At 43.8% G+C, this 221,698-nt stretch overlaps 1 protein-coding gene and 1 long non-coding RNA gene across 17 annotated transcripts; one reads left to right on the forward strand and one right to left on the reverse strand.

Moving 5' to 3' along the window:
- Window positions 1-4,122: 4,122 nt before the first annotated feature.
- On the reverse strand, window positions 4,123-202,609 carry LOC141579467 (uncharacterized). 13 transcript variants are annotated; one of them, XM_074375746.1, is made up of 30 exons: window positions 202,390-202,609; window positions 200,585-200,963; window positions 199,832-199,967; window positions 197,276-197,362; window positions 196,768-196,928; window positions 196,431-196,477; window positions 193,757-193,885; window positions 193,280-193,413; window positions 192,821-192,873; window positions 192,493-192,534; window positions 190,457-190,569; window positions 188,505-189,048; window positions 181,033-181,192; window positions 177,261-177,979; window positions 147,759-147,983; window positions 140,963-141,086; window positions 111,625-112,197; window positions 89,649-89,834; window positions 86,960-87,183; window positions 61,396-61,544; window positions 56,758-57,329; window positions 55,200-55,368; window positions 34,772-34,957; window positions 32,213-32,296; window positions 26,686-29,034; window positions 25,730-26,111; window positions 25,306-25,429; window positions 23,333-23,493; window positions 19,784-19,879; window positions 4,123-8,374 (listed from the first exon to the last, which is right to left on the reverse strand). In XM_074375746.1, exons 3-11 carry the CDS (start codon window positions 199,871-199,873, stop codon window positions 190,566-190,568), a joined length of 699 nt encoding a protein of 232 aa, XP_074231847.1. In that variant the 5' UTR covers window positions 199,874-199,967; window positions 200,585-200,963; window positions 202,390-202,609; the 3' UTR covers window positions 4,123-8,374; window positions 19,784-19,879; window positions 23,333-23,493; window positions 25,306-25,429; window positions 25,730-26,111; window positions 26,686-29,034; window positions 32,213-32,296; window positions 34,772-34,957; window positions 55,200-55,368; window positions 56,758-57,329; window positions 61,396-61,544; window positions 86,960-87,183; window positions 89,649-89,834; window positions 111,625-112,197; window positions 140,963-141,086; window positions 147,759-147,983; window positions 177,261-177,979; window positions 181,033-181,192; window positions 188,505-189,048; window positions 190,457-190,565. The 13 variants fall into 13 exon arrangements, with proteins under 13 accessions (XP_074231847.1, XP_074231780.1, XP_074231762.1 ...); XM_074375679.1 differs by lacking the exon at window positions 192,493-192,534 and adding an exon at window positions 190,877-191,041 and having other exon boundaries at window positions 25,730-25,929; window positions 28,863-29,034; window positions 202,390-202,602; XM_074375661.1 differs by lacking the exon at window positions 192,493-192,534 and adding an exon at window positions 190,877-191,041 and having other exon boundaries at window positions 25,730-25,929; window positions 202,390-202,602.
- A 198-nt stretch (window positions 202,610-202,807) lies between these two features.
- LOC141579472 (uncharacterized) lies at window positions 202,808-210,249 on the forward strand. 4 transcript variants are annotated; one of them, XR_012511006.1, is made up of 5 exons: window positions 202,808-202,966; window positions 204,352-204,588; window positions 206,723-206,889; window positions 207,717-207,846; window positions 209,444-210,249. It is a non-coding gene; the product is annotated as an uncharacterized LOC141579472 (long non-coding RNA). The 4 variants fall into 4 exon arrangements; XR_012511003.1 differs by lacking the exon at window positions 206,723-206,889 and having other exon boundaries at window positions 202,810-202,966; window positions 208,752-210,249; XR_012511002.1 differs by lacking the exon at window positions 206,723-206,889 and having other exon boundaries at window positions 202,810-202,966; window positions 208,755-210,249.
- The last annotated feature ends 11,449 nt before the right edge of the window (window positions 210,250-221,698 follow it).

The raw sequence follows: 221,698 nt of genomic DNA on the forward strand, positions 1-221,698 counted from the left end.
AGGCTGGCAGAGAGGTGCAATGAAAACTAGCCACCATCTGGTTACCTCTCATTTTTTATGGGCCAAAGATGCTTGTCTTCTTTTCTTTCCTCCTCCATCCATCCCTTCAGGTCAGGGAGTCGTCTTCAAGAATTTCATCCTAAAATGTAAAGTAATGATGAAGGCAGTGTGTTTCTGTTGTTGATTTCATTTGATTTGCATTCATTGTTAAAGATTTTCTGGTGAGGTTCTTATGAGCTCTTAAAAGCTGGAAGAGCTGCACAACCAAGGAGAGAAAGTCAGAGAAACGAGTCAGCGGCCCCTGTGAGGTCTGCGGGACGAAGGCAGGAGGTGGGGCAGAGGCAGCACCGTGGCCTCCACTGCAGCCCTGTGGGCAACGTGCGCATGTAAAGCCAGCGTCTCTTGTCACCATGTGTTCTAACAGGACTCCCACTAAAGGAATGCGAGATTTGGGGAGGCCTTACCTTTTACCCTCTGGTCAAACATCTTTAATGCTGACTGTATTTATTCAAGATGACACAGAGATCACCTGCAGAGCGTGAGGGAGCAGTGCTTGCTTCCTGTCTTGCCCGCCCCAGGCTCACTCATCAGATACCTGATTCTCGCAGGCACTGCAGTGCCCGTTGGGGGAGCTCTGCTCCTGGGGGTCTCTGCTCCTGTGGGGGGAGCTCTGCTTCTCGGGGAGCTGGGCATGGGAGTGCGCACATTGGAGCCGGCCGCACCAGCGCTGATACTTCTCTACATGTTGAGCCCTTTGTGTAAGTAGTAGAGGTGGGATCCAGTGTCTTCCTGTGTCTATGGAGTTCTCCAGCAAATCCAACTTGGAGGAAAGAAAGAAAATGCCTACTGTTCCATGACTGTGTCCTAAGGGTTTAAAGCTCATGCGGAGCACACGTGAGATCTCATTCAGTAAATATTCTGGGGTCTTTACTCTGACTTGTCATGAATTTTGCATTCTCATAATGTTATTTCTCTTAAAACATGTCTAAGCAACCATTTTTGTGTGATGGTTATCGTGCGTAAGTGTCCTGAAGAAACTGTTGTGGATGGAAGTGTGGGCATCAGTGGTACAAGAATGTTTGGTGGCCCTGGGTGCTGCCCGAGCTCCACACCGTTTGTTGCCAGCAGTCTTTCAGATTGCATCTTATTCCAGAGCTCACCGGGGCTCCCATCTCTCACTACGTGACTTGAGAGAATATTTGTTCAGAGGGTAGGGGACAGGATGCTTCCAAGTCTGGGTTCTGGGGTTCCCTGTCTAAAGGTGGCACTGGCACAAATCCTTTATTCATAGAGTAATGAAGCCCCCCAGTCTCGTGGCTAATTGGGACACCGTGTCCTTCATGTTAGGAGCTGGAGGGCTTGGGTTAGGCCCCCAAACCTGTTTATTGGTGAGCTTTCAGTCCTATAACTCCACCTGGGTTGTCCCGTTTCAGTCACATGACTTTGATTTTTGCAGGTAGGTGTGACTCCTGGATAGTGCCTGGGACTTCCTGGTTTCCCCTACAGTAGGGACACTGAAGAAAGTTCACCCCATAAGGTGTGTCTTGGGGCCTCGAGGACAAGTAGGGACCCACAGACTGATGTCTGGATGGGTGGCGATCAGGCCCGAGTCTTGGAAGAACAGAGATTCCATTACTGTTTTAACAGTGAATTTGAAGGAGTAATTCTGGAAGGTCTGATGCAACTGAGATTAAAATTATTATATGGTTTTTATTGTTAGCAGGAGTGGTTTTTAACCCTTAGACCCAGTCCCCCCTATTGACAATAAATATTTTGTAACCTTTCTTTTCTGTGCCCGGAAGTGAACGTCATAGAAAATGTAACCTAACTATAAATATGATAAACAAATAGACAGGTAGATGGAAAGATGTGGTGCCTAAACTCTTATATTATGGGGTATTTTATATTCTATGCTAATTAGTGACCACTCAGGACAAAAGGCACATACAAAGGGAGTCACTTCTAATAAACTATTTTTCCAAGCCTTACCTAACTGGGAAACAAGTGGCTTCAGAATGTTAGAGCACCTCCCAGGTCCCCGGGGAAATCGCCTTGTCAGAGTTACACTTGCTGATGGTGTCCTGTGCCAAGTGAAAGCAAATGCGGTTCGGAAGCTGCCCGGAGGCTGACTCCGGGGATTCCTTCTCCGTCGCAGCTGTGAGGGAGCCTTGTCTTTCCTGACCACAACCACAGAGGCGATTTTGAATCTCTTAAAACTGCCATACCAGTGTATATCACAACCCTCACAAGATACGTTGAATAAAGTAGAAAACTTTAAGTGTCTCCTTTAGGATAGAAATAGGGTATAAAAGAAATAAATTAAAAAATTCTAGTGCCCGAATAAGTGCTACATTACACTGGCTGCATTATAAGGTTAGAAAAGTTCATTACTGCTTTACATACCACATCTTGTAGTTAGATTTTATTTATCTTTTTTCCCTAAAGAAAAAACAATCATTTGATGAGTTCTTGTGTCAGAGGTGATGAGCAGAAAGCTAGTGTAAAACCGGGAATCGTGGTGCTGGTTAGTCTAAGACAATCTCCGTCACTGCGCAGATCATCTTTACTCATTTTACTGCACTTTTTGGAATCACCTTCTCACTTGGAAAAACTCCCGTGTCAGTTGGATTTGCTAGTAAAACAATTATTTTTCTTTCCTAGAACATCAGTGATGTTTTCAAGATGATAAAAAAAATTTGCCCATGGCATTTAAACAGTTGCTTGTTCTCGTAACTCATGGCTCACGGTCTCATATTTGTCACAATTGGAACTGTGTTTTCTTTGTGCAAATTCTCATTGCTTTGGTGATGCAGGGACACTTGTCCTTACTGGATGGAGTATGATAGTAGTTTTTTGCATTCTCTCCCTAAATCTGGAGTCCTGTGTTATGATTCCTGTTAACTTAAAAAATAGGAATATTGTTATTTACCTAAATATCTAACCTCACAACAGTGGTGCATATGAAATTGGTCCAAATAGGAATTCCAATATTAAATGAAACAGTAATTTCACAACCCACTTTTCCAAAAATTTGGATTGATGGTTCAATTATACCAGGGACATTAGCTGTTTTAATTGAATCAATCATTGCTTTCTTCAATAAAATTTTCCATTCTATCTGCTCTTTTGGTTTATTGTTCTTCAGTGTTTCATTTGCTTTCTTTCCCAAAAATATATGATTTTGGCATTTGTCATTGAAAAACCTTACTGGTTTTGCTACCTCACGCTGGAGAGGAAGGCTTGTGACTGTTTTATAGTCACTGGTTTCATGGTTGTATGAGTGCTTAATGCCACGTTGCAGGGGTGTGGAGACCTAATGAATTGTGTACATAAAAGGCTTAGTCTACACTGAGTGCAGGGTTAGTGTTCGCAGCCCATGTCATCAGTATCATAATTAATCCATTACAATCATCCTCTATTAATCAGTGTTTTCCTTCTAACGTCTCCAGGAGAGGAAAAGTAGTAGTCTAAATGCAAAACTTTGCCAAACTTTCAGTCAATTCAAAACCTTTAAAGCTTTGCTGTCAATAGGAATGTGTGCCTGCTATCCCTAATTCTGCTCCTCCTGACCCAGGACACGGTCTCCACGGCTGATGATCCATGAGGTACTGGATTCTTGATCCCATGGCTCTGTGTGTTCTGAGACATCTGGGGACTTCAGCACTGTTTTAGGGGCTTTGGGTCCCACCTCTTCATAGCATTGCTGAGATGAGATCTGTGGGTTCATCCTCATTCTTGAGTGTTCGGTGCATTTTTCCTAGAACCAACACACGCCACCGTGGCAGCACTGCTTTGACCACGTGCTGGGACAGCGTATGCTTGTCAGTTCTTGAGTTTAAATTTTTTGTTCTAATTTCTAAAATGGGGTATATTGACAGATACACCCCATGTAAACAGAAGCTCTGTGGGGTTTTCAGCAGCTTCTAAGAGCATAAATATTCCTGAAGCAGTAATCTTCCTCCCAACAAGTGAGAAGCAAGCCGGTAAGCCCTGGGTGCCTGTCGCGGCCAAGCTCTGCAGCCCAGGCTGCTCACCGAGGAGCAAGGAGAAAATCTTAAAACCTACTTCCATGCCGTCTTTCACAGAATCTCAGAAATGAACGTTTTAATATCTAAAGAGGGGTGATTTTGCTAAATAAATTTTTTATTTTTTTCCTTTTTCAGTTTTATCGGGTAGAATTATTACAGTTCAACTTCACATACACATATTGCATGTAAATACATGTATAGAGCATACTGCATTTTTTAGTTTAAATATATATACTAATTATTCTTTCTAAGAACAGATTAGAGCTTTAGATTTTTAAAATTACAGTTACCAGAGGAATAAGGACATCTACAAAAGAATAAACAGAATATGGTAATCCTATCACAAAGGACAGTCAGATGTACTTACACATATTCAAGAAATCAAAATAATATTATTTCATTTGTGGTCTTATTATTATTGCTATTAATTTTAGATTCCCCATAAATGAAGTCATATGGCATTTTTCTTTCTCTTTCCACTACACTTCACTTAGAATGACAGTCTTCAGGTCCATCCATGTTGCTGCAAATGGCATCTTTTATGTCTGAGTAGTATTCCATTGTATATATGTATCACCTCGTCTTTATCCAGTCATGTGCTGATGGACATTTGTGTTGTTTCCATGTTCCTTGTTCTATGTCCCTTCTGGCAACAATTACTGATTTTAAATATTTTCCACATTAAAATCCTTCCTGAAAGAGATGTGGTAACTGGAATCAAAAACAGTTACAGCACAGGGTTGTGTGTGATGGGCCCTGGGGGCTTGGTAGGAAGGTTGGCAGAAAGGATTTCAGATTCTGATCAAATGATTCCTCCTCTTGTAGCCCTGATGATCGCCTCTCTCACGGCCGGTCCTACTAGTCTGATCAGTCCCTTCTGTGATTCCTACTGTATTGTGCACAAATTTTGTCCAATTGGTGTCATCCAGCAGGGACCTTAAGTGAGGCACGCAAGCTCCTGTGTTGGTTTCTTCCATCAGCCCTTAACTTCCTTGGGAGCCAGGACTGTCTCATTGCCCCAAGGATCCCTAATGCCTAGTGAGATGCCTGATAAAGCTGGTACTTAACGAGCACATAAGTCAAATGGAAAAACCTGATCAAAGAAAAGGCCCTCATTTCTCAGACATGTCTACTTGAGTACATAGGGTAAAATGACATGTCTTCTTGGATTTGCTGTCAAAAACTTCAACAAAGGACAAATAAAAGAACAAAGGTCTGAATAAAGGAAATATGGAAAAGTTTGTGAATTCCTTAATCTGGGTGATGGGCTGATTGTACTATACTTACTGATATATACTTAAGTTAGTTTATAATTTTACTGTCATTAGCTGAAGAGCAAGTATTAATACGTATTAATTGAAAACCTTAGAACTGAATAAACTTACCCCACACAAAATCCTTAATATCCTAGTAGTTTGTCTTTCAGAAATCTTTTCCCACAAAGACAGGAAAAAAGGGAAAGGCAGATCCGTGAAGTATTTCCACGTTGTCAAAAGACCAAAGGCCGATAAAAAAGAAGAGATTGTAAAAAAGATAAAGAGGCTGAAATCAATGTCTGGTAAACCTAGCTAACAATCCTAAATGGCCCAACTTAACTAACCTCAGCACTGCTGCATCAAGAATGGGGCAAATAGCACCTAGTGGATTTTTTTTTTTAATAAATAAATAATGATCCAGTTCCTACCACAGGCAATTATGATAAGACTGAGTATAAGTTCTAACACCAACTAGTGTACAAATCATAATTTCTACTTGATTCAAACTGCTTCTTCTATAAAATTTGAATCTTTTTATTCTTAAGACAGATTTGTGGCCTATGACCTAGTGATAAAATTTTCAACTGGCTTGTATTAAAAAAGTTCACCATAGTGAGAGTTTATTACATAAAGTATTCCTTTTTGGGAAACCCATGTGCCTTGTCACTCTCTTTCATAAGATTTCCTGTGGAAAATTCAATCCTTCATTCAGGAAAATGCTGAGCAATATACCTCATGGAAAACCTTCATAAACTGCAACACAAGAAAATGAAAATGAAAGTGAGCAGCCCGTAAAGCCGGCAGACACACAGCGCACGGCTGTGTTCCCGCCTCGAAATTCCGTAACCAGCAGGGAAAATGTGCATTTCAAGAAATAGACATAAACACTTTTCAGGACCTGAGCACACAATTTCCCTTTCAGGGTTTAGTGGGCTTCCATTTAATTCTATGAGAAATGTTTAAAACAACAGAACAACAGCTGAGATAGGGTTTAAAGTAACTTTTATGTCTTAGTGAAAATAATGCCAACTGATAGTTATCATTTTTACTTTATTTGATCTCACTCTCTTACTTTACCTCCCCAACTTCCTCCACAAAATGATTGTGAACATCCCCTCCTGTGTCAGAAGGCTAAGTAGAAAGTACCAATCAAATGGAGGTGTGCTTTGTTGTTTTATTTTTCAAAACAAACAAGTTTCATTCATGTGATTTAATAATTTACATCAGAAACAAAGTCTACTCAATAAATGGTAGCCAACACATGTCATCATAGCTGCTCATCAGGTTTGGCCCCACGTTACACACCTTTACATGGACATGTGCCATGTGCTGTCATGAGAAACGGTGAGTGGGGACAGGGCCTCTGCTCTCACAGGGCACACAGCCTGGTGGGGGAGGTGGTGTTCAATCATTGCCCTTTTTTTGTTAATGTACTTACAAATTATGGGAAATGCTATTTAAAAAGAACAAAATGAGTCAATGAAAGTGAAAAATACAAGGACAGTATTTAGGCTGAGGGAAGTCAGGGAACCTCTTTGAAGAGCTGACACTCCACTGAGACCCAAAGGACAACTCCGGTGCTGCAGGTGAAGGGCAGGGACACATTGATAAAGGGCTGATATCCAGAATATACCAAAATCTCTTTAAACTCAACAAGAAGGATGAACAACCTGATTGAAAAATGAGCAAAATGCCTGAACACACACCTCATCAAAGAAGAAGTCTAGATGCCAAAGAAGTCTACGGAAAGATGCTCCACAGCATCTGTCATCAAGGGGATGCAGACTGAAACAGCGAGGTACCACTGCACACGTGTCAGAACTGCCAAAACGCAGAACGCTGACAGCACCGAATGCTGTTGAGGATGTGGAGCGTCAGGAATTCTCATGCATTGCTGGTGGGAATGTAAAATTGCCCAGATACTTTGGAAGACGGTCTGGCAATTTTTTACAAAACTAAACGTACTCCTAACATATGATCCGGCAACTGTGCTCCTTGGTGTTTACTCGACGAAAAGGAAACTTATGTCCACACACAAAACTGCATACAGATGTTAATAGCAGCTTTATTCATAATCACCAGAACTCAGAAGCAACTAAGCTGTTCTTCAGTAGGTGAATGGATTAACTGTGATCCAGCCAGAAAATGGACTATTATTTGGTGCTAAAATGAAATGAGTTATCAAGGCATGGAAAGACATGGAGGAACCTTAAATTCATATTACTAAGGGAAAGAAGCCAATATGGGAAGGTTCCGCAACTGTCTGATTCCAACTGTATGGTGTTCTGGGAAAGGGAAAACCACAGAGACTAAAAGATCAGTGGCTGTCAGAGGCTAGAGGGGAAGAAGCAATGAATGAGGTGCAGCACGGAGCATTTTAAGGTCACTAAGACAGACTACTTTGTATGATGCTGTGACGGTGGATACATGTCATTGCACATCTGTAAAAACCCACAGAGTGCACACCACCAAGTGTAAATCCTAGTGTCAAGTCTGGGCTCTGGGTGATGATGACGTGTCAGTGCAGGTTCACCGATTGTCGCAAATGCACGCTCTGGTGCAGGCGTCAATAGTGAGGAGGCTGTAGGGACAAACTGCTGTTCATAAACCCAATCCAGCCCCAGACACTGCTGTTAATAAAGCTCTGTGGGTGTGTGGAATGTCCGGATGCTCTGGCGTCTGAACAGCAGAGCTGAGCAGCTGCACCAGAGATCAGGAGGTTTGCAGACCCTGAAATACTTACTCCCAAGCCCTTCACAGAAAAAGTCTGCTGAGCCCTTTTCTAAACGAATCAGAATTCACCCTGATGAGACAGGACAGCAGGGCCCAAACCAGGCATGGTTAATGGGACTGAAGCAATGTTTTAGTTCCAACACCTTTGCTGAAGTCCTGCAGATCCAGCGACAGACTGTAGCCAGGAAGCTTCTGCAGAAGGAGTCGGTAGCAGGCCTTCCCGCCAGGCTCCGTGATGCTGGGGGCCGCGCGCTGCACGGGGGCCACCCGCTTGAAGAAGGCGGACTTGCTGTGGAAGCCGATCAACTCATAGAGCTCGGAGAGGATGTTGCACTGCTGAATTCTCTCCTAGGAATGCTGAAGCACAGGGAGAAAAGCAACAAGCATCTGAACAAAACATGTAATTGAAAAAAGACCCGTAAAATATTTTCCCTTAAAACAGAGACCCAACGACACAGGAAGGAAGAGGAAGGCTGACTTCATGCACTGATGGGACCGGATGCAGAAATGCAGGGAAGCAGCGCTGTGCAGATGCTCCAGACCCCCTCTGGGCCCCACCTTTCCGAGTTCCGCCTCTCCTTTTACTAGAAAGTTCCGTATTCCCTGAAACAGAGGAATCTGCTACCTAAATATGGGACACAGAGAAGGGAAAGAGGAAAAGGACGGGAAAGTAAAGGAACAACAGTTCATCTAGACCCTGGGGTTTAGGTGGGACTTTCACCAAACACACAACCTCTCAAAGCACAGAGCACACAGTGAGAGGCTGACAGAGTGACTGCGACTTCTGCTCCTTAAACACCAGCTACCTGGCAGCACACGCTGTGCCCGTTACTGAATCATTACAATCATTTCAGAAACTATTACTACCCCGGCTCACAGGCAAGGAAATCTGAATCTCGGGGAGGATTATTATCATCCTGGACAAATTCCCACGGCCCAGAAGTGTCAGAGCCTCCGGCAGACCATGGACTAAAATGCTCCTCATCACCAAGGGCACTGAGCCTCAGGCTGAGGCCACGTCAGGTCTGCAGGGGCCCAGAGCACGAGTCTGTGGGACAGGGAGTGGTCCCACTTGAAGTGCCAGGCCAAGGCCCTCAGGAACCTATGTAATGAAACCAAATACCCAAACTCATTTCCAACGCACTTCCCTGTCCGGGAGGACTGCTCGGCACATCTGGCTTATCACCTGTGCCCAGGCTGTGCAAGGGGCCCAGACAGTGATGTGACGTCCCCATGGAAGTGGCTCAGAGACCGCTTCATCACAGGAGAGACTCTCCCGGCTTCCAACGTTAACTCTCCATTCCATTTCCAACTGGAAAGTAAGTTTAGACTTGTTTTCCTCTCCAGAAACAAAGAGAGTGGTAACATCAGCGGGAAACTCAAGACTGAGGAAGAGTCTCCTGGCCATTTGGAAGGATAGGCTGGGGAGGGAACAGAGACAGGGATCAGAAAGACCCGTGTTCCAGTCCAAAGTCTGCACATCACTCGCTTTGACAGTTTCCTTATTAATACAGGTGATAAAATCTAATTATGATTGTTGGGAAAACTAAATGAAATAACGTATGCCACTAGCATAGGTGTAAAATCCTCCATGAGTGTTCCAGAAATGGACGTGACCATGGTTAGATACTGTCTGCCAAGTCTTGTGTGCTAAGTTCACATCAGCCAGCCAGAGATGTGCCAGAGAATGCCTCAACAGCGAGCAGCCTTCTCCAACTTGGAAACTCACAGTGTCCGAAGAACAGGCAGTGGTGGATGCTTTGGGACACTCTGGAGGTAGCACTCCAGTGATGACTTTAAAAAGCTGGGGAGAATTTAGGGGACCATACAGTTCAAATACAGAAAACTCATTCCATGTCTACAAATATTCATCTCAAGCCATGATGATTCATAAAGGAAATACATATTCAAACGTACATCATTTTCCCACATAAGTGCATCAAAACAATTTGGAAAGAATGTAACTTTCTTCTCTAGATCACACAGTGGGGATTACGAGGTTTGTACTGAAAGCCCTACGTGTAAATCATCTGCAAACGTAACTGGGTCCATTATCAGTCATCATCATTCGAAGGGAAGGATGGAAAAGAACAAAGCCAAGCTAATACGCTCCGGTATTTTGTTGGGTTACGATGTCACAGAGGAGACGGACAGGTCATCAAGGAACCACTCTGCCGTGATCACGGAGCCGGAGAGCGGGATGGGCGGCCAGATGTATGGCGCAGCCATAGCTGTGCCTGCGCTTCTAGGCAGGTACCCAGTCACTTCGACAAGGTGTCAAAAGTGTATGCCCACGTCCTCATCACCTGTCATGCATTAAAGAGAAATGGAAACCTATAAACGGCCAATAACCTCGGTGGGTACACCGTCCAAAGAGCAAAGTCACAGTTTGACAACTGGCCATCCCGGTTCCCTGGGATTCATTCTTGGAGAACCTTAAAAACCACTCCTCTGTCCTCAAGAAGTGCTGCCTACTTTTCCGATCTTTGGCTCAGGGATACACCACGTTCACGTGGACTTTAATGTCTGCACAGATTTGACTGTCTTTCTCCAGGTTCACTTGTCCATTCTGAAGAGGCCTGAGTTAAGTCCAAATTCCATAAGATCAATTCCCGCTAGTGACAACTCAACGAGTCTGCAATTACAAACCAACTGAACAGGACTGTCCTCAGCTAAAAATGTCACCCACCCTTCACTGTTTTCTTAATCTCCTCTCCTGGCTAATTGCAACAGACTAACACCACCCTCCAACAAGATCCCCAACTATGTCAAATAGAAAGTAAGATCCATAAAAGAAGAGACAACTCCATAGTCACCTCTGAATTCCTAGCATATATTAATGTCAATAAATAGAACTATGATTATGGCTTCTTTCCTTTAAAACCTTTCTGGTTATTTAAATGAGACCATGGAAGGGAGGTGTTTGGGTCCAGTATCTTGATCCAGAAAACTCTGGAGACCTTTTTCAGAATGGCTGCCCACTGATTCATTCAAAACACAACTTCTCTTTCCGGGAGGAGCTGTGATTTTCTGCCAGGAGTTTGTTGTCACTCTCATGCCAGAACAGATTTAAACTAAATACTTACATTGGATATGTTATTTTCCCCCGCTTCCAAAAAAATTGACTTTCCTTACTTCCTTGCCTTGAGGAATGCTTTTTTGCTTTTCTTTCTAATTCACTCTTTTATACAGCAGGATTCAGGATGTGCTTGGCCTTACATAAGAACAGCCATCCAACTCCCAGTGTGAGAGGCCTGGGGCTCACCTCCTGCCCTCCTGTCAAGGCAACTGAAAATCAGTTCAGGAGCCAACTGGCCCCCCAGGGCTTCTAAGGCTCAAGTATCTCCCAGAATCCTTGCTTTCTGGTTTGACTTGGCTTCTGAGGATTTCCCCTCACTTTCTTGACAATTAGCTGTGCAGCTTGAAAGATGAGGAAGGAAGGTCTTATTTCTTAATCAGCATTTTAAGGAACTTATGTAATGAAGGTTTTCAAGAGTTTCTAGAACCCTCCATTGCCGAGACAGAAAACACACTAGATATTTTCTAAATCTAGCTATCATGTGCATGTTTTCTTTGCTTTTGTTTTCTTAACTGCTAACGGACATTTTTAATTAAAAAATAAAATAAGGCCCCAAATAGGATAGAACATTGAAGAGGAAACAAAATTAAAGGGCAAAGACAGAAAAATGATAAGTACTCTAGAAAGTTAATAGAAAACATACACTATGGATCAGATCAGCAATTCTCAGTAACAGCTAATTGAAACCTGACCATGAGGTAAAATGTCTCTCCTGTCAGGAGACGGCCAACAGAAAACAGAATTAAATCAACAAACTAAAATTCTAAGTCTGGCGAGGTAGAGAAGTCTACCAGCTAAATGTGTTTTCTTCTGGAAAAGAGGGAGATACACAAGATCTTTTCTGTGGAGCCTGAGCCCAGGTGAGGACGGTGAAGTGAGCTCTGTAAGTACCCAATTAGCAAAGTGAGTGATGAATAAAGAGACGTGAGCTTTGATGACAGAGATGATACTACTATTCACTTGTCCTGTAAGTATATCTTCACGTTCAATGATCAATACCTCGGCGTCCTCAGGGATTGAGATTATAGGAAAATGCACAGCCCGGGCCTAGACCTCCTCTATGATTGTGGCACTGCACTTAGATGTTTCAAGGGCACCTCCAACTTCACCTGCAAATAGTTGATTTCACGGTGCTCCTCCAATAGCCGTCCTGCCCAGGGCCCCTTGTAGGGGGTCAAGGTCTCTCTGCCTCTCCCAGCTCAGTCCCATCACTCATAGATGTGACTGGACCCCTCCTTCAGGGCCCAATTTCCTCAGTCAACGTGTCCCACCACCCACACCTCACCTACAAGATTCTCACTGGCACTCCCTCAGCACTAACTCTGTGCTGGGGACCACGCTGCACATTGTGCACACGTTATCTCACTGGATCTCCACAGAAGTCCTGGGAAGTCGGTATATCACTGCTTCAATTAATAAGATAAATTGTTTCACTTCCTTGAATGTGTCATCCAAAGTGACATGGCTACTGAGCCACAAACCTGGGACTGAAAATCACTTGAAAATTGAACACTGCTACACCTCACAGCCACCCTACTCTGACTTATCACATCACCTCCTGCCGAGCCTTCTAAATGTTTCTAAGCATTCTACAAGACAAAAGTGATCTACGAGAGCACCCCTCTCCCCTACTTAAAATCTGACAATGACGTTCCACTTCCCTTAGGAGAAAGCCCCACCGGGCCTGAGCACAGCCCAATGGCCCGGCATCCGCGTTCCCTGCGCAGCCGCGCCGCCTCACCCACCATGCAGCGCTACATGTGCCGTGTCCAGGACAGGGATGCTGACTCCGTACAACCCAGGGCTCGTCTCACTCAAACAATGATCACCCTCTTCAGTGCTGACTCTCAGAAAATTGTTTTCTCTGGATGAATCAATATTTTTTTCCTTACAACTTCCCATCATTGATAATGAGCTCCCCCCAAAAGAGAGAAGACCTAATCCTCAGACTCCTTATCTGTAAAGTGTGAATAACAAGGAAATATGAGAGGTTTTAAGCGAAATAATATTCATGTGAAGCTAAAGGACAATTCCCAACATACAGTAAGCACTCAATATTTGCTTACTTAATATTAATAAGAATATAATGCATTCCAGCAACCTTAAATCAATGCTTTATGGCTTTGTCCAAAAGACTACCGACAAACTATTGGACGAACCCCTTTGAGCAGATCCGCCCAAGCGTACTGGGATAGGTAAGTCTTGACTCCAGTTACAGCTGCAGCCAACCAGCACTACGGGGCGGGGACAGTTTGCTCAAACTCGTACATGTTGCTTGAGCATTTAATTGTCACTAATGAATAAAGACAGGTGTTCTTTAGTCAAAGCTCCTGAAACATAAATCTTCAAAGATTGATGCAAATTAGTTTCAAGTACAACACTCTCACTAGAAATTATTTGAAAATTAAAGTCTTAGCTCCTCCACACATCGAAAGGGCATTTTCTTAATGTATCTGACTATATACACTGAGAGGATTGTTTAAAAGAAATTAAGATGAAGCCATAATGAATAAGCTTTCAGTATAATCTGCACAAAGCCCCACCCAAGGATCTCACTTCTCACTTCCACATAGGTGTTCAGGTAGCTTAACCTGGGTCTTGGTTTCTTATGACACGGAGGTGGGAAGAATTGTGGATAGATTTATGTAGCAAATATAAATCTAGGGTATTTGCTGTGTAGGAATCCTAGAAATAAATAAATTGATATATACTCCCACCCTTAGAAAGCTCAGCCTTTCCAATTACAACAGCATTAAAAATAAAATGAGAGATACATTTAACAAAATTTTACAAGATTTGCACATTGAACATTTTGAAGTATCACCAAAAAAAATTAAAAGATCTACATATATGGAAGGCATCCCATGTTCATGGAATGGTAGACAATATTGTTAAAAATGTTAAGAATCCCCAAAGTGATCTACAAATTTAATGGAATCCCTATCAAAATTCCAGCTGACTTCTTTGCAAAAATTGAAAAACTGATGCCAAAATTCATATGGAAGTGCAAGGGTCCCAGGTCAGCCAAAACAATCTTGAAAAAGAAGAGCAAAGTTGGAGGACTCACTCAAAGGTTACTACAAATCTATAGTACACAAGTCATTATGGTACTGGCATAAGTTTGGATGCATAAATCTATGAGACACAATAAAAAATCCAGGGGGGAAATTTACATTTACAGTCATTTTTCCAGAAATGTGCCAACAACACTCTATTGAAAGAATAGTCTATTCAACAAATGGTGCAGAGACACCTGAGTATCTGAAGGAAAAAGAATGAATCTGGAATCTGGATCCCCGTATTTTATTTAACAAATAAAATATTAATTCAAAATGGATCACAGACGGAAATGTAAAAACTAAATGTATAAGCTTTCTAAAAGAAGACATAGTTTAAATCTTTGTGGTCCTAGGATAGGCTATGGCTTTCTAGATACAATACCAAGAGCACAAGTGAAAAAAAAGAAAGATAAAATGGACTTCATCAAAATTAAAACCATTTGTTACAAAGGACATCATCAAGAAAGTGAAATGAAAGGGGAAGGGGGTAGCTCAAGTGATAGAGTGCGTCCTTAGCAAGAAAAATAAAATGAATAAATCTAATTACCTCCCCTAGAAATAAATTGTTTTAATGTTTAAAAAAAGTAAAGTGAAACGACAATCTGCAGAATAGGAGAAAAATTTTGCAAAGCATATATCTAATAAGATACTAGTATCCAGGATATAAAACAAATGCTTACACCTGACCAATACAAAGAAAATCGACCCAATTTTTAAATATGCCAAGTATTTAAATAGATACATAATTGGCCAATAAGCATATGAAAAGATGCTCAGCATCACTAGCGAAATCAACATCAAAATGAGATCTGACTTTACACTCACTAGGATGGTTATAATCAAAACATGGACAATAACAAGTGTTGGTCAGGAGGCAGAGAAATGGGAACCCTCAATACACAGCCGTTGGAAAGGGGCAATGGTACAGCTTCTTTGGAAAAGCCTGGTGTTTCCTCAAAAGGTTAGAATTATATGGCACAGCAATTCCACTCCTAAATATAGAGTCATCCCTCAGTATCCTCGGGATTTCGTTTCAGGAAACCCCCACCCTGGATACCATAATCCAAGGATGTTCGAGTTCCTTTACAATCAGCCATCTGGATCCATGAAGTGGAAACTACAGATATGGTGGGCCAACTGTACAGCCAACAGAATGAAAATATATTCTCACAAAACTTGCACATCAATATTCATGGCAGTATCATTCAGAGTAGCCAAAGGTTACAAACAATATCCATCCATCAATGAACGGATAAACAAAATTACCAAGAATAGTCCCACAAACATTTGGTCATTGAATCTTTGACAAAGGAGGTGAGAACATACAATGGAGTAAAGACAGCCTCTTCAGAAAATGGTATAGGGAAAACTGGACAGCTGCATGTAAATCAATGAAGTTAGGCTACTCCCTCACAGCATACACAAAAATAAATTCAAAATGGCTTAAAGACTTAAACATGTAGAAAAGACACTATAAACCTCTTAGAAGAAAACATAGGCAAAACATCTGACATACATCTCAACAAAGTTTTCCTAGAGCAGTCTAATCAAGCAATAGAGATACAAGCAAAATAATACAAGTGGGATCTAATTAAACTTACAAGCTTTTGCACAGAAAAGGAAACAAACAGCAAAACAAAAAGACCATCTATGGAATGGGAGAAAACAGTTGCAATAAATGAAACTGACAAGGGCTTAATTCCCAGAATATGTAAACAGCTTTTACACTTAATAAGAAAGAAAAACAAACAATTCAATTCAATAATGGGCAGAAGTCCTAAAGAAACATTTCTCCAATGAAGATATACAAATGGCCAATAGGCACATGAAAAAAATGCTCAATATCATTATCAGAGAAATGCAAATCAAAACTGCAATCAAGTCTCACCTCTCACCAGTCCGAATACCCATCATTCTGAAGTTCACAGATAAATGCTGGAGAGACTGCGGAGAATTGGGAAGCCTCCTACAATGTGGTGGGAATGCAGTTTGGTGGAGCCATTGTGGAAAACTGTATAGAGGTTCCTCAAAAGACAAAAAATTGATCTCCCATATGACCCAGAAATCCCACTCCTGGACATATATCCAGAAGGAACCCTAACTCAAAAAGACACTTTCACCCCAATGTTCATAGCAGCACTATTTACAATAGCAAGACATGGAAGCAACCTAAATATCCACTGAAAGATGACTGGATAAAGAGACTGTAGTATATTTCTCCAATAGACTACTATTCAGCCATAAAATAATAACAAAATAATGCCATTTGCAGCAACATGAATGGACCTGGAGAATGTCATTCTAAGAATAGTAAGCCAGAAAGAGAAAGAAAAATACCATATGAAATCGCTCACATGTGGAATCTTAAAAAAAAAAAAATCAAAAAACAAAGACACAAAAAGATAAACTTATCTACAGAAAAGAAACAGACACAGAGACATAGAAACCAAACTATGGTTACCAGAGGGGAGAGGGTGTGGGAAGGAATATATTGGGAGTTCAAGATTTGCAGATACTGAGTATGTATAGAATAAACCGCGTTTATATTGTATAGCACAGGAGAATATATTTAATATCTTATAGTAACTTATGTTTAAAAAGAATATGAAAATGAATACAGGTATTTTCCTATTTAACTGAATTTTTGTGCTGTACACAAGAAACTGACACAACATTATAAACTGACTAGACTTCAATGAAAATATTTTTAAATAGACCAAAAACGAAAAAAAAGAAAAAGGATATTATGAAACCAAAAGAATAAAGTACTGACTCAGGCTACAATATGGATGAACCTTGAAATTTTATGCTAAAATAAGCCAGACACAAAAGGACAAATAGTGCCCTTTAAGGTGAACTGTATCTAAGCGTTTACTGTACTACTTCTGTAAATTTTCCGGAGGTTTGAAGTCTATCAATATCAAAATAAAATGTATTATTCATTAAAATCATAAAACGCTTCCTCACAGGAGGGCTTTAATTATTAAATGCAGAAATGCATGTAAAGCTCCTGGAAAAACAATTTGCACATCCACACACAGACACTGCTGTCACTGACTCTCAGAGGGTGGTGCCAGCGCTGATGAGGGCTGCCTCCACTCGCTGCCCTGCAGAGAGGAGTGAGGGCCTGGGCTCTGACAGGCAGGGTGAGCGTGACCCTGGTTCAGACACAGCCATGCCCCAGACTCTGTGTTACCCAACTTTCTTATACAAATTGCAACATGTAATGTAAAAACGCTACAGGGATGTATCTTACAACACAGGGAATACAGCCAATGTTTACAGTAACTATAAATGGAGCATCTATTGTACACCTGAAACATATCATTTTAAATCAGCTATATCTTTGTAAAAAATTAAAAAAATAATTTAAAAATGTTATCACTTTAATATTCAATTCGGTTTTTAAGTAACGACTAAACAGCTTAGAATGTATAAAAGCATTTAAGTGTGCTGTATGTTTACATATTTATTTACTTTCAGCCTCCTGCTAAAAGAGAAATTAAACAATTTTTTTAAACACACCTTAACAACCATAACAACAAAAAGGCAAAATTGAGAGTGAAGAGAAATTGGAGATTCAATACTTAAATGAAACCAGGGGGAGGTAAAGTCATAAATATGGATTCCCTGGAGTCAGGGCAAGTGTTAAAGTCCGACTAGAAATTCAGCTGTCAGATTCTTGGCAGCTAAAGCAAAAAGAAAAGATCATAGGGGGGTGGTAGAGCGTGTGCTTAGCGTGCACGGGGTCCCGGTTTCAAGCCCCAGGGCCTCCACTATCAGATAAATACACCTAATAACCTACCCCCCCCAAAAGAGTCCGAAAGAAAAGAAAAAGAGAAATTTCTTTCCAAAAAAACCTGATATTAAATTTGGATTAAATACTTAAAAAAAAAAAGAAATATAGAAAAGATGAGTGACACTGTGAAGGAAAAGCCCAGCTGGGCTAACGAGCTAAGTCACAAATCTAAGTGTGATAAGTGTCGGTTTACTGATCTAAGTATTGCTGGGCTAACTCGTAAATCTGAAGTTTAGTGTCAGTTTACTGGGCTAATAAGCTAACTCGTAAATCCAAGGTCAACAATTGTCAGTAACGTGATCTGTTCCAAATTCATAAGCTTCAGTGTACTGATTCCTTGCTTTTTGTTGTTTGAGCCTTATTGGCTAATAGCCCCTTACTTGTAATTAACCCTACAGAACCTCATGTGCAGGTCTTGGAGGTGCTCAAAGCTTCGGAACAGGAGCCCCTCTGAGCCCGCCAGCATAAAAAATCTCAGTGCTTGTTTCTTGGCTGGCCTTTTCTTTCCGTAACAACACAAGCGATAATGCCCTTGAGATAAATCTGTGATGGCTGCTGGCAGGTCCCCATGTCTCACGTGGCAAAATCTGAAACATCCTTCTCACCACTCAGAGTCATCATAAGCCCACTCCACACTTCACGCTGTTAAATGCAGGGGCACAGGCAGGGCCCGGCCTTTGCTCTCTCTGTGTCATCACAGTGAGACAGGATGGAAGGGGCAGAGCACAGCCATTCAAGGAAGGCCACAGCAATTAACATCAAAATGGTGAAGGATTCAACCCCCAGTAGGCCTTGAGGCTCAGGATGAAGAGATTTAACTTCTAGCAGAGCTTGAGCTTCATTATAAACCCATTGTAATAGTAACATGGTGAATATCATGCCCCAAGGTACCATGGCAGTCCCAAGGCTAGCCACAAAATGTCAAAGGGTGGGAAATGGCCAACTCCCCGGGAATCCCAGCCCCTTGCCTTTAGGCTGGTTCTTCTACATATTAGCAAATGAAACCACCAAGCCCAAGAAAACGAGCAACACAGCGCCACCTCGCGGTCACCCCTCTCTCTCCCTCTTCGGAGAAAGACCACACTCTGTGGAGTGTGTACCTACTTTTAATCTGAGCACCCAAACCCCACACCTCGTGGCCTTTCTGTTGCCTTTCAATGTGTCTCTGTGAATAAATCTACCTTTTCTCAACACTGGCTTGCTCTTGAATACTTTACTGCACGAAGCCAAGGAACAAAATCTGGTGGGACACATCCCAGGGGCTCAACCAAAGCCTGGGACACAGCCCTTCTCATGCCTCACGTTTTTTTCCTTGTATCAACAGGACTGGGTTGTGAAGGGAGCTCTGAGGCCCCAGCTAAGGGACAGAAGCCGCCCCCAGGGCTCGAATTGGCGGGCAGCCTCTTCCCCAGCAGGGGCCTTGGGGTCTGCCCGGTTCTCTGTGTTTCTCTGTTGTGCTGACTCCCCAGCCACAGAGCGTTCTCCCTAGGCCTGTCCCCACAAAACCCTTCTCTCCAAAATACAAGCACATCATGTCACAATCCTCTTGTTCAACCAGGAAATGCTTAACCCACTTTTTCCCTCCACAGTAAAGTACCTAACTGTCCTCCCTCCCATCACAACACTTCTTTCTTTGTGAGAACTCTGCACTCCCCACACACCACCCTGAACGCAGGTGCCTTGCTGGCTGGGAACGAGATGTTTCAGTCTCACACAGCCTGCATCCTTTCACTTTCCCCTTGTTACCATAAAAAAGCCTTTCCTGAGTCACCCACAAATCTGATTCCGAACTTCATAAAGTGCTGAGGTTGCAGTCACTGTGTGCATACCTCCCAGGTTTTGACTAAATTTCCTTCACGAGATCTTCATTAAGGAGCTGCATCAAGAAGTCGAAAGAGGATATTCTTACTTCTGAGAGGAGGAGCCTGCAAGAAATTTAAATGGCTTTCAAGACAGAGTTAACCAGGGACAGAGAGGTCACGGGGCCTAGTCAACAATGTCATGAGGCAAAATGTTCTTCAAAGACTCAGAGTGGCTTCTGAACGTAGAGTCGGCAGGGAGGAGGTGACACGCAGTGAGTGGGGTGAATGACACAGGGTACGCTCCCCCAGCTGGGGAAGAATTGGATTTTGTTCTAGTTTTCCAAACAATTTCTTAATACCTTTTTCCCCTATTGTCACATACCATTTCCTATGAATTAAGAATATCAATGTCAGTCATTTGGGCCACTTGGGAGAGGCAACATGATGCCATTCACAGGGCTGGGACATGACAGCCACACCAGTCTAGGTTGAAAGACCAGTGGGGGTATTTCCATGGTGATCACGGGCATGCAGCAAACTCCCCAGCTTCAATGACCTCATCTCAAAGTGGGGCAATAAAACTACCAAGAAAAGTGCGTGATGATTATGGAAGACATCTGTTTACTAGGTAAGTGCCCGTGACAGCTGCAGCTTAATGGGGAATGAGTATGATTAACAAGGCCCTGTCTACCTGGCCACACGCTCCCTGCCTTCCTGCCTTGGTGCAGCAGCAGAGTTTGTTTAGCTGAGATGAACGCCCCCAGAGCAGCCCCGACGGGAAAGCTCGCAGCTCTGCATTGTGAGGCGTGTTCCTTTCCTTCTCAGTGCTGATCACAGTTTGCTGTCATCTGTTTTTATGTTTATCCCTTTTGTAACTTCCTCTCCTCCGGAGTTTTGCTCAAGCAGTGCAGGGCCAGGTGTGTCTTGCGGCCTGCCCGATATTCTGGGCTGGGAAACAGCCGACCACACATCTGACTCTGGTGCTGAACGGAGAGGGAAGAAGGCCCTGGGGCTCATGCTGAACTGAGGCCCATGCACCCAAAATTATGGTCTGACTTTGGGCAAATTACACAGTCTTCTTTACCCTGAGATTCCTCATCTGTCCATGAAAATAACTGCCCATGGCACACAGAGTTACCAAGATTAAAGGAAATCACCAAATTCACAACATATTCAAGGGGCTACCAGTGCATTCTCAACAGACAAATGCTGCCTTTACGGCTCTGACACACGCCAAGCGGGGCGGCCACACACAGTGAACACTGCTAAGTGCTTCATGTGTGCTACAATACTCTTTAGAACTTACAACAATCCCAGGAAGAAACGAATATTATCATGCCCATTTCACAGATTCACCAACAGGTTAAGAGAGGTTACATTCTAGTCCAAGGCCGTATGGTGAGGAAATGGTTATTTAAACAGGAATGTGGGCCCAGGCTTAGGCTCCATCTCTCTCCCATCCACCTGACCACTTGCCTATGAATTCCACCTGTCCAATACACATGTTTGCAGCCGGCCAGCTCTTAAATGCAATGTTTGCCACCATTTGTCAATGTTGGTTAATTACCATAAACTGTTCTCAGAAACCACAACAGAAAAGAAACGTGGACTTAAGCAATTCTGCATTGCGTTCTCCTGTAATGTGCAGTCACCCTTCACTACACCACCAAATCCAAATGTATGCTTCCTCCATGTTTATGTTTGCACACGGCTTATTAAAGAAGAATGTACCTGCAGTAATTCCATCTCGGTTGCTTTCCAAGGTTGCAGATTATCCATAATCCGTCCGTGAATGAAAATACTACAATGTGAATGAAAATACTGCAACCATGTCAGTAAACAAAGAATGCTGAAACCAAGTCATCAGCGGCTGCTGCCACCCCCCAGCGAGTGCATGCCTGCAGCCCAGCCTCTCAGCCACTCACAGTGGTGCCCTCTGAGTGGATTCAGAGTAAGAAAGGACAGGATACTGGCCCTAGATACCTAGGTACCCGCCAAAGGGATGAACTCAATGACACAAATGTTTGCTTCCTCCCATACATAGAAAAGCACTAAATACTTGATCTTGAGATATCTGGTTTTCTTTAGATAACAAGCAATATTTTATTGTTCCAACTACCTGGTCTTTCTTGTAAAACTTCTATATATCCTAGCTCTTCCCCTACCTCTTGGGAGCAGTCCCTCAGAGTGATCTGAGAGGTTGCCATCCCGGCTCGAGTCCTCCAGCCAAATAAAACATAACTCTTAACATTTAGGCTGAACGTTTATTTCAATGAAGTCCCAGAATAGACAGAACTCATCAATTCTGTAATGGAACACACTGGATCAGGAAACAAAAGCGTGTTTTAGTCTGGAAAAACTACGGTTTCCTCTTTCTTCCTGTCATTATACAATCCCACCAGAACTCATTAATTTGCTGTCTGCTCATCTGGCAACCAAGCTCAGAGAAGAGTCAACTCAGCAGAGTGCTCTACTCGGGAGAACACCCCGCAGCAGCACTGCAGGCTACCTGTCCTCCCGCACGCTCTGCTGACACTTGGTGTCCTCCGTGACGACCAGGACAACAGAGCTGTTCACAACAGCTGTGAAGTCCCACACGTTAAATAAATCATTTTATTTTATACGATATTTTACGTATATACCCATCTCTGAAAACAGCTTTGCTAGAAGCCCAAATCTTCAGCATCAATCTGCAAAGGCAAATCCGGTCCGCAAGAGAAAACTAGACTTAAGAGGAAGCTAAGGCGTCCAAAGTACTCTCAACAACCTAAGGCCTCCAAAGTCCCCTGCAGGACCTTCAACCAAACTGCCTGCAGGCCTGCAGCTGCAGGCCACAACATGTCTGCTTTTAAAGCAACCCCTTCCTGCCCTCGGGCACTACAACGTCACTCTAGGCCCTCCCATCTCAGGATAAGAGCAGCCGCTGCAGAACCTCACAGGGCAGCACTGACAGGACTGTACAAAGAGGATCAGAGCTAAACAAAGCCTTCTGATGACACGAGCTTGTCACTCTGTCACTTTACATATGAAGATATATATAGAGAGAGGTGAGGTGATCTTGCTGAAAGTCACACAGCTAATAAGTGGCAAAGTCTATAACTCTGCTCCTCCCTCCGGCATGACGCCCCAGCTGGGACGCCCACAGGGTTCTCTCCTGCCTGCCGGACCAGTCCTTTACTGTCACTCATAAAACACCACAGGGTGTGACCCTAGCCTACATTTTCAGCATCTTTTCCCTGCAGTCTCTCAGGAACAAGGCGGTTCGGGCCATTGTATGACTTCTGGCTCCCAGAAGCCTCCGTGCTCAGGCTGGTCTTGCCTGTGCATCCAGTACCCTGCTCAGAGGCTCTTCCTCCCCTGCAGGAACACGTTCCCACTCTCCGCATGACACCCCCTCAGGGAAGCCCTCCTCTCGCCCTCAGCTCAGCAGGTGTCCCAGGCCACATCCCGAGCTGCACCATTAAGATTGCGGGTGCCCAGGTTTGGTAGTCAGACCAGCAGCCTCAGAGCCAGGGTTTATGCCCGGGTCACCCTGCAAACCTACTGCCCGCCATACAGACCCAGCCAGCAGGTCACCTGAAAGTCGCAGCAAGTGTCCCACCCAATCCCGAAGTCTCTTCATTTGCCAGCACCGCTGATGACTGGTCTCCAAACTTTGGTCAGTTTTGCACAAAACAGCAGCTTCCACTGTGAAGCAGGGGGTTTTCTCTTCTGCTCCCCATCCTTACTGGAAACGTCTAGGGAAATGAAAAGGCCTTTTCTCAACCCTTTTCTGATGACACCCACCCACCCACAATACTCACATGCTCAAGAGCTTTGGCTCAACCTGATTTTGTTTCCCTTACGCTAAGGGGCTCAAAACACTGCGGGATTCTTTCACTTTTGAGGGTATTTTTACTCAGTTTATCGGCTTTAATCTGTTTTTGTCTCTCTCTTCAATATCCCTAGAAGTTGCCGCTTCTTATTCCCTTCAGCAGCCTCCCTCCCAACTTCTAGTCTAGGAAATCAGCTGTGATGATGGGCCCGGGGGCAGTCACAGAAGTTGCAACTAAGGCACAGAGAGGTGACATAATTTGCCCGAGAAGATCAGCTTCAAGCCCCAACACTGTGTGTCACTTCCCTCTGTTTAACTCTTATGCTAAGCAAGCGAACTTTTTGTAGATTATGGTTATAAACAGATGAGGTATGAAAATACATACAAAGACACACATCAACTCTAAGATGTTCATTAACTCCACTATTTTTTTCTATTTATTTTATTTCTATTAAAAAAAATTAAGAACCTCTGCAGTCAATATAGCAAAATGTTACTGGGCTTTAAATACAGAATATAGAGGTTTTAAGTGTGTCATTACTCATCCTTATTTGTATGTTCACAAGACAAACTGATTTGAAAGTCTCTCTCCCCTCCCCCTACTCACTACTGGCTCTCACCTGAGCTCCCAAACCACACATCTAACAGCCTTTCACTTTACCCACAGCTGAACTCATCAGTTATCCCCCCAGAACTCCCTCTACAGTTTTCCCTCCTCAGAGCACAGCAGGACCATCATTTACCTCATTAATCAACCCAGAAACCTGTTCCTTACTCTATCCTTCCTTCACAGACATCATTCATCCTTTCCTTTTTACCATCTAAACATGCCTTCAATCTGTTCGCTTTTACCCGCTGACCATCCCACCGCTCAAGTGGAAGCCACCAAGACTGCCCACCTGGACTCACGAGTCTCCCAAGTGGCCCCAAAGCCACTCTCCCCTACTTGAGACAAATGGGATTGTGTCACTCCCACGCTTTTAGGACTGTTTTCAAACCCACTGTTCTTAGAAGAATCTCCAAGTTCTTCACCTGATGAATGTCTTTGCCATCAAATTGTCAGCTCAGGGAGGGGAGGACACGCCCTCTCCCCTAGGACCTGCCCTCTCCCAGAGCATCAGCTTGGGAGGACCTGCTGAGCTACACCAGCCTGTATTCTAACCCTGGTCTTGAGTTCTTAGCAAACTGCTTCAACTATCCATACAAATCCAAGGTAGATTAGAAAGATTTTAGATGTTGAGCTAGACTATTGATTTGGGGATTTTGCACTAGCAACCTGCAAGTACATGTTCTAATGATTCTGTCTTCTTATAACCACACCCAGATTTAAGTAGTATTTGTGGAATGTCTTCGGAGTAAAAGGGACTGTACTTTTACAGACTTTATGTTTTATACCATGAACAACCCGGACAGGGTCACAAATGGAACCGCCTCACAAGTGACAGAAGACAGGTGACAGGCATATAGCAACAGGTCACAAAGATGGCAAGAGCAAAGTTGTTTCTCCAACCCCACAAAAAATTTTTGAAAGAACTGAAAACTCTGAATTTTGAAAGTAAAATACTATCATATAAAGAAATAAAATAATCCTCTTCATCAGTGTTTCAAGATCTGACTCCAGAATTTTTAGCATGCCATATTGAATCCTAGCACAGAAAAATCACATGGACTAGTGGTGAGTAAGTTCCAGGAAAACTACAGTAATTCCTCCACTTGTAAAAGGACATAAACTCACCTGTCGAAGATGAATGTAAACCCCATTCTGGAGAAATTCGGAAGCTCCCAGGCTCTGCTTCTGGATGGCAAGGACACGGACAGCTTTGAAGCATGCTTCTAACTCAGTCACCAGCATTCTTACACTGCAGGGGGAAACGGAGGCCCTCAGTCAAGAGCAGAGGTGTTCCTGTCGTGTCTCGCAGGCCGTGCCTCGGGGACTCAGTGCCCTGCAGCAGCCCGGCCCCAGGCGAGGACACGCAGCATGGCCCACCCAAGCAGCAGGTACACTGGGCTTGAGAAAGCCCATCCCCGATGGGGGCAAGAGTGGCTGGTGGGTTTGAGTGAACATAATTGCCCATAGAAATATGCCTGCATTCATTCAAGTGATACAAGCAACAGTAGCAGGCTATTTAACAAAATTTCAACTGTCAGTGGAAATTTACCATTCCTTTCTGCTTGTCCCCTGCACTCTGAGACAGGCTTAGGCTCTCTCACACCGGCAGCTCTGATGCAATAGTTGTGAAGTCGTTTTACTTTGCTGCAAGTGTCCTCGCTCCCGGTGTGGCTATGACTGTCGTCTCTTAACACAGTCAGATGTCTTACTGGATCTCTTCCTGCGTTCCTTGCTCCTGCTTCTCAGATCCTAAGATAAAGGGCAAGTGAAGACACATGACAAGAAAAGGCACCGTGGACTTGAACTAAGTCCTCAGTGATCCCCTAGGTGAGTGCTGCCCACCCCTTACCTTCGATTCTCAAGGTTCTGACCAGGGTGACATCCAGACAGGAGAGCGTCCTGGGCCAATTAAAAGCTGTGTGACTTGGGCCCTGGGGCAGGTGCAGGAGCTGGTTCCAGAGGCATGCCCCTCCCCACCTCTGCTCCCCTCTCTCCCATGGACCCACTGCCAAGCCCCCAGGTTCCCTGATATTCTGTCCTTCTCTTGTAATCTAATCCAAGCCCTTTTCCTCTTCCTTTATTCCCTAATTATCACCAGCTGAAGTGGTTTTTCAGTCACAGTATCTGAATAAATTTCCGGCAGTTGAAAAAGAGGTCTCCAGAGGTCAATGCCCATATGCTGGTTCCTGAAGACAGCCCCTGGTTATGGGGTCCCTCACCAACACCCACGGGGCATCAGACATGTTGCAGAGTCGACCACCCCAACAAGAGTTTGCTGTGACCCCAATGCCCGCACAGCATCCCTGCTCTCATAAATATATTTGACCCACTTATCCGTTACTAAGAAGCAAAATTAAAAAAATTGCTCATGTTTCTTACTAAAATTATTTATGAGGTGGAAAAAGAAATTGTAATAGAAAAGAATAAATTTGACTGCATGTTAGATCTGTTCCTTTGGCTTTAAACCTTTGCTGTTTTCTAGGCTCAGACTTGGTAGCTCTGTACCTTTTGTAAAAGATAGTTGCCTTTAGCCTGAAATATCCAGGAGAGCCTATTCTCCGGGCTCTGATCTTTCACGATGTTAACTCTTCTGCACTTACATAGAGATGGCAAGTTGCAAAATAGAGAATCAACTTTGATTTTTTTGGAGGTTTTAGAGGGGCACCATGATTTGACCCACGTGGACAGCTGCAAGAACAAAGAAGTCCAAGGAGAAACAATTCGTACCGCAAGAAGTTTGCAACAACCAACCACATCCCCGCCCCTTTTTAGTATAAAAGCGGACTGATTCCTGACTTGGGGGAGACGGTTCTCCAGCATGTCATTCTGCCATCTTCTGGGTCTGCCAGCTTTTCAAATAAGTTAGTATTCCTTGCTCCAACACCTCAATCTCCCAATTTATTGGCCTGTCATGCAGCAAGCAGTACGAGTTTCGACTTGGTAACAAGATGACTGCATTGGAGGTAGTATGTCTCCACTCTTTCCTCGTTTCCAATATGTAACATGCACATCATTTATGATCTAGTGCAAATAATTCATCAAAGACTACCACAAAAAGAAACTACACTCACCTAGCTATCAACACTGAAGTCACAACCTATCAATTTTATATGCTGTTTAACAACACAAATAAAAAACCTAAAATAGGGAATTGATTCCACAGAAATAAAATTATTTCTACTCCTTCAAAACCTTTTTTCTTTTCTATTTTATTTTGTTTTGCATATTGAAAAGAAAATAAAAGACAAATCATTTTATTTCACGTATTTTGTTATAGCTACATAATTTAATTACTACAAAGAGATTTAAATTGCAATAAAAAATTGTTCATATATTGTACAAATATATATGCACAATCAATGTGGATAAGGAAAGGAATGGACATTTACTAAAAATCCACTGCACATCCAGTCTTTTACAAGCATATCCTGGAATATAAGCTCTATGATCCAGGGGTCCCCCACCTGCATTCTCACTGCTGAGTCCCTTAGTAATCTTCTACCAAGGCACCAGCATAGAACCACGCGATCAGTATTTTCGGTATAAATGAGGGAATTAGCTCATTCAATTCTAAAACAAAAACCCTAAAGTAAATACTGAACTTATTTACAGATAAAGAAAATTGGGCACAAACAACTACAGTTTCTTCCCCAAGTTCACAAAGCTAATAACTGGTAAAGGCAAGATTTGAACTCGTCTGTCTGATTCTAAAAACTAAGGTGGAAATCACTTATAACTGGGGAGGGTCCAGCAGCACAGCCTATCACCCTATCTTTGTTCAGATCTAGCCTTAGACAGCCTGAGACAGCACCCCATTCCTATGGAACTTGAGGGCAAATGATAACAATAAGGATTTTATATCCAGTAGTTTCTTAGGTATCATTTATATAAACTGTCAGCAGGACAGCAGAAAAACTCTGGGAAATATGAGTGGGTCCAGACCTTTTTGCTGATTAGAAACTCAGTCTATCAGGACAGAGTGACCTTCCCATGAGAGGCCACACGGACCTAAACTAAAGGCAGCTGAGCAATGAAAACTAGCAAGACCCTGGAACTCAAGCAAGAAGGATCCCTGCCATCTCCCAACCTGTTGCCTCTTCATCCACGTGGACACGAAGACAGAAGACCTAGGTTCTTGTCCAAGTTACACTATCATGTATTCTCACCCATAAAAAGTTACGACTCTATGCTGTCCTAAGTCCTTTCCAACTCAAATATGTTGACACCAATATCTCAGCAGAATGTCTATGTCTCCACATCCTCTCTTCTATAAGGAGAATAGTTCTATGGCCACAAAGCAGAAATCCAATTAAAAACACCATGCACTAAGCAAGGTGAATGTCTGCGTAAGAGACTTTGCTCTCACGCTCAGTGAATGAAAACTCAGAAAAATTGGTCCTTCTCCCTCAGCAAGTGGGAGGTAGGCTGATTGTGTGGGTGGGTGGGTGTGCGTGTGTGTGTGTAAATCAAATACAATGACGTCTGGGATCTGTACAGATTTTTTTTAAGTTACTGTCATTTCATGAGGATGAGACACCCTTTAAAGTAATTTGAATCTAGTGTTCTGAGAGAGACTCAGGATCTTTTGGTGGAGGAGGGGAAAGGAAAGGAGGAAAGAAGTAAATGAAGCAAAGGAGTAAGAATACTGCAAGTGAAAGGCAAGACATTAATTTTGTTCCTACTTGCATCACAAACAAATTACGGACTGGCTTTGCCCCGATGTCCTGTCGAGCACTGAGTTGCAGATGAAGAGGTGACAGCCCATTTCTCACTGAGCTTGTGACTGTACGTGGCATCTTATAGAAACAAATCATTTATCCTGATCAAACACTCTAGCAGCAGGCCGTAATTCTCCTATTTTGAGAGACAAGAAAATAGGAGTTCAAAGTGGGTAGATAACTTGACAAAAGTCAGAGGACCAGTAAACAAGAGAGGATGAATTCAAACTCAGATCTGAATGCAGAGTCTCATCTTCCCACTCCCAGGACTGGAAAATCCTTAACACACACACTCCCCAGCTCCCCTGCAGTGTTCCTGGCACCAAGCATTTCCCATGGTGATGGACTCCAGTTCTCACAGACACAGTGCTCTGTGCAGCCAATGACCTTGATCAGACCTTGATCATCTACCTGCCATGCCCACCAGGCTTCACCATAAAGGTAGGAAAGCTGGCTTTCAAGTGCATACAAAGCCACCCCTGGTCTAACGTGGGCTCTTCTGGGGCTTCTCCAGCCTAAATGCAGCCATAAAAGTGCTCAGAGTTTGTACATGAGCCACACTACCTCTCTCCATCTGTCTCCACACCTATACTTCTTAGCTATGACCATTTTGATAATATTGGAAACAAATTTTTAAAAACACAAAAGAAAGGATCCTCGAACAATTACTTAATACTTACAATTTTAAATGATTTTTTACAAAGTGAGTATTTACAAACCGAATCTGCCTTCCTAGGTGTCAGTTTAAACAGTTAAAAAATATAATAGCAAAAAATTCTCACTTACAAAATTAACAAAAACATCAACAATAATCTGGAATAAACTCACAATTAATGCCCATGTTGTACATGGAGAAAACTACAGGACTGTACTTAGGGGTAAATAAGAGGTGTGAATGTAGAGACATCAACATATTGCACGGAGGAAAACAGTTTTGTAAATATGGAAGTTCTCCTAAAAATAATTCAAAACTTAATAAAAATCCCATGAATACCCTTACCTGATTTTTTTTTAAATTGAACAATATATTTTAGAATTCTTCAGGAATAATAAAGTCATAATAATAGCCAAGAAATTTGGGATGGAAGAAAAGAACAAAAAAAAAAAATCGCAATGTCAGATAATAATTAATTTTTACAAAATTTAAGATATAGCGCTGGAGTAAGAAAGTAAGATTGACAGAAATAAAGCATGAGCTCAAAAAGAGACTCTAGTGTACATAAGTATTTTATACATGTGGGATTTCAAATCAAAGAGCAAAGTATGAATTCAATAATTGTCCTGGGACAATCAGAGAATCACCTGGAAAGAACAAATTCTATTCCTGTCATAATGACCACAAAAATAATTACAGATAGTGATGTAAATATTAAAATACTAATAACAGCAAATACAACTCTTTGCTCACATTAATTCAACTTCTCCTTACTATAACAAGTACTATTATCATCTCCATCTTAGACATTAAATAAACCTACATAAGAGATTTATACCATTATAAGAAAGTATTTCTAAGAATAATAACAAAGATAAAACACAAAAGGAAGACATTTACTATCTTAAGAATATTTTGAGCCACAACAAAAATAAACCTACTGAACAAAATGAAACGAAAGAAATGACAAGGAAAAACTCTGTGATAGATGTTGATGAAGACAAGGGATTAATGTTCATAACATACAAAGAGCTGTCACAAAGCAAAAAGAAGCTTCCTCACTTAAATTTGTGCAAAGGACAAAATGGATCATTCACTTTTCAAAAGTCAGATGGCTAATCAGTGAAAAATGCTCAATACCTCACTGGTCATCAAATGCAAACTAAAACAATGAAAAAGCACTTTTGCTCATCTTATTGGTAAATATTTTTAAAAGATATTGTAGTTAGTGTCCATCTGTGGGAGAAAAAACTGTGAGCGACCTTTTTGGAGGATGACATGTCAATGGATATGTAAACTCTGAAAAACGTATGTACACACTGATTCAACCCCACTTCTAGGAATCGTTTCGTTTAGAAAAAAAATCAGTTCAAATAGATATACTGTTTACACTGGTGGGAAGAAAAGCTGAAGTGAAATCATATCCAGCGATAGAGAATTGGTTACGTAAGTAATTCTACATTTCTCATTCCACACTGGAGAAGGAATTTCTAGTCACTTGAAAGTAGCCTGTGATGAAAGTAAATTTCACATCCAGGGACTAAATTTCCAGAAGACTTAACTAAAGGCATGCTCATACAAGATCACAGGAATGTCTGTTAAAGAAAGATGCCAGTCAAACATCCTTTCTGACAGTGGAAAATGGAGAAAAGTTAAGTGTCCACCATCAAGACAATAATGCGGTAAATCACGGTGAGCTGTGGGCACTGAGGGGGCCAGCGTTTCCCCGTGGCCCAGGGCCTTGTCCACAGCACTCTCCCACCAAAGGTGTCCTTGCACAAGAGACCACACCTGCACATCAGGAGACCCCTCCACTCTATCTGAAAGGACCGGGTGAGTCTGGAGTGGGAGGACGTCTATGATATACCCCTGAGTGAATAAAGCGAGCTGCAGAAAACATATAGTATGGCCTTATTTTTCAAAAAACAATATATACACACATATACATAGATTTCTCATATGTATATATGTATGTATGTATGGGTATATATATATGTCATAGGCATAAAGGTCATGAAATATATACACCACATTGGCAACAGCTTTTACACTCAGGAAATAAGGGGAAGGGAGGTAGGGCTCTTTCGGTACCACCACAGCTCTCTTTTCAGTATTTCAGTTAAGTACACTTGGAATTTAAAAGTTTATTTAAGCCCGAAGTAAAATGGACGATGCCTCCACAAGACATAATGCTATACTGGTCATTAAAAATCATGCCAGGAGAGATAGAATATTGTAGAAAAACATGTAATAAGCCGAATGGAAAATGGAGGTCTCCACACAGTAAACAGGCACAGAGTGCTCACTGGTTTTTATGACAGAGCTGATACTCACTGATGAAAATAACAGAAAGTAGATGTTAAAGTGTTAATTATTATTTCTGACTAGTGGGACCTGGATAGCCGTTTTTGTCCCTTTTTTCAGACTTATTGCATTAAATATACATTATTTTTCATCTGAAAAAAGCATTTTTAGATGTGTAGTACCACACATTGGAGAATAATACACGAGTACTTACAGAAACAAATAACTAGGAGACACTGCAGCAGCGCCACACAATGTAAAACGGGCGATCCTGATTAACACCATGCAGTTACATAAGGACACACAAAGTGAGAGCACCTGCTGTAACAGGGCGCGGACCCCTTCTATTTGTTACCTGTGTCTTCAGGGCTGAGGCAGTTCTGAGCATGGCCAGTGTCAGTGTTGGTGTCTGGATGGATGCCACTGGATGTGAGGGAACCTGCAAGCCGAGAGGAATAACAGAAATCATCCTCTGCCTTTTCTGTCTTGTTTCTTTGTTACTTTAAAAGAGAGGCATAAATAAGATAAACTGTGTATCTTCCCTACTGAAATTTCAGTAATGAAACCGTTTTCAAAGTGTTCACAACTTTATTCTGCCTATAACCGTCTTTTCATCAAAGCTTCATATTTATTAAATGTTAATTAACTCAGTTAATTAACTCCCTGTTGAAACTTTCTACTATAGAACATGAAATGCACTATGTGAAAGAACCACTCCTGCAGTGACTAGCTTGGCTGTCTTGACGGCAGTGCAGTCAGCCCCCAATATCCCGTGGCTCTGAGCTCCTGATGCTGCTAAGAGAGCACGCTGCAGCCTCAGATGGAGAGAAAGTGTGAAAGCATTTCCTGAAATCTACAGCACTGACAAAACATAACTGACAAATCCCAGGCTCCTTTGAAGATGTCATTTTCGGTTTCTGGCCAACCCCCGTCAATGAGCAGAACCACCTCATTCCCGAGCAATGGCACTCACTTGGTAAGGAGATCTGGAGAAATTTCCAGGTATAGAATGTAACCAACTATACGTAGAACTCTGACAAAAGAAACAATGCAATACCCTGATTTTGGAAGACACTCAAAATATTCTCCTAAGCCTTTGTAGCTGGAAAGGTTGGGCTTCTCCTGAGCCACTTATTTATTTCACAGCCAGTGAGCATCTCCCACAAACCCTGTTAAACTGTGTCTGCTGGGAGCCACAGGCACACTCTTGCTGTCGATCTTATAAGTCACAGGGCAGATGTGTGTGTCTCACGGCTGCAACCCTCACACAGGCTCGCCTCCTAGCCTCACAGTTTGAACTTAGCCCCATTTTCTAACCTGTTTATTTGGTATCTGTTCTTCTGTAAGCTGCCTGAAATGCTTTTTGGAACAAGTCAGAAGAATGAGTGGGTAGAGAAATGGACAGATGGGCAGGTGAGAGATGGGCAGACCGAAAGAGAGACTCCAAGAAAAGGGGAACAAATAAAATTTCCTGTGCAAAACCCTCTTCTAGACAGGGAAGAAAAAAACCACGGAGAAGAGTGAAGAGGCAGGTAACTTAGGACTGTTTCCTGGATTCCATGAAAAGTCACACCAAGAGATGAGAGGGTAGAACTATAAATAATAAAAGAAAAAAAGCACACATGCTTGAAAAATATATCTACAATATGTACTTTCTAAAGAATAGATTCAAATCAGCAGGGCCCAATACCACAATCCTTGGGTATTTACAGAAATGAGAATCCCATCTCCAAACCACAAGGCATCCCTTTGGAGCACTGAGAGTCTACACGGGGCAGTCATAAAGCCATCACCGCAAAATTTATGCTATCCTGCACTTACGAGGAACGAGCAGTTGTGCACGCGTGACAGTTACACCCCACAGCACCTCTATGGGGGAGGGAAGCCTAGCGAGCCCCATCTCTGCAGGACAGAAAACCAGTCCTGGAGAGCCTAAGCCAACCTACCAGTTCTCCATCTCACAGGACTGGTCACTCCAGAGCATGACTCGAACTCGGACACACGTCTGTAAGCACGATATTATCATGCTTTGTGTGATTTTTGTGTGTATAATACATTTGTTTCTGGCATGAAAGGATATTTAATAAATGATTCATTGTCTTGTCTATCTCATTAGCTCACAATCAATCTTTATACTGTTGAATTGTTCTCTTTTCCACTGGAAAACGGAACGGAAAAAGCGGGGGTCAGAATGAGGTGGAGCTCCATTCTTTATCTGGTATCTCATCTCATCCAAGTCCCCAACCAGGGAGAAGGAGCCAATGTTCTCTTCATCTTTTAAAGAGAGGGCTCCACTGATGATGACTTACTCAACCCAAAAACCAAGGCTGGGGGAAGGGCACATGTAGCAACCAGAGCAGTATCAGATGTAGGAAAGTGAAGAGAGCTCACGGGAGGGCTCAGGGGGTTAGCCTGATTTAATTACAATCGATAAAAAATACCACACTGTAAAAATACTAGCATGAAATGGATTTGTTCTTTCTTGACATCTACCAAGTTTCCACAGCCCACATGTAACATTATCGTGAACCAGTGAAAGGAAGAGTCTACAGATAGGGAAAATCAATGCCACAGGCAGGCTGAAACCCAGGCTGGAATTTAGGAAGAGAAAGGGCATAGTTAAGAATTGGGGAAAGGCTGGAGGAAAAAATCACAAGGACTCTCAAGCATCATCCTACAATCATATAATCATTCATTCAAGAGAGAGTTACTGAGGTCCTATTTTGTGCAAGATTGTACACAAGGCAAAGCAAGAGCGCAGCGACCATGTTGGCAGCAAGGGGCAGGGCTAAATTACACTTCTGATCCCGGTACCTTGCACACTTGTTCTCAGTATAAAGGCAAAGAAAAAAAGTAAAATAATATTCTGTAAACTCAAAGCATTGCTGAAAAAAATTAAAGAAGACCTAAATACCTGGACAGACACGCCACGTACATTCCTGGATCAGAAGACAGTGCTCTTGGAATGGCAGCGCTCCCCAGAGTGATCCGTATATTCTACGTGGTCTCGATCACAATCCCAGTGGGCTCCTCTGCAGTAACTGACTAGCTGCTGTTATAATTCATATCGGAATTCGAGGGTCTCAGTAACCAAAACGATCTTGAAAAAGAAGAACAACATGAGAGGACTTGTAATTCTCAATTTGAAACTTTACAATTGTATCTCTAGGTGAGATTAGAGGCCATTTTTAAGTTATTACTGTGTTTATCCTTATTTTCTAAATTTTCTAGAATGAATATAATTGTTATAATAGGGAAAATAAAAAGTAAGGTATCTTTTAAAACATGCACACCGATTCATTCATTGGAAAAAAAGTATTTTAAATATAAAGGGGTGAACAAATATCTAGTGAAAATGGACTACTTAAAAACAAGAGTGCATTTACATTTTTCATAAATTGAAAACTGAAAAGCACAAACACATCAAGTTTCTAGGGAGACAAATACAACATATTAACACTTATTTTCAAAAATTCTAATTGAACAATGAAAACTCAAGAAAGGGAAAATCGCGATTGACAGCCAAATGCAAACACATGGAGAGCAAAGGCCTAGAAATCACAGTTCCTTTAACTCTGCTACTAACTCAGTAGGGGAGGAAATTCCTCACTGAGGAGACAGTGGAATCCCATGCATAAGACAGGATACACAGTACAAACTGCGCTAGAATCGGGGGTGACTTTCTTAGAAGAATTCTAAAGTTAGAACATTGCTGAAAAACTATAAATACACTGACAGACAGATTAAAACACACAGTCATATATATTATATAGAAACATATGAAGTCTGCTCCCATGTTACATAGAAATACAAACATATTTGTTCATTTATGGACACTGATTACTTTTTCCCAGGTAGAATATTTCAACTAAAACAAATAATCAATAATACACACCTCTTGTCAAATCTAGTTGATAAGTTACTCTGCTATGTAATCATAATATGCCTAAGATAGATCTAAAATAAGTGAAAAAGATCTTTGTATGGTTTCTTGAACTCTTCTCAACATTCCAAACTTAATTTTAAAATAGATCTGAGCAGTATTTCTATATTATCTTTTCCCTCGTGAAATGACCAATACAGTCTGTTGTCAAATTTCTGTCCTTACAATGATTCACGAACACCGTATCCTCACAAAACTGCTGGACAGCAAGTCACTATCCAGACACTGTGACCAAACAAACGAAACACAAGGAAGACAGTGACCCTATTCTGGAGGGCTTACCGTCTGCGTCAACACCGGGGTTTTAATTTGATTGGTTTGATTGGGTAGCAAAATAAAATCAATCAATTATTTTCTTCTCTGAGCATTCTGTAAGTCATGACTCTTTTCAGTGTCATGAGCAGGAAAGACTTAAGCATGACTTGATTAGGTCAAATAGCAACAATCATCACCGGAGAGTGAGTAATAAGAAGTTAACTGATAGCAATTCTTCTGCCTACATGAGACCTAAAATAAACCTACACTGATATCCGAAAGGAAAATGAGGAGATGAGGTTCCCAATGAGAAAACAAACAAACAAGAAACCAAAAAATGAAAGACTTTTTCATTAACGATTCCAGGCAGTAGTGGAGCATGGTGGTGAAGAGCACAGATGCTTGGGGACAATCATGAGGCTCTGAATTCCCACAGCACTGGGAAGCTTTGACACTCATAACTCAGTGAAATTTTCTGCATCTCAGCCTCCTATCCATAGACTGGGTATAACAACAGCACCCGTCTCCTAGGACGGTCCTAGAAATTAAGATATTTTATATGTAAATTTTAAATAAAATACCTCAGATTTTAAATATTTCCCCAAAAGCACAAGGAAAAAAGAAAACAGAGATAAATTTGAGTTCATCAAATTTAAAACTTTGCTTCAAAGGACACCATCCACAAAGTGAAAAAAACAACACTCAGGAGAAAATATTTTCAAATAATTTATCTGATTAGGAATTTGTATCTCCAAATAAAAAAGAGCTACTACAATTCAACAAAAAAGACAACTAAATTAAAAAATGAATAAAGGATCCGAAATGGTATTTTTCAAGGAAAATATACAAATGACCAATAAGCACAATGAAACGATGTTCAAAATCATTAGCTGTAAGGGAAATCATGTCAAAACTACTAGGAGAAACCGCTTCACACTCACTACATTAGGTTATAATTAAAAAAAGAATAACAAGAACTAATGAGGACACACAGGAATCAGAGATAGCAGCCCTTGCTGGTGAGATGTAACGCTGCGTGGCTACTTTGGAAAACAGCCTGGCAGGACCTCAGAGAGTTGAACAGTTGGTTTCTGAATGACCCAGCAATTCTACTCTGTGGGCACACACGTAAGAGAACTGAAAACATATGTCCACATAAAAACTCCTACAGGAATATTTACGGTGCCATTATTCATCACAGCCAAAAAGAAGAAACAACCAAAATGCCTATCACCTGATGAATGGGTAAACAGAGGGGCCCAGCCATACAGTGGAATATTATTCAGCAACAGCAAAGCATGGAGTACTGACCCAGGCAACAACATGGACAAACATTGAAAACGTTACTCAGTTTGAAAGAAGTCAGTCACAATAGACGGTTCCATTTACATGAATTGACTCGATTTACATGAAATGTCCAGCACAGGCAAATCCACAGAGAGAGAAGAGTGGCTCCCTGGGGCTGGGGGAGGATGGGGAAGATGGGAATGAGTGCTTATGCATATGGGGTTTCCTGTTAGGAGGATGAAAATATTCTAAGATTGACTGGGATGCACAATTTTTGGCATAGAGTAAAAACCGGTGTAAATATTAATGGGTGAATTGTATTAAAACTCTTAAGAACAAAAGAACCTCGGGCCATTACCTTCCCATAGTAGATGCAAATTGCTAACTTTTATTACAGGAAGAAGAAACTGCCCTCAGCATGAAAGCAGGAGATCAGCAAATGTGAGTTAACCGAAATTGGACAAGAGCAGTTCACTTGAAACAGTTGCTGAGTGTATACGAAATATTCAGAATGAAGAAAATCAGTTTGACATCAAGATGAAGCATTCTGCTTCAAATGCAGATCAAGGATTCGGCAAGCCCACCTGCTAGAAATAACCAGAGAAGAAACCTGGTTCTTAAAACAAGCACCACATCCAACAAGGAAATGGTGGTGAGGAAAGCAGTCAGCCAAAAAACTGGAACAGTTTGCTACAAATAATTTCTCCACTGAAATTTCAAAAATAAAATGAAAGTGATGCAATGCTGCGCTGACCTCACGTGAATGGGCTTCCTCCGGTGCTCGACAGTTCTGTAACCCCGAATGAGAGACTCAGGAGAATCAGCATGTCTCCTGGGAGTCCCCAGGTGACTGCCCACCAGCACGCTGACCACCATCACATCTGCCAGGGTTGAATTGCAGAGAAGAGACCAACTTCTGAAAGGCACAGGAAATGTTGGCAAGGGAAAAAATGGCTGCAGTCAGTCCTGGGACAGAGGCCCTGACAGCAGAGGCCAGAAGGCTGCAGGTGAACTGGAGTGGCCCTGGGGAAGGAAGGGACCACAAGGGAGCAGATCTCAATTCTCTTCTCTCTCTCCCTTGGGTAGGAGAGATAAAGCCTGCATCATTCTCACCTGGAACTGTGGGTTATGGCTGGCAGGAGTCCTACCGACACGGAATGATTATTCAAGACTCTGTGGGAAAAGTCCAGAAAAAGAGAAGGAGTAGGGAGCCAACTCCACGAGCCTCTCAAATGCTCCTATATTTACTGTGTATAACGAAAGGAAAAAGTCATTAACAGTTGTGTGATAGTAAGTAGGAACTTGAGGAAAGACGGGTGGAGACAGAGATTGTAGAATCCACAATGAGTACAAAGGCTTAGTGTATCTTTAGGGAAGTCATGGGGTGAGGGGAATAAGATACATTCTTTAGATATGTGAATTAAAAAGCAGACCACGAGACGAGCCAGGTGCTTGTTTTGGGGATAATAGACTATCTAAAAGCACACAAGCCCAGCTTTTATAGCTGAGGGCCTGGGTCCTTGCTTTGAAATGAGCAGAGTGCTATCTAAAGCATCAACTATGCAAGCAAAGCTTTGTCTCTGCTTTTTAAGACAAGGAGACAGGAGTGAGGATGCACAGGCTCCTGCTTGCAAATCAGTTACTAAGCACACATTTTTCTTCTGAACATTGACAGGCGCCTGGGGTCTGTTACAATTTGTTAACCTAATCTTGGGCTCCCTCATGTAACCATTATGGAACCATTATGGAGGACACCCTAGGATAACAAATCCTAGCCCTGGGTCTTTTCCTGCCACCTTCAGACACTCTAGCAGGATCTAGACACATCCCTGACTAACCATCCCACAGAACCACCCAGACTCTTAACTCCTGGCGCTTGAAACTTAATTTTAGCTCTACACAACTTAACAAAGAAAAGTTTAAGAAATAGAAGATATTACATTCTTTTATATCTCATCATATGAAGTAATTTTTCTGATTGCTCTAAGCTGCTTCTAATTGGCAAAGCACCTAATTCTGCAGGTGAATTCACTACTTTCCATTGGGAATAACTTGCCAGTTTGGGCTCGCTGAATTCTATTGGTCAAATACTGATACACTTAATTGATTTCATTGTTCACCAGTTTCAGCCTTGAGGAGAGGGAGTGTCACTCTGTTCCTCAGCCCACCCTCAACTCTTTTCTCATCAGCAACTCAGGCCTCCTGAAAATAAAACAAAGAATTTGTTTCCCTTCTACGCTTTCCACAAACCCAACAGGAAACATCAGCCTGGAGAAAGAATTCAACAAAAATGTTCAAACAAAAATCTATAAAACCTGAAGCAACTCCATCTCTGAATCATGATACACAATGACATGAAAGTAAGTGTGTCAAGCACAAAGCATGCGTGAGCCTGACCACCTCATTTCTATTCTTCAAAGGAAGGAAGGTTTTCATATTTTTTATTATCACTCTTTCTCATTGCTTCTGATTAAGCCAAAAATTAGTTTATGAAATAATTAAGCACTGCAATAACAGATTTTTGTTGTATCAATTATAGAAGGCATTCAGAGGGGATAGGAAAACCCACCATTGTAAAAAATGTAAAATTTCTTCCCCTGTTAAAAACACGTATACAAAATGCAACAGAGAATTCAAATTCTTGCGGAGAGGAGAAAAGCCACAGAATCTAAGCAAAGTCATTACTATGAGTCAATTCAAAATTCACTAGACAAGCATGCTCAAAGCATTCAAAGAATTTTAAAGGCACACTGCAAACCATTCACTTAATTATCTGCAGGCTAGAGGAAGAATTTCCCTCTTTAACAGACAACAGAAATCAAAAGGGTGCCCCTCCAAACAAAGACAAAAGATCAATCAGGTTTTTAACAGTTCTGATAAATTAGCATGTTCTAAAGAACAAAATTCAGAAATTTTAAACATTCATTCAAACCACAATGAAACAAGCACTTAAAAAAAAAGAAAAAAACCCCAAAGAAACTAAGCACATTGATCATGCACTTGGATCAATGAGAACGTCTTTTACCCTTCGAAGAAAGAACAGGCTATAGCCTTTTACTTGAAAATTAACACTACTTTAAAGATAACTCCTAAAACGGATTTCATCATTCATGTTGCCTTGAAAACTCTGAGGCACTTGTATCTGATCAGAAAAGCAATTCTGTGTAATAGTATGTAACAATTCAGCGCCAGTTTGCTTTAGAAGAAAAAAGAAAAGCTACTGTTCCTCAAATCCTGCACAGAGTGTGAAGTGCCTCCCGGCCTCTTTCTCCTCTCGTTTTCTAAGCTCATGCTCCCCAACACTTCTGAAACAAGTATGACAACCTCTTATTTCCAATATGCCAAATGACAAAAGAATATCAATTTATTTGTGTAAATATATGCCTACATCTTGAACTGGAGGAGGAAGGTATCAGAGGGTTACATGGAACTTATTTCTACCTTCCTGAAATCACACACAAACACGTTCACACAGACACAAACACATACACACTGAATTACTGAGCACTTCACAAGCTTAGGAATTCCAACTTCTAGAAGATAACATTGCAGTTAGTTTAAAATACAAAACTGTCAAGTTTTGAAAGACATGATCATCTGCTAAATCATCCAAATATCAACGAGACCCAATTTGCCTTCTCTGTAGAATGTAATTTCCCATGATGTCAAAGCAGACCCTAAGAAGTACTGGATCCAAGACTCGTGTTTATCACTAGCTATTATCGTTTATAAACAAGTAAAGAGATTCAGAAAGGTATGTCCCAACATTTTTTATTCTTATTGAAATAGCATATGTATTCAAATGTCTATACAGAAAATAGGTCCCATGATGGTGTTTAAGAGCTATTTTGTGTATTGCAATATTTATTTTTAAGTGAAGACAAGGAGGGTGGGTATTACTCAGTTGTAGAGCACTTGCTTACCATGCACAATGTGCTGGCTTCAATCCCCAGTATTCCCCCCCCCAAAAAAGTGCTTATTTAAAAATAAGAAAAAAGTTATAAAAAAATGCAGACTAAAAACCACTGCAATGTAGAAGCCAGAACTATAAAAAAAACATGTGTTTCTATCAAATACTGACTATATGTCAAACACAGGGACAACCACAAATCACCCCTGACAACCATCACGTGTGGTTCTCAGCAACCCTTCTAAGTAGACACGGATGAGAAGCCCAGCACTGCGGATGAGGAGACGGAGCTCGGAGGAGCCGGGGACGCTGACCGTCCTGCTCCCCGTGACACCACGTCAGCCCAGGACAATTGCTGACAGAGCTGCAGTGAGGGGACATGCAGCTGCGTGGAAACTTCGGGAGCTGGGAGTCCCAGAAAACACAAAAATTGTTCAGTGAAAAACCAGCTCAAATATATTACACTGTGTCATATTCTTTAAACAGGGAACATGACTGAGACCTTTTTGATGCCTCCGTGTCCTTTATGCCATCATCAGTTATTTGCCCTCACAGCATGACCAGTGATGATCTGGACCCCTTATGAAGTGCACTCAGATGGCAGAGCTTTTAAAGCTGTTTTATGAAGTTTGTAATACTCTGTCTATGCCTCACACAGGCGGTCATCCATCACTTCTCACCAGTGTGGACGTACCACCTGAAATCACTCCTTTCTGCTTTTTAAAATCCCTTCATCTAATCCAGACTTTTCAACAGCAAAGAATCAGCTCAACCACAGACAGTGAACAGCTTTTCACCAAATGGACTCGAACAGCCCATCGGACTACCTGGAAGCCCTTTTCTTTTATTAAACCCACTTCCGGGTACTTCATCATTTTCTGATTGGTGGACTTGGCCGCTGACTGGCCTACTCAGAGAGCTCCCAGCCTCACATTTGGGGGTGGGAGAGGACCCTGCCCTTGGGAGAAATCAGTGAGGAAGGCGGACATACTCCAGTCAGGACTGCACGTGTAGAAGTGCCAGAACATGCTCAGAAATTATACCGTCAGCAACCCTGGGCTCCCATGGACTGGTTTCACATTAACCAAACTCACGAGACACTGATGCAAGAAAACCAGAAACTTAACTTATTAATGTAACAGAATATGTGAAACTATGAACCAGACTGAAATATCAGAGTTCAACCATGAGTACAGTTTCTCCTCCACGGCCTAATCCCGGGCAGGCAGTAACATGGCAACCATGGACAGAAGCAGAGCAGGAAGGGTTTCTAGATTAACTCAATGGACTAAATTTCTGTTATACCAACAGATCTACTGCCTGGAAAACAATTAACGCTAATCACGGTGCACTCTTCGTGGACAGTGGCTGAGACTAGACTGTGAGCACCTGTGTAACTCTCCTTTCCCTGTCCTTATTGGGCAAACTGATGCACAGAGGTACAGAGATCCAGGGATGCAGATACCTATAAACACCCAAAGCCCATCCCTGGGAGCCTCAAAACCAGACAGCCAGGGTTTAAATACCAGCTCTGCCACTTACTAGCTCTGTGACCTTGGCCAACTTTCCCTCTGTGTGCCTCAGTTTCCACACTGTAAAACTGGGATAAAAATCAAACATTACTTACTCGATTGTTGAGAAGATTGAAGGATTCATTTCTGTAAAACTCTCAGAAAAGAATGTAGCACATTATTGGTACTCAACAAATGTCAACTTAATATTAAAGTGATTTACAAGTCTCCTTTCTAATCATCTTCTGTGTTTCCTGGCTAGACTAAGTCCCAAAGAAAATCCTTCTTTCTCCTTTTATAAACTCTTGGGGAGCACCCTTCTGTTCCATACCACCACCTGTTTAAACTGAGGGAGGGGATGCCTCCTCCCCACTCCTCTTGGCCACGGAGAGTGCTTCTCCACACCACAGACCCATGGCCCACAGCTAGCCTTTATCACACTAACAGAGTGAGGTGTGAGTCCGGAGAGACAAGCAGGGTATGTGAAGCCGTTCCTTTCCTTCCAGTGCTGCCACACTTGGGAAGCACACGGGATGCTCAGCTCCATGGCAGGACAGCCCTGTGCATGATGGGGCAGGTCCTCTCAAGGGAAGGCTCGCTGTGGCCCAGTGTTAACTGGGACAGTGTGAGTCTCTACTTCTGGGACACAGTATAATGACACGCATTTTCCCACAGCCCTGAAGTTCATGGAGAACGTGGCTTCATCAGTAAAAATGAAGACATATATCGCCTGCTTACTCTTTTCTTTCATCTCTCAGTTGGCTGCTGGAGACAACATGTGTATAAGTATTTGATCCTATTAAGCCCCAACATATTTGAAGTAACAAAAAATTCTGTGGCTTAACGTTGGTTCAGGGCGACTGTGTAAAAGTTCTGACTTTGCTGATGCTAAATTATGGATATAGGAACTATCGAACCTCCTCAAATATCTTTCATCATAAAACCAGCTTTCCTTATTTTCCTGTTTCTTAGTAATTGCCAAAGACTATCAAAAGATGGCTTCTCACAAAAAAGTAGCTAAAGTTTATGAGCCCTCTTGACATACCCACTGTGGTAAACACTTTACATAATTTCTAATTCTCACAATTCTACAAAGCAGATATGAGCATCCCCATCTCACAGACGAGGTAAATCTCAGAACGAACTGACTTAGGCTCACGTGGCTTAGTGGCAGCGTGTGCACGGAAACCCAAGTAAAAAAACTTCACCCCTTACTATATGTACCAAATCTCCTACCACTAATTAACACACAGCAGCGGGGTCAATACTCAGGGAACCCAGTACAATGTTCAGCTTTAAGGTGCTCCAGAGGCCGCTTCTAGCTGTTTTAAAAATTCCCGGCTCACTGGTTTCTAGCACTGGAAGAAAAGTCCGATTTTGCCATTGTTTGCACAGCAAGTCTGAGATGTTCACAGCGAGATGACAGAATAAATCTAAGATATAAGCAGAACAATTTTTACAGGTAGACAGACATAATGTAGACTGTGCTATTCTGAAGCATTAAGCAAAGAAATCAAAATAAAATAACGTTGTTTAAGCTTTCTTTAACAAATAGGAAAATTAAGAAGGTAAGAAGGTGCAACAGCTCCACCTATGGCTAAAAAGACCTTCCAGGTTGCCGGGAAACATGCAACACAAAATTGCCTGTAGGATCAGAAACGAGAATCAGATAACTAAAAGCTTCTGTAGCACATACTTCACTTTGTTTCAGGGTAAGGGAGGGGTATTCAATATTTAATCTGATATTGCTAATACTCCTGAATATAAACAAAAGACATAGGCTTATGGAAACTCATCTTAGAGGAGGAAAGAAACCAGTCCAGCCTCTTCAGTTTATAGGAGGGGAGACTGAGACCTGGGATATGTCCTCCTGGCAATCGGCAGCAAAGCTCTCCTAGACCTCATGTCTTGCACTGTAGCAAATACCAACAGATCTTTACTAGGCCTATATTCATAAAAGTAACGTCTGTATTTTTCCAACAGTAGGTAATCTAAGTATTTTGCAAAATACTTCTCAAAGAGCCAGCAAATCGTAAAAGTTTGTTGAAATACAAAAACATTTATTTACATATTAAAACAGCATGAGATTTATTCTATTAAAAAAGTTACATGTCAAATCAATGTTTTGATATTTTAAACCTGTTAAAAGTGCAAGAAAAAAAATCAAAATTTTCTTTAATCACAAAAGAGAGAAGATTATTCCCTGAAAATGATAAATGTGCATTTTTTTAAACTTAATGGATCTGGTCAGAATCCACGAATTTAAATATCTGAGTGGATGTTACACGGTAACATGAATTCTGAGTTGTAACAATACACATTCTGTGTAAATAATCTTCAAGGTCGTCTGCTTAAGGCAATTTAAATAATCCCTGTCTCAATAGAATGATACAGATTTCATTAAAACTTCATAGTGCACTAAAAAAAATAAATGAATCCTTGTTACTTTAAGCCATATTCATATATATCATATATATACATATTGAATATGCATCAGAAATAAGCCACCCCCTTTAGTATTCAGAGTTGATCCTTCTAAAATACCTGTCATTGTGACAGCACATTTTTATTAAGCACCTTTTGGGTGCTTTGTATACAAGGCGTCTAAATCTCACAGACAAGGAAAACGATATTACTCAAATTTCACAAATGAGGAAATGTACTTAAGCCATAAAAACAACTTACATATTCATCATCAGGAAAGAAAAGAGTAATGATTTTACTTACAATATTCACTGACAATCTTTTCTTCCATACTAAGACTACATAAAACCAATTCAGTCTTTCTAAGTATTTCTGTCAATAAGGGCCACTAGAGAAAAGCAAGTAACATCACTAGCAATGGTTGGACTTTCAAAGCCCACTTCTCTTTTGCACTATAATTATTTTTAATGTTTTGTTTGTAGTGCTCACAGAGCACTAAAATTAAAAAAAAATTAACTTTTTAAGTCATTACATGAGAATAAAAGTTTTGTAAAAATGTACAATTTTAATTTATGCCACTCTGTCTCACATTCTCACTGGTGTCTCTCCTTTGAAGTCCTCATCAGGCTGAGATCACAAAAATTGGCCATTTGTGGAGTCACAGGAGTTCGGGAATCCACTCAACGGGAGGCTGATTAGAGGAGCAATTAAAAATGCATTCTGTGCAGCCAGGGTTCCAGCACTGAGCAAGCCACTGCCAGCTGTGTGTAATTTGGGACAAGGTGCTCCATCTCTCAATCCCTCAGCTGCAAAAAGGAGACACTGATACCTACCCTCAAACACCTGCTATGAAGTAAAACATGAGGAAAGCATTTTAGCCTTAGGCAGGTGTCCATTCAGAGCGAGTTTGGTCATTATGATGATGAGGATGGGTGTTAATAAATTAAGCTAGACCAGAAAGTAGAAATCACCATAAAGGAGAAACATTTAAATCAATGAGCATTTTCTTTTGGATGGATTGCAGAATATTCTATTGATTTTTTTAATAAACCAAGATTTGTCCATTAATAATAGGTATACAGGTTCATGGACAAGTCTCCAGAAAAAGAATTAGAGGCCTCTAACCTCTGAATACTAAGAAAGTAAAGTTTAAAAAGAATTCTGGGGGAGATTATACCTCATTTGGGAGAGTATGTGCTTAGCATGTATGCGGCCCTAAGTTCAGTCCCCAGTAACTCCATTTAAAAACTTTTTTTTTAAGAAATGGAGAATTAAAGCAAACAGATGGAGGAATGCAGAATGTTTTTAGAGACTCAACTCAGACTTCTGATAGGGAATAAAACATCCATTTCTCAGAGGAAATCTTGAGAACTATGTAAACTGGATCTGAGATGTCTAGTCTTTTAACATTATTGAAGAATTCATATTACCAAGTCTTAAAACTACCTGATAACCCACAGTGGTGATAGTGATTATAACAGCTGCCAACACGGATCGAGCTCCGGCTAGGAATGCTCTGTTCTGACATCACTGCCCCTGAGGCCTCACCAGGCTGAGAGCACTAACTTCGGACATTCACGAGCATCCCGTGTAAGTCCTCAATTTGTGCTTCTCACTCCCCCCTCACCAGGCCCTCTGAGGGAAGCACTGTTATCATCTTCCCCACTCGCAGTTAAGGCCACTAAGGCACAGAGACTAAACCCGATCCAGGTCACACTGGCATTAAAGGACGTGTGTATTTCTGCTGTTTTACTTTTTACAAAGGAATCTGAGATATCAATTCAAGGGAGACTGTTAAATAATCAAGTCTGTCTGGTCTCCACCTCAAAGAGCACATAATATAGATTCCTGATGTAGGATGAGGCTGCCGTCACAAACTGACTCAGCTTGAAATTAATATCCAAGATGAAGCAGCGAATACATTAAATATTCACGATTGTCAACTCTACTCACGGGTCTGGGCCCTTCACTGCCTGAACGGCGGTGAAATCCCTACCCCTGTCAGGGAGGGAAGAGCGGCTCTTCCAGGTCACACCCAGGCTTCACGGGCTGTTTCCCCTCACAGACTGTCGTCAACGATTAAAAAGCTCTCAAGATTTTTACACCATGCAAAACTGAAAGACATTTCTGCAGATGGAGCACTTTCTCAGGCTTAAACAATTTTTGCCTACACTCAGCAAGGGGGAGAAAAGAAACATGACTCTGCAAAGTCTCTGAGCCTCAACACTCACAGGAGTAGAACTGCCTCAGCACAAGATGACAGTTCACATTGCAGGGTGAGAACAAAATAAAGCCGCCCCAACCACAGGCACTCCCAGAGACAGCGCTCAGCAGTCTTCTGCACACTCACGTTTGTGCAGCCCTCACTGCCATCTATTTCGAGAACACTCCATCATCCCAGAAGAAACCCCCTGTCACTATCAGTCATTCCCTAATCCCCCTCCACCCAGCCCCTTGCAACCATCACCTGCTCTCTGCCTCTGCATTTGCCTATTCTGCGCATTTCAGATCACTGAAGTCAACAATATGTGGCCGTTTATGTCTGGTTCCTTTCACTTAACGTGCTATTATCAAGGCTTTTCCCTGTTGAAGTGGTATCAGCATCTCTCTCTTTTTTTTTTTTTAAAACTTTAGTTTATTAAAAGGTGGTAAGTACTATCAAAAAGAGTAGAGTGGAGCATAAGGAGTGGGGATTCAAAGGGAAAAGGGTGGGTTGAGCAGTCAGGGTGGACTTCCCAGAACAGGTGGCCTTTTTCATCTTCCCCTTTATTTTTTTTCCTTTTTATTCACCCTTACGTATGAATAATGGAGATACTACATTCAGTTCATCCATTCAGCAGCTATGTACGGATGACATCCAGAAGAATGAGTGTAAGAGGTGACTAGCAAGGATGGCATTTAAGCAAATGGCAAGAAGTGCTTTAAAATAAAAAGCCAACAAACAGAGGCACAAGGAAATTCAGTCCGTTTCTGAGCAAAGTGCATGCTTGCTTCGGCAGGACTACCGTGCATGGCTGGGGAGGATATTGGCAGGAATCACGGGGAGGGAGTCACCTAAGAAGACTCCCCACCGAAATCAGCTCAGCCAATTCTCCTCCCTCATGTTTCTAGGCTTCTCATTTCATGTAATAGCACTTTAACTACACATCTGATCATGTGCATCAGACCAACTTACCTTGAAGCCACAGAAAATCATTCACTGACCGGAGCAGATCCAGGACAAAACTGTGATGGACCAGGGAGTACTGCAGCATCCCAGCCTGCAGGCACAAACCCCACATGTGCCTTGGTGATGTCCAGAAAGTAAAATGCATGGAAATATCTCACTGCTGGTGCACAACATCTGCCCCCAAATTGCCCCAAAATCATGCTGGTAAAGCACTACTCAACCCTCTCACTACAAAAAAAAAAAAAAATGCTAAGAAGGCAAATTTAGGCTCTGCCATTGAAAACCAGCAACCATCAATGCCAGTATCTGAGCTGGAATGCTCCTGACTTCAAAAACCACTGCGGACTTATTTTTCAAACGGGAAAGCATATATGTATTCCACGTAGATGATATTACAGTAGGATTTTTATTTTCGAAACTTCCAGTTCAAAATTAGCACAAGAAAGATTATGTTTCAGCTTTTAAAAAACTCAATTATCTTCCACTTTCTTAATTTTGAACCTATTATTATTTTATAAATGGAGCAATGCTTCATATTATAAACCAAGTGTTTGGCTTCTGCAAACAAAACCTTTATGACCTCACTATTTCAGAGCAAACTTTAATGATGTTTTGAGAGGTGGGGCCTGGGGCGCTCACTAACAGCCCTTTAAATACTGACAAGAATGTGCTATTAACTAATGCAAAGGCACTAAGTCCACATTAACTAGGAAACCAAAGAAACTACACCAAAGCCTTACTTTATCATTTTTAAATATTCCTATTGTTTGAATATTAAAGTTCTTAAAAGATATGATTTTTTTGAGAAAGACAACAGCTGTATTAAATTTCCTCTCACCAAGAAAGCAATCTTTATCAAGAGTAAAAACCCCTATGGAAATTCAAAAGACAGGACGTTTCTAGCTAAGTGAACATGCAGATCTGAACACAAACATAAATCCTATCAGATCTCACTCGAACCAGCTCAACAAAGTCCTGGGCTACCCTGGAACTTAGCTCTTCTCTTCCAAATGTTGGCTGAGCTAACATCATCACACAAGGCAGGGAAGAAGAGAAGAGGAAAGTCCACCTGGTGGCCTCCATCTGTTTGCTTCAAGCCAAAAGGCGCCGCAAGGGCGGCCCAGCTAACAAGCCCACCCCATAAGGAAATCCGGCATCCACACTGCCCCTGATTTCCCCAAGCAGCCCCGATGCCCCTCTCAAACTTGTGGCCTCCCAGCCTGTGAATGGTCTTCTAATGTCACTCCCCAGTTGGTGGCACCCTCCCCCTCTTCCCCGCTACACACAAACACACACACACACACACACACACACACACACGCGCGGAGCCAAGGCAGCCTTCCCAAAGCATAAATTTGATTACATCACCCCACTTCAAACCCTTCAGAGGCTCCCTGGTAGAGTTCTAGCCCCACCCCCGACCCTGCTCACCCAGCCTCACCTCAGTACCCAGGTCCCCAGTGACCTCAGTGGACCCCTGACCTGCTCCTACTTCCCACTTGCCTCCAGGCTCATTTTGACTGTTTCTCAAGGAAGCCTTCCCTCCCTCCAACCTCCGCAATTTGTTCCTCTGTTCATAGAACATTCTAGGCTAAGTCAACTTCTGACACTGCTAAGCTCCCAAGGAGCATTTTGCTTACTAATGTTGGTCCAACCTCTCTCACCTAGACAATCAGAAGTGTGTGTGTTATGAATAAATGAATGATGGGGTGGGTCTCAAAGGGACAGCCAGACCTGCTCTCGCCCGTCCCGACCTTTCTTACTGTAGAATATCAGAAGCAAAACCAGAAGTACCTTTCCTGAGGGTCACTTCCTGCTGACACCCTTCACTGCCTCCTGTGTCATTTCTAGTAAAACCCAAGCTCTTTGAAAGCCCTCCACCCCAGGCCCTCTCCAGCGTCCTCCCCAGCAGGGGCACCCACAACCCTGGACCACATATGGCACTCTCCCCGATTCCCCAACGCACAAGCCTCAAGGCCTCTACCCGGTCTGCTCTGCCACATGAGCCACAGTCTTCATGCTTTCTACTGGCTGACCCTTACTCTGTCTTCACAACTGAATGTAGAGCCCATTTCTTCCAGGAAGTCCTCTCTGATAATATCCTTTAGGTCTTGGCATGTCTCCCTCTGTAGCAGCACTGCATGGTGACCAACTGGGTGTTTGCTTGCTCCTTTGGGACCACGACCTATTGGGGGCCACGTGGGAAGGAGTGAGAGATTACAAGAGGGGTGGGAGAAGCAAAAAGCAAAAATCACAGCTGAAGTCCCAAATTCAAGGATTCTTTCTCAGAAAAAGAATAAAATATTTCACACGAGTGCAAGTTGGCTACTATTTTTGTGGCTTGCGGAAAGCAAGGGCTTGGTGTTCTAGTCCAAAACCCGGGTTACATGCAAAGAAATGTATATATTCATATCCAAAGGAAACCAGAGCTGCTCAACAACAGTTTGCAGTCAGAATTGAAAGGAATTTTGATAAAGGCAATGTCTCTCTCTCTCTCTTCTTTCTTTTCTGGCATCATATAATTTTAGAAGTATTTGCGTGACTAAGAGATGGCTACAGCCAGTGATTCTGCACTGGAGAGTTTGAGCTGAGGAAGCCCAGATTACATTCACTGTGTAAATGCAATCACACCAACAAACTGACAAGTTCCCTTGTGGAGGAGCTGATGTTCCAAAGCAGGCAAACTCATGCAGTAAGAAAACTCTAAATAAAAAGTAAGAAATTCAATGTTCTGTACTCAATTTCATTAGCTATATGGGCCATTACCTGATAGTATATCTTGTCTAATGAAACCCAAAAATAAATTGTGAACGTTGATTTTCTTCATCTGACTGTTTTATGCTAAATTTGGATATCAAACCCACAATCCATACGGACAGCTCAGGCCTATGCTGCAGCACAGCTACATCCCGTAGAAGAAAGTCTATCAAGGGAGAACTGGAGAGTTTCCCTTCAGAAGCTGCTAAGTCTGGTTTTGCACCTATACATCATTTGCAACCACTTCATCGTCAAAGGAGTAAGATCTTACCTCTGTGGGGCGTAAAGCACTGCGGTGCTTCAGAACAATCAAAGAACACTGAGCTGTGTGAATCAGTCCTGAGGCACTTAAATCGTACTTTTTCGGAAAGGCCCCAAAACTGACCCACTTCACCATTTCACGTACACCAGGGAGGTACCGGAATTAGTAGAGAAAACACGCCCTTGAAGTCTGACAAGACCCTGCTTGAATCCTGTTACAGTATTTACTACCCTCTAAACGGACCATTAACTTAACCCCTCTGAGAAGGCTTGCCAATCCGCAAAAGGGGGCTGCCACCGCCCACCTGGGAGGCATGGATGTGAATGCAACACGCAAGTAGGGCGGCCGACTGGTACCTGACACGGGGCCTGGCTAGTTTCCCTCCGCTGCCCTTGTCCCCCTTTAAACTTGTGCTGCTTCCCCGGTACCAAACCCCCGGAATACACTGCCCGAATATTCTGTGTATCCCAGGATACATGCCTTACCGTTAGGAGGCCAGAAAAACAACTGCCTTCTCCCCAGTCACTATCAATATTCTTAAGATTCTGGATTTTTTTAACCTCTATTTTGCAGGGAGACTATTCCAGAATTTTTCAAGCACCATTCTCCAGGTTGGCTCCCCACCCAGCGCCCATCCCTTCTCACCTCAGATCCTCTGTCTGCCTTCTGTTCATTGGAAAGCGAGTCAGGAAAAGCGGGAACTCCCTAGGCCTCCTTCCCTCCCTGATATGTTAGTGTGACTACCTTCAACACACACCCCACTCCAACTCCAGCTTCTGAGGAGTCTACCCTCCCGGACCCTGCAGACTCTGCAACTTCCCAAGACACACACGTGGCCACAACCCTCCCTTCAGATTTCTTCCTGGCTGGCCCTGCCCACCGCCCGGCCCCTTAAGGATAAATGACATTGCCCTGAAAATCCTAAACGCCGCTGACTGACACACCAAAGCTGCATGGTCTGAGCTTTCCTCCAACCCAGGCACAGACCTGCCCCCCCTCAGCCTCAGTCTGCAGCTCTCGAGATGATCTAATTCACATGCACGGCTGTGAACACCAGCTAAGAATGACGACTCCCAACGTGTATCTCTAGTCCGGCTCCTTCAACTCAGCCCTAGGCTCATAGACCCGAGTGCCTCTATGAAGTCCTAACTTGGATGACAAATGGCATCTTAAAAATGCCTCATGTCCACCATTTACTCTGGAATTCAATTTCTGGCAGGTACCTCCCATGTTCCCCATTTTAGTAACAGACCCAGCACTCACCTATGTGTTTGAGTTCACATTCAATTTCCCCTGTTCCCTCCCTCCAGCCCTGGCCTGGAATATTAGTCCTGTCATTTCCGTTGCTAAGCCCATCTCAAGTCTGGTTCTGCAGGGACCACGGCCGGATCCCCACAGGCTCACAGCAAGGTGCACTGAGTCACAGTCCTCCGAAGGGTGCTCCCTGGATGGGGAGGCATCTCCTGCCGCCGGTCACCACAGAAGGCAATGGATTCTCACAAAGGAGGCTCTGGAGAAGGGACTCAAGGTTCTCCCGTGATCTGAGCTTTGAAGGTCCCGAGGTCTGGTGGAGCTCCTATTAGCAGACACACTTGCCATTGAGCAGATGAGGATGGAGGAGCACAAGCAAGGCTGTCCTCACTCCGACCACTGGGCCCTCGGGAGCCACGGGAAAGGCCTGTGTCCAGGGCACAGCCCAACAATCACAGATCCCAGCCTGCATTTGCTAACCCGGACAGCCTAGACTCCTTCTACTTGCGAGACTTACTTCTGTTCTGTTCCCCCCCGAGAATGTGATGGACTCTTTCAGAATATCTGGCCTGTCTCAAGCGAGACAAAGTCAGTGAAGGATGAAGTGTTCACATTTGGACTAGAGCATGAAAGGAGAAACAAGACCTCATGATCAGCATGATCGTGGTGGCAAAACACTTCCCCTGGGTGAGATGAACAAGGGTGGGGGTGTGAATCCATGGTCTTAGATTGGACAAAGCATCTTCCTTCATGGCTGACTGGGGGTTGGAGACTCACTACCGCAAACTAACCACACGGCTGTCAGTGGGGGACGTCAGCAGCAACAAACACGGAGTCAGCTCTTTAATGCCAACATGGGTTAAAAGTAAAGGCCGGTGCAGGGAGGCCTGCACGGCTGCTGAGGCAAACCACAGACCCGGCTCTGAATGCCCACTGGCTGGAGCAGAGAGGAAGCTACGGTCCCTTTAACAGTCCCTGTGTCCACAAGATCCATGTAAGCCAGCTACTTAGAAGTACATGTTATCCTGATACTCAGAAAAACCAGCCTCGTAAAGGGAACAAAAGAGTGGCATGGATTTTAGACCCAATTCTGCCCCTTTATGAAGGCAAAATAAAGTAAATGGCACGGGGAAGTTGAATGCAAAAAAAAAAAAATATATAACCAAACGGTGACTGATTCCTCCAACATTGTCCCCTGCAGCTGCTCACCCCCAAGCCTGCCACTTCCTCACCAGTGACCGCCGGTCAGGAAGCGCCATCACGCACGTCACACAGAGACAGCCAGGAACTGCGTGCTGAGCACGTTTGTGTAAAAGCAGGAATCGAGCAAGATGCTGCAGACTTTGACTTGACAAGTTTAAATACTCCATGAAAAGAATCCCTCAACAGCCGCCTAAATCAATTCGCATCTCACTTCTTCTAAACAATTAAACTAATTGAATAAGGGTGCATTTGTCACCAAATATAAGGAGGACCAAACAGATTCCTCAAAGCAAAGATTTTAACAGATATCAAACACCAGTGGGTGATGTGCTAACAAAGCAAATATTCCAAAAAATTAGAAAATAACAAGATGACTAGGATAATGCATGGATCAAGGCACCTGAAAAGTTTCTGCTTTTTAAAGCGATGGAGACAGCACGGAGGGCGATCTAGCTATTTCCAATGCAGGATATGCACAGCCACCTTTTCAGACGCAACTGCGCGGTACAAGAGAAAAAGTAATAAAGAAAAAGTAAAGGAGGAACAAGCGAAAATTAGAAACACACAAGAACAAAAATGACTTTGACAGCATGTACAAGAATTTACGTGAGTGTGTGAGGCCAGGGACGCGGGGACGGTGAGACCCACCCTCACCTCCTTCTCCAGGGAAGGCAGGGGCCTGAGGGGAGCGACGCTGCTTGGTGACCCCAACGTGGTCAGCGCCCCTAAACAAAACTCCACATACATGCGTCTAGGCAGCTTTTAAGCCACAAAATGTGGTCGCATTACAGGCTGGACAGTTTTATGCACTTCCAACGATAGTAGCAGGAAAGAATTAGTCTCTGCTCCTGCACCAAAGCATTGTTTTAAAAATTAATGACTGTGGAATAGTAAAAGCAACAATGGAGTAAAAGTGACTGGAGGAGAACGTGTTGACCCGAGCTCACTGGCCGCGTTATCTCACTGACGTTCAGATGCTGGCTGAGCCCTTATGGTACCAAAACAGACAGATCCACCAGGAGGGAGTTTAATGCGCTGCTGTATTTTGATGCCGAGAGCCATGCCTTTTACACGAGGTTCTGGGTAAACAATGGTGACAGTGTCAACACTTTGGGCTAAGCACACATCCAGCTACTCCGCCAGATCCCAAGGGCAGACTTCAAAAGGCAAATACAAGCTGGAATTCTCTGGTGGGTCTGCAGACTCAGAACCAAGCAGTTGCTGAGCAAAAATGTCACCAGTGCCTCCTATGACAAAAGAGGAGGCACTGGCCATGGGGCTTGGGCAGGGCTCCAGGCTTCCACTGCTCACCCACCAGTCTGTCCTGGGGGAGAACATGGTCCCTGCTTACGTTGCACTGATGCACCTACCTTGACTAACGCCTGGGGGCTCAGCAGGAGGTGACATGTGAGGTGAACGGAGCCAGCCTCGGTGTAGCCCGGTGATGGCAGCTGTGCCCACAGCAATGCCCAGTCACCTAAACCTGCCACCTCATCCCCAAGGAGCAGAAGGGGGTGCGGACGTGTAGATCACAGGGCCCTGCGAGGACAAATAAAGATCATGGCCACTACATATCTCACCCCTTACTAAAGTCATAGAGGTATGTCCGGGAGGAACAGAAAATTCATCCAGAGCCCGCCAGGCACCACACGCAGGTGGGACTCGGGCCCCCTGTTCCTCTCACTCACAGGGCTGGTCTGGACTTTCTTTTTATCAATTCTCTGGCATCTTCTCCTCCAACTTACCAACAACCAGAAAGTAGGATTTGATCTTAGGTAAGTTCAAGAATCACAGAGCACTGCCTCCACAGCGGGCCTGTGCCAGGTCCTCCGACCGTCACCTGTGGTACCGCCATGAGCACCCTCCAGACTCAAGGCCCGAGGCCGTAGGCCGTGGGGGCACAGCTTCCCTCAATCTCCCCAGCAAAGGGGGACCATCTCTGGGCAAAGGCATCTCACCTCTTCTGCCCGAGGGAAAGCATGATAGATACACGGGGAAACAGAGCATAAGGTGGGGAGGTAGTAAGCCCAGGAGAGCTCGTCTGCACTTCCAAGGCAAAAGTGGGGCCGTTGACTTAATCACAGGGACAAAGTGAGGATGAATCTTTCCCTGCTTTGTCTCATACTCCGTGATACACCTTTCCCTGCATAAGGAGTTCATCCGGAATTCCCTGGAGGTGTTTCTGATGTCCTAACTTGGCATGCTGGCTGTCGGGGAGGAAGAGAGGGCCTGAACTCAGCAGGTGCTGGGCCTGGGAGCCAGGAGACACCGGCTCCAGACACAGCTCAACCAGCATCTCGTTCTGCCTCTCGGGATTCAGCATCTCATTTATAAGCAAAGGGATGAGACTGTCCCAGGACAGGCTGCCTAACAAAATTGAAATGAGAGCTATGTAAAGAAAGCTTCCCAGTTGCCACATTTAAAACGGTAAACAAAGAAACAATCAAACAAACAAAAAAACAGATACTAGAAACTAATTTTAAGAACAGATCTTACTTAATCTGCTGTATGTAAAATACTATCATTTTGACATGTAATCAATATATGAAAGTAACAAGATAGTTTACATAATTTTTACTAGACAAGTCTCAGCGTCTGATGTGCATTTGACCTACAGCACATCTCAGCCCAGACCAGCCTCTTCCCCAGCGCTCATAGCATCAGTGGCTGTGGCTACTCTATTGGAGAGCAACTCCAGGGGTCCCACCAGGGGTCTTGGCTGAAAAGCGGGAGGAAGTCTCCACACTGACCCTAAAAGGATCTCTCTGAAACAAAGGCAGATTCACTTTTAAATGTCTGGAAACCGTCGGGCTGCACCTCCCTCCGCCCTTGGCTACAAGACAGGCCTCTTCCTTGCTGATCCCTTCCTGGATGTAGGGAAGGAACCCGGCACACAGCCAGGGTGGCCGGGCCTACAGGTAGACTTACCTGTTGTCTGTGTCCAGTCCCATGAAGTCCTCCTTCTCAAACAAGGTGCAGAGGAGGGGGATCCTTTCCCCAGACTTGTCAGGGTCCCATCCAGCCACTTGGACTTGAGCAAGATTAACAGTGACTCAGTGAAGTCCTCGATCCTCTTCTCCACCACCCTGCAGTCCTCGTAGTTTGAAGGCCACGTTGGTGCGTGGCTGCTCGGCTACCTCCCCATGCAGCACAAAGACAAAGAGCTGAGAGTCATTAAGCGTGGTGCCATACAGCTCCTCTGCACATGGAGCTTCTCGAAGGCATTGGCAGAGAGGCAGTCGGTAATGGTGACAAGGCCCACGACCGTGCGGTGGGTCTGGAAGTCACTCCACGCATTCTCGAACGCATAGTGGTGCCTGTAGTGGATACAGAGTGCCCACTGGGAGCCGCACGGGCTGATCTGGCTCACCAAGGAGATTCGTTTATAGATGCAAAAGAAATTGTCCTCTGAAATGATCCCCACGGGTTGGACGACCACGGGGAGAGTCTCGTATTCCTCAGCACACTGCACGTAGTCAGGGATGCTCATGTTGCAGGCCCTGCCGAGAGGGGAGAGGAGATCGAGGTAAATACTGTGCTGTGGGCTGCGGGCGCCTCTGGGTTGCGGTGACCTGGTGTGTACCAGCCAGAAGGCAAGGGAAGCACAAGCAAACCCGGGGGTACAGTTTGTCCTCAGAGTCTGTACATGGCTACCGCAGCTCGGATCACATTACCCAGCTTTCGGTCTAGGCTTCCTGCCCCTGCATAGAAGGGTCATTCCTTGTTTTCTGTTTCCAAGCACCTAGCAAGACCCTGATGCAAAGTCAGTGCTCAACACTGCGGAATAAAGAAATGAACAAAGGAAATGCTTTCCCCACCCCCCTTCGGCAGATTATAAAGAAAAGAACCGCAGTAGGATCAAAAGATCTGGATTTCAACACCAATTTATTTGAACTCCTAAACTGCAGAATAATGGATAAGAAAACTTGCCTTGGGGAAGAGGGTACAGCTCAGTGGTAGAGCACATACATATCATGTACGAGGTCCTGGGTTCAATCCCCAGTACCTCATTTTAAAAAATGAAACAAATGAATAATCCTAATTACCCTTCTCAAAAAATATTTTTTAATTCAAAATTCAAAAAACACCTTGCAATTGACACAACATTGTAAACTTGACTATACTTCAATTTAAAAAAAAATTCTTGCCTTACAAGAATATATCTGGATTATGGAAATTTGCAAATATAAAATGCCTAGGGTACCACCTGCATAAAGAGGGGGGACTGTTCAAAATTCCTATCCCTCCTTTATGAGCTATATTTACTTTGGGGGGTGTTATAAACTCTCAGAGCTAATTTTCTCAGATTTAAAAAACAAAACAATACTTGATTCTCGGTACTGCTGAAGAATCAGATAAGCCTGTGAAAGCATCTGACCCACAGAGGTTACTCAATAAATGTTTGTTCAATGAATGTATAAACAAGCAAAGTGAATGCTGCTCCCTGCCACAGAACATCATAATGGTACTTCCTGGAAATCCCAAGCCCACGTTACACCCGACTACACAATAAATATGTGGGTGACCTGGGCAGGCCTGTGTGTTTCTCTAAGCCCCAGTTTAATGATAGATAGAAATGAGGGCAATAACACAAACCTCAAAGGGTTAGTGAGTCAGTAATGAATTGTACCCCAACTATGCAAGATGGATCCATTAAGGAAAATTGGGCAAAGGTTCCATAGGCCCTCCGTATATTATCTCTTACAAGTACAGGGGAACCTACATTACATCTCAAAATAAAAAGTCTAATATTTTAAAGAGGCTATTGAGGTTAAATGAGCTCATTGTCTCAAATAAGGAACACACAGTACAAGTACAACAATGCCTAGCCCATGAGATACACTCAGTTAACATTCCCACTGAACCCACTGGTCCCTCCAACTTCAGAGCATGAGGATGGGTCCTCTTGGCCAAAGGCCACTGCACCTGAAGCTAACAAAGCTAATGGTCCCCACTTCCAAGAGCCCCTGTCAACACCCTTGTTCTAATTTTCTATTTGTAATATTTTTTTTTATTTAATAGAAACCCCCAATTGCATAGCCTTCAGGTCACCAAAACCTGACCACAGAGATCATGATGGCAGCCTTCCTTGTTGAAACAATAAAATGAAAAGCCATTTCCACAAGACCTCTGTGTAAATCTACTAGGGAACTTCATCTTGGACTGAGGAACAGGACTGGGGAGGAGGGGGCAATCTGGGGGCACAGAGAACTATGGGCCACCTGTCCCACGATGGACTTTAGACTAAACCATCACCCTCCAGGTATTTCAAAATACACACCGACAGAGTGCTATGGACAAGATTTTTTTTAAAGGAATCCCTGACTCCCTAGAAGGTCTTGTTTCTACTGAGACACAGATGGCTTATGTGTATAATGTTTCACAAAAGCCTTAAAATATTATCACCCCAACTTGACACATCAAGAAACTGAGGTAGAGAAGTTTATCATATTGTACAAGATTAGAGAGAGGCCACGTCAGACACCGTATTTAAACCCAAGCCCCTGTTCCAGGGCTCACACTAGAAATTGTGACATGCTGCCCCTTTCCTGCCCTCTCCCTGCAATAAATTTCTGAAGAGTCTTTTCTGTGCCATCTGGAATCACAATAACTTCAATTTTCCACAAATAGCTATGTCACTCCCTGGAGGACATATCAAAATCTAAAGGGTTGGGATGGGAGGAGAGATTTGCATTTTCTGTTTCTCAAAGGAAACATGGCTTTAAAAGAAACTGAAAAGCACTTATCTAGTCTAAGCCCTCATTGTGCAGAGAAAGAAACGGAAGTTCAGAAGAGATGAGGAAAGGGCCTTACTAACAAATATTGCTTCAGCGCAGCATCATGTCAGCCCTGGGCACTGCTGGGGGAGGATCTGGGAGGCCCAGGAGAATGAGTGTTAGAAAAAGGAAAGAGAAGAAGCATACAAGGCCCTGTCTCTACACCACCATACCATGAAATTCCACCAAATTACCCAGTATGGGTGCAGCCAATATTAAGGTGGGCTAAACAGGTTATAGAAACCTGGAAGTCTCAACCATAGTGCAAATTCCAACATTTACTCTGCTTTTTTCCCCAGTTCAAGCATCAACTCAGTGGGCACTCTGTTCCAGGGACTACACGAGGCCTGGAGTTCTCCCAAGTATAAATCTCTATTACGTGTGCAAACCACATAAAGGCCCACCAGAAGAAAAGTGCCCACACATAAGATGGAATTCCTGAAGCTGAAAGCAGTCAACCAGCGTATGTTACTAGGAAAAATGATGCTGCTAGAAATGGACTCATGGACTTAGAAAGCAAACTGTGGTTAGCAGGCAGGAAAGGGGGGATTAACAGATACACATTAATAAATATAAAATAAATGACAAGGACCTACTATATAGCACAGGGAACTATATTCAATTTCTTGTAATGAGTTGTGCTAAAAACAATCTAAAACATATCTATATACATATGCATATGTTTATAACTGAATCTCTGCTGTACACCTGAAACTAAAATTGTAAATTGACTACACTTCATTAAAAATAATTTTAAAAAATAAGTACAAATAAAATCAACGCCATTAAGATAAAATAAAAGAACACTCTTATCCCCTTAGCCGTAGGTGGTGGGGAATTCTGGTTACAAGCACCAAGTCCACTGGATCACTCCAGCACTGACTGTCACTCTTTCTGACCATCAGAAAGTCACTTGGCTACACTGAGGTTACTTTTCTCTTCTGTGAAAAGCTACAGTGACAACTAATGATGTATAGAATCTCATCATTCACAAACCCAACAATTAGTGAGGACTTCCCATGGGCCAGGCTCTGGAGAGATGAAAAGTTAGGGTCCCAGATATATTCAAGGGTAGAAGAAGTTTATGCCATAAAGACAATTACTCTTCCTGTTTTGATAGACAGATTCAATGCAATTCTGATTAGAATTCCTGCCAGACTTTTCATGGAATGTAACAAGTTAATTTATGGTCAGGAACAGCCAAGAAACTTCTTTAGAACCACCACTGGGGAGGGGTGGATAGGTCATTCATTTCCACTGGTCTTTCTGAAGTGATGAAAACGTTCTGGAATAGTAATGGTTGCACCACTGTGAATATGCTAAAAGCTGCTGAATTGTGCCATTTAAATGGGTGGAATTCATGGTGTGTGAACAATATCACAATAAAGCTGTTATATGATAAAATATTCCTTGACAAATATTTTTCCCTCTATACAACTAGTCTACCCCACAATTTAAGAAAAACAAAAAACCAAAACAAACTAAACTGTGCCAGGAGCTTTTTAGGACTGCAATGTCCCTGGGTCTCCAACGCCTCTGGTGGTGCTGTTCCTGTTAACACACTAGCTGGGCTGGGCTAGTTAGGGACTGTAACTATGTTTTTAAAATAGACGGTCACACGTTTCACCCTGGGAGAGGGTAGGAAGGAGCATGTCACAGCCTCATGCCTTCAGCTCATTTTTAACTGAACCAAGCCCTGCTTTCAACACTGTAATCCCTGGCACTATAAAAACACGTGACATCAACAAGCACCGCCATCATATCACCTGAAAGTGTTCAAGGTACTTACCTGGGTCAGAAACACTGAGGGGGGAGATGGAAACTCCCTCAGCACTGGCGCTCACTTTTCCAGACTCCGTCAGGAGAAACTGGGCTTTACAGCTTGAGGCTCTAAGCCCGGGAAGCAGCGCGCATGCCGCTGAGCTGGTCCTCAGGGAGCTGGAAAGGGAGAGGTGGGCAGCCCCGGGGTCGCAGGGCAGGGAAAGCGGGGGTGGGGTCGCGGGCTGCAGCCCCGCTCTGAGGCCAAACCCAGCCCCAGCCGCCAGCCCCCGATCGGGTCCGCAGAACCCGCCCACCCGGGACACAGCCCTCCCAGGGGCAGGGACGAGCCTGCGGCCAAGTAGAGGAAGCCCGGGAGGAGAGGAATCGTGGGCGGGATAGGGGAAGGTGTCGCCAGCCGCGGACTGAGGGGAGCCCGGCTGGGGCGAGAGGCAGCAGGTGCACACCTGGCCCTCGACAGCTGTGACCAGGACGCCGGGGTAGGTGGCACGGGCAGAGGGGTCTGGCCTGAGAAATTCAGCTGAACACAGGCTGACTCACGCCCTCGCGGGCTTTGACGCGAGGACCGCCCTACCGCAGACGCTTGACCCCTTTCCGGTGAGCCCCCACCTTGCATTTCCACAGCCAGAGGCCCCGGCCCCGGGCAGGAGCTAAAGGCCTACCGGTCGACAGAGCTGAGAAGAATTTGGGGCCGATTCCCAGCTCGGAGCTGGGGCTTCCAACCCCCGGTCCAGCTGGCACTGTCTGCGCATGCGCAGGAGGGCCAGAGATCCTCTCTTGGTTCTGTGATAGAGGCTGGGGCATCGAGGGAGGGAGAAGATGGGGGGAGGAGGAGAGGAGGGGAAAAGTGGAGGGAGACAGATGGACAGGAGGAGCAGAGTGTAGGTAGGGATCTGGAGAGGGGAGGGGAGTAGCGGTGATGTACAGAAAAAGCTTTACTTCTGGGGCACCCCGAAGGAGGTGGCAGACTTGCCTCTGTACCATTCTGTAACCCTTCAAGGCCCGCAGCTCAAGTTTTACCTCCCTGGTCCAGCCCTCCAGGCGATGCCTCTGCTGAACCCCTACGGGTATCACACCCGTTGTCCCCACGTGGAGCTGGGTTTCCTGTTGCTCTGGGAAACAAGCACCAGGAGGTGTTGTCTCTCAGAACTACCTTGGGAAGTGTACATATTCCCCTTTTACAGGCTTGGAAAAAGGCAGGCACGATCTCTGCCTTAGCTCCACTGTCCCAGGTGTTGGCCTTGCGGGGAGCAGGAGGTACAAGATCAGAGCCCCAGACAGAGCAGACTGCCTGAGTGTTGGTGCATAGTCCCATCTCTCCTGGGTAAAACACACCTAACCCAAGTGGAACCATCAAGGGCTCACAGTAGGTTCCTGGGTGTGGGAGAGCTGTCCTCAATTCCAGTGCCCAGCTTGCTAGGTAGATAGGAGTGTTACCGAGTCCAAATTCATTCTCCTCAGTGAAGGACAGGCCAATAAGTTGGGAGACCCGCTGCTGGGGCATGGAAAAGCAAGTTTCTGTAGAGCTAGATGGCAAACTAATGTCCTGAAAAACCATCTCCCCAAGTCAGAATTCAGGCTCCTTTTCTACGTGCTTGGTTGTTGCAATCTTCCTGGTGTAGGAATTCCTTGTTGTTAGAATCCTTTGTTCTTGCAGCTATCTGCCTGGGTCAAATCTCTGTAAACCTCCAACAAAACAAACGTTATTTTCTATTCTGTAATTTGTTATCTTTTTATGAATGAAAAAGTGTTAAATATCCTTAAAGGTCAGAGCCTTCAGAATAGGCTCTTCTGTATATTTCAGGCTCTAGGCAACATTGTTTTACAAGCAAGATGAAGCCTAGGAGACAGAGCAAAGGGTTAAAGTCAAAGGAACAGATCTAATATGGAGTCAGGTTTGTTTTTTTCTATTACCGAGGCAGAAGCCACTTGAGGATTTAAATCCCTTTAAGTTAAAAATAACTAAAAGTTTAAAGGAATTTACATACATAGGTGGGAATGTGCATAGCATATCTGGAAAAGCACACAAAGGATAGTAAACAGTGGCATCTCCAGGGAGGGCTGGAAGAACAGGGGATGAGGGAAAACTTCTTTCACTTGTGTATTTTTGTGCTGTTTGAATTGTTTTTAACCATATGCATGTATTTCTTTTTCAGTTTAAAAAAAGTGTAATGGAGCAAAGGAGTAACAAGCTCAGCAAATACAGCAGCCATGGAATCACTGAGCCATCAATTTGATTTCAGCCAGGAAGCATTTATTGACTCTCTCCTATGTGCCCAGTGCTGTTTTAAAACTTCTTTTATTATTATTAATTTTATTATTATTAATAATATTATTATTGATTTTATTAATAATATATTATTGATTTTATTTCTTTCTTATTCTTATTCTTATTCTTATTCTTATTCTTATTCTTATTCTTATTCTTATTATTATTATTATTTTATAAAATAGCAACATACTATCCCTCACCCCTGCCCATGGTTGGTGGAAAACCAACTGAGTTTTTATTGAATTGTTTTCCAAGGAGTAGAGATGAGTTATAAACTGAACACATCTTCAGGGCAAAAGAGGTGGAGTGGTTTTACAGCACGCCAGACAGCTATGAAGGGTTTTCAATAGAGGCACCCAGACGCTGAGAGAGAAATCCTCCAGGACCCTAGAAAAAGCTGCCCAAACTTCCTTCTCCATGGCACTACTGAAATAGGAAAGAACAATTCTGACTCCATAGTAGATCTGTTCCTTTGACTTTAAGAAAGCCAAGTTAATACGCTCCGGTCTTTTCATGGGTTATGATGTCACAGGGGAGATGGACAGGTTAACAAGGGACGACTCTGCAGTGATCACGGAGCCGGGGAGCAGGATGGGCGGCAAGATGTTTGACGCAGCCGCAGCTGTGACCGCGCTTCTAGACAGGAACCCAAAGTCACCTCGACAAGGTGTCAAACACGTTTGTCCACGTCCTCATCACCTGACATGTATTAACGAGAAATGGAAACCCATAAAATGCCAATATCCTTGGTGGATACACCGTCCAAATTGCAAAGTCACAGTTTGACAACTGGCCATCCCGGTTCCCTGGGATTCATTCTTGGAGAAACTTAAAAACCACTCCTCTGTCCTCAAGAAGTGCTTTCTACTTGTCCGATCTTTGGCTCAGGGATACAGCATGTTCAAGTGAACTTCAATGTCTGCACAGATTTGACTGTCTTTCTCCAGGTTCGCTTGTCCATTCTAAAGAGGCCTGAGCTAAGTCCATCCTCCGTAAGATCTATTCCCTCCAGTGACTACTCATTGAGCCAGCAATTAAAAGTCAACTGAACAAGGCTGTCTGTCCTCAGCTAAAAAGTTCACCCACCCTTCACTGCTTTCTTAATCTCCTCTCCTGGCTAATTGCAACAGACTAACACCTCCCTCTACCAAGCTCCCCGACTATGTCAGTTTGTATCCCCAAAGAGAAAGTAAGGTCCATAAAATAGGAGACAACTCCATAGTTGTTGCCGACGAAATGAATCACAGAGCTGCTGTGGTGCAAAATGTCTCCCGAGATTCGGGTTCCTTTATTTTTTATACCATCTACACAAAGGAGTAACTCTTGCCAAGCACAGAGATTAAACATTTTTTAGGTTGACGCATGTGCACTAAATCTAAGGCTTCCTTATCTTAATTACATTCAGACTCTCCTGTTCCCAGGCCTGTTCTTTTTGAGGAACTAATAAACATTCTTCTCTGCAAGCAATGTTTCCCCTGGGAACGGGCAGAGTTCCTTGGCAGGAATTTCTGTTTGAAGACAAGTCCGGCCACTTCTGTGAAATGTCCTGCATGCAGGCACATCCACAGCTTCTATGCTAAGTTTCCTTCACATAGTTACCTCTGAATTCCTAGCATATAGTAATGTCAATAAATAGAAATATGATTGTGGCTTCTTTCCTTTAAAACATTTCTGGTTATTTAAATGACCCTTGGAAGAGAGGTGTTTGCGGTCCAGTATCTTGATCCACAATACTCTGGAGGCCTTTTTCGGAATGGCTGTTCACTGATCCATTCAAAACACAACTTCTCATTCCAGGAATAGCTGTGCTTTTCTGCCAGGAGTTTGTGGTCACTCTCATGCCAGAAGAGCTTTAAACTAATACTTACTTTGGATTTGTTATTTTTCCCCTCTTCCAAAAATATTGACATTCCTTACTTTCTTGCCTTGAGGATTTTTTTTCCTAGATCAACCTTTAGTAAACCAGGCTTCTCGGGATGGGCTTGGTCTTACATATGATCAGCCATCCAACTCCCAGTGTGAGAGGAATCGGGCTCACCTCCTGCCCTCCTGTCAGGGCAACTAAAATTCAGTTCAGGATCCAACAGGCACCCCAGGGCTTCTAAGGCTCGCTTATCTCCCAGAATCCCTGCTTTCTGCTTTGTCTTGGCTTCTGAGGATTTCCCCTCACTTTCTTGACAATTAGCTGCATTGCTTGAAAGATGAGGAAGGAAGGTTTTATTTCTTAATCAGCATTTCAAGGAACTTGTGTAATGAAGGTTTTCACGAGATTCTAGAACACTCCATTGCCGAGACAGAAAACACACTAAATAATTTCTAAATTTAGATATCATGTGCATTTTTCTTTGTTTTTGTTTTCTTAACTGCTAACATACATTTTTTAATTAAAAAAAATAACGCCCCAAATAGGATAGAACATTGAAGGGGCATACAAAATTAAAGGACAAAGACAGAAAAATGATAAATACTGTACAAAATTAATATAATGCATACACTATGTATCAGATAAGCAATTCTCAGTAACAGCTAATTGAAACAAGATCATGAGGTAAAACGTCTCTCCTGTCAGGAGATGGCCAACAGAAAATAGAATAAATACAACAAACTAAAATTCTAAGTCTGGTGAGGTACAGAAGGCTACCAGCTAAATGTGTATCTTCTGGAAAAGAGGGAGGCTCACCAGCTCTTTAGTGTGGAGCCTGAACCCAAGTGAGGGCGGTAAAGTGAGCTCTGTAAGTACCCAATTAACAAAGTGAGTGATGAATAAAGAGACGTGAGCTTTGATGACAGAGATGATACTACTATTCACTTGTCCTGTAAAGTATGTCTTCACGTTCAGTGATCAAACCTCAGCATCCTCAGGGATTGAGATTATAGGAAAATGCACAGCCCGGGCCCAGACCTCCTCTTTGAGCTCGTGACATTGCACTTAGATGTCTCAAGGGCACCTCAAACTCCTCCTGAAAAGAGCTGACTTCACGGTTCTCCTCCAATAGCAGTCTTGCCCAGGGCCCCTGGTCGGGGGACAAGGTCTCCCTCCCTATCCCAGCTCAGGCCCATCACTCACAGATGTGACTGGACCCCTCATTCAGGGCCCAGATTTCCTCAGTCATGGAGTCCCACCACCCAAACCTGTCCTACCAGGTACTCAATGGCACTCACTCAGCACTGACACTGTGTTGGGGACCACGCTGCACACTGCACACACGTAATCTCACTGGATCTCCACAGCAGTCTTGGGAAGTCGGTACATCACTGCTTTCATTGATTAGATAAATTGTTTCACTTCCTTGAGTGCGTCATCCAAAGTGACACGGCTACTGAGCCACAAACCTGGGACTGAAAACCACTTGAAAACTGAATACTGCTACACCTCGCAGCCACCCTACTCTGACTCATCACATCACCTCCTGCCGAGACTTCTAAGTGTTTCTAAGCATTCTACAAGACAAAAGTGATCTACGAGAGCACCCCACTCCCCTACTTAAAATCTGTCAATGACGGTCCACTGCCCTTAGGAGAAAGTCCCACCGGCCTGAGCACAGCCCAACGGCCCGGCATCCGCGTTCCCTGTGCGGCCTCACCGCCTCACACACCAGGCAGCCCTACACGAGCCGTGTCCAGGACAGGGATGCTGACTCTGTACAACCCGGGGCTCATCTCAATCGAACACTGATCACCCTCTTCAGTGGTCACCCTCTTCATTGCTGACTCTCATAAAAACATTTTCTCAGTATGAATCAATATCTTTTTCCTTACAACTTCCCATCAGTGATAATGAGCTCCCCCCAAAAGAGAGACTTAATCCTCAGACTCCTTATCTGTAAAGTGTGAATAACAAGGAAATATGTGATGTTTTAAGAGAAATAATATTCATGTGAGGCTGAGGGACAATTCCCAACATACAGTAAGCACTCAGTATGTGCTTACTTAATATTGATAAGAATATATTGCATTCCAGCAACCTTAAATCAATGTTTTATGGCTTTCTCCAACAGACTGACAAACTGTTGGACGAACCCCTTTGAGCAGATCAGCACAAGTGTACTGGGAGAGGTAAGTGCTGACTCCAGTTACAGCTGCAGCCAACCAGCACTACGGGACGGGGGCAGTTTGCTCAATCTCTTACATGTTGCTTGAGCATTTAGTTGTCGTTATTGAATAAAGACAGGTGTTCTTTAGTCAAAGCTCCTGAAACATAAATCTTCAAAGACTGACGCAAATTAGGTTTAAAGAACAACACTCTCACTCGAAATTATTTGAAAATTATAGTCTTAGCTCCTCTGCACATCAAAAGGCCATGTTCTTAATGTATCTTACTAAATACACCAAAAGGTATGTTTAAAAGAAATTAAGATAAAGCCATCCTGAATAAGCTCTCAGTATCAACTGCACAAAGCCTCAACCAAGGGTCTCATTTCTCACTTCCAGATAGGTGTTCAGGTAGCTTAACTTGAGTCTTGGTTTCTTATAACATGGGGGTCAGAAGAGTTGTGGATAGATTTATGTAGCAAATATAAACCTAGAGTATTTGCTGTGTGGGAATCCTAGAAATAAATTGATATATAGTCCCACCCTTAAGAAGCTCAGCCTTTCCATTTACAACAGCATTAAAAATTAAATGAGAGATACATTTAACAAAAATTTACAAGATTTGTACATTGAATATTTTCAAGTATCTCCGAAATAAAATTTACAAGATCTACATTTATGGAAGACATCTCATGTTCATGGAATGGTAGACAATATTGTTAAAAATGTTAAGACTCCCCAAAGTGATCTACAAATTCTGTGGAATCCCTATCAAAATTCCAGCGGACTTCTTTGCAAAAATTGAAAAACTGATCCCAAAATTCATATGGAAGTGCAAGGGGCCCAGGACAGCCAAAACAATCTTGAAAAAGTAGAGCAAAGATGGGGGACTCACTTTAAAGGGTACTAAAATCTATAGTACTCAAGTCAGTATGGTACTGGCATATTTTGGATTAATAAATCTAAGAAACACTAAAAAAACCCAGGGGGAAAATCTTACATTTACATTCAGTTTTCCACAAGGGTGCCAACAACACTTCATTGAAAGTATAGTCTATTCAACAAATGGTGCAGTGACACCTGGGTATCTGCAGGGAAAAGAATGAATCTGGAATCTGGACCCCCATATTTTATATAACAAATAAATTTAATTCAAAATGGATCACAGACAGAAACGTAAAAACTAAATGTATAAACTTTTTAAAAGAAGACACAGTATAAATCTTTGTGGTCCTAGGATAGGCTTTGGTTTCCTAGATACAATACCAAGAGCACAAGTGATAGAAGAAAAAAGCAGATAAACTGGACTTCATCTAAATTAAACCTTTTTCTTACAAAGGACATCATCAAGAAAGTGAAATGACAGTGGTAGGGGGTATCTCAAGTGATTGAGTGCGTGCTTAGCAAAAAAAATAAAATAAATCAATACATCTAATTACCTCCCCTATAAAGAATTTTTTTTTAATGTTTAAAAATCTAAAATGAAAGGACAATCTGCAGAATAGGAGAAAAATTTTGCAAAGCATGTATCTACTAAGAGAGTTGTATCCAGGATATATAACAAATGCTTACAACTGATCAATACAAGAAAATAGACCCAATTTTTAAATTTGCCAAGGATTTAAATAGACATAGAAATGGCCAAATAGCATATGAAAAGATGCTCATCATCACTAGCCAAATTAAAATGAAAATGAGATCGCTTTTTAAACCCACAAGGATGGTTATAATCAAAACATGGACAATAATAAGTGTCGTTCAGGAGGCAGAGAAACCTCATATGCAGCCAGTGGAAAGGGACAATGGTGTAGCTTCTTTGGAGAATTATGGTGTTTCCTCAAGAGGTTAGCGTTATATGGTTCAGCAATTCCACTCCTACATATAGATTTATCCCTCAGTATCCTCGGGGGTTGGTTCAGGAAAACACCACCCTGGATAACATAATCCAAGGAAGTTCGAGTCCCTTTACAGCCATCTGGATCCATAAAGTGGAAACTACAGATATGGCGGGCCAACTGTACAGCCAACAGAATGAAGATATATTCTCACAAAAACTTGCACATCAACATTCATGGCAGTATCATTCAGAGTAGCCAAAGGTTACAAACAATATCCATCCATCAATGAACGGATAAACAAAATTACCAAGAATATTCCCACAAACTTTTGGTCATTGAATCTTTGACAAACGTGGTGAGAACATACAATGGAGTAAAGACAGCCTCTTCAGCAAATGGTGTAGGGAAAACTGGACAGCTGCATGTACATCAATGAAGTTAGACTACTCCCTCACAGCATACACAAAAATAAATTCAAAATGGCTTAAAGACTTAAACATGTCGACAAGATATTATAAAACCCTTAGAAGAAAACATAGGCAAAACATCTGGCATACATCTCAGCAATGTTCTCCTAGAGCAGTCTACTCAAGCAATAGAAATAAAGCAAAAATATACAAGTGGGAAATAATTAAACTTACAAGCTTTTTCACAGCAAAGGAAAGAGTAAGCAAAACAAAAAGAAAACCTATGGAATGGGAGAAAATATTTGCAATAAATGAGACTGACAAGGGCTTAACTCGCAGAATATGTAAACAGATTTACACGTAATAAGAAAGAAAAACAAACAATTCAATCCAAATATGGGCAGAAGTCCTAAAGAAACATTTCTCCAATGAAGACATACAATTGGCCAATAGGCACATGAAAATGTGCTCAATATCATTATCAGAGAAATGCAAATCAAAACTGCAATCAACTATCACCTCTCACCAGTCAGAATAGCCACCATTCAGAAGTTCACAAACAATAAATGCTGGAGAGGCTGTGGAGAATAGGGAACCCTCCTACACTGTAGTGGGAATGCAGTTTGGTGGAGCCATTGTGGAAAACAGTTTAGAGGTTCCTCAAAAGACAAAAAATTGACCTCCCATATGACCCAGCAATCCCACTCCTAGGCACATATCCAGTAGGAACCCTAATTCAAAAAGACACCTACACCCCAATGTTCACAGCAGCACTATTTACAATAGCAAGACATGGAAACAACCTAAATGTCCACTGACAGATGAATGGATAAAGAGGTTTTAGTATAATTGTAAAATAGACTACTATTCACCCATAAAAGTATAATAAAATAATGCCTTTGCAGCAACATGAATGGACCTGGAGAATGTCATTCTAAGTGAAGTAAGCCAGAAAGAGAAAGAAAAATATCATATGAGATCACTCACATGTGGAATCTAAAAAAAACCAAAAACCAAAAAACAAAAAAGAAAGAAACAAAAAGATAAAGTTATATACAGAACCGAAACAGACACAGAGACATAGAAACCAAACTATGGTTACCAGAGGGGAGAGGGTGTGGGAAGGAATAATTTGGGATTTCAAGATTTGCAGATACTGACTATGTATAGAATAAACAGCAAGTTTATACTGTATAGCACAGGAGAATATATTTAATATCTTATAGTAACTTATGTTTAAAAAGAATATGAAAATGAATACAGGTATGTTCCTATATAACTGAATTGTTGTGCTGTACCCAAGAAACTGACACAACATTATAAACTGACTAGACTTCAATCAAAATACTTTTAAATAGACCAATAAGGAAAAAAAAGAAAAAGGATATTATCAAACCAAAAGAATAAAGTACTGATTCAGGCTACAATATGGATGAACCTTGAAACTTTATGCTAAAATAAGCCAGACACAAAAGGACAAATAGTGCCCTTTTAGATGAACTGTATCTAAGCGTTTACTGTACTACTCCTGTAAATTTTCCGGAGGTTTGAAGTCTATCAATATCAAAATAAAATGTATTATTCATTAAAAACTTAAAAGGATTCTTTAAAGGAGGGCTTTAATTATTAAATGCAGAAGTGCAAGTAAAGCTCCTGGAAAAACACTTTGCATGTCCACAGACAGTCACTGCTTTCACTGCCACTCAGAGGGTGGTGCCAGCGCTGATGAAGGCTGCCTCCACTCGCTCCCCTGCAGAGAGGTGTGAGAGCCTGGGCTCTGACAGGCAGGGTGACGGTGACCCTGGCTCAGACACAGCCATGCCCCAGACTCTGCGATAACCAACTTTCTTATACAAACTGCTCCATGTAACATAAACACGCTACAGAGATGTAACTTACAACACAGGGAATATAGCCAATGTTTTACAATAACTATAAATGGAGCATAACATTAAAAATTGTGCATCTATTGTACACCAGAAACTTATATCATATTGTAAATCAGCTATACCTTTATAAAAAAATTAAAAAATTATTTAAAAATGTTATCTCTTTAGTAGGCAATTTGGTTTTTAAGTAAATACTAAACAGCTTAGAATGTATAAAAGCATTAAAGTGTGATGTTTGTTTACATATTTATTTACTTTCAGCCTCCTGCTAAAAGAGAAATTAAACAATTTTTTTAAACACAGCTTAAAAACCATAACAACAAATAGACAAAGTGAGAGTGAAGAGAAAATGGAGATTCAATAATTAAATGAAACCAGGGGGAGGTAAAGTCATAAAAATGGATGCCATTAAGCCAGGGTAAGTGTTAAAGGCCTACTAGAAATTCAGCTGTAAGATTCTTGGCAGCTGATGTGAAGGAAAAGCTCAGCTGGACTAACGAGCTAAGTCATAAATCTAAGTGTGATAAGTGTCGCTTTAGTGATCTAAGTTCTGCCGGGCTAAATCTGAAGTTTAGTGTTAGTTTACTGGGCTAACAAGCTAACTCGTAAATCCAATCTCAACAAGTGTCAGTAACGTGATCTGTTCCAAATTGATAAGCTCCAGTGTACTGATTCCTTGCTTTTTGTTGTTTAAGCCTTATTAGCTAATAGCCCCATACTTATAATTAAACCTATAAAACCTCATGTGCACATCTTGGAGGTGCTCAGAGCTTCGGAGCAGAAGCCCCTCTGTGCCTGCCGGCATAATAAATCTGAGTACTCCAACCCTCCGAGTGGTGCTTGTTTCTTGGCTGGCCTGTGGTTTCTGTAACATTAAAGCAAAAAGAAAAAGATGATGGGGCGGGCGGGAGAGCTCAGCGTGTTCTTAGCGTGCACGGGGTGCCGGGTTCAAGCCCCAGGGCATCAACTAACAGATAAATATTCCTAATTACCTACCCCCCCCAAAAGAGATCCAAAGGAAATAAAAAGAGAAATTTCTTTCCTAAAAAAACCTGATATTAAATTTAGATTAAATATTTTAAGAAAAATAGAAAAAGATGAGTGACACAAGCGATAATGCCCGAGAGATAAATCCGCGGTGACTGCTGGAAGGTCCCCATATCCCACGTGCAAAAATCTGAAACAACCTTCTCACCACTCAGAGTCATCTTCAGCCCACCCCACCCCTCCCCCTGTTAAATGCAGGAGCACAGGCAGGGCCCGGCCTTTGCCCTCTCTGTGTCATCACAGTGAGACAGGATGGAAGGGGGCAGAGCACAGCCATTCAAGGAAGGCCACAGCAATTAACATCAAAATGGTGAAGGATTCAAACTCCAATAGGCCTTGAGGCTCAGGATGAAGAGATTTAACTTCTAGCAGAGCTTGAGCTTCATTATACACCCATTGTAATAGTAACTGGTGAATAACACGCCCCCAGGCACCATGGCAATCCCAAGGCTAGCCACAAAAGGTCAAAGGGTGGGAAATGGCCAAATCCCTGGGAATCCCAGCCCCTTGCCCTTAGGCTGGTCCTTCTACTTATTAGCATATGAAACCACCAAGCCCAAGAAAACAAGCAACACAGCGCCGCCTCGCGGTCAACCCTCTCTCTCCCTCTTCGGAGAAAGCCCACACTCTGTGGAGTGTGTACCTACTTTTAATCTGAGCACCCAACCCCCACACCTCGTGGCGATTCTCTTGCCTTTCATTTTAGCTCTCTGAGTAAATCTACCTTTACTCAACAGTTGTTTGCTCTTGAATCATTTCTTACACGAAGCCAAAGACCAACATCTGGAGGGACAAATCCCAGGGGCTCAACTAATGCGTGGGACACAGCCCTTCTCATGCCCCACATCTGTTTTCTTGTATCAACAGGACTGGGTTGTGAAGGGAGTTCTTAGGCCCCAGCTAAGGGACAGAAGCAGCCCTGGAATCGGCCCGGTTCTCTGTGGTTCTCTGTTGTGCTGACTCCCCAGCCACAGAGCGTTCTCCCTAGGCCTGTCCCCACAAAACCCTTCTCTCCAAAATACAAGAACATCATGTCACAGTCCTCTTGTTCAACCAGGAAATGTTCAGCCCAATTTTTCCTTCCCCAGTAAAAACCTAACTGTTCTCCCTCCCATCCCACCTCTTCTTTCTTTGTGAGAACTCTGCTCTCCACACAGACCATCCTGAACGCCGGTGCCTTGCTGGCTGGGACCGAGATATTTCAGTCTCACAGCCTGCATCCTTTCACTTTACCCTTGCTACCTTAAGCCTTTCCTGAGTCTCCCACCCCTCTGATTCTGAACTTCACAAAGTGCTGAGGTTACAGTCACTATGTTCATACCTCCCAGGTTTTAGCTAGTTTTCCTTCGCAATATCTTCACTAAGGAGCTGCATCAAGAAGTTTAAAGAGGCTATTCTTACATCTGAGCTGAGGAGCCTGCATAAAATTTAAATGGCTTTGAAGAGAGAGTTAACCAAGGACAGAGTTGTCACAGGTCCTAGTCAAAAGTGTCATGAGGCAAAATGTTCTTCAAAGGCTCAGTGTGGCTTCTGAACACGGAGTCGGCAGGGAGGAGATGCCAGGCAGTGTGTGGAGTGAGTGACACTGGGTACACTTCCCCAGCTGGGGAAGAATTGGATTTTGTTCTAGTTTTCCAAACAATTTCTTACTACCATTTTCTCTTATTGTCACATACCATTTCCTACGAATTAAGAAAATCAATGTCAGTCATTTGGGTCACTTGGGGGAAGCTACGCGATGCCATTCACAGGGCTGGGACATGACAGCCACACCAGTCTAGGTTAAAAGAACAGTGGGGGTAATTTCCGAGGTATACAAGGGCATGCAGCAAACTCCCCAGCTTCAATGACCTCATCTCAAAGGTGGGGCCAATACAACTACCAAGCAATGCACGTGATCATTATGGCCAACATCTGTCTACAAGATTATGTGCCCGTGACAGCTGTCGCTTAATGGTGAATGAGTACGATCAGCGAGGCTCAGTCTACCTGGCCACACGCGCCCTGCCTTCCTGCCTTGGTGCAGCAGCAGAGCTTGTTTAGCTGAGATGAACGCCCCCAGAGCAGCCCCGACGGGAAAGCTCCCATCTCTGCACAGCAAGGTGTGTTCCTTTCCTTCTCAAAGCTGATCACAGTTTGCTGTCGTCTGTTTTTATGTTTATCCCTTTAGTACCTGCCTCCCCTCCTGGGTTTTGCTCAAAAAGCACAGGGCCAGGTATGTCTTGCTGCCTGCTGGATATTCTGGGCTGGGAGACAGGTGAGCCCACACCTGCTGAACGGAGAGGCCAGAAGGCCCAGGGGCCCATGCTGAACCGAGGACCCTGCACCCAAAATTATGGTCTGAGTTTGGGCAAATTACACAGTCTTATTTACCCTGTGATTCCTCATCTGTCCAAGAAAATAACTGCCCATGGCACATACAGTTACACGGATTAAAGGAAATCACCAAATTCACAACATATTCAAGGAGCCACCAGTGCGTCCTCAACAGACACATGCTGCCTTTACGGCTCTGACACACGCTAAGTGGGGCGGACGGACGCAGTGAACACTGCTAAGTGCCAGTGTGTTAAGTGCTTCATGTGTGTTATAATATTGTTTACAACTTGCAAGAAACTCAGGAAGAAATGAATATTATCATGCCCATTTCACAGATTCACCAACAGGTTAAGGGATGTTACACTCTAGTCCAAGGCCCTTTGGTGAGGAAATGGCTATTTAAGCCTGAATCTGAGCCCAGGCCTAGGCTACGTCTCTCTCCAATCCACCTGACCCCTTGCCTATGAAAGCCACCTGTCCAAAACACAAGTTTGCACAGGCCAGCTCTTAAATGCAATGTGTGCCACTGTTTGTCACTGTTGGTTAATTACCATAAACTGCTCTCCGAAACCGCTACAGAAAAGACAGGTAGACCCACATCCCTGCCCACAAAGAAGAGGAGTTCTGTCTTGCCTTCTCCTGTAGTGTGCAGAACACCTTCCCTACAACACCAAATCTTTTTTATATGCTTCATCCGTGTTTATGTTTGCACACGGCATATTAAACTAGAAGGTAACTGCAGTAATTCCATCTCGGTTGCTTTCCAAGGTTGCAGATTATCCTTAATCAGTCCGTGAACGAAAATACTACAATGTGTATGAAAATACTGCAACCATGTCAGTAAACAAAGAATGCTGAAACCAAGTCAACAGCGGCTGCTGCCACCCCCCAGCGAGGACAGGCCTGCAGCCCAGCCTTTGCAGCCACTCACAATGCTGCCCTCTGAGGGGACTCAGAATAAGAAAGGACAGGATACTGGCCCTAGATAGCTAGGTGCTTGTCAAATGAATGAATTCAGTGAGCCCAAATGTTAGCTTCCTCCCATAAATATAAAAGCACTAAATTCTTTAACTTGAGATATCTGGTTTTCTTTAGATAACAAGCAATCTTTTATTGTTCCAACTACCTGGTCTTTGTTGTAAATCTCCTATATATCTTAGCTCCTCCCCTAAGTCTTTGGAACAGTCCCTCAGAGAAATCTGAGAGGCTGTCATCCCCGCTGGAGTCCTCTCACTGAATAAAACTTAACTCTTAACTTTTATGCTGAACATTTATTTCAGTCGACACAACTTACAACAAACCCAGGAAGAAGTGAATTTTATCATGCCCATTTTACTGATTCACCAACAGGCTAAGTGAGGTTACATTCTATTCCAAATTCCTATGGTGTGGAAATGCCGATTTAAACCTGAAGCTGGGGTGCCCATGCCTGTGCTCCTTCTCTCTCCCATCTACCTCATCACTTCTCTGTGAAATCCACCTGTCCAATACAAAAGTTTGCAGTCTGCCACCTCTTAAATGCAATGTGTGCCACCATTTGTCAATGCTGGTTAATTACCATAAACTGCTCTCAGAAGCCGTTACAGAAAAAACAGGTGGAGCCAATTCCCTGCCCACAAAGAAGAGGAATTCTGCCTTACCTTCACCTGTAATGTGCAGAAACCCTTCCCTACACCACTAAATTCAAACGTATGCTTCATCCGTGTTTATGTTTGCACAGGACTCATTAAAGAACAAGGTGTCTGCAATAATTCCATATCGGTTCCTTTCCAAATATACAGATTAGCCCAAATCAGATCCAGAACAGACACAACTCATCAAATCCGCAATGAAACACACTGGATTAAGAACAAAATGCTTGTCCTAGTCCAGAAAACTACGGGTCCCTCTTTCTTCCTGTCATTATACAAACCCACCAGAACTCAATAATTTGCTGTCTGCTCATCTGGCAACCAAACTCAGAGAAGAGTCAACTCAGCAGAGCGCCCTACTGGGGAGAACACCCCGCAGCAGCACTGCGAGCTTCTTGCCCTCCCGCATGCTCTGCTGACCCTTAGTGTCCTCCGTGACCAGGCCAAAAGAGCTGTTCCCAACAGCTGCAAAGTCCCACACATTAAATAAAAGCATTTTATTTTAGACGATATGTTACATATATACCCATCTCTGAAAGCAGCTTTTCCAGAAGCTCAAATCTTCAACATTAATCTGCAAAGGCAATCCGGGTCCCCAAGGGAAAGCAAGTCTTAAGACGATGCTAAGGCCTCCAAAGTCCTCTCCAGAACCATCAATCAAACTGCCTGCATGTCTGCAGCTGCAGGCGGCTACATGTCTGTTTTTAAAGCACCCCCCTCCTGCCTTCGTGTGCTACAATGTCCCTCTACGCCCTCCCATCTCAGGGTAAGAGCAGCCGCTGCAGAAACTTGCAGGGCAGCACTGACAGTACTGGACACAGAGGATCAGAGCTAAACTAAGCCTTCTGATGACACGAGCTTGTCACTCTGTCACTTTACAGATGAAGATATATATAGAGGGGTGGGGTGATCTTGCTCAAAGTCACACAGCTAATAATTGGCAAAGTGTATAACTCTGCTCCTCCCTTCAGCGTGACGCCCCATCTGGGATGCTCACAGGGTTCTCTCGTGCCTGCCTGACCAGTCCTTTCCGGTCACTGATAACCCACCACAGGGTCTGTCCGCAGGCTGCCTTTTCAACATCTTTTCCCTCCAGTTTCTCAGGAAAAAGGCTGCTCCGGCCACTGTATGACTTCCTGCTCACCGAACCCTCCGTGCTCAGGCCAGTCATGCCTGTGTATCCGGCACCCTGCTCAGAGGCTCTTCCGTCCCTGCAGGTGGATTTTTCCACTCTCTGCAGGACACCCCCTCAAGGGAGCCTTCCTCTCGCCCTCAGCATGGCAGGTGTCCCAGGCCACATCCCGAGCTGCCCCATTAAGAATGCTTGTGCCCAGTTCTGCTAGTCAGACCAGCAGCTTCAGAGCCCAGGTTTATGCCCGGGTCACCAGGCAGAACTACTGCCCATCTCCCAGCCCCTACCCAGCAGGTCACCAGGAAGTCACAGTAGGTGCCCCACCCAATCCAGAAGGCTGTTCACTTGCCAGCAATGATGATGACTGCTTTCCAACCTTTGGTCAGTTTCACACAAAATAGCAGCTTTCACTTTAGAAGCGGGGGGGTTTCCCTTCTGCTGTCCATCCTTACCGGAAACATCAAGGGAAACCAAATCGCCTTTTCTCAAATCTATTCTGATGACACATTTCCACCCACAATACTCACATACTCAAGAAGTTTGGGTCCACGTGGTTTTGTTTCCCTTACGCTAAGTGGCTCAAAAGACTTTGGGATTCTTTCTCTTTGGAGGGTATTTGTTTGTACTCAGTTTATCGGCTTTAATCTGTTTTTGTCTCTCTCGTCAGGGTCCGTGGCAGTTGCCACTTCTCTCTCCCTACAGCAGCCTCCCTCCCAACTTCTAATCTAGGAAATCAGCTGTGATGAGGGGCCCGGGGGAAGTCACAGAAGATGGATCTAAGGCACAGAGAGGCGACATAATTTGCCCGAGAAGATCAGCTTCAACCCCCAACAGTGTCACGTCCCTCTGTTTAACTCTTATGCTAAACTACTTAACTTTTAATAGATTATGGTTATAAACAGATGAGGTATCAAAATACATACAAGGACACACGTCAACTCTAAGATTTTCATTAACTCCACTATTTTGCTTCTATTTATTTTATTTGTATTAAAAGAATTAAGAACCTCTGCAGTCAATATAGCAAAATGTTAATGGGTTTTAAATCCAGAATATAGAGGCATAAGTGTATTACTCACACTTTTTTGTATATTCACAAGGTAAAATGATTTGAAGGTCTCTCTCCCCTGCCCCCTACCCACTACTGGCTCTCACCTGAACTCCCAGACCACACATCTAACAGCCTTTCATTTTACCCACAGCTGAACTCATCAGTTTTCCCACAGAACTCCCTCTGCAGCTTCCCCTCCTCAGAGCACAGCAGGACCATCATTTACCATACTAATCCACCCAAAAACCCTGGCCTTACTCCATCCTACCCACACAGACATCATTCATCCTTTCATTTTACCATCTAACATGAATTCAATCTGTTCGCTTTTTCCCACTGACCGTCCCAATTCTCAGGTGGAACCCACAAATACTTCCCACATGGAATCATGAGTCTCCCAGTGGCCCCCCAGCCACTTTTCCCTACTTGACACAAATGGGATTCTGTCACTCCCATGCTTTTAAGACTCTTTTCAAACCCACTGTTCTTAGAAGAAACTCCAAGTTCTTCACCTGGTGAAGGTCTTTGCCATGAAACTATCAGCTCAGGGAGGGGAGGACCCGGCCTCTCCCCTCAGCCCCACCCTCTGGCAGAGCATCACCTCTGGAGGACCTGCTGAGCTACACAAGCCTGTATTCTAACCCTGGTCTTGAGTTCTTAGCAAACTGCTTCACTTATCCATACAAATCCAAGGTAGATTAGAAAGATGTTAGATATTTAACTAGACTTTTGATTTGGGGATTTTGCACTAGCAACCTGCAAGTACATGTTCTAATACTTCTGTCTTCTTAAAACCACACCCAGATTTCAGTGGTATCTGTGGAATGCTTTCAGAAAAAAAGGAACTGTACTTTCACAGACTTTATGTTTTATAATATGAACAACCTGGACAGGGTCACGAATAGAACCGCCTAAAAAGTGACAGAAGACGGGTTAGAGGCATAAAGCAACAGGTCGCAAGGACAGTAAGAGCAAAGTTGTTTCTCCAAATCCACCCTAAAAAGTGAAAGAACAGAAAATTCTGAATTTTGAAAGTAAAAGACTATCATATAAAAAATAAAATAATCCTCTTCATCAGGGTTTCAAGATCTGACTGCAGAATTTTTAGCAGGCCATACTGAATCCTAGCACAGAAAAATCAGATGGACTAGTGGTGAGTAAGTTCCAGGAAAACGGCAGTAAAACCTCCACTTGTAAGAGGACACACAACCACTTGTCGAAGGTGATTGTCAACCACATTCTGGAGAAATTCAGAAGATTCAGGTTCCACTTCCAGATGGTGATGACAAGGAAGAACCGCTTGGATGCACGCTTCTAACTGAGTCACCGGCATTCTAACACTGCAGGGGGAAAAGGAGGCCCTCAGTCAAGAGCAGAGGTGTTCCTGTCGTGTTTCGCAGGGCGCGCCTCGGGCACTCAGCGCCCTGCAGCAGCCCGGCCCCAGGCGAGGACACGCAGCGTGGCCCCCCAAAGCAGGAAGGGCACTGTGCTTGAGAAAACCCACCCCTGATGTGGGCAAGATGGGCTGGTGGGGTTGAGTGAACCTATAAATGCCCACAGAAACACACCTGCATTCATTCAAGTGATACAACCAAAAGTAGCAGGCTATTTGGCAAAATTTCAATTGTCAGTGGAAATTTTACCATTCCTTTCTGCTTGTCCCCTGCACTCTGAGACAGGCTCAGGCTCTCTCACACCTGCAGGTCTGATGCAATAGTTGTGAAGTCATTTTACTTTGCTGCGATTGTCCTCGCTTCCCGTATCACTGTCTGTCCTCTCTTAACACAGTCAGATGTCTCTCCCTGAGTTCCTTGCTCCTGCTCCTCAGATCCTGAGATAAAGGGCAAGTGAAGACACATGACCAGAAAAGGCACTGTGGACTTGAACAAAGTCCTCAGTGACCCCCTAGGGGAGTGCTGCCTACCTGTCAACTTCAGTTCTCAAGGTTCTGCCCAGGGTGACATCCAGCCAGGAGAGTGGCCCAGGCCAATTAAAAGCTGTGTGGCTTGGGTGCGGGGACAGGTGCAGGAGCTGTTTCTGGAGCCGGGCCCCTCCACACCTCTGCTCCCCTCTCTCCCTAGGCCCAGCTGCCAAGCCCCCAGCCTCCCTGATCTTCTGCATTTCTCTTCTACTCTACTCCAAACAATTTTCCTCTTCCTTTTTTCCCAAATTATCCCCAGCTGGAGTGATTTTTCAATCACAGTATCTGAAAAAATTTCCTGCAGCCGAAAAAGAGGTCTCCAGAGGGCAATGCCCATACGCTGTTTCCTGAATAGAGCCCCAGGCTGGGGGGACCCTCACCAACACTCCTGGGGGCATTAGACATGTTGCGGGGTCAACCACCCTCAACAAGAGTTTGCTGAGACCCCAAGGCCCGCACAGCATCCCTGCTCACAAAAATGTAGTCAGCCCACTTATCAGTTATTAAGAAGCAAAAATACAAAATTGCTTATGTTTCTTACTAAAATTATTTATGAGATGGAAAAAGAAATTGTAATAGGAAAGAAGAAATCTGACTCCGTGTTGGATCTGTTCCTTTGGCTTTAATCCTTTGCCCTGTTTTCTAGGCTCAGACTAGTTAGCTCTACACCTTTTGTGAAAGAAAGTTGACTTTAGCCTGAAATATACAGGAGAGCCTATTCACTGGGCTCTGATCTTTAAGGATGTTAGCTCTTCTGCACTTATGTAGAGAGTTTCAAGTTGCAAAATAAAGAATAACCTTATTTTTGTTGAAGGTTTTAAAGGGGCACCATGATTTCACCCACATGGACAGCTGCAAGGACAAAGGACACCAAGGACAAACAATTCGTACAGCAAGAAGTTTGCAACAACCAACCACACCCCTCCCCTTTGCAGTATAAATGGAGCATGAATTCTGACTTGGGGAAGAGGGTTCTCCAGGAAATCAGTCTGACATCTTCTGCGTCTGCCAGCTTTTCAGATAAAGTCACTATTCCTTGCCCCAACACCTCATCTCCCAGTTTATTGGCCTGTCATGCGGCAAGTAGAATGAGTTTGGACTCGGTAACAAAATACATTGAAGTTAGTATGTCTCCACTTCTTCCTCATTTCCAATATGTAGCATGCACATCATTTATGATCTAGTGAAAATAATTCATCAAAGACAACAATAACAAGAAACTCACCTAGCTATCAACACTGAAGTCACAACCTATTAATTTTACATGCCATTTAACAACAAAACCAAAAAACTTAATATAAAGGCTTGATTCCATGGAAATAAAATTATTTCTAGTCCTACAAAACTTTTTCTTTTCTATTTTCTTTTGTTTTCATTATTGAAAGGAAAATAAAAATCAAATCATTTTATTTCACGTATTTTTGTTATAGCTACATATTTTAAATACTACAAAGAGATTTAAATTGCAACAAAAAAAGTTCACATATTAGTATAAATATATATATACAATCAATGGGGATTAGGAAAAGAATAGACATTTACTAAAAACCCACTGCAATCCAGTCATTTACAAGCATATCCTGGAATATAAGCTCTATGATCCAGGGGTCCCCCACCCCCATTCTCATTGCCAACTCCCTTAGTAATCAACTACCAAGGCACCAGCATAGAACCACGCAATCAGTATTTTAGGTATAAGTGAGGCAATTAGCTCATTCAATTCTAAAACAAAAACCCTAAAATAAACACTGAACTTATTTACAGATAAAGAAAATTGGACACAAAAAAGTAAACTTTCTTCCTCAACGTCACGAAGCTATTAAATGGTAAAGGCAAGATTTCAACTCGTCTGCCTGATTATAAAAACTAAGGTGGAAATCCCATTCCACTTGTGATGGTCCAGCAGCACAAACTATCACCCTATCTTTGTTCAGATCAAGCCTTAGACAGCCTGAGACAGCACCCATTTCCTATGGAATTCGAGGGCAAATGATAAAAATAAGGGTTTTATATCCAGCAGTTTTCTTAGGTCTCATTTACATAAAGTGTCAGCAGGTCAGCAGAAAAACTCTGGGCAATGTGAGTGGGTCCACAGCTTTTTGCTGATAAGAAACTCAATCTATCAGGATAGAGTGACATTCCCATGAGAGGCCACATGGACATAAACTAAAGGCAGCTGAGCAATGAAAACTAGCAAGACCCTGGAACTCAAGCAAGAAGGATACCTGCCATCCCACACCCATTTGCCTCTTCATCCATGTGGACACAATGTCAGGAAACCAAGGTTCTTGTCCAAGTTACACCATCATGGATTCTCACCCATAAAAATTTACGACTCTATGCTGTCTTAAGTCCTTTCCAACTCAAATATGATGACACCAATATCTAAGCAGAATCTCTATGTCTCCACTTCCTCTCTTCTAGTAGGAGAATAATTCTATGGCCACAGAGAAATCCAATAAAAAAAACAATGCATGAAGCCAGGAGAAAGTCTGCTTAAGATACTTTGCTCTCACGCTCAGTGAATGAAAACTCAGAAAAAGTGGTCCTTCTCCCTCAGGAAATGAGAGGTAGCCAGATGTGTGTGTGTGTGTGTAAATCAAATACAGTCAAGTCTGGGATGTGAACAGATTGTTTTATGTCACTGTCATTTCTAGGGAATGAGCCAACTTTTAAAGTAATTTGAATCTAGTGTTCTGAGAGAGTCTCAGGATCTTTTGGTGGAGGAAGGGAAAGGAAAGGAGGAGAGGTAATGAAGCAAAGGAGTAAGTATACTGCTAGGGAAAGGCAAAACATTAATTTTGTTCCTACTGGCATAACATACAAATTAGGAACTGTCTTTCTCCCGATGTCTTCTCGAGCACTGAGTTGCAGAAGAAGCGACAGCCTATTTCTCACTGAGCTTGTGACTATACGTGACATCTTGTAGTCACAGATAATTTACCCTGAACAAATGCTAGCAGCAGGTTGTAATTCTCCTGTTTTGAGAGACAAGGAAACAGGAGTTCAAAGAGGGTAGATAACTTGACAAAAGTCAGAGGACCAGTAAACAAGAGAGGATGAATTCAAACTCAGATCTGAATGCAGAGTCTCATCTTCCCACTCCCAGGGCTGGAAAATCCTTAACACACAGGCTCCCCAGCTCCCCTGCATTGTTCCTGGCACCAAGCATTTCCCATGGCAGAGGTCTCCAGTTCTCACAGACACAGCACTCTGTGCAGCCAATGACCTTCATCGGATCTTGATCACCTACCTGCCACGCCCACCAGGCTTCACCATACAGGCAGGAAAGCAGGCTTTCAAGTGCATACGAAGCCACCCCCTGTCTAACCTGGGTTCTTCTGTGGCTTCTCCAGCCTAAAGGCAGCCATGAAACTGCTCACAGTTTGTACATGAGCCACACTACCTCTCTCCATCTGTCTCCACACCTATACTACTTAGCTATGACCATTTTGAGAATCTTGGAAACAAATTTTTAAAAACACAAAAGAAAGGATTCTGTAACAAGTACTTAATACTTACAATTTTAAATGACAATTTACAAAGTGAGTATTTACAAACCGAATCTGCCTTCCTACGTGTCAGTTTGAACAGTTAAAATATATAATAGCAAAAAATTTTCACTTACAAAATTAACAAAAACATCAACAATAATCTGGAATAAACTCTAAAACAATGCCCATGTTTTACATGGAGAAAGTACAGGACTGTACTGAGTGGTAAAGTAAGAGGTGTGAATGTAGAGACATCAACATATTGTATGGAGGAAAGTAGTTTTGTAAAGATGTAAGTTCTCCGAAATATAATTCAAAACTTACTAAAAAATCCCATAAAAACTCTTATCTGTTTTTTTTTAACTTGAAAAAAATATTTTAGAATTCTTCAGGAATAATAAAGTCATAATACTAGCCAAGAAAATTAGGGATGGAAAAAACAATCAAAAAAAATCGCATTGTCAGATATTAAATAAATTTTTACAATATGTTAGATATAGCACTGGAATAAGAAAGTATGATTGACAGAAATAAACCATGAGCTCAAAAAGAGACTCTAGTATACATAAGTATTTTTTACAGGTGGGATTTCAAATCAAAGAGCCAAGTATGAATTCAATAATTGTCTTGGGACAATCAGAGAATCACCTGGAAAAAACAAATTCTATTCCAGTCATAATGACCACAAGAAAAATTAGAGATACTGATGTAAATATTAGAAAGTACTAATAACAGCAAATATAACTCTTTGCTCATATTAATTCAACTTCTCCTCTCTATAACAAGTACTATTATCATCTCCATCTTAGAGATTAGAAAAACCTACAGAAGAGATATATACCATTATAAGAAAGTATTTCTAAGAATAAAATCAAGGATAAAACCCAAAGAGAAGACATTTACTATCTTAAGATTATTTTGGGCCACAACAAAAATAAACCTACTGAACAAAATGAAAGGCAAGATATGACAAGTAAAAGCTCTGTGATACATGTTGATGAAGACAAGGGGTTAATGTTCATAACATACAAAGAGCTGTCACAAAGCAACAAGAAGCTCCCTCACTTAAATGTGTGCAAAGGACAAAAGGGATCATTCACTTTTTAAAAGTCAGATGGCTAATGAGTGAAAAATGCTCAATACCTCTCTGGTCATCAAGTGCAAACTAAAACAAAGAAAAAGCACTTTTGCTCATCTTATTGGCAAATGTTTTTAAAAGATATTCTAGCTAGTGTCCATCTTTGAGAGAACAAACTGTTAGCGAACTTTTTGGAAGACGACATATCAATGGATATGTAAACTCTGAAAAACGTGTGTACACACACACTGAACTCCACTTTTAGGAATCGTTTCACTTAGAAAAAAAGATCAGTTCAAAAACATGTACTCATCAGAGCATTTACACAGCAGTTTTTACAATGGTGGGAAGAAAAGCTGAAGTGAAATCATATCCAGTGATAGAGAATTGGTTACATAAGTTATTCTACATCTTTTCATTCCCCACAGGAGAAGGAATTTCTAGAGTCACTTGAAAGCGGCCTGTGATGTATGTAATTGTCACATCCAGGGACTGAATTTCCAGAAACCTTAACTAAAGGAATACTCATTCATGGTCACAGGAATGTTTGTAAAGGAAGGATGAAAGTCAAACACCATTTCTGACAGTGGAAAATGGAGAAAACTTAAGTATCCACCATGAAGACAATGATGCCGTAAATCAAGGCGAGCTGTAGGCACTAAGGGGCCAGCGTTTCGGCGTGGTCCAAGGCCTTGTCCACAGTACTCTCCCACCGAAGGTGTCCTTGCACAAGAGACCAAACCTACATATCAGGAGACCCCACTACTCTATCTGAAAGGACCGGGTGAGTCTGGAGTGGGAGGAAGTCTATGATATACCCCTGAGTGAATAAACTGAGCTGCAGAAAACATATAGTATGGCCTTATTTTTCAATAAAGCATATATACACACACATATAGATAGATTTCTGATATACGTGTATGTATGAATGTGTATATATATATGACATAGGCATAAAGGTCATGACATATATACACCACATTTTCAGCAGTTTTTACTCTCAGGAAAAAAGGGGAATGGATGTAGGGGCTTTTTGGTACCACCACAGTTCTCTTTTCAGTACTTCAGTTAAGTATACTTGGAATTTCAAAGTTTATTTAAGTCCGAACTAAAATGGAAGATGCCTCCACAAGACAGAATGCTATACTGGTCATTAAAAATCATGCTAGGGGGGTAGAATATTGTAGAAAAACGTGAAATCAGCACAATGGAAAATGGAGGTCTCCACACAGAAAAAGGCACAGATTGCTCACTGGTTTTTATGACAGAGGAGATACACAATGATGAAAAGAACAGAAAATAGATGTTAAATTGTTAATTATTATCTCTGAGTAGTGGGATCAGGATAGAAACTTTTGCCCCTTTTTTCAGACTTTTATATTAAATACACATTATTTTTCATCTAAAAAAAGCATTTTTAGATGTCTATTACCACACATTGAAAAAAATACACGAGTACTTACAGAAACAATAACTAGGAGACACTGCAGCAGCGCCACACAATGTAGAACGGGCGATCCTGATTAAAACCACGCAGTTACATAAGGACCCACAAAGTGAGAGCACCTGCTGTAACAGGGCGTGGCCGCCTTCTATTTGCCAGTTGTGTCTTCAAGGCTGAGGCAGTTCTGAGCACGGCCAGTGTCAGTGCTGGTGTCTGGATGGATGCCACTGGAGGTGAGGGCACCTGCAAGCCGAGAGGAAGAACAGAAATCATCCTCTGCTTTTTCTGTCTTGTTTCTCTGTTACTTTTAAAGAGAGGCATAAATAAGATAAACTAAATCTTCCCTACTGAAATTTCAGTAATGAAACCGTTTTCAAAGTGTTCACAACTTATATTCTGACTATAACTGTCTTTTCAACACAGCATCATATTTATTAAATGTTAATTAACACAGTTAATTAACTACCTGTTAAAACCTATTAAAGAACATGAAATGCACTACGTGAAAGCACCACGCCTGCAGTAACTACCTTAGCTGTCTTCACGGCAGTGCAGTCAGCCCCCACCATCCCGTAGCCCTGAGCTCCTGATGCTGGTAAGAGAACACGCTGCCGCCTCAGATGGAGAGAAACGGTGAAAGTGTTTTCTGAAATCTACAGCACTGACAAAACATAACTGACAAATCCCAGGCTCCTTTGAGGCTGTCATTTTATGTTTCTGACCAACACCCGTCAATGAGCAGAACCACCCCATTTCCGAGCCATGGGACTCACGTGGGAAGCAGTTTTGGAGAAATTTCCAGGTATAGAATGTAACCAACTATACATAGAACTCTGAAAAAATAAAAGATACAATACCCTGATTTTGGAAGACACTCAAAATATTCTCCTAAGCCTTAGTAGCTGGAAAGGCTGGGCTTATCCTAAGCCACTTATTTATTTCACAGCCAGTGAGCATCTCCCACCAACCCTATTTCCCTGTGTCTGCTGGGAATCTCAGGCACACTCTTGCTGTCGATCATATAAGTCACAGGGCAGACGCGTGTGTCTCACGCCTGCAACACTAACACAGGCCCACCTCCTAGCCTCACAGTTTGAACTTAGCCCCATTTTCTAACCTGTTTATTTGGTATCTGTTTTTCTGTAAGCTGCCTGAAATGCTTTTTGGAACAAGTCAGAAGAATGAGTGGGTAGAGAAATGGACAGTTGGACAGGTGAGAGGTGGGCAGACAGACAGAGAGACTCCAAGAAAAGGGGAACAAAGAAAATTCCCTATGCAGAACCCACTTCTAGTCAGGGAAGAAAACCGCCACGGAGACGTGTGAAGAGGCAGGTGGCTTAGGGCTGTTTCCTGGATTCCATGAAAAGTCACACCAAGAGATGAGAGGGTAGACCTATAAATAATAAAAGAAAAAAGCATGCATGCTTGAAAAATATATCTACAATATGTACTTTCTAAAGAAGAGATTCAAATCAGCAGGGCCCAATAACACAATCCTTGGATATTTACAGAAATGAGAATCCCATCTCCAAACCACAAGGCATCCATTAGGAGCACTGAGAGTCTTCACGGGGGGGTCATAAAGCCGTAACCGCAAAAGCTATGCTCTCCTGCACTTACGAGGAACGAGCAGCTGTGCTAGGGCTGCCCACGTGCGTCACTTACACCCCCAGCACCTCTATGGGGGGGACGCCTAGCGAGCCCCGTCTCTGCAGGACAGAAAACTAGTCCGAGAGACGCTAAGCCGGCCTACCAGTTCTCCATCTCACAGGACTGGTCATTCCAGAGCAGGACTCGAACTCGGACCCACGTTTGTTATCACGGTTCTACCGTGCTTTGTGTGCTTATTTTGTGTATAATACATTTGTTTCTGTCATGAAAGGACATTTAATAAATGATCGGTTGTCTTGCCTATCTCTTTAGCTCACAATCTTTATATTTTTGAATTGTACTCTTATCCCCTGGAGAAAGGAACGGAAAGAGCAGTGGTCAGAATGAGCTGGGGCTCCATTCTTTATCTGTTACCTCATCTCATCCAAGTCCCCAACCAGGGAGAAGGATCAAATGTCCTCTTCATCTTTTAAAGAGAGGTCTCCAGTGATGGTGACTTACTCAACTCCAAAACCAAGTCTGGGGGAAGGGCACATGCAGCAACCAGAGCAGTATCATGTATAGGAAGGTGAAAAGAGCTCAGGGGGTTAGCCTGATTTAATTTCAATCGATAAAAGAATACCACACACTAAAAATACTAGCATGCAATGGATTGGCTCTTTCTTGACATCTAGAAAGTTTCCACAGCCCATATGTAACATTATCGTGAACTAGTGAAAGGAAGAGTCCACAGATAGGGAAAATCAATGCCACAGGCAGGCTGAAACCCAGGCTGGAGGAAAGGAAGAGAAAGGGCATAGTTAAGAAAAGGGGAAAGTCTGGGAAAAAGATATCATCACAAGGATTCTCAAGCATCATTCAGCAATCATAAAATCATTCATTCAATAAAGAGTTACTTAGGTCCTATTTTGTGCAAGATTTTAGAGGGCAAAGAAAGACCGCAGGGTCCATGGTAGCAGCAAGTGGTGGGGCTATAATACAGTTCTCATTCTGGTACCTTGCACATTTTTACTCAGTATAAAGGGAAAAAATAAAGAAAAATAATACTATGTAAACTCTACACATTGTTGAGATAAAATTAAAGAAGACCTAAATACCTGGACAGACACACCACGCGCATTCCTGGATCAGATGACAGTGCTCTTGGAATGTCAGTGCTCCACAGAGCGATCCATATATTCAACGTGGTCTCGATCACAATCCCAGTGGGCTCCTCTGCAGTAACTGACTAGCTGCTGCTACAATTCATATGGGAATTCGAGGGTCTCAGTAACCAAAACGTACTTGAAAAAGAAGAACAACGTGAGAGGACTTGTAATTCTCAATTTCAAACCTTACAACTGTATCTCCAGGTGAGATTAGAGGCCATTTTAACTTATTACTGTGTTTATCCTTATTTTCTAAATTCTCTACAACGAATATACCTGTTAGAATAAGAAAAATAAAAAGTAAGGTATCTTTTAAAACATGCACAACGATTCATTCATTGGGAAAAAATTATTTTAACTATAAAGAGATAAACAAATATCTAGTGAAAAAGGACTACTTAAAAAAAAGGGTGCATTTACATTTTTCATAAATTGAAAACTAAAAGCACAAACACATCAAGTTTCTAGGGAGACAAATACAACATATCAACACTTATTTTCAAAAATTCTAATTGAACAATGAAAACTCAAGAAAGGGAATATCGTGATTGACAGCCAACTGCAAACACATGGAGAGCAAAGGCCTAGAAATCACAGTTCCTTTAAAACTGCTACTAACTCAATAGGAGAGGAAATTCCTCCCTGAGGGGACAGTGGAATCCCATGCATAAGACAGGATACACAGTACAAACTGCACTAGAATCTGGGGTGATTTCCTTAGAACAATTCTGAAGTTACAACATTGCTGAAAAACTATAAAAACACTGACAGACAGATTAAAACACACAGTCATATATATTATATAGAAACATATGAAGTCTGCTCCCATATTACATAGAAATACAAACATATTTGTGCATTTATAGGCACTGATTACTTTATCTCAGATAGAATATTTCAACTAAAACAAAAAATCAATAATACACCCCTCTAGTCAAATCTACTTGATAAGTTACGCTGCTATGTAACCATAATGTGTCTAAGATAGATCTAAAATTAGTGAAAAAGATCTTTGTATGGTTTCTTGAACTCTTCTCAAAATTCCAAGCTTAATTTTAAAATAGATCTGAGCAGTATTTCTATATTATCTTTTCCCTTGTGAAATGACCAATACAGTCTGTTGTCAAACTTCTGTCCTTACAATGATTCACGAGCACCATATCCTCACAAAACTGCTGGACAGCAAGGCGCTATCCAGACACTGTGACCAAACAAATGAAACACAAGGAAGACAGTGACACTATTCTGGAGGGCATATAATCTGTGTCAACACCGGGTTTTTATTTGATTGGTTTGATTGGGTAGCAAGATGAAATCAATCAAGTACTTTCTTCTTTGAGCATGCTGTAAGTCATGACTCTTTTCAGTGTCATGAGCAGGAAAGAGTTAAGCATGACTTGATTAGGTCAAATAGCAACAATCATAACCGGAGAGTGAGTTATAAAGAAGTTAACTGATAGCAATACTTCTGCCTACATGAGACCTAAAATAAATCTACACTGATATCCGAAAGGAAAATGAGGAGATGAGGTCCCCAAAGAGAAAACAAACTAACAAGAAATCAAAAACGGAAACAGTTTTTCATTAACGATTCCAGGAAGGAGTGGAGCATGTTGGTGAAAATCACAGATGTTGGGGACAAACATGAGGGTCTGAACTCCCACAGCACTGGGTAGCTGTGACACTGATATGTCAGTGAAATTTTCTGCATCTCAGTCTCCTATCCATAGACTGGGGACAACAACCGCACCCATCTCCTAGAACGGTCCTACGAATTAAGTTATTTTATATATATAATTTTAAATAAAATACCTCAGATTTTATATAATACCCCAAAAGCACAAGGAACAAAGAAAACAGAGATAAATTGGAGTTCATCAAAATTTAAAACTTTGCTTCAAAGGGCACCATCCAGAGAGTGAAAAACCAATACACAGGAGAAAATTTTTTCAAATCATTTATCTGATTAGGAATTTGTATCTCCAAATGAAAAAAAAAAAAAACCCTACAACTCAACAATAAAAAGGCAACTCAATTAAAATGTGAATAAAGGATCTGAAAAGGTATTTTTCAAGGAAAATATACAAATGGCCAATAAGCACAATGAAACGATGTTCAATATCATTAGCTCTAAGGGAAATGAAGTCAAAACCAGTAGAAGAAACCGCTTCACACCCACAACAATAGGTTATAATAAAAAAAAAATAACAAGCACTAATGAGGACACAGAGGAAGCAGAGCAGGCAGCAGTTGCTGGTGAGGACGTAACACAGCATGGCCACTTTGGTAAACAGCCTGGCAGGTCCTCAGGGAGTTGAACATTTGGTTTCTGAATGACCCAGCAATTCTGCTGTCTGGGCACACACGTAAGAGAACTGAAAACAAATTCCACATAAAAACTCCTACAGGAATATTCACGGTGCCATTACTCATCACAGCCAAAAAGCAGAAACAACCCAAATGCCTATCACCTGATGAATGGGTAAACAGTGGGGCCCAGCAATACAGTGGAATATTATTCAGCAATAGCAAAGCATAGAGTACTGACCCAGGCCACAACGTGGACAAACATTGAAAACGTTACTCAGTGTGAAAGAAGTCTGTCACAATAGACGGTTCCACTTACATGAAGTGACTCAATTTAAATGAAATGTCCAGTACAGGCAAATCCACAGAGAGAGAAGAGTGGCTCATTGGGGCTGGGGGAGGATGGGGAAGATGGAAATATCTGCTTATGCATACGGGGCTTCCTGTTGGGGGGAAGAAAATGTTCTAAGATTGAATGGGATGCACAATTCTGGGCATAGAGTAAAAACCGCTGTACATTTTAATGGGTGAATTGTATTAAAATTGTTAAGAAAAAAAGCACCTCGGGCCAGTACCTTCCCATAGTAAATGCAAATTGCTAAATTTTATTACAGGAAGAAGAAACTGCCCTCAGCATGAAAGCAGGAGATCAGCAAATGTGAGTTAACCGAAATTGGACAAGAGCATTTCACTTGAAACAGTTGCTGAGTGTACACGAAATATTCAGAAATAGGAAAATTAGTTTCACATCACGAAGAAGCATTCTGCTTCAAATGCAGATTAAGGATTCGGCAAGCCCAGCTGCTAGAAATGACCAGAGAAGAAACCTGGTCTGTAAAACAAGCACCAGAGCCAGCAAGGAAGTGATGATGAGGAAAGCAGGCGGCCGAAATTCTGGAACAGTTTGCTACAAATAATTTCTCTACTGAAAATTCAAAAATAAAATGAAAGTGATGTAATGCTCTGTTGACCTCACGTGAATGGGCTTCCTTCGGTTCTCGACTGTTCTGTAACCCCGATTGAGAGACTCAGGAGAATCAGCATGGCTCCTGGGAGTCCCCAAATGACTGCCCACCAGCACGCTGACCACCATCACATCTGCCAGGGTGGAATTGCAGAGAAGAGACTAACTTCTGAAAGGAAATTTTGACAAGGGAAGAAAAGGCTGCAGTCAGTCCTGGGACAGAGGCCCTCTGAGCAGAGGCCAGAAGGCTTCAGGTGAACTGCAGTGGCTCTGAGGCAAGAAGGGACCACGGGGGAGCATATCTCAATTCTCTCCTCTCTCTCCCTCGGGTAGGAGAGATAAAGCCTGCATACTTCTCACCTGGAACTGTGGCATCTGGCTGGCAGAAGTCTTACCAGCACGGAATGATTATTCAAGACTCTGTGTAAAAAGTCAAGAAATCGAGAGGGAGTAGGGAGCCAACTCCACGAGCCTCTCAAATGCTCCCATATTTATTGTGTATAATCAAAGGAAAAATTCATCAACAGTTGTGAGATAGTAAGGAGGAACTTCGGGAAAGACGGGATGAGGCAGAGATTGTAAAATCCACAATGAGTACAAAGGATTAGTGTATCTTTAGGGAAGTCATGGGGTGAGGGGAACAAGATACATTATTAGATATGTGAATTACAAAGCAGACCACCAGACCAGCCAGGTCCTTGTTTAGGGGATAATAGACTATCTAACAGCACACAAGCCCAGCGTTTATTGCTGAGGGCCACGGTCCTTGCTTTGCAACCAGCAGAGTGCTATCTAAAACCTCAACTATGCAAGCAAAGCATTGTCTCTGCTTTTTAAGGCAAGGAGACTGGTGTGAGGATGCATAGGCACTTGCTTGCAAAGCAGTTTCTAAGCATATATTTTTTTATCAAAGTTCACAGCCGGCTGAGGTGTGCTACAGTTTTTTAAACCAATCATGGGCTTTCACATGGAACCATTATGGAGGACACCCTAGGATGACAAATCCTGCCTCTGGGTCTTTTCCTGCCATCTTCAGCCACTCTAGGAGGGTCTAGGCACATCCGTGAATAACGATCCTACAGAACCACCCACACTCTTAAGTCCTGGTGCTTGAAACTTAATTTTAGCTCTACACAACTTACCGTAGAAAAGTTTCAGAAATAAAAGATATGATATCCCTTTTATATCTCATAATATTACTGATTTTTCTGATTGCTCTAAGCTGCTTCTACTTGGTAAAGCACATAATTCTACAGGTGAACTCAGTAATTTCCATTGGGCATATCTATCCATTTTGGGCTCGCTAACTTCTATTGGTCAAATATCGATACACTTAATTGATTTATTTGTTTATCAATTTCAGCCGGGAGGAGAGGGAGTGTCACTCTTTTCCTCAGCCCACCCTCAACTCTTTTCTCATCAACTCAGGACTCCTGAAAACAAAACAAAGTATTTGTTTCCCTTCTACTCTTTCCACAAACACAACAGGAAACATCAGCCTGGAGAAAGAATTCAACACAAATGTTAAAACAGAAATTTACAAACCTGAAGCAACTCCATCTCCGAATCATGATACACAATGAAATGAGAGTATGTGTGTCAGGCACAAAGCATGCGTGAGCCTGACCACCTCATTTCTATTCTTCAAAGGAAGGTAGGTTTTTGTATTTTTTTTATCATTCTTTGTCATTGTTTCTGATTATGCCAAAAAATAGTTTATGAAATAATTATGCACTGCAATAACAGATTTTTATTGTATCAATTATAGATGGCATTCAGAGGGGATAGGAAAACCCAGCTCTGTAAAAAATGCAAAATTTCTTCCCCTGTTAAGAACACGTATACAAAATGCAACAGAGAATTCAAATTCTTGTGAAGAGGAGCAAAGCAACAGAACAAAAGCAAAGTCATTACAATGAGTCGATTCAAAATTCACTAGACAAACCTGCTCAATGCATTCAAAGAATTTTAAAGGCACACTGCAAACCATTCACTTAATGATCTGCAGGCTAGAGGAAGCATTTCCCTCTTTAACAGACAACAGAAATCAATAGGGTGCCCCAAAAAACAAGGACCAAAAAACAATCAGGTTTTTAACGGTTCTCATAAATCAGCATGTTCTAAACATCAAAATCCAGAAATTTTAAACATTAGTTCAAACCACAATAAAACAAGCATTTCAAATAAAGAAAAAGAAAAAAAAAAAAAACCAAAGAAACTAAGCACACAGATCATGTACATAGATTAATGAGCATGTCTTGTACCGCTGGAAGAAAGAACAGGCTATAGCCTTTTACTTGAAAAATAAAACTACTTTTAAAGATAACTCCTAAAACACATTTCACCATTCATGTTGCCTTCAAAAATCTGAGGCACTTGTATCTGATCAGAAAAGCAATTCTGAGTAATAGTATGTTACAATTCAGCGCCAGTTTGCTTTAGAATAAAAAAGAAAAGCTACGGTTCCTCAAATCCTGCACAGAGTGTGAAGTGCCTCCCGGCCTCTTTCTCCTCCCGTTTTCTATGCTCATGCTCCCCAACCCTTCTGAAACAAGTATGACAACCTCTTATTCCCAATATGCCAAATGACAAAAGAATATCAATTTATTTGTGTAAATATATGCCTACACCTTGAACTGGAGGAGAAAGGTATCAGATGTCCATATGGAACTTATTTCTACCTTCCTGAAATCACACACATAAACGTTCACACAGACACAGACACATACCCCCTGGATTACTGGACACTTCACAAGCTTACGAATTCCAACTTCTAGAAGATAACTTTGTAGTTAGTTTAAAATACAATTCTGTCAGCTTTTGAAAGCCTTGATCATCTGCTAAACCATCCAAATATCAAAGAGACCCAATTAGCCTTCTCTGTAGTATGTAATTTCCATCGATGGCAAAACAGACCCTAAGAAGTACTGGATCAAATACTAGTGTTTATCACTACCTATGATCGTTTTTAAGCACATTAACAGATTCAGAAATGTATGTCTCAACATTTATTCTTATTGAAATAGCATACTTGTTCAATTGTCTATACAGAAACTAGGTCCCATGATGGTGTTTAAGATCTATTTTGTGTATTGCAATATTTATTTTCAAGTGCAGACAAGGAGGCTGTGTATTACTCAGTTGTAGAGCACCTACTTAGCATGCACAATGTCCTGGCTTCAGTCCCCAGTACCTCCAAAAAAATAAATAAAAATAAGTGCATATTTAAAAATAAGAATAAAGTTATAAAAAATACAGACTAAAAACCACTGCAATCTAGCTGCTACAATTATACTAAAAAAACAAGGGTTTCTATCAAACACTGACTATATGCCAATCACAGAGACAATCACAAATCACACCTGACAACCATCACGTGTGATTCTCAGCAAACCTACTAAGTAGACACGGATGAGCAACCTGGCACAGCGGATGAGAAGACGGATCTCGGAGGAGCCGTGGACGCTGACCGTCCTGCTCCCCGTGACAACACGTCAGCCCAGGGCAAGCGCTGACAGAGCTGCTCTGAGGGGACACGCAGCTGCATGGAGCCTTGGGGCACTGGGGAGTCCCAGAAAACACTAAAAATTGTTCAGTGAAAAACCAGCTCAAATATATTACATTGTGCCACATCCTTTAAAAAGGGAACATGACTGAGACTTTTTGATGCCTCCGTGTCCTTTCCGCCATCATCAATTATTTGCCCTCTCAGTGCGACCAGTGATGAACTGGACCCCATATGAAGTGCACTCAGATGGCAGAGCTTTTAAAGCTGTTTTATGAAGTTTGTAAGACTCTGTCTATGCCTCACACAGGCGGTCATCCATCACTTCTCACCGGTGTGGACGTACCACCTGAAATCACTCCTTTCTCCTTTTTAAAATCCCTTCATCTAATCCAGACTTTTCAACAGCAAAGCAGCAGCTCACCACAGACAGTGGACAGCTTCTCAACAAAAGGACTCGAACAGCCAATCGGACTACCTGGAAGCCCTTTTCTTCTATTAAACCCACTTCCGGGTACTTCATCATTTTCTGGTTGGTGGACTTGGCCACCGACTGGCCAACTCATAGAGCTCCCAGCCTCATATCCGGGGGTGGGAGAGGACCCTGATGTTTGGAGAAATCAGTGAGGAAGTCGGACATCCTCCAGCCAGGTCTGCACGGGTAGAAGTGCAACAGTGTGCTCAGAAATTATACCGTTAGCATCCCTGGGCTCCCATGGACTGGTTTCACATTAACCAAGCTCATGACACACTGATGCAAGAAAACCAGAAACTTATTAATGTAACAGAAGAAGTGAAACTATAAACCAGACTGAAATATCAGAGTTCAACCATGAGTACATTTTCTCCTCCACAGCCCAATCACAGGCAGGCAGTCACATGGCAACCATGGACAGAAGCAGAGCAGGAAGGGTTTGTAGATTAACTCAATGGACTAAATTTCTGTTATACGAACAGATCTACTGCCTAGAAAATAATTAACGCTAATCACAGTGCACACTTCGTGGACAGTGGCCGAGACATGACAGTGAGCACCTGTGTAACTCTCCTTTCCCTGTCCTTTCTGGGCTAACTGATGCAAAGTGGTACAAAATTCAGGGATGCAGATACCTCTAAACACCCAAAGCCCATCTCTGGGAGCCTCAAAACCAGACAGCCAGGGTTTAAATACCAGCTCTGCCACTTACTAGCTCTGTGACCTTGGCCAACTTACTTACCCTCTCCGTGCCGAAGTTTCCACACTGTAAAACTGGGATAACAATCAAACCTTCCTTACTCGCTTGTTGAGAAGATTGAAGGATTCATTTCTGTAAAACTCTCAGAAAAGAATGTAGCACATTTTTGGTGTTCAACAAATGTCAACTTAATATAAAAGAGATTTACAAGTCTCCCTTCTAATAATATTGTGTTTCCTGGCTAGTATAAGTCCCAAAGAAAATCCTTCTTTCTCCTTTTATAAACTCTTGGGGAGCACCCTCCCATTCCATCCCACCACCTGTTTAAACTAGGGAGGGGATGCCTCCTCCCCACTCCTCTGGGCCATGGAGAGTGCTTCTCCCTTCATACCCCTAACCGCTGGATCACAGCTAGCCCTCGTCACACTAACAGGGTGAGGTGTGAGTCCGGGGAGACAAGCAGGGAATGTGAAACCCTACCTTTCCCTCCAGTGCTGGTCACCATTGGGAAGCACGTGGGATGCTCAGCTCAATGTCAGAACAGCCCTGTGCATGAAGGGGCAGGTCCTCTCAAGGGAAGTCTCGCTGTGGCCCAGAGCTACCTGGGACAGGGTGAGTCTCTAATTCTGGGACACAGTATCATTACACACATTTTCCCACAGCCCTGAAGTTCATGGAGAACGTGGCTTCATCAGTAACAAAGAAAACATTTATCGCCTGCCTACTCTTTTGTGTCATCTCTCAGTTGGCTGCTGGAGACAACATGCATATAAGTATTGGATCCCCTTAGGCCCCAACATATATGAAGTAACAAAAAATTCTGTGGCTTAACGTTGGTTCAGGGTGACTGTGTAACAGTTCTGACTCTGCTGATGCTTAATTATGGGTATAGGAACTATGGAACCTCCTCAAATATCTTTCATCATAAAACCAGCTTTTCTTGTTTTCCTGTTTCTTAGTAATTGCCAAAGACTATAAAATGATGGCTTCACACAAAACAGCAGCTAAAGATTATGAGCCCTCTTGACATACCCACTGTGGTAAACACTTTACATAATTTCTAATTCTCACAATTCTACAAAGCAGATACCAACGTCCCAGTCTCACAGACGAGGGAAAAACTCACAACGAACTGACTCAGGCTCACATGGCTCAGTGGCAGCGCGTGCACGCAAACCCAAGTCAAAAAACTACACCCCTTCCTATATGTACCAAATCCCCTACCACCAATTAACACACAGCAGTGGGGTCAATACTCAGGGAACTCAGTACACTTTTCAGCTTTAAGGTGCTCCAGAGGCCGCTACTAGCTGTTTTATAAGTTCCCGGCTCACTGGTTTCTAACACTGGAAGAAAAGCCCGATTTTGCCATTGTTTACACAGCAAGTCTGAGATGTTCACAGCGAGATGACAGAATAAAACTAAAATATAAGCAGAACAATTTTTCCAGGTAGACAGACATAATGGACATTGTGCTATTCTGAAGCATCAAGCAAAGAAATCAAAACAAAATAACGTTGTTTAAGCCTTCTTTAACAAACAGGAAAATTAAGACGGTAAGAAGGTGCAACAAGCGCCACCTATGGCTAAAAAGACCTTCCAGGTTGCCAGGAAGCATGCAACACAAAAATTGCCTGTAGGATCAGAAACGAGAATCAGATAACTAAAAGCTTCTGTAGCACATACTGCACTTTGCTTCGGGGGAAGCGAGGGTAACTCTGTATTTAATCTGATATTGCTAATACTCCTGAATATAAACAAAAGACACAGGCTCATGGAAACTCATCTTAGAAGAGGAAAGAATGCAGTCCAGCCACTTCATTTTACAGGAGGGGAGACTGAGACATGGGATCTGTCCTCCTTGCAATCGGCAGCAAATCTCTCCTAGGCCTCATGTCTTGCACTGTAGCAAAATAGCAAAAACGAACAGATCTGTAGTAGGCCTATTTTCATAAAAGTCGCGCCTGTATTTTTCCGAAAGTAGGTTATCTAAGTATCTTGCAACATACTTCTCAAAATCCAGGAAATCATACGTTTGTTGAAATACAAAAACATTTATTTACATAATAAAACAGCATGAGCTTTATTGTCTCTATTAAAAAAGTTACATATCAAATCAATGTTTTGATCTTTTAAACCTGTTAAGAGTGCAGGAAAAAAGATCAAAATTTTCTTTAATCACAAAAGAGAGAAGCTTATTCCCTGAAAATGATCAATGTGGATGTCAGAATCCAACGAATTTAAATGTCTGAGTGGATGGTTACACGGCAACATGACATCTGAGTTCTAACAATACACATTCTGTGTAAATAATCTTCAAGGTCGTCTGCTTAAGGCAATTTAACTAGTCCCTGTCTGACTAGAATGATACAGATTTCATTAAAACTTCATAGTTCACTAAAAAATAAATGAATCCTTGTTACTTTAAGCCATATTCATATATATCATATATATACATATTAAATATGCATCAGTAATAAGCCACCCTCTTTAGTATTCAGAGTTGATCCTTCTAAAATATCTGTCATTGTGACAGCACATTTTTACTAAGCACCTCTTGGGTTCTTTGTATACAAGGCTACTAACTCTCACAGTCAGACAAGTTAAACGATATTACTCAAATTTCACAAATGAGGAAATGTACTTAAGCCATGAAAACAACTTATATATACATCATCAGGAAACAAAAGAATAAAGATTTTCTTAAAATATTCACTGACAATCTTTTCTTCCATATTAAGACTACATAAAACCAATTCAGTCTTTGTAAGTATTTCTGTCAATAAGGGCCACTAGAGAAAAACAAGTAACATCATCAGCAGGGGTTGGACTTTCAAAGCCCCCTTCTCATTTGCACTATAATTATTTTTAATGTTTTTTTTTAGTGCTTACAGAGCACTAAAATACATAAAAATTAACTTTTTATGCCACTACCTGAGAATTAAACATCTGCGAAAATGTATAATTTTAATTTATGCCACTCTGTCTCACATTCTCACTGGTGTCTCCCCTTTGAAGGCCTCATCAGGCTGAGATCACTAAAATCGGCCATTTATGGAGTCACAGGATTTCGGGTAACCACTCAATGGGAGGCTGATTAGAGGAGCATTTAAGAATGCATCCTGTGCAGCCTGGATCCCAGCACCGAGCTAGCCACCGCCAGCTGCGTGTGATTTGGGACAAGCTGCTCCATCTCTCAATCCCTCAGCTGCAAAAAAGGAGACACTGATACCTACCGTCAAACACATGCTATGAAGTAAAACATGAGGAAAGTATTTTAGCCTTAGGTAGGTGTCCACTCAGAGCAAGTTTGGTCATTATGATGATGAGGATGTCTGTTAATAAATTGAGCTAGACCAAAAAGGAGAAATCACATTAAAGGAGAAACATTTTAAGCCAATGAACATTTCCTTTTGGATGGATTGCAGAATATTCTATTCATTTTTTTTAATAAACCAAGTTTTGTCCATTAATAATAGATTTACAGGTTCATGGACAAGTCTCCAGAAAAAGAATTAGAGGCCTCTAACTTCTGAATACTAAGAAAGTAAATTTTAAAAAAAATCAGGGGGGAGATTATACCTCATTTGGGAGAGTATGTGCTTAGCATGATTGAGGCCCTCAGTTCAGTCCCCACTAACTCAATTTAAAAACTTTTTTTTTAAGAAATGGAGAATTAAAGCAAAAAGATGGAGGAATACAGAAATTTTTTAGAGACTCATCTCAGATTTAAGATGGGGAAAAAAACATCCATTTCTAAGAGGAAATCTTGAGAACTATGTAAACTGAATCTGAGATGTCTAGTCTTCTAACATTATTCATGAATTCATATTACCAAGTCTTAAAACTACCTGATAACCCACAGTTGTGATACTGATCACAACAGCTGCCAACACGGATCTATCTCTGGCTAGGAATGCTCTGTTCTGACATCTCTGCCCCTGAGGCCTCACCAGGCTGAGAGCACTAAATTCAGTCATTCATGAGCATCTCGTGTAAGTCCTCCCTTTGTGCTCCTCACTCTCCCCTCACCAGCCCCTCTGAGGGAAACACTGTTATCATCATCCCCAACCGCAGATAAGGCCACTGAGGCACAAAGACTAAACACTTTCCAGGTCATATTGGCTTTAAAGGACGTCTGTATTTCTGCTGTTTTGCTTTTGACAAAGGAATCTGAGATATCAATTCAAGGGAGACTGTTAAATAATAAACTCTCTCAGGTCTTCACCTCAAAGAGCAGATACTATAAATTCCTGATGTAGGATGAGGCTGCCGCCACAAACTGACTCAGCTTGAAATTAATATCCAAGATGAAGCAGCGGATACACGTAAATATTCACGATTGTCAACTCCGCTCACGGGTCTGGGCCCTTCACTGCCTGAACTGGGGTGAATATTCCACCCGTGTCAGGGAGGGATGCGCGGCTTTTCCAGGTCTACCCAAGGCTTCAAGTGCTCTTTCCCCCCACAGACTGTCCTCAGCAATTAAAAAGCTCTCAAGATTTTTACACCATGCAAAACTGAAATACATTTCTGCAGATGGAGCACTTTCTCAGGCTTAAACTTATTTAGCCTACACTCAGCAGGGGGGAAAAAGAAACAAGATTCTGCAAAGTCTCTGATTCTCACCACTCACACTAGTAGAAAGGCCACTGCACAAGATGTCTCTTCAGAGTGCAGGGTGAGAAGAAAATAAAGCCTCCCCCAACCACAGGCACTCCCAGAGACAGAGCTCAGCAGTCTTCTGCACACTCACGTTTGTGCAGCCCTCATCACCATCTATTTCCAGAACACTTCATCACCCCAAAAGAATACCCCTGTCACTAGCAGTCACTCCCTAACCCCCCTCCACCTAGCCCTTTTCAACCATCACCTGCTCTCCGCCTCTGCATGTGCCTATTCTGGGCATTTCAGATCACTGAAGTCAACAATATGTGGCCGTGTGTGTCTGCTTCCTTTCACTTAAAATGCTGCTGTCAAGGCTCGTCCATGTTGAAGTGGTATCAGCATCTCTTTTTTTTTTTTGAAAACATTAAATTTTATAAGAGGGTTGTAAATACTATCAAAAAGAGTAGAGTGGAGCATAAGTGATTGTGTTTCAAAGGGAAAAGGGCGGGTTGAGCAGTCAGAGTGGACTTCCCAGAAGAAGTGGCATTTTTCATTTTCCTCTTTTTCTTTTTTATTCACTCTTATGTCTGAATAATATTTCACTAAATGGAGATTTTACATTCTGTTCATCCATTCAGCAGCTATGTATGGACGACGTCCAGAAGGATGAGTGTAAGAGGCGACTTGCAGGGATGACATTTAAGCAAAGGGCAAGATGTGCTTTCAAAAAAAAAGCCAACAAACAGAGGCGCAAGGAAATTCAGTGCGTTTCTGAGCAAAGTGCATGCTTGCTTCGTCAGGACAACCGTGCAGGGCTGGGGCGGATATTGGCAGGAATCACGGCGTGGGAGTCACCTGAGAAGACTCCCCACTGCACGCAGCTCAGCCAAATCTCCTCCCTCATCCTGTATTGTTAGAGCCATGTTTCTAGGTTTCTCTTATTTCAAGTAATAGCACTTTAACTACATATGTGATCATCTGCATCAGACCACTTTACCTCCAAGGCAGAGAAAATTATTCACTAACCGGAGCAGCTCCAGGACATACCCGTGATGGATTAGGGAGTTCTGCAGCATCCCAGCCTGCATGCACAAACCCCACATGTGCCCTGGTGATGTCCGGAAAATTAAACGCATGGAAATATCTCACTGCTGGTACACGACATCTGCCCTCAAATTGCCCCAAACTCATGCTGGCAAAGCACTACTCAGCCCTCTCACTACAAAAGAAAAAAAATGCTAAGAAGGCAAATTTAGGCTCTTCCATTGAAAACCAGCAACCATCAATGCCAGTATCTGAGCTGGAATGCTCCTGACTTCTAAAACCACTGCGCCGTTACTTTTCAAATGTGGAAGTCATATATGAATTCCACGTAGATGATATTACAGTAGGATTTTTCTTTTCAAAATTTCCAGTTGCAACATTAACACAAGAAAGTTTATGTTTCAGCTTTAAAAAAATCAATTATCTTCCACTTTCTTAATTTTGAACCTATTATTATTTTATAAATGAAGCTATGCTGCATAATATAAACAAACTGTTTGAATTCTGCAAACAAGACCTTTATGACCTCACTATTTCAGAGCAAACTTTAATGATGTTTTGAGAGGTGGGGCCTGGGGTCTCACTAACAGCTCTTTAAATACTGACAAGTATGTGCTATTAAGTAATGCAAAGACTCTAACTCCTCATTAGCTCAGAAACCAAAGAAACTACACCAAAGCCTTACTTTATCATTTTTAAATTTTGCTATTCTTTGGAATATTAAATTTCTTTAAAGATATGATTTTTTTTTGAGAAAGCCAAAAACTGTATTAAATTTCCTCTCACCAAGAAAGCAATATTTATCAAGAATAAATACCCCATGGAAATCGAAATGACGGGAGGTTTCTAGCTAAGTGAACATGCCGATCTGGACAGAAATCTACATCCTGTCAGATCTCACTGGAACGAGCTCAACAAAGTCCTGGGCTACCCTGGAACTTAGCTCTTCTGTTCCAAAAGTTGGCTGAGCTAAGATCATCACACAAGGCAGGGAAGGAGAGAAGAGGAAAGTCCACCTGGCAGCCTCCATCTCTTTTCTTCCACCCAAAAGTCGTCTCTCGGGCGACCCCGATAACAAGCCCTCCCCATAAGGAAATCCAGCATCAACACTGCCCCTGCCGTCCCCAAGCAGCCCTGACGCCCCTCTCCCAGCCTGTGAATGGTCTTCTAGAGGCCCCCCCAGTTGGTGGCACCCTCCCCCTCTTCCCCGCTACACACACACACACACACACACACACACACACACAGAGCAATGGCAGCCTTCCCAAATCACAAAGTTGATTACATCACCCCACTTCAAACCCTTCAGAGGCTCCCTGGTGGAATTCTAGCCCCGCCCCCGACACTGCTCACCCAGCCTCACCCCAGTTCCCAAGTCCCCAGTGACCTCAGGGACCCACTGTCCTGCTCCTACTTCCCACTTGCCTCCAGGCTCATTTTGATTGTTTCCCAAGGAAGACTTCCCTCCCTCCAACCTCCACAACTTGTTCCTCTATTCCTAGAACATTCTAGGCTAAGTCAACTTCTGACACTGCTAAGCTCACAAGAAGCAAATACATTTTGCTTACTAATGTGGGTCCACCCACTCTCCCCTAGACACACAGAAGTGCGCGTGTTATGAATAAATGAATGACGGGGTGGGTCTCAAAGGGACAGACAGACCTGCTCTCGCCCGTCCCGACCTTTCTGTCTGTAGAATATCAGAAGCAAAACCAGAAGTACCTTTCCTGAGGGTCACTTCCTGCTGACACCCTTCACTGCCTCCAGTGTCTGTTCAAATTAAACCCAACGTCTTCCAAAGCCCTTCACCCCAGGCTCTCCCCAGGGTTCTCACCAGCAGGGGAACACTCCACCCTGGACCACACAGGGCACTCTCCCCAGGTCCCCACCCCACAAGCCTCCAGGCCTCTGCCCGGGCTGCACCTGCCACCTGAGGCACACTCTTGACTCCTTCTCCTGGCTGACACTTACTCTGTCCTCAAGATTGAATGTAGAGCCCATTTCTTCCAGGAAGTCCTCTCTGATAATGTCCTTTAGGTCTTGGCAGGGCTCCATCTATAGCAACAGTACATGGTGACCAACTGGGTGTTTGCCCACTCCTTTGAAACCACGAACTCTTGGGGGCCACGTGGGAAGGAGTGAGAGATTACAAGAGGGGTGGGGGAAGCAAAAAGCAAAAACCACAGCCCAAGTCCCAAATTCAAGGATTCTTTCTCAGAAAAAATATAAACTATTTCACACGTGTGCAATTTGGCTACTATTTTTGTGGCTTGTAGACAGCAAGAGCTTGGTGTTCTAGTCCAAAACCCAGATTACATGCAAAGAAATGTATATATTCTTATCCAAAGGAAACCAGAGCTGTTCAACAACAGTTTGCAGTTAGAATAGAAAGGAACTTTGATAAAGGCAATCTCTCTCTCCCTCTTCTTTCTTTTCTGGCATCATATAATTTTAGAAGTATTTGCGTGACTAAGAGATGGCTACAGCCAGTGATTCTGCACTGGAGTGTTTGGGGCTGAGGAAGCATAGATTACATTCACTGCGTAAATGCAATGACACCAACACACTGATAGGTGCCATGGTGGTGGAGCTGATGTTCCAAAGCAGGCAACCTTACTCTGTAAGAGAACTCTAAATAGAAAGTAAGAATTGCAATGTTCTGTACTCAATTTCATTCGATATATGGGTCATTAACTGATAGAATATCTTCACTAATGTAACCCAAAAATAAATTGTCAACGTCGATTTTCTTCATCTGACCATTTTATGCTAACTTTGGATATCAAACCCTCACTCCATATGGAAAGCTCAGGCCTACGCTGCAGCAGTTACATCCCGTGGAAGAAAGCCGATCAAGGGAGAACTGGAGAGTTTCCCTTCAGAAGCTGCTAAGTCTGGTTTTGCACCTGTACGTCATTTGCAACCACGTCATCGTCAATGAGTAAGACCTTACCTCTGTGGTCCGAAAAGCACTGCGGTGCTTCTGAACCATCAAAAAACACTGAGCTTTGTGAAACTGTCCTGAGGCACTTAAATCGTATTTTTTGTGAAAGGCTCCAAAACTGACCCAATTCACCAATCCAGGTACAAAAGGGAGGTACCGAAATTAGTAGATAGAACATGCCCTTGAAGTCTGACAAGGCCCTGCTTGAATCCTGCTACAGCATTTACTAGCCGCTAAACGGACCAATTACTTAACCCTTCTGAGAAGGCTTCCCAATCCGCAAAAGGGGACTGCCACGGCCCACCTGGGAGGCATGGATGAGAATGCAACACGCAAGTAGGGCTGCCGACTGGTACCTGACACCGGGCCTGACTAGCTTCCCTCCGCTGCCCTTCTCCCCTTTTAAACTTGCACTGTTCCCCCTGGTAAGGATCAAACCCCTGGAAAAGACTGCCGAATCTTCTGTGTATCCCTGGATACATGCATTTCCCTTAGGAGGCCAGAAAAACAACTGCCTCCTCCCCAGTCACTAACAATGTTCTTAAGAGTCTGGGTATTTTTAACTCAATTTTTCAGGGAGACTATTCCAGAACTTTGCAAGCACCATTCTCCAGGTTGGCTCCCCTCCAAGAGCCCATCTCTTCTCACCTCAGATCCTCTGTCTGATTGCCTTCTGTTCATTGGAAAGCGAGTCCAGTTGGGTGGCGACTCCCAAGGACTCCGTCCCTCCCTCACAGGTGAGTGTGACTACTTTCTCCCCACTCCAACTCCAGCTACTTAGAAGTCTACCCTCCCGGACCATGCAGACTCTGAATCTTCCCAAGACACACAGGTGGCCACGACCCTCCTTTCAGATTTCTTCCAGGCTGGCCCTGCCCAACCCCCGGCACCTTAAGGATAAATGGCATTAGTCTGAAAATCGCAAACGCTGCAGACTGACACACCAAAGCTACATGGTCTGGGCTTTCCTCCAACCCAGGCACAGCACTGCCCCGCCTCAGCCTCAGTCTGCAGCTCTCAAGATGATCTAATTCACATGCGCGGCTGTGAACACCAGCTAAGAATGACGACTCCCAACGTGTATCTCTAGTCCTGCTCCTTCACCTGAGCCCCAGGGCCACAGACCCGAGTGCCTCTTTGAAGTCCTAACTAGGATGACATGACAAATGGCATCTTAAAAATGCCTCATGTCCGCCATTTTCTCTGGAATTCGATTCCTGGCAGGTACCTCCCAGACACCCCATTTTAGTAACAGCCCCAGCACCCATCTATGTGTTTGAGGTCATATTCAATTTCCACTGTTCCCTCCCCCAAGCCCTACCCTGGAATCAGTCCTGTTATATCCATCGCTAAGCCCATCTCAAGTCTGGTTCTGCAGGGACCACGGCCGGAACCCCACAAGCTCACAGCATGGTGCACTGAGTCACAGTACTCCAAAGGGTGCTCCCTGGAGGGGGAGGCATCTCCTGCCACTGGTGACCTCAGAAGGCACTGTATTCTCACAAAGGAGGCCCAGGAGAAGGGACTCAATGTTCTCCCGTGGTCTGAGATTAGAAGGGCCCGTGGTGTTGGGGAACTCCTAATTAACAGACACACTTGCCAGTAAGCAGACGAGGATGGAGGAACCCAGGGAAGGCTGTTCTCACTCTGACCCCTGGGCTCTCGGGAGCCACGGGAAAGGCCTATGTCCAGGGCATACCCCGGCCATCACAGATCCCAGCCTGCATTTGCCAACCCGGACAGACTAGACTCCTTCTACTTGCGACATGTACTTCTGATCTGTTCCCCACCCACAATGTGATGGAATCATTCAGATATTCTCTCCTGTCTGAAGAGAGACAAATTCAGTGGAAAATGAAGTGTCCACATTTGGACCAGAGCATGAAAGGAGAAACAAGGCCTCATGGTCAGCATGATGGTGGTGGCCAAACACTTTCACCGGGTGAGATGAACCATGGTGGGGGTGAGAATCCAAGGTCCTACGTCGGCCAAAGCATCTTCCTTCACATTTGACTTGGGTGTTGGAGACTCACTACCGCAAACTAACGACAAGGCCGACAGAGGTGGACGTCAGCTGCAACAGACACGGAGTCAGCTATTTACTGCCAACATGGGTTAAAAGTAAAGGCCGGTGCAGGGAGGCCTGCACGGCTGCTGAGGCAAACCACAGACCCGGCTCTGAATGCAAACTGGCTGGAGCAGGGTGGAAGCTAAGGTCCCCTTTAGCAGTCCCTATGTCCACCAGATCCAGGTGAGCCAGCTACTTAGGAGTAGGACATGTTGTCCTGATACTCAGATAAACCAGCCTCGTAAAGGGAACAAAAGAGTGGCATGGATTTTAGACCCACTTCTGCCCCTTTATGAAGGCAAAGTAAAGTAAATGGAACGGGAAGTAAAATGCAAAAAAAAAAAAAATTAAATAACAAAATGGTGACTGCTTCCTCCAATAGCTGCTCAACCCAGAGCCTGCCAATTCCTCAACAGTGACCGCCGGCCAGGCAGCGCCGTCACGCACGTCACACAGTGACAGCCAGAAACCGAGTGCCAAGCACGTGTGTGTAAAAGAAGGAATCGTGCAAGATGCTGCAGAATTTGACTTTACAAGTTTAAATACACCATGAAAAATATCCCTCAGCAGCCGCCTAAATGAATTCGCATCTCACTTCTTCAAAACAATCAAACAAATTTAATAAGGGCGCATTTGTCACCAAATATAAGGAGGACCAAACTGGTTCCTTAAAGCAAGGATTTTAAGAGGTATCAAACACCAGTGGGTGATGTGCTAAAAAAAATTAGAAAATAAAAAGATGACAAGGATAATACATGGATCAAGGCAGCTATTAAGTTTTTGCTTTTTAAAGCGATGGAGACAGCACGGAGGGCGATCTAGCTATTTCCAATGCAGGGTGTGCACAGCCCACATTTTCAGACGCAACAACATGCTCACAGGGCAGTACAAGAGAAAAAGGAATAAAGAAAAAGGAAAAGAGGAACAAGAGAAAATTAGAAACACACAAGAACAAAAATGACTTTGACAGCACGTACAAGAATTTACGTGAGTGTGTGAGGCCAGGGACGCGGGGATGGTGAGACCCACCCTCATCTCCTGCTCCAGGGAGAGCAGGGGCCTGAGGGGAGCGGCGCTGCCGGGGGACCCCAACGTGGTCAGCGCCCCTAACTAAAACTCCACATACATGGTTCTAGGCAGGTCTTAAGGTACAAATTGTGGTCACATTTCAGGCTGGACAGTTTTACGCACTTCCACCAAGAGTAGCAGGAGAGAATTAGGCTCTGTTCCTGCACCAAAGCATTGTTTAAAAAATTAATGTCTGCGGAATAGTAAAAGCAACAATGGAGTAAAAGTGACTGGAGGAGAACGTGCTTGACCCGAGCTCACTGGCCTCGTTATCTCACTGACGTTAAGATGCTGGCTGAGACCTTACGGTACCAAAACAGACAGACGCACCAGGAGGGAGGTTTAATGCGCTGCTATATTTTGATGCCGGGAGCCATGTCTGGTACACGAGGTTCTGGGTAAACAATGGTGACTGTGTCAACCACTATGGGCTAAGCACATATCCAGCTACTCCTACAAATCCCACGGACAGACTTCAAAATGCAAAAACAAGCAGGAAATCTCTGGTTGGTCCGCAAACTCAGAGCCAAGCAGTTGCTGAGCAAAAATGTCACCAGTGCCTCCTGTGACAAAAGAGGAGGCACTGGCCTGGGGGCTGGGGCAGGGCTCCAGGCTTCCACTGCTCACCCACCAGTCTGTACAGGGGGAGAAGTTGGTCCCTGCTTATTTTGCACCGATGCACCTAACTTGACTGACGCCTGGGGGATCAGCAGGAGGTGACATGTGAGGTGAACGGAGCCAGCCTCTGTGTAGCACGGTGCTGGTAGCTGTGCCCTCAGCAGTCCCCAGGTTCCTAAACCTGACACCTCATCTCCAAGGAGCAGATGGGGAGCGCGGGCATGTATATCACAGGGCTCTGTGAGGACAAGAACAGATCATGGCCACGACATGACTTGCCCCTTCCTTAAGCATGTCCGGGAGGTACAGAAAATTCATCCAGAGCCCGCTAGGCACCTCATACAGGTGGGACTCGGGTCCTCTTGCCTATCACTCACAGGGCTGTTCTGGATATTCTTTTTATCAATTCTCTGGCATCTTCTCCCCCAACTTACCAACAACCAGAAAGTAGAATCTGATCTTAGTTAAGTTCAAGAATCACAGAGCACCGCCTCCACAGCGGGCCCGGCAGCATGTGCCAGGTCGTCCGACCGTCACCTGTTGGACCGCCATGAGCCCTCTCCAGACACAAGGACCGAGGCCGTAGGCCGGGGGGACACAGATTCCCTCACTCTCCCCAGCAAATGGGGACCACCTCTCGGCAAAGGCATCTCACCCTCTTCTGCTCGAGGGACAGCACAATAGATACACGGGGAAATAGAGCAGAAGTTGGGGGGTTAGGCAGCCCAGAAGAGCTCGTCTGTAATTCCGAGGCAAAGTGGGGCCGTTGACTTAATCACAGTGACAACGTGAGGATGAACATATTTCCCTGCTCTTTCCCATACTCCGTGATACGCCTTTCCCTGCATAAGGAGTTCATTCGGAGGTCCCTGGTGGTGTTTCTGATGTCCTAACATGGCATGCTGCCTGTCGGGCAGGAAGAGAGGGCCTGAGCCGAACAGGTGCTGAGCCTGGGAGGCAGGAGACACTGGCTCCAAGCCAGCCCAACCAGCGCCTCGTTCTGCCTCTCGGGATTCAGCATCTCATCTATAAGCAAAAGGATGAGACTGTCCCAGGAAACGTTGCCCAACCGAAATGAAATGAGAGCCATGTAAAGAAAGTTTCCCAGTTGCCACATTTAAAACGGTAAACAAAGAAACAAACCAACAAATAAAAAACAAGTACTAGAAACTGATTTTAAGAACATATCTTACATAATCTACTGTATGTAAAATACTATCATTTTGATATGTAATCAATAGAGGAAGTTACAAGATAGTTTATATGCTTTTCTTAGAGAAGCCTCAGCATCTCATGTGCATTTGAACTACATCACATCTCAGCTCAGACCAGCCTCCTCCCCAGTGCTCCTAGCATCAGTGGCTGTGGCTACTCTATTGAACAGCAACTCCAGGGGTCCCAGCAGGGTCCTGGCTGAAAAGCAGGAGTAAGTGCTCTAACACTATCACTAAAAGGATCTCTCTGAAACAAAGGCGGATTCACTTTTAAATGTCTGTAAACCGGCGGGCTGCACCTCCCTCCCCCCTTGGATACAAGACAGTCCTATTCCGTGCTGATCCCTTTCTGGATGGAGAGAAGAAACCCGGCACACAGCCAGGGTGGACTGGCCTCCAGGTAAATTTACCTGCAGTCTGTGTCCAGTCCCATGAAGTCCTCCGTCTCAAACGGCATGCAGAGGAGTGGGATCTTGTCCCCAGACTTGTCAGGGGCCCCATCCAGCCACTTGGACTTGAGCAAGATGAAGAATGACTCAGTGAAGTCCTCGATCCTCCTCTCCACCACCCAGCAGTACTCGTAGATTGAAGGCCACTTCGGTGCGCGGCTGCTTGGCTACCTCCCCATGCAGCACAAAGACAAAGAGCTGAGAGTCATTAAGCGTGGTGCCATACAGCTCCTCTGCACGTGGAGCTTCTCGAAGGCCTTGGCCGAGAGGCAGTCGGTAATGGTGACAAGGCCCACAACCATGAGGTGGGTCTGGAAGACGCTCCATCCATTCTTGGGCGCATAGTGGTGCCTGTAGTGCATACAGAGTGCGCCCTGGGAGCTGCACGGGCTGATCTGGCTCACCAAGGAGATTCGCTTATAGATGCAAAAGAAATTCTCCTCTGAGATGATCCCCACTGGTTTGACAACCACGGGAAGAGTCTCATAGTCCTCAGCACACTGCAAGTAGTCAGGGATGCTCATGTTGCAGGCCCTGCCGAGAGGGGAGAGGAGATCGAGGTAAATATTGTGCTGTGGGCTTCGGGCGCTTCTGGGTTGCGGTGACCTGGTGTGTACCAGCCAGAAGGCAGGGGAAGCCCAAGCAAATCCAGGGGTACAGTTTGTCCTTCAGAGTCTGCACATGGCTACCGTAGCTCAGATCACTTTACCCAGCTTTTGGTCTAGGCTTCCTGCCCCTGCAGAGAAGGGTCATTTTTTGTATTCTGTTTCAAAGCACCTAGCAAGTCCCTGATGCAAAGTCAATGCTCAAAAATGCGGAATAAAGAAATGAAAAAAGGAACTGCTTTCCGCAAGCCCCTTCAGCAGAATATAAAGAAAAGGACAACACTAGGATCAAAAGATGTGGATTTCAATTCCAATTTATTTGAACCCCTAAGCTGCAGAATAATGGATAAGAAAACTTGCCTTGGGGAGAAGGGTACAGTTCAGTGGTAGAGCACATGCTTATCATGTACGAGGTCCCAGTACCTCATTTTAATAAATGAAACAAATAAATAAACCTAATTACCCTCCTCAAAAAATACTTTTTAATTCAAAATTCAAAAAACACCTTGCAATTGACACAACATTGTAAACTTGACTATACTTCAATTAAAAAAAAAAATCCTTGCCTTACAAGAATATATCTGGATTACGGAAGTTTGCAAATGTAAAATGCCTAGGGTACCATCTGCATAAAAAGGGGTGACTACAAATTTACTATCCCTCCTTTATGAGCTATATTTCCTTCGGGGGGGTTATAACCTCTCAGAACTAATTTTCTCAGATTTAAAAATAGTAAATATTACCTGATTCTCAGTACTGCTGAAGAATCAGATAACCCTATGAAAGCATCTAACCCACAGAGTTTATTCAATAAATGTTTGTTGAATGAATGAATAAACAAGCAAAATGAATGCTGCTCCCTGCCATAGACCATCATAATGGTACTGCTTATAAATCCCAAACCCACGTTCCACCCGTCTCTACACTAACCATGTGGGTGACCTGGGCATGCGTGTGTGCTTCTCTAAGCCCCAGTTTAATAGTGAATAGAAATGATGGCAATAACACAAACCTCAAATTTTTAGTGAGTCAGTAATGAATCGTACCCCAAATTTGCAAGATGGAACCATTAAGGAAAACTGGGAAAAGGGTCCATAGGCCCTCTCCATATTATCTCTTACAACTACATGGGAATCTATATTATATCTCAAAATAAAATTTCTACTTTTTTAAAGAAGCTATTGAGATTAAATGTGCTCACTGTCTCAAAAAAGTAACACACAGAAAAAATAGGACAATGCCCAGCACATGAGATACACACATTTAACATTCCCACTGAACCCACTGGTCCCTCCAACTTCAGAGGAAGAGGATGGGTCCTTGTGGCAAGAGGCCACTGCTCCTGAAGCTAACAAAGCTAATGGTGCTCACTTCCAAGAGCCCCTGTCACCACCCTTGTTCTAATTTTCTATTTGTAATTTTTTTCTTTTTATTAAATAGAAACTCCCAAATGCACAGCCTTCACCTGACTAGACATCATGATGGCAGCCCTTTAAAATCTGACCACAGAAATCATGATGGCAGCCCTTCTTGGTGAAACAATAAAATGGAAAGCCATTTCCACAAGACCTCTGTGTAAATCTACTAGGGAACTTCATCCTGGACTGAGGAAGAGGACTGGGGAGGAGGGGACAATCTGGTTCATAGAGAACTATGGGCCACCTGTCCCACGATGGACTTTAGACTCAACCATCACCCTCCAGGTAATTTAAAATACACAGCGACATATTGCTATGGGCAAGATTTTTTTTTTTAAATCCCTGAATCACTTGCAGGTCTTGTTTCTACTGAGACACAAATAGATTATGTGTATAATGTTTCACAAAAGCCTTAAATTATTATCAACCCAACTTGACACATCAAGAAAATGAGGTAGAGAGGTTTATCACATTGTGCAAGATTAAAGAGAGGCCACGACAGACACCACATTTAAATCAAAGCCCCTACTCCAGTGCTCACACTAGAAAGTGTGACATACTGCCCCTTTCCTGCCCTCTCCCTGCAATAAATCTCTGAAGAGTCTTTTCTGTGCCACCTGGAATCACAATCACATCAATTTTCCACAAAGAGTTATGTCACTCCTTGCAGGAGGTAACAAAATCTAAAGTGTTGGGATGGGAGGAGAGATTTGCATTTTCTATTTCTCAAAGGAAACATGGCTTTAAAAGAAACTGAAAAGCACTTATCTAGTCTAAGCCCTCATTGTGCAGAGAAAGAAACGGAAGTTCAGAAGAGATGAGGAAAGGGCCTCATTAAAAAATATTGCTTCAGCGCAGCATCAAGCCAGCCCTGGGCACTGCTGGGGGAGGATCTGGGAGACCCAGGAGAATGAGTGTTAGAAAACGGAAAGAGAAGAAGCATACAAGGCCCTGTCTCTAAACCACTATACCATGAAATTCCACCATATTACCCAGTATGGGGGCAGCCAATAATAAGGTGTTGTAAACAGGTTACAGAAACCTGGAAGTCTCAACCATAGTTGAAATTCCAACATTTACTATGTTTTTTTCCCAGTTCAAGCATCAACTGAGTGGGCACTCTGTTCCAGGGACTACACGAGGCCTGGAGTTCTCCCAAATACAAATCTCTATTACCACGTGTGCAAACCACATAAAGGCCACCAGAAGAAAAGCGCTCACAGATAACATGGAATTACTGAAACTGAAAGCAGCCAAAGAGCATATATTACTAGGAAAAACGGTGCTGCTAGAAATGGACTCATGGACATAGAAAGCAAACTGTGCTTAGCAGGCAGGAAAGGGGAGATTAACAGATACACATTAATAAATATAAAATAAATGACAAGGACCTACTATATAGCACAGGGAACTATATTCAATTTCTAGTAATGAGTTCTACTAAAAACAATCTAAAACATATGTAGATACATATGCATGTTTATAACTGAATCTCTGCTGTACACCTGAAACTAACATTGTAAATTGACTACACTTCAATAAAAAATAAATTAAAAAAATAAGTAAATATAAAAGCAAAGCCATTAAGAAAAAAAAAAAGAATACTGTAATCCCCTTAGCTGTAGGTGCTGGAGAATCCTGGTTGCAAGCACCAAGTCCACTGGATCACTCCAGCACTGGCTGTCACTCTTTCTGACCATCAGAGAGTCACTTGGCTTCACTGAGGTTACTTTTCTCTTCTGTGAAAGGCTACAGTAGCAACTAACGATGTATAGAATCTCATCATTCACAACCCCAACAATTAGTGAGGACTTCCCATGGGCAAGGCTCTGGAGAGATGAAAAGATACGGTTCCAGATATATTCATGGTTAGAAGAAATTTATGCCATAAAGACATTAATTCTTCCTGTTTTGATACACAGATTCATTGCAATTCTGATTAGAATTCCTACCAGATATTTCATGGAATGTAACAAGTTAATTTATGGTCAGGAATAGGCAAGAAAGTTCTTTAGAAACACCACTGGGGTGGGGTGGGTATGTCACTCATTTCCACTGGTTTTTCTGATGTGATGAAAACGTTCTGGAATAATAATTGTTGCACAACTGTGAATATGCTAAAAGTTGCTGAATTGTAACATTTAAATGGATGGACTTCATGGTGTGTGAACAATATCACAATAAAGCTGTTATATGAAAAAATATTTCTTGACAATTATTTTTCCCTCTATACTACTAGACTGCCCCACGATTTAAGAAAAACAAAAAAACAAAACAAAACAAACTGTGCCAGGAGCTCTTTAGGACTGCAATGTCCCTGGGTCTCCAACGCCTCTGGTGGTGCTGTCCTGTTAATGCACCCTAGCTGGGCTGGGCTAATTAGGGACTGTAACTATCTTTTTAAAATCGACAGTTTCACGTTTCACCCTGGGAGTGGGAAGGAAAGAGCATGTCACAGCCTCATGCCTTCAGCTCATTTTTAATTGAACCAAGCCCTGCTTTCAACACTCTAATCCCTGGCACTATAAAAACACATGACATCAACAAGCACCGCCATCATAACACCTGAAAATGTTCAAGGTACTTACCTGGGGCAGAAACACTGAGAGAGGAGACAGAAGCTCGCTCAGCTCTGAGGATCCACTTTCCCGACTCCACCAGAAGCTGGGCTTTAAAGCCGGAGGCTCTCAGCCCAGGGAGCAGCGCCCACGCCACTGAGCTGATCCCCAGGGAGCGGGAAAGGGAGAGGAGGGCAGCCCCGGGGTCGCGGGGCAGGGAAAGCGGGGTTGGGGGACGCGGGTTGTAGCCCCGCTCGGAGGCCAGCCCCAGCCCCAGCCGCCCGCCCCCGTCCGGGTCCGCAGACCACGCCCGCCCGGGACACAGCTCGCCCAGGGGCGGGGACGGGCCGGCGGCCGAGGAGAGGCAGCCCGGGAGGAGAGGACTCGCGGGCGAGAGAGGGGAAGGGGACGCCAGCCACGGACTGAGGGGAGCCCGGCTGTGTGAGAGGCTGCAGGTGCACACCTGGTCATGGACAGTTGTGGCCGGGGCGCCGGGGTAGGTGGCGCGGGCAGAGGGGTCTGGCCAGAGCAATTCAGCTGAACACAGGCTGACTGGCGCCCTGGGGGTCTGTGACATGCCGACCGCCCTCCCGCAGCCGCCTGACCCCTTTCCCGGGAGCCCCCCACCTTGCACTTCCACAGCCAGAGGCCCCGGCCCCGGGCAGGAGCTAAAGGCCTACCGGTCGACAGAGCTGAGAAGCCTTTGGGGCCGATCCCCGGCTCGGAGCTGGAGCTTCCAACCCGCGGTCCAGCTGGCCCCGACTGCCCATGCGCAGGAGGGCCAGCGATCCACTCTGGGTTCTGAGAGAGAAGGTGGGGCAGCGAGGGAGGAAGAAGATGGGAGGGGGAGGAGAGGAGGGGAAAAGTGGAGGGAGACAGATGGACCGGAAAAGCAGAGAAAATGGATGGATCTGGAGAGCGGAGTGTCGTAGCGGAGATGGAGAGAAAAAGCTTTACCTCTGTGGGCACCCCGAAGGAGGCTGCAGTCCTGCCTCTGTACCATTCTGTTACACTTCAAGGCCCTCAGCTCATGTTTTACCTCTCGGATCCAGCCCTCCATCCGATGCTTCTGCAGAACCCCTATGGGTATCACACCCGATGCCCCCACGCGGAGCTGGGTTTTCTGTTGCTCTGGGAACCAAGCACCCGCATGTGTTGTCGCTCAGAACTACCTTGGGAAGAGTACCTATTCCCCTTTTACACGCTGGGAAACAGGCAGGCATGATCTCTGCCTTAGTTCCACTCTCCCAGGTGTTGGGCTGGCGGGGAGAGGGATGGTACAAGATCTGAGCCCCAGACAGAGAAGACTGCCTGAGTGTTGGTGCACAGTCCCCATCCCTCCTGGGTAAACCACACCCCACACTAGTGGAACCATCAAGGGCTCACAGTAGTTCCCTGGGTGTGGGAGAGCTATCCTCATGTAAAGGAAAAGCCCAGCTGGGCTAACAAGCTAAGTCACAAATCTAAGTGTGATAAGTGTCAGTTTACTGATCTAAATTCTGCTGGGCTAACTCGTAAATCTGAAGTTTAGTGTCAGTTTACTGGGCTAACAAGCTAACTCGTAAATCCAACCACAACAGGTGTCATTAACGTGATCTATTACAAGTTGATAAGCTCCAGTGTACTGATTCCTTGCTTTTTGTTGTTTGAGCCTTATTGGCTAATACCACTTACTTGTAATTAACCCTTTAAAACCTCATGTGCATGTCTTGGAGGTGCTCAGAACTTCGGAGCAGAAGCCTCTGAGTCTGCAGGCATAATAAATCTGAGTACTCCAACCCTCCCAGTGGTGCTTGTTTCTCGGCTGGCCTGTTGTTTCCATAACACTCAGTTCCAGTGCCCAGTTTGATAGGTAGATAGGAGTGTTACCGAGTCCAAATTCATTCTCCTCAGTGCAGGACAGGCCAATATGTTGGGAGACCAGGTTTTGGGGCAAGGAATAGCAAGTCTCTGTAGACCTAGGTGGCAAACTAATGTCCTGGAAAACCATCTCCCCAAGTCAGAATTCAGGCTCCTTTCCTACGTGCTTGGTTGTTGCAATCTTCCTGGTGTAGGAATTCCTTCTTGTTAGAATCCTTTGTTCTTGCAGCTATCTGCCTGGGTCAAATCTCTGTAAACCTCCAACAAAACAAACGTTATTTTCTATTCTGTAATTTGTTATCTTTTTATGAATGAAAAAGTGTTAAATATCCTTAAAGGTCAGAGCATTCCGAATAGGCTCTCCTGTATATTTCAGGCTCTAAGCAACATTGTTTACAAGCAAGATGAAGCCTAGGAGACAGAGCATAGGGTTAAAGTCAAATGAAAAAATCTAATATGCAGTCAGATTTGTTCTGTTCTATTACCCGGGCAGAAGCCACTTGAGGATTTAAATCCCTTTAAGTTAAAAATAACTAAAACTTTAAAGGAATTTACATACATAGTTGGGAATGTACATACCATATCTGGAAAAGCATCCAAAGGATATTAAACAGGGGCATCTCCAGGGAGGGCTGGAAGAACAGAGGTTGAGGGTAAACTTCTTTCACTTGTGTATTTTTGTGCTCTGTTTGAATTTTTTTAACCATTTGCATGTATTTCTTTTTCAGTTAAAAAAATATTTAATGGAGCAAAGGAGTAATTAGCTCAGCAAATACAGCAGCCATGGAATCACTGAGTCATCAATTTTGACTTAAGCCAGGAAACATTTTTTGACTCTCTCCAATGTGCCCAGTGCTGTTTTAAGACTTCTTTTATTATTATTATTTATTATTATTATTACTATTATTATTATTATTGTTATTTATATTTTATGGAATAATAACAAGGTATCCCCCACCCCTGCCCATGGCTGGTGGAAAACCAAGTAAGTTTTTATTGAGTTGTTTTCCAAGGAGTAGAGATGAGTTATAAACTGAACACATCTTCAGGGCAAAACAGGCGGAGTGTTTTTACAGCACGCCAGACAGCTATGAAGGGTTTTCAATAAAGGTGCCCAGAGGCTGAGAGAGAAAGCCTCCAGGGCCCTACAAAAAGCTGCCCAATCTACCTTCTCCATGGCACTACTGAAATAGGAAAGAACAAATCTGACTCCATATTTAATCTGTTCCTTTGACTTTAAGAAATCCACGTTAATACTCTCCGGTCTTTTCATGGGTTATGATGTCACAGAGGAGACGGAAAGGTCAACAAGGGAACACTCTGCCGTGATCACTGAGACGGGGAACGCGATGGGCGGCAAGATGTATGACGCACACATAGCTGTGCCCGTGCTTCTAGGCAGGTAACTAAAGTCGCCTCGACAAGGTGTCAAACACGTGTGCCCACGTCCTCATCACCTGACATGTATTAAAGAGAAATGGAAACTTATAAAATTCCAATACCCTTGGTGGGTACACTGTCCAAATTGCAAAGTCACAGTTTGACAACTGGCCATCCCGGTTCCCTGGGATTCATTCTTGGAGAACTTTAGAAACCACTCCTCTGTCCTTAAGAAGTGCTGCATATTTGTCCTATCTTTGACTCAGGGATGGAGCATGTTCAAGTGAACTTTAATGTCTGCACAGATTTGACTGTCTTTCTCCAGTTTCACTTGTCCATTCTAAAGAGGCCTGAGCTAAGTCCATCCTCCTTAAGATCTATTCCCTCCAGTGACAGCTCATTGAGCCTGCAATTAAAAGCCAACTGAACAAGACTGTCTGTCCTCAGCTAAAAAGTTCACCCACCCTACACTGCTTTCTTAATCTCCTCTTCTGGCTAATTGCAACAGACTAACACCTCCCTCTACCAAGCTCCCCAACTATGTCAGTTTTTCTCCCCAAAGAGAAAGTAAGGTCCATAAATGAGAAGTCAACTCCATAGTCACCTCTGAATTCCTAGCATATAGTAATGTTAATAAATAGAACTATGATTATGGCTTCTTTCCTTTAAAACATTTCCGGTTATTTGAATGAGACCTTGGAAGAGAGCTGTTTGCCGTCCAGTATCTTGATCCACAAGACTCTGGAGGCCTTTTTCGGAATGGCTGCTCACTGATTCATTCAAACCACAGCTTCTCATTCCAGGAGTAGCTGTGCTTCTCTGCCAGGATTTTGTGGTCCCTCTCATGCCAGAAGAGCTTTAAACTATATCCTTACTTTGGATTTGTTATTTTTCCCCTCTTCCAACAAAATTGACTTTCCTTACTGTCTTGCCTTGAGGAATTTTTTTTCCTAGTTAACCCTTAAGTAAACCATGCTTCTCGGGATGGGCTTGGCCTTACATATGATCAGTCATCCAACTCCCAGTGTGAGAGGCTTCGGGCTCAACTCCTGCCCTACTGTCAAGGCAACTGAAACTCAGTACAGGAGCCAACAGGCACCCCAGGGCTTCTAAGGCTCATGTATCACCCAGAATCCCTGCTTTCTGGTTTGTCTTGGCTTCTGAGGATTTCCCCTCACTTTCTTGACAATTAGCTGTGCAGCTTGAAAGATGAGGAAGGAAGGTTTTATTTCTTAATCCGCATTATAAGAAACTTGTGTAATGAAGGTTTTCACAAGTTTCTACAACCCTCCATTGCAGAGACAGAAAACACACTAGATATTTTCTAAGTTTAGCTATCATGTGTATTTTTTCTTTTGTTTTCTTAACTGCAAAGAGACATCTTTTAATTAAAAAAAAATAAGGCCCCAAATAGGATAGAACCTTGAAATGGCATACAAAATTAAAGGGCAAAGACAGAAAAATGATAAATACTCTACAAGCTTAATATAATACTTACTCTATGGATCAGATCAGCAATTCTCAGTAACAGCTAATTGAAATATGAACATGAGATAAAAGGTCTCTCTTGTCAGGAGATGGCTAACAGAAAATAGAATTAAATCAACAAACTAAAATTCTAAGTCTGGCGAGGTACAGAAGTCTACCAGCAAAATGTGTCGTCTTCTGGAAAGGAGGGAGGCTCACCAGCTCTTTACTGTGGAGCCTGAGCCCATGGGAGGACGGTGAAGTGAGCTCTGTAAGTACCCAATTAGCAAAGTGGGTGATGAATAAAGAGACGTGAGCTTTGATGACAGAGATGATACTACTATTCACTTGTCCTGTAAAGTACGTCTTCACTTTCAGTGATCAATACTTCGGTGTACTCAGGGATTAAGATTATAGGAAAATTCACAGCCTGGGCCCAGACCTCCTCTTTGAGCTCGTGACACTGCACTTAGATGTCTCAAGGACAACTCCAACTCCACCTGAAAAGAGCTGACTTCAAGGTTTCCTCCCATAGCCGTCCTGCCCAGGGCCCCTGGTCGGGGGGCAAGGTCTCTCTGCCTCTCCCAGCTCAGGCCCATCAGTCAGAGATGTGACTGGACCCCTCCTTCAGGGCCCAGATTTCCTCAGTCACCGAGTCCCACCACCCACATCTGTCCTACTAGATACTCACTTGCACTCACTCAGCACTGAATCTGTGCTGGGTACCATGCTGCACACTGTGCACACGTTATCTCACTGGATCTCCACAGCATTCCAGGGAGGTCGGTACATCACTGCTTTTATTGATTAGATAAATTGTTTCTCTTCCTTGAGTGCATCATCCAAAGTGACACGGCTACAGATCCACAAAATTGGGACTGAAAACCACTTGAAAATTCTACACTCCTACACCTGGCAGCCACCCTAATCTGACTCATCACATCACCTCCTGCCGAGCCTTCTAAGTGTTTCTAAGCATTCTACAAGACAAAAGTGATCTACGAGAGCACCCCTCTCCCCTACTTAATATCTGACAATGACGGTCCACTGCCCTTAGGAGAAAGCCCCACCGGGCCTGAGCACGGCCCAACGGCCCGGCATCCGCATTCCCTGTGCGGCCGCGCCGCCTCACCCACCACACAGCTCTACACTGGCTGTGTCCAGGACAGGGATGCTGACTCCGTACAACCCGGGGCTCGTCTCAATCGAACAATGATCACCTTCTTCAGTGTCCACCTTCTTCACTGCTGACTCTCAGAAAAATATTTTCTCAGGATGAATCAATATCTTTTTCCTTACAACTTCCCGTCATTGATAATGAGCTCCACCCAAAAGAGAGAAGGCTTAATTCTCAGTCTCCTTATCTGTAAAGTGAGAATCAGAAGGAAATATGTGAGGTTTTAAGAGAAATAATATTCATCTGAGGCTGAGGGACAATTCCTAACATACAGTAAGCACTCAATATGTGCTTACTTAATATTAATAAGAATATAATGCATTCCAGCAACCTTAACTCAATGTTTTATCGCTATGTGCAACAGACTACAGACACACTGTTGGATGAACCGCTTTGAGCAGATCAGCACAAGCATACTGGGAAAGGTAAGCGCTGACTCTGGTTACAGATGCAGCCACCCAGCACTACGGGGCGGGGGCAGTTTCTCAGACTATTACATGTTGCTTGAGCATTTAATTGTCACTAATGAATAAAGACTGGTGTTCTTTAGTCAAAGCTCCTGAAACATAAATCTTCAAAGATTGATGCAAATTAGATTTCAAGTACAACACTCTTTCTAGAAATTATTTGATAATAGTCTTAGCACCTCTGCACATCAAAAGGGCATGTTCTTAATGTATCTGACTACACCGAAAGTGTTGTTTAAAAGAAATTAAAATGAAGCCATCCTGAATAAGCTCTCAGTATCATCTGCACAAAGCTCCACCCAAGTGTCCCATTTCTTACTTCCACATAGGTGTTCAGGTAGCTTAACCTGGGTCTTGGTTTCTTATGACACGGGGGTGGGAAGAGTTGTCGATAGATTTATGTAGCAAATATAAACCTAGTGTATTTGCTGCGTAGGAATCCTAGAAATAAACAAATTGATATATAGTCCTACCCTCAAGAAGCTCAGACTTTCCATTTACAACAGCATTAAAAATTAAATGAGAGATACATGTAACAAAAATTTACAAGATTTGTACATTGAATATTTTGAAGTATCACCCAAAAATTTTAAAGATCTACATATATGGAAGATATACCATGTTGATGGAATGGTAGACAATATTGTTAAAAATGTTATGACTCCCCAAAGTGATTTACAATTTCAGTGGAATCCCTATCAAAATTCCAGCTGACTTCTTTGCAAAAATTAAAAAACTTATCCCAAAATTCATATGGAAGTGCGAGGGGCCCAGGACAGCCAAAGCAATCTTGAAGAAGCAGAGCAAAGTGGGAGGACTCACTTTAAAGGGTACTAAAAACCTATAGTACTAAGTCAGTATGGTACTGGCAAAAGTTTGGATAAATAAATCTATGAGACACAATAAAATCCCAGGGGGAAAAACTTACATTTACAGTCAGTTTTCCACAAGGGTGCCAACAACACTCCATGGAAAGAATAGTCTATTCAACAAATGGTGCAGGGAAAGCTGGGTATCTGCAGGCAAAAGAATGAATCTGGAATCTGGACCCCCATATTTTATATAACAAATAAAAATTAATTCAAAATGGATCAGAGACAGAAACGTAAAAACAAAACCTATAAACTTTCTAAAAGAAGACACAGTATAAATCTTTGAGGTCCTAGGATAGGCTTTGGTTTCCTAGATACAATACGAAGAGCACAAGTGATAGAAGAAAAAAGCAGATAAACTGGACTTCATCAAAATTAAAACCTTTTTGTTACAGAGGACATCATCAAGAAAGTGAAATGACAGGGGAAGTGGGTATCTCAACTGATAGAGGGCGTGCTTAGCAAGAAAAATAAAATAAATCAATACATCTAATTACCTCACATGTAAAGAAATTGTTTTAATGTTTAAAAGAACTAAAGTGAAAGCACAATCTGCAGAATAGGAGAAAAATTTTACAAAGCATGTATCTAATAAGAGACTAGTATTCAGGATATTTAACAAATGCTTACACCTGAACAATACAAAGAAAATCGAATAAATTTTTAAATTTTCCAAGGATTTAAAAAAATACACAAATGGCCAATAAGCATATGAAAAGAAGCTCAGCATCACTAGCCAAGTCAAAATGAAAATGAGATCTTATTTTACACCCACCAGGATGGTTATAATCAAAACATGCACAATAACAAGTGTTGTTCAGGAGGCAGAGATACCTCATATGCGGCCATTGGAAAGGGACAATGGTGCAGCTTCTTTGGAGAAGTCTGTTGTTTCCTCAAATGGTTAGAATTATATGGCTCAGCAATTTCACTCCTACATGTAGAGTCATCCCTTAGTATCCTCGGGGGGTTGGATTCAGGAACCCCCCTTCCTGGATTCCATAATCCAAGGAAGTTCGAGTCCCTTTACAATCAGCCATCTGGATCCATGAAGTGGAAACTACAGATATGGCGGGCCAACTGTACAGCCAACAGAATGAAAACATATTCTCACAAAATCTTGCACATCAATATTCATGGCAGCATCATTCAGAGTAGCCAAAGGTTACAAACAATATCCATCCATCAATGAACGGATAAACAAAATTACCACGCATAGGCCCACAAACATTTGGTCATTGAATTTTTGACAAAGGAGGTGAGAACATTCAATGGAATAAAGACAGCCTGTTCAGCAAATGGTGTAGGGAAAACTGGACAGCTGCATGTAAATCAATGAAGTTAGACTACTCCCTCACAGCATACACAAAAATAAATTCAAAATGGCTTAAAGACTTAAACATGTAGACAAGACACTATAAACCTCGTAGAAGAAAACATAGGGAAAACATCTGGCATACATCTCAGCAATGTTCTCCTAGAGCAGTCTACTCAAGCAATAGAAATACAAGCAAAAATATACAAGTGGGATGTAATTAAACTTACAACCTTTTTCACAGCAAAGGAAACAGTAAGCAAAACAAAAAGACAACCTTTGGAATGGGAGAAAATATTTGCAATAAATGAAGCTGACAAGGGCTTAATTCCCAGAATATGTAAACAGCTTTTACACTTCATAAGAAAGAAAAACAAACAACTCAATCCAAAAATGTGCAGAAGACCTAAAGAAACTTTTCTCCAATGAAGATATACAAATGGCCGATAGGTACATGAAAAAAAGCTCAATATCATTATCAGAGAAATGCAAATCAAAACTGCAATAAAAATCAAAACTGGAGAATAGGGAACCCTCCTACACTGTGGTGGGAATGCAGTTTGGTGGAGCCATTGTGGAAAACATTATAGAAGTTCCTCAAAAGACAAAAAATTGACCTCCCATATGACCCAGCAATCCCACTCCTAGGCACATATCCAGAAGGAACCCTAATTCAAAAATGCACCTACACCCCAATGTTCACAGCAGCACTATTTACAATAGCAAGACATGGAAACAACCTAAATGTCCACTGACAGAAGACTGGATAAAGAGGTTGTAGTATATTTGTACAATAGACTGCTATTCACCCATAAAAAAAAATAATAAAATAATGCCATTTGTAGCAACATGAATGGACCTGGAGAATGTCATTCTAAGTGAAGTAACACAGAAAGAGAGAGAAAAATACCATATGAGATCGCTCACATGTGGAATCTAAAAAAAAAAACAAAAAAAAAAAACAAAAAAAGAAAAAACAACCAAACAATAAGATAAACTTATCTACAGAACAGAAACAGACACAGAGACATAGAAACCAAACTATGGTTACCAGAGGGGAGAGGGTGTGGGAAGGAATAAATTGGGAGTTCAAGATTTGCAGATAGTATGTATAGAGTAAACAGCAAGTTTATACTGTATAGCACAGGAGAATATATTTAGTATCTTATAGTAACTTATATTGAAAAAGAATATGAAAATGAATACAGGTATGTTCCTATATAAATGAAGTGTTGTGCTGTACACAAGAAACTGATGCAACATTATAAACTGACTAGAAATCAATGAAAATATTTTTAAATAGACAAAAAACGAAAAACAGAAAAAAGATATTATAAAATCAAAAGAATAAATTACTGATTGAGGCTACAACATGGATGGACCTTGAAAGTTTATACTAAAATAAGCCAGACACAAAAGTTCAAATAGTGCCCTTTTAGGTGAACTGCTCTAAGCGTTTATTGTACTATTCCAGTACATTTTCTGGAGGTTTGAAGTCTATCAAAATCAAAATAAAATGTATTATTCATTAAAAACATAAAATGATTCCTCACAGGAGGGCTTTAATTATTAAATGCAGAAATGCATGTAAAGATCCTGGAACAACAATTTGCATGTCCACAGAGAGTCACTGTTGTCACTGCCACTCAGAGGGTGCTGCCAGCGCTGATGATGGCTGCCTCAACTCGCTCCCCTGCAGAGAGGAGTGAGGGCCTGGGCTCTGACAGGAAGGGTGACCATGAACATTGGCTAGACAGAGCCACTCCCCAGACTCTGCGTTACCCAGCTTTCTTATACAAACTGCTCCATCTAACATAAACACGCTACAGGGATGGATCTTACAACACAGGGAATATAGCCAATGTTTTACAATAACTATAAATAGAACATAAAAATAAAAATTGTGCAACTATTGTACACCTGAAACTTATATCATATTGTAAATCAGCTATACCTTTATAAAAAATTAAAAAATAATTTAAAAATTTTATCACTTTAGTATTCAATTCGGTTTTTAAGTAACTACTAAACAGCTTAGAAAGTATAAAATATTTAAGTGTGATAAGTTTGTTTACATATTTATTTACTTTCAGCCTCCTGCTAAAAGAGAAATTAAACAATTTTTTTAAACACAGCTTAACAACCATAACAACAAAAGACAAAAGTGAGAGTGAAGACAAAATGGAGATTGAATACTTAAATGAAACCAGGGGAAGGTAAAGTCATAAAAATGAATGCCATGAAGTTAGGGTAAGTGTTAAAGGCCGACTAGAAATTCAGCTGTAAGATTCTTGGCAGCTAAAGCAAAAAGTAAAAGATGATGAGACGGGTGGTAGAGCTCAGTGGTAGAGAGTGTGCTTAGCGTGCACGGGGTCCTGGGTTCAAGTGCCAGGGCCTCCATGAACAGATAAATACACCTAATTACCTACCCCTTAAAGAGCCCCAAAGAAAAGAAAAAGAGAAATTTGTTTCCTAAAAAATCCTGATATTAAATTTAGATTAAATACTTGAAAAAAAAAAAGTAAAATAGAAATGATGAGTGACACAAGGGATAAAGCCCGTGAGATCAATCTGCAGTGGCTGCTGGCACGTCCCCATGTCCCACGTGGGAAAATCTGAAACATCCTTCTCACCACTCAGAGTCATCCTCAGCCCACACCACCCCTCCCCCTGTTAAATACAGGAGCACGGGTAGGGCCCGGCCTTTGCTCTCTCTGTGTCATCACAGTGAGACAGGATGGAAGGGGGCAGAGCACAGCCATTCAAGGAAGGCCACAACAATTAACATCAAAATGGTGAAGGATTCAATCCCCAATAGGCCTTGAGGCTCAAGATGAAGAGATATAACTTCTAGCAGAGCTTGAGCTTCATTATACACCCATTGTAATAGTAACATGGTGAATTTACATGCCCCAAGGCACCATGGCCATCCCAAGGCTAGCCACAAAAGGTCACAGGGTGGGAAATGGCCAACTCCCTGGGAATCCCAGCCCCTTGCCCTTAGGCTGCTCAGTCTACATATTAGCATATGAAACAACCAAGCCCAAGAAAACGAGCAACACAGCGCCACCTCGCGGTCACCACTCTCTCTCCCTCTTCCGAGAAGGCCCACACTCTGTCTGTGGAGTGTGTACCTACTTTTAATCTGAGCACCCGAACCCCACAACTCGTGGCCTTTCTCTTGCCTTTCAATGTGTCTCTGTGAATAAATCTACCATTACTGAACAGTGGCTTGCTCTTGAAATCTTTCCTGCAGGAAGCCAAGGACCCACGTCTGGTGGGGCACATTCCAGGGGCTCAACCAAAGCCTGGGACACAGCCCTTCTCATGCCCCACATCTGTTTTATTGTATCAACAGGACTGGGATATGAAGGGAGTTCTGAGGCCCCAGCTAAGGGACAGAAGCAGCCCCGAGGGCTCAAAATGGCGGCAGGCTCTCAACCAGCAGGGGCCCTGAGGTCGGCCCTGTTCTCTGTGGTTCCCTGTTGTGCTGACCCCCTAGCCAGACAGCGTTCTCCTAGGCCTGTCCCCACAAAACCCTTCTCTCCAAAATACAAGCACATCATGTCACAGTCCTCTTATTCAACCAGGAAGTTTTCAGCGTACTTTTTCCTTCCCTAGTAAAGAATCTATCTGTCCTCCCTCCCATCCCACCACTTCTTTCTTTGTGAGAACTCTGTACTCCTCACATACCATCCTGAACGCAGCTGCCTTGCTAGCTGGGACCGAGATGCTTCAGTCTCACACAGCCTGCGTCCTTTCACTTTCCCCTTTCTACCTTAAAAAGCCTTTCCTGAGTCTCCCACCCCTCTGATTCTGAACTTCACTAAGTGCTGAGTTTGCAGTCACTGTGTGCATACCTCCCAGATTTTGGCTAGTTTTCCTTCCAAAGATCTTCACTAAGGAGCTGCATCAAGAAGTTTAAAGAGGCTATTCTTACATCTGAGCTGAGGAGCCTGCATAAAATTTAAATGGCTTTGAAGAGAGAGTTAACCAGGGACAGAGAGGCCGCAGGTCCTAGTCAACAGTGTCATGAGGCAAAATGTTCTTCAAAGGCTCAGAGTGGCTTCTGAACACGGAGTCGGCAGGGAGGAGATGCCAGGCAGTGAGTGGGGTGAGTGACACTGGGTACGCTTCCCAGCTGGGGAAGAATTGGATTTTGTTCTAGTTTTCCAAACAATTTCTGACTAACTTTTTCTCTTATTGTCACATACCATTTCCTACGAATTAAGAAAAATCAATGTCAGTCATTTGTGCCACTTGGTAGAAGCTACACGATGCCATTCAAAGGGCTGGGATATAACAGCAACACCAGTCTAGGTTGAAAGACCAGTGGGGTTATTTCCAAGGTAATCACGGGCATGCAACAAACTCCCCAGCTTCAATTACCTCATCTCAAATGTGAGGCCAATAAAACTACCAAGCAAAGTGCGTGATGATTATGGCTGAAATCTGTTTACTAGGTAAGTGCCCGTAAGAGCTGCCGCTGAATGGGGAATGAGTATGATCAACGAGGCCAAGTCAACCTGGTCACAAGCGCCCTGCCTTCCTGCGTTGGTGCAGGACCGGAGTTTGTTTAGCTGAGATGAACGCCCCCAGAGCAGCCCCGAAGGGAAAGCTCCCAGCTCTGCGTGGCGAGGCGTATTCCTTTCCTTCTCAGAGCTGATCACAATTTGCAGTCTTCTGTTTTTACATTTATCCCCTTAGTACCTACCTCCCTTCCGGAGTTTTGCTTAAGCAGCACAGGTCCAGGTTTGTGTTGCTGCCTACTGGATATTCTGGGCTGGGAGACAGGCGACCCCACGTCTGACTCTGGGGCTGAACCGAGAGGGCAGAAGGCCCAGGGGCCCATGCTGAACCGAGGCCCCAGCACCCAAAATTATGGTCTGACTTTGGGCAAATTACACAGTCTTCTTTACCCTGAGATTCCTCATCTGTCCATGAAAATAACTGCCCATGGCATATAGAGTTTCAAGGATTAAAGGAAATCACCAAATTCACAACCTATTCAAGGGGCTACCAGTGCATCCTCAACAGGCACATGCTACCTTTACGGCTGTGACACACGCTAAGCGGGGCGGACAGACACAGTGAACACTGCTAAGTGCCTGTTTGTTAAGTGTTTCAAGAGTGTTATTATACTGTTTACAACTTACAACAAACCCAGGAAGAAACGAATATTATAATGCACATTTCACAGATTCACCAACAGATTAATGGAGGTTACACTCTAGTCCAAGGCCCTTTGGTGAGGAAATGGTGATTTAAACCTGTATCTGAGCCCAGGCCTGGGCTATATCTCTCTCCAATCCACCCGTCCAATACACAAGTTTGCACAGGCCAGCTCTTAAATGCAATGTGTGCCACCGTTTGTCAATGTTTGTTAGTTACCATAAACTGCTCTCAGAAACCGCTACAGAAAAGACAGGTGGACCCACATCCCTGCCAACAAAGTAGAGGAATTCTGCCTTGCCTTCTCCTGTAATGTGCAGAAACCCTTCCCTACACCACCAAATTCAAATGTATGCTTCATCCGTGTTTATGTTTGCACAAGGAATATTAAAGTAGAAGGTACCTGCAGTAATTCTATCTCGGTTCCTTTCCAAGTTTCCAGATTATCCACAATCAGTCTGTGAATGAAAATACTACAATGTGAATGAAAGTACTGCAACCATGTCAGGAAACAAATAATGCTGAAACCAAGTCATCAGCGGCTGCCGCCATCCCCCAGCGAGGACAGGCCTGAAGACCAGCCTCTACAGCCACTCACAACAGTGCCCTCTGAACAGAATGAGAATAATACAAGACAGGATACTTGCCCTAGATAGCTAGGTGCTTGTCTAAAGAATGAATCCAGTGAGCCCAAATGATACATAGAAAATCACTAAACTCTTTAACTTGACATACCTGGCTTTTTTTAGATAACAATGTTTTATTGTTCCAACAACCTGGTCTTTGTTGTAAAGCTCCTATATATCCTAGCTCCTCCCCAACCTCTTCGGAGCAGTCCCTCAGAGAGATCTGAGAGGCTGTCATCCCGGCTCGAGTCCTCCCGCCAAATAAACATAACTCTTAACTTTTAGGCTGCACATGTATTTCAGTCAACACTTTTGGACAACATGAAGGGACCCAGAGCAGACTTTCTCCACCTGAACTCTCCGAGTATCCGGACCTTGGTATCAGCAGTGGCCCTTTTTGCCCATCCACATCCTCGGGGAGTCCAGATGAATTTGGGTGAGTCTATCTTGGTTCTCGGATCTCCCATATTGGCTGATAATCCTGAGTTTTATTTGGCGGTGTATCCAGGTACCTGGCCCTCCAGTTGAAAGATACTGGGGGGGAAAAACCCACCCAGTGGAGACATACTGGGTGGGGCCTGGTTGAAAGATAACGGGAAACACCCATCTTTAGGAGACTTCCAAGGTGGGGCTGGTTGAAAGATACCAGGAAAATTCCCAGTGGAGACATCCAGAGTGGGTCCATGATGAAAGACACTGGGGTCAGGACTGAGTGGTTAGGTAAGGGGCTGGTTTAATGTTTTCCTCAATTTGGTTACCTCCATTGAATTTTTCAGAATAAAAGTAAAACTCTTATGAGGAACCTTTCAACTCCAAAAATGGGACCCCCTTCCTGGATGGTAACAGTTTTCTCGGATGACTGAGAAACTTGCAGGAGTGATATAGGCAAAGACTTCATGCCATAGAGTTGTCCCTGCGGGAAAGCCTACTAGCAATTTTATTCTGACAACCCTACGTTAGATTGGGGAATAGAACTTTCAAAAAAAAAAAAAAAAAGAAAGAAAGAAAGGAAGAAAGAAAAGGAAAAAAGATAAAGAAATGACAGATTGCCAGCCTCCAACTAATACCCCAGCCAGGATTATATACATACAAAACTTACAAATTTAATTGGGAATTAAAAAAAAAATCTCACTCTTAAAGTAACTAAGCAGGCCTGATAAAAACATTTTTTGGAATTCTGGACTTATAAAAACCAAAACCCTTTTAGGGGGAGCTTGGATTTCTCTTCCTGTGTCCTTGAAATATAAACGTTTTATCTTTCGCTGGATGTTTTATGTGTGTGTATGTATGTATATATGTGTTTCCTTTTTGTTTTTAATGGAAAATTTGGACTCTGCCATGCAAAAGTTACAAGTATTGTGTACATATGGTGGCCACACAAATAAATTGGGATTCTCAACAATCCTTTGTACCAATTTTCAGGCATTTTGCCATCTTAACCTTTGTTGCATCAGTCTGGACCATGAACTGCTTTACCTTTTGGAGAGTAAACTTTTGAATTTTATTTAGGCAGCACCCCTACTCTCATTTGGAAAAGCCTCTTCATTTTATTCGTTTAAAATCACAATATATATATAAATTGATAGCCATATGATGGATCCCTTAATTTGGAAAAACTTCTAAATTGGTGAAAGTTGAAAGAGCTCTCATTGTAAACAGCCGTTTTATTGGTACCTATTAAAATCAAGTTTAAAGGTAGAAAATATATCTAATGGTTAATCTAAGAACTTATTTTACAAAAACTGGTTTAAAAAGCTACATTTATGTTTTTCCTTTCCCATTAATGGTTTTAGAGATGTTAATAAAATCTAAGAATAATTAATGTTAATTAGGTTGAGTAACTGGAAAAAAGAATGTAAAAATGTCGAAAGATTTTTTTCTTAACAGAAAAAAAAAATGATAAGGGGATTATCCAAAATGGGTAAATTTTTTGATGGTTATTTTGAATGAGATAAATAAAATGGACACTTTTGGATTTAGAGACAAGATTTTGATACTACACTACATAAAGTTAAAAAAAAATGGCCAAAGGGATCACCTACTGCCCCCCAAAATTAAAGTTCAAAGAAGTCCGTTTTATTTGCCCCAGTTTAAAATGTATGTATTTATAGAGATAGATACATATAATATATGTAGACTGTGATATTTGATCAATGACTGGGGCAACAGACCAATTAATCAAATTAAAAGTTGAGAAGGGCCTAAGTTTTTTGGCTCAAACTTGGGGATCCCAGAGACTTTTCTATAAAATTAGATACAGTGAAAAAAAAAAAAAAAAAGAAAAGAAAAGAAGAAAAAGGCTTCTGGCATTCCTTCTAGAAATAAAAATTATTGATTAAACCTAATAAATATTAAAATTAAAGGTATAAGAGTTAATAAAATTGAGATAAAAGTTTGTAAAATTGGTATGTTTAAATGGGCTTTATATAAACTTTTTGCTTAATTATGTTGTGGGATAGATATATTTCAATGGAAAAACGCTTCAACTTCTTGGTGTTACAAGGCTGGGCACATTTCTGTCCCTCAGAAAATATTAATTGAACAAAATAAAGGAAAACAATAGAGTTACATGAGCCGTCCAATATAATGTAAAACTAAAAACTAATATTCAGTGGCTAATAGAAAAATATAATAAGAGGTTTACCCTGGGTTTAACTTATAACTCAAGGAAAAATGACCTTACTAAATGCCTTATGCAATATTTGGAAGACAAGATAAATTGAACCTTAAAGTTTTAAAACATGGAATTCTTGGTTTACAGCTCTTCTCACTGATACAAAAAAGCCAAATAAGGAGATACAATTGGGCCTGCGTGACAGAGCAGTTCTCTGGGGAACTGGAAGTGTCTGTCATTGTCTTGCAGATCAGAAATGTATATACAGCAAACAGTGACCTAGGACTGAGCCTAATTAGCTCAATGAGAGAAAACTTAAGGCCAAAGAAATTTTTGGCATTTTAGAACTCAGAACTCTGATGGGTCCGTCAGACTTTGTCAAGAAATCTTAAATGTCTTTTTCATAAATAGTAAGCCTTAGTGATTTGAGAAAGCAAATTCAGCTTAGTTCAACTATTATTATACCTATCTTATAAGTAAGTTTTAAAGTGAAGCTATGAGATCTCTAGTTTGGTCTGTTTATAAGCCTGAGTACACATTAAAGATGTGAGATATTTCTACAGCTAAAAAAAAAAAAAAAAAAAAAAAACAAAGTCAAAGAGCTCTGCTTAATTGACGTAAAAAGTAATAGCTTACAAATTAAGTATTTTTAAAATAAAAACTGACTAAGTTGACCTTCAGGTTCACGTGAACTTGAAAATATTCAATATTAAGATAACACTTGGTATTGTTTAGTTTAAGTATGTTCTAATTAATATAGACATCTTTAAAGTCATCAATATTAAGTATAATACCTTTACTGAACCTAGGATTAATGAAAGTCAAATAAGATACTGTTAAATATGTTACAGATTTGTCAAAAAAAATAATAGTATTGTGGTGTGATAAAATTTGAAGTAAATTAAATGCAAATGAGATGAGAGTTTTGGGTAAATTTTTTAAAATATATATTTAAAATGTATGCTTAAGATAATCTCTAAATGTTTGGTATCTAAATTCTAGAGTTGTGCTAAATTAAGTTAAATGATAGGATTTTATTTAATAGCTATACCATTTTCAGATAAAATAAGATTGAAATATGAATTACTTAACATATGACTTCCTCTTACAGAGAAACTAAAGGTGTTTAGAAATATTAATAAATGCTTGGTGCCACTCTGAAATAGTCTCTATTATTAAGGGAAAGATCTCAGTATCCTAGGAAGGTAAGATAAATGTGTAAAGGAAGATATAAGGAATGGAATTATATTTTGTTAATGAAAAATAGTGACTTTGTCCTGAATCTGGTTACTTCTGAATGGAAGAAAAAATGAGGGACACATTAATACGAGTATAGAAAGATGAGGAAGGCTTGTCGAAGAGGAACCCTGAGGAAAGAGTTTTGTACGTGGTCAGAATTGGCTAAGTTTAGAATCAATTTGGGCAAAGTAAATGAATCTTAGAAGTAAGCTGGTACAAGACTACATTTGGTTTTCTCTCTGTTAAGGGGACAAAATTTTCTTAAAATATTAATCCACCTTCAGTAACAAATTGTAAAGCTTCTTATGCGACTTAAGTGATCTGTTGTGTCTTTACCTTTGAAATATTTTCTTGTTAATGAGTAAGTACTACTTTACAGTGATCTATACGCTTATGTGACCAAGTGTTTTGAAAACTTTTAACAAGCTCCCCAAATATCAATTTCTCATTAAAATTCTTTTAGTCTCCAGTTAACTATGGGATGCTACAAAGGGTCCCTGAAACATCTCAAAGAGAGATTTTAAAGTAGTAAGTTTCATTTGGCATGTTAACTAACATGGGAAGTATTGTCAAATGAATAATAAATCTTCCTAGGTTATATTGTATGAGAAAATATCATTAATATAGATATTCTAGAAATTATAGGGACTCCCTAACATTCTGGTATATCTGAAATCTTACCAGTCATAATTCTGGTTATTGTGACCAGGTTTCTTTATAGATTACAGTGTAATGTTGTTTAACCATGCTGTTAATTCTGTTGTCATTTATAGGCAGGTAATTGTTTTCTTCTGATGATTTTGCAAAATACTCTCTCTTCAAGGAGATTTACTGATTTCTATTAAATTTCAAACTATAGCACTGAAATAAACTGGGTAAGAAATTTTAAAGGTCTAATGAAAACTCTGATTAAAAGAATTAGTTATGTGGGACTGAGTAAACTGATGAATATGGTTACAATTTTTGATTTTGTCTGAAATACTACTGGCTTTTAACCTGTTTACCAGACATAAAGAAACTCTTCTCCTTAAACTAGTTATGATTCACGTCAATTTGATAAATTATACCTATGTAAGCAGACTTAGAACAGTTATCTTTTCTCTCTATCTGATCTCTCAAGAGACTAAAATCTTTAAGTTCCCCAGTGGCTCTATGAGATAAATTAGGAAGATCGTCTCCTAACAGGTATAGGAACCTCAAGGTATTTTAAGGACTTCAAAAAGAAAAGAATTTACCTAAATCTGTTAGGCAGAAATCTATGACAAGCACTTGACGGGGCTTTCCTGGCCTTAGCAAACCTTATTAACATTCTAGCTTAAAAGTCCTTATTAAAAGTTCCACCACAGCCAATTTAAAAGAGCCTATATGATCAAATAATCAGACTTAACTTGTAAACAAATTCACCTTGATTTGACTATATTTGATAAAAATGAGGGAACTTTAGAGAGAAAAAGTTTATATTTTAGTGGATATTAAATTCTCGTTTTGTTAATTGAAGTCTATATTTAGTAAGACACTTCCCAGATCATTCCTTGCTGTCATGTTACATTGCTGCAAAGTTTAATTGAATTATTAAAAGGACACTGTATGTTTCTTTCTGAAGCTTAGTAATATATCCTTGGGTAAAGATCCAATGCCCCATGACATGCGGCCAGGGGATTATAAATACTGGAACAGGCATGACTTTAAAAACTGTCTCCAACATGAATGGAAGGACTCTATCAGGTACTCTTAACTAGACCATACACAGCAAAGCTGAAGGAAACTGACTTTCAGATTCATTTCCAATCAGAAAGAGCCCCTGCAGTGCACTGGCCTATAGAGCACTGCTCACCTTAAAACAAGGCCCAAATGGAGAAAAAGCTACCAGGCCAGGATGAGAAGATGACGACATATGAGGTAGAGAGCTGACCCAAGACACCAGACCAGGCCTGTATACCAATTACTTTGATAATTTCTCCTACCTTTGATTATGAACTACTCCAATTGTTAAGTTTATGGTAAATTATCTTTGTCTAGTACTTCTGTGTTACCTTGGTGGGTTTCTCTACTCCAAGGCTCTAACTAGATAGCCCTCAGAAACGTTATTCTAAAAAGGAAATTATAGTTCTGTTTAGGCCACTGTTGATCTTACAAGGTGGGAGACCTCACCTGGCCAATTAATAACTGTTCGAAGCCTGACCATAAATACGAACTTTCTCGTAAGATCACTCAAACTCAGTCAGAAACACAAGAAAAATTTTAACCCAAAAATATAACTTCTTGACTATTAAATTCTTAATCGTGACTTTATTAACGTTACTAGCTCTATTACTTATTTCCTGTCTATTTTATAAGATTGTTTTCTCTTACATTTCCCAAAGTGTAGCTAGGCCTACAACAAGATTGATGATGGCAAATCATATTGAAGAAATACATAAAATTTATAACCCTGCATAAAATAATTATAACAGTGTGATTCTAGGTATGGGAATGAGCAACGAAGGGTAAACATTTCCTGGATCATAACAGACTAGTAAGACTGGCCATCCAGAGAACTTTTACTATCAACAGGGCCTGATAAAAACACCTAACACCTTGAATGGCAGGTCAGAAGTTTCTTCAACCTGAACTAGGAATGAGCCTTCATAGCACCCTGGGACAAAATTGGTCATGAAATATCTCTCAAAATATTGGTCGAATTTAGGACCAAGGGGGAAAACTGTGAATGAAAATACTACAATGTGAATGAAAATACGGCAACCATGTCAGTAAACAAAGAATGCTGAAACCATGTCATCAGCAGCTGCCACCATCTCCCAGGGAGGACAAGCCTGTGCATCCGGCACCCTGCTCAGAGGCTCTTCCTCCCCTGCTCAGCCTAGGCAGCCACTCAGAATGGTGCCCTCTGAGGGGACTCAGAATAAGAATGGACAGAATACTGGCCCTAGATAACTAGGTGCTTGTAAAAGGAATGAATTCAATGAGCCAAAATGTTTACTTCCTCCCATACAAAGAAAATCACTAAATTCTTGAACTTGAGATGCCTGGATTTCTTTAGATAACAAGCAATCTTTTATTATTCCAACTCCCTGGTCTTTGTTGTAAAGTTTCTATAAAATCCTAGCTCCTCCCCTACTTCTTTGGAGCAGTCCCTCAGACAGATTTGAAGGCTGTCATCCCGCCTCGAGTCCTCCCGCCAAATAAAGCATAAATCTAAACTTTCAGGCTACACATTTCTTTCAGTCGACAAGTCCCAGAATAGACACAACTCATCAATTCTGTAATGGAACACACTGGATCAGGAAACAAAAGCATGTTCTAGTCCAGAAAAACTACGGGACCCTCTTTCTTCCTGTCATTATACAATCCCACCAGAACTCATTAATTTGCTGTCTGCTCATCTGGCAACCAAACTCAGAGAAGAGTCAACTCAGCAGAGTGCCGTGCTGGGGAGAACACCCCGCAGCAGCATGGCGGGCTGCCTGCCCTCCCGCACGCTCTGCTGACCCCTAGTGTCCTCCGTGGAGACCAGGCCAACAGAGCTATTCCCAACAGCTGCAAAGTCCCACACATTAAATAAAAGCGTTTTACTTTATACGATATGTTACGTATATAACCATCTCTGAAGACAGCTTTGCAAGAAGCCCAAATCTTCAACATTAATCTGCAAAGGCAAATGCTGCCCCCAAGGGAAAACAAGTCTTAAAACGATGCTAAGGCCTCCAAAGTCCTCTCCAGGAACATCAATCAAACTGCCTGCAGGCCTGCAGCTGCAGGCGGCTACATGTCTGTTTTTAAACCAACCCCTTCCTGCCGACAGGTGCTACAATGTCCCTCTACGCCCTCCCATCTGAGGGTAAGAGCAGCCAATGCAGAACGTTGCAGGGAAGCACTGACAAGACTGGACACAGAGGATCAGAGCTAAACTAAGCCTTCTGATGACACGAGCTTGTCACTGTGTCATTTTACAGATGAAGATATATAGAGAGAGGTGGGGTGGACTTGCTCAAAGTCACACAGCTAATAAGTGGCAAAGTCTGTAACCCAGCTACACCCTCCGGTGTGACGCCCCCGCTGGGACGCCCACAGGGTTCTCTCGTGCCTGCCGGACCAGTCCTTTACTGTCACTCATAACCCACCACAGGGTCTGACACTAGCCTGCCTTTTCAGCCTCTTCTCCCTCTAGTTTCTCAGGAACAAGGCTGCTCGGGACACTGTGTGACTTCCGGCTCCCCAAACCCTCCGTGCTCAGGGTGGTCTTGCCTGTGCATCCAGCACCCTGCTCAGAGGCTCTTCCTCCCCTGCAGGAGGACGTTTCCACTGTCCGCAGGGACACCCCCTCAGGGAAGCCCTCTTTTCGCCCTCAGCATGGCAGGTGTTCCAGGACAGATCACGAGCTGCCCCATTATTACTGCGGGTGCCCAGGTTTGCTAGTCAGAGCAGCAGCCTCAGAGCCAGGGTTTATGCCCGGGTCACCCTGCAAACCTACTGCCCGCCACACAGCACCAATCCAGCAGGTCACCTGGAAGTCGCAGCAAGTGCCCCACCCAATCCCGAAGTCTCTTCATTTGCCAGCAACGCTGATGACTGGTTTCCAACCTTTGGTCAGTTTTGCACAAAACAGCAGCTTGCACTGTGAAGCAGGGGGTTTTCTCTTCTGTTCCCCATCCTTACTGGAAACGTCAAGGGAAACCAAAAGGCCTTTTCTCAACCCTTTCCTGATGACACACTCCCACCCACAATATTCACATGCTCAAGAGCTTTGGGTCCACGTGGTTTTGTTTCCCATACGCTAAGTGGCTCAAAACACTGCGGGATTCTTTCTCATTTGAGAGTATTTGTTTGTACTGAGTTTATCGGCTTTAATCACTTGTTGTGTCTCCCTTCAGTGTCCCTAGCATTTGCCACTTCTTACTCCCTTCAGCAGCCTCCCTCCCAACATCTAGTCTAGGAAATCAGCTGTGATGAGGGGCCCGGGGGCAGTCACAGAAGATGGAACTAAGGCACAGAGAGGAGACATAATTTGCCTGAGAAGATCAGCTTCAAGCCCTAACACTGTGTGTCACGTCCCTCTGTTTAACTCTTATGCTAAACTAGTTAACTTTTTATAGATTATGGTTATAAACAGATGAGATATCAAAATACATACAAGGACACTCATCAACTCTATGATGTTCATTAACTCCACTATTTTGTTTCTATTTATTTTATTTCTGTTAAAAAAAATTAGGAACATCTGCAGTCAATATAGCAAAATGTTAATGGGTTTTAAATCCAGAATGTAGAGGCGTAAGTGTATCATTAATCATAATTATTTGTATGCTCACAAAATGATTTGACAGTCTCTCACCCCTCCCGCTACTCGCTACTGGCTCTCACCTGAGCTCCCAGAGCACACATCGAACAGCCTTTCACTTTACCCACAGCTGAACTCATCAGATTTCCCCCAGAGCTCCCTCTGCAGCTTTCCCTCCTCAGAGCACAGCAGGACCATCACTTAACTCAGTAATCCACCCAGAAACCTGGGCCTAACTACATCCTACATTCACAGACATCATTCATCCTTTCCTTTTTACCATCTAAACATGCCTATAGTCTGTTCGTTTTTTCCCAGTGACTGTCCCACTGACTGTCCCACCGCTCAGGTGGAAGCCACCAACACTGCACATCTGGACTCACGAGTCTCCCAAGTGGCCCCACAGCTGCTCTCCCATACTAGACACAAAAGGGATATTGTCACTCCCGTGCTTTTATGACTCTTTTCAAACCTACTTTTCTTAGAAAAAACTCAAAGTTTTTCACCTGGTGAATGTGTTTGCCATGAAACTTTGAGCTCAGGAACGGCAGGACCCCCCTCCTTCTTGGCCCTCCCCTTTCCCCAAGGCCCAGCCCTCTCCCCCTCAGCCCCGCCCTCTGGCACAGGGCTGGCTCAGGAGGACCTGCTGAGCTACACCAGCCTGTATTCTAACCCTGGTCTTGAGTTCTTAGCAAACTGCTTCACTTATCCATACAAATCCAAGGTAGATTAGATAGATTTTAGATGTTGAGCTGGACTATTGATTTGGGGATTTTGCACTAGCAACCTGCAAGTACATTTTCTAATGATTCTGTCTTCTTAAAACCACACTCAGGTTTTAGTAGTATTTGTGGAATGTCTTCGGAGTAAAAGGGACTGTACTTTAACAGACTGTATGTTTTATAACATGAACAACCCGGAGAGGGTCACAAATGGAATCGCCTCTCACAAGTGACAGAAGACAGGTGAGAGGCACAAAGCAACAGGTCTCAAAGATGGTAAGAGCAAAGTTTTTTCGCCAACCCCCCAAAAATTCCTGAAAGAACCAAAAATTCTGAATTTTGAAAGTAAAAGGCTATCATATATAGAAATAAAATAAATGATCCTCTTCATCAGTGTTTCAAGATCTGACTCCAGATATTTTAGCAGGCCATACTGAATCCTAGCACAGAAAAATCAGATGGACTAGTGGTGAGTAAGGTCCAGGAAAACGGCAGTAATTCCTCCACTTGTGTAAAGACATACACTCACCTGCCGAAGGTGAACGTAGAACGCATTCTGGAGAAATTTGGAAGCTTCCAGGGTCCGCTTCTGAATGGCAAGGACACGGACAGCTTGGGAGCATGCTTCTAACTCAGTCACCGGCATTCTTACACTGCAGGGGGAAAAGGAGGCCCTCAGTCGAGAGCAGAGATATTCCTGTCGTGTCTCCCAGGCCGCGCCTCGGGGACTCAGTGCCCTGCAGCAGCCCGGCCCCAGGCGAGGACACGCAGCGTGGCCCACCCAAGCAGGAGGGGCACTGTGCTTGAGAAATCCCATCCCCGATGGGGGCAAGAGGGGCTGATGGGGTTGAGTGAACCTATAAATGCCCACAGTAATATGCCTGCATTCATTCAAGTGATACAAGCAACAGTAGCAGGCTATTTAACAAAATTTCAATTTTCAGTGGAAATTTTGCCATTCCTTTCCACTTGTCCCCTGCACTCTGAGACAGGCTTAGGCTCTCTCACACCTGCAACTCTGAAGCAATAGTTGTGAAGTAATTTTACTCTGCTGCAAGTGTCCTCGCTCCCGGTCTCACTGTGTCTGTCCTCTCTTAACACAGTCGGATATCTTCCTGGATCTCTACCTGAATTCCTTTCTCCTCCTCCTCAGATCCTGAGATAAAGGACAAGTGAAGACACATGACCAGGAAAGGCACTGTGGACTTGACCGAAATCCACAGTGACCCCCTAGGTGTGTGCTGCCCACCCCTTAACTTCGATTCTCAAGGTTCTGCCCAGGGTGACATCCAGCCCAGAGAGGTGGCCCAATTAAAAGCTATGTGGCTTGGGCACGGGGACAGGTGCAGGAGCTGGTTCCGGGGCCAGGTCCCTCCCCACGTCTGCACCCCTCTCCCCCGAAGCCACGCTGCCAAGCACTCAGGCTCCGTGATCTGATGTCCTTCTCTTCTACTCTACTCCAAACCCTTTTCCTTTTCCTTTTTTCCCTAATTATCCCTAGCTGGAGTGATTTTTCAATCGCAGTATCTAAAAAATTTCCTGCAGCCGAAAATGAGGTCTCCAGATATCAATGCCCATATGCTGGCTCCTGAAGAGAGCCGCTGGCTAGGGGGACCCTCACCAACACTCACGGGGCATCAGACATGTTCCAGGGTCGGCCACCCCCAACAAGAGTTTGCTGTGACCCCTATGCCCTCACTGCATCCCTGCTCACAAAAATATAGTTGGCCCACTTATCGGTTATTAAGAAACAAAAATACAAAATTGCTCATGTTTCTTACTAAAATTATCTATGAAGTGGAAAAGGGAATTGTAATAGAAAAGAACAATTTTGACCCCATGTTAGGTCTGTTCCTTTGGCTTTAAACCTGTGCCCTGTTTTCTAGGCTCAGACTTGCTATCTCTGCACCATTTGTAAAAGAAAGTTGCCTTTAGACTGAAATATCCAGGACAGCCTCTTCTCCTGGCCGTGATCTTGAAGGATGCTAACTAATCTGCACTTATGTAGAGATGGCAAGTTGCAAACTAGAGAATAACTTTGTTTTATTTTTGGAGGTTTTACAGGGGCAACATGTTATGATCCACATGGACAGCTGCAAGAACAGCGGATTCAAAGGACAAGCAATTCATACAACAAGAAGTTTCCAACAACCAACTGCAGCCCCGCCCCTTTTTAGTATAAAAGGAGACTCAATTCTGACTTGGGGAAGATGGTTCTCCAGGACATCAGTCTGCCATCTTCTGGGTCTGCCAGCTTTGCAAATAAAGTCTCTATTCCTTGCTCCAACACCTCATCTCCCAGTTTATTGGCCTGTCATTTGGTGAGCAGAATGAGTTTGGACTCGGTAACAAAATGACTGCATTGGAGGTAGTATGTCTCCACTCTTTCCTCGTTTCCAATATGTAACATGCACATTATTTATGATCTAGTGCAAATAATTCATCAAAGACAACCACAAAAAGAAACTATACTCACCCAGCTATCAACACTGAAGTCAAAACCTGTCAATTTTATATGCTGATAAAGAACACAACCGAAAAACCTAACATAAGGAGTCGATTCCACGGAAATAAAATTATTTATACTCCTTCAAAACTTTTTCTTTTCTTTTCTATTTTATTTTGTTTTGCTTATTGAAAAGAAAATAAAAGTCAAATCATTTTATTTCACGTATTTTTGTTATAGCTACATATTTTAAATACTACAAAAAGACTTATATTGCAATAAAAAATTGTTCATATATTAGTATAAAGATATATACACAATCAATGGGGATTAGGAAAGGAATGGACATTTACTAAAAATCCACTGCAATCCAGTCTTTTACAAGCATATCGTGGAATATAAGTTCTATTATCCAGGGAGCCTCACCCACATTCTCACTACTGAGTCCCTTAGTAATCAACCACTAAGTCACCAGCATAGAACCATGTGATCAGTATTTTAGGAATAAATGAGGGAATTAGCTCATTCAATTCTAAATCAAAATCCCTAAAATAAATACTGAACTTATTTGCAGATAAAGAAAATTTGTCCCCAAAAACGTAAAGTTTCTTCCTCAAGGTCACAAAGCTAATAACTGGTAAAGGTAAGATTTGAACTAATCTGCCTGATTCTAAAAACTAAGGTGGAAATCCCATTCGACTGGGGAGTGTCCAGCTGCACAGCCTATCACCCTATCTTTGTTCAGAGCTGGCTTAGACAGCCTGAGACAGCACCCCATTCCTGTGGAACTCGAGGGCAAATGATAACAATAAGGATTTTATATCCAGCAGTTTCTTAGGTCTCATGTATAAAAAGTGTCAGCAGGTCAGCAGAAAATCTCTGGGAAACATGAGTGGGTCCAGACCGTTTTGCTGATTAGAAACTCAATCTATCAGGATAGAGTGACCTTCCCATGAGAGGCCCCATGGACATAAACTAAAGGCAGCTGAACAATGGAAACTAGCAAGACCCCGGAACTCAAGCAAGGATCCTGCCATCCCCCACCCAGTTGCCTCTTCATTCGCATGGACATGAAGACAGAAGACCCGGGTTCTTGTCCAAGTTACACTATCATGGATTCTCACCCATAAAACGGTACGACTCTATGCTGTCCTAAGTCCTTTCCAACTCAAATATGATGACACCAATATCTCAGCAAAATATCTATGTCTCCACTTCCCCTCTTCTAATAGGAGACTATTTCTGTGGACACAAAGCAGAAATCCTATTTAAAAAACCATGCAAGAAGCCAGGCGAATTTCTGCTTAAGAGCCTTTGCTCTCACGCTCAGTGAATGAAAACTCAGAAAAAGTGGTCCTTCTCCCTCAGCAAATGGGAGGTAGCCTGATTGTGTGTGTGTGTGTGTGTGTGTGTGTGTGTGTGTGTGTGTGTGTGTGTGTAAATCAAATATAATCATGTCTGGGACGTGTACAGATTATTTTTAATTTCACTGTAATTTCATGGGGATGAGCCAACATTTAAAGTAATTTGAATGTAGTGTTCTGAGACAGACTCAGTCTCTTTTGGTGGAGGAGGTGAAAGGGGAGTGTAAAGGAGGAAAGAGGTAAATGAAGCAAAGAAGTAAGAATACTGCTAGGGAAAGGCAAGACGTTAATTTTTTTCCTCATTGCATCACATACAAATTAGGGACTGGCTTTCCCCCGATGTCTTATCGAGCACTGAGTTGCAGAAGAAGAGGCGACAGCCCATTTCTCGCTGAGATTGTGATTGTACGTGGCATCTTATAGACACAAATCATTTACCCTGAGCAAACACTCTAGCAGCAGGCTGTAATTCTCCTGTTTTGAGAGACAAGAAAACAGGAGTTCAAAGCGGGTAGATAACTTGACAAAAGTCAGAGGACCAGTAAACAAGAGAGGATGAATTCAAACTCAGATCTGAATGCAGAGTCTCATCTTCCCACTCCCAGGGCTGGAAAATCCTTAAAACACACGCTCCCCAGCTCCCCTGCAGTGTTCCTGGCGCCAAGCATTTCCCATGGTAATGGTCTCCAGTTCTCACAGACACAGTGCTCTGTGCAGCCAATGACCTTGATCAGACCTTGATCATCTACCTGCCACGCCCACCAGGCTTCACCATACAGGCAGGAAAGCTGGCTTTCAAGTGCAGACAAAGCCACCCTTGGTCTAACCTGGGCTCTTCTGCAGCTTCTCCAGCCTAAAGGCAGCCATGAAAGTGCTCACAGTTTGTACGTGAGCCACACTACCTCTCTCCATCTGTGTCCCCACCTATTCTACTTAGCTATGAACATTTTGAGAATCTTGGAAACAAATTTTTAAAAACAGAAAAGAAAGGATTCTGGAACAACAACTTAATACTTACAATTTTAAATGACAAGTTACAAAGTAAGTATTGACAAACCGAATCTTCCTTTCTAAATGTCAGTTTTAAGCATTTAAAAATATATTAGCAAAAAGTTCTCACTTACAAAATTAACAAAAACATAAACAATAATCTGGAATAAATTCTAAAATAATGCCCATATTCTAAATGGAGAAACTTCAGGACTGTACTGAGGGTTAAAGTAAGAGGTATGAATGTAGAGACATAAACATATTGCATGGAGAAAAGCAGTTTTGTAAAGATGTAAGTTCTCCTAAGAATAATTCAAAACTTACTAAAAAATCCCATGAAAATTCCAATCTGATTTTTTTTAACTTGAACAAAATATTTTGGAATTCTTCAGGAATAATAAAGTCATAATACTTGACAAGAAAATTTGGGATGGAAGAAAAGAATCAAAAAAAATCAGACTGCCAATTATTAAATAAATTTTTACAATATGTAAGATATGGTGCTGGAGTAAGGAAAGGAGATTGACAGAAGGGAACCATGAGCTCAAAAAGAGACTTTAGTGTATGTAAGTATTTTGTACAGGTGGGATTTCAAATCAAAGAAAAAATTATGAATTCGATAATTGTCCTGGGACAGAGAATCACCTGGAAAGAATAAATTCCATTCCTGTCATAATGACCACAAGATAAATTGCAGATAGTGATGTAAATATTAAAAAGTACTAGTAACAGCAAATACAACACTTTGCTCTTATTAACTCAACTTCTCCTCACTATAACATGTACTATTATTATCTCCATCTTAGAGATTAAAAAAACCTACAGAAGAGATTTATTCCATTATGAGAGTATTTCTAAGAATAATGTCAAAGATAAAACCCATAAGGAAGACATTTACTATCCTAAGTATAGTTTGAGCCACAATAAAAATCCGAAAACTTCCTTAATAAAATGAAAGGAAAGAACTGACAAGAAAAAGCTCTGTGATACATGTTGATGAATTCATGAAGTTAATTTTTATAACATACAAAAAGCTGTCACAAAGCAACAAGAAGCTCCCTCACTTAAATGTGGGCAAAGGAAAAAAGGAATCATTCATTTTAAAAAAGTCAAATGGCTAATGAGTGAAAAATGCTCAAAACTTCACTGGTCATCAAATGCAAACAAAAACAATGAAAAAGCAATTTTGCTTATCATATTGGCAAATATTTTTAAGATATTCTAGCTAGTGTCCATCTGTGGGAGAACAAATCATGAGCAACTTTTTCAGAGGATGACATATCAATGGATTTGTAAGCTCTGAAAAACGTACATACACACTGACTCAACTCCACTTCTAGGAATCATTTCCTTTAGGAAAAAAAAATCAGTCCAAAAAGATGTACCCATCAGGGCATTTACACAGCACTGTATACAAAGGTGGGAAGAAAAACTGAAGTGAAATCATATCCAGCGATAGAGAATTGGTTACATAAGTAATTGTGCATTTTTTCATTCCCCAATGGAGAAGGAATTTCTAGTCACTTGAAAGGAGTCTGTGATGAATGTAAATGTCACATCCAGGGACTAAATTTCCAGAAGCCTTAACTAAAGGAATACACATACTAGATCACAGGAATGTCTGTACAAGAAGGATGCAACTCAAACATTCTTTCTGACAGTGGAAAATGGAGAAAACTTAACTGTCCACCATCAAGACAATGATGCGGTAAATCAAGGCGAGCTGCGGGCGCTGAGGGAGCCGGCGTTTCGCCATGGTCCAGGGCCTTGTCCACAGCACCCTCCCACCAAATGTGTCCGTGGACGAGACGACACCCGCACATCAGGAGACCCCTCCAATCTATCTGAAAGGGCCGGGTGACTCTGGAGTGGGAGGACGTCCATGATATACCCCTGAGTGAATAAAGCGAGCTGCAGAAAAACATATAGTATGGACTCATTTTTAAATAAAGCATATATACACACACCTATACATTGATTTCTCATATGTGTATATATATCTATCTCATAGGCATAAAGGTCATAATATATATATACAAAATTTTCAACAGCTTTTACTCTCAGGAAATAGTGAGAAGGGAGTTAGGGGCCTTCCTGTACCACCACAGTTCTCTTTTCAGTATTTCAGTTAAGTATACTTGGAATTTAAAAGTTTATTTAAGTCCAAAGAAAAATGGACGATGCCTCCATAAGACAGAATGCTACACTGGTCTTTAAAAATCATGCCAAGGAAGAAAGAATATTGTAGAAAACATGTAATAAGCCAAATGGAAAATGGAGGTCTCCGAACAGTAAACAGGGACGGAGTGCTCACTGGTTTTTATGACAGAGATGATACACACTGACGAAAAGAACAGAAAATAAATGTTAAATTGTTAATTATTATCTCTGTGTAGCGGGACCAGGATAGAATCTTTTGCCCCTTTTTCAGACATATTATATTAAATGCACATTATTTTTCATCTGAAAATAGCATTTTTAGATGTGTAGTACCACGCAGTGGAGAATAATACATGAATACTTACAGAAACAAGTAACTAGGAGACACCGCAGCAGCGCAACACAATGTAAAACGGGCAATCCTGATTAACACCGCTCAGTTACATAAGGATCCAGAAAGTGAGAGCACCTGCTGTAACAGGGCGTGGCCCCCTTCTATTTGTCAGTTGTGTCTTCAGGGCTGAGGCAGTTCTGAGCACGGCCAGTGTCAGTTCCCGTGTCTGGATGGATGCTACTGGAGGTGAGGGCACCTGCAAGCAGAAAGGAAGAACAGAAACCATCCTCTGCCTTTTCTGTCTTGTTTCTTTGTTACTTTAAAAGAGAGGCATAAATAAGATAAACTGTGTATCTCCCCTACTGAAATTTCAGTAATGAAACCGTTTTTAAAGGCTTCAGAGCTTATATTCTGTCTATAACTGTCTTTTCAACAAAGCATCATATTTATTAAATGTTAATTGACTCAGTTAATTAACTCCCTGTTGAAACATTCAAGTAAAGAACATGAAAGGCCTTACGTAAAAGAACCACACCTGCAGTGACTAGCTCAGCTGTCTTGACGGCAATGCAGTCAGCCCCCACCATCCCGTGGCCCTGAGCTCCTGATGCTGGTAAGAGAGCACGCTGCCGCCTCAGATGGAGAGATACTGTGAAAGCATTTTTTGAACTCTACAGTACTGACAAAACATAACTGACAAATCCCAGGCTCCTTTGAAGCTGTCATTTTCGGTTTCTATCCAACCACAGTCAATGAGCAGAACCACCCCATTCCCGAGTCATGGGACTCACATGGGAAGAAATTTTGTAGAAATTTCCAGGTACAGTATGTAACCAACTATATGTAGAACTCTGACATAAGAAAAGATGAAATACTCTGATGTTGAAGACACTCAAAATATTCTCCTAAGCCTTAGTAGCTGGAAAGGCTGGGCTTCTCCTCAGCCACTTATTTATTTCACAGCCAGTGAGCATCTCCCACAAACCATGTTAACCTGTGTCTGCTGGGAGCCTCAGGCACACTGTTGCTGTCGATCTTATAAGTCACAGGGCAGACGCGTGTCTCTCATGCCTGCCACCCTCACACAGGCTCGCCTCCTAGCCTCACTGTCTAAACTTGGCCCCATTTTCTCACCTGTTTATTTGGTATCTGTTCTTCTGTAAGCTGCCTGAAATGCTTTTTGGAACAAGTCAGAAGAATGAGTGGGTAGAGAAATGGACATTTGGACAGGTGAGAGGTGGGCAGACAGACAGAGAGACTCCAAGATAAGGGGAACAAAGAAAATTCCCTATGCAGAACCCTCTTCTAGTCAGGGAAGAAAACCGCCACGGAGACGTGTGAAGAGCTAGGTGGCTTAGGGCTGTTTCCTGGATTCCATGAAAAGTCCCACCAAGAGAGAGGGTAGAACTATAAATAATAAAAGAAAAAAGCATGCATGCTTGAAAAATATATCCACAATATGTACTTTCTAAAGAATAGATTCAAATCAGTAGGGCCCAATTACACAATCGTTGGGTATTTACAGAAATGAGAATCCCATCTCCAAACCACAAGGCATCCCTTCGGAGCACTAGAGTCTACACGGGGCTGTTATAAAGCCTTCACCACAAAAGCTATGCTCTCCTGCACTTACGAGGAAAGAGCAGCTGTGCTCGGGCTGCCCACGCGCATCATTTGCACCCTACAGCATCTCTACGGGGGAGGGACGCCTAGCGAGCCCCATCTCTGCAGGACAGAAAACAAGCCTGGGAGAGGCTAAGCCGACCTACCAGTTCTCCATCTCACAGGACTGGTCACTCCAGACCAGGACTCGAACTCGGACCCACGTTTGTAATCACGGTACTACCGTGCTTTGTGTGCATTTTGTGTGTATAATACATTTGTTTCTGGCATGAAAGTATATTTAATAAATGATCGGTTGTCCTGTCTATTTCATTTGCTCACAATCAATCTTTATAGTGTTGAATTGTACTCTTTTTCCGTGGAGAAAGAAACGGAACGAGCGGGTGTTAGAATGAGGAGGGGCTCCATTCTTTATCTCTTAACTCATCTCATCCAAGTCCCCAACCAGGGAGAAGGAGCAAATGTTTTCTTCATCTTTTAAAGAGAGGGCTCCACTGATGGTGACTTAACTCCAAAACCAAGTCTGGGGAAAGGGCACATTCAGCAACCATAGCATTATCACTTGTAGGAAGGCAAAAACAGCTCACGGGAGGGCTCAGGGGGTCACCCTGATTTAATTTCAATCGATAAAACAATAATGCACTCTAAAAATACTAGCATGCAATGGATTGGCTCTTTCTTGACATCTAGCAAGTTTCCACAGCCCACATAAAAAATTATCGTGAACCAGTGAAAGGAAGTGTCTACAGACAAGAAAAATCAATGCCACAGGTAAACTGAAACCCAGGCTGGAGGAAAGGAAGAGAAAGGGCATAGTAAAGAAGTGGGGAAAGGCTGGGGAAAATAAATCATCACACGGACTCTCAAGCATCATCCAACAAGCATATAATCATTCGAGAGAGAGAGTTACTGAGGTCCTATTCTGTGCAAGATTGTAGAGCGGGTGAAGCAAGAGCGCAGCGACCATGGTGGCAGCAAGTGGCGGGGCTCAAATACACTTCTGATCCCGGTACCTGGCACACTTGTCCTCAGTATAAAGGCAAAAAAAAAAAATGTAAAATAACTCTGTAAACTCAAAGCATTGTTAAAAAAAAAAATTAAACAAAACCTAAATACCAGGACAGACAATCCACGCACATTGCTGGATCAGAAGACAGCGCTCTTGGAAAGGCAGTGCTCCCCAGAACGATCCGTATATTCAGCGTGGTCTCGATCACAATCCCTGCGGGCTACTCTGCAGAAACTGACAAGCTGCTGCTACAATTCAAATGGGAATTCGAGGGTCTCAGTAACCAGTACGTACTTGAAAAAGAAGAACAATGTGAGAGGACTTGTAATTCTCAATTTCAAACCTTACAACTGTATGTCTAGGTGAGATTAGAGGCCATTGTGAAGTTATTACTGTGTTTATCCGTATTTTCTAAATTCTCTACAATGAATACAACTGTTACAATAAGAAAAATAAAAAGTAAGGTATCTTTTAAAACATGCACACCGATTCATTCATTGGGAAAAAAATATTTTAACTATAAAGATGTAACCAAATATCTAGTGAAAAAGGACTACTTAAAAACAAGTGTGTATTTACATTTTTCATAAATTGAAAACTGAAAAGCACAAACACATCAAGTTTCTAGGGAGACCGATGCAACATATTAATACTTATTTTCAAAAATTCTAATTGAACAATGAAACCTCAAGAAAGGGAAATTCGCGATTGACAGCCAACTGCAAACACATGGAGAGCAAAGGCCTAGAAATCACAGTTCCTTTAACTCTGATACTAACTCAATAGAAGAGGAAATTCCTCCCTGTGGGGACAGTGGAATCCCATGCATAAGACAGGATACACAGTAGAAACTGCGCTAGAATCGGGGGTGACTTTCTTAGAAGAATTCTAAAGTTAGAACATTGCTGAAAAACTATAAATACACTGACAGACAGATTAAAACACACAGTCATATATATTATATAGAAACATATGAAGTCTGCTCCCTTGTTGCATAGAAATACAAACATATTTGTTCATTTATGGGCACTGAATATTTTATCCCAGGTAGAATATTTCAACTAAAACAAATAATCAATAATACACACCTCTTGTCAAATCTACTTGATAAGGAACTCTGCTATGTAACCATAATGTGTCTAAGATAGATCTAAAATTAGTGAAAAAGATCTTTGTATGGTTTCTTGAACTCTTCTCAAAATTCCAAGCTTAATTTTAAAATAGATCTGAGCAGTATTTCTATATTAACTTTTCCCTCGTGAAATGAACAGCACAGTCTGTTGTCAAAATTCTGTCCTTACAATGATTCAAGAGCACTGTATCCTAAGAAAACTGCTGGACAGCAAGGCACTATCCAGACACTGTGACCAAACAAATGAAACACAAGGAAGACAGTGACCCTATTCTGGAGGGCTTACCGTCTGTGTCAACTCTGGGGATTTTTGATTGGTTTGATTGGGTAGCAAAATAAAATCAATCAAGTACTTTCTTCTTTAAGCATTCTGTAAGTCATGACTCTGTTGTTAGTGTCATGAGAAGGAAAGACTAAAGCAAGACTTCATTAGGTCAATTAGCAACAGCCATCACTGGGGAGTGAGTAATAAAGAAGTTAACTGATAGCAATGCTTCTGCCTACATGAGACCTAAAATAAACCTACACTGATCTCTTTAAGGAAAATGAGGAGATGAGGCCCCGATGAGAAAAACAAAAACTAACAAGAAATCAAAAAGTAAAGACTTTTTCATTAACGATTCCAGGAAGGAGTGGAGCATGGTGGTGAAGAGCACAGATGCTGGGCACAAACATGAGGGTCTGAACTCCCACAGCACTGGGTAGCTTTGACACTGATAAGTCAGTGAAATTTTCTGCATCCCAGTATCCCATCCATAGACTGGGGACAACAACAGCACCCGTCTCCTAGAACGGTCCTAATAATTAACTTATTTTATATATAAATGTTTAAATAAAATACCTCAGATATTAAATATTACCCCAAAAGCACAAGGAAAAAGAAAACAGAGATAAATTGGAGTTCATCAAATTTTAAAACTTTGCTTCAAAGGACACCATCCAGAAAGTGAAAAAACAACACACAGCAGAAATTTTTTCAAATCATTTATCTGATAAGGAATTTTTATCTACCAAAAGAAAAAAAAAAAAATAAAAAGAACCTCCTACAAATCAACAATAAAAAGGCAACTCAATTAAAAAATGAATAGAGGATCTGAAAAACATTTATAAAGGAAAATATACAAATGACCTATAAGCACATCGAAACGATGTTCAATATCATTAGCTGTAAGGGAAATCAAGTAAAAACCACTAGGAGAAACCGCTTCACACTCACTACAATAGGTTATAATCAAAAAAAGAGTAATAAGCACTAATGAGGACACAGAAGATGCAGAGGTCGCAGCCGTTGCTGGTGAGGATGTAACACAGACTGGCCACTTTGGAAAAACGCCTGGCAGGCCCTTAGAGAGTTGAACATTTGGATTCTGAATAACCAGGCAATTTTGCTTCCTGGGCACACACGTAAGAGAACTGAAAACAAATGTTCACATAAAAACTCCTACAGGAATATTCACGGTGCCATTACTCATCACAGCCAAAAAGCAGAAACAACACAAATGCCTATCACATGATGAATGGGTAAACAGAGGGCCCCAGCCATACAGAGGAATATTATTCAGCAATAGCAAAGCATAGAGTACTGACCCAGGCCACAACGTGGACATATATTGAAAAAGTTACTCAGGGTGAAAGAAGTCAGTCACAATAGATGCTTCCACTTACATGAAGTAACTAGATTTACATGAAATTTCCAGCAGAGGCAAACCCACAGAGAGAGAAAAGAGGCTCCCTGGGGCTGTGGGAGGTAGGGGAAGATGGGGATGTCTGCTTATGCATAAGGAGCTTCCTGTTGGGGGGATGAAAACGTTCTAAGATTGAATGGGATGCACAATTCTGGGCATAGAGTAAAAACCACTGTACATTTTAATGGGTGAATTGTTATTAAAACTGTTAAGAACGAGAGCACCTCGGGCCAGTACCTTCCCATAGTAAATGCAAATTGCTAAATTTTATTACAGGAAGAAGAAACTGCCCTCAGCATGAAAGCAGGAGTTCAGCAAATGTGAGTTAACCGAAATTGGACAAGAGCATTTCACTTGAAACAGTTGCTGAGTGTACACAAAATATTAAGACATGACAAGGAAAATCAGTTTGACATCACGAAGAAGCATTCTGCTTCAAATGCAGATCAAGGATTCGGCAAGCCCAGCTGCTAGAAATGACCAGAGAAGAAACCTGGCTCTTTAAACAAGCACCAGAGCCAACAAGGAAATAGTGGTGAGGAAAGCAGGCGGCCGAAAATCTGGAACAGTTTGTTACAAATAATTTCTCCACTGAAAATTCAAAAATAAAATAAAAGTGATGTAATACTGTGTTGACCTCACGTGAATGGGCTTCCTCCGGTTCTCGACAGTTTTGTAACCCCGAATGAGAGACTCAGGAGAATCAGAATGGCTCCTGGGAGTCCCCAAATGACTGCCCACCAGCACGCTGACCACCATCACATCTGCCAGGGTGGAATTGCAGAGAAGAGACCAACTCCTGAAAGGCACAGGAAATATTGACAAGGGAAAAAAAGGCTGATGTCATTCTTGGGACAGAGGCCCTGAGAGCAGAGGCCAGAAGGCTGCAGGTGAACTGGAGTGGCCCTGGGGCAGGAAGGGACCACGGGGGAGCAGATCTCAATTCTCTTCTCTCTCTCCCTCGGGTAGGAGAGATAAAGTCTGCATCCTTCTCACCTGGAACTGTGGGTTCTGGCTGGCCGAAGTCTTACCGACATGGAATGAATGACTCAAGACTGTGGAAAAAGGAAAGAAAGCGAGAGGGAGTAGGGAGCCAACTCCAAGAGCCTCTCAAATGCTCCCATATTTATTGTGTATAATCAAAGAAAATAGTCTTTAACAGTTGTGTGATAGTAAACAGGAACTTGGGGAAAGACAGGATGAGACAGAGATTGTAGAATCGACAATGAGTAAAAAGGCTTAGTTTACCTTTAGGGGAGTCATGGGGAGAGGGGAACAAGATAAATTCTTTAGATATTCATTACAAAGCAGACCACCAGTCCAGCCAGGTCCGTGTTTTGGGGATAATAGACTATCTAACAGCACGCACGCCCAGCATTTATAGCTGAGGGCCTGGGTCATTGCTGTGCAATGAACAGAGTGCTATCTAAAACCTCAAATATGCAAGCAAGGCATTGTCTCTGCTTTTTATGGCAAGGAGACAGGAGTGAGGATGCACAGGTGCTTGCTTGAAAGCAGTTACTAAGCACAATTTTTCTTCTTAAGGTTGACATGCGTCTGGTGTCTGTTAAATTTGTTAACCCAATCATGGGCTATCACATGGAACCATTATGGAGAACACCCTAGGATGACAAATCCTGGCTCTGGGTCTTTTCCTGCCAGCTTCGGCCATTCCAGCAGGGTCTAGACACATCCCTGAATAACGATCCCACAGAACCATCCAGACTCTTAACTCCTGGTGCTTGGAACTTAATTTTAGCTCTACACAACTTAACAGAGAAAAGTTTCAGAAATAATAGATATTATATTCTTTTTATATCTCATCATAGAACTGATTTTTCTGATTGCTCTAAGCTGCTTCTACTTGGTAAATCACCTAATTCTGCAGGTGAATTCAGTACTTTCCATTGCGCATAACTAGACAGTCTGGGCCCTCTGACTTCTATTGGTCAAATAAATACCTATGCACCTAATTGTTTTCATTGTTCATCAAATTCAGCCTGGAGGTGAGGGAGTGTCACACTGTTCCTCAGCCCACCCTCTACTCTATACACTTCAGCAACTCAGGCCTCCTGAATACAAAACGTAGCATCTGTTTCCCTTGATCTACACTTTCCACAAACGCAACAGGAAACATCAGCCTAGAGAATGAATTCAACACAAATGTTAAAACAAAAATCTACAAACCTGAAGCAACTCCATCTCCGAATCATGATACACAATGACATGAAAGTAAGGGTGTCAGGTACAAAGCACGCGTGAGCCTGACCACCTCATTTCTATTCTTCAAAGGAAGGAAGGTTTTCATGTTTTTTATTATCATTCTTTTTCATTGTTTCTGATTAAGCCAAAAATAGTTTATGAAATAATTAAGCACTGCAATAACAGATTTTCGCTGTATCAATTACAGAAGGCATTCAGAGGGGATGGGAAAACCCACCTATGTAAAAAATGCAAAATTTCTTCCCCTGTTAAGAACACGTATACAAAATGCAACAGAGAATTCAAATTCATGTGGAGAGGAGAAAAAGCCACAGAATCAAAGTCATTACTATGAGTCAATTCAAAATTCACTGGACAAACATGCTCAATGCATTCAAAGAATTTTAAAGGCACACTGCAAACCATTCACTTAATGATCTACAGGCTAGAGGAAGCATTTTCCTCTTTAACAGACAACAGAAATCAATAGGTTGCCCCACCAAATGAGGACCAAACAACAATCAGGTTTTTAAAAGTTCTGATAAATCAGCATGTTCTAAACATCAAAATCCAGAAATTTTAAACATTCATTCACACCACAATGAAACAAGCACTTAAAAAAAAAAACAATAACCCGAAGAAACTAAGCACAATTTTCATGTACCTGGATCAAAGGGAACTTCTTGTAACGCTGGAAGAAATAACAGGCTATAGCCTTTTACTTAAAAAATAATACTACATTTAAAGATAACTGCTAAAACACAGTTCATCTTTCATGTTGCCTTGAAAAATCCGAGGCACTCGTATCTGATCAGAAAGGCAATTCTGAGTAATAGTATGTTACAATTCAGTGCCAGTTTGCTTTAGTAGAAAAAAGAAAAGCTACTGTTTCTCATCCTGCACAAAGAGTAAAGAACCTTCCTGCCTCTATCTCCTCCTATTTTCTAAGCTCATTCTCCCCAACCCTTCTGAAACATGTATGAGAACCTTTTATTCCCACCAATATGCCAAATGACAAAAGAGTATCAATTTATTTGTATAAATACATGCCTACAACTTGAACTGGAAGAGAAAGGTATCAGAAGGCTATATGGAATTTATTTCTACCTTCCTGAAATCACACACACACACACACACACGTTCACAGAGACACAGACATGTACACACTGAATTACTGGGCAATTCACAAGCTGAGGACTTCCTATTTATAGAAGATAACTTTGTAGTTAGTTTAAAATACAAAACTGTCAGCTTTTGAAAGCCTTCATCATCTGCTAAATCATCCAAATATCAACGAGACCCAATTAGAATTCTCTGTAGAATATAATTTCCCATGATGGCAAAACAGACCATAAGTAGTGGATCCAAGACTCGTGTTTATCACTACCTATGATCGTTTTTAAACACGTAAACAGTCTCAGAAAGTATGTCCCAACAACATTTATTCTTATTGAAATAGCATATGTATTAAATTGTCTATACAGAAAATAGGTCCCATGATGGTGTTTAAGAGCTATTTTGTGTATTGAAATATTTATTTTTAAGTTCAGACAAGGAGGGTCTGTATTACTCAGTTGTAGAACACCTGCTTAGCATGCACAATGTGTTGGCTTCAGTCCCCAGTACCTTCATAAAAATAAATAAAAATAAGTGCTTATTTAAAAATAAGAATAAATTTATAAAAAGAGTAAATGCAGACTAAAAACCACTGCAATCTAGGAGCCATAATTTTAATAAAATCAAGAGTTTCTATCAATTATTCACTATATGACAATCACAGAGAAAACCACAAATCGCCCCTGACAACCATCAAGTGTGATTCTCAGCAACCCTACTAAGTAGACACGGAAGAGAAACCCAGCATTGCGGATGAAGAAACGGAGCTTGGAAGAGCCAGGGACGCTGACCGTCCTGCTCCCCGTGACACCACGTCATCCTAGGATGAGCGCTTACAGAGCTGCACTGAGGGGACACCCAGCTGTACGGAAACTTGGTGCACTGGGGAGTCCCAGGAAACACTCAAAACTGTTCAGTGAAGACCCAGCTCAAATATATTACTTTGTGCCACATCCTTTAAACAGGGAACATGACTGAGACCTTTTTGATGCCTCCGTGTCCTTTCTGCCATTATCAATTATTTGCCCTCTCAGCATGCTCAGTCATGAATTGGACCCCATATGAAGTGCACTCAGATGGCAGAGCTTTTAAAGCTGTTTTATGAAGTTTGTAAGACTCTGTCTATGCCTCACACAGGCGGTCATCCATCACTTCTCACCGGCGTGGATGTACCACATGAAATCACACCTTTCTGCTTTTTAAAATCCCTCCATGTAATCCAGACTTTTCAACAGCAAAGAAGCAGCTCAACCAGAAACAGTGGATAGCTTTTCACCAAATGGACTCGAACAGCCCATCGGACTACCTGGAAGCCCTTTTTTTCTATTAAACCCACTTCCAAGGACTTCATCATTTTCTGATTAGTGGATTTGGCCTCTGACTGGCCTACTCTGAGAGCTCCCAGCCTCACATCCGGGGGTGGGAGAGGACCCTGCTGTTCGGGGAAATCAGTGCGGAAGGCGGAAATTTTCCACACAGGTCCGCACGGGTAGAAGTGCCACAATGTGCTCAGAATATATACCGTCAGCAACCCTGGGCTCCCATGGACTGATGTCACATTAACCAAACTCATGAGAGACTGATGCAAGAAAACAAGAAATTGAATATATTAATGTAACAGGAGATGTGAAACTACGAACCAGACTGAAATATCAGAGTTCAACTATGAGTACAGATTCTCCTCAACGGCCCAATCACGGGCAGGCAGTCACATGGCAACCATGGACAGAAGCAGAGCAGGAAGGGTTTCTAGATTAACTCAATGGACTAAATTTCTGTTATACGAACAGATCTGCTGCCCAGAAGACATTTAACGCCAATCACGGTGCACTATCCATGGACAGTGGCTGAGACACGTCTGTGAGCACCTATGTAACTCTCCTTCCCCTGTCCTTTCTGGGCTACGTGATGCACAGAGGTACAGAGATCCAGGGATGCAGATACCTCTAAACACCCAAAGCCCATCCCTGGGAGCCTGGAAACCAGACAGCCAGGGTTTAAATACCAGCTCTGCCACTTACTAGCTCTGTGACCTTGGCCAACTTACTTACTATCTCCGTGCCTCAATTTCCACATTGTAAACCTGGGATAACAATGAAAACTCCCTTACTCACTTGTTGTGAAGATTGAAGGATTCATTTCTGTAAAACGCTCAGAAAAGAATGTAGCACATGTTTGGTGCTCAACAAATGTGAATTTAGTAAGAAAGTGATTTACAAGTCTCCCTACTAATCATCTTCTGTGTTTCATGGCTAGTCTGAGTCCCAAAGGAAATCCTTATTTCCCCTCTTATAAACTCTTGGGGAGCACCATTCTCTTGCATCCCACCACCTGTTTAAACTGAGAGAAGGGATGCCTCCTCCACACTCCTCTGACCCATGGAGAGTGCTTCCCCCTTCACACTCCTGACCCCTGGCCAACGGCTAGCACTGTTCACAATAACAGATTGAGGTGTGAGTCCGGAGAGACAAGCAGTGCATATGAAACCTTTCCTTTCCCTCCAGTGTTGGCCACCCTTGGGAAGCACCCGGGATGCTCAGCTCTATGGCAGGGCATCCCTGTGCAGGATGGGGCAGATCATCTTAAGGGAAGGCTCGCTGTGGCCCAGAGCTAACTGGGACTGCGTGAGTCTCTAATTCTGGGACACAGTATCATGACACGCATTTTCCCACAGCCCTGAATTTCATGGAGAACGTGGCTTCATCAGTAATAAAGGAGACATTTAACTCCTGTCTGTTCTTCTGTGTCATCTCTCAGTTGGCTGCTGGAGAAAACATGTGTATAAGTATTGGGTCCACTTAAGCCCCAATATATATGAAGTACCAAAAAATTCTGTGGCTTAACGTTGGTTCAGGGCGACTGTGTAACTGTCCTGACTTTGCTGATGCTAAATTATGGGTATAGGAACTATGGAACCTCCTCAAATATCTTTCATCATAAAACCAGCTTTTCTTAATTTCCTATTTCTTAGTAATTGCCAAAGACTGTAAAATGATGGCTTCATACAAAACAGGAGCTAAACTTTATGAGCCGTTTGACATTCCCACTGTGCTAAACAATTTACATAATTTCTAATTCTCACAATTCTGCAAAGCATATATGAGCATCCCCATCTCACAGACGAGGGAGAAACTCAGAACAAACTGACTCAGGCTCACGTGGCTCAGTGGCAGCGCGTGCATGCAAACCCAAGTCAAATAACTACACCCGTTCTTCTATGTAAAAAATCACCTCCCACCAAATGACACACAGCGGCTGGGTCAATACTCAGGGAACTCAGTACACTTTTCAGCTTTAAGGTGCTCAAGAGGCCGCTTCTAGCTGCTTTATAAAATCCCGGCTCACTGGTTGCTAACACTGGAATAAAAGACCGATTTTGCCATTGTTTGCACAGCAAGTCTGAAATGTTCACAGCGAGATGACAGAATAAAACAAAGATATAAGCAGAATAATTTTTCCAGGTAGACAGACATAAAGGACATTGTGCTATTCTGAAGCACTAAGCAAAGGAATCAAAGCAAAAAAATATTTGTTAAGCCTTTTACAAACAGGAAAATTAAGACTGTATGAAGGTGCAACAGCGCCTCCTATTGCTAAAAAGACCTTCCAGGTTGCCGGGAAAGATGCAACACAAATATTGCCTGTTGAATCAGAAACAAGAATCAGATAACTAAAAGCTTCTGTAGCACATACTGCAGTTTGCTTCGGGGAAGGTAGGGGTATTCAGTATTTAATCTGACATTGCTAATACTCTTGAATATAAACAAAAGACACAGGCTCATGGAAACTCATCCTTGAAGAGGAAAGAATCCAGTCCAGCCACTTCATTTTACAGAAGGGGAGACTGAGATCTGGGATCTGTCCTTCCGGCAATCAGCAGCAAAGCTCTCTCTCCTAGGCCTCATGTCATGCACTGTAGCAAAAACAAACAGATCTGTACTAGACCTCAATTCATAAAAGTCACGTCTGTATTTTTCCAACAGTAGGTAATCTAAGTATCTTGCAAAATACTTCTCAAAGAGCCAGGAAATCATACAGGTGTATTGAAATACAAAAACATTTATTTGCACATTAAAACAGCATGAGCTTTATTCTATTAAAAAAATGACATGTCAAATCAATGTTTTGATATTTTAAAACCTATTAAGCATGCAGAAAAATAAATCAAAATTTCTTTAATCACAAAAGAAAGAAGCTTATTCCCTTAAAATGATCAATGTGGATTTTTCTACACTTAATAGTTCTGGTCAGATTTCTACGAATTTAAATGTCTGAGTGGATGGTTACACGGCAACATGAATTCTGAGTTGTAACAACACACATTCTGTGTAAATAATCTTCAAGGCCGTCTGCTTAAGGTGATTTAACTAGTCCCTGTCTCACTAGAATGATACAGATTTCATTAAACCTTCATACTGCACACACACACAAAACCCTGAATCCTTGTTACTTTAAGCCATATTCATATATTCATATATATGCATATTGAATATGCATCAGAAACAAGCCACCCTCTTTAGTATTCAGAGTTCATCCTTCTAAACTATCTGTCCTTGTGACAGCATATTTTTACTGAGCAGCTCTTGGGTGCTTCGTATACAAGGCGTCTACATCTCACAGTCAAACAAGGTAAACGGCATCACTCAAATTTCACAAATGAGGGAATGTACTTAAGCCATGAAAACAACTTACATATTCATCATCAGGAAAGAAAAGAGTAAAGATTTTACTTACAATATTCACTGACAAAACTTTCCTCCATACTAAGACTACATAGAACCAATTCAGTCTTTGTAAATTTTTCTGTCAATAAGCACCGCTAGAGAAAAACAAGCAACATCATTAGCAATGGTTGGACTTTCAAAGCCCACTCCTATTTTGCACTATAATCATTTGTAATGTTTTGTTTTTAGTGTTTACAGAGCACTAAAATAAAAAAATATAAACTTTTTAAGTCATTGCCTGAGAATGCAACATTTGTGAAAATGTACAATTTCAATTTATGCCACTCTGTCTCACATTCTCACTGGTGTGTCTCCTTTGAAGGCTTCATCAAACTGAGACCGCTAAAATCGTTCATTTATGGACTCACAGGAGTTCGGGAAACCACTCAACACGGGGCTGATCAGAGGAGCCATTGAGAAAGCATCCTGTGCAGCCTGGGTTCCAGCCCTGAGTCTGCCAGCGCCAGCTGTGTGAGATTTTGGACAAGCTGCCCCATCTCTCAATCCCTCAGCTGCAAAAAAGGAGACACTGATACCTACCCTTAAACACCTGCTATGAGGTAAAACATGAGGAAAGCATTTTAGCCTTAGGGAGGTGTCCACTCAGAGCAAGTTTGGTCATTATGATGATGAGGATTACTTTTAATAAGTTAAGGCAGACAAAAAATTAGAAATCACCATAAAGGAGAAACATTTTACGTCAATTAGCATTTCCTTTTGAATGGATTGCAGATAGTTTTATAGAACTTTTTAATAAACCAAATTTTGTCCACTAATTATAGATTTACAGGTTCATGGACATGTCTCCAGAAAAAGAATTAGAGGCCTCTAATCTCTGAATACTAAGAAAGAAAAGTTTAAAAAAAATCACGGGGGAGATTATACCTCACTTGAGAGAGTATGTGCTCAGCATGCATGAGACCCTCAGTTCAAACACCAGTAACTCCATTTAAAGATTTTTTTTCAAGAAATGGAGAATTAAATCAAAAAGTTGGAGGAATACAGAATTTTTTTAGAGACTCAAGTCAGATTAAAGATGGGGGAAAAATATCCATTTCTCATATGAAATCTTGAGAACTATGTAAACCGGATCTGAGTTGTCTAATCTTTTAACATTATTCATGAATTCATATTACCAAGTCTTAAAACTGCCTGATAAACCACAATGGTGATACTGATCATAACAGCTGCCAACACGGATCGAGCTCCGGCTAGGACTGCTCTGTTCGGCCATCTCTTCCCCTGAGGCCACACCAGGCTCAGAGCACTAAATTTTGTCATTCATGAGCATCTCGTTTAAGTCCTCCCTTTGTGCTCCTCAGTCTCCCCTCACCAGCCCCTCTGAGGGAAGCACTGTTATCATCTTCCCCACCCGCAGGTAAGGCCACTGAGGCACAGAGACTAAACCTGCTCCAGGTCACATCGGCATAAAAGGACGTCTATATTTCTGCTGTTTTACTATTGACAAAGGAATCTGAGATATCAATTCAAGGGAGACTGTTAAATAATCAAGTCTGTCAGGTCTTCACCTCAAAGAGCAGATACTATAGATTCCTGATGTAGGATGAGGCTGCCGCCACAAACTGACTCAGCTTGAAATTAATATCCAAGATGAAGCAGCGGATACACGTAAATATTCACGATTGTCAACTCCGCTCACGGGTCTGGGCCCTTCACTGCCTGAACGGGGGTGAATCCCCCACCCCTGTCAGGGATGGAAGCGCGGCTCTTCCCAGTGTCACCCAGGCTTCACGGGCTGTTTCCCCCCACAGGATCTCCACAACGATTAAAAATCTCTCAAGATTTTTACACCATGCAATACTGAAAGACATTTCTGCAGATGGAGCACTTTCTCAGGCTTAAAAATTTTTTGCTTACACTCAGCAAGGGGGAAAATAACACATGACTCTGCAAAGTCTCTGAGCCTCACCACTCACAGGAGTAGAATGGCCTCAGCACAAGATGACACTTCACGGATGAGAACAAAATAAATCCGCCCCCAACCACAGGCACTCCCAGAGACAGCGCTCAGCAGTCTTCTGCACACTCACGGTTGTGCAGCCCTCACCACCATCTATTTCCAGAACAATTCATCACCCCAGAAGAACACCCCTGCCACTAGCAGTCACTCCCCAACCCCTCTCCACCCAGCCCCTTGCAACAATCACCTGCTCTCTGCCTCTGCATGTGACTATTCTGAGCATTTCAGATCACTGAAGTCAACAATATGTGGCCGTTTGTGTCTGCTTCCTTTCACTTAACGTGCTGTTATCAAGGCTCGTCCATGTTGAAGTGGTATGAGCATCTCTCTCTTTTTTTTTTTTTTTTTTGAAAGTGTTAAAGTTAATTAGAAGGTGGTAAGTACTATCAAGAAGAGTAGAGAGGAGCATAAGTGATTGGGTTTCAAAGGGAAAAGGGCGGGTTGAGCAGTCAGGGTGGACTTCCCAGAGCAGGTGGTCTTTTTCATATTCCCCTTTATTTATTTTTTCTTTTTTATTCACTCTTACGTCTGAATAATGTTCCACTACATGGAGATACTACATTCTGTTCATCCATTCAGCAGCTATGTATGGACGAGGTACAGAAGAATGAGTGTAAGAGGTGACTAGGCAGGGATGGCATTTAAGCAAAGGGCAAGATGTGCTTTCAAAAAAAAAAGAAAAAGCCAACAGAGGCACAAGGAAATTCAGCGCGTTTCTGAGAAAGTGCATGCTTGCTTCAGCATGACTGCCGTGCAGGGCTGGGGGGGTGGGGAGTGACAGGAGACACAATGAGGGAGTAACCTGAGAATATTCCCCACGCAAGCAGCTCAGCCAATTCTCCTCCTTCATCCTGTATTTTAGAGCCATTTTTGATAGGTTTTCTATTTCAAGTAACAGTACTTAGTTACATCTGATCATCTGCATCAGATCACCTTACCTCCAAGCCACAGAAAGTCATTCACTGACTGGAGCAGCTCCAAGACATAACGGTGATGGACCAGGGAGTCTTGCAGCATCCCGGCCTGCAGGCACAAACCCCCACATGTTCCATGGTGATGTCCGGAAAGTAAAATGCATGGAAATATCTCACTGCTTGTGCACGATATCTGCCCCCAAATTGCCCCAAAATCATGCTGACAAAGCACTACTGAGCCCTCTCACTACAAAAAAAAAAGAAAAGATAGAGAGAGAGACAACAGAAAAGAAAAGAATAAAGCTAAGAAGGCATATTTAGGGTCTTCCATTGAAAACCAGCAAGCATCACTGCCAGTATCTCAGCTGGAATGGTCCTGTCTTCAAAAACCACTGCACAGTTACATTGCAAACGTGATAGACATATATGTATTCCACGTAGATGATATTACAGTAGGATTTTTCTTTTCAAAATTTCCAGTTGCAACATTAACACGAGAGTTTATGTTTCAGCTTTAAAAAAATCAATTATCTTCCACTTTCTTAATTTTGAACCTATTATTATTTTATAAAGGGTGCTATGCTGCAAATTATAAACCAACTGTTTGGCTTCTGCCAACAAGAACTTTATGACTTCACTATTTCAAAGCAAGATTTAATGATGCTTTGAAATGTGGGGCCTGGGGCGATCACTAACAGCTCTTTAAATACTGACAAGGATGTGCTATTTAAGTAATGCAAAGGCTCTAAATCTACATTAACTCAGAAACCAAAGAAACTACACCAAAGCCTTACTTTATCATTTTTAAATTTTGCTATGCTTTTGAATATTAAATTTCTTAAAAGATAAGATTTTTTTTTGAGAAAGACAGCAGCTGTATTAAATTTCCTCTCACCAAGAAAGCAATCTTTATCAAGAATAAATACCCCTATGGAAATCCAAAAGACGGGACGTTTCTAGCTAAGTGAATATGCAGATCTCAACACAAGCCTAAATCCTATCAGATCTCACCCGAACGAGCTCAACAAAGTCCTGGACTACCCTGAAACTTAGCTCTACTGTTCCAAATGTTGGCTGAGCTAAGATCATCACACAAGGCAGGGAAGAAGAGAAAAGTCCACCTGGCTGCATCCGTTTTCTTCCAGCCACAAGGTGCCGTTAGGGGGTCTCCGTTAATAAGCCCTCCCCATGAGGAAATCCGGCATCCACACTGCCCCAGCCGTCCCCAAGCAGCCCCGACGCCCCTCTCCCACTGGTGGCTCCCCAGCCTGTCAATGGTCTTCTAATGACCCTCCCAGTTGCTGGCACTCTCCCCCTCTTCCCCGCTTCACACACACACACACACACACACACACACACACACACACACACACAGCCAGGACAGCCTTCCCAAAGCACAAATTTGATTACGTCACCCCCACTTCAAACCCTTCAGAGGCTCCCTGGTAGAGTTCTAGCCCCACCCCCGACCCTGCTCGCCCACTTTCACCACAGTACCCAGGTCCACAATGACCTCAGGTGCCCCCTGACATGCTGCTAATTCCCACTTGCCTCCAGGCTCATTTTGACGGTTTGTCAAGGAAGCCTTCCTTCCCTCGAACCTCTGCCCTTTGGGTTAGGTGCCCCTGCTGTGTTCCTAGAACATTCTACGCTAAGACAACTTCTGACACTGCTAAGCTCTCAAGAAGCAATACATTTTTCTTACTACTGTGAGTCCACCCTCTCTCCCCTGGACACTCAGAATTGCATGTGTTATGAATAAATGAATGAAGGGGTGGGTCTCCAAGGGACGGGCAGAGTTGCTCTCGCCAACCCCGACCCATTCTTTCTGTAGAACATCAGAAACAAAACCAGGAGTACCTCTCCTGAGGGTCACTTTCTGCTGACACACTTCACTGCCTCTTCTGTGTCAGTTCTAGTAAAAAAGCAAGCTCCTCCAAAACCCTCCATCCCTAGGACCACTCCAGGGTCCTCCCAAGCAGGGGCACCCTCCACCCTGGACCACACAGTGCACTCTCACCGAGTCCCCACACCACAAGCCTCCAGGCCTCTACCCGGGCTGCTCCTGCCACCTGAGTCACCCTCTTGATTCCTTCTCCTGGCTGACTCTTACTCTGTCCTCATAACTGAATGTAGAGCCCATTTCTTCAAGGAAGCCCTCTCTGATCATGTCCTTTAGCTCTTGGCTGGGCTCCGTCTACAGCAGGACTGCTTGGCGACCAAATGTTGTTTGTCCACCTGCTCCTCGGAGACCATGACCACTTGGAGGCCACGTGGGAAAAAGGAGTGAGACGACAAGAGGGGTGGGAAGAGCAAAAAGCAAAATCACAGCCCAAGTCCCAGATTCAAGGATTCCGTCTCAGAAGAAAAGAATAAAATATTTCATACGTATGTCATTTGGCTATGAGTTTTGTGGCTCATGGAAAGCAAGAGGTTGGTGTTCTAGTCTAAAATCCAAGTTACATGCAAAGAAATGTACATATTCATATCCAAAGGAAACCAGAGCTGCTCAACAACAGTTTGCAGTTAAAATCAAAGGAACTTTGATAAAGGCAAACTCTCTCTCTCTCTTTTTTTTTTTTTTTGTATCATATAGTTGTAGAAGTATTTGTATAACTAAGTGATGGCTACAGCCTATGATTCTGCACTGGAGTGTTTGGGGCTGAGGAAGCCCAGATTACATGCACTGTGTAAATACAATCACACCAACACACTGACAGGCGCCCTAGTGGCTGAGCTGAAATTCCAAAGCAGACAACCTTACGTAGCAAGACAGCTCTCATTAGAAAGTAAGGTATGCAATGTTCTGTACTCAATTACATACGTTATATGGGCCATTAAACGATAGTGCATCTTGTCTAATGAAACCCCAAAATAAATTGTTAACGTCGATTTTCTCCTTCTGACCCTTCTTTGCTAATTTTGGATATCAAACCCTCACTCCATACGGAAAGCTCAGATCTACGCTGCAGCAGGTTACATCCCGTGGAAGAAAGCCTATCAAGGGAGAACTGGAGAGTTTCCCTTCAGAAGCTGCTAAGTCTGGTTTTGCACCTGTACGTCATTTGCAACCACGTCAGCGTCAAAGGAGTAAGACCTTAACTCTGTGGGGCGAAAATCACTGTGGTGCTTCTGAACCATTAAAGAACACTGAGCTTTGAGAAACAGTCCTGAGGCACTTAAATCGTACTTTTTGTGAAAGGCTCCAAAACTGACCCAATTCACCTATCCAGGTACAACAGGGAGGTACCGGAATTAGTAGATAGAACATGCCCTTGAAGTCTGACAAGGCCCTGCTTTAATCCTGCTACAGCATTGACTAGCCGCTAAACGGACCAATCCCTTAACCCCTCTGAGAAGGCTTCCCAATCTGCAAAAGGGGGCTGCCACCACCCACCTGGGAGACATGGATGTGAATGCAACACGCAAGTAGTGCGGCCGACTGGTACCTGACACGAGGCCTGGCTAGTTTCCCTCCGCTGCCCTTCTCCCCCTTTAAACTTGCATTGTTCCCCCTGGTAAGGGTCAAGCCCCCGGACCAGACTGCCCGATTCTTCTGTGTATCCCCGGATACATGCCTTACCTTTAGGAGGCCAGAAAAAGAACTATCTCCTCCAACGTCACTATCAATGTTCTTAAGAGTCTGGGTTTTTTTAACTCTATTTTGCAGGGAGACTATTCCAGAACTGTCCAACCACCATTCTCCACTTTGGCTCCTCTCCCAGCGCCCGTCCCTTCTCACCTCAAATCTTCTGTCTGCTGGCCTTTTGTTCGTGGGAAAGAGAGTCCGCTAGGGTGGAGACTCCCTAGGCCTCTGTCCCTCCCTCACAGGTGAGAGTGACTACCTTCTCCCCACTCCCCACTCCGACTCAAGCTTCCGAGGAGGTTCCCCTCCCAGACCATGCAGCCTCTGCATCATCCCAAGACGCGCACGCGTGGCCACAACCCTCCCTTCAGATTTCTTCCTGGGTGGCCCTGCCCACCCCGAAGACCCTTAAGGATAAATGCCATTGCTCTGAAAATCCCAAATGCCACTGACTGACACACCAAAGCTGCATGGTCTGGGCTTTCCTCCAACCCAGGCACAGCCCTGCCCTGCCTCAGCCTCAGTCTGCACCTCTCGAGATGAGCTCATCCAACTGCACGGCTGTGAACACCAGCTAAGAATGACGACCCCCAACGTGTATCTGTGGTCCGGCTCCTTCACCTGAGCACCAGGGACATAGACCCGAGTGCCTCTTTGAAGTCCTAACTTGGATGACAAATGGAATCTTAAAAATGCCTCATGTCCACCATTTACTCTAGAGTTCGATTCCTGGCAGGTACCTCCCAGGCTCCCGATTTTAGTAACAGACCCAGAACCCACCTAGGTGTTTGAGGTCACATTCAATTTCCCCTGTTCCTCCCCCCGGCCCTGCCCTGGAATCAGTCCTGTCATTTCTATCGCTAAGCCAGTCTCAAGTCTGGTTCTGCAAGGACCACGGATGGAACCCCACAAGCTCATAGCAAGGTGCAGTGCGTCACAGTCCTCCGAAGAGAGCTACCTGGAGAGGGAGGCATCTCCTGCCGCTGGTCACCTCAGAAGGCACTGGATTCTCACAAAGGAGTCCCAGGAGAAGGGACTCAAGTTTCTCCTGTGGTCTGAACTTTGAAGGGCCCGAGGTTTGGGGCAGTTCCTAGTTAGCAGACACACCTGCCAGTGAGCAGATGAGGATGGGGGAACCCAGGCAAGGCTGTTCTCACTCCAACCCCTGGGCTATCGGGAGCCACGGGAAAGGCCTGTGTCCAAGGCACAGCCCAGCCTTCACAGATCCCAGCCTGCATTTGCCAACCCAGATAGCCTAGACCCCTACTTGCTACTCTTACTTCTGTTCTGTTCCCCCCCAGAATGCGATGGACTCTTTCAGAAAGTCTGGCCTGTCTCAAGCGAGACCAAGTCATTGAAGGATGAAGTGTCCACAATTTGACCAGGGCATGAAAGGAGAAACAAGGTCTCATGGCCAGCATGACTTTGGTGGCCAAACCCTTTCCCCGGGTGAGATGAACCAGGGTGTGGTTGAGAATGCATGGTCACTTCACGGCTGACTGGGGTGTTGGAGGCTCACTACCGAAAACTAACGACACGGCCGTCAGTGGTGGACGTCAGCTGCAACAGACACGGAGTCAGCTATTTACTGCCAACATGGGTTAATAGTAAAGGCTGGTACAGGGAGGCCTGCATGGCTGCTGAGGCAAACCACAGACCCGGCTCTGAATGCCCACTGGCTGGAGCAGAGAGGAAGCTACGGTCCCCTTTAGCGGTCCCTGTGTCCACCAGATCCAAGTGAGCCAGCTACTTAGGAGAAGGCCATGTTGTTCTGATACTCAGAAAAACCAGCCTCGTAAAGGGAAAATAAGAGTGGCATGGAGTTTAGACCCGCTCCTGCCTCTCTATGAAGGCAAAGTAAAGTAAATGGCACGGGGAAGGTGAATGCAAAAACAAAAAACAAAAAAAACATAAAACCGGTGACTGCTTCCTCCAACAGCATCCCCTGCAGCTGCTCATCTCCGAGCCTGCCACTTTCTCACCAGTGACTAACCGGCCAGGAAGCTCCGTCACGCACGTCACACAGCGACAGCCCGGAACCGCGTGCTAAGCACGTTTGTGTGAAAGACAGAATAAAGGAAGATGCTGCAGATTTTGACTTTCCAAGTTTAAATACTCCATGAAAAAATCCCTCAGCAGCCGCCTAATTCAATTCGCATCTCGCTTCTTCAAAACAATCAAACAAATTTAATAAGTGCGCATTTGTCACCAAACATAAGGAAGACCAAACTGGTTCCTCAAAGCAAGGATTTTAACAGGTATCAAACCCCAGTGGGTGATGTGCTAACAAAGCAAAAATTCCAAAAAACTAGAAAATAAAAAGATGACTAGGATAATATATGGATCAAGGCAACTGTTAAGGTTTTTGCTTTTTAAAGCGATGGGGACAGCACGGAGGACAATCTGGCTATTTCCAATGCAGGGTGTGCACAGTCCACTTTTCAGACGCAACAACATGCTCACAGGGCGGTACAAGATAGAAAGGGAAATAGAAAAAGGAAAAGAGGAACAGCGAAAATTAGAAACACATGAGAACAAAAATAACTGACAGCAATTACAAGTATTTAGGTGAGTTTGGTGAGGACAGGGATGAGGGAACGGTGAGACCCACCCTCACCTATTGTTCCAGGGAAGGCAGGGGCCTGAGGCGAGGGGCGCTGCCGGGGGACCCCAACGTGGTCAGCGCCCCAAACCTAAAATTCACCTAGATGCGTGTAGACAGCTTTTGAGCTACAAAATGTGGTCGCATTTCAAGCTGGACAATTTTACTCACTCCCACCAAGAGTAACAGGAGAGAATTAGGCTCTGTTCCTGCACGAAAGCATTGTTTAAAAAAGTAATGACTGTGGAATAGTAAAAGCAACAATGGAGTAAAAGTGACTGGAGGAGAGCGTACTTGACCCGAGCTCACAGGCCGCGTTATCTCACTGACGTTCAGATGCTGGCTGAGCCCTTACGGTTCCAAAACAGACAGACCCACCAGGAGGGAGGTTTAATGCGCTGCTGTATTTTGATGCCGAGAGCCATGCCTGGTACACGAGGTTCTGGGTAAACAATGGTGACAGTGTCAACCACTATGGGCTAAGCACACAACCAGCTACTCCGCCAAATCCCAAGGACACACTTCAAAAGGCAAAAACAAGCTGGCATTCTCTGGTGGGTCTGCAGACTCAGAGCCAAGCAGTTGCTGAGCAAACATGTCACCAGTGCCTCCTGTGACAAGAGAGGAGGCACTGGCCAGGGGGCTGAGGCAGGGCTCCAGGCCTCCACTGCTACCTACCATTCTGTGCAGGGGGAGATGGTGGTCCCTGCTTACGTTGCACCGATGCACCTACATTGACTGACACCTGGGGACTGAGCAGGAGGTGACAGGTGACGGGAATGGAGGCAGCCTGGGAGTGGCACGGTGCTGGCATCTGTGCCCTCAGCTTTGCCCAGACCACTACATCTGCCATCTCATCTACAAGAAGCAGAAGGGGAGAAAGCCGTGTAGATCAAAGGGCCCTGCGAGGACAAGTACAGGTCATGGCCACGACATGCCTCGCCCCTTCATTAAGCCATAGAGGTATGTCCGGGGAGGAAGTGAAAATTCATCCAGAGTCCGCCAGGCACCACAAGCAGGTGGGACTCGGGTCCCCTGTGCCTGTCACTCACAGGACTGGTCTGGACTATCTTTTTATCAATTCTCTGGCATCTTCTCCTCCAACTTACCAACAACCAGAAAGTAGAATCTGATTTTAGACTCACAGAGAATCGCAGAACACCTCCTCCACAACGGGCCCGGCAGCACGTGCCAGGTCCTCCGACCGTCACCTGTGGGACCGCCATGAGCCCTCTCCAGAGTCAAGGCCCGAGGCCGTAGGCCGGGGGGACAGAGATTCTCACAATCTCCCCAGCAAAGGGGGACCACCTCTCGGCAAAGGCATTTCACCCTCTTTGCCCAAGGGATATCTCGATAGATACACAGGGAAACAGAGCAGAAGTTGGGGGGGTAGGCAGCCCAGAAGAGCTCGTCTGAACTTCCAAGGCAAAGTGGGTCCGCTGACTTAATCACAGGGACAAAGTGAGGACGAATCTTTCCCTGCTGTGCCCCATAATCCGTGACACGCCTTTCCCTGCGTAAGGAGCTCATTTGGAAGCCCCTGGCAGTGTTTCTGTTGTCCTAAATTGGCATGGTGGTTGTCAGGCAGGGAGAGAGGGCCTGAGCCGTGCAGATGCTGGACCTGGGAAGCAGGAGACACTGGCTCCACCCCCAGCTCGACCAGCGCCTCATTCTGCATCTCAGGATTCAGCATGACATCTATAAGTAAAGGGATGAGACTGTCCCAGGACAGGCTGTCCAACAGGAATGAAATGTGAGCCATGTAAAGAAAGTTTCCCAGTTGCCACATTTAAAGAGGTAACCCCCCAAAAAAAAACCCTAGAAACTGATTTTAAGAACATATCTTATCCTACTGTATGTAAAATACTATCATTTTGACATGTAATCAATAAAGAAAGTAACAAGATAGTTTACATTCTATTTACTAGACAAGTCTCAGCGTCTGATGTGCATTTGACGTAGAGCACATCTCAGCTCAGAGCAGCCTCCTCCCCAGCTCTCCTAGCATCAGTGGCTTTGGCTAATCTATTGGACAGCAACTCCAGGGGTCACACCAGGGTAATTGGCTGAAAAGCGGGAGTAAGTGTCCATAATAACCCTAAAAGAATCTCTCTGAAACAAAGGCGGATTCACTTTTAAACGTCTGAAACCCGGCGGGTTGCTCCTCCCTCACGCCTTGGCTACAAGACAGCCCTCCTCCTTGCTGATCCCTTTCTGGATGTAGGGAAGCAACCCTTCATTTAGCCAGGGTGGCCGGGCATCCAGGTAGACTTTCCTGCTCTCTGTGTACAGCCCCACGAAGTCCTCATTCTCAAACAGGATGTACAGCAGGAGGATCTTGTCCCCAGAATTGTCGGATGCACCGTCCAGCCACTTGGACTTGATCATGATGAAGAGAGACTCAGTGAAGTTCTCGATCCTCTTCTCCACCACCCTGCAGTCCTCGTAAATTGAAGGCCACGTCGGTGCGCGGCTGCTCGGACACCTCCCCATGCAGCACAAAGACAAAGAGCCGAGAGTCATAAAGCGTGGTGCCATACAGCTCCTCTGCACGTGGAGCTTCTCGAAGGTCTTGGCCAAGAGGCAGTCGGTAATGGTGACAAGGCCCACGACCTTGTGGTGGGTCTGGAAGTCGCTCCACCCATTATCGGGCGCATAGTGGTGACTCTAGTGGATACAGAATGCCCACTGCCAGCCGCACTGGCTGATCTGCCTCACCAAGGAGATTCGCTTATAGATGGCCAACAAATTCTGCTCTGAGATGATCCCCACGGGTTGGACCACCACGGGGAGGGTCTGGTGGTCCTCAGCACACTGCACGTAGTCAGGGATGTTCATGTTGCAGGCCCTGACGAGAGGGAAGAGGAGACCGAGGTACATACTGTGCTGCGGGCTTCGGGCCTCACTGGGTTGCGGTGACCTGGTGTGTACCAGTCAGAAGGCAGGGGAAGCCCAAGCAAAGCCAGGGGTACAGTTTGTCCTCAGCGTCTGCACATGGCTACCGCAGCTCAGATCACATTACGCAGCTTTTGGCCTAGGCTTCCGCCCTCTGCAGAAAAGGGTCATTTCTTATTTTCTGTTTCCAAGCACCTAGCCATGCCCTGATGCAATGTCAGTGCTCAAAACTGCTGAATAAAGGAATGAATAAAGGAACTGCTTCCACACCCCTCAGCAGGATATAATGCAAAGAAACACAGTAGGATCAAAAGACCTGGATTTCAACTCCAATTTATTTGAACTCCTAAGATGAAGAATACTTGATAAGAAAACTTGCTTTGGGGAGGAAGGTACAGTTCAGTAGTAGAGCACATGCTTAGCATGTATGAGGTCCTGGGTTGAATCCTCGGTACCTAATTTTAAAAAAAATGAAACAAATAAATAAACCTATTTAATCCCCTCAAAAAATATTTCTTGAATTCCAAATTCAAGAAAAAATAAAACACCTTGCAATTGACACAACATTGTAAACATGAGTATACTTCAATTAAAAAAAAAATCCTTGCCTTACAAGAATATATCTGGATTATGGAAGTTTACAAGTGTAAAATGCCTAGGGTACCACCTGCATAAGAAGAAGGAACTGTACAAATTTACTATCCCTCATTTATGAGCTATATTTCCTTTGGGGGGTATATAACCTCTCAGAGCTAATTTTATCAGATTAAAAAAAAGAAGGAAACATTACCGGATTCTCCATACTGCTGAAGAATCAGATAAACCTATGATAGCATCTGACCCACGGAGTTTACTCAATAAATGCTTGTTGAATGAATGAATAAACAAGCAATGTGAATGCTGCTCCCTGCCACAGAACATCATGTTGGTACTGCCTGGAAATTCCAAGCCCACGTTTCACCCGACTCTACACTAACCATGGGTGACCTGGGCAGGCCTGTGGGCTCCTCTTAACCCCAGTTTAATCATGAATAGTAATGAGGGCAATAACAGAAACCTCAAAGGGTTAGTGAGTCATTACTGAATTGTATCCCAACTTTGCAAGATGGAACTTTTAAAGAAACTTGGGCAAAAAGTCCGTAGGCCCTCTCCATATTATCTCTTACAACTACATGGGAATCTACAATATATCTCAAAATAAAAAGTCTAATTTGTTAAAGAGGCTATTGAGGTTAAATGAGCTCACTGTCTCAAATAAGGAACACACAGTACAAATAGGTCAATGCCCAGCCCATGAGATACACTCAGTAAACATTCCCACTGAGCCCACTGGTCCCTCCAACTTCAGAGCACGATGATGTGTCCTCATGGCCAGAGGCCCCTGCACCTGAAACTAACAAAGCTAATGGTCCCAAATTTCAAGGGCCCCTGCCACCACCGTAGGTCTAATTTTGTACTTGTAATTTTTTTCTTTTATTAAATAGAAAAACGTAATTGCATAGCCTTCAGGTCACCAAAAGCTGACTACAGAGATCATGATGGCAGCCCTTCTTCGTGAAACAATAAAATGAAAAGCCATTTCCACAAGATCTCTGTGTAAATCTACTAGGGAACTTCATCCTGGACTGAGAGGAAGAGGACTGGGGAGGAGGGGGCAATCTGCGGCACACAGAACCATGGGCCACCTGTCCCACGATGGACTTTAGACCCAACACTCACCCTCAAGGAACTTCAAAATAGACACAGACAGAGTGCTGAGGATAAGATTTTTTTTCTTTTTAAAGAAATCCCTGATTCTTTCGCAGGTTTTGTTTCTACCGAGAAAAAAATGTCTTATGTTTATAATGTTTCACAAAAGACTTAAACTATTATCACCCCAACTTGACGCATTAAGAAACTGAGGGAGAGAGGTTTATCACATTGTGCAAGATTAGAGCGAGGCAAAAAAAAAAAAAAAAAGATTAGAGAGAGGCCACGTCGGACACTGTATTTAAACCCAAGTCCCTGTTCCAGTGCTCACACTAGAAAGTGGGATATACTGCCCCTTTACTGCCCTCTCCCTGCAATAAATGTCTGAAGAGTCTTTTCTGTGCCACCTGGAATCACAATCACTTCAATTTTCCACAAAGAGCTATGTCACTCCTTGGAGGATGTGTCAAAATCTATATGTTGAATGGGAGGAGAGATTTGTATTTTCTGTTTCTCAAAGGAAACATGGCTTAAAAGGAACTGAAAAGCACTTTTCTAGTCTAAGTCTTCATTGTGCAGAGAAGGAAACGGATGCTCAGAAGAGATGAGGAAAGGGCCTTATTAACAAATATTGCCTCAGCGCAGCACCAAGCCAGGCTTGGGCACTTCTGGGGGAGGATATGGAAGGCCCAGGAGAATGAGTCTTAGAAAACGGAAAGAGAAGAAGCATACAAGGCCCCGTCTCTACACCACCATACCATGAAGTTCCACCAAATTACCCAGTATGGGTGCAGCCAAATTTAAGGTGGGCTAAACAGGTTAAAGAAGCCTGGAAGTTTCAACCATAGTGGAAATTCCAACATTTACTATGTTTTTTTCCCAGTTCAAGCATCAGCCCAGTGGGCACTCTGTACCAGGAACTACACGAGGCCTGGAGTTCTCCCAAATACACAACTCTTATATCACGTGTGCAAACCACACACAGGCCCACCAGAAGGAAAATGCCCACAGATAAGGTGGAATTACTGAAACTGAAAGCAGCCAACCAGCATATATTACTAGCAAAAACGGTCCTGCTAGAAATAGACTCATGGACATAGAAAGCAAACTGTGGTTAGCAGGCAGGAAAAGGGGGATAAACAGATACACATTAATAAATATAAAATAAATGACAAGGACCTACTATATAGCACAGGGAACTATATTCAATTTCTTGTAATGAGTTGTACTAAAAACAATCTAAAACATATGTAGATACATATGCATATGTTTATAACTGAATCTCTGCTGTGCATCTGAAACTAACATTCTAAATTGACTACACTTCAATAAAAAATAATTTTAAAAAATAAGTAAAAATAAAAGCAACGCCATTTAGAAAAAATAAAAGAATACTCTGATCCCCTTAACTGTAGGTGCTGGAGAATTCTGGTTACAAAAACCAAGTCCACTGGATCACTCCAGCACTGGCTGTCACTCTTTCTGACCATCAGAGAGTCACTTGGCTTCAGTGAGTTTACTTTTCTCTTCTGTGAAAGGCTACAGTTGCAACTAACGATGTATAGAATCTCATCATTCACAAACCCAACAATTAAAGAGGACTTCCCATAGGCCAGGCTCTGGAAATATGAAAATATAGGGTCCGAGATATATTCATGGGTAGAAGAAATTTATGCCATAAAGACATTAATTCTTCTTGCTTTGATAGACAGATTCAATACAATTCTGTTTAGATTTCCTACCAGAGTTTTTATGGGTAACAAGATAATTTATGGTCAGGAACAACCAAGAAACTTCTTTAGAACCAGCACTGGGAAGGGGTGGATAGGTCATTCATTTCCACTGGTCTTTCTGAAGTGATGAAAACGTTCTGGAATATTAATGATTGCACCACTGTGAATATGCTAAAGGTGCTGAATTGTAGCATTTAAGTGGGTGGACTTCATGGTGTGTGAACAATATCACAATAAAGATGTTAAATGAAAAAGTATTTCTTGACAATTATTTTTCCCTCTATACTACTAGTCTGCCCCACAATTTAAGAAGAACAAAAAAACCAAAACAAACCAAATTTTGCCAGGAGCTCTTTAGGACTGCAAAGTCCCTGAGTCTCCAACTCCTCTGGTGGTGCTGTTCCTGTTAACACACCCTAGCTGGGCTGGGCTAGTTAGGGACTGTAAGTATCTTTTTAAGAAAGACGGCCACACGTTTCACCCTGGGAGAGGGAAGGATGGAGGATGTCACAGCCTCATGCCTTCAGCTCATTTTTAACTGAACCAAGCCTTGCTTTCAACACTGTAATCCCTCTCACTATAAAAACAGTGACATCATCAAGCACCGCCATCAAAACACGTGAAAGTGTTCAAGGTACTTACCTGGGGCAGAAACACTGAGGGAGGAGACGGAAGCTCGCTCAGCACTGACGCTCCCTTTTCCCGACTCCAACAGGAGAAGCTGGGGTTCACAGCCGGAGGCTCTCAGCCCGGGGAGCAACGCCCACACCACTGAGCTGGTCCCCAGGGAGCGTGAAAGGGAGAGGAGGGCAGCCCCGGGGTCGCGGGTCAGGGAAAGCGGGGGGGGGGACGCGGGCTGTAGCCCCGCTCGGAGGCCAGCCCCAGCCCCAGCCGCCCGCCCCCGTCCTGGTCCGCAGAACCCGCCCGCCCGGGACACAGCCAGCCCAGGGGCGGGGACGGGCCGGCGGCCGAGGAGAGGCAGCCAGGGAGGAGAGGACTCGCGGGCGGGAGAGGGGAAGGGGACTCCAGCCGCGGACTGAGGGGAGCCCGGCTGGGGCGAGAGGCGGCAGGTGCACACTTGGCCCTGAACAGCTGTGGCCGGGGCGCCAGGGCAGGAGCCAAAGTCCTACCGGGCGAAAGAGCTGAGAAGCCTTTGGGGCCGATCCCCGGCTCGGAGTTGCAGCTTCCAACCCTCGGTCCAGCTGGCACAGACTGCGCATGCGCAGGAGGGCCAGCGATCCTCTCTGGGTTCTGCAAGAGAAGTTGGGGAAAGGAGGGACGGAGAAGATGGGAGGAGGAGGGGAGAAGGGGAAAAGTGGAGGGAGAGACATGGACAGGAGGAGCAGAGAGAAGGCAGGGATCTGGAGTGTGGAGGAGAGTAGCAGAGATGGAGAGAAATAGTTTTAACTCTGGGGGCATCCTGAAGGAGGCAGCAGTCCTGCCTCTGCACACTTCTCTAACCCTTCAAGGCCCGCAGCTCATATTTTACCTCCCTGGCACAGCCCTCCACCCAAGGCTTCTGCAGGACCCCTACGGGGATCACACCCGTTGCCCCCAAGCGGAGCTGGGTTTCCTTTTGCTCTGGGAACCAAGCACCCGCAGGTGTTGTCGCTCAGAACTACCTTGGAAAGAGTACATATTCCCCTTTTACACGCTGGGACACAGGCAGGCAATATATCTGCCTTACCTCCACTGTCCCAGGTGTTGTGCTGGCGGGGACCGGGAGGTACAAAGTCAGATCCCAAAAGGAGCATACTGCCTGAGTTTTGGTGCATAGTCCCCATCCTTCCTGGGTAAACCACTCCCCACACTCGAGGAACCATCAAGGGCACACACTATGTCCCTGAGTGTGGGATAGCTGCCCTCAAATCCAGTGCCCAGCTTGCTAGGAAGATAGGAGTGTTACTGAGTCCAAATTCATTCTCCTTAATGCAGGACAGGCCAGTAAGTTGGGAGACCAGGTGTTGGGGCATGAAATAGCAACTTTCTGTAGACCTAGATGGCAAACTAATGTCCTGGAAAACCATCTCCCCAAGTCAGAATTCAGGCTCCTTTCCTACGAGCTTGGTTTTTGCAATCTTCTTGATGTAGTAATTCTTTGTTGTTAGAATCCTTTGTTCTTGCAGCTATCTACCTGGGTCAGATCCCTGTAAACCTCCAACAAAACAAACGTTATTTTCTATTAGGTAACTTGTTATCTTTATATGAATGGAAAAGTGTTAAATATCCTTAAAGATCAGAGCATTCAAAATAGGCTCTCCTGTATATTTTAGGCTCTAGGCAACATTGTTTTACAAGCAAGATGAAGCCTAGGAGACAGAGCACAGGGTTTAGTCAAAGGAACAGATCTAATATGGAGTCAGATTTGTTCTTTTCTATTACCAGGGCAGAAGACACATGAGGATTTAAATCCCTTTAAGTTAAAAATAAGTAATATTTTAAAGGAATTTACATACATAGGTCGGAATGTGCATAGCATATCTGGAAAACACACAAAGGTTTGTAAACAGTGGCATCTCCAGGGAGGGCTGAAAGAAGAGAGGATGAGGGAAAACTTCTTTCACTTGTGTATTTTTGTGCTCTGTTTGAAATTTTTTAACCACATGCATGTATTTCTTTTTCAGTTAAAAAAAAATGTGTAATGGAGCAAAGGAGTAGCAAGCTCAGCAAATACAGCAGCCATGGAATCACTGAGCCATCACTTTTGATTTCAGCCAGGAAGCATTTATTGACTCTCTCCTATGTGCCCAGTGCTGTTTTAAGACTTCTTTTATTTTTTTCATAAAATAATAAAGTGCTATTCCTCAACCCTGCCCATGGCTGGTGGAAAACCAACTGAGTTTTTATTGAGTTGTTTTCCAAGAAGTAGAGATCAGTTATAAACAGAACACATCTTCAGGGCAAAACAGGCGGAGTGGTTTTCCAGCAGGCCAGATAGCTATGAAGGGTTTTCAACAGAGGCACACAGAGGCTGAGAGAGAAAGCCTCCAGGACCCTACAAAAAGCTGCCCAAACTGCCTTCTCCATGGCACTACTGAAATAGGAAAGAAAAAATCTGACTCCATATTAGATCTGTTCCTTTGACTTTAACCCTGTGCCCTGTTTCCTAGGCTTAGTCTTGTTGGTTCTGCACCTTTTGTAAAACAATGTTGCCTAGAGCCTGAAATATACAGGAGACCCTATTCTCAAGGCTCTGACTTTGAAGGATATTAACACTTTTCTATTCACATAAAGATAACAAGTTACAGAATAGAAAACAACATTTGTTTGTTGGAGGTTTACACGGATGTGACCCAGGTGAAGAGCTGCAAGAACAAAGGATTCTAACAACAAAGAATTCATACACCAAGTTTGCAACAACCAAGCATTCCCACTTCCCATTTTTAATATAAGAAGAGCCTGAAATCTGACTTGGGTTGATGGGTCCCCAGGACATTATTCTACCATTTCTCAGCTGGCTTTCCAAATTAAAGTCGCTATTTCTTGCCCCCAAAACCTGGTCTCCTGATTTATTGGCCTGTAATGCACGAGCAGAACAAGCCTGGACTCGGAAACACAGACATTGAAAGTACCCATTTGGTATATTAAATGACCTGCTTCTACTCATCTTCCTGACGTTTTATTCTCTTGACCACTCCTGCTATGTTTATGAAAAACCTGTCATGTGGACACATTTCCACCTCTAGCCACTACACTTCCAGGTAACAACTGATGCCAAGAAGGCAATGGAAGTTGCTAGAAGGTATTACCTGGACAATATAGAGCAGAAGTGGGTTCTGGCTGATGTTCAGGAGCAGGCTGGAACACCTGACAAGATGTTATAAGTACGGATAGACAGCTGGGCACCAAAGGAGAAGCTTCTAAACTTCCATGAGGGACTTGTTGGATAGGAAGGAAAAGTCCCAGACTATAGCTCGGATCCCACCACGAGCTTCCTGGGCGAGTCTGGGCAAGTAATTTAAAATCTCTAGGCCCGTGCTGTCCAACATGGGAGCCACCAGCAACATGCAGGATTATGAAGTTATTCTGTAGCCAGACAGAATTATAAAAAGACATTTTATTGCAAAGGCCCAGCAGGTATAATATTTAAAAACGTTATTGGTTATCTTGACCTAACGAGATATTTTTGTATGTGTAGGTTTCTGTGGTTTGTAAGGCCTGTGACTAATGATTCCGTTACAGTGAAGTATTTTGAAATTATAAGTTACTGGACACAGTACCCTCATATCACAGTTGAAAAAAACTGATCCACATAAGCAAGGTGATCTGACTTATTAGTTATGAGCAGGGGCTCTGGGGCCAGCCTGCCTGAGTATAAATTCTCACTCTGCCTCCAGGGGGTTCTGTGTGAATCTTGGACAAATTATTGTTGTTTTTGTTGTCGTTGTTATTATTTGTGCCTCTTTTTCCTTACCTTTTAAGTAGCGAGGAATATGTAGACTCTATCTCCTACTGTGTTGGCAGGATTAAATGAGTAAACGTCTGTGCCGCCCACTTCCCTGGGTTTCAGCATTCTCCAGGCAATCAGTGCCAAACTCAGAGGCATTCTCCACTGTCTTCGTCAGTCTGGGGTGCTGTAACAAATTACCGTGGGTCGGGTGGCTTAAACAACCAGCATATTCCTTAGGGTTTGGAGGCTGAGACTTTCAAGGTCAATGTATCCTTGAGAGGATTGCCAGCTCGAAGATGGCTGTCTTCCCAATATCTTCATATCCCAGAGAGCAGAGAGAAGCAAGCACTCTGGGGGCTTGTATAAGAACACTAATCCCATTCATGAGGGCTCTACTCTCATGACCTCATTTCATCCTACTAATCACGTCCCAAAGGCCCCACCTCCCAATACCATCACCCTGGGAGATGGGGTTTCGACATATGGATTTTGAGGGGATGCAAACATTCAGTCCACACATCGGCTAAGTCTCCCAAACATGCAGTCATCAAACCTGTAGCTAATTTCAAAGTAATATTTATGTCTCTCTGCCCATTTCCATTCCTACATCCACTATCACTGAAGCCCTGTTACATTTTATTCCTTATTTTTCTGGTAGAGATTTAATTGATTCCTCTAACTCCAATGCTCCCCTCGCTCCAGTCTGCTTAACAGCCCTGCCAGGTAGGTCTTCCTTAAAACACCTTCCCACTTCACCTGGTTGTTTTTTAGTTGTAAATGTCAGAATCCTCTCCACACCCCATCCTATACCTTTAATCCGTTACACTACGGCTCACTATGTTATTTTCCTCTTACCAATGTAAGAAATTTCCATAAGCTTAAGAGCTTAAACCAGCACAGATTTATCAGCTTATGGCTGTGGAGGTCAGAGATCCAACACAGTTCTCATTGGGCTAAATTCAAGGTAGCAGCAGGGTTCCTTCCTTCTAGAGGGTCTAGAAGAGAATGTTTCCTTGTTGTTGTTGTTTTTTTCCAGTTTCCAGAGGTCACCCACCTTCCTTAGCTTGTGCCCCACGACTTCCTCCATTTTCATGGTCAGCAGCCTTTCTGAACATTGCTCTATGGCTACACCTCCCTCTGATTTTAAACTCAGCTGGGAAATGTCCTCCATTTCAAGGACCCCTGTGATTACATTCAGCCCACCTGGACAATCCAGGCTACTCGCCCTATTGTCTCATCTCAGGATCCCCTTGTCCCATCCCATTCAGGCATTATGAATGTGGCTGTGACACTCACCTTGTGTAACATTTCCTCTCATGGGCATTTTATGGTTCAAGGCACATATGGATGACTTTTTGTTTTTCTTCCTTAGCCTTTCTACATTCAGTATGTCTGGTGAGATTATATGAATCCTTTTAATTTGTCCCCCTGCACTAATCTTTAATAATGTATCATGGGTTTAAAATGCTAACTGATAGACAATTTAGAAGACAGAAATCCTCTAAGATTTTTGTCCTAAAATATCTGTCATGCATTTTGCCATGTACAGTAACATGTCACAGGTGGCTACCCTGTGGCCGGGGAGGGACATGATTCTGCCATAACACACCCCTCATTCTCACCAATGTGCTGATCACCTAACCAAGGACCTATGCTCCCCGCTTCGCTCACTTCCTCCTCCTTTCCATTGACTACCCTGTTCCCATCGCTTCCTTCATTCAGCACATCAGGATTTCATGACCACATTCTTCTCTAAATGGAATGGGTATCTTGAATCTAATGTCTGACAACTGTTCTTACTCTATATGCACACACTGACCTGCACATAACCCCGTCCAGCTCTTTATTTTCCTAGAATCTCCCAGAGGAATCAGTTCCATGATGATGGTGATGATGATGATGATACTGACAATGATGACAGGGACCTCTCAAGGATTCTGATAAAGAGGGAATCAATAAAGGGAGGGAATCATTGCAAAATTGCCCCAGAGACAGGCTTAAAAGTAAATAACTGCTGTAGTGTTTAATGAAATTGCCTAATATTTAACTATTTTTAAAACTTTATATCACTGAATTTAAAATTTTAACGGGAATTCTCATTCACCAGTAACCAAGATTCAACTCTAGGACCAAAGTCTAAGGATTTCAATCTTCTAACAAATTGTCCTCTAGCCTTTTAAACACGTGATCCTTTTAAAAAGCTTAGTGCTGGGCTGAAAATAAGCAGGATTCATATAATCTCACCAGACAAAGTGAATGTGGAAAGACTAAGGAAGAAAAACAAAAATCCATTCATAACGTCTTGAACTTCACGTTGCTCACAGGAGAAAATGTTAGCCAAGGTGAGCGTCACATCAACATGACGCCTGAGTGAGATGGGGAAGCTGATCTTCCTCATCAGACATTTATCCTGATTTGTTAGATGCCAACACAGTTTCCTCATTGGATTTGCTTCTAACAAGTATGGAAGAATTTACGTTCTACCAAAAGCAGTCTAAACATTTTCCCCTGCTGTCAGGTCTCTGGACTGAATGTCCCCACAAGAAGGACATGAATATGTTTCATAGGGAATTCTTCCTGAGAAACAACAGGATTTTCGAGGGAAGAACTGCAGGCCCCCCATGGAGGGCTGGAGGAGTGCTAGAGGGGGCACTGGAAAAACAGCAGGAGTGAGTTCAGATACAACCGCTCAGGTTGCCAAAGACAGCATTGCTATCTCTGAGGATATGACATTCTCCCAAAAGTTCCATGAGTGAAGGTACCTGTGAACACTAAGCAGGTTGTTAAGAAACAGCAGCACATAATTTGCGTCACAGCTCAATTACAGTATGTTTTGATATTTGGAAAATAATTAGCCCATTTTCCTTTGAAACTGCAGCAGTAGCAATAGAAATAAAAAAGGCTGAGCCGTCTTGGAGACAACAATCAATAAACAATTCTAAATCTGCAGGATTCCTTGACGATATGCAAGCAATGAGCTAGATGTGTGCTGCAGATACCTCTTACTGCAGGGCTCACTCCTGCAAAGCATAGAACTAGTTTTCTCAGCAGACAGAGGGAACCAAGTCAAGATTCCAAATCTTGAGAGATTTACTATATGGCAGGAAAGATCACACAAGTACATCCAGCCAAATATGAATAAATGTAATCAAATATTATCAAATGTGATTGGAGCACAGATGAAACAGAAATTCCTTTCACCTGGGATCTAGAGAGACTTCTTCAGAAAATGTGGCTTTGGAGATAGCCAAAGACATGGGTGGAAATTTGGCAGAACAGGATGTAAGGAATTTTAAAACTGATTCTAAAATTCATATAAAAATTCAAAGGATCCCAAATATCCAAAACAATTTTGAACAAGAAAAACAAAGTTGGAAAACTTGCACTATCTGATTTTCAGCCTTTTTTTTTTTTTTTAAACTACAGTAATCAGAAAGTATGGTGTTGGTGTAAAACAGGAAAATAGAATAATGGAGCAGAATAGAATGTTCAGAACTAAACCAACACTTATATAGACAATTGATTCTCAAAAAGGATGCAGTGGAGAAAGGATCTTTTCAACAAGTAGTGCTGGAAGAATTAGATAGTGATATGCAAAAAAAAAAAAAAAAAAGAACTTTGATCCACACCTCACAAAATATACAAAAATTAAGTCACAATGGATCATAGATCTTAATAGGAAATCTAAAACTATAAAACAGCTAGGAGAAAAAGCATAGGCTTAAGCTTTATGACCTTGGGTTTGGCAAATATTTCTTTGCTATGACACCAAAAGTATAATCTATTTTAAAAAGAAACTGATAGAGTGAACTTTATCAAAATGAAGACTCTTCAAAGCTGTTCTAAACACTGCTAAGCAAATGAAAAGACAAGCCATAGACAGAAGCAATTTGCAGATCATATATCTGATAAAGGTCTCTCTTTGTATCTGATCCAGAATAAAGAGGTCTCAAAACTCAATAATAATGCAAACACCTGAATGAATGAATGAGGCCAGAAAACACACTTCAGTAAAGATATCCAGATGGATAATAAGCATATGAAAAGATGCTGATTAAAGATGCCATTAGTCATTAGAGAAATGCTTTTAAAAACCACAGTGAGATACTAGTACACATACATACAAGAATGAATACGATTAGAAAGACCGACCTTACAAAGTGCTGGTAAGGAAGTAGAGCAACCAGAGCTGATACACACCACAAGGAATTTACAATAGTACAACCATTTTGGAAATGTCTTTAACAGTTTCTTTAAAAAAGGTAAATACCTATCTACCATATAACCCAGATATTCCTCATGTGGTGCTTTAGAAAAGAAAAGCATATGTCCATATAAAGACTTGTAACCAAATATTCACTGCAATTTTATTTATAATAGCTCAAGTTGTAAATAACCCATGCATCCATCAAGAAGTAAATGGAGAAACAAATGATGGTCTATCCAAACACTGCTCACAACAAACTCTTCAGTAAAAACTCAGCACTAAACAATACTCTGCTATAAGAAAAATAAGCTATTAATACAGCAACACAGATGACTCTCAAAATAATTACACTGAATGAAAGAAGTCAGACAACATAGAGTAGATACTGCATTAATCCATTCATACAAGGATCTTGAAAATGCAGACCAATATGTTGTGATGGAAAGCAGATCAATGGTTTCCAGGGGAAGAGATGGGGAGGGAGCGAGGGACAACAAATGGCAGGAGAGAAGCTTTGTGGGTGATGGGTATGTTCACTCTCTTGAATGTGGTCATGGTTTCTTGAGGATATACTTATGTCAAAACGTATTAGCTGTACACTTTATACGTGTGAAAATTACTTTGCCAAGTATACCTCAAAGCTGTTTTAAGAAAAAAGGCACTTCAGTCCTGATCCACCTCAGCGCCTGATTGGAGCGACATGATCAGTCCCTCACCCTGTTTGCCTAACAGGAAGGTAGAAAACCTCTCACGGAAAATAACATATGGATTTTTCATTTGCAATGTCTGCCATGTAATAAAGAATTTCAAGACATGCAACATGTCAAGACTATATAACGGATAATATGAGAATAAGAAACATTAGACAAAGGATGCAAACCCCCAGGTGATGTAGGCATCAGAGTTACCAATAAAGGCTATAAAATACTTTTAATATATTCAAGAAAATAAGGAAATTATGGGAGAATAGACAACAGGGTAAAGACTTTCACCAGAGAAATATACTGGAATGTATTTTTAAGAGAAATCAAACAGATACTCTAGAACTGAAGCTTTCAGCTCTGGAAACAGGTAAACAGAGCTAATTAGGATCCCTTTTAAGTAAAACTTTCAGTAATGCCGGGTAAAATACAACAACAAATGTAACACAGAGCTAACTATGGAAAGAGAAGTTCCCAGGTGACAATACAAAGAGGACACTTAAAGCCCAGAGTGGTAATCTTGTGAGCTGATGCCACCACACCCTGGAGGGAAGGGGTTTTAATCTGCACATAAATAGAGATACAATGTCCATTTAGGAAAAAGGGTCCATACCAGATGTAGAAGACTCTTCCTTTATATCTATATAGTCAGAGACAGAGATGTAAAGTGGCAGCAGAGGTCACAGTGACACAGGGCCCTGGGCCAAGGAGTGTGAACACCTCTGCAAGCTGGGAAAGGTAGGAAGACGAATCCCTCCCTAGAGCCTCGGTGTGGAACGTAGCCTTGGCCACACATTGGTTTAAGCCCACTGACAATGACTTTGCACTTCTGCACAAAAGAACAGTGAGATGATGAATGTGTATTGCTTTAAGCCACTGAGTCTGTGGTCCTTTGTTAGAACAGCAAAAGGAAAGAAACTCAGGAACCAACATGAACATGAACCCCAAGCTGCCTGCTGTGCTGGCAAGAATTTCTTTGTCTCTGAACCTGGGGGAGTCTCCTGTCTTCTGGCAGCATCCACAAACTACCTCATGCTAACTTGAGAGCTTGCAGAGGGTTCAATCTTAACCCTGCACAGTTCTTGATATTTAGTTAATAAAAATGATGGTGTCATCATGGGTATTTTTCCATCTTTTAAATACCCTTCAGTCTTCTAATAAAGCTACCTCTAATTGAGAGACAGTGTAAATAGTTTTCAAACTTCATAATAAATAACTGTGGTTTTATTTGGTTACTTAAATTATGAGTAATAATATTCACATTAGTAAAAGTTATTAAAATCAACATTGTTTAATGAAAATATCATTTCTTTTTGCATGAACATGTATTAACTACAATAAATGTTCCATGCTTTCTTCTACGATTTACTGTTAGAGCCTTAAAGAATAATATTTTCCTCAAAAGATATTATGGCAAAGGGATTTCTTTTGGTGGAACAGTTCCTACATCAAATCTGGTGCATGGCTCAGGCCACTGGGAACCTAGAGATGATAGATATTAGGAGGCATTATAAACACAAAATGACTTTTAAAGGAATTAAACAACTGGATGTGTGAAAACAAAGAATCTGAGAATATTCTAGTGAAATAAATGTATTTTTCAGCTTAAGCAAGACACTGGGTGAATAAATCTAAAATGAAAAAACCACCCAGAGATCAGCAGTGAGTCATGCATGCAGTGTGACTGATCAAAACCAAGTTGTTTCCAAACCAGTGTGCAGGCTTGATGCCTTCATGAATCAAGTCTGTGTGGCACCAGGCCATCTCGAATACATGTTGATGAGGTATTTATAAGCCCTTCACCATCCCAGCACAAAGCCCACACATGAGCCACAAGACCATCACCTACACATCTGCAAAAGACACAGCATGGTGGATAGCACTTTTCTTGTTCAGTAGCCGGTGGCAGGGCACTGTGAGCAGACAGAGATACAGGGACACAGAGACACAGAGGCACTTCCCCTCACTCAGCTGATAAACTTCCGTGCATTCCTGGGGACAGGATTGTCATAAAATGCACCATGGATTGATCCTCCTCCTAGGAAAGGAACGGTAGGTCTGTCCTCAGGTTGGAGCAAGGGTGGCCGGAGGATCTCAGAAGAGCTGTTTCAGCACAACCAATAGAAATGTCTGCCACCGTGACCAGGAGAGACAGGTCTCCTGCCATCCCGGTAGGCACTTGGGCTCCTGACAAAAGCTGGGCTCAGTAAAGGCTTGAGTAGAAGGCACAGACCTGAGGGATGCCCCAGCAAGAGACAGGAGGTAGGGCCTGGTTTATGCTGCTCTGGGTGTGTCCCAGCCTCATCCGAATACGAAATCAGAAATTTGCAAAACAGCAGAGCTGGGATGGATCATCTACTCCAGACTCCTCACATTACAGTTTAAAGGGTGGCAGCCCTGGGAGGCAAAGCAACGTGCTAAAGGCAGAGCGTGGAAGTGGCAGCGCCAGATGAAAAGCACCATGGCAACCCCGTTCAAGGCCGCTGACACTGAGGACGGGGCCAAGGTTTCCAACGAGGAGAATGAGACAGTGTAAATACTTTGTTCCCCCCAAAACCCCAAATGTTTACTAAGGCACAAAAACTCACCTTAACTAGCTCTCTTCTGAGGGGGCTCTCTTCTGTCTCCGTCTTTCTGTCTGTCTCCATTTCTCTCTCTCAGACACAAACACATACAATTTTGTGAAAGGGGACTTCCTGCCATACAAAGACAGACTTCACATCTTCAGAGAAACACTTGACAAAGCACATTTCCATTTCAAGTCCTTGTGTGAGGTCTGGGCAACTGGCTTATTTTCTAGAACAATCGGTGGTTCCAAAATCAGGAGATCATCTTCCCCAAAGGAAGAGTTCTGGTCCGTGTTGATGAAGCTGGGGGTGTCACATTTCATGAGCCCGTTAGGCTCCTTCTCTGGCCACCTGCTGCATCTGATGGCTTCCTGGAGCCGAACATCACTGTCAAGGGCTATGGTTGGGATACCAGCTTTGGCCTTGTCCATGCGGTCCACTTCATTGACGTAGCAGTGAAAGAGGGACCTAGATTCGTCATTGTGCTGCCAGAGAACCCCTTGGGCACCAGCGGTCTTCCAAAGTCCGACACAAAGCTGTTCAGTCTGAATCTCTTCTCGGGAGACTCCGCATTGCAATAAAGAAAACCAAAATAAAAGATCGCTCACACTCTAGCTCGGTGACCTGAAGACTTATAGTTTTTGATATCTGCTGAGAGCAAATCCCTGCACAGAGCATGCTGACAAGCACTGGAATTGAGAGACATCACTTTCGAACTCATACAATTACACCCAAGGCAAAAGTCTCGTGAGGGCCCTTGGACCATCCTGAAAAAACATCGCTCCCTGAGAATCCTCAATACTGGTGCATCGCACACCAGTGTTTCTCAGTGGGACACTCAGATCATCTTCATCAGAATTAGTTAAAGTGCTTCTTAAAATGCAGAATTCTGGGGTGCACACCCTCAGAGTCTCCAGAATTAGGGACCGGCAGTCTGTATTTTCATAGCCACCAAGATCACTAAACATGCTCAGGTTTAGCACCGCGGTCTACATCGGGTCACCTGAGCATCGACAATGCTGTCTCATGGGGTGGGGGGGGTGCCATATGTGTCAGTGTGCTGTCCTACCCACGTGTCTCCCCTGATTCTCAGAACTGACAGTGCAGTCCCATTGGGCAAGAAATACCACCATTTCACAATGCATACGCAGGGCGCCTGACTGACAGATACAATCAGTGCTAGGAAAGGGGACAAAACTCAGGTTCCTCATTGCTTGTTTCACTTACTGTGGGACAAATGATCAATTCAAGGGTAATAAATCAGTGTATGAGTGAATAACATGACTCTCGTTAGTCCCACGAGTGCCTGGAAGAGCGAGCCTGGGCACACTGAGAATCATAACAGCCCATCTACTTAATTGTCATCCTCCCCAGATTTATGTAAAGGTTACTTCCACCCAGGCAGTGACCCCTGAAGGGCAAGAATCATGTCTGAACACACTCTCAAATCCAGAACAGAACCTGACAACAATTAGGCTCTGGGGTCTGTGTTTAGCGAGTGTGGAATCTCAGTGATGCCAGCTCTTAGACCTTGCCTTCCCTTCCCACCCCTCACGATATGGCCCTTATGACCAGCTCTCCCGGGGCTGGGGCCACGGAACCCATTTACAGGACTGGAAGAATCTGATCATATAAACCATCCCCCAGATTATCATCAAGAGTCACCTGCATTTCAGGGATCAGTAATCCCAGAAGCTTTGCAGTTCAGGCAGGTGAGGGATTTTTATATCAGCTCTGTCTTCTACTGTGACTGCCTGGGTGACATCAGACAAGGAATTCTCAAAAGCCTGAGCTTTTCCTTTCAGGAATAATCTAAATAACAAATCTCGTTGACCACTCAACAAGTGTGATGTGAAGATCAATGATTTACACAGGAGTACAACATTCACTAGGTCATGGATTTAGAATCAGAGAAAAATCATTTGAGAAAGATTGACAGAATGTAGCTTTAATGCAAATTTAAGTATTCTTACCTTTCAGTAAATCATCTTCTTCCCCAACTTATCACTTCACCCAAGTTTAAAAGATGTTTGAGAACAGGGATGAGTGTGCCAGCAATCTGGGACCCAATAACCTAAAATGTCACCTAGGAAAAAGAGGGGAGTAACACATTTTTAAAAAGCATGGTGAGGATGGCGGGGCCATCCCCCAACTCCAGACTAAGAAGCTCTAAGCAATACATTTCCTGCCTGCCTGGGGCATCAGCTGATGTGAAAACCCGCCCAGAAACCTCACTGTCCAGCAGCTCCTCCGTAACACAGGCTACACTTTCTCAGAATTAAGAATTGGGGCCAGTAACCACTTTGCTGAAGAATAAAGACAAAGAAGAAGAAGAGCGTTCTGCCCCTCCCCAGGGGAGAGCCCAGACCTAGGGCTGCATGCACTGAGCCTACCTCCCAGGAGAAGGATAAACTGGAGAAGGGCGTCCTGCGAAACTGGGACAGCAAATGTTGAGATGGGAACAAATTGACCGGCTGGCCAGGGACAGCCCCCTCCGTCGCTGCCTTGGCGGCTGCCTCCGCCCCCTCAGCACATCCTGCCCACTTCCGGTGGTTAAGCTGTCAGGGAAACAGTGCTTTGCGACCTGGGGCAACAGAGGCTGCCCCCAGGCCAAGCTGCGGGGGAAATGGGATCTAAACCACCAGCTCCCAAGCGGCAAGCTCCATACCCCCGCCAACAACCCGCCGCCCCCGCAGCCTACAGCACCCCCGGGGCAATATGTCCTGGAGAAGGGTGACCCAGGAATGAGGGGCAGCAGAGGCCACCCCCACGTCAGGCCTCCAGAGAGATGGGAGCTTATCCTCCAGCCCGCCAGGGGCAGACCCCCCTCCTCTCCAACCCTTGATGTCACCGCGCCCACCTCCCAGGAGCAACCTGACCGGGTGTGGGGTTTCAGGCTAATCTTGGGCGGGAGAGGCCGTCCCCAGGCCAGGTCAGGGGAGAGGAGAAGAAGTGGCCCCATTAGGCGGGGCAGCCGGCCGTCGCAGCTGCCTCTGCCCCTCGACAGCATCGCGCCCGCCTCCCAGGAGCAAGCTGACCTGGAGACGGGCATCCGGCTTCTTGGGCAGCAGAGTACGCCCCCAGGTTTGGCCGTGGGGAAGAGGAGAGCAAATTGACAGGCTCCGCGCTGCACGTCCTCTACGCCTGCCGTCGCCTCCCCCACACTTTAAAGGCACTTCCCAGGGCGCCCCTCCCCCAGCAGGCTAAATGGGACAGGTGTGTCTGGTGATCTGAGGCAGGAGAGGCCACTCCCACACCAGGCCATCGGGGAGACGGGAGCCAATCCACCAGCTCCCCAAGGCAGCCCCCTACCCCCACAGCAGCCACCGCTCCTGCCCCCTGACCTCACGGTGGCCGCCTCTAGGGAGCAGGCTGACCTGGAGATGGACGTCCGGCGAACTAGGGACAACAGGGACCGCCCCCAGGGCAAACCACGGGGAGAAATGGGAGCAAATGGACCGGCTCCATGGGAAAACCTGCCGCTGCTGCCACCACCCCCAACGTAACACGCCCGCCTCCTGGGGCCAGGCTGACTAGGATACACGTGTCTCTTAACCCAGGGCAAGAGACACCGCCCCCAGGACAAGCCGCGGGGAAGATGGGAGCAAATGTGCCCGCTCCCCCGCTGCAGGCCCCCGACCCCCGCCACCCGTGCACCCTGACTACCCTGCCTCCCGCCCCCAGCAGGCAAAGTGGGAAAGGGTTGTCCCAGGACCTGGCGCAGCAGAGGCCGCCTGCAGGCCACGCGGCACAGACATGGGAGCTAATCCTCAAGCTCCCCCGGGGCAGCCTCCCTATCCCCGCAGCCACCACCATCCCAGCCCCCTGACTGCACCGCACCCATCTCCCAGGAGCAAGCTCACCTGGAGTCGGACCTCAGGCAAATCTCTGGCGGCAGAGGTCGCCCCCAGGCCAGGCCGCGGGGGAGAGAAGAAATGGAGCAGCTCCCTGGAACGGACCCCAACCCCCAGCCGCCGCCGCCGCCGCCGCCTCCCAGGACCAAGCTCACCTGGAGACCGGCGTCCCGCCTCTACGGCAGCAGAAGCCGCCCCTGGCTCCGCAGCGGGGGAGAGCGGAGCGAATTGACCGGCTTCCGTGCGGCAGCCCCCCTATCCCCGTGGGCCCTGCACCTTAACCACACCGCCTCCACTCCCCACTCAGCTTGCTGAGTGGGACAGGTGTGTGCAGCGACCTGGGGCAGCAGAGGCCGCTCCCAGGCCCGGCAGCCGGGAGAAGGCAGCTATTCCATCAGTTCGCCAGGGGCAGCCCCGCTCCGCCCCCTTGCCGCTGCCACCGCCCACTGACCTAACCGCCCCACCACCCAGGAGCAAGCTTACCTGGAGTCCAACATCTGGCGAATCTCCGGCGGCCAACACCCCCCCAGGCCAGGCTGCAGGGAAGAGAAGAAATCGACCGGCTTGCCCGGGCAGCCTCCCACCCACCGCCGCCGCCGCCGCCGCCGCCGCCCCCTCCGCCACCCCAGACCATTGCACTAATCTCCCGGGGTCAGGCTGACTGCGAGGATGTGCACTTGCCTTCTGACCCTGGCCACGTGCCGGAGCACCTTCCTGAACCCCTACACTCCCTGTACCTCTGCACCCCTGCCACTCTCTGCCCTTCCGCACTGCCTGCACCCCCGCATCCCCTGAACTGCCTGCACCCTCCACAGCCCCTGCACCCCTGCCACCATTTACACCTTTGCACTGCGTACACTCCTGCACCCCTGCTTGTCCCACACACCACCTCTTGGGCCTGTGGCAGAGTCTCTGCTGTTAGACCAATGCACAGGAACTCACATCTTTGCCAGTATATGATGCATCAGTGGACGTCTGGGGTTGGCTGCAGGAAGGTACATGTTCCAGGTCACTAGCCTGGGCCACTAGGGTGATCTCTGTGAGGTCACCCAGGACGGGCTCAGAGATGCTGTTCTCTGGGAAGAGAGGAGTTGAAACCGGTCTTGAGGGCAGAGCTCTGCTCACCAGGTCGTCCACGCTTCATGTTTTACACAGGGTTTCGGAGAAGTGAAATTGATCCGGCCAAGTAAGACCGGCCTGCTGTGCGCCCACCTCAGTCCTGGGCTCTGAGGCAGACCGACTGGCTCCCACCATCAGGACACAGTTTGGGCACCTGAATGGTCCCTTGGAGGCATCCTATCACTTCTCAGGAAGAAGTCTGGCTGCTTCCACCCTATGGCCCTCCCTCCCACTGTGCTGGCCTCAGGAAGGTTCCTTATTTGGGGAAGAATGCAGCCCACCCCCTAACCCACCCCTCACCTTTCTCTAACCCAGGCTGGTGCTTTCTCTGCCCTTCAGAGTCTGGAAAGCCATTTCTCTTCAGGTATGTCCCTTCTGAGATGGACTTGCTTCCACTCAATTCTAGGCGAGGATGCACCATGGAATGCACTGGGTAAGAGAACCAAAATAAATAGTTTCTTCTGTGAGGTTTTCTGTTTATCTACTGGGGCTGGGCTGTGTGTAGTTTGCTACAGCTATTCGTGCGAGAGGCTAAAGCCACCCGTGAGTCCTTGTTTTCATCTCCCCGCTGTCTTTGTGTTTTCCCTAGACACTCCTGAGACATTTACTTCTTTTAATTTTATTCCTGTTATTACACAGGGGCCCTACTGACATGGAGGTAAGGTGTTGGGGGAGCGGGACAGAGCAGGGCATCTGTAGTCCTGTGATTAGTTCTCATTGAGCCTGTGCCCTGAGCTGTGACCTCCACAAGTGTGTCTCTTTCCCCCACCCCAATCTGGGTGACACAGAAGGTATTTCCCTTCCCCCAGGTAGGTTAGGCTCTGGTAAAATAATTTCTCATAAAAAAAAATAAAAACACAACCCCCCACAATGGAAGAGAATGTTCTGGGTGTATTTCAATAGAGCTATTTTTTCCTTTCCTGGCAGGAACCATGAGGAGTTTTCCTATGATCTTCACTCTGAGAACAGGAAACGGTCCTGGAGGTAAAATGCATGAAAAAGAGCAGGGGGCCCCTCTGACTGGCCCCCTGGAGTTGTCACACTCGGACTTCCCCACGCTGAGCCTCCAGCTGGCCTCAGGGACCTGTTAAATCTGCCTGCCCCCGGGGTTCTTACAAAAGCGGGTTCTGCCCTGGGAGCTGTGACTCTCCAAGCCTGCCCGGCTGCCTCTCTGTGTTGGGAGCAGCTTTCCCCCTCAGTTTTCTTGTGGATCTAAGAAGAGCAGTGGGTTTGCAGCTCCCTCAGCTCTGGTGTTGTTTTCAGGACAGAAGGAGCAACTTCTGAGCTCCACACGAGCTGGACCAGAGGCTGGAAGCCTCCCCTCCTCTGCCTCCATGCAGACAATCAGTGGCTGTGGTTCTGGCCGAGTTTCTGAAGATGTGGATTTAAACACACACATCCCAGCCCCCACAGGAGCACACAGTCCCATAAATCCCTACAACTTCCACTGGTAACTACGGAACTGATGAGGACACGGGTTTCGGGGCTGCAGAGGCCTGACTGCATGACTTTCTCAGTGGCCTATTAATGTGGTTGTTATGGGCCTTGTCTGAAGTGTCTTGCTTACCGCACCTGGTACATGGGAAATATAAAATAAGTACTAGAACCTCCACTTTTTCTCCCTCTTGGGCCTTCCAACCTAAAAAGTAATACGTGAACTCAGACGGCCTAGTCACCACAATGAGGTCCGATCAGCCCGGCTCTCCTGAGTGATGGACACTGACTTGCGCATTAACTTGGAACAGTAGGGGAACCGCCTTCCTCTAACTGGGCCTCTCCCCACACCAGGCACGCCCTCAGCTGAGAAGGGGCCAACTCCCCCATTGAGGTTTGTGCTGGTGGCTTCAGTGTGACCTGGCCTTGCCGGGAGATGAAATTGCAGTGAGGTGGAGTGTCAGGAGGAGGGGGGGTCCCTGCTGGGGCAGCAGGGGGCCCGGTAGCACCCTGCGCAGCCTGGTGCCTGGGGCTCCCCAACATCTCCTACGGCCCCCGGGTCGGCTCTGGTCTGGGCCACTCCATGCACCCTCCCAGTATCTTTTCATTAAGTCCCTTTTTTGCTTTTATCAGCCAGAGGTGGCTTCTGTTGCTTGTTCAGTGAAACAGTGCATCAGGAAACCAGACTATTTCTAAGATCAGTAAAATACGAACTTTGGTCAGCTCGCCGGGCAGACCGTGCAGCACAAATTCCCGCACAGGGCTGTGCAAATGCCTTACGTGAAGGGTCCTCATCATCTGTCTTCAGAGATACAGAAGCTCGTGGTTCCGGTAAAACCTCAGGGAGGGATTGAGGAATCCAAAGCTGGTTGGTTTCAAAGACTAACCGGTCAGAACAGACCCCTGAGCTGTGGTCAGAAGCCTGGCTCAATGTCACGCAGACTCAGCACCCTAATGTCCAGTGGGGCCGGTGCTGTTTCCTTTACAGGCTCTCGTTGGGGAGTCACTGTAGCCCCTTACACTCAGCAGGGAATCCAGCCCTCTTAGCCCCCACCCTGAGTGTTCCATGACACAAATCTCGGGAGTGTTTAATTTTCATCTTTGTTTAGGAGGATGAATGTGGGGCAAGAGGAGAGATAAATTCACACTTAGTGACACCAAGTCACAGCCAGTACCTCTTCCTCGGAGAGCTATGTGCTCCCACAGTGGTGGCTGGGGGCCTGGGCAGAGACCCTCCTCTGGTCACAGAGGGACTCACTCCTCTGACTGCAACTGATGGGTTGGACAACCAATCCAGAGGGGACAGAGCATCTTTCCCGGGAATTTGGAACTGACACACAGAAATTAATTTCACTCATCTGGGGATTGGGAGGAGGGTGGGAATCAAATGAAACCAGAGCAGTAGAGAAAGTTACAAGTGAATGAGAGAGACAGAGAGACTGAACTTGTGAGAGTAAATAGTGTGAAGGAAGGATTACAATCAGGGTACAGAGGAATTCCAGCTCCTGGCAGTCTAGTGTGTCCCAGCCCATCAACAAACCTGCGGGATGGTTAACATCATTCCAGTTTTGCAGATTAGGAAACAGGCTGAAAGAGACGGGGGTTGGCTTTGGGTGCACAGTTAATTTAATTGCCACTGGACCCCTCACTTCCCACTGCCTGAAGGCACCATGATCCTCACAGGGACCCTGCAGTGCTGACAGCCTAGCACCCTGATCAAAGGGACCCTGCGGGAGTGGGAACCTCTCTGAGTTTGGAGAGTTCCCTGCACCGAGATTCCATGCATCAGCCGGCTCCCGCTCACCCCAGGTTAACGTCTCCCCAGCTGTGTAGTCCCCCGAACCGCTTCCCTCCCTGCCAGGCACCCCCGTTCTTACCACCGAGTGTACTGCAGGAATTCAGGCACAGGGATGCCCAAAGCAACACGAGCCCACCGGCTGTACAAACAGCAGACTCCCAGCCCCACCTGCGCTCCATGGGGATAGTAGGTGTCCTCACCTTTCATGTACCTAAGGCAATCTGTTTCTTCAGCTGGAGGCTATAGAGAAAAATAAAAGGTCCAAAACATTGTTCAGTGAGGAATTCCTCCAAGGACCTGACTTCAGTGTCTACAAACAGTTGTGCTGGCCGCTCTTACCCCCGGACATTGGGTGAGGTGGATTATTGATCAGCACAATCGCCGGTGGCCCAGCTCCTGGGCTTGGCTGCCCAGAGGGGGCTGGGGGAATGGGTAAGGCCAGGGCACTCAGGAAGAGCACAGAGGACCTGACATCTCGCCTCCGCAGTTGTAAACCCTTCCCCAAATCTCAAGGCATCGGACAGAGTGCAGCCACCACAATAATGAGATGTTCCCATCTCTTCACTCACTCCTGTTGGTTCACTTACGTGCTGAGCATCCACTGGGTCACAGGACATGACACACAGGATGGCCGATGGGACAGGCTTGGTACTTCCCCCTGGATCCTGTTCAATCTGATGGAAGAATGATCACTCATAAACGGTTTCTCAAAAGGATACATAGACAGGAGACAAACTGCAGAGTGAATCAAATTTTAAAATATAAATGAAGATCCCCCAGTCTCCCCGCCTAAGGTTAACAGCATAAAGAAAATAGATCTTGCCTTTGATCACCAAGGAAGTGGTCACCCTCTCTCAGGAGGAAAGGAGAGTTAATCTTTGAGCAGGACACAGAAGTGCTCCATCGAATTGGACCAGGACCTCTGCTTTCATTCAGCAAATCTGTATAAGCTCCTACTACTTATGGGAATCTAGTAACTATACCCATTCCCAAGGCTCTTGGGCTTTATTAGTCAACAAAATAGACACGACTCCCCATCACTGGGGGCTCAGAGTTTTAGCAGAGAAAACAGGCAACATGATGGGGGTAGCAAGAGCTTGGGGAAAAATAAGAGTGATATGAGCAAACTCAGGTGATTGTTGTGGGGTGGGAGGCAGGCAGGAGGGAATAAGGCAATCCTGGCAGATCTCAAGGAGTAATGAACTTGAAGCAGAATAGATCCGGAGGAAGAAGGAAGAGCCGGAGCCAGAGGCCCCCAGAGTGATGGGGAGAGTGTGGGCGGAGAGGCAGAGCAGGCCGGGTCCTCGAAGACTTTGGGACGACTTTGGCTCCTAATGGAATGGTGACCCTTTTAGTGAGTTTTGATGGGATGGGTGATGTCCAATTTATGCTTTTGTTTTGAGTTTTCTTGGGAGGAGGTTAATTTATTTATTTTAGTGAAGGTGCTGTAGTTTGAACCCAGGATCTCATGCATGCTAAGCATGCACTGTATCACTGAGCTACACCCACCCCCTCAATGTATGCTTTTAAAGGCTCCCTCTGACTCTGTGTGGATGAGATTGTAGAAAAGCAAAGATGGAAGAAGTAGGCTAATTGGTGTCCAACAAGGGGTTGAAGGTGGCTCCTAGGAGGGTGGGGAACAGGGAGTATGTGGTTAATGATTTCAGAGTAGCCAGAATTTTCTAACAAGCTGGATTTGCTGTCTGTGTGTGTGTAAGAGAAAGAGAGAGAGAGAACATGGTTCCAACATCTGGACCTGGAAAATGGGATGGATGTCCTCTCCATCCACAGGGGATGGGACAAGATGGGGCTGAGCAGGTGGAAAGGGGCTGGAATCAGCTCAGTTCTTCAATGTCATGATTAAGGAGTCTATTAGATATTGCCACAGTAATGCCTAATAGGTAGAGGAGTCTGGGGGTTTTTTTCTTTCTTTTTAACATTAAAAAATATAATTTAAATGTATTAATTTTATTATGTGAATGGATTTGGAATTTTATTTCATGCCAAGGTATATGTTATAATAGCCAAATGGAAAATATATCAGAAAAGGGGAGAAATGAGGGCTTTCACATAAACTGACTGTCCATAACGTAGGTAAAATTTCAATGAAACAGTCTTCAGTGCAAAAACCTCATCTTGGTGTTACATAAAATTAAATGAAAAAGGACTATGTTGATGTATCATTATTTCATGTTACATAGTAGCCCCAAACTAACACACTGTTTATCTATGAGGCTTGTAGAAATACTATTCACTTTATTGACATAAATACAGAAATGCAGAAAGGTTCTAAGGTAGAATAAGCATCTTAGTGGAAATAATAGAGATCTGAGTATTTCACATGATATGTATGGACTGATTCAAAATTTGGAAAAGTAATTTACACAGTAGAACATATGTATGAATGTGAAAGCAAGATGAATGAAAGAAAAAGAATATGAGTATCAGGGAGAGAGTTCCAAATGGAAAAGGCCAATCAGGGAGTTTTGGACAAATCGGGAAATTGATGGCATGTCAATTTCCAAGTCTGGTTGCTTCCACCAAAAGTATAGCAGTGAGATAGAGGAGAGACCCAGGACCCAACTCCGAGGCACATTCGCAGTAAATATTTGGAAAAAAGAGGAGACGTTGGCAAAAGACCAGCCAGTGGATCGAAAGCAGAACGATGGGCTGGAGGCCAAGTGAAGCAGGAACACGGGGGAGGAGAAATGGAAGAGCTGGGTCAAATGCTGCCAAAGGGCCACGCATGATGAAGACTAAAAACTGACCACTATATTTAGCAACGTGGGGTCACTGATGGCCTTGACAGAGCAGTTTCCATAGAGCGAGGGATCAGGGGGAAAGCCAGAGTGGGTGCCAAAGGGAATGGCTCAAGAGAATATGCAGACAGTGAGTTTAAACGACTCATTAAAGATTTGCTGCAAAGACATGGGGTGGCAATTGGTGGGGGCCAATTAGAGTCAAGGAGTGCTGTTTGTTTCTTTTAAGAGGATGGACTTTTATATACTGATAGGAGCCAACTAGCAGGAGAACAAAATAGATGAGGTAGTGACAGAGAGGATGGATGTGGGAGTGACAGCCCGGAGAAGATTGTATGGATGGGCCCCCTGGTGACTTTTGGATGATCTGGCTTTCGATGTCACCTGTAATAAGAGGTGGGGCAGCGAGAGTGAGGTCACAGACATCAGAAGGCGAGCGGATGTGCTGGGAGTTGCTGGTGAAAGTTCTCTTCTGTTGGCTTCAGTTTGCTTGGTCAAAGTAGAAAAGTAAACTTACCAGCTGAGGGACGAGAAGGAAGAGTTACTGGAGTCATGAGCAGAAGATACAAAAGAGCCTTCAGGGACAATGGGACAGTGAAAAGAGCAGAGGGAGACGGGGGGAGTGTGCTCCCAGAAAGTTACGTTTTATCTTTGAGGTCCCCAAGTGTTGGATGTGTGATTGCCCTTCCTGCTGTCTACGAAATAAAAATTGAATATGGTTCAGGGAAAATGCTATTTCATTCTAAGAGGCTGCCTGTTTCTCAGGAACGGTCATCTTAAACTGCAAACACTACAAAAATGTTGAAAAGAAGAACTTGTGTACCCAATGACCCACTATTTTCTATAAATTTGGTTGCTATTTAGTTCCCCTATCAATACCACAGAACCGATACTGCCTAGGATGGAGATACATCGATGCTTAAATGGAAATGAAATCTGTATCTTTTTCCTAAACTCCATGGCTTCCTTAACATCCCATTCCCCTTGGAATTTAGGGGTGTCCGGTATAAGAAATAAGAAACAGTTTGAGAAAATCCCGGCTCAGAATTACACAGCACAACCTCAGCTCAGAAGTATACAGCCATAAAAATGTTTAGAAGCAAAACTCCATAACTACTCTTAAAGAATTTTGCAAACCTGGGCCTGCCCAGATGTTTCCAAACTGGAAAGGTACTCCAATCAGTTGACCGGTACGGGAACCAGAGGCTGGTCAGCCTTTTCTGTAAAAGCCAGAGAGTAAATATTTTCAGTTTTGCAGATCATTTTGTTGTAACCATGCAGGTCTGCAATAAGAAAGCGAAGAGCACTGGGAGACACGAAACAAATGGGCATGCCCACACCCTCCCTTCCACTCAGGGCAGCTTCTCTGTGGTGGGGAGCTTTGCCACAATGACTTGTTTCTTTGTTTCCATTGGTTTCTTTGTTTCCACCTTACTGCTCAAACTCAGAACTTCAAGTGAGCCTGGTCCTTCAGCATCCATGCAGAAAGAAGGCTGAGCGGGGTTGGGGATCCCACCTGACAGAGAAGAGAGATGGCTTGTCACCATGACATGAGACAATCACACCTTCCGGGGTGAAAGGGAACAAAGATAAGGGAGGGGCACAGCAGTGGGACCCCTGGGTCACCTGCCAGGCTTGCTCTCCCTCCACGGCCACCCTGGGGGCCTGGGTGGTGTTGGAACTCAGCTACAGTGATTAGGCTGAGGGGACTCAGGATAAAGGACCCTCCGTCTCCACACCGGGTTCCAAACGCAGCCTCTCTAAGTCTACCCTCTGAATTTCTGGAACTCAGCTGGAAGAATACATGATCAGGCCAGACCCAGAGCCCAAGCCAAACACGACAAGGGTCACGTGGGGTTGTAACCCGGTGCTCAGCGGTCGGGGTCTCCTTGCAAATCTGCAGAAATCCCTGTTCTGCCTCATTCCTGGGAGAAACCCCACATCTCTTCCTGCTCTGTCTGTTCTTCTCTTGAGGCTATTGTCCTGGAGGGATGCAGAGTCCTTGAACCTGGCCCTCCAAACGTACATAAGCAGCCTGTTCAATAAAACAAATTATGCACTTTTTCACATTTGCCAGTTTTTTGATTCCAGAAAGGCTGCGGGACTCTTTCTCACTGTCTCCTGTGCCCCCACCACTTGGTGGCCCTCTCCTCATGGAAACACGATTTCCCACAACTGCACCCTGCCTCCCAGCTTGTCAGAGGGGAGTGACCCACAAAGACACAGGTGTTTGTGAGGATCCTGTCCCCCAGCAGAAAGCCTACTCCTGGAGCCACGGACAGGGATCTGGCCTCCTGAGCCACTCAGCTCTAATTGAAAGCCTAAACTGGGGACCCCGAACATTGCTGACTGACTTTCTGAGTCACCTGGGCTGGAAGGGCCTGATTTTTCTTTCCAAGAATGGATGTAGCACAGCCTCCATTTTCAGGGCTGACATTCATGACGTATCTAGTTCCCCCAAATGCACCCCAGGAAGGAAAGGCCCTTCCATCCCACTGGTTAGAAACCCAGCCCAGGGGAGTTCCGAAGCACTGCATTGCTGTCAGGTCCAGCATCCCTGCAGAGTGGCCCCTGCCCCTGAATGAGCCCCTTCCCTGGGCCTTCCCTGCCTCGACATGACCACACCCCAGGTGGTGCTGGGGAAGGCAGGGAGTGCAGTGAGGGGAGGGGGGAAGCAGAGCCCCTTGCTCTGGAGTGAGGAGACCACAGAGAAAGGCACACACCACCCCGACCCTATACCCCAAACTCTTAGCCCCGCCAACACAGGGGCCGCTCTGCGCCCTCTCACCGTGGCTCTCCTGTGAGACTGCACCCAACCCGACATCTGGTACCCAAGCCCTACCTCCCCTCTTATGACAGATCCCGTCTTCTTGGAAACTGCTTAGCAGCGCGTATTCAAGGCCGGCAGCGGGCCTGGCGGATCTGCACTTCAGGTGCCCTACCTGGCCAGCCGTGCGTGCCTGAGCTCAGTCCTCTATCTTGCCCACCGGTAGCCTGGGTCCACGTCCGGTGCAAGCGGAGGCCACGGAGCCCAGGCTGATCCCCACACACGGACAGGTGAGGGTGCCCCCGCCCCGCTGCCCCGCTGCCCCGCCCACTGGTGGCAGCAACGCCCCAGCCTCCGGCCGGCGCCACCTGCAGGTCAGGACTTCCGGGCGGCCCTGCCCTCCCCGGCCCCGCCCAGCTGTCCCATAAGCCTCCCCCCACCCCCGTCCTGGCTGCGCCCTGGCTCCCATTGGCTCCGCAAGTTCTGCCCTCGCACAACTAGACTCGGGAGGACGCACGACGCAAGCGCTAGGGGAGGGTCCCGCGGAGTTGCCATGGTTACAGGCGCCACGCTCTGCGCGGGCCGGCGTGCGCTTCTGGGGCGGGTAGCGGGCTCCGGAAGTGTGCAGCTGCCCGGGACCATGGCGGTGCTTGCTGCTGGGGATGGCGGCTTGCTCGGCCGGGCGACTAGTTCTGGCCTGGTCAGTCGGCGGCCGACATCCTGTCTGGGGCGGCGTCCCACAGACGGTAAACGTACGTCCGCGCCGTCGGCGGGGCCGGCGGACATGAACCGGGGTGGGATCGGGGTTGGGGCGGTGGCCGGGGAGGGCTGTGGTGCCGGGGAGCGTGTTGGGGCGGGGCGGGTCAGGGCTTGGGCACAGCCTCAAGCTTTCCTCTCCCTCAGGCCCTGGGGCTGGGGCCGCGAGTCTGGGTCGCCCTTGGTGGCCGCGGCCTCCCAGAACCCCCCGGGAAGGGCAGGCGGAGGACCCATCTTAGATGAAGCGGGGCCTTACCCGGGTTTTGAAGAGCCCCAGAATCAGATGTTGGAATGGGGTGGCTTATCAGCCTTGTTTATCTGCAGGGAAATTTCAGTTCCATCCAGATGTTGGTTCCTTCAGTCAACCTCAGGAAAAAGACACAAGGGTCAGTGCCGATAAGCAGTTATCTAGGGCTTGACTCAAAATAAACTATGCGGGGTGTAGGGATGGTAGATGGGACCCTCCCTCTTGAAGTTAGCAGTCTTCTGGGATTAGAGGCCCCAGTTGAGGATTACATCCTCATCTGCAGTAATGGAGCTTGTGAGAAACACACAGAGAAGGGAGGGGTGTGGTGGCGGTAACTCATTACAGAATCCAGGACCCTTGCCTGGCTCTTGTGTAGAAGAGTCTCGCCTTGGATAGGGCAACAGTTATCAAAGTGTATCCAAGGCCCCTGAGGTGCAAGACCATTTTCATAGAAACGCCGGGATGTCACCTGCCTTTTGCACACTCTTGCTCTCCCGAGTTCCTGCGGGGTTTTCCAGGGAAAACCTGGCCTGCGATATCACAAAACAGGGAATGCAGAGGCAGATAGGAGAATTCAGCTCTCACCAGTCCAAAAGAGATTTGCAGAAATTAAAATCACTGCTATTCTTCTCACTAATGATTTTTCTTTTGAAAAATAGAATTATATTTTGTTTAAGAGTATTAATGGTAACATACAGTAGATTGTTAATATTTTTAAGTGAATTCATACACTTTCTCTAACTTCTTATTTAACTTCTAACACAGGAAATAGTGATAGATTAAACTCACATAAATAGCAGCCTTTTGGAGTTCTCAGTAATTGTTAAGAGTGTATAGGGTTCTGTAGAACAAGAAGTTTGAGAGCCCCTGGAGAACGGGTGCTCAGATGCTAGTCGGGTGCTTAGTGGTGTTAGACGGATGCCAAGATGTCTTCCGCAACTGCTCCCGGACTTGAAGTAATTGGCCACATGGAGATGGGTGGGCAGTGCCTCCACTTTACAAACCAGAAGCTGCTGAATGTGTCTGGAGTCTAGGCCATGGGCTGTGCAGGGATTCCCGTTGTATCTGTTCTATCTAAGCCGGGATTCCTGTGCAGAGGCCTGGCCCTGAAGACCCGCTCTCCTTTGCTCCCAGCCAGGTACCTTCTGTGTGACTTCAACCCTCCAGAGGGCTTCAACCTCCTTAGGAACGTCTGCATCCACATTGCCTTCCTCCTGAAGACCCTGCTGTAGATGGAGGAGCCGGTACTGGTGCTATTCCCTTGGGGCCACCTCTACCACTGGCAGAGCCCCGATCCCTGGTCCGACTCCTTTGACCTCCCAAGTCTCAACAGAAACATCCCTGACATTGAGTACGAGCAGTTCGTTGCAGGTGAGGTGGTGGTCATTTAACTGGGGCCAGGTGGTCTTTGTTCTGGTTCCGATCTGAACATCGGGCCATCTTACTTTGGGCTTGTCGGTCTGCTTAGGGGCCCTGCTCATGTTTCCTACACTGCAGGTGAATTTGGTTTTTCCATAGTTTTTTCGGGAAGTCAATTTGAAGTGTATGAGCTCTATGTCCCCTCCCCTCTGAAAACCCTGGCCTCCTGGTGAGATGCAGCGGTGACAAGGAGGCCACTGCCACAGAGGCCCTTGTCCCAGAAAGAGTCGCTCGCTGTGCAGTCAGGGCTGTTCTTACCTGTAGGAAAACACGATGTGTGTGTAGCATGGGCCACGTGCTGGAGAAGATATGTAACTGCCCATCCAGTATAATTTGGTCCTGCTCAAGCTACCCATTTTAAATTTTGTAAGAGGGAAGAGTTCAAGATTTTCTTTGAATAAAGGTATTTAGAGCTTATCAATTTTTTTTAAATTGAAATGTGTTTGATTTACAATGTTTTGTTAGTTTCAGTTATACAGCTGTTTTGTTAGTTTCAGGTATGCAGCATAGTGATTCAGTTGTACATATACATAGTCTATTCTTTTTCAGGTTCTTTTCCATTATAGGTTGCAAGATACTGAATATTCTTCCCTGTGTTCTACAGTGAATCCTTGTCGTTTGTCTGTTTTACATATAGTAATTTGTACCTGTTAATCCCAAACTCCTAAGTTTGTTTTATAAGTCTGTGAGTCTGTTTTTTGTTTTATAGATAAGTCCATTTGTATCATTTTTTAAAAATTCCACATATAAATGATATCATATGATACTTGTCTTTGTCTAACTTATTTCACTTAGTGAGATAATCTCCAGTTCCATCCATGTTGCTGTAAATGGCCTTATTTCCTTCTTTGTTATGACTGAGTAATATTCTGTTATATCTAAATACCGCATCTTTATCCAGTCATCTGTCAGTGAATGTTTAGGTTGCTTCTATGTCTTGGCCATTGTAAACAGTGCTCCTGTGAAAATTGGGGTGCAGGTATCTTTTGGAATGAAGGTTCCCTCTGGATATATGCCCAGGAGTGGGATTGCTGGATTAGGTGATAAGCCTTTTTTTTTTTTTTTTTTTTGTCTTTTGAGGAATCTCCATACTGTTTTCCACAGTGGCTGCAACAAACTACATCCCCACCAACAATGTAGGAGGGTTTCCTTTTCTCCACAGCCTCTCCGGCATTTATGGTTTGTGGACTTTTGAATGATGGCCATTCTGACTGGTGTGAGATGATAACATTGTAGTTTTGAGTTGCATTTCTCTGATAATTGAACGATATTAAGCATTTTTTTATATGCCTATTGGCCATCTGTGTGTCTTCATTGGAGAATTGCTTGTTTAGTTGTTCTGCCCATTTTTGGATTTGGTTGTTTATTTTTTTCTTATTAAGTTGTATGGACTATTTATATAGTCTAGAAATTAAGCCATGGTCAGTCTCATCTTTTGCAAATATTTTCTCCCATTCCATAGGTTGTCTTTTAGTTTTACTTATGGTTTCTATTGCTGTGCAAAAGTTTATAAGTTTAATTAGGTCTCATTTATTTATTTTGGCTTTTATTTCTGTTGCTTGGGTTGCTTAGATTGCCCTACGAAATCATTGCTGAGATGTATGTCAAATAATGTTTTGCCTATGTTTTCTTGTGAGAAGTTTATAGTGTCGTGTGTAATATTTAAGTCTTTAAGCCATTTTGAGTTTGTTTCTTTTTGGTTTTTTTGCGACTCTATTGTATGCTTTTGATTTGTGGTTACCTTATTCTTCAAATATATCAGCCCATTACTATATCTATTCCCTTTAGACTGATAAATCACGTAGGCTCCAACACATCCTAAGAATAACGAAGAAAAAAAAGAAAGAAAAAAATCTACATTTTCTTGCTCCCCTCTCCCATTCCCAACTCTTTTTATTTTGATGTCCTTTTTCATTTTTACATCTTTATGTTTATTCTCTTGCAACTCGTTATTGCATTTCCAACTATGGTTTTCCTGTTTCTATAGCATCCTGCTTCCTTTCTGTTTAGAATGGAACTTTTTAATGTCTCTGTTAGGTTCAATATTGCTGAGTTATCTCACCTCCCCCTCCCCCCTTCCCCCCAGGCCTCTGAATCCTCAGTCCAGGGAAGCTAAACCATTCTAGCCTTGATCGGTTCTGGGAAAGCAATCTTCAGAGTGGGAAAAGACATTGAAAAATAATATTCTGTGAGTTGCATTCTACCCTTGCCCAGAGATGAGAAACATCTGAAGGTGGAGGAAAACAGTTGGAGGTGGGGAACACAAAGTCTTTTCTCCTTTTGCTACTGATGAAATGATTGCTTTTGTAATTAGTGATGATGCCCTTTAAATTGGTGAGATCGAGATTCCACAGCTTCAGCGCCTGTGAATAACCAGCTGGGAGAAAGCTCTCTAGGGCCCCTGCAGTGGGAAAGGCAGCCCCTCTGAGCACCTGTTGTTCTGTATTCATCCTGCCTCCACACGGGTTCCCTAGGCACCGTGCAGGACGATGCAGTTACCCAAGGTGGAGGACGGGGAGACCCCTGCTGTGTGGCGAGCCACAGAAGCCCACACTTGAAGGACAAAATGTAGAGTAGTGGGGCGGTCATAGGAACAGGGGATGGTTGAGACCCAGGATGGTGTCCTGGAGTCCAGCAGCCAAGGCTGGTGGGGCAGATGGGGCCCTGGGGCATGGGCAGTCCTTGAGGGATCTGAAGCAAAGATAGGAACCAAGAGACTGGATTCGTGTGGGGGTACGGCACCCCTTGGAGGCTGCGGGGCAGCTCAGTGGGCCCAGGGGGAGCAGGCACTTCCCCAAAGCTGGGTTGACAGGTCACAACCAACTCACTGGGGACCGAGAGGCACTGAGTCATTTTTAACTTTTTGTCCCTCTTCCTGGAAAAGAAACTGCTGCCTGTTAAATAGCCTGTGTCGTTAGTGAGAATTAAAGACATGAAGCAAGATTGCCTCAAAAGTCATCCATTGTGTAGTTGTTAATAAGGGTCAAATGAAAACTTGAATAGATGAAATGAAGCATTCATCAGAGGATTTGAAACTCCTTTAAAATAAAAATTCTTGCTGCCTTTGTTCTTCATTTCAGGGTTCACTTGGTGATAATAATCATAACCAAAGCAACAGCAAACCCTTACAGAACTCTGTCCTGCTGTTCCAGGAACGCTGTGTTCATGACAACCCAATGAGTTGGCACCACTATGAGTTCCACTTTAAAGGTAAGGACATTCATTAGTCACACGGCTAATAAATGGCAGAGCTGGGACTTGAACCCGAGCTCTCTGGACCCAGAGACCCCTCTCAGCCCCTTCACTGCAGCTCATCACTTGGCATGCCCGACACAGGCCAGCATTTACGAGCAGCGTGACCTTGGCCAAGGCTGCTTCACTGCTTGCTCTCTGATTCCTCATCTGTAGAATGGGGGTGTGGGCAGTGAACTCTGTGAGCTCAGTGGTCACTTCCTCCAGCTCTGCAATTCTACTGCTTTGAGTTAGTATAGTAAGTATCCGAGCCCCTACATGGCCCAAACATGGGCTGGCGCTTCGCTAGGCCCTGGGTTACGGAGCAAAGTAAGATCCGCCTGCTCCTCCGAGGAGCCTGTGTCCCTCCACGGCAAACAGCTGCGAGGCCCAGGCTCCCTCGCTGGCGGTCGGGGGCTGGGCAGGAAAGTCTGATAAGAGAAGATGGAGGCAGAGCCCCTCCGGGAACAGTGGTGGCCACACAGCTCTCAGGAGCGAGAGCCTCTGTCCAGGCTGCTGAGAGGGGGATCCTCATGAGGCCAGTAGTCCCCCCAACCTAAGCCCTCAGGACAAAGATCCAGCCATCCCTGCAGTGTCACCATAGAGCCAGTCCATCCTCATCACTGTGCCTCTGTGCTCCTTTGTCCTGGGGCCTCTCTTCCCCCTACACTCAGAAGACTCTTCTCCCTCTCTTCTCTGAGTGCCCCCTCACTTCACCCGTGGTCCCTGCTTCCTGGGCCACCATCACTGGAGTTGACGCTTTGCACCTTCACAACCCCCGTTTGATCAGGAGCCTGGGTTGGCCTCCTTGTGCTCACTTTCCACCTTCAGATGATTGCTCCTCCCCTCATGGGAGCACATGGAAAACCCAGATCCTTTCCTAGCAGTGCCTGCCACCCTGGCCTCCCTGCTCATCTGCCTCAGTCAGGAGCACCTGGACCACCAGCTCTGTATTGCCTCGCCTCCTACCATCAAGACGTCAAAGTTCATTCTCCTTCCACCACCCAGTATGGTCATTGTAGGGTCTTCTTCTCTGTCAGCCTGAGCCAGCCACCCCCCATTCACCCTACCCCCGGGCTCATACCCGGGCGTGTCTCCACCCAAGGTCCAGCCTCTCTCCTTTAAGTGCCCACCTCTAGCCGTCCAGCTTCTTCTCCACCAGCCTCCCTGGCCCTCCTTCACCCTCACTGGGGCATCATGCGCTGAATCCTCTGCTTTCCTGCCTGTCCACGTTCCTCTTACTTCCACTTCCCCACCTTCCAGCTCTGCATCCACAGTCAGCACTCTCTTTATGACAGACAAAACCCCCTTGAGCCTTGACCTTTTCAGTTCCTCACCAGGCCGACTTCCATCTCGGTTCACCCAGCTCTACTTGTTCTGAGCCTGCAGGCAGCAGGCTCTCCCAGCACAGATTTCCAAGACTACAAATCAATGCCCACCATGTTGCCGCTGCCAGGCAATCCTCCAGGATTTCTCTAGTGAGCACATTTCCCCACTTATCACTCAGTGGTGTCAACATTCTCTGCTCTCTGCACACCTCTAACCTTCCCTCTGTCTCTTCCCTGACTCCCAGCAGATGGCCTTGCCTCCTGCTTCAGAGAGAATGACATGTCACTGGAAAGGAACTCGCTCACCTGCAGCAAACCTGCTCACCTCACCTTTTATCTGTCCCTCTCCCACCTGGACTCTAGCTGTAGTTGTTCTTAATTCAGTGAGTTTAGTTGACATATATATACACAGTTAAAAGCATAGCACACTATCGGCTACCTTCTAGGGGTTACTTTTTCAATTTAACATGGAGTGTGTGATTCATCCACTTCATTGCATGTACCTGCAGTTCATTTGTTTTAACTGATCTTAAATGTTGTGTGTGTGAAAGTAACACAAGGCAAGGGTAAGCCAGGATTCAGGATGCTGGTTACTTCCTGTGAGAAAAGGCCAAGAGCAGGATAGGGAAAGAGGACACAGTATGTCACTGTCAATATTCCTGTTATGATGCTGGGTGATAGGTTCATAACTGTGTCTTATAATATTAATTTTAATACATAAATACCTCTGACAGGCACCTAAGATGAGAATGTGTCATGAACCAAGACATACAATGGGTAATATTACATCATTATTGTTATGTAATCTTGTTATATTATATATTAATCATAATCTTACATTATTTGTTATGGGTTATATATTATATAGATGCATGAATTATATATTATGTGTATAAACACCTACATATGTATTATATACTATCTGCTAATAAATAAACAGAAGATAATATGCTAGTATATCTTCTATTATGTATTATTTAATAAATAATAACATACTCTATCCTGTTATATGACATGGAACATAATCTTTAATAAAATAAGAAATCTGTCAATATATATTGGTAATTAATAAAATTAAAAAAAACAGCCCGCAGCTTTTAACGCCGACACCGCTCCAGCTGTCACTGTGATTTCTCTTCCCTTTCATGGCCGAGGCCCTCACAGTGCTGTCCGTTCCCCCTTTCATCTCCTTATCCTGAACCTTCCTCCTCCTCCCATCCCATGCTGCCTTCTGCCCCGTGGCCCCTCTAGTCACCAGCGGCCTCTGGGGCACTGACCTGCGGGCACGGTCTCAGGCCCCAGCTCACCTGCCTGTCCGCCGCCTCTGCCACCGCTGGTGGGGGCGGGGCGGGGGTCAGAGTGCACCCCTTGTCCTGGAAGAGAACACAGCACAGACTGTGACCAGCAGCAGGTGTGGCCCAGAACTGCAGGACTTGGGGGAGAGCCAGACTGTCTGCATCCAGACCTGGGGCACTTGGAGTGTGAAGAAGCCCCGTCCTCACTGCCCCTGAAGTGAGGAAAACACCCTCAGGTGAGTTAAAGTGCTTATGACCTAGGTCTGTTGGCTGGAAAGGACAAACGGGCCCCTAAGGGGAGGGTAGTTGATGTTCCAGGCCCCACCAAAGCCCTAAGGGCTGGCGGGGAACCAGGCTGGACGCTCCACTGGACCCAGTGCCCCCTCGGGGGTGGGGCCTTCGGGAACAAGCAGAAAGCCCTCTGTCTCTGGGGGGGGGAACGGGGCAGTGTGGGAGCATCCCTGCAGCGAGTCAAGTGAAGTCAGGGCCTGTGGGATCCATTTGTATGGCCACATCGAGCCTCAGCAGAAGCCACAGCAGGAGTGGATTCCTGTCTCTCCAGCTGTCATCCTCGTGTCTGAGTGCCAGGCTTCAGACCCGATCCCCTGGGGCGCTAGGACAGTTATAGACAGAGGCGGCTCGGGGAGGCCTCAAGAGGGTGGTACTGGCCTTCCTGCCAACACGATTACATGAAGATCAAACAGTCCATCGATGGGAAGAAAATAAGAACCATGGTCACCTCTGGACCCCAAGCTTAGACGTGGTGCATGGGGGACATCTATCGACAATTCAGCGAGTTTGTGGCCAGAGCTAGAGGCCAGGGCAGCAAGCCGGGAGTGACACTGGGGAGCATCATTGTGCAGAGGCTGGACTGGGTGTCTGCAGGCTCCTCCCAGGAGAAGCCTCAGAGTTTGGGAGGTGGCTAACATGGTTCCTTCATGTCACCAGCAAGTGGTGCCACCTGTGGAAAATCAGCTGTGATCCTGAGATGGGTCAGCCCTGGGTGATGTGATAAAGGCTCCTACAAGAGGGGGCGCCAGATGGACAGTGAACCAACCAACAGGCTGATGAGATTCCCACCTGTGTTTATCGTGCTTTCGTAGCCAAGAATGAGAGAGTTGAATGGCTCACCATGAATATTTTAACAACTTTAGAGAGTTCCATGTCTCACTGCATTTAAGTGTCACCTGGAAGAATTCAAGCAGTGTCTAGACCCAGGGGAGGCAAACGGCCTCTCGGTTCCTCTTCAACCTGGCAAACCCAGCAGCCCTCTATGGCCAGACCTTGGCAAGTGCCTTCCCTTGTTATAACAAAACCCTTCCCCCGCACGCCTGTGGTAAGCTTTTGTTTTATTTAATTAATGGGAATGAAGGTACCTTACAGCCTCCACAGACTTTTCCTTAGGGCTTCTCTCCTTAGACCCGGGCCCCCCGCTGCCCTGGGTCCTGCACTGCAGAAGGTTCCCCTGGCCCTGACACTTCCTCTGGCCACGCCCTCCATCGGGTGGAGTCAGCAAGGCCAAGGGGACATGGTCATTGGCTCCATCCCATGCTCTAGAAACCCAGGATGCCGAATGCCCTGCCTCAGCAGCCCCTGACCCATTTCTAGTGCCTGCACCGGCTCTCCCCGGAGTTCAGATTCCCAGGACTCACAGAGAGGCCAAAGGGCAGCTGTTTGCATGGAGGTTATAGGCAGAGCCCGGACGTGAAATCTGAGTGTCCCCCTGTGCACATCCAAGGCCACTTATGGCAAGGGATGGACCCAGCATTGGGAAGAAAAGGGTCAGGCTAGTGATCAGAGTCTGGGAATCAGCTCTCCCCACACACTCACTTTCTTTGCAGGACTCCCCTGAGTCTGGTTGTTCTAATTTTGAACCTGGCCTTCCCCCTTATAATGAATGTATATTTGTAAAGGCAGGACTTTAGAACCTACTGCACTTAAAATGTTTAGATATATAGAATGTGAGCTCCCAGGTATGCTCTGGCCCTGCACTTCCAAGGGTCCAGAGCATTTATGTTGGCTCTACTGAGACTGTAAGTGGCAAAGACCATCTCCAGAGAGGAGGGGCTCCTGCTTCACAGTCCGAAGTCAGGATCTTCTGAGCGGACAAAACAATGGACACTGAGACCCTCAATTGTAAATTGATTTAGAATAACGCCAAAGGTGTGTATGACGTGTGTGTGCGCACGCACGCACCTGGGGAATTGTGTGGTACATGACTGTGAGTGTGTGTGTGGCTGTGCGCGCACGCGCCTGGGGATGTGTGTGGTTGTGTGTATGCTATGTGTGTGTGTGCGTCTGAGGACGTGTATGGTTGTGTGTATGGTATGTGTGTGTGTGGTACATGAGTCCATGTACGTGTGTGTGTAGGGAATGTATGTGGGCCAGAGTCAGTGCATCTGCACGTGTGTTTGTGTGTATGTGCATGCATTAGTATTAACAGTAGAAGCTGTCCTTTAGAATTATGAAGTAGTAAAATTTGTATGATGTCTTTTGCTGTATAATTCAAAATTAAAAAAATCTTCAGTCACTAGAAATTTATTCCCCCCCGATTCTGACTTTATTTTTCCATATTGATATGTCTTCATTTTACTGATGAAGAAACTTAGCTTAGAGATGTTAACTGACTCAACCAAGGACATGGAGCTCACGCACCCAGGGCCAGGACGCAGTCCAAGCCACGCTGCTCCAGAGGCCTGGAGCCCTACTCAAGATCACACGTTGCCTCTTGGCGGGGGAACAGATTCTGATGGGCTGTGGCCAGCGTGCAGGCTGCCCAAACTGGGGACACGGGAAGCCGGGCAGAGAGTACCAGACAGCAGAGAAGAGTGAAGCCCTGCTCAGAAATTAGATAGGTTCCTAGGTCTTGGATGAGTAAGGAGGCTCACTGCTCATCCTTGATCCCTTTGCTGGTGGCCAAAAGGGACCAAGGTCCACGAGAGCACTTCTGGGAGCTGCCTGCCAAAACCTGCAAAAGGACTGCTCAGGACTGGCTCTGCAGTAGGAGCAGAGGAAGGAAATGTCACCTCTTGGTGGACATTATTGGTGATGGCAGTAGGAGGCCTAGCAGCCTCGGTATAGTGGTGGCAGGACAGGGTCCTAGTGGATGATCGTTTTCACCTCTCTTAAAAATCATTGCTTCATATATTGTATCCATTTTGTGGTTTATTTTAGGGTGGTAAATATGGTCTCTGTTACTCCATATTAGCTGGATTGATTAATTTTTTTATTGTTAATTTTCTCTTCAATGATTTGGAAGCTATATTGCCTTTTAATGAAAATTCTCTCTAAATTTTTATAAATCATCTCTAAGTTCATAACTTTATATGTAATTGGACCAGTATTCCTATAACACTATCAAAACTGAAATAACCTATTAGATCCTGTTCCTCAATAATGATAAATTTAGCATATTTTACCTCTCTGCTGTTCCAGATTGTGTGTGCGCGCGCGCGCGCGCGTGTGTGTGTGTGTGTGTGTGTATGTGTCCTCCAGTTACTATGTTTAGACAGTTGCTTCCAGTTTGTTATATTAACAATGAAATATAGCTATAAACTTCCTGGATTTCATTGCTCACTACCACTATTTAATACCATGTCTTTCCCACTTTTGAGTTATTTACTTATCGGGATTTTCAAATCAACTGGACACATGATTGGCTAAGTTTTTTCGAGAAGTGGACTTGGAACACTTTCATGTCTATATGAAGCTTTATGTTCTCCTCCTCAACAACTCTCAGGGTGTTGTTGATGGCCCAAGCCTTGTTTTAAAATATGGCATTGTTTTTCATCACCAAAAAAACAAAAAAGTTTTCTTGATTTAAATTGCTGTCTTTTTATGACTGGCTAGTCTTTTCTGGTGGATAGAGATTTACTTAACCTTCCCCCTTCTTTTCGCCATAACTCGGATTCACTGAGATGCATGTTTTTACCATTTCTCAGATGGGCTTCCGCTTTGACTTCCACTTTAAACCATCACCCCACTCTTTTGCTCCATGCTTATTCCTGAAAAAGTGAGCTCTCTATCGGATTAAAGGTGGTTCCCGTCAGAGATGTGTGGCTCCCTGTCCAAAGGTCCAAATGAAGAGAAAAGGAAAGATTCCTGTTTCTGGTGGTTACATTTTGTCAGCTTAGAGATCTAGTTATCCGTGTGGCTGCGGTGGAATCTGCAATATCTTGGCTCAGAGTTTCCTTTTTCTGGCTTACTAGGGGAGCCGCAATAGCTGGGGTCACGGCGCTGTGGCCGTTGTCAGGATCCCGGGACTGAGGCAGCCCCTCTCCCCCCTTGTTATTTTGATCTTGCAAACTGGGCCCCAGCTATGCGAACCCTGCATCTGGCGGCCAGGATCGCCCCCCACGTGACGTGTCCCCAGTTCCTCGGCGTCCCTCACTGCTATCAGCTAGCTCCAGTAGGGTGCGAGCTGGCTTCCACTGCGGTCTTTCCTCCTTCCTCTCCAGGCAGGCCGTCCTTTCCCACTAGATGTCCCTATACTTTCTCTCCTGTGCTACATAAGCTGAAGGAATTCCTCAGGGTTTCCAGCAGGTACATGGCGCTCTTCTATGTTTGGACCCCTTCAGTGCTTGTAGTGGAAATTTAGGAGGTGGAAAGGAAGAGCTTGGGGGTTCTCCGTATCTAGGGGCTCCCTATCCAGCAGATTCAACTAACTGTGGTTTGAAAATATTCGTGAAAAAACAGTTTCAAAAAGCAACACTTGAATTTGCCATCATTGACAACTACTTACATAGCATTCATGTTGTATTAGATACAGTGAGTAATCCAGAGATGATTTGAAGATATAGATAAAGTACATGGGAGGGTGCACATAAGTTCCATGCAAGTCCTATGCCATTTTATACAAGAGGCGTCAGCATCCATGGATGTTGACTTCAGGGGGGAGTCCTGGAACCAGTGCCCCATGGTTACCAAGGGATGACTAGAAGTCCAGGCTCCTTATCCCAGCCTGTCAGGTCCCCATGTGGTCTGAAACCTACCTGTACCACACTTCCCTTGTCACTCTCCTCCAGCCCTGGCAGACTGTCCTTTGATTTTTGAACAGGCCACACTCACTGTGCTTCATATCTGGCCCCTAGAAATACCCGTTACTTTCTGAGCATGGCTCTGCTTTCACAAAAAGGGCTGCATTGTCACTAGAGAAGACACTGTGGAATTTCCTTTAAAAACTGAAAATAGACTTAACTCATGATCCAGCCTTCCCACTCCCGGGCATATGTCAGAAGAAAACTCTAATTCAAAAAGTCACATGCACCTCAATGCTCAGAGCAGCACTATTTATAATAGCCAGGACATGGCAAAAACGCAAATGTCCGTCGACAGCTGACTAGATAAAGATGTAGTAGTATATTTATACAAAGGAATACTACTCAACCATTAAGAAGAACAAAATAATGTCATTTGCAGCAACATAGATGGATGTAGAGATAGTCATTCTAAGTGAAGTAAGCCAGAAAAAGAGAAGAATGCCATATAATATCACTTATATGTGGAATCTAAAAAAAGACACAAGTGAACTTAACTACGAAAGTGAAACAGACCCACAGACATAGAGAAACAAACTTACGGTTACCAGGGAGAGAAGGGGATGGGAAGGGATAAATATGGTAATTGGAAAAGTGTCCCTCTTGGAGAGTTATGGAAATGTTAGCTATCTTGATTGCGATGATGGTTTTCTGGGTGTAGACATCTATCAAATTCATCAAATAGTACATGTGAAATATGTGTAATTTACTATACAGGAATCGTACCACAATAAATATGCCTGTAAAAAAGAAAAACAAGAAAATATTGGCGGCATTGTGTCCTACGTTTTTATGTGTCTTTAGTGAGTGGGTCTTCAATTTTCCGGTCTGCCATATTTTCTGAACCAGAAGTGCCCTCCTTCCCTTTTCTTTGATAAACTGTCAGTGGGTGGCATTTATTCCCGTGGCTTCAACTGCTCTCTGTCCACTGATTAACTGTCAAATCTTTTCCAGCAAGGACATTTCATTTCAGCCCCAGAAATATACTTATAATTGACAAGTAGACATTCCCACTTGATTAGCCCATAAAAATCTCAAGCTCTGTGTGTTTGAATTTACACTCGCTCAGAACTAGGTTTACTTCTTCAAACACTGGCATGTCCTCTTGTCAATTATAAGTATATTTCTGGGACTGAAATGAAATGTCCTTGCTGGAAAAGATTTGACAGTTAATCAGTGGACAGAGAGCAGTTGAAGCCACGGGAATAAATGCCACCCACTGACAGTTTATCAAAGAAAAGGGAAGGAGGGCACTTCTGGTTCAGAAAATATGGCAGACCGGAAAATTGAAGACCCACTCACTAAAGACACATAAAAACGTAGGACACAATGCCGCCAATATTTTCTTGTTTTTCTTTTTTACAGGCATATTTATTGTGGTACGATTCCTGTATAGTAAATTACACATATTTCACATGTACTATTTGATGAATTTGATAGATGTCTACACCCAGAAAACCATCATCGCAATCAAGATAGCTAACATTTCCATAACTCTCCAAGAGGGACACTTTTCCAATTACCATATTTATCCCTTCCCATCCCCTTCTCTCCCTGGTAACCGTAAGTTTGTTTCTCTATGTCTGTGGGTCTGTTTCACTTTCGTAGTTAAGTTCACTTGTGTCTTTTTTAGATTCCACATATAAGTGATATTATATGGCATTCTTCTCTTTTTCTGGCTTACTTCACTTAGAATGACTATCTCTACATCCATCTATGTTGCTGCAAATGACATTATTTTGTTCTTCTTAATGGTTGAGTAGTATTCCTTTGTATAAATATACTACTACATCTTTATCTAGTCAGCTGTCGACGGACATTTGCGTTTTTGCCATGTCCTGGCTATTATAAATAGTGCTGCTCTGAGCATTGAGGTGCATGTGACTTTTTGAATTAGAGTTTTCTTCTGACATATGCCCGGGAGTGGGAAGGCTGGATCATGAGTTAAGTCTATTTTCAGTTTTTAAAGGAAATTCCACAGTGTCTTCTCTAGTGACAATGCAGCCCTTTTTGTGAAAGCAGAGCCATGCTCAGAAAGTAACGGGTATTTCTAGGGGCCAGATATGAAGCACAGTGAGTGTGGCCTGTTCAAAAATCAAAGGACAGTCTGCCAGGGCTGGAGGAGAGTGACAAGGGAAGTGTGGTACAGGTAGGTTTCAGACCACATGGGGACCTGACAGGCTGGGATAAGGAGCCTGGACTTCTAGTCATCCCTTGGTAACCATGGGGCACTGGTTCCAGGACTCCCCCCTGAAGTCAACATCCATGGATGCTGACGCCTCTTGTATAAAATGGCATAGGACTTGCATGGAACTTATGTGCACCCTCCCATGTACTTTATCTATATCTTCAAATCATCTCTGGATTACTCACTGTATCTAATACAACATGAATGCTATGTAAGTAGTTGTCAATGATGGCAAATTCAAGTGTTGCTTTTTGAAACTGTTTTTTCACGAATATTTTCAAACCACAGTTAGTTGAATCTGCTGGATAGGGAGCCCCTAGATACGGAGAACCCCCAAGCTCTTCCTTTCCACCTCCTAAATTTCCACTACAAGCACTGAAGGGGTCCAAACATAGAAGAGCGCCATGTACCTGCTGGAAACCCTGAGGAATTCCTTCAGCTTATGTAGCACAGGAGAGAAAGTATAGGGACATCTAGTGGGAAAGGACGGCCTGCCTGGAGAGGAAGGAGGAAAGACCGCAGTGGAAGCCAGCTCGCACCCTACTGGAGCTAGCTGATAGCAGTGAGGGACGCCGAGGAACTGGGGACACGTCACGTGGGGGGCGATCCTGGCCGCCAGATGCAGGGTTCGCATAGCTGGGGCCCAGTTTGCAAGATCAAAATAACAAGGGGGGAGAGGGGCTGCCTCAGTCCCGGGATCCTGACAACGGCCACAGCGCCGTGACCCCAGCTATTGCGGCTCCCCTAGTAAGCCAGAAAAAGGAAACTCTGAGCCAAGATATTGCAGATTCCACCGCAGCCACACGGATAACTAGATCTCTAAGCTGACAAAATGTAACCACCAGAAACAGGAATCTTTCCTTTTCTCTTCATTTGGACCTTTGGACAGGGAGCCACACATCTCTGACGGGAACCACCTTTAATCCGATAGAGAGCTCACTTTTTCAGGAATAAGCATGGAGCAAAAGAGTGGGGTGATGGTTTAAAGTGGAAGTCAAAGCGGAAGCCCATCTGAGAAATGGTAAAAACATGCATCTCAGTGAATCCGAGTTATGGCGAAAAGAAGGGGGAAGGTTAAGTAAATCTCTATCCACCAGAAAAGACTAGCCAGTCATAAAAAGACAGCAATTTAAATCAAGAAAACTTTTTTGTTTTTTTGGTGATGAAAAACAATGCCATATTTTAAAACAAGGCTTGGGCCATCAACAACACCCTGAGAGTTGTTGAGGAGGAGAACATAAAGCTTCATATAGACATGAAAGTGTTCCAAGTCCACTTCTCGAAAAAACTTAGCCAATCATGTGTCCAGTTGATTTGAAAATCCCGATAAGTAAATAACTCAAAAGTGGGAAAGACATGGTATTAAATAGTGGTAGTGAGCAATGAAATCCAGGAAGTTTATAGCTATATTTCATTGTTAATATAACAAACTGGAAGCAACTGTCTAAACATAGTAACTGGAGGACACACACACACACACACACACACACACGCGCGCGCGCGCGCGCACACACAATCTGGAACAGCAGAGAGGTAAAATATGCTAAATTTATCATTATTGAGGAACAGGATCTAATAGGTTATTTCAGTTTTGATAGTGTTATAGGAATACTGGTCCAATTACATATAAAGTTATGAACTTAGAGATGATTTATAAAAATTTAGAGAGAATTTTCATTAAAAGGCAATATAGCTTCCAAATCATTGAAGAGAAAATTAACAATAAAAAAATTAATCAATCCAGCTAATATGGAGTAACAGAGACCATATTTACCACCCTAAAATAAACCACAAAATGGATACAATATATGAAGCAATGATTTTTAAGAGAGGTGAAAACGATCATCCACTAGGACCCTGTCCTGCCACCACTATACCGAGGCTGCTAGGCCTCCTACTGCCATCACCAATAATGTCCACCAAGAGGTGACATTTCCTTCCTCTGCTCCTACTGCAGAGCCAGTCCTGAGCAGTCCTTTTGCAGGTTTTGGCAGGCAGCTCCCAGAAGTGCTCTCGTGGACCTTGGTCCCTTTTGGCCACCAGCAAAGGGATCAAGGATGAGCAGTGAGCCTCCTTACTCATCCAAGACCTAGGAACCTATCTAATTTCTGAGCAGGGCTTCACTCTTCTCTGCTGTCTGGTACTCTCTGCCCGGCTTCCCGTGTCCCCAGTTTGGGCAGCCTGCACGCTGGCCACAGCCCATCAGAATCTGTTCCCCCGCCAAGAGGCAACGTGTGATCTTGAGTAGGGCTCCAGGCCTCTGGAGCAGCGTGGCTTGGACTGCGTCCTGGCCCTGGGTGCGTGAGCTCCATGTCCTTGGTTGAGTCAGTTAACATCTCTAAGCTAAGTTTCTTCATCAGTAAAATGAAGACATATCAATATGGAAAAATAAAGTCAGAATCGGGGGGGAATAAATTTCTAGTGACTGAAGATTTTTTTAATTTTGAATTATACAGCAAAAGACATCATACAAATTTTACTACTTCATAATTCTAAAGGACAGCTTCTACTGTTAATACTAATGCATGCACATACACACAAACACACGTGCAGATGCACTGACTCTGGCCCACATACATTCCCTACACACACACGTACATGGACTCATGTACCACACACACACATACCATACACACAACCATACACGTCCTCAGACGCACACACACACATAGCATACACACAACCACACACATCCCCAGGCGCGTGCGCGCACAGCCACACACACACTCACAGTCATGTACCACACAATTCCCCAGGTGCGTGCGTGCGCACACACACGTCATACACACCTTTGGCGTTATTCTAAATCAATTTACAATTGAGGGTCTCAGTGTCCATTGTTTTGTCCGCTCAGAAGATCCTGACTTCGGACTGTGAAGCAGGAGCCCCTCCTCTCTGGAGATGGTCTTTGCCACTTACAGTCTCAGTAGAGCCAACATAAATGCTCTGGACCCTTGGAAGTGCAGGGCCAGAGCATACCTGGGAGCTCACATTCTATATATCTAAACATTTTAAGTGCAGTAGGTTCTAAAGTCCTGCCTTTACAAATATACATTCATTATAAGGGGGAAGGCCAGGTTCAAAATTAGAACAACCAGACTCAGGGGAGTCCTGCAAAGAAAGTGAGTGTGTGGGGAGAGCTGATTCCCAGACTCTGATCACTAGCCTGACCCTTTTCTTCCCAATGCTGGGTCCATCCCTTGCCATAAGTGGCCTTGGATGTGCACAGGGGGACACTCAGATTTCACGTCCGGGCTCTGCCTATAACCTCCATGCAAACAGCTGCCCTTTGGCCTCTCTGTGAGTCCTGGGAATCTGAACTCCGGGGAGAGCCGGTGCAGGCACTAGAAATGGGTCAGGGGCTGCTGAGGCAGGGCATTCGGCATCCTGGGTTTCTAGAGCATGGGATGGAGCCAATGACCATGTCCCCTTGGCCTTGCTGACTCCACCCGATGGAGGGCGTGGCCAGAGGAAGTGTCAGGGCCAGGGGAACCTTCTGCAGTGCAGGACCCAGGGCAGCGGGGGGCCCGGGTCTAAGGAGAGAAGCCCTAAGGAAAAGTCTGTGGAGGCTGTAAGGTACCTTCATTCCCATTAATTAAATAAAACAAAAGCTTACCACAGGCGTGCGGGGGAAGGGTTTTGTTATAACAAGGGAAGGCACTTGCCAAGGTCTGGCCATAGAGGGCTGCTGGGTTTGCCAGGTTGAAGAGGAACCGAGAGGCCGTTTGCCTCCCCTGGGTCTAGACACTGCTTGAATTCTTCCAGGTGACACTTAAATGCAGTGAGACATGGAACTCTCTAAAGTTGTTAAAATATTCATGGTGAGCCATTCAACTCTCTCATTCTTGGCTACGAAAGCACGATAAACACAGGTGGGAATCTCATCAGCCTGTTGGTTGGTTCACTGTCCATCTGGCGCCCCCTCTTGTAGGAGCCTTTATCACATCACCCAGGGCTGACCCATCTCAGGATCACAGCTGATTT

Source organism: Camelus bactrianus, chromosome 2, assembly GCF_048773025.1.
Source record: "Camelus bactrianus isolate YW-2024 breed Bactrian camel chromosome 2, ASM4877302v1, whole genome shotgun sequence".
Taxonomy (NCBI): domain Eukaryota; kingdom Metazoa; phylum Chordata; class Mammalia; order Artiodactyla; family Camelidae; genus Camelus; species Camelus bactrianus.

Excerpts from the sequence above, each read along its gene's own strand:
- LOC141579467 (XM_074375669.1), bottom strand. The coding sequence starts at position 199,873 with ATGTCTGTGACCTCACTCTCGCTGCCCCACCTCTTATTACAG. Across the intron at positions 196,478-196,767 it reads TTCCTGCAGTACACTCGGTG|CCTGTTTCCTAATCTGCAAA; the intron begins GTAAGAACGGGG and ends CGTCTCTTTCAG. Across the intron at positions 193,886-196,430 it reads TGATGTTAACCATCCCGCAG|TGCATTCCATGGTGCATCCT; the intron begins GTTTGTTGATGG and ends TCTCTTACCCAG.